Genomic DNA, 217,378 nt, shown 5'->3' with positions numbered 1-217,378 from the left:
TGGCATTTAAAAAATAAAAATAATTTGTAAACTATAAAATGTTATCCATGCTACCAGCTGTTTCCCTCATGTCTTTGGTCTACTGTGTTCAGAGGAACAGAACACAGTTCTCTCTTCAGGAGATTTATGAAAACCGAAAAGTTTTACATCTTAAGGGGGGAACAAAAACAGAGAAGAAGTATTGATTTGTGGCCTGACACACGCGGGACACGGACGTGCTAAGAGCCCTCAGAGTGCAAGCAGGCTCATTCCTCTTGACTCATGCGGAGATGTAGCGAGCAAATGGTCTTGCAGGGATGCCCAGAGCTCAACCTGATAAGTGCATCTAACACACTCTCCCCCGTGTAGGAGGCAGATTACACTCGAGCGCGTGCGTGGCTGGTGAGAATGGGCCTCGTACCAGCTTTATTAAATAAGTGGTGGTCCTGCCTGGTGAAATGGAGCAGCGAGGAAGAGTTACATGCACCGCCTCCTCTGCAGTGTTGGTGGACCGCCAGCATCACCATAAGCAGTCAGTCAATAGGCTGACTCAACAGTGTGTGAAATTAAGAGGGAAATAGAAGTAGACAGACATTAAGCCTTTCTCCCACTCCTCCTCACCCTCTCAGACGCCAGACAGCAGCTAATGCACCCCCTCTGCCCCCCCACCCAGAGCCCCCTCACACTGCTATCACACACCAGCAGCAGCAGCACTCTGCTACTTGTCAACTGCTTCTCAGATTAAAAAGAAAAAAGGAAAAAAAAAAAAAAAAAAGAAGCTGCACAGGCTACACTGACCTCCTTTGACAGCATTAATGTAAATATCATACCGAGACAGATTTCTCAGACGTCTGTTTCTGCACGTTATAGGTTTAATAAAAAGCTAAAGAGAAGGAGTGTAAACATGTTCGCACACAGCCACATGGCAGGGAGCTCTAAGCTGCGTCTGCAGGACGAGGCTTTCCCTGACAGGCGCTCCTGTGTGGACAAACATCAGCTGTTTGTGCCATAACGACATAAAGCAGGGATTTCATGCATCTGAAAAAGGAGAACAAACCAATGCAATTCTGTTTAAAATTTGCACGATTGAAATATCTTCTTATGGAGCCAGACATCTGCTGTCAGGTATCCACAGGGAAGATGTTTAGAATAACTACCATTTTCTCCGAATTTCTTTCTTCTCCTTGATATGTTAATACAGGTCGTGTTTTTTTGTTTGTTTGAAACAAACTCCTTTCTGCTGAGAGCCTCATTTTGTCAAAGCAGGGAGGAGTCACATTTCCATACCAAATGTCTGGGTTAAAATGCGACTACCATTAAGGAAATTTTCAACAGTGGCCTGATGATAAAACAGGCAGTTGCCAAGGTAATATGCTAAGCAGTTTCATTGACTGTGAGTTGAACTATGAGAGCTGCATCCAAAATGGAGTCTGGGGGTTTAACTGGATCCTGCTGAGTGGAAATAAATTCAGCGTTTTACTCAATGATATTAATAGATGGTTTGCAAGAGCAAGCAGAGTGTTAGATTAAGATATATTCACTAATTATGCCACTTTTGGGAAGTAACTGAAGTACGGGGAATTTTATTTGAATTTCAAGTCAAATTAAGTTCTTCATTGCTTGAATGGGAAACATTAAAATTGTATTTAATTCTTTGATCCAAACCCTACATTTGACTGTAGACTGTCAGGCTATGTGGACAGCATAACCCTGGTAGGGATGCAGTTTTGACATAGAGCTTCAAGTTTCAGGTTTTGTTATGTTTGTGTCGGCTCATCGCATTAAATTTGGATAAAACACAATGATATTTGTCTTTCTACTCTTTTAGCAATGCCTTTTTCTTTTTCCAGAAATGCCACATCTCTAATGAACAAACTAATAATTTTGTCCACAGACATTCACACCTGAACTGTGGATCTCTGCAGCTCCTCCAGGGTCATCTTTGGCCTTTGAACTAATAATCGTTGTCTGCTTGGACAAATGCTCTAAATCTTGGGATGATGCTGATTTATGATGTCAGAATAAAGGTGGGAAAAAAAAATTGCACTTTTCACATTTTATTTGTAATTCACTTTGAAAACGCAACACAATTTCCCTTTGATTTCGAAGTTTTCCATTTGTTTGAGTTTGTTACTTAAAATCTGATTGAACTACAGTTCAAAACTTAAACTTAAAAAGTTCAAGAGGTATAAAACATTTGTGTTGTTTATGAATCTCAGACGTGATCCTGTTAATTATTATTTCTTTTAATGAAACAATATTTTTGGAACGACAAAGAATTAAAAGATTTTGCATGTTTGAGGACACTTTGAGAAACATCTAACCTTTTCAGCTATTTAATCTCAATTTCAGAAAATTTTTGCTTCTAAATTGTTCTCTGCTTGCTAAAAGCAGCAGGACAGGAATAAACTCCTGAGGATCAGGACTAAAAAGAAGACAATGTCTGTGGAGACTCTTCAGATGGATATTGACCAAAGGGGGGAAAAGCTGATGGAATTTCATTGACCTATGACAAACTGCAACGTGTTACACAACCAGATCAATGTGCTCCTTCCCCCCTGTCCGCCTCTCTCTGGGGGACTTTTAATGCTCGAACTTCTTCTCATTGAGGAATCGAGAGGCGTTGTGACTGCCGAACATGCTGACAGACGTTTGTGAGAGGGCTGTGTGAGGCTCTGAAGAATGCTTGGCTGGTGCGTCTCATCTGCGAGGACGGAGAGCTGCGTTTAAAATATTCTCTTTCTGACTCCAGTGGGAACGACATGGAGATGGGGAGATTCTGTGATGTGGAAGGTTCTGCACAGATGATGCATGTGATTCTCTTGCTCTTGGAGACATTTTATATTCACGCCGCTGATGTGCAGCCTTCATGTTCTGTGACCAAGGTCAGCGAGTGAAGATATCTGATTAAATCCCTTCTGCTTGATTTGTGGGTTTCACAAGGACACCATGCTAGGTCAACATCTCTGACTTATAATAAGTGCAGCTAACACGATGTCAGGGTTTCACGTGAATGCAGATAGAAATCTCTTGAGCAGAAAATTAAAAGGAAAAACAGCAGCTGGAAGTGGTGTGATAAAAGCAGATGTCTGAACTTTAATACAAATCTGTGCTTCTTTGACTAAATATTAAAATGGCGCTTTAGAGAAAAATTTAAAAATACCCCCCCCCCAAAAAAAAAAAAAAAACTGCATCAAAACCTATAAGAATGTGGTGTGGTGATTGATCCATACCTACTTTAATATCTAGGTTTCCATCATCTGATAAAGGTTAAAGGCAGGATGCTCATACAAGATGCTTTGTCATATATATAGACCTATAAGAACAGGTTTGCACTGCAGTGTACGGACGTGAGTTGCTATCTTGATAGGAGGCTCGTTTCAACAAATTTGCAGTGTGCAAGTGGGAACATGAGATAGCTCCATCCCCCAGTTGTTATCAGCCTGTTTCCTTTAGCGTAGCAAACATCATTGCAATCCATGACTGAGCATGCAACACTCCCCCCTGTAGAAATCAGACACTTATTTACAAATTGTGATCTTCTGGGGAACAGGACACTGACAGTATTTGCAATCTGTACAAATTAGGTTTGCATAAAAGACAGGTCAGAAACGTAGCAAGTTCAGAGACGTCAGGGTGAGTCAAACTATATTAAGGTTCATAAACTAATCAAGCTCAAATTGATCTGCAGGATAAAATCCTTAACTTTGCAGGGAGAAATGTCCACTCCACTACAAAAAAAAAGAAGCAAAGGAGATTTCCTTGGATTACAAATAGAATTTATTTAGAATCATAACTAAATGTAAATCAATTGTAACATAATTAGTTCAGGAAAAAAAGGTGAAGGAGTGAAATGTCCAGAGTCATTTCAAAAACCTTTTTAAAAGTAGAATACACTCATGTAACAATATAGTGGCAACAAAACACACACACTACAAAAGCATACACTGTAAAACACAGGGAGCAGACTTTAAGTGGCTGTGTATCAATTAAAGTTGTATTATTATTCTCCAGGTGAGAGGCAATGCATCAGGCATGCAGGTCATTGGATTTCAAGACTTGCAGGTGAAGGGATTTGGTCAATCATGGAGCAGCCAATTGATTTTCCTCTCTTTATTTGCTGAACTTGGCGTGAGGCGGAGTGAAACTTCTCTCCCTGGATGCACACACTGAATGTAATTTTACCCATTATCCAACAAGCACACTTACCACCTGTTTTCTATTTTCATGTGCTGACATTGGGGAGTAGGAGATATCTCGGTGAAACGCCTGTGAAAAAAGAAAGAAAAAAAACAGAACGTGTAAATAGAGGATGGGAAGAAGTGTGGCTTGAATGAAAATTGAGATTTTTTTTTTTGTACTGTGGGAAGTGTTAGTATAGGATTATGGAGTGAATTTTCCGAAGTGTGCCAAATGTCAAATCAAATCAACTTAGCATAAATCATCTTTAATGCACTAAGCTGCCTCCCTCTAATCTCAGAAACTCTGAGACAATTTCTAAGAGTTCAATGAAAGGCTTTAGCCAACAATAAGCTGAAGAAATATAAAGTATTTTTAATTATAGGTCAAGCCAATGAATATATGTCAAATAAACATAGACTTGACTTGTGGACAGAAACTTAGAGGAGGCATTCATTGGCAGTAGCTGAAGCTTTCTTCTGTTACATTTTTTTCTGTCAATTTATATTCCTTGATTTTTCTGTGTTGCTGCTCCAACACGCTTTTGGTTGCTCTTACTTTTCAGGTCTTTATCAGTTGATTTGTCGTCATATTTGCATTCCTGCGATTGTCTATCTCCCAGGGATTACAATGAAATGCTTTTGTAGCACTTGCTTTAGTTCATCATCAATTCCTTGTTTTTATTGCATCTCAATGTGTTTCTTAATTTTTATAAAACATGCGTTGCAGACATAAAAGTTTCCAAACACGGACCAGAAGAGCTGAATGTGAGCATACAAAAACCTGCCCTAGTTTAGTTTCCTAATGAAACATTTGCATAAGCCAGCCTGTCCTCTAGAGACTATACTGTGAGGTTTACATTTAAGTGTGCATATTGATTTTCACTCTCTGTAGATTTGTTCAGATATGTATGGCACAGATTAGTGAGGTTCTAGTCAGAATGTTCTGTCTCCAAAACCAGTTTGACTCTTTTAAAAATAGGTATTTGCCAACACTGAGTCTCTATCAAGACAAGCTTTTTTTGCTCAGCACATTTCAGCCGACATGGAAGTTGGACCCAATATTCAATTATAAAACTAACAACAAGCATTACATTTTTTAAAATGCCATCTTTAAAATCATCATCAACTGTACATGAAACACATTAATCAGTGTTCCAGTTGCTTTTAATCAACAGCATCCCTAAACCAGTGGGTTTTTAGTGGTTATTATAATCAACGCCATGCATACGCTTAAAGACTCTGCAGCTTCATGGTGCATTAAAGCAACCGACTACATTTTAGGAGTCATAGTTTGGTTATTATGTCCCAAATTAAATGACTCACTCATACTATCCAGAACTCGTGGATGTGGGCCACACTTTCAAAATCTCGTTCTCAACTAAATTTCTACTTGGCCATATCTTGGTTTCAGATGTTCTGCACTATGGATTTTTAGTCAACTCCACAGATGCGTTATCCTTTTACTGCCACTTACTGTAAAACTTCTAGTTGCATTCAGATGCAACTAATATTTTTTTCCCTGCTATCTGTGCCTCTAAGTGCTTAGGATGAGGACATAAAGACGAAAAAACAGACAACGTAGACTCACTGATAACATATTTCACTGTGGTTGCAGTTAAATGTTTGTTTATGAGCAAAATTTAGAAAAGAAAAAAACTGATTTGTAGTCTCAAAAAAATTTGCCCAACAGGTCACACGAGTGAGACAGAGAACTGCAGCAGCCAAAGCAATCTCTGATTTTCAAAATGTAACCACCATTATAAATGGTTAAGCACACCTGGCTTTATAGGCAATACCCAGACAACAAGATCATTTCCATGGCCTTTAACACAGTTTTGCAAGTTATGCAAATGAAAATTGGCAGTGCAAGTTGTAACTACACGACTCATCTGGGATGCAACAGACATAAAGTGACACACAGTAAACCCAAAAAAGGTGCCAAGAGTTGATTTTAGTCAGGGTACACAATGCAGATCATTTAAAAAATGCCTTGATCAGAACCTGGAACTAATATTTGGGACCAGACTAGAATATCACAAACAGATGGAAACAATGACAGTCAGGGAGAAAGATTTGCATGTCTATGTTCTTGGCCAGTGCTTTTGCATAGCTACTGAGCTGAAGTGCAATTGTGGAAAAGACAAAGAAAAATCGGACAGAGTTTTAGTCTGTCAGATTAGTTTCTTGATTATGCAGGTGTTCTGCTGTTTGATTGTTACAATACTTCAAGGTTGTGTTATTAAATCTTTGATTATTTTCAAGTTATAGTGGTTGCTTTTCTCTCCCGACCTAATATAAGTGTTTTCAGGATCTAATAAATAATTATTCTGATTGTTTTATATGTTTATTTGAATTAATGCATTGAATTAAGACAAAATGTTGTGGAGATCTGCAACAACCCACACCTTATCAGCCCATAGACCCTACCATAATTTAATAAAGTATGAGGAAAATGTGATTTTTTTTTTTCCAGTGGACTGGAACAGTCATGTTTTTCTGTACGAAGGCCCTTCAGGAAGCAAGCCAACACCTGGTTTCAATGTGCAGCTATCTTACTGTTTGAATCAGCACACACAAAGAACATTCACTGACGCTGTAACATGATACATGAATGATCTTTCATAGAATTTGGTTCTTATACAAACCATTTGCCGTCCAATTGTTGCATGCCTGAAAACCTAACAGTACGGCTGTGTGTCTGCTCACAAAGATCTGTGTTTACCTTCAGGTGCATCCAAATAAGCTCAGCTGTGACATAAAGTGCAAATGACACAATTCTCAGTCACAGAACCCATTTAGAGCCATTTGAATTTCGTTCTTTGGGGAGCATCTAAAGCTCAGAGGTTTGGAAATCCTGCTTGAGTATCAAATTCGACATGGTTCACTGCTTTCTTTGCATGGAAACACACAGACTTCATCCCACACGTTCATGCACTCCCATGGAAACCGCCTGGTTTTTCCAGTTCACACGTACGGGGAAAAACACGAACAAACCGTGCAGGTCATGCACAGTTGCGCACAGAGATGCACATGCACACACAGAGGGAGTGAGAACTATCTGTGGACCCAGTCATGCTTCACCCATGCAGAGGTGTTTGTTGGCTGTGGGAGTTATCATTGGCCATGGAGGCTTATTCCCCTGCCAGAAGACACCGTGCCATGAAATGAGTGATAACGGCACACAGCTATGACTGGCTCGCACAGCAGCAGGACATGCAGAACCTGCCCGAGATGAAGGAGGGATGCGAAAATGTGAACATACATCATGCAGCTGAACTCAAGCCCTCCGTCCCTCCCTCATTCTTTCTCCTAATGACGTGTGCATTTACGTTCCATTAGCTCTGAGCGGCTAAACAGGATTGAGGAGGAAGCTCACTCAAAGGGGAAACCACATTTTTTTCTGACGGAAGGCAAAAAGTTATTTGTTGCGATGTCAAGCTCAAAAATGGAATGTGCGTTGATTTAATAAGCCGAGATGAAAATTGATGAGACATGAGCAGAACTTTGAGTCATATGGGGCTTTATTTAATTCAAGTGATTCAATTTATTGACTATAATGTTGCAATCTATTGGAAGAATTATGTTGTTTGTACAGAGAGGACTGGAGGGCAGTAAAAATATGTCATAATTCACTATATTTTATTTAGACGAGATAAAAGTATTGATTTTTCCACTGGACATACTGAGGGTTTTTCCTCTAGTACAGTACGGGTGCATTAAACACATCAACTTGACAAGATGAGATGATACATGATATTTGGCTTACAAGAAAGAGACAAGAATCTTGCATTATTTGGTAAAACTAAGGTTTGAATTGATTTGTTTTTGAAAACAGTCAGGATTTCATCTTAGGAACTGTATAAGAAAGAATCTATGATCACAATAGAATAACTCAGTCCAGGTTAGTCGAGTTCATATAATGCATTTTTGTCTGAGTCTAAGATGGTTTTAATGGCCAAAAATGCTTTGAAAATCTCTATTCAATGTAGGCCTGTCAGGTTCACACGTAACCAGTTCAGGCATTTTAGATTTTGAGCTATAGATAAACATCTGCTGTCCAGATTTCTTAAAAGCAGAGAAACTTCTCTTTATTCTAGTGCCAAAGGAGAGTCTGAAGCAGATGATACCTTTATCAGTAGCGATAGAAAAGCACGCGCAAGAACTGTAGAATAATCCACTCCTATAAATTGTGTCAAGATACTTTTTTAAGATGTTGTTTTGTTTTTGGGGGGATTTCACAAATACAATAAAGGTTTCATTAATCACACATTGTCTTAAATGAACTGATCAGTGAAGAATCATCCAACTGATGTCTAACCAGCAAAAATATAGTGGTTCAGTGCAACCCAAAGTCTTTAATTTTGCAAATTACATCCTGATAAGCAAACTAAAATATTGCTAGAAAGTAGGATATTACTAAAAAGCAATATCACCATATCAAATACAACCAATCCAAGACGTTCTTGCTGTGCTTTTGAATCATTTGTATCATGTTTGTTACCATATATACATACAAAATGCTACAATGATTTACAAGTAGTGACGGCTTCTTCTAAGTTTGTGTTGTTAGATAGTCCAATCAGTGCAGCTTCTATCATTAACCTGTAGTAAAACCAGAAGCTACCTGACAGCTGCATCCTGCTGTAGTTTAGAATGAGCCTCAGACACAGATATGAATGTTTGCGGTTGTTATTTCAGGAGTTACTGCTGATCTCCAAGCAATCTCAAGTCAGAAGGGCAGCTCTCTGAGGAGAAACTTTCTAAATAAGCTGAAGATGTTCCAGAGAAGTACTGCAGAACCACCACTGAGGTAGACCAGATCAGGACGTTTCTGAAGAATGTGCAAAGTTTCTGTGGAAACAGCAGGGGTTTTCCTGGTGGTTGGCATTAGAGCATAGAAAAACAGAAAAAATGGAAATACTTTATGCATACTTTCAGAAAAGGAATGAGAATAGCTTGATCAGTGAAACCACTGATGACAATGTGGAACTGTTCATCTCATGTCCATGCATGCTGATTCAGTCACGGCAGTTTCAGCACTGAAACAAATGCAGTCGTTAACTTTTAGGAGTTCTATGATTGATGTGAAAAAGCAGCCAATTAAAGCTGTTCTCTGCTGGCTGTGCACATGGGAACTTCGACCTCATGTAAAGGGATGTTTTATGTTTTTTAAGCTGTAAGTGTGTACAACTTTAACCAACAGAGTGTCAGTGAATCAAAATCAAAATCTAAGCAAACCTTTAGAGATGTACTGAGCGGCATGGTGCAAGTAAATTTGCAAGTAAAATTTGCACAACCTACAAATTTTACTGACAAATGCAGCACCATACAAATGGCAAAAGATTTGTAATCAAGAAGCAAGGTTTCCTTGTACAATTTGTGGTGCTTTCTTATTGGAAATATTGACAATTTTGACAATTACTTTAAAATATTTGCTTTCTAGTGACTCTTGACTCCTGGTTAATTTTTTTTTGTGTGTTTTGGAGTTTTAAACTTTGTCGCATCAAATTGAATTGAGCTATACGACACAAAAAAAAAACTCTCATAATTAAGGCTAAAAAAACATTCATTGACAAATTAGAGCAAGGGTAAGCAACCTTTTCCATTGAGGGAGACATTTGTAGAAATAAAACTCGCCTGGAGCCACAAAAAACATTTTTAAATATGTTCTCTGCAAAATGTTTTATCATGAAACCTAAAAACATTGAAATAAAATGTACTTCTATTTTCAGAATGTGGAATTTACAGTACAATAAACTTACAGAAAACAACTCCTAAAATGATCGTTTCTTATTGCGTCTATAATCAAAAGAGAAGATCCAGAGTGGAGGGACCAAAGTGCCACACTGGCTCTGGAGCCACCGTTTGCAGGATGATTTCCTCTGAGTTTTATTTTGTTATGGTCGTTATGAGGATTTTCTGTATATTTGTGATAGTCTGCAGTCTTTATGGCATCACAGAGTGAGGCTGCACATCCTGAAGTATATATACTTTTCTTTCGAAGACGGACATTTTCAAAGCCTCGGTAAAAAACAAAACAAAAAAAAAAACACGGCTGTCATAAATCCTGCTTCGGCAAACATTTTAACAGCATTCAGGTGCAGTGATGCTCTTCCTTCCACTGCCACCTGGTATTTCAAAGGATTCTGCAGTTCCAACAAAATGCTGAACATGCATCAGAATGCCTTTATGTCTGTCTGCAGTTCTACTGGCAAACATGAAAACTTCAGAATCACAGTCCTTGAGGCGAAGCAGCCACTGTGCTTTGTTTTCCTAATAATCCCTGTAGTTGTGAATTTTTTACCTCGATCTGAATCAACTTAAAGACTTGCTTGAAAGGGTTTTCAGGAGCAATAAAGTCAAGAAAATTATCTTTAAAAAAGTGTCTGTCTTTCATTTAGTGTTTTGATGATGGATGAAATCAACAGAAGCTGTTGTACAGTAACTTTGTCAATGATTGTTCGATGTGCTGATCTCTGCGTGGTGATTTAATCAAAGCTGAGCATATTTTCTAAGCCCACTTTCTTTCCTCTGTTGTGTCTTGACTTCAAGGTTACTCCGTTCAAAAAGAAACAGAATTACTTCCAGCTGGAATGCACATCTTTGAACAAAAGGCTTCTTGCAAAACTCTTCTTACCAAAGAAAAGCAAACAATGAGAAACTTCTTTTATTGCATTTCTACATCTAAACACAGACTATTCACATATTTGGTCTCCTGTGACTTTAATGTTGTAGTGTTACACTCGAGAGAGAATATTTGATCCAAGAATGAGTTACTTCTGATTTTTATCATCTGAAGGTGCAAGCTTTCTGAAGGGGTTGACTTAACATTTCTGAAATTCCTCTAAGCATTTTAAAATATGCAGTTTTTTCTGCAGGAACATAAGTTTCTTTAACTGTGACTTCATATCTTCTGATCGTGGTAGCTGGGACTGAAACACAGCATTTTTGTGCTCTTTTTATGAACCAAAATAAAAAGACAGCCAATTAGTGTGACTATACATATACAGTACCACAGAAAAATGGGCCATTGTAAAACATGAACAGATTTTGATCTAAAAATCTAAATCAGCTTTGCAGCTTTTTGATTTATATATATATATATATATATATATATATATATATATATATATATATATATATATATATATATATATATATATATATATATAAATTTTTAAAATAATACATCACTATCCTTCAAATTCATAGCTATGTCCTTCAGTGAATCCACAGATTTTTCTGTGGATTATAACTCCAAATTCTCTGCAGAAAACTCACCTATTTATGGAATTTTTTTTGCAGAATATATTCAGAATATTCACTTGAAAATGCAGCTTGGGAAGCTGAAACACCTCTGCACTTGCTGATTTGCTGTAACCCCAAAGACTGAAAATAAGTAAGACTGGGGACATTATTTACGATGGGAATGCTAAGATGATTTTGCCGTCCATAATAACGTATATTATGTTAAATTTTGTCTGTGAACTATTAAAATAAGAAATTAGAAGAGTTTTAAATGGGTGTCAAGTATTTTCTATTGTCCAAGCCTCGCTGTTCTTTGTTTTCGTTTGCAGCTCATTAAAATATATTAAAAAAAAGTTTAAGGGGTGTGATATTTTTGTAAGGTACTGTATGTTAAATCAGTGCTGCTGATCTTTTTCAGTAGATTATTACAAAGCAAAAATGATCCGCAATGTGTACAAGCTGAGAAATGAAGAGAAAATGTCTTTTTTCAACAAGCAAAGACATCAATTTGTAAGCAAGCTGAATATCCATGATACTTGATAAATGACTTTAAAAGAGCATGCTGAACAATTCCTTTAGAAACACAATCAGAGCTGTGACGACTACTAAAATAGTCCCCTGCCTGCCAGCAATGTAGCTACTTAATGCACGCCCAGCTCAATCTGAAGCTAACAAGTAGCCACAGTTTGAATGTTCCCGTTTCAGTTTGGGGCAAATAAAAACAGAATGGGTGCATGTGTTAATTCTACCGTGCTTCACACATTGACTTTGACTAACAATCTATTCCAATTAAAGCCGCAGCCCAGGAGACTGCACAAGGAGGCTGTGCTCCATCGGATCACATCAGCCTTTGAAAAAGTCCAGAATGGCTGATTGTGGTTTGGAGGAAAACGGGCCTCTTCAGGAACGAGTGTGGGCTGGCAGCCGGTGAAGGGAAGAGGAGGAGGTGGAGGCCGACTGGCTCCAAACGAGTCCAGAAACTTCTACGGCAAATTACGTTACAGCAGAGGTACCGGAGGAGAGGGAGGTGCCGGGAGGAGGGCAAAGCCATTAATCCTGGTTGTTGCTTGAGTTTACTGCTCTTAGTGCATGCGTGTGAGGAGACAAATTAATTATGTGGCTGAGATTAATTAGGTGATGTGGGGGGAAATCTGTGACTGTAAAACTTTAGAGGGCTGCACAGCTGACTAGACTAATGGGGCGTTCATGAACTCTTAATAGATGCCTCTCTTACGTTGATAGTGTATAATCAGAGCAGGGAAAGGGAGACAGCAGCATCGACAGGGAACTTATTTCAACATCAGAGAGACTCTGCAGGTGTTTATAAAGCAGGCTTTAGAATATATTTACATAGCGGCCCTATAATTAATGTTTTATGCAAGGGATCAAATGATTACTTTGAAGAGACGATGTTGCTTTAACTTACTGCAACAGTTTAGGGAAATTGACTTAAACATTCAGGTAGAAAGCTTTAAATTTCTATTAGATCTCCATGGTAACCTTGAAGGCTCTTGGTTTGTTTTAAGCTTACAATTTTCTTTAAAAAAGTAAGAAACCGTGTAAGCATAGAACTGTCTCCCCAAAAGAAAAATAGAGCTACGTCCCATTATAACTTTAAAACTTTAATACCAACAATAAAAGGTCAGTAAGGAGTAGCCCAAAATTATTCTCATGTAAGAGTAGAACTATAACATCATTTTATCCAAATAAAATTAAAAAGCAAACATCAAAATTATTACTCGAGGGAAAAAAAAGTATTTGATACTGAGTAACATATGATCTGAATATTTTAAATTAACGTCATCAGACAGACAAATTGTAAAGTTGTTTGTTGAAAATGAACAAAGTCTTGAACTGTGTGAGTTTGTCACAGTCGTAACTATGATTAAAGTGTAAGAGTGACAGCAAATCAAACTATTCTTTGACTGTGTTTTAGGTCAGGTTGGATTACTAAAATGATTATTATTTTTATTATTATTCTGTTGCCCCCTAAGTACTTCACAGTTTTGATTGTGTTGCCTAATTTGCCTTTCCTTTTTCTTCCAACTTTAACAATGGTCATTAACAGGAGATGTTTAGTCTGACTTAATGCAAGAGAGTATAACAATAAGGTTTTGTGTGTTTATTTAAATACCTGCTTTCGACTTGAAGTAGAAAGCCATGATTTGTAATTCACACTTACAACTCCAACAATAGGAATAATATTCCAGACCTTCTCCCTGGTAAAAAGTGACACTCAAGATGAGCATCAAAAGCCGTAAGCAGACGCTCCTCCACTTGTTACTTGCATGGAATTGAAAACCAGGGTTTTAAATTGTTAATTTTACCTGCAAACCTGAGCTCTGTGATGCCTCCGAGGGTGCCGGGAGAAATGTGAGAAGTCATGAGATAATTCATCAGTCAGAGAATTAAAGAAAATTATATACTGATGAAAATCTTTGGACTGAATCTGATATATTGCTGTGCAATATTAATTTCAGTGGAAAGCAAAAACAGTTTCACACGCAAAAGTTTTTCTCTTTTGAAATGAAAGTTAACAAGCAGAAAAGCAGACTTTTTGTGACCTTTTCTGCTTTCTGCTGCCTTGTTAGCACATTAAGGGTTCATGCTCAGACTTCACAGGTCTTTGAGCTGTTAACATCTTCACCAAACTGTGAATTCAACCTTTAAACTTCCCACTTTAAAAATTGTACAAAGCCTTCCGAAGTGAGTCAGAAATCAACCATGAAAGGATAAGCCAGTAATGGTTTCACTCAAGTAAAAAAAAAAATTGCTTTTCTTTTTTCCTCTGCAATTAATCATGTCAGGCAACCCTGAAGTTTATGTGGTGTCTCTTTCTTGTAATCTATGGTTTTATTCAGCAGAACCACTGATTTGCTACACTGATGCTTGCAGAACAAATGGGACATTTGAAAAATGAATTACTTTTAGTAATTTAGTAAGTTTTAGATCACTTTGCAAATATCTTTGAGTATATTTTACGTTCTATTTATTTAAGTAGTTCACTTTAAAAACTGAACCAAATACATGATATGAACTCCTCACACGTGGCAATCTTTGTCATGTGATTATTTCTGTGAATTCTGAGGTTATGGCTTTATCAAAACTTTTGAATATCACATTAAACTAATTAAAAATTATATAACTAGGACTATTATATCGTGTGGCCAACACAATCACGAGGATGACTGCTTGACAGATGTCCAGCAGATTGTCAATGACATCCTCCACAAGGAGGTTAAGGAAAAATAGATCATTGCAAAAGAAAGTAGTTGTGCTGTATCTAAGTGTATCTAAGTGCAACCTGAGCTTAAATATTTCTTTGCCACAATTTTTTCATTTAAGTGGCTCAGCAAAATATTGAGGGCATATACTGTAAAGACTATTGACAAACATTTCAGTTATTTAATAATCTGTTATAAAACTCCTATGTAATTTTAACCTTTTTGAAGAAATTAGATTTTTTTTTAATGATTATGTGTAATCAATAATCATCAAAACTAAGAAATAAACCCCTGGAATGTGTCAGTTCTTTTAAAAAAAAGTTATTACTGCAATAAATCAACATCTGATGAAATTCTAATTTATTTAAATGCATCTACAGAAAAGAACAACCTGAACAAAAAAAGAGCATCATCAGTTGAAGCTTAGCATGTATGCAATTTATTCATCTTCTTCCTAAATGGTAGTTATTGCAGGCTGTAGTGTGGAGGGAAAATGAATTTATCCGGATATTTCATCAGTCTTACTTTGACCCAGAGGAAGGTGACACTGACATTGCTACTGCTTTGTGTTTTACTTTTCAAAAGCAGCTGGATTCCCGTACATTCCTCCAGATGTGGCGACCAGCAATGACCCCATCTTGAAAATAAATGTTCATTATGTTGTTTTCCCCATGCAGGCCAGATGACGCACATTATAGAGATCCTTGATAATCTAAGATCAACCCGGGCCCCTCAAGATCTCTGTTTACCTTCTCCGCCTCTTTCCTTCTTGCCCGCAGCAAAACGAGTTTTACTCCAAAGCCTCTCTGATTGGGTTACTCAATAATCTCTCCAAAGTGAACACATGCAAAGTGCAGAGAGAGCAGGAAGATATAATTTGCACTCTCTGAGGGCAAATGGAAAAGAAAAGGAATTCTTGTTGCAGTATGGATTTAAGGAGCAGCAAGCTTAGCGTCCTGTCTGAAGTCCTGGCATCCCTCTGAGTGCATCCGGGCCACATCCAAATATCACAAAACCTTTTTTGGGGCTGAGGTTTTGGAGCTTAATGTCTGCGGATGTGATTTGAATAAATAATGCCTTGCCTCTCTTGAAAACTAAGTAAGATGATTGCACCCTTGGGCATAAACAACTTCTCCTTTGATTTTTTTTTTTTTGGTTCAGATTGTGCTCAAATTTTACTTCACCTCTGTCCCCCACTCTTAATTCTCACATGCTATAATAGCAGATAATTAAGTTGTGTAAAGAACCTGCTCTGAAAACAGCTAATGAAGCATCAGACAACAGCTTATTAAACACGCACTAAAATCCAAATGTAGCTCTTCTGATAGCAGGCGGCCAAACAGGAAATACAAGAGAACTCATTATCTGAACAATAAAAGTTAATGCATAGTTTCCTAAACGCGTGACAGCCCGACTAAAACACGGGAAGTAGAGCTGTTAAGCAAGTCAGCAGGTGGAGAAATAATGACCTGAGTCATCCTACTACAAGCACGGATAAACTGCACAGCATAAAAATATGTAAAAAAAGAGAGAGAGAGAGAGAGAGAGAGAGAGAGAGAAGGAAAAAACAGTAGACATGTAAAAAATAAAATAACATCTTTATTATAGTGTTAACTTCTCAGTTTTAGAAAAATATTTACAGTTGGGTTTTTGATGAGCAGTATCTGGGTTCTGTGTTTACATGACTGGCTCTTGCAAACAAAGTAAGGAAACTGACCACAAAAAGAACAAATTATTGTTCAATACTTAGTGTGTGCCCCTTAAAAAATATAGCAGCAATAAATTCCTTCAGAGCTTTAAATACAGTTAGATCTGAACAATGTTATCTCAATAAATGCTAAAGAAGAACGTCTGGCAATAAAATGCTGCTCAGTGCATATCTTTATGTAACATTACTGGCACCGTGCAATACGAGTCTGCTGATACGAGCTGAAGCTGGTCCACATTCCTCACAGCACAGGGTGTCAATGAGATGGGTGTTTGGAAAAGAAAACCAGCACTCTGCCCTGATTTTCACCTCACTGTTGGCCATTTCATACCTAATGTTTAGGGGGAACAAAACAGAGCCGACTGCAGGACGCTTCATGCTGAGCCAACATCCATTTATGCCCACTTTTATATTCCAATCATAGTTTGCTGCTAAGAAATTTTCACTAGCAGGTCACTACTCAAAGTTATTTTGGTTCCATTGGGCTTGTCGTGTTTTACAGGAGTTTATAGCCACAACCAGTGGAGATGATTCTAAGTTAATGGATAATAATATACAGGTAAATGAATTGCCTTACCTCCATTATTAATGAAATTGTCTAACTACAACAAAAGATAAAGCACATCTGTATGAACTGGTGTGTTTACAGGTTCAAAACGGAACAAACCGAATGGCAACATCTGGGCACAAAGTTAAAGTATGAGCAGGCGAAGGGGGTGGATTGACCCAGATTGCCCCCCGTAACAAATATACTAGTAAAAAAATAAAAATTTAGTTTGAATTTACATTAGCTGTTGTCCCTTCATTTATGTTGTTGGTGAGCTCGTTGTGCACAAACTCAGACATTCATTTCCAGTTAAATGTTCTTCCCACCAGCTCAAAGAACTTTCTGTTAGGTTGGTGGAAAAACTGGTAGAGTTTCTGCAGGATGGCAGGAGCTACATGAGGGTGCGCTCTGCCCTTCGAGTCGTGCAAACACCGCTCTCGCCCGTGATCCCTCAAACAGTAGAATCCTTTTGTTTTGTTGAAGTAAAAATTTGAAGCGTTTATCTGCGGCTCCAGCTTTAGGAATCTTTCCACTTTTTTCATCTCGGGTAAGGGGTCCTTGATTAGCCTGTCCCCGTCCACGACGTGGATGCTCTCCAGGGGGAAGTACCGCAGCCAGTTCTGCATGTGAACATAGTACAGACTGCGATTCAGAGCCTTGTACCCCAGGTTGATCTCTCCGTCCTTCACCAGCACTGATTCGATGGGCTGGTAGCGCTTGTGCTTCTGGAGGCGGTTGTAGAAGACCTGGGTGTAGTCCGAGAGCACCCGCTCCGTGGGGTCTCTGAGGATGAGCAGCAGCTTGATGTTGGGGTTCATCTGATAGATGCGTTTGGGGACCTTGGCAGAAGTGAAGTAGGCCGGCGTCTTTTCCACCGTCAGCTGTTCGGGGAAGGCGTAAGGCATCTGACTGAGGTACCAGGGCAAGCCTTTTTGATAGTGACTCTCCCAGTCGAAAAAGTGAACTTCATTCTGAGCCGCCACCACGGCGCTGTGCAAACTGAGCATCTCGATCAGAGCCCTCGTGCCCCCCTTCCTCACGCCGATGATTATGATCTGAGGAAGCTGCTGCAGGGTCCCGTTGGGGTGGCCGATGGTGCCATTGTCGGCGGCCGGCGAGGAGGTGGGGGGCGAAGATGACCCCCCGTCCGCCAGGGGCCTGGACGGGAGCGGAGGGGACTGCATGGCGAACAGCAGCAGCCCGAGGAGCAGGGCTGCCATGACAGAGGTCCTGACCCTGGAAGATTTCAGCCTGGCGAATGGAGCAAAACTGTATGCCACATTGAAAGAGCAGCAGCCTGAAGACAAAGGTCTGAGTGAAGGAAAGGTTGTTGTTCTCCTCCTGCAGCAGCAACTGGAAGGAAACAGCTGGATTTAGAGCACAGCAGGTGGACATGCATAGAAAACCCTTATAGCCTCAAAGTCCACATGTTCAAGGAAGTGAGTAGACTTTAACTCCGTAATGAGGAATGTTTAACAAGGATTCTCTGGTCTTTACAACTGCAGTCTACCTTAACTACGAAAGGATACTAAATCCCATTTTATCCAAGTGTCTATTAATGTTATAGAGTCCCTACAGATAAAATAAAGAATGCTGATAATACATCAACAACACGGAAATTAAGAGGTCAATAACAGAAGCAGGTTGGTGTAAATATATCACGCAGCAAGAAGAAAAGAAATCACATTTTTACTACAACAATAAAGGAGGCACGCTTTATCTTCCACATCACGTCTTAACGCACCGATCAACAAATCCTCCTTTACCTTTCAGACTACAATCCTCCCCTCGACAAAGATCTCATTTCCTTCAGTTTGAGTCTCTCTGCTGGCAGAACCGAGGTTTCGCGATCCAGCTCCGTTCCGCTGAACCTCCAGCGCGCAAAGAGAGAGAAAACTCCGATCTGGACAGAACTTCACCGGAGCGCGTCCGCTCTGTCTGCTCAGCTTCAGACGGTCCTCCCCGGTTTTTCACTCTCAGAAACTGTCAGCAAGCCCACGCCTACACTACGCCCTCGGGACCACTCCCCCTTCCGACACACACTCTGGAAATATTGGTAGCTGTTTAACAGGTTTACGCTGCTGGTGTGTGAGAAAGCAGGGGCGCTTCTAGGAAGTTTAGTAAGGGGGCCCCAAAGGGGGCCTCTAATAATGGTGGTGCTTGTAGCATGGGTTTTTGTATAAACATTAGTACCTGGCGTCTGTATACAATGCTGTGTAAAAAAATAAAATAAATAATACAAAACTTTATTTCCGCTTTACATATTTCTGTGGCTTTTGATTTTGTGAAGCACATAAATAATTCAAATTAATATATTTTTATTTCAGTCAAAAGTCAAAACACAGAAAATACTTTTGACAACACTTTTGACAACTAATAGGTTTGACAATCCACTTTAGTAAAATATTATCCCACATTTATTTCTATTACACCTTTCTCAAATATATGAATAAAGCTAACACAGAATAGATGCAAATGTTATACCTACTAACTCTTACTTTTTTTGTTTCCATCTTTCCAAGGTTGGACTTGACTGGATTTAGGAAATTAAAGGCTTGTTTGAAACTGGGGTCTGCAGTCCAAGTCAAGCACTTCATCTTGAGGCCCTTGAATGGATTTTGTAAACAAATTTAGTCAGGTAACACAATTTGTTGATACAGACGGGCACAAAGTTAGATTGTCACTGACAAATGTAATTTTCAAAATAAATGTTACAAATGTAAGAAAGGTTGTTTCTATTGGCATCCTTCTTTGTTGTTGCTTTCATTCAATTTCTTAGTAAATTATATCATAAACATCCAGTGACTTTTATTCACAGAAAGTCATTTTTGGCTTAACACAGCATGCATTTTTGAACAAAGAGTGACCCCACATCCTGTTCATGTCACAGAGAGAAGATTAAAAGCTTTTTCCAGACTGATAAGAAAAAAAAACAAAATCAAAAACTGTAGATATGTTTTTTTAACAAGGCAAACATGTGCAACATTATTTTCAGTTCCTGCGACTTACTCCCTTTTCTATAAAAATATCACTGCTTTGTTTCATTAAAATGTTGTTTTAGTGCTGATCAGATAAACCTCAAAAGCTGACAATGTTTTTTTTTTTTTTCATTAATAAACAATAAAATACATCCCACAACTATTTTTTGCTTTTTGGCCAGTGTGGTTGACAGGCTACAAAAATATAGTTTTCATAATTTCATAAATCTTATAATCCTCCGTATTTTTGACCCCAACATCTTATCCTGGAATGGGGGTTGCCAGAAACAAAGACAAAAGTTTAAAGAGAAAAACAAAGTTTATTAATATTTATAAAAAGATAAATGTTACAACTTTAAAAGCTAGTTGTGTGCGCTCTTAAATTCAGGCAGAACATGTATGTCATTGTGCTCCTTGCTTCCCTGTTTAAACTCCCCTGTGAAGAGCATGAAAAGAAGAGAATAGAGTTGGTGATCCAGGGCTAAGTTGATCTGATTTGAAAAAGTCAATTTACTTAAGCCTTGTCGAGCTCTTAACTATACTTTCAGTAAAAATTAGAGGAGGAGACAGACAGCTATTCATGCATGGCATTCTTCCCCCCCCCCCCCCCTTTGTCCAAACTGCAAATGCATCTGTGAACAGGCACTGAGTCCAAATTACACAATCTCACCATCTGTTGAGATATTTGTTGCCCCCCCCCCCCCACCCACCCGGAGATTTTACATTTTTTCCACCAACAGTTCAGCGACAACAGGTTCCGAAAATTGCTCCAATCCGAGATGCAAATATTGATTCAAACCTCTGTTGCATTACGCAATTTCCCCTGACTCACCTTTCAAGTTTCAGTGAGTTCAAAGTGATGATGAGTAAGCGACACATCACTGCTGTCAGAGACCTGACCGGTTTGTGTCACTTGTGCTCTGCAGAGTTGAGAAAGCAGTAAAATCTCTGTGACGAACAGATTGGGCATCTAAATGAAAACATGATGACAAAGACAGTGTTCCAGTTCCACAGGCACATTTCTGATGATATCACATAAATCTTGTGTCTGTTCATTTAATTTTGTTTTTTAAAAGTATTTTTTGATTGCTCTAGCTGCATCTTTTTTGTGAATTGGAGGTTAAGGCTTGTTTTCCACACTGATGCTATGCATAAGGTATAAAAAGTCTGGAGTGCTTTTGCAGCTGAGCATGGTTGTCTCTGATTTTATCCATGTCTGCGGAAATTTCTGCAGTGTTGGTTATTTAAGTGAAGGCCATCTTCCCTATTAAAGCAGCTCTAAACATATACAGTGGCACCGCAAACAGCAAACAAAAGGCCAAATACGCCTCTTAAATACATCCTTCCCTTGTGGAGAATGCAAACGCATGTGCTTTGCTGCTTCCGAGTGCAGAGTCTAAGTGCTGATGTAGCCATGAGTTTCCTCACATTGATTTTTTTTTGATGCAGTTTAGTAATCCTCAGATTCTGCTCTCGTCTCTGTTATAGAAACGTAAATTCAGCTGAATCGTACAAAATAATCCTTCTTTGAGGCTAAGAGGCGTCCGATCATATTAACATGACAATAGCAGATACTCACAGGCAGTAAATACCCTCAAAGCCACCTCAGTGTCTTTTCTCATACTTAGTTAAACACAAATGTCAAAAGGCATGGACGAAGAGTTGTAGCTCTAGAAAATGATCCTTTACGGTGAACAAATGGCACTCTTGAACTACTTTGAAAATGTTAATGTAATATCTATCAGTCTGACATAAGAATTTAGGTGTAGAGGTATTGCTGCGAAGGTGTTTGAAGAAGACTGATTAAGATCAATTTGACAAGAAGTCGCATGACCAGCAGAAATATAGAAAAGGTGTGACTTTTAGGCTGGAAAAGGGTATAGAGAAATTTAGTGGCATAACGTCTCACAACATTAATATTTCACACCAAAGAGAAATCTGTCTTGTGACATGCTGTTAGATGTCATCTGTGTCTCATAAAGTAATTCCAAATTATTGTGTGCCCCAGACATCAAGGTATGTGCTCTCAGCTTGACACCCAGTTGAAGCTGCATTTGAGATTCTTATTTTGATGAAAGAAAGGAAGTAATTCTTGATTTCACCTGCTGCTCTGACATAGTAAACGAATAAACTTCTTGTTACACTAAGCGTCGGAAGTTTCCTCCAAGACTGCTGTACAGTTGCTTGGTGGAAAACCAAAATAGTAAATAGAAAAAAGTATTAATTATTTATATCAATAAGAATACCAACCATTCTTATTGAATGGCCAATACCAACCATTCAATGACACTCTTATTTACATGAAAGTGTACCCCTGTCTAAAGACTAAGGAGGCTAACATATAATGGAGTTAGTAATTGTTGATCTATTAATACAGTTATTAAAAACAAGTACAAAGGGTGTAATTTTGTATTTTTTTTATTCCTTTATTTAACCAGGTAATCCCCAATTGAGATCCGGATCTCATTTTCAAGAGGGACCTGGGCAGAAGTCTGCAGTACACAGCAACCTGGTTACAAAATAAAATTGATTAATACATATGCACAAGTATAAAACAGTATAAAACAATTTAAAAACAGTGACATTGTTTAGTAGAATCTCGTTGCCTGTTTTTTAAGAATCGCTCCAAATAAGTCCAGTGAAATCAATTCTGATATCTTGATTTCAGACTGGAGCTGATTCCAGGCTGAAGGAGCCATCACACTGAAAGCTTGCTTTCCTTTTTCAGTTTGGCAACGTGGAACATGCAAAAGAAAAATGTTGTTGGAGCACAAAGAATGGGAATTAACAGATCTATGTAAAAGAGAGTTTAAGTATGCTGGAGCCAAACCGAGTAGAGATTCATGAATCAGGATCATCAGGTGATTGTTTCTCCGTACGCTTAAAGGAGGCCATTTAGCTTTTGCATACATCTCACAATGATGTGTGAGACGTCTGCTACCGTTTACAAACCTTAAAGCACAATGATAAACAGTATTTAATGATTGAAGGCATTTGGTCGAAGCATTCATATATAAAACATCACCATAATCCAGGAGTGGCAGGAATGTTGCAGTTACCAATTTACTTCTAGCTTTAAGAGAAAAACAAGAACCATTTCGGTAATAAAACCCAATCTTCATTTTCAGTGTTGGTAACAAATTTGCTATGTGACTTTTAAAAGAAAGCTCTTTATCTAAAATAAAGCCAAGATATTTATAATTACTGACAAACTCAATTTGTGTTCCTACAGCAGTTTTAAGCAGTAGAGGGATTTCTGGTAGTTTTCTAGAGTGTGAAAAAACCATTGCTTTTGTCTTATCCACGTTCAAAAAAAAATTTCAGAGTTTGTAAGCGGGTTTGAACTACAGTAAAAGCAGACTGCAAATACTGAATGGCCTGTAGAAGTGATGAAGAATAGCAGTAAATCACTAAATCATCTGCATAAAAATGATAAAAAGCATTTGACAGATTTTCACACAAGTTATTTATATAAATAGAGAATAAAAGTGGGCCAAGAACTGAGCCCTGTGGGACACCATTTAAACCGTACTATTAGAAGAAGCAAAGCCGGCCAATTGAACTCTCTGGGTTCTGTTTGACAGGTAATCAGCTACCCACATGGTAGCTTGATGTGAGAGCCCAATCCTGTGTAGAATGTCAATTAAAAGCGTGTGATTTACTGTGTCAAATGCCTTTGATAAATCAATAAAAAGAGCAACACAATGCTTTTTGCTATCAAGAGCCTCAATACGATCATTAATAACCTTTAGAGTGGCAGTTACGGTACTATGTTTTTTCCTAAAACCAGACTGTACATTTTGTAAAACATGTAATTCGGGTTAAAAGTACAAGAAATCGAGTTAAACAATTTATGAGCTATTAAATAAATTATTTTCATTTATTTTGGTGTAAAATGCGATTTATTTGCAGCATGTTTGAAATGTACGTCTAAAAAAAAAAAGTTATTTCCACAACTTAACTGTTGTGCTGTTAGTCTTGCATTTCTTTTATTTCATTGGTTGATCTAAATCGAATGTCCAATCATATGTTTGAGGGCGGGACCAAAGGGAGGCAGGCGAAAAGTAGCCTGAGAGATTCGACTGCCGTTCTGCGCTAGAAGGAGGCTGAACGAGCTAAGCTAAGAAAAGACGGTCATGACATACATGTGGTTCCAGAGTTTACATTCTTGTTTCGGACTATTTAACCTTTGAATGAGTGAGTACCTGCTGCAAATGATTTCTGTGCATAAATGAAATGCTAGAAGAGTATCATGATGCTAATCGCGAGTTAGCGTTTAGCATGTGCTTTAGTAACTCTATGTAGAGTTGATTAACCTTGGCCAGATATCTTAAGCTAAACAGAGACTTTTTTCACACATTGAACCGAGAGGTATTCTCTGGACTATTCTGCTGTGGATTGAATGGTCGAGTTTTGCCAGTTTACTCCATGTTAACGTGACGCAAATTTCAACTCACCTGTTCAGTGCACCTGCGTGTTCAAGGACAAGGCCTCATCCACCCCTCGCATCTAAACCCAAAGGATTTGTGAGTAAACTAAAGCACATGCATTTCTTTTCTGCCTGGTTTCAAGGGAAGCGACCATTTGTGCTTTGGGTCACAACGAGTGCAAGCTATTCATCAAGCCTGCAATGAGTTTGTTTATTTCAGTCAAAGACTTGTAATTTAAATGGTCAAGTTCTGAACTGAATTTAAAGGGGAACTATTTTTGCCGGTCCGTGAAATTCTGTGTTTGTTTCGTTTTTAGTTAGGATTAATACTCATTGATATTCCACCTGTGTTGCAGCATATAGCAAATTCATTTTTATTGCATATCCTGATACATTTACTAAATTCCACTTTTGATAAACTTTTTCTGAGTTGCTTCCTAATTTTATTGTTGCATCTAAAAACAAGCTTTAAAAGCCGAAATGTATTCTTAGTGGGTTTAAAATAATGTAGCTCTTATTTTTTATTGTTTATTAGAAGGAGCACTATATTTTAAAATCATAAAGTACTGTTTACCAGTAGTTGTCTTTTAGTGAAACATTCCCCGCCCAGAGTGTTGCCATCACCTTGATCGAGGGTTCCTATCTAGCTACTTGGGTTAAATGCTACAAAAGGAAAATAACTATTTAACAGTTATTTTAATGAAAATACTTGGACTGAGCAAACCTGGAATGGATAGTTCTATGCTTGCTCTTTAGTTTCATTTAATGTTGACACGTAGACCTTGATCATGCTGACTCGGACTGTTTTATTTTGTTAGTATTTTAATATTAACTTCTACCTTGTAAAGTGTAATGGTTCGCTTTCTTATCAGGTCTCCCTCGGAAATAGATATTCTAGTTTTTAAGGACTGGCTGTAAATCAAAAAGTCAATGTTTGCTGATGCTGAAATGGTTGTCCCTTTATACTCTTCATGATCCTACTGTATCCTGAAGACTGTTTGCCACATGTGTGAAAAACTGATAAACACACAACTGTTTGTTCTGTACCATTCAGTACACTCTGTAATCTGGTTAAAGTCACTCCTAACTCTCAGCAAAATCTAACTGGTACACATTTTCTGTATATTAGGGATACTAACTCTGCAAAATTTGAGACGGAGCAGAGATGAATGGAAGCTGAGACTGAAATTACAGAGTAGTGCTTCATAGCTGCAAATTCTGATATTTTTCCACAGAGGTCACACTCTGACAGTAAGATAAGAAAACATCAACACTGTGTACGCTGTGTGTCATTGTTAATGATGCACATTCCTGGGATGCTGTAGTTGTTTTTAATTTTCCTCAGAACATAAATGCTCTAAAACGGTGTTTCTCAGTCTCGGTCCTCGGATCATATTTTAGATGCCTTTGCCCCAGCACACCTGATTCACATGATAGCATTAGCTCCCGCACACCATCAAGTGCTGCAGAAGCCTGTTAATCACCCACTCATTCAGGTCAGGTGTGCAGCATAAGGAGAACACCTAAAACATGCAGGGCTGTGGTCTGAGGATCATGATTGAGAAGCAGTACTCTAAAATAAATATTTTTTAAACTCAGGAATTAGACTGGAGGATTTACACACTTTGTGTTTTCAGACAGCTGAAAGCAAAAGTCAGTTATTTAAAAAAATATGTAATGCAGGCCAATTTAAAAAGCGTTAAAGCAGATATGTACTATAAAAAAGATTTATGTCCTTCATAATGCAAGGAATATTCCTCAAATCGTAAATTCTTAGCAACGTCACGCCACAATTGGCCACTACAAAATGGTCAGGTTAGTCAAACTTAATACTTTGAGGTGAATTTCTACCCAGGTAATCTGCTTGATGCAGTGGAAAAGGAGGGAAAAAAGAAATGAATGTTTCCTTAAGTTTCCACTACTCTGTCTCAATAAACCTGGAAAAATACACACTCCTGTAAAAGACATATTTTCCTGCCTTTTTCTCTTGTTGCCTATTGTAAATATAATATGTGATTCTGTTGCTTTCATTCTCACCAACAAACTTGCCAGGTGTGATTTCTGCTGCGTGGGGCCTGTGTGTTTCTAAAGATAATATTGAGTTATTCTCTCCACTGCCAATCACTTTGAGCACATTGATGGCAAAAAGGCTCTGTCTAACTGGAGATTTGATGCAAAATGTTCCTTTGCAAGAAAATGCGTCCTATGAATACTATTACATTGAATCTGGCCACAACAGATTGAATTTTTCCTCACAGGCTTCCAGGGAACACACAAGATGCAATGGATGCATTTCCTCATCTGCCTGTCGTCTATTCCAGTTACAAAATAAACCTAGACTCATCGAAAGCACATGATTTTTTTTTTTCCATTGCTTCCAATCTTTATCCTCCTTAACAAGCTGGAACCTTCCTCTATTACAGATGAGTGGTTTTCTTATATGCAGCTGTTTGTTTTCACTAACTTACTTTCCTTGCTTTAAAGATATTGAAAAGCACTTGATTTCAACTTTAGAAATCGTAATGAACCATATTCTTCAAAGATGAAAATTTAGTATTTTGCAATTTGGTAATGCCTTGTCTCTCCTGTTATACAGTTCTGTTTTGGTCAGTTCACTTAGTAGTTTTGTTTTCTGAATGAAGATGAATTTTATGTTTCTAAACAGGTGAAGATCTAAATTTACAGCAACACAATGTTTCTTCTCATTATGACTGTCTTTGCATATTTTCTTATTTTAATTATAAGGATTTCACACAAATAACATGATTGTGTTTGTATTTTACTTGGACCCTTTGATTATTTAGTTTTTCTTTTCTTTTTTTTTTTGGTACTGGGATAACTTTTTGTTGGGAGTATTGCATATAATTGCCCAGACCTGATTTCCTCTCCTATTTTTTGCCATGAAAGAATGTGGACACTCCCCCACTGAGTCATTTGCATGTAAAAACACAACTAATTAGACACAGCAGTGAAATCAGCAGTACACAGCCACAATTTCAATGAATGTAAAACTGAAACACTTCTAAGTGCAACTGAGGCTCAGCGATCTTTTAACTGGGCAAAGATCAGACATCACAGCTATGAGAAAACACTTTAATTTACTTGCAATGTTTTATTTGTCAGTCTAGTATGAGAAAGTTGGAACAATCTTTAAATGCTTTGCTGACTGAAGTCTCCTTATTTAGGCTCTCTACAAGTGTTATGCATGGTCATGATGCATGGTTGAGCTTATTTTTCAAACAAACTCATAAAAAAGACCAAACATAAAATCAGCTTAATTTTTAGTGTACCACTTCCTCATACGTTTTTAATATCAGGTTATTATTCAGAGAATATGTTGACTAAAGAACTGAAGAAAGCAGATGGTGCACATATAGTGAGTGGTATTTGCATTGGTTTTTAATTCACATTGTGCCATGCAAAAACATTCGTTCTTGAGCCTTTTCGCACTTTGACAAGTCACACAACCACAAAATATATTTTTTATTTTTACTTGGCCCGGAGACCATACTTTTTAAAACTCCCATTTGCTGCAACGGCAGCAGCAGAGCTCTTGAGGTATTTTTCTGGAAATTAACTTCTTATTCTTTGTGCAATCTCTCAGGCTCGGTTAGATTTGATGGACAGCATCTATCAGCATTGGTGGATTTTCACTGGATCATTCTAGCACTATCTTGCACTTGTTTTTTTGCATGTCTTTCATGGCTCTTGGCAAACTCTGCACATGGGTTCTGGCAGATTTTGTTCAGTGAAGACTTGATTTTTCTCAACTCTTCCCTCAATGCCAACTTTGCCAAAGTTTTTCATTCAACAGATTCTGCTATGTGAAATGTGGATCTGTGAAGCTCATCCAGAGTTGCCAAAGACTTCTTGACTATCTCTGGCAGGTTTGCAATCGTGGCTTAATCTTTCGATTTTCAGACGATGGATGGAACATTGCTTCATGGAATATCCAAAGTTTTACTGTATATTTTTTTAGAGTCATTGTTTGAAGCTATGAATGTTTTTAATGTTCTCTGCAAATATTCATGACTAAGCCCAGTAAATAAACCTCAGAAATTGAAGAATCGGAGATTCAATTCATTTATACTGTTTGGATACCTCAACCTTTTGTGAATCTAAAGAGTGAACCCAATGGGACTAAATAAAATGTTTACAAAAGCCCTGCTTATTTCTAAAATATTGGCGTTTATACCTCTTGGCGGTAAAGTGGTTTTTATACATGAAGCAGAGCCACAGAAAATCCACTAGTTCCTCTCGGAAATTTATTTTGTAGAAGGCTGAAGGTAAATCACTCAAGTGTACTTCTAAATATTCTTTTAGATGCAAGTCTCCCTTTGAGACAGAACAATGTCATTGTGGAAGTGAACAAGGAACAGATTATCCAAAAAAAGCCAAACTTTTCTTAACACATTTCCCTCACTTTTATTCATGATAGTTACTTTAAAATCAACATGACTGAGAACTATTTATTCTGTATTTCCTGCCTGCTAACAAAACATACCGTCTATGAATATTTTAAATTTTTAATAAGAACATAATTTTGTTATTAAAAGAGAGAGCACAAAACTTTCAGCTGTTGTATTGTAATCTTGGCTGTGTTCACTCATTTCGAAGAAGAAATCATGTTTTTCTAATTAACCTCAAACGTAATATTTTGGTAGAACACAATATTATACAGCAACAAAGCCATGCTTGACGAGGTGCATTAAACATTTCTGTGCAGGAACTGATTAGCTTTTGTCATGGACAGAATTTCAGTCCTGCAGGCTCTCTGAGTGTTGTTGCGATAAGCATAGTTACACCTCATATTTTTTTTTATTTATTCATGTTCTGTTTTCTATAGGTTTTTATCTGAGACGAATAGTTGCATCCCCAGGATACAGTTGGTAGTGCTTATTTTTAGAAGCAAATTATATATTTTAAAATGTATACAGTGGAAATGTATTCTATACATAATGCTTCACTGTTTTTCTAAGCACCTAAGGAGGAATCCTATTTATTTCTTTGCTTAGGCTATTATTTTATTTCCACGGTTTAATTTAGTATGCTATGAATCTGCAGCTGTTGCACACAAAACATGCAAATCATTCACTTTTTGCATCTGTTTAATTAAATGCATTTCTTTCTCTTTCTTTCACTCATCATTTTCAGCAACCACTGAACATGATGTCATTCTCAAATGAGGAACAGTTTGAAATACAGCTTTTAGATGTCCAGATATTCAAAGTTTCATGTTGGGGAGATAATGTGCTCTTATCAAAGTAACAATGAATGCAGAAATAAGCACACAGAGAGAAATAGTGGACTGATGCAGCAGATATCCCCATATGAAGGCTGAAATGTTAACTGGATCTGGCTACACGGATGACCGTCAAGCAGAACAGCAGATTTTGAGTTCTGCACCACCACTGATGCTTAAGAAGTTTTTCTTTAAAAAAAAAAAAAGAAGAAATATATACATATATTTACACATTTACTGTCTGTTCTGAGGTTCTTCTTGGGTCTGGCTGGGGTAATAAATGTAACAGCTCTATTAGGAACACATCATGGGGTTTGTTACAGCAATTGTAAAGGTCAGTACGATGTGAATCCTTATTTATATTCATATGTTTGTACTAAGTTTTTGTGTCTGTCGAGTTGCTTCTCCCTGAGGTTATGCAGGTATTTCACATGACTGGTAAAGTTGGCATGTTGAAGCCAATTACAGTCTCCAGGTGCAGCCTCTATATTTGGATCCTTTCACAAATACAGCAACTGGATCAATGAGAGCAGGTTGTAATGCAGAAAACAGCCAACTACCTAAATGAGCATATATTTGCAACATTCTGTCCTCTCTTTAGGTGATCAGAGCCCCCATAGGAATAAATAACCAAACTTTTTTAGTTTGTTTTTAATACCTAGCAAGTCTGTTGACAGGGCTGTGCAGAAAAACATTTAAATAAGCATGTTTATTGTTGACCTTCATACTTTAAGTGAATTTAGAAACTAACTTCCTAAACTTCAGCTGAATGCAACTGACTGTGGTAACAACTTCTTTCTATTTCTGAGTTGGTGGCTTTAACCTCAACCACTTCCTGCAGAGAATGTGGACCATTCCCACTTCTTCTTAAGCATTATCCTGCGTTCAGTTTACGCTTATTGTCTCTAAGTATGTCACATTAAAACCAATAACAATGTTTTGCTTTTGCCGTTATATAGTAATGAAATTAAGTGAGAAACCACATAACTTACAGGTTCACATTTTTTTGCTGCCCCTTTACAATGATGCCACCAAACACAATCCTGTGCAACCAATCCTGTTCATAAAGCACCAAAAAACTAAACAGAGACCACCTGTGTGTAACATAACCTAAGTATAAACAGCTAGGAGGGTTAGGTTATAAAACCATATCCCCAGTGTGGCAGATCTCAAAGAGCAGTGTTTTAATCTGGAAGTGGACAAACAGTCGCATGAATGTAAACTGACAGACGAGGAAACTAGAACATTTATTAGGAAAGCAGCCAAGAAGCTACTGGAAGCTGCAGATCACCACAGTTCAAGTGGAGTGACCTGCTGATGGAACATATATTAATCATGCCCTCTGTAAGTGATGTGAAAAGGTCACTTAAACTTTCAATATTACCAATATGAATAGGTTATTTTCATAACTACTACGTTCACATGGTCTCAGATAAAAGTCAACAAAGAGTGCTCCAGATATTGACAATGTAAGTTTGCAAAAGTACATGAAAATGTTAGTTTTGATATTTGGATCTCTGATACTGTAGCTGTGTGGAAAAACAGAAACATGCTTTCTTTTAATCCAATGTTGCCTGTTTAAACATGCCACTCCCCAATCTGTATTGAAAGCTTATGTCCAAAGGTGGTTCTGTGGCAGAGTTCAGAGCCACCTTTGGACACAATGCAAAGTTGCACAAGGCTCTTTGTCTTCCCTTCCTTCAGTCTGTAAGCAAGCACAACCTCATGTGTCCACAGCAGAACTCTTTAAAATTCACCAAAAAAACATTTGGTAGCTCTTTTTTCTCTAAAATAGAATGGCTGAAAACCAAGACATTACATTGTTTAATGCAATCCTAAAAAAATGCAGTGCCTTGCATAAATATCAATACCTCATAATGCCATGTTGCCCTACCTCATAATGTAATGTGATGGTGCAATAAATAAACTTGGTATAAAGTCCTTTATCTTTATTCAAGACACTGTTTACTCTTATGGTAGCTGAGCACCTGTTGCTTTTTTTTCCCTCTGTGTGGTGAATGATTGCGTCTCAGTACACTTGCTTTAAAATTAATGACAAATAAAAAATTGAAAAGGGTGGCATGCAGGTGCATACAGCCCTCCTGTGTTACCTGAACCTCCATTCACTGTAATTACAGCTGCTGTTTGTGCACGAACAAATCCCAAAACAGTATTTACTCAGATTAAATTACACACAGGTGACTATTAAGTAAGTAGGGGATTTCTCAAGATAATTGCAGAGTGTATTATATAGTGAGAATGAAAGATCAGGAGTGTAAAGACGGTTGCCTGCTACACTTTGGAAAGTTTTATTTGTAAATAATTATTGTTCCATTTCATAATTATGCACTCCTTTGTGGTGGTACATTTCATATCATCCCAGTAAAAACACTGAAATTAAATGGAAATCGGTGCCTCTTTATGTACATATATATTTTGCATTTAAACCAGGAGAATCTACCAGTAAGATGTTTGGAGTGTCCCAGTTATTAGTTTTTGTCCATGATTTTGTCATTTAAGATTAAGCACATTCAAAATGAAATGCAATGGGAATGATTGAGGCCTGAGTGGTTCTACAGGAATTTTAAGTGTTTCAGAAGACCATCTGTCTTCCTCACAGCAGCCAGTGTGTGTGTGTTCCTGCACCATCAGTGTAGCCCCGCATGCACAATGGTGTAATACATTGTGCTTTTCTTATTTCTTGGATTGTGTGCAAGGATGTTATTTTCTTTATTTAGCATATAGTCGATTGCTAACCTACATGTTCTGCAGTTTGGGAGCCTTGGAACTGCAGCGCAGTCCATTTTGATCAATGCGGGCTGTGAGTTTAGGCAGTTGCGTTGGGCAAGCCTCCAGACTACAAATGTTTTACAAAATACAATAGCAGGGAAAAACAACTTTCCCTGTTGTGACATTTCACTGCAGCCAGTTGCATCAATGTTGTAAAAAGTGACTCTGAAACATACCTTAACAATTCCTTTGTAGCATGCTAAAGCTACTTAGTTGCAGAAATAGATGTTATCATACTGCACTTTTTTTCCCCTTTCACTTAAATTTTTGCAAAAGAAAAGAAAAAAGCAAAAACAGAAGTTTCTTTCTTTACTCTATTTAGGATTGAACCAGCACCCAACAATTTACCTTATGACTGCAGAAAATGTTAGTCTGTATTTCTCTTTCTTCTTGTAGTTAGCCACAACAAAGAAACTCTCTGCAAAGCTTTCCAAAGCTGGAAAACATGTTTCCAGCTTTGGAAAACATGGTCTGTATTGTGGTACAGAGATTTGTAATGTTGCCAAGTTGAAACATTTAGATTCACTGTTCATATTTAGGCTCCTGCTCAAAGTAGAAGTTGCATGCCCCTAAAAAAACAACAACTTTGCTGGCCTGGGTCAGGTTAGAAAGTGTTTCTGGTAAACCCAACTTCCCAGTTTGCACTACAAATGTAATACTTGGAAATATTTACACTGGGAAATTGATGTAATTCACGTAGTTTCGGTGACCACACAACACAATCAAACAGATGTCTACATCTGTTCCAAAAAATAATCAAAACCACATTTGAGGCTCAGTGGGTGGAGTTGTTGAGGAAAATTCTTGAGGAGAAAACATGTTTGTATAATTAAAAGTACTTGTTTCCAGAAACCAACCAAAGCAGTAATTGTGCAACAACTCATCCTTTTGTAACGTTTGTGTTGCAAATACAGCTAAAACCTGGTAATTGCATATATTAAAAAAAAAATGACAAAACGTCGCCTGCTTTAGACATTTTGAGTACAGAGCCTGTTTAACAAAAGATGACAAACTTTGTAAAGATTTTTTAAATCGTTTTTCATATTCAAAATTGACAATTTTTTCAGTATTTGGTGAATTGTCTTTTGAACTGTGTGATTTAGTCAGACGCTGTCCTAGCTTGTTTGGGCCCCTGGGTAAGCAACCCCCGCTCTAAGTTGCACAAAACTTGTTTAACTGGGTGAAACAGTTTTGTGGGTTCAAGATTGAACATTTAATATTTCTGTGTAATGTTTTTTCTTTGTGATGGCATCTAATGTATGAAGTGTCATTTGCAGTATTCCTCCAGGATGTGGTCCAGTGATTCAGAAAAAACATCTAACCAAACTACAATTAGTTTAAAATAGGGCAGTGACTCTTACACTGAACTGTTCCATATGGTTCAAACACTGAATTGTTCCCATAGTTTAAAATAAGTCTGAAATAACCATTTTATGTTTATTTAGAAATATTGCAGTGTGTAACTTTTTTTTTTAGCCACACTTCACGCAACATTAATAGAATGCTATTAAAATTGTAATTGCTTTTAAAGCTTTAAAAGGTTGTTTTACTTTTCCAGTGTGCTGGACAGACTCTTGCATGTAATAAAAACATGGAACTTTCTTCTTTAATCAGTTTCAAATGTATCAAATGCAAGAGATTTTAAAAGAGCCTTGTTTTATTTTATCAAAAGTGTTATAAATGTACATTTATGAATAAATATACTATGTTACTAATGCTAAATATGTGTAATAAATGTTTAAAATAAATTGAAATTCCTAGGACCCAAAGGGGAGCCAAATAAACCAAAAAACCTACAGCAAAAAAGAAGAAAAAACATTCAACATTTTGGTTTTGCCCCTGTAGTTTATAGCTGGGATGGACTTCCTTGGCTGGCAAGCAAAACTGTACCAAAATTGAACCAGATTTGTGGAGGTCCATAGTAGAGGTGTGTCGATCGATCGGCCACCGATCATAATTGGCCGATTTCCTTGAAAAAGTGTATGATCCGTGATCGCCGATCACGGTCTCTTGTTGCCGATCACACAAACCGATCACCTGCATCTCATTTCGCAGCCTGCCTGTGCAGCTGGTCTCTTCTTTTCTTCACGCTGCGCAAACGCGCAGCAACAAATCCTAAGCGATGAGGAACTATAACGCACTGAGTGAATGGGGATGTTTGCGTGTTGCGGTGGAAAATTGAAGCACGTGGGGTGAAGCAGGTCAAAATGCATCAACACAACGAAGCTAATATGGCATAAAAACAATGCCATACATGACGGAGTTTGGCTACATCGAGGCTCACTGCAGTAAAAAAGACATATGGAGCGATCAGATAGCAGGTAAAGCAGCGCACAGCTACAAACACTCACCTGGATTATTAGCATGACGGTCAGAAAGCTAAACAAATAACTTGCAAAATTATTTAAGTCTTCAAGCTGCGATGTAAGATGCTGGTTCTGCTATCGCTGTTGAACCGCTGCTCCGCGCTACAGGTAGTAATATTTCGCAGACGGAGCGCCGCTTCTGCTCCACCTGGTAGTGACTCTCACACCGAACCTCTGCTTAAAGCTGCAGCATCTAACTTAAAAAAATACATTTTACATACGTATTAAAACTTTCGCTGTCCTAACATGAGACAAATAATCTCTGAAAAAATAATTGTTCTCCTCCCTGTTCTGCATAATTACTCTGCTCAGTCAGAAACGGCCAATCAGAACTAGCAGTAATCAGCTAGCCGCCATGCTAACAGGAAGTTTTCATGCAAACTCAGGATTGTTTATTGTAATGGATTCTGTATTTGCCTTTGAATGTTAAGTTTTATACTTGAATTTTTTGGCAATGTTGAGAGGTTTTATTTTGACTCTTTTAATTATTTGGCCTCTTCAGAGCCTTCATATGTTTTCAGTCTGTTAATGATAGTATTACCGATAGCAGTACAATTTGCAGAATGCCTGTTTTGTTTAGTTCTTGGAAAAAGTTATTAAAAACAAGTTTTTGTCTAAATTAAGGTGAATTCATGGTTCCTTTTTCCACATAATGTAACCGGTAGTGCTTATGATTAAAAAAATAATAATTATGTGATCAGTATCGGTGGGTGATCGGAATCGGCAGGAAAAAACCTGATCGGCACGTCTCTAGTCCATAGTCCTCTTCCTGATATTATGACTGATTTATTTGTCACTGTCACTCAATTAACTCAGATGTTATGACTCAACTTTTCAGAAGCTTACAAAGCAAAGTCATCTTAATCTGGACTTTCCCAAATTATTTTAAGGCGTAACCATGTCATTGTATGCCAACTTGTATGTAGACTTCTAACTTTAAACAAAATATATTATGTTGTCTTCAAGAACATTTTATTATGAAATTTTACTAACATTTTTCTGAGATAAATTAGAAAATGTTTGCCCTGATTTCATACGAGACTGTGAGAAAGGTTGTCTGCTCCTACCTAGTGAAAGTAACAAAGCAAGGAAGTGAGTCCAACCTATTCAGTCATAATCAGTCATAATGTTTTGCAACATGGTTTAAAAGCTTTCATTGTACATAATGTGGGAAACCCTGCACCCATTGTAATATGAAGCAAGAGGATGGAAGAGGGGAAAGGTTGGGGTTCACTCATCATGCTGGGACGTGTTCTCTGACGGAAACGCGGAAGACAGCAGTGGCGCTTCATGGGAAACTTTAGAATTTCATAACGAGTCATAAAGACTCCCATGTGAACAGACGCAGCTGAGAGCCGGGCACAGCAGATACTCACTGATCCCTGCCAATTTTCTTTTATGTCTGTTAAAACACGAGCGCTCTAGTCTACAGGGAGACTTTCCTGGCACGGTCCACCCAAATATTTTCTTCTAAATTTATTTATTTTTTTAGGACAAGAAATTTAAAGGATCAACACAATTTTCTCTTTCCTGCCATTCCAAAGCGTAATTTTCCAGTCGTAAAATTATGACGGATTTAAAAGATTTACTGACAGAGCTCTGTCACTTGTGAGATTTATGTTGTTCTGTCAGGTAATAGTATCTTCATTATAGTTTCATCCCCTTAGGGAAATCTTAACCAATTAAACAAATAGATTGTGAAATCAGCCCCTTCGTTTTGCGGACGTTTCTGTACTGGGAGGAATTGGAAGCTGTTGTTCGGTAATGGTAAACATCATTATCAAGGAGAGGCTGAAGTGCTGCGGATGCTGCTTTTCCTGCACATTTACAGATGTGCAGAGCAACTAGAGATGACTATTTTTAGCCTGCGGTATACACTAAAGGTAAAAGCGGGCTCTCTGTGTGTGTAATTACTGGGGAAGACGCCGTCCGGGCCAGGTGTAAATCCTCGTACGTGGCCTTCATTACCGGGATGCTGGCAGACCGTTGGCTCTGGAGTGAGGATAATGACAGCGTGGGATTAACCTTGCTTCCTACTTTTTTTTGCCCCCTCTGCACAGCCGCCACCGGCCCACCTCTTTCACACTCTGCTCTCAAAGGAGGCCCTTGTCTCAGACAATGTGAAAGCTTGCCGAAGGGGGTTTTGATCATGCTGGGATGTGGAGCTGTGTGACAGGCCTCAGACACAGATATTTAGTTTCCCACTCAAAGAAGTGCAACTCAGGGGATTAGTGGAAAAACTTCTTACGCAGCTACAGTTGATGTATTTTACTATATTGTAAGCAGCCGTTACCTCTTTCGGCAGCTCAGAGAGAGACCTAGATGCTGCGTGTGTTTGTGAAAGCGAGTGGTGGTTTTGCTGTGTGTGTTTGTCTGCTCCTTTTCATCTTCTTTCATTTCTCACTGGTATGGTACTTATGCTTCCCCCTCCACTCAAAGTCAGACCAAGGTTTACTCAGAGTCATGAATCAGCCAGCCTTTTTCCACTTAAAAGTAAGTTTTCAAGGATATGAAAAGAGGGATTAGCGGCTATTTCGTGTGGAAATTATTTTATTCTTTTGGCTAAATCCACTTGAGGACATTTTAAACTCTCTGGAACGAAAAAAGGGAATTTAGTAAAAGCAAGTGCTTGCATCTGCTCGAGGAAGGGTTTTGAAAAACAGCGACACAGTTTTTAAATTTACACCAAGATGTTCTGCGTTATGAGTTCATGAAATTAAACAAGCTGCCGAAAGTTAGACCAATCTGCCAGAAAGTGCTGCTCTAATTAAAGGTTTCATGATGGAGGCTTTGAGTTTTCACAGAAGAAAACTTGAAGTTTTCTTTAGCAATATAAGCCATAAAGACATATTTTGCTTTAAACATAACATAGTCTCAAGTAGGGGTGTAGTGATACAATAATTTCACGATACGATATACGACATTCTGGTCACAATACGATATGTATCACGATATTTGTTGAGCGATACGATTCAGTGCATTTTTACGATTTTCTGAAAGATTTTAGAAGAACGGTGATTTTAGTGACATTTTGTGTTCCACAGACCTGAATTTACTTAACTGAAAACTGATTAAAAGCACCAACTACACAATACCTAACTCTGATTGGACAGTCTAACAGTCTGCAGCTGGACAAAATTAATCAAAGATGCAGTGAGAGAATTAGTTTCTGTCATTTAATTCATGTGGATTTGACATAAAACTCAAAAGTTTAAACGGTAATCCAGGAGCAGAGTGGGGAGATTATCAGCCTCTGCAGACTCTCAATATGCAAGTAATTGCGTGTTTTTTCTTTTGGACACTGTGGCTGCATCCGTGGCTGTAAGCTGCTTTCTTCTAACTGCTAAAGTCGTGGCTCCGCCTCACCCCGTAGTGATCGACTCTCTGCAGCTACGCAGCGCGGCTATTCCTCTGCTTGGATCTCTGAGTAGCTGCCTTTCAGACTGCCAGGATCTCATCGTTCTCTCAGTCTCTGATACTCTTTGTCTGTTGCTAATAAGAATGATCGATCAGCCATTGTTATCATGGAAATCCTCACTGCGCCGCGGATTCCGGCTGGGGGGTTTTCCTCTTCGTCTTCCTGCTCAAAACACAGCGCTGCTGCTCGCCCGCTGCGGATGTTATCAACCCATGTTCATTCTTCAGGTAATCCTTTATTTACAGAACAGAAACCGCTAAGCTAAAAACTAATTACGAAGTGAATGCTACCAGTCGAAATTTGCCTGAATTTCGCGATCTCACTGCTGCGTTCGCGCCGCTACTCCTTTACGCGTCTCCGTTCCGCTTCTCTATTACAGTTACTTGCGCAACTTTACTTCGTTTCTCAGCAACAAAATACAGCCCATCGTTATTTATTGAAGATTTTATATTTCCAAAAACACAGGAAACTAATGTTTCGTTTTGTACGTTTGGAAGCTCATTGCCTCTCACATAATCGGAAAAGCCGGGGAATGGCGGAGCTTTTGACATTTCTCTGACAATCAGAAAAATATGATTTACTAATTTTAGCATAACTCCGGTTATACTTGGCCTATTAACACAATTTAAAAACTGGTGTGTAGTTTATAATATGCACTTTAAGCTCATGTTGACTGAGGGAGGTGGGGTCTTGCTGCTACGCTGTAACAAACTAGACGTTAAAAAGAGCTATAAGGCTATAGAGCCCTGTGGTTTAACGGATCGATACTCGCGGATGAAAAATCGATACTTTCCGAGGGTGGAAAATATCGATATATATCGCCGAATCGATTTATTTATACAGCCCTAGTCTCAAGTAAACTAAAACAAAATGAAGGTAAGATCCAAATAGACCAATTTTCACAGTGAAACAAACAAATAAAAACTTTAGACAGATGAAAAGCATAGCAGCGGGGTATTTATAGTTATTTTCAGTTCATATTATAAATACCTGAATCACAGCCAGACCTGTCTGTGAAGCTAAGTAGATGTTGTAAAACTTCAAAGAGAGATTATCATGTAAGACATACCTTTCTCTTGGGAAAATACAAACCACGTCAGCAATACATTATCCTGCTTCTATTGCTTAGTCTTTTTAAAGCTGTTTTATTAAAGTAAATGCATCCAGCTGAGATCAAAAGGCATAACAAATTTTATTTTAAAAAGCTTGAAAACAGCAAGCTTTTAAGTAATCTAAAATCAAAGTCTCTTTCAAACTATGTACCTTAATCTCCAGTGTTTCCTTTAATACTTAATATGCAAAAGAAGATGTAAAATTTTGAATCAGATCTTCATTTCAGACACTTGAGGTTTGTCTCTTATGTAGACCCCCCTAAATACAGACTGAGTGGGCTGCAGGAGGTTTTAGTCAAATCCAATATAACCAATTTACCCTGATAACCAACATTAATGCACCTGTCTATGTTGTTCTGCTTGTGGTGTTTCTGCTTCGTTGCGTGTGCTGCCTGGAATAAAATAATGATTTTTAATTTTAAAAACCAATAAACAGGCAGCTTTTCTCTCAGCCTGTGAAAAACAAAATGTTGCAAAAAACAGTTTTCCAACTTGGAGGTCCAGAAAGTTGATGCAAGATTTAACATTTGACAGTTTTTCTAATCATTTTTCTCTGACAAATACAGAAAATCTAAAAAGCAAATGGAGTAAAGGAAGCTTTAATTCTAAGCAACTAACGCAGACAAACAGTGACAGCACAAGTTTTCTCTAGACTTGAAATATAACTGTATTCACTAAGCTTTCTTAAGATTAATTTAATGAATTTTGAGACAAAGCCCAAAAAAATAAATTCATAAACTGAAACAAGTTGACTTTACAAATAAAAAATAATACCTGCATTAATAGGAAAACGTATTTAATTTGGTTGGTGAGATTTCTTAATTCTCCCTCCTGAGCGGCATAGTTCTGTAGCTGCTTCAAAGTTTCTATGGGCCTCTGGGTTGCCTGTCTGACATCCAAGTGGACTGCCATGTTGTGTCGAACTATCCAGATCATGGGTTGAACAGCGATTGGTATCTAAATGGGTTTAATGGTTAAATCAAACATTCACACAGTGAAAGATGTTGCTTTGTTATACCTCCCCCAACTCATAGCAAGCTGTTTTACACCACTCAGTGCAAATGGCTCGCAGCTCAGGCTGTTAATTGCATTGTATTTTCCTCATGTTTGAAGTTTAGTAGCTCACTAGGTGGTGGCCTACCTGCTTAGATGAGGGGATTCACAACATTCACAATGTTTTATCTGTGTCAAAAATACAACAACATGGAAAGATGTAGGAGTGGCCGTGTAAAGTCTTCTGGAAGTGCCAAGAATACAACAGAATGTGAAAAGATCTATTTTCCTGTACACTGACAGCTGCTTCTGATGTCAACAGCTACAGTAGTGATTGGATATTTAGTATTTTAAATAAGAACTTACATCTGTGGAAGCTTGCTGTCAAGTCTCTAAAGATATCTGAAATTTCATCATGCAGGTTTTTGTCCATCACAGCATATGGGAATCTGCAAGGATAGATTATAGCATTTCATTGTCACACAAATGTCAATTTAGCATTCAAAATTTAAGAGGGACTGGAACAGCTGAAAGTGACGCTTTTCTGAATAGATTTATTCTTTTGTTTCTAATGTGATGCCATTTAGACTGGTTTGAATTTTACAGATAAGTTCATTATCACCTCTGTCAATGTCCCTAGGATTGAAGTGCACTTAAAAAGTGACATCAGTTTTACAGTAAAACATGATGATTAAGGGCCAGATTGCGGTTGTAAATTGGCCAAATCTGTGAGCAAACTGTGGCTGCAGAGGGCAGGCCTTAGGTGTCCACTGAGGCCAGCTGTCATACAGAGGTGTGCTGAGAAACGAGAGAAAAATCAATGTCAGTAATTGCTCAATAACAGTCCTTGAATGTAGGAGTGAAGCGAGGGGACAGGAGTCAGCGCAGTCACCCAGGCATGCATTAGTTTAGTGTATCGGGGCATTCAAACTGTCCTGGTAAGCCACTACAAGTGCTGCGATTTAAGGTTCACTCACAGGTCATTCTCAAGTGAAAGAGACTTGTTTGAACATAACAGCTGTAATTATGTGCATCTTATTTTGGCATCCAGTAGAAATGTTTGAATTGCTTTTCAATGTAATGGCAGTAATATGAGCTCTATAAACTATGATGCACTTTTTGCTAACTTCGTTATTAGGCATGAAATTGTTTAACATTAATAGAAAATCAACAAATCACAAGTTAGCAGCCCTATACATTCAGGTGAAAAATATTTGAGGTTCAAACTGAGAATCAGGATGGAGAAGAAACATTGACTGCAGTTTCTGCCACTAGTGGCAGGTGTGCTGGTTTGAAAAATATAAGTAGTATCCAGTGAATTGTAGCTATGTGGACAAAAAGGCCTACTTCCAGTCAGGCAAGAGGGAATAAAAGCATAATGATTTTAGATAATGAAAAGGTAATAGTAGTGCAAAGGACTCTTTACAACAAAGTTCAATTCATGTAGAACTTTAAAAAAACCAAAATTCTGCCGAAAAGCTGTATAAATTTATGATGCATAAAAGGGATAAAACCAATAATAAAACACTAATGAAATAGAACAGAGAAAAAAAAATAAATGAAGCATGTCCACTCACCCAGGGCTAAGCACCATTTAGAAATGCCAGCCCTGGGCTGTCATTGGTGCCGTTGGTGGTATAGTTGTGTGGGGAATATTTCTGGCCACATTTTGGGCCCCTTGGTAATACCCGAGTACCATTTTAACACCACTACAGCCTAAATAAGTACTGCTGCTGGTCATGTCCATCCCCTCATGACAACAGTGCATCCATCTTCTTCTGGTGGATGCACTCCTGATTATCTGAATAAAGATCAGACAATCCCAGATTGGCTTTCTCAACATGACTCCACATAGACTTCAAAGGCTCCAATAGTCACCAGAACTCGATCAAATAGAGGATCATTGGAATGTCATGGAAAGGGAGATTTACTGACAAATATGCTGTAACTGCATGATGCTGTCATGTCTATGTGGACCAAACTGTGAAAATAATGTTTCTTCCTTACTCAGTGTTTTCCAAAATTTAGTCTAGGCAAGGTGTACCTATTAAAACGGCAAGTGTGCTCTTCATTTGTTTTTCTTTATCTTTACAGATGCCAAAAAGAAAATATCACCATGACATAGGTGTTATAATCATCATGATGTAGGTGTTGTATGTACAACATCTGCTCTTGTGTACGTGATAGGATGCAGCTAGTGGCGTAAAGATTTAGACCACCGATCACATAACATACAAATCAGAGTTCAGATATAAAACAATAAGAAATAAGCTCAAGTGAAGAACTGAAATGTGGAATACATGGTTATTAAATCCACAGGCATGAAAAATAGACATTTTTATTTCAAAACATAGGTCAGTAAGAATAAATTGCCCTGAGTAATGTTTTTTTCTTCTTCTTCTTTTACAGTTGACTCTTGTCAGCCTGTCTTGATAAGACAAAATACTGAAGCAGCTTTGTGCAATAAGGCCAAAACGAAAGTTACATTTAAGGTTATGAAAAGTTCTGATATTTTTTCATATTTAGCTGTCAAGTGCTCACTTTGACAGTTTATTTAGACTTTTTTTTGGCACATGTAACAAAGCTATTTAAAAAACCTTTGAACTTTTTTTTCATTGCAGTAGCAAACTAACTTTTTCTTTACAGAAAAATCCCACCTTTAACTTGGTTGCTACTGTTCAAGGAAAAAATAATCTCTCATTAAGAAGTACTTGATTTTACACTTAACTATGCTTTTAAAACTTAATACTGTCATATTTCAGCCCTAGAACAGCAGCTACATTTTACAAACATACCAGGATGAAGAACAAAAAGAGATGGGGTTGCTCTAGGTCCTCCACAGTGCTCATGCTCTTTTTTGATTATGCAAGAATCTTGCTTTTGTGTTGATTATGGCCACTTTGGATCTCCTGGTACATTAACTGTAAAAAATAGGTTGAATTGCAAATGTTCAAGAAAAAAAAAATTCAACAGAAATTTCAGTAGAAATCCGACAAGCTCAAAAGTATTGTCAGAATAATGAGATTAGTGGATCTTTTTAATCTTATTACAAACAACCAAATAAACATTAAACCCTTTACCACCAGAAAAACATTTGCTCAGCTCTTGTCCTCCATTTCATTTCCCTGTCTTTATAGCTTCTTATACTTTGTACAATCATTTCCAGGGTTTTTTTTTCTGACACACGGCCAGTACCTAATGCCACTTTGAAACATGAACAGTAACATTAAATGCACAACCTGTAAATGGACCATTGATGATGATGATTATGATGAAAAGAGCCTTTTCTTCTGATTAACAACAAAACGTAGAGCTATACCTTACCACTCTAAACGCATACTTGTGATTAAAACCTGCTGACACCATCTGAGAGGAGCTCCTTAATAGACTGAGCAGATGTTGTGCAGCATTTGTGGAAGAAAATGTAAAAATGTTAAACACTTGCAGTTGGTAGCAGTTCTCTTTATTGCAGAGTGAAGCAGGACGACACATTGGGCACGAAAGAATATCAACCGTTCAAAATATTTAAAAGTGCAGGAAAATATAAGCTTAAATATGAATCTCTCAATATTCATAGCCAGAAAACCTGTAAATCTTTAAGTTGCCTCTGCCATTGTTTTCCATAACAAATAAGTCATTTTATTACCCCTCTTTCTGACTGACTTTTCTGACACAAAAGGTGCCTTTTGAGTCACACTCTCCATATATGGATGATGATGCGTCAGTTACCATCTGGATGTCTTTCACTGCCTGTAGCTGTTTACTTGATAAAGGAAGAGACATTTTTAATAGAAATATGTTGAAGAGATTTGTGATTGTTAGTTACACAAAAACAGGACTGAGGGAACACTTTTGTTGCAAAGACTATCTATGAAGGAACTGTGAAAGTAAGTGAAAGCAAATCAATGAGAAGGATTTCATTTGCATTAGTTTGAAGTGATTTTTGTTTTGGGCTGAACAGCATGTTATAGACTAATTAAAACGGGATCCTTGGGATTGCATTTTGACAGCTACGTTACTGTGTTTTTTGTAACCCATGCAAGTAAATCACAATCTGATTTAGGTGGAGAAAATTGAGACTAGCTGGATCATGCAGCTAATTTAATGTTGCCAGTCTTTCCAACCACAGTGTTTGTTACAAGACACCACCCAACACTTTATCAAAGTACAACCAGACTCAAGCTGAACTCAAGAGTTAATAAATCCCACAGTAGGGTGCCAGTTTGTTGTGTCTCCAAGCTTCTGCTCTCAGGTGACACTTCTCGTGACCTCGTCTCCCTCAATGGAGGCTTTGCTAAAATTGCTTTTTGACTTTCACAGTATGGTGAAAGTCCAAATTTGACATAATCTCTGTCAATTTTTGGTTGCATTTCTATATTGTTGGTAGAAAAGCTGTATTTTTCTGGATATTGTGTGTCAGCTGTCTGGTTTCAGGGAAAGTTTCAGAACATTACACTTTTTAAAAGATTATTTAAAATTGTTGTGTAAAAAGTTGTTTTAAAACAAAGTAAATGTGAGCTGCACTCATTGAACAAGTGCCAACAATGTTTAGCGATTCAGTTTCATCCATTGCCAATATTTCAGGCTTTGAGGACTAAATACAGAAATAGCCAAATGACTTAATCAAAACTTTAAAACCAATCAAACAGAACAATGAGAAAATCTTTTAAATTGTGTCTGCTGGAGCTATAAGATAAGGCTAAACAGCCTCATCATTTCTTTTGAACTGCAACCAAGCTTAACAAATGTGCTCTCCTTTAAGATTAGGGTGAAAGTTACTCTTACTCTGCTGTCACAGCGTGTGTTAATTTTTCACAGCTGTCTGTGTCACCAGTCCCCCTGGTTTACGTAGGAGCCAGAACAGCTGGTATCATAGCAACAGAAGCAGTTATCTCTATTTTATTTGTGCTGTCACACAGTGTCTGTGTGTGTGTGTGTGTGTATGTTTTCCATGATTGTTGGTGTGTATGCTTGGCTCAATGAGTGTGTGCACATGTAAATGCATACATGAGAGCTTTTGTCCATTTGTGAGGAAACCTGCAGTCAGTCAGAATGAAAACCGACACCTCCCTCCTGCTCATAATGGCTCTGGAGTTACTGGCGTCTGGGAAAAAGCTGTTTACACAGAGCCCTGCACTGTTTCCAAAGGCCCTAATAATGCTGTCCGACAAGCAAAGCTCAGCCCAGCCTTCTGTCCTCCCTTGTTCGCTGATGTTTAAACAATAACCTAAAAATGTGTTCTGGAGCCACTCGCACAGCAAAACTGCCCGTGAGTGAGGTCACTGGTGGAGGGGTGCCCACTGATGCTTTCAAGAAAATGTTAACACCCCCAGTGAGGACAATTTCAATCTGTTGAGCAAGAATTTCATAATTGAATTTGCATCAACTGGATCTAATAAAGTGCAGAAGAGTAGATGGAAAGCCCAAACAGCCCCTGTGAGGGATGTAGTGTGCTTTTCATTGGATCTGATTCAATTAGTGCTCTACCCCCGGACTCTCTTTACATTTCTCTAAGGCCTCTTGCTTTGCACAAGCCTTCTCAGCATTGGTTTAGGTCTGCAGTGTTGTCCACATTATTTATGGTATTTTTAGTCCCTTTTGTTATGTCTAGATGGAGCCTTGTGAATGTAAACTTTAAACAGAGCACTCTGTATTTTGTTTCTGTTAAGTTCAACAGCTCTTTCACATTGCATATGTTTCATAATATCAGGATCCTGGTTTGTTTAGGTTCATGGGTGTCTTTCAATTGCCTTCCTCAGTCCTGTCAGTTTCTTCCCTGTAACATGCTATGATCATCGCAATTCCTCTCGGTAAACAAGCTTGTCCTTGGTTTTCATTTTATTAAATATTCACCTCAACAAAAATCTCTGTGCCGCTGTCCTTTGCAAACCAAAAATGATACGTAACTTTATCATTTCATTAAGCTAATTTTTCAATTAGAATCAAAATAGAAAGAGACCTAAAGTATCATTGGTGAAATAATTCAACAATGAATTCTGGAGTCACAGCTGTGACTGTCTTTTACTAGATCATACTGCTGTGACATGTCCTCATATTAATGTGCAAAGTGCAAGGAGAGTCAATCGATACACTCTGCACTCTTTGAAAATTGGTTTTGTCAAAAAAAATATTAGATGTAAAACACGTCAAGCTAAAAAGCAAAATGGTGGTTAGTGAAAAATAATGAAAAGTATCACTGCCTGGACTTGATTAGAAACACAGTTAAATCCTGCCCAAGGAAAACTTCTAACTCACATATTTCATCAGTAAAGACCCAAAACACCCTGTAAGGGCTAGAAACTACATGAGGATCAAATTATACGGTTCTCAATAAAACTGTAATGGTCTTGGAACAGTTGAGTGTATTTTGGGTTCTAGTATGTTCAACCTCCCACTCCTTTCCTCATCTGCAAACTGCACACTATTTGAGCCTGATACAAAATAAAAATAAGTTTGTTTTTCTTGGTTGAGGTAATTCTCCCCTTGCTGAAGCTGTGCTTCAGGTAAATCCAACATGTTACTGTCTCCACCATAGTATTCACCCATATCCATGGCTACCACAGGTCCAACAAACAACTAACTGTAACCCATCTGTCTGTCTGTCTGCCCTTAACAAAATCAGCAGGACTGCAGGCTAGCATAACAGAGAGGGCATAACTGAACATTTACCTCATACATGTCCTTCCTCATGCCTGACCACCTCTATTCCCACCATACCTCTCCTGAGACTGTTTTTTTCGATGAGCAAGAAGAAATGGATAATTTGCAGACTTCCTTGAACTTGTCTAACTCTACGCCTAGTTACTCGAAAACCATATCAAGTGCAATGTGGACAACACATTTACAGAAATTAGTGGCTCTCCCATCATGCTTTGTATTTTACAGTTATCTGTGAGTCAGAAATATGGCCAAAGGAACATTGAAGGAGTTTAGATCATTTAGCAGTGGGGTTGCGCGATATCAGGAGATTGTGGAATTTGTGGTTGTTTCATAACAAACTAATGATAAAAATGTGTTGGTGTTTATTTGTTTGGAGGTCATAACAAGTACATAAATCCGATAATGAATATAGTCAGTCCAGCTATTTTGGAAAAAAAAGATATTCTAAAATGTATTTACGTCTCAGCAACTATAACTTTTTAATACTTAATGAGATTATCACCTTCCCAAATTGAGGTGAAATTGTTTGTGCTTCATTTAACAACTAGTTCTGGAAACATCAGAAAATGGAGACAATGAGAATATGCATACCTGGAAACGGGTGAGATGACTAGAAATGGTTAGGAGTATGAAGCAGGCTGTATAGAAAGGCAGCAATTATGGCGGCAGGAGAAATATGATTTCAGTCTACGATGCATAATAGGTCATTTTAACTGATACAAATGTAGTTTAAGACGCTCTTATTTACTCCAAATAGAATTAATATCAGTGCACTCGGATTTAAATCCTCCGAAGGAATATCTACCAGACCTAATGATGCTCCAGACATGTTTTCCCATTTCTGTTCCCTCAAGGCTGCAAGGAGACACAATCGATACAGGAATGCAAAACCAAACCTAATCAACTAAACACTTAACTCCAGCAAAGCAGCAATTCCAAGACACAATGGTCAGGTCAGGTATGAGCCCTGTGGCAGGAGCATGACATCATCATGGCAGCGTTCCTTAATTGAAACCACCAGAACCCCAAGCTATCCCATTACACCAGCCGAGGTGAAATTGCCAGGTCAGAGCATAAGAAAGCGCCCATGCGTAATTTATGGCACTCTTACCTCAGATAATCCATACATATAAGTTGTGAGGTTATAAAGCTACAGTGCCCCTAAACCATCTGCAGCCAATTCGGCTCTTGAATAATCCCCCTTTAATCATACTGAGAGAAGATCATGTTGACCGGACTATAGAGAAGGCAGAGGAGTCGGTTTTCATTTGAATTCTCTCTGCTTAGCTATTCCAGCAGATTTAAAATGGGGGGAAAAAAGGAGACATTAACTAACTGAGCAAGTGATCCCCTTTAAAAGCTCAAACCCGGTGCCCTTCTTCCCACACTAGTAAATTACAAAGGAAGGTCCCCAGCATCAGATCAATACAGCTTATTTGCAGTTTAACAAAAACAGATGTTAGCAGTCCTTCTAGGAATGCCTTGCTACATTTTAAATGAGACGGGCATCAATGTTTGCATGCGTGTGTGCACAGCGGTGATCCAGGAAAGCAAATGAAAAAGAAAGATGCCCTTTTGTTTGCACTGTTTGCTTCATTATAAAACACCCAGTTTTAGTTTGTGTGAGATTAGAGCATCCTTTTGAATCTGAAGATTAATTCAGATTTATGAATCCTTATTTTTAAAGTTTATGTCATAAAGCTTTTTTTGCTTTGCACATGAACAGAGGAAGGTGATCTGCGACAAAAAATAGTCTTTGGGCTGATTTTCTGCTCTAACTTCTTTATCTGAGAATCATTTTTGAGTGGGAACAAATCTCCATTTAAGACTTTGGTGAAATTGTTGTGACAGCCCTTGAATGTTGTGGTAATGATACAGAATTCAAAGCTACTCTGACATGTATAATCAGCCTCAGCGGTAATGATTAAAGAAGGCATTTTCACTACAAACTAGTCATGTTTTGGCATTGAGTGGGAGTCTTATTGCTTACACAGTGATTTCAATTGGATCATAAGATAGTCATTTCTTTTTAATCAATTAAAATTTATGTTGCTTCTTTCCATGTTCTTTTATCTACCTACTTAACGTCCACAATTGTAGATCAAGGAATGTAGATTGACTGGTAAATCTCTTCACCACTACAGATCGGTGCAGCGCCCACATCACTGGAGGTGCAGCACCAATCCACCCATCAATCTCCCACTCTATTTTTCCCTCATTCGTGAACAGAACTCTAAGAAACTCCTCCTCTTGGGGAAGGACTTCTTGCCCAGACAGCAGAAGGCCCTCTACCCTTTTTAATGCAAAACTTGAATGGAAAAGGGTGAAATAACTAGAAACGGTGAATCAATTTGTAGTGTTGCAGTGATGTTTTGTAACTAAATGAAGCCACCAATTTTTTTTTTTTATATTCAGGTAATGGATGTTTCAAAATTAGCATATTTTGACCTTTTTAAAAACATTTACGAGTAAATACAGAAGTCAGATGTTTTCTAAACGTACAGTAACCTCAAAATCTATTCAACTAAATCTTAGTCTCAACTTGGCATTTACAATCCTCCCTGTGAAATGATAAATCCTGTTTTTTCCTTCTTGTCACACCCAAGATAAAGAGGGTTGTGCTTTGATTTGGCCTCATTTTGACAAATGCTGATTTTTATCTGCCTGGAGGTGAGCCTGACAGCCCGTGGTCATGCCCTTCCACCAGGTTCAGGTCTATGTAAGGCAGGAAACAGATGTTTCCTTGCACTTTTCTGCCCTGTAAACAATTAAAAATCCTATTTCTAAAAGCCAAAACACACTCTACCAGGAGTTTACTGATAATGAGTTGAAATAATATTTTCATTTTGTGCCCAGCATAAAAACATCATGGTTTTAAACCCAGCTAAACTTTTTTTTTTTTTTACCTCTTTGTTTCAATTCCTTTGGCAGAATTCGCTTTCAGGGACGACTCAAAATCCTTGTTTACTTCTAACATGTATTCCTTTTGAATTACCTGATGCCTTAGGCTGAAAAAGCATGCGATGGCTTGGTAGAAATGCCACGCATTGACAGAAGGCATGGAAACAATGCAGCTGAAAGACTCAAACTCCTTTTGACTTGTATAGAAATTATGGAATGGGACTGAGTGGGGAACCAAAGGAGTGAAAGTGTTTTGAGATCAAGGAGAAGGATTCAGATTATATAATTTGTGGAAACTGATCCCCTGCCAGTTTTATGTGACTCTAAGCTAATATGCCAGATCAAACACTTCTGGTCAGAGATGTGATGTGTGAAGACTGCAGAGAAACAGCTCAAGGTGCTATCACCTTTAACACTGCTGAGCTGTGCAGTCTTAAAATGTGAGATGAGCATACTGCCAAATGCACCTGCTAGTATTTAAGTCATTGAGGTGCAGAAATGATAGATAAGGCGTTTTTAGTGTTTCATGTTTGGAGTTAACATTTAGTGAAGTGCAAAAAAAAGCTGCTATTTGAGTAAAAAGCAATTAATGAAAGTAATAAATTATCATCAGAGCTTTTGTTTTCTGCTAAATATGCATCAACTTTAACAAAAGCATTTACACCACTGTACTTTTAACTACTGCGAATGTGCAAAAAAAAAATCCACGACTAAATGTTTCAAAGATTAAATTTGATCTCTTTGCTAATAGTAGCTGTGAATATTGTTAGGGATGTCCAGATTACTTTTTTTATTTTTGATGCTGAGTCATTTAAAATTAGATATTTGCCCTGACAGGTTCTCAATCTGAGACTTTAGAAACTATCTCAATATTGTGGTCTCTGTGTGGGACTGCTGTCACAGAATGTCAGGGTAAAGTGCCAGAGCAGCTCGCAGAGACAGGAAGCCAGAACAGCCAATACAGTCTCTCTTTCAATGTACACATCATTGTGAAGAGTGAAAAGCACTTAAACTGCTGGGGTAAACTCAGTTTCAATGATCCAATAAATACAGAGTTTATTTTCAGGCTGTGCAGAGAGTTATTTTTGATACTTGCAGCACATAAACTCCAAAGCTTAGAAACTGAGTTAAAATGACACCAAATCTTAGGTTTACCAAAATGAGAGGTTCAGTTTAGTCACTGAATTGATTAGAAACGCCATAATCAGAACCCCAAATGCAATACTCTGTCACATTTTTGAAATCCAACTTTAGGAGAAAAGAGGAAGAAATTTAATTTGGATTAGGATTTTCTTTTAAAGTGAATGTTTTCTTTTTACTGTACACCAAAAATTGTAGCCATAACACTTATCTACCAATAGGTAAATGTTTCTACATTTGAGTTTGCCAATATCTGCTAATACCTAATATGTCACTGTTACTTTCAGGAGACTTTCTTTGCTTCCTTGTAATTTTTTTTAAATAAAAAGTACAGAAATCTACAGCTTTGCTACTAGAATATTTATAAAGCCTCACCTTTTTTGTGAAATGCAATGCACACTTTAAAGCTGTACAGTATAGACAGTGTACAGAATGTATGGGGAAGTTCAGAATGACCTGAACTAAGCTGATGCCAAATATTATATAATGCCAGAATAGAAAGGTAAGCCTTAGGACAGTATGTCCTGTTGTTCAGTTATATTTGGTAGCAGGGGAATTTTACACTACAGTTCAAGGAAATGTTATCACAGAAAATGTTCCATGCACAGAGACGGCCTTCCTGGTTAGGTTGTTGCTGTAGATTATGCAGAAAGCAACACAACTGCATGTGATGAGACAGTTGCAAAGTTTTGTGAGCTTAGTGATTTGGTTTTGTTTTGCTGCTGAACTCCTTCAACTGCGAAACTGTTAATGTAAAGGACACAGCTTGACTTCTCTTTCCATATAAAGAGGATCATATCCAATATAATCGTCAAATGTGACGATTATATAGGTGAACATTTTCTTTACATTGCTTAGTCAGTTTGTGTGCATTACTGTGTGTTGATGTCACTTTACGCAGTCATTTTGAGAAAGAAAACACTTTACAGATAGTGTATAAAAATACAAACCTGATTCCAAAAAAGTTGGGACACTAAACAAATTGTGAATAAAAACTAAATGCGATGATGTGGAGATGGCAAATGTCAATATTTTATTCGTAATAGAACATAGATGGCAGATCAAAAGTTTAGTCTGAGTAAATGTAAAATTTTAAATAAAAAATATGTTCAAAATTTCACAGTGTCTACAAATCCCAAAAAAGTTGGAACAAGTAGCAATAAGTGGCTGGAAAAAGGAAATTGAATATATAACAAACAGCTGGAAGACCAATTAACACTAATTAGGTCAATTGACAACATGATTGGGTATAAAAAGAGCTTTTTAGAGTGTCAGTGTCTCTCCGAAGCCAAGATGGTAAGAGGATCACCAATTCCACCATTGTTGTGCAGAAAGATAGTGCAGCAATACCAGAATGGTGTTACCCAGCGTAAAATAGCAAAGACTTTTAAGTTATCATCAATCGTGCATAACATCATCAAAAGATTCAGAGAATTTGGAACAATCGCTGTGCGTAAGGGCCAAACTCTACTGGATGCTCGTGATGTCCGGGCCGTTAAACGTCACTGCACCTCAAACAGGAATGCCACTATCAAGGAAATAACAGCATGGACTTAGGAATACTTCCAGAAAGCATCGTCAGCTAATACAATCCACCGACCCATCCGCCGCTGCCAGCTGAAACTCTACAGTGCAAAGAGGAAGCCATTTCTAAGCTCCACAAGCTCAGCCGTTTGCACTGGGCCAGGGGTCATTTAAAATGGAGTGAGGCAAAATGGACGACTGTTCTGTGGTCAGATGAGTCACGATTTGAAGTTTTTGTGGAACACTGGGACACCATGTCATCCGGATAACCCAAGTTGTTATCAACGCTCCGTTCAGAAGCTGCATCACTGATGGTATGTGGTTGCATGAGAGCTTGTGGCCTGGGCAGCTTGCATGTCTGGAAAGGCTCCATTAATGCAGAGAACTATGTTCAGATTCTAGAACAACATATGCTCCCGTCTAGATGTTGTCTCCTTCAGGGAAGACCGTTCATTGTTCAACAAGATAATGCCAGACCATCATGGCTACGTAGGAGAAGGATCCGGGTACTGAAATGGCCAGTCTGCATTTCAGATCTTTCACCTATAGAAAACATTTGGCGCATTATAAAGAGGAATGTGCGACAAAGGAGGCCCAAGACAATAGAACAGTTAGATGCCTGTATTAGACATGAATGGGAGAGCATTCCTATTTCTAAACTTGAGAAACTGGTCTCCTCTGTCCCTAGACGTCTGTTGAGTGTTGTAAGAAGAAGAGGAGAAGCCACACAGTGGTAAAAATGGCCTTGTCTCAACTTATTTGGGATTTGTTGACGTCATGAAATTTTGAAACAAGATATTTTTCCCTTAAAATGATGCATTCTCTCAGTTTAAACTTTTGATCTGTGATTTGTGTTCTATTGTGAATAAAATATTAGATGTTGGCACCTCCACATCATTGCATTCAGTTTTTATTCACAATTTGTTTGAATAAAGTGTCCCAACTTTTTTGGAATCCAGTTTGTATGAAAAGAGCTGAATGTGCTGGCCTACAACGAATACCTAATATAGTAACAAAAATCTGGATATGAAAATAAAGGTTAGACCTGTCTCCTCCTCCCTCGCCCCCGGTTAAAAGGCTGTTAGCTGCAGAAAAAAATCTCTACAGTTCCAAAGAAAATAATGTTGAAATGGTAAAATATTGAAATAATGTAGAAAATTCCCCACAGAGCAAGCCTTCTGGATCGATTTACTTCCATTTTTTCAGTTTTAAGCAGTGAAAAAGATGGTGTTCTTTCTCCTTTATTCTCCATTATTCTACCTTTAAAACCAACAATAACGCATTAAAAGGCCTTACTTTCCTTCTAGAAATAATTTTTCCTTTCTCTCTTGTCGAGGTGAAGTCCTCTAGAATCAACACAACAGCAGACAGAACATGTCCTGACAGATTTTTAACCCATGTTTCCCAGAACCGTAAATCACTTAAATGTCTAGAAAATACTTCCGTATTATCTCATTGTGACATCCATAAAGCATACCGGTACTCAGTTACACATGCATGACATACATGCTGATGAGACATCAGATTGTAAGTGACATCTTACTGACAAGCAAGTAAGTTGGATGACTTAGTCTGGATTATCTTGTTTTTTGTTTTTTTTTCCACTCCAGATGAGTAAGAAGCAGAGAATGTGATTTCAAAACCACAGCAAAAAAGGAATGTACAGGCATGCCCTCAAATCATCACTCTTAACTCCGCAAATTAAAAGAAAACAAAACTGTGACGTATGTGGGCAATGGTTCAACAACTCATCAAATTATATGCAAATTAGAAAAAAGGATAAAAACAAATTAGTTAAATTAAGTGCTGTGAATGCTTGACATCCAGAAGCTTTCCTCCCAGTCAATGTGGAAATTTTAAGCTATGGTTTCGTTACAACTTTTCACTGTAGGTTAAAAACAAAGCTAATGTAATGTTGGTAGCCATTCAGATGAAGTCCTGCCTCACTTCATAACAGGTACAATAATTCCTAAAGATCTATGGAAACATGTCCTTAAAAATTTGTAAAGCAAGTGTTTTAGTTTGGTACCAACGTGTCCAACATTTAGAAGACAAAGATGAACTGCTGACAAAAATACTGGTTAAACCCAACCAAAAAATGACTTTGGATTCAATCTATATGCTTCGTTTGTCTTGATTTATTCCTTTGGAAAATTGTAAAAGTTTTTTCATTTTCATCTTTTTTTTTTTTCTGTGATTATTAAAATCTTTGAAAACTAAGTACCCATTTGGAAACCGAATGGCACGACAGCCTACTGCAATCAATGTCGAGAAAGTAATCAGAGTTTGATTAGCAGGAATGCTCCTCCTATTGATCTGTTTCTGCAACAAGAAGCCGCTCCAAGTGCCCTGAATGAGCAGCATTCGATCGCCTAGTGAGGTTAAACACAGACTGTTTCTGCACAGGCAACTGCCTTGGACAACAAGGATGACAGGCATGAATGAGAAACTGTCTGTGATCCCTGCCTGAATCACTGGTTATCCTCTTTGTTCATTGTGTCTCTGAGATTTCAGTCAGAAAGGTGGATTTGTTTTTCTTACTGATATCAGAGTCATAATTAGATGTTTCCCTGTTGTTTACCAGACACCTCTTTGACACAAAAGTCTCGTTTATTGATGGGGTGTCGCAGAATAAAGTGTGACCAGGAACAGATGGATAAGCAGGATATATTTTATTGCAGCACAAAGACGTCTGTTTAATTTTCTGAGAACTTGACAGGTGTGAGGAAAAAAAGTTCAAACTTGTCAGCGCAGGTGGAGATGTTCTCACCTTTTCTCTCCAATGACTGGCAGAAAAGATGAGCTTGCTGTGTCTCATTATTAGAATATTGTCATTTACTTGAACAAGGTGAAACTGCTGGGAACGTCAGGGGACTGAGACGCTCAGCAGACTGACGATTTTGCTCATCAATTTCTCACAAATAAGTTTGAGTGTGCAGGTGAATCATATCCTTATTATCGCCCTGTTATTGCATCGGCAACAGAGAACTCCTAACTAGAACACGATGTTGGTGGCAATAATGATCGTGATAGGATGATGATGATGACCAGAATGTTCACACTGCATGCCCTGATTTTATCAATCTGAACAAAATGACTTGCAAAGTTGATGGAAATCTTATTTTTACTTACTTCCACAGTGTTGACAAGAACTTGACAAGTAATGTGAAATAAATCATCAATTATTTATCATCATTAAAAGGTTTATTTCAGCGATTCCTTAAAAAAGATCTGCCTTTGATTTTTACAGATTCAGTACACACTGCATTATATATTTTAAGTGTTATTTGCTGTTGATTTTTGTGATCACGGCTTTGGCTGTGGCTAAGTATGATAATGGAAAAGTACAAATGGTAATAGCTAGGGCTGTTGTAAACGATTATTTTAGTAATCAAGTAATCTATAGATTTTTCTTACGATTAATCGAGCAATCGGATAAAAACAATTATGAAATAAAATATTGGTAAATCTTCCATAACACCAGTGTTACTATCGGATATCAACATCAGTCTATTTTTTTCAACATTTGAGCTTCCCTACCAGTTACTTTTTTGTAGACCGTTGGAGCAATACGGGATATTTACCGCTCCTCCGTTCAGAAACTCATCTACCAGCCATGTTCCGCCTCCCGTTTGTTCAGACCGGGATGATATAAGTTTATAGTGCGGTTCGTCCGTAAAGCTGCTCTTACCCTGTAAGCATCAACCCTCAGCCGCCCGCCGTGTTCAGTCTCTCCGCTCACCTGTATAAATCCTCCTCAGCTTCTTCCCGCCGTTCAACCAGCAGCTCCGGAGCAGAAAGGCTGCCGAACTCCCGGCATCGCGCAGGTCATTTTAAGGATGTTTATTGGTCCCACAAAAACGATGAAAACCCGGAATTATCACCAATCAGTAAAATCCCCGCGGGCCGAACTTGAAGATTGGACGTTATGCCACTAACACGTAGCTTCCGTCAACAACTCAGAGGCAGAAGTCAGAGCTCCGCACAACGCAAATAATGTTCCGGCTGAAACACGGTGCGCTAAATGATAAAACATAAATTAACGAAGCTTCGAGGCAGGTCAATTTTCCTCAAGGAATTTTAATAATCGAGGTACTCGAATCACTCGAGGAATCGTTTCAGCCCTAGTAATAGCAGTTAGCATGTAATGATCATTATTGCATTGTTTGCGAAAGACCAAACGCACTTGATAAATGTTAAAAGTAAATTGATCGTGACATGAATTATGATCACTTATTGATATTTCTAAAAGATGTCGCTTATTTTTCAGACTTGGACATTTTTATAAAAAAAGACATTAAAATGGGTTGATGTTGCTAAGTAGTACTGAATGTATGAACAAAGCAGATAACAATTTTCCAAGTTCTTTAGTGAGTAGCTATAAGCATAAAAACTGAAATGGTTTACACAAGAGAGGAAGACTAAATGCTTTTTCTCATAGTTTAATGTTATCGACATTATATTCATGCCTCAAACTGCATTCATGTGCATAAACATGGGAAATAACAACCAAGTCTAAAGGCAATTTTACAACTTCAGTAAAAGAACCCTAATCTTGAAATCCTCTCGTCTGTGTTAAAACGTTATCAGCCTTGTCACACACAAACCAGAACTATAACTCCTCTTCTTCAAAAGGCCCGTGTGTCGCCTTTATGCCGAGTCTGAAATCACCCTGTGAAGGAGATTAATGCAGTTTAAGAAAAATTGAAATCTTGTGATGGCGTCTTGGAGGGGTGTCCATTTGCAGATCGCAGCGGCCTGTGGGATACCATTTGGTCTGTTCCTATCTTTGTCCTGCACAGGTGGGTGGCTGTGCAGATCTCTTTGGCCTCCGTCTCTCTTCATAAGCTTTTTCCTCTGGGGTATCCTTAGCTGGCCAGGGTTTTATATGGCAGAGCCCCAGCTACGTATATAATCACTGCTCAGTGTGTGCGAAAGACTCCCCTTGTAGCATCCGGAGATTTGAGAAAAGTTGTCTCAGGGTGTTGGTGGTAGAAACGGGTGGTGACGGGGGTACGGAGAGCCTGGCAAGCTTCGTTTCAAAGACATGATAAATGTGGAGCAGGATAAAAGGAGAGAATTTTGGCTGAACGGTAGCTTTTCGCAGAAGTAAACGGCTGAGTTGCTCAGTTTCACTGTGATTTTTGTCGCCAGCTTTTATCTCCTCTTCAAACTCTTAGTCTTTGTAATCTTTTTGTGCCAATGTGGAACCTTTCTTTCAAGGTATTGTTCCTTTTATTGGGCTCCATTTTCCTCTCCTTTGCTGTGCGAGAGGCAGCTGCTTTGAGGCTTTCAGTCTAGATCCTCCTGCTGAGGGATTGGCCATGAGCATGGCAGCTCTCTCTTACATGTCAGCAGTTACTCTTCAACCCATTTCCCATCACAATTAGTACCCTCATCCCTTCACTATTTTTAGTCTCATCATTATCTTTATCACTTCTATTGCTTATTAAATAGTGCCGTGACCAGAAACTGCTGAAGAGCAGAATTTAATGGTCCTTAAATTATGAAAAGTTGCCGAGGTCACGAAGCATCAAAGAAGACACAGACCATTACACTAGCACCACCATGTTTCAGTGTTGGCATTGTGGTCTTCTATTGTCTTGTCAGTTTACAGAATATTTTCACAAAAGTCTTGAGGGTCATCACATTTTTTTTTTTTTATTAGAAATGGAGTTCTGTGTTTTGATCAGCAGTTGTTTTCACTCCAGATCTCTCCCATTGATGTTGTTTGACCCAGTTTTTTATTCACATTAAGTCATAAATGTAGAAGTTGGTGAGACCTGCAGGCCTTCAGCTTTTGTTCTGGAGTTTTTGTTTCCTCCTGGAAGAACTGTCAATGTGACTTTGGGGTCATTTTAGCAGGTCGGACACTTCTGGGAAGGTTCAATACTGCTCCATGTTTTCTCCATTTGATGATAATTTCTCTGGTTTGCTGAAGTCCCAAAGCTTGAGAGATTTTGCAGCCCCTTAAATCAAGGCATTAAGTGCTGCATTTTGAGGTCTTTTAAACTACTTCGTGTTGTGAGACAGGCACTATTCAAGTTTTTTCTCTAATGTACAGATTTGGCAGAAATTGAGCTAAAGTGTGGCAAATTGTTCACTGTATTCAACGGTGAAAACAATATGTGGTTTATAATATTGGAAAAATAATTGTTTTCACATATAACATGTTTTAGAAAGCCTTTTCTCTTAATAGACAAAATCATAATTTTAAAATAGCTTTTGAAATCTATTCTCGCTTTTCCTGATATTAAAATATCAGTATCTCAATTTTAGCAGGGACAACAAAGCAAAAACAGCAAATATGTAGGAAAACTAAATTTTTCTCTATATGTGTGAACACTTTTACTTTTTCTCCTTGCAATCAAATGGAAATGAAAACACTCATCTTTGGTAGTCAACACTGATTCCAAAAATAACGGAAGACAGAAAAAATAAGATCGACTTTCCAGTCACACCTCTGACCAAAACAACTTCACAGTAGCAGGTCGTCTTCAAATTATAGTGTTGACAGTACAGGCAAACACTCTGACTACTATTACTATTCAACATGTGTCGCACCTCTATAATCAGCTGAGGGCTTCCCAACGAGAGACCATGATGATAAGAGTAAGATGTGAAATTATTTGGCAGTGGGTGCAAACTGCCAAGTAGACTTTGCTTTGAGCTGTGCTCTGTTGGAAAGGCAGTTAGATTCATGTCGTTGCTTCAGATGTTTTTGCCGCTCATTTACAACAAAAGTCAGTGGATTTCCCCACTGTGGGACAATAAAGGATATTTCTGTTCTATTCTAGGCTTGAGTACCAGTGGTGTCCCTAGATAGAAGACAATAAATGCTAATTTAAGATTTACTAATAGTAGAAAGGCACTGGGTGAAGTGCTGTAAAAGAAGGCTAATGTAAGGCCTTGTGTTAATGTTGCCTAACATTTTTTTTTCTTTTTTTTATATCAGGACAATAATGCTTTAATCAATAAAAGCCATAGAGTTGAACATAATACCAGATGAATATTTATCATTAGGATGACCTACAACTTGTCAGCAAAATGAAGTTGGGAACAATGTGAAACAAAGTAACATGTAAATATTTACATCAAAGTGCAAAAAGTTGAACCCCCAAAAATCAACAAACAGTAAATGTGTATCTTATAAACTACACTTGCCACAAACACACAAAAAAATATGAATTATAGTTTCTGTTACGTGGTGTATTTCTCCAAATCAGTTGTAGTCCACGTCTTCAGCACGACTTTGTGTGATTGGCACGCTGACGTTAAAGCTGCAGTCCACTGATGGTGGCTGTCAGTGTTGCTTTTCACCATTTTCTGAAAGAATTTTTCCTTTCACTGAACTTTCCATTAATTTGTTTTGATGTAGCACTGAACAAGCAAAATTAGTTTGCGGTGACCTTTCCTGGTTCACCATGCTTGTGGAGGCTGTCGGTGACTGTCTGAAGGGAACTATCAAGTCAGCAATTGTTCATATGATTATATAATATTTAGCATATTTCTGATCATTTTCATTGCTCTTGCGTAATATTAGTAAAGAAAACTGAATTTTGGGTCATCGTTGGCTGCGAGTCATTATCAGAATATTATCAGAATTAAATTGCTGAAACGAATAAACTTTCAGATATTTAAAATCTATTGATATCCACATGTGTATTTCACAAATATTCAGTAACCTGTGTTGACTATAAAAAGGGAATTCATCTGGATGTTATACCATCGAATATCGTTAGAGAATTGACCATGCAACAATTATCAAGATAAAACAAAGAGTTTGTATGATTTTTATCTGTTGTTCCTCAATGGCATCTAAAATGACCAAAGGCCTGAACAAAAGAATAGAAAGCTTCTGAAGTGCAGCCAGAGAACTGCAGAGCAATTCGGTGTTTACTACAGAGATAGCCATTTCCTCACTTGGAAGATAAAGGGATGATGGATCATTTGATACGGCTGTGTTTTCAGATAGAGGAGGTTATGTGGCTACGCAAAGAGAGGGACTCATTTTCTCCTCAGTGGGAGTCTGTCGCTGCACAGAGACCAGCACTAACAGTGGGGCTGAGACTCCAGTGCTTCTGTGTCCTTATTACCAGGTGGATACCTCCATCAAACAATCATTAATTCTAACTTCAAAGCATACCGTGTGTGGATATGTGAGCTTAGAAATTTTGCGTATTTGTAATAACAAGTCTAGTTATCCTGAATGCTGAAGGAAAAACTGCTCTTTCCATGCACCGTAGTGGTTTTATGCGCTGCTCTGCTTGTGTCTGTGATTAAGGAGGTGTTGGACTATAAACTTTTACAGCACACAAATAATTGCCGGCTGTTTTTAGGAATACAGCGTCTCTCAAAGGGGGCCTAAAGAATAAACTTGCAATAAACAATGTCATGACACAAAGCATTGTGATTGGTTGCTGCAAAATTCAGACATAAATCACACAGAAAATAAAACCCCTCTAATGTGAGCAGTAAATAATGTATGACATGCTATTTATTTTGTTTGGTTAGCTATTAATTACATAATTCTTCAATAATTGCTGTGATCTATAAACAGCTGTCTTCTAAATGGATGTGGAAAGACTATGATTCCTCTTAATCAAAAACAGCATCAGTGCACAACCTCACTAACGCTCTTACTATGTACATTCTCTGGAATGGAAAATAAAACTTTATATTTCATCACCTAGTTTTATACAATGACTATGCTTTAAAAAAAATCAAGAGAAATTGCTTGTCTTTGTCCAGATACTTAGAATGCATTATGTAGTGTTTGTCTGCACAGTGGTGCAGTTGATGTCACTGTTGCCTTGCAGCAAAACTGTTCAGGGTTCAAATCCCAGGGCAGGATCTTTCAGTATGGTGTTTGCATTTTCTCTCGCTGGGTTCTTCCAACCCAGACCTGGTCCATGTGTAACCAGATGTCTGAATAGATTTTTATGCCATTTGGCCTTTTATCCACATGTAAACTCTGTTTAATATCACTAAAAATGATTATTGATAAAAACTTTCATCAAAGTGGAGATTTGAGAATTCTCCTTTTTTGTGTACATTAGAAACCAGAGATTTACAATACTGCGCATTACAGTCTGCAACAGATAATGTGTTGCTGACTTCACATATGTGACCATTGTTATTGTTTGGCTGTGCAGTGAAGGAAAAATGACTATCAGAGAGGAGCTGATTGTTATGTAGGTTCATACACTTTTTGCTTGTCTGTCTATATTTTTTTTACAAGCCCAAATGCTCCAAAGGAGAAGGAACTCTTGAAGGTCAGCTGTTTTGCAATAAATATCCGTCCCAATACGGCGGGACAGTGGCGTTCAGCGTCCACATACTCACTTTGACAAAATTCCCAATTAACATTGTCTTGCGTTATATTGACTTTTTATCCTAACATGGAGTTTAAAGTAGTTCAACCTCTCGTCTGTCCCCACAAATTAACCTCCTGGGGCTGTGCTTCATTCCTAATGGGAAGTCACGTTTGCTTCGAAGAATTGCGATTGGCTGAAAGGTTTCAGCTTTCCATGAAATAGGTTTGACGTGTTTAAAACGATGCTCAGTGGTGTTATTCAGTGGGTTTGTCAGGGAAAACACTTTTCTTAAACCAATCCTGTGTGTACAATTTTTTTTTTTAAATAATGCGGCGAAGATATTCATTTTTATAATTAGACATTTTTATAATCAAGAACAATGACCATTATTCAGAGTTTTTCTCAAGGTGATAAAATAAAATTTAAAAAAAAAATAAATTCTCTGAGTTCTGGGTCTTTGAAGCCTATGAAAAGTTTAGTTTTCCTGTAAAAAGCATTTAAATTTTGACTAATGTATATTAGAAACATTAATAAGAACCCAAATTTAAATTTGCTTGATTTTTCTCTCTGAGGTTACAGCATCAACAGAAGGCGTGGAGTGTTTGAATTGTGTAAATGATGTAGGTTTTGCAGCTTATAGGAACAATGAAGCTTGAAAACCAAACGGTCTCCACAGTGAAGGTCAGAGTGATGAGAAATACCTACTGGTCTGTAATCACACGGTTACACTTAACATTCCCAACAACCTTACAATCAAACTGCAGACAACAGGTTGTTTTGAACTCACTCAGAGCAAATGACACGTCAGCCAAGCAGTTATCGATTATAAACAACGGTTCTGGCTGAAGAGGTCCAACGCTGACAAGTTGATTACAGTGGTTGAAAGACTCAAAAAGAAATAAAACATAAATAACAAGATATACATTTCAAAGCGGGTGGAAAGAAAATGCCGGTATCTAAGGTTAGCCCTGAAGGATGTCTTTAATGTAATTATTTTTTTTGGTGTTTAAGATTACCACTTAAAGTATGTATGTATGTATTAAAGTTAAAAACAAAGTATAAATAAATCCCAGCCTTCAGCTTAACATGAACTCATTCAGAGAAGATGGCATGTCAGTCAAGTATATTTAAGTATATTAAATACTTAATTTAATATTTTTAAACAAGAAAAAGGCTTGGGATTGAGGCAGAAGTTCAACTTTAAAAAACTTAAGACAATGACTATAAACCTACAGCCAGAAACACATTAATATTGTTTAGATCAAAGCATGTTCACGTCAGAATGTCCCAGTCAAAGTTCAGAACTAAATCCAAATGAGAAGGTAAACTGTTGTCTAGATGCTTGTCATCAATCTGACTGACTTTAAGCTTTTTGCAAAACAAGAATAGACAAACATTTTAGTCTCCAGATGTGCAAATCTTATAGAGGCTTACAGAGGCTTAACCTAATGGTCCCACAGCTCTAAAATCAGTGAAAATTTGTTATACAAAGCTTTGAAAGCTTTGTAGAAAGTATGAAAGTAACTTTGCACCACGAGTTTGACATTTAATGGTTCTCATTTAGTTCTGGAAATTCTGCATCCTTTTCCTTCCACCTTGAATTGAATCACATAAAATTTCAATAAAATACATTAAAGACTATGGTTGGATACCTTTTCAAGATCACCAGGCAATAAAAACTTTAGACCCTGGTGTTATAAAGGCATTATCGTTTTGGTTAAAAGATATCTGAGGCAGATAAATGGTAAAATGGCAAATGGTCTGTACACGAAGAGCACTTTATCAAGTCCAGAGGACCCCGAAACGCTGCACTACATTCAGCCAGGCACACATTCACGCACTGATGGTGGTAAGCTACTACATTGTAGCCACGTCTACTCCAGAGCAGTCTGACAGAACCAAGGCTGCTGTGCACTGCCACCACCAGCAGACAAGGCAGGTGAATTTTCCTACCTAAGGACACGATGGTGGTAGACAAAGTAGCGATTCGAATTGGCAACCCACCGATTACAGGACAAACTTCTGCTACTGCTGTCCCAATAAGTTTAAAAGGGCTGCATGGTTGTGCAGTTGTGTAGGTAGTATAAATAATGTATTGTTAGGATTATGTTTTTTTAGTTTAAATCATTAAATCATCAACACTACTTCACGTCTCAGTCTGCTGCATTTAGGTGCATCGACAAACACATTGTGACACAGATTAATGGACAAAGTTAAAAATATATAAATTGTTCAGATCAGACTGATTGTACAAATTTGTGTTTTCATGACAACAGCTGAATAGATAAGTGGAACTTTGTTAATCTTTATTCATTATTAACTATAATTTCTAAATAACCACTTTTAATTTGGATTTTAAAATTGCCTTGCTTGTCAATGTATAGACTAGAGTCATCTGATGTGGGGATCTATTATATTATGCGCTGAATGAAGGATAAATCCTTGCAGGGCTGGTAAGAAATGTTATAGCCTTTGGACATCTGCATAGTTAGATCTTGCCAACTCAAAGCACTTATGTGAAATGCAGTCAGTTGAAGTGTTATACAGCCATAGTGTTTAATGAGGGTTCCTCCAAGGTTCACTTTTTACCTTGAAACCAGTACGTAACAGGCCGTCTTTAACACTGAAATGAACAAACATGCACACCAAATTGAGGTTTTTTTTGTCATCACCTTCCGTCATGAGACAAAATACTTTTGTGCAGTGTTTAAAACTTGAAACATGCAAGTTGTGCAACAGAAGAAGCACAATAAAATCATGTCTCCACATGAAGAATGTTTCGTGACACCTTCTCATTTGTCTCACTGTGGAAGCACCACCGTAAACAGGTTGCAGACAAGCTGCAGTACTTCTGCAGCGAGTCGCCTGGGACGCTGCCATCTGTTTGCTCATACAATCTTGTATGTCTATGTCAGAAGATGAACCAGTGCTACAGTCACTTCATCTTTGCTTTAGCATTCTTGTATAACTAAACATGTAAATAAATGAGAAAACATTTCATGCTCAAGATTTTTTACTTTCTCACATGGATGTGACTGCTTGGAAACTAGTCATGATTGCATAGACCTGCAATTGAAGTACCATATTTTCCGCACTATAAGGTGCACCTAAAAACCTTAAATTTCCTCAAAAGCCGACAGTGTGCCTTATATATGGACGAATATTGAGCCACAACAGGTCTAGCAACTACGGTAAGCAGCCGCCGACTTCATTTTCGCCCATAGAAGAAGTACGCGGTGCATGCTGGGATAGTTGTCAGAACGCTGGTTTGTTAATAAAGTTTGACTGACCTATCTACCTACCGACCTGATAATCAGGTTGTCTGCAGGCCATTTAGCACCACGTTCTCCACGAACAGGCTGTGCGCGAACGAAGAAGGGTGACCATCGTCCGCCCACGCCCCAGCCCAGTCGCGGAAGGCTCTCCTCGCCAACCCGAGTCGGACTGTTTTGTTGACATTCTTTATGTCAACAAAGTGGCTTTAGACATTCATATTTTGACTAGGGTTACTGAGGGACCAGCCCCTATACATTTAAAGTCGGTGGGGGAAGAGAGACAGAGACTGTGGCGGCAGCGTGTCGGTTGGTCTGTGTTACACAGAAAGCAGTTGGACACAATATCGCAACACCAACACCGTGAGTGAAACAATGACTGGGGCAGCCTACTATGTAAAGTACTCGGGGACCACTTCTTTACAAATGTGGTTGTGTAATAATAGAGTACGAAACAAATCGGCAACCCAAACTGAAGCGTCTATCCTATGCGCCTTATAATGCGGTGTGCCTTATATATGAAAAAAGTTTTAAAATAGGCCATTCATTGAAGGTGCGTCTTGTAATCCGGTGCGCCTTATAGTGCGGAAAATATGGTACTGGTAATTATGGCAATCACATTTTTTTATTTTTTTAGTGCAAGTACCTCCAACTAAAGAAATTATGCATTTCCTGTCATCTCTATTGAATCAAGCAAATATTTGAAATAGCTTTTGTTAGGGAAAATTGCACTTACTTTTAGTCTCCCGAATCTTGGTGCTGCTTGTTCCATCATGGCACTATATTAGCCTCATATTTGTTGAAAGCCTTCTCTCTTTTTTTTTTTTTTTTTTGACAAATCTAAGCTCTGTTGTTGGGAGTCTAACAATGAAATGCTGCAAGTAAGTAATTGCAGTAATTTTCTGTTCCTCACATTTTGTTCAGGAGGCCCACTCAAATAATAATACAGACCATATTAAAATTTCCATCAGTGATTTTGACTTTGGCTGGATACATTGTTATTGAAATGATTCTGTAATAAACTTTGTTAAACTATATGTTTATTCAAGGAAGTAAAAGGGAGAAAAACATTTGAAAGACATTGTGTTTTTATTACAATCACCACTGGCACTTTAGGTGTTATCTCTAAACTTAGCAAAATGCTAATATGACAGTTCCTGATCAGGCGCTCTTTGCAGCTTTTCTCTTGCAGGAAAATTTGGACATTTGGTGCGACAACCACAGTACACTAAAATCCTTTCATTGATCCTGTTGTCACGTACTGTAACCAATGTAACATAAACAGAATAAACAAGGTAATTTGGGAATTCACATAATCACCACAAAAACAGGATTAATGTTTGAATATTTCCTTGGTTTCAAATAATACTTTGATCAATTTTATTGGTTTGGCACAAAAGTTTTTTGTTTTTTTCCCCAGTTTGTGAAAATCAAAGTCTGTTAACGATTTCATCCTTGACATTTTTAAAATTGTGTTCCAGTTTTGTTACGGTTTCATGTCTTCTTCAGATGAACTAAACTGAGTCACAGCCAATTATTCTTTGCTGCTGATATTGTCCTGTGAAAGGTTTTGCCATTAAAGCCAACATTTTTGATCCAAAAAGTTGAGAATCTAAAAGTTTTCTCACAATTTTCTCTTAAGAAGTAACTTTCATTGTATTTGTATTAGCTTCTGTCTGATCTTTGAACAAATTGTGGTACACGCTGAACTCACAATAATGAATGGCAGTGAGTGAAAGTAGGTGGACACGAAGTGTGGAAAATAAGAAACCGGTTTTACAGCAAAAGGAAGATTTTTTTTCTCCTTTTTACTTTCAGCATTGCTCTACACCCACTAATGATTTAAAGATCATACTGACTAAAAAAGCTCTTTTTGTCAGACATTTCAAAGGGATTCAGGAGGCTCTCCTGGCTCAAGTCAGGGACATATCTGTGCAATTATTAGAATTCAAAAGCTTTTATTTGATCTTTTGGAAATTGATAGAATGCAAATTGTATTTATAAAAAGCCTGATCTGTTTGAAGATTGGTCTGAAGCAACATCAGAACTGTGCAATTATTGAAGTGATCCTTGCTTTATCATATATTTTAGGCGACAGCCAGCTGTTGATTTCTGATAATTCAATTCAGCAATTTCCTGTCCATGAAGACATTTTCAATGAAGCACCTAAAAAATACAATCCACTGTCTGGGCCTCACTTCAACAGAAATGCTTAATCTCTGACCATTTGAGCAGAATATGTGAAATGCAGTAATTGCATGACCCACAGTGGACTTTCTAAAGATAACGCAAAAAATAAAAGCATCGTCCTACAACAGAAAATATATTTGCTTTGGTTCGGAGGTTTGTTTGGAGCTGTGATCTTTTACCCTCATTTGGTTGTTCAAACCAACAAAGGCAGGCACATCCCACTGTAGATTAAGCCATTATGGAGCACAAAACATGTTGCCAGCAACTTCACAATTTGCACAACTTTTGAAAGAACCAGGTACTTTAAACTTTGTAGAGATTCTATCTTTACATCAGCTCATTTCTCTCTGCTTCCAGCACATTAGCTTCTTGGACATATGCTTTGCCTTGCAAAAGGACTTATTGGGGGAAAAAATAGTTTTCTCATTTCTTTTAGTGAAATCTAGTCTGTTTTCATGAAAAATAATAGAACGTGGGTCGTGTTCTAATAAATCTTGCCGAATTTAATGAATGTTTTCACACAAGTCTTCTATCAACTTGATTTGTGTGGGCAGGTTTTCATTAAATTAAAATGAAAGCAAAGCAATAACAAGCACACCTAATAAAATACACAACTGTTATCCCTAACATTTAATATTTAAGGAAAAATAAAATTTTCAAGAAAATAATTGCCCCAAAACAGGTTAGAAATATTTTCAAAGGAGTGTGAACAGTTACTGGCTTGTCAGATACCTTCTGAAAATTTCAGCCATTAAGCAAGTTTTAAATATGATTTTCATTAATACCACATTTCAGTAGTAACATCTTTTTTTATAATTTTTTTTATTATTTACTGGCCTGATTTAATGCTCTAATAAATCATGTTTTAATTAGCTGCATATATAAAATTAAATGCTTGAAACATTAATCTGCACGTAGTTATTCTATGTATCACTTGTTCTCTAAATTATTTAAATTGCAGAAATATTGACCTTTTTACCAATATTCAGATATATTAAGTGTGACTGTATGTTCATAATGTGAATGTGCTGAAAGCAGAACAATCCCCCTGCAATGACATTATGAATGATTGACTTTTCCTGTCAGTTGTCATAATTTATGGCTAATGTGCATACACGGTAATAATTGTTTCATCAGTGTCGACTCTCCAAAAGTTTTTCTGACTACTTTTATTGATCTAATGGATTTGGGTTTATATGCATGACAATGCAAAAGCTGGAGCATATATAGAGAATGCTTCAGTTGACATTGCTCCACTTTGTTGCTTCCCATCTCTGTTGCTTTGCATGTGCCAGCTGGCAGGAGTTCTTTGACGATGCCTTGATGGTGCTATATTCTCCCACTGGCTGGAATCCATCACAGGATGTTATAAAAGTGAACACCTATCCTGTACATATTTTACTTTCCTTCCATTTACATGCATCTCCACATTCTTTAAACAACCACTCTTGTTTTTCTCCCCTTGGAAGCAAAAGAGCCGCAGCCCCCTCAGCCAGAACGTTTAAGGATCCGGCTTCGTTCCATATGAGCCGACTGTGACTTTGAAAAGTTGCTGAAACTGGTTGTGTACTGAAGCCTGAGCTTTTGTAAATGAAAAGAGAAAGTGAATCATTGCGCTCAGGCTCCGCTCTTAAAGTCTGCAGACTGAAAGAGTGATGGCTCTCCCTGTTGTTTCAGATCTATTTGAGTGATTACTTTATATCTCACATTGTCCTTTGCTGTAGGGTCAAGGTGCAGCACAGACGAGACTGTCTCTCTGCTCCAAGTAAAGTGGGCTCAGTGTATCAAGCTTTTCACCACAAATGCATCTTGACTAATGGAAACACCTCTATCACATTATTGTATCTCATATCACCACGGTGGCAGACTGTAAACCGTAGAATAACACGGTCACAGTGTTATTTATACTCTGTGCACTAAAAGCAAAAGCAGGAGAGGATAAGAGGCTTTTCAAGGTGTCCTTAATGCCATAAACTTGTGTTCTCTCAACAATAGATGTAAAGCCTGTGGAGGTTAGTGTTTTTCCATTAATTGAAATTGGTGGAAAAAAACACAGTTTCAGGCTTTAAAAAAAAACAAAAAACAAAAAAAAAAACTGAAGACGGTAATGGAAAAAGAAAAATCTCTCTCCATTCCTTTAAAAGCTAATGAATGAGCCCACAGAAGTATCTCATTTCCTTTTTAAAGGCTGTAAAGTAAATGAGGTGACATTGCTTTTGTGCATCTATTGATGTTTTCCTGGAAAAAAGACATTCAGTGCTTTCAAGATGTGACTTATTTAGAATAACAACTGAAGCACACTGTGGAAAGAATTTGTCTTTTGAAAAAAAGTGTTTTCAGGTGGACCCATTAGATGTGTGTGTGCGCGTGTGTGCGTGCGTGCGCGTGTGTGTATGTGTATATATATATATATATATATATATGTATTAGAGATGTGCCGATCAGGTTTTTTCCTGCTGATTCCGATCACCCATGAGGGCCGATCACCGATACCGATCACATAATTATTATTTTTTTAATCATAAGCACTACCGGTTACATTATGTGGAAAAAGGAACCATGAATTCACCGTAATTTAGACAAAAAATTGTTTTTAATAACTTTTTCAACATCCAATGACATGCGTGCTTTCAGAAACCAGATACAAAACCTTTGTCCATTTGATGACCACATCTGTACATTACTTAGTTGTGGCTGGATGTTGTTTTAAGGACAGATTATGGTTAAATTATTAAAATATGTTAAGGAACATTTCTAGATGCCATAATTGTCCTAGGTTTCTTTTAAGCACATAAACCCTCCACCCTGCTTTCCGTCAACCAGTGTGATTCACATATGAAAAAGTCCAACAACAATGAAAAAAAGATCCAGTTCAATTCAATTAAAATTAAATGTTAACGAATCTGATTTAATGCCAGTTAATGAGATTGATCAAATCTGCACTGTGGTGCAATTTCAAGTAAACATGCTGAATGGCTTAATCAATATGCAGCAACAGCAAAGCTAAAGACCCAAACAATTCATCTACAAATGTTTTTTTTTGTTTGTTTGTTTGTTTGACAGTCTCCAGAAACTAAGCTGGAAACTTAAAGTCAAAATGAAAATCAATTTACATTTTAGTCATCTCCCTTAAACTAGTAAATTTCTCAAGCTAATCAGATGATAATTTATTGATTAATGCCAAAAATCCATAAATATAGAATTTTTTGCTTTTATTTACAACATCTTCCAAAGTATCAAGAACTTGAATGACTTTACTGTTAATAATAATATAAATCCCAGCTGGTGCAACCAGCTGATACGAGGCTAAACAATGGCTACGTTTCAATGCATATCCAAATGTACATTGTAATTTAGAAATTGAGCTTTTCTGTTAATATTGTATCCAGGTTTCAGCATGCATGTTCAGGATAAGGAATTACATGGAAGTAAATATTTGATTTAATTTGCTGGTTTATTTTGACAGATTTTCATTAATTAGGATGAATCTGTGTGGTATTGTATTTTAACTGGGCTGAACTGGACTGTTTTCTATTATACTGAATGTAAATGGATGAATTTTGACTTAAACAAATTCATTCAAAGTTATTGTATTGTTTGATTTACAATGCGCTCAGACCTGCTTGTGATTTGACAAAAAATATACAGATAAACAGAGATTAACAAGTTTCATCAGCAAATTATTTGGTCTTGCTGAAAGCATCTCATTACAGCAGCTTAGTGTTTGCAGTTTATTTAATTAGCCAAGTTATCTAGCTGATGTTAATAGGTGGAAAATGAGGGGGTTAAGTTGGAGAATGAAGGGCAAACCAGAACTGATAAAAATTTATCAGCCAGTCACTATGATAACGGAGTGAGCAGAGTGGCAGGATAGAGGGCAAGTGGGTTCAGTGGGTGTAGGCAAATGCGCAGCTGGGGAAATAAACGAGAAAATCCTCTGCAGTGTCAGCAGATATAAGCATAAGATTCATAAACTGGGTGTGTATAAACAGAACACATGTAAAAAATAAAAAAAAAATAGTGATAATGGTAAGATGTTGGGATTGTGTAGCAGAACAATAAAATGAAGTAGAAAATGTTTGCTAATAAAACAGCTTCTTAAAATCATCAGTGGAAACAGCAGTAAGTAATGGTGGTTTAGCTCTAAATAACAAGAAAACATATGAAGATAAATTGTAAGAAAAAAATAGCTAATATAGACTTTAAAGACAGGTTTCACTGAAGCCTCTATGGCTGATTTGTGACAGAAGGATACTAGGATGCTATGTAAAATGACGAAGCTAGCAGACAAGCATGAGCATAAACTTTGTAACAGAGTAGAGGGTCTTCTGTCAGAGGCTTCTTCAGACCTATTGTAACACAGACAACTAGAGGAGATTTGTGTTTCCCACACCAGTAACCATCTAAAATGACTGACTTGTCACAGCAGTGGTAGCTTTTCCTGCATTGTTTGATCATCAGAGAACCGGCTGACCAGTCTAACCATACCTTCAATGGACTGTCATTTATCCTAGTAATTCTTTCCATGAGATGCACATGCCACCCAGTCCCTCTTATGGTGCTTAAAAGGAGCATCCCTCTAAGAAGCAAAAAGTAAACAGTCCATGTTCAATCCAGTTCACAGATTTCTCGCACAGACATCAGTATGCATACTAGCGGGTAATAACAGAGCTGTTGTTACACCTCTAATAGGGGCATTTAGACCATATGGTGTGAGAAAGAGAGTAGTTCTTAGTTCCTCAAGCTGCAGTTTAAATGAAAAAAAATTATAAAAATTGTTACCTTATCAGAGTTCAAATACTACATTTAATAAAGAGGGAGTCAAAATTTAATAAAATTAGTAACGGCTCATAAAAACATGTCAGACGTCCCTGGCTGAGTGGAATCATCTCACATTGAACAGTAAAAATAAAATGATGTATGCAACGCTGTGTAAAAGAGACACCCATACCTGTCTCCTCTCCTTACCTGATCAAAGTATTGATAATGTTTCCCACTGCCCAGCAAAGCTGATGACACAGATGTAGAAACCTTCCATAGATACTTACAGCAAGGTAAGCCATAATGGGAAACATTGATTGTTCACACACTAAAAGTTATTGTAAGGAACATTTAGGAGTTTTTGACAGGGCAGCTAATCAATATGAAAAGCTCCGAGTTGGAAGCTGTTCGTCAGCCTTGATGTTTAGACTACAGACAGTCTACCTGAGGGCATGAGGAAGAAAAAACTCCTGGGCGAGAACGTGATCACAGATGATGACTGGCTTTGCAGTGCATCCTCCATTCACAACAAGTCTACAGTTATATTATTGGTACTCTGATAAGTTTCTCTTTATTCAAGCTATGAACCATGAACAACGCCAAAAACAGATTTGCATTACTAAACCTTGGGTTGTCCACCTGACCTCTACTCTGATCTTAGCTCAACACACATTTTGCCGTCCTTGTTTGAAATAGTCTTATGAAACTTCCTCTTGTTTTTAACTCATATTTTATTAGCTTATTGAATGGAGTCAACATTCTTGGATTTGTAATTTAGTTTTTTATCAAAACGGGTTTCTCTTGTAAATTATATATTGGATCTCAATGAGATGAACTGTATAAATAAAGGTCAAATAAAAAAAAAAATCCCTATAAGTGGATCAGTAAATTTAGTAAGACTGTTTGGCATTAATAAATCGGTGCAAATTTGCCACATGTTAGTTAGTTCATGTCTGGTTGTGTAGTGCAAAAGAAAAAGCTGATTCCAATAAGTGGAATAGTAACAAGAAAATCTGTTTCTGATTGCCACTGCCTCAGATACCAGCCTGTTTTATTCTCTCATCCGCAGTGTAAATTTGCAAAATAAACAGCCATCCTTCATGGAAAGGCTTCCTGTATGAAGGGATAATTTAAATCGTCTCTACAGAACGGGAGCTTTGAGAACTTAGATCCTGTTATGCACTAATCCTACCCTGAAGGCAAAGGAAAGGAACACAGGTACCTGTGCCAAAATCTCTGCACTTCTGAGGAAAATATATCTTCTTGCTACTTCACCCAGGGAGGGAAGACATTTTTTCTAACATATTTTCATATTCCAGCATTTAGGCTGTCAGAAAGCTTTCATTCTCACAGTAGCCTTGAATTAAATGTGCATGTTCATATGATGCAGGATGTCACTGACGGCTGACAATCTGAATGAGAGCCTAAAATTCAAATGTGTTCAAGGACTGCCTCAAGGACTCTTGTAAAACATTTTCTTTCATTGACCTAAAACTTGTTGGAAAAATATTTTTCACATTAATCCAAATATGTGCTCTGACAAAGTGAAGTTAGTGCTATTTATTTTCTATCGAAGTGAAATTTTAAATACGCTTGTGTTGTCAGTTTATGCTTAACAATCAGCCTGGCAGAAAGATTTGACACTTTACGCTGTTTTTTCAGCCGGCCTAGTGGAAAATTGGTTGGTGATGAGTTTCATTTTCCGTCATACTGCAGCAAAAGTGCAAATGAACAAGGAATTCTAAGTTTGCTGGAAATACTTTCCACATTTATTACTTTCCTTTTAAAGGATATTTAGCGTTCCTTTGAGGTGTTTTCCGACTGCGATGACATTTCTTCGTAGGTGTGTTGATACTGTCAGAGGTGCTTTTGCAGTGTGGTGGGAGTGAACAGCCTTTCAACACAACTCTTATCAGGGCACACACACATGCACGGCAGGTCAAACGAGAAAGCCGAGTGTTTTCAGTTTATCTTCCCCAGCTCTTGTCACATTTAGGTTATTAAAGCAGCTCTTGCAGGTGTTTTTTTTTTTCAGCTTCTTGCAGAAATGGTGTCAGAGCATCAGATTTAAAGCTGGGAAGAAAAGTTTGCAGTAATCAAGCAATTCTAAATGGCTAAACAATAATTTATGCCACAGTGGGGTACTTGATGGTAGAATTATGCAGATGGGTTAGATTTAAATAACTTGAGGCACTGAACTCTTGAACTCAGCTGAATTATTTCTGTATCAACCAATTTTATCACTCTGCCTCTATGAGAAAGATTTGCAAACAACTTCTCCCCAATATTTCAATTGTCATAAAGTTTTGACTCTGTTGAAACTAAAAACAATTGCTTCATTTTCAAACATTGAAAAAAAAAACCTCCTGAAGTAATATTAAGGCAAATAAGTAAAACATTTATTAAAATACTATGGAGAAAATATCGAAAGTTTGAAAATGTAGCAATGTGGGAAGACTTTCGTGATGTTTTTAGAGTATTTGTTGCTTGCTTTACTTGATGGAGGTCTAACCTGCAGATTTACTTCAGAATAGTTTATTGATGATGTGTAATTGCAAATATTGCATGGCTTTTACTTTATCGTGTCACACCCTGCTCCAAAAAACCTTTGGCTGCAGTAGCTGTGTCCATTTATTGCCCAGGAGGAAATACAGAGCAGAGTGAGACAGGAAGTTAGCCGACGTGCTACTGCAAACTCTCCATTGTCCTAAGGGTCATGCAAGACAATGGATATAATAATATAACAATATAATTAATGCTGGAATATGTAGTAGAAATAAATCTGAATAACGCATTCCCAGTATGTCTTGGCTGTGCTCCAAGTCCTTTCCTTCCCTTTTGAATTCAGTCTCACATCTTATGCATACAATATACATTAAAAACTTGTGTAAACTTTCTTCCTCATTAAGTGAGTTTTCCATGTCTTGCTCTTCCGCGTCTCTACTCCAACTTGTCCCAAATTCATTGGAAAACTTAACACCACAGTGATACTGGGGACAGTTCAACTTCTACCCTGAAGAGTGTTGTAATCAGTGAAGCCAAACTCATATATCAGAAAAAGACCATATTTCTGAGTTTTCTTGATGTAACCTTAAAAAATAGTTTGAAAGTTGCTGCCGAACTCTATAAATATTGAGTGCAATGCAGCAACTGTCTCTTATAAATCCACATATGTGCGTATCTATTTCATCTAATTTGCAATTGCATCTCCCATTTTGATTAATTCAGCCCAAGAATATTAGTTTCTCTTAAACACCATTTTATCAAAGATGTAAAGACGAAAATACCAAGAATTACTCATGTACAATATCTTAATCTTCAGGGAGTAGATCTGTTATTGGCAGTATGCCTTTTTGCAGAGCAGCAACTGGTTGTTGCTCAGCTGTTGCCAATTAAAAATGTAACGGTGTTTTACTGCTTTCTGTTTCCACACAAGCACTCGGTGAATAACATGCTCCCTGGGGCAAAAGAAAAGGTACTTGCAGATGATCATAACTGAGATTTTTTTTTTTAATTGGCCTGCCAAAGAAAAAAAAAAATATCAAGCTTTGACTGAGATTCACCCAGGACAGCATTCGTTTGGCTATAGGGGACGCATCATCTGGAAGCTATCGAAACACTTATGTTTTTGAGAGAAAAGGGGAAAATTAGGTCATGTTATTTAGCATGAAGGTGAACATACGGAAGAACACGGTAGAACAGTAAAAAAATATAACCATAAGCAGTTTATCTTTCTGGCAGTTGATGTCAGTTTTACAATGTTGGGAATGCATAATCATTTTCCCCTCCATATCCACGTTTTTCTCCAGTTTCTGTTGGTTACATATCTGTGAAGTTTATAATGCACGGCTCAGCGGAGAAGGAATAGCGAAGTAAACATATTTACCACTGCTTAGTTGGCCAGGTCTTGCCATGTTTTTGAATGTGAAACATAAACCTCCAGTTTGATGAATTATAAAGAGAGGTTTATGTTGGTCCTAAATGTTTGAAAGGCAGCCCAAGATATCTGAATCTGCCAAGGCTTAAAGTTCTCCCACTGATGCCAGCGAAGCTGGAGCAAACTCTGCCAGACTACAAGCGGCTTTCCTGCTGATAACATTAGAGCTGCACCCCAAACCAAAACAAGCAGAAGAGATAAAGGACGACAGGGGGAAAAAGCTCTGTCACTGGCTGGGTGTGCACACAAAGAAGGGCCAGGCAACACTGGCAACCTTGAAGGAACAATGCTGGTGTTACAAGTGTGTTTATTGCTGTTGCTTGGACAGCAAGTTTATAATGGAGTTGGTTAATTAAAAAATATAAACCCTACCCACCCCACTCACAACCTTAAAATACCTTTCACATGACTTTTATTGTAAGAAATAATGAATACATGTAAAGGTGCTTATAAAATGTTTATTTAGTGTGTCATGGTTCGGGTCATTTTCTGCAGAACCACTGAAAAAAAATAAAAAAAAGGAATTAGGAAATCTGACCTTGTAACTCCTAAAAGATGAGCTTGGCTCTCTGCAGGCCTCCAAATCCTGTTAGAGCATGCTTGCAGGGGACGGCTGACGTCAGAATCTCTTTCACCATCCAGGTTCACAGAAGATAGATTTGTCCAAATGACAGATTGATGATAAGGAGTAGATTTCAGTGTAAGCCCACCCCAGAGTTAAATCCTGTTTGGTCCAATCCCTTTCCCTCGCTGCCTCTACACGTTCTTGCTGTACCGATTAGCCATAAGAAAGACGAACGCTCAGCATGAACCCATAGCTCCTGACTTTGGTTCTTTGGATTCCGATCATCTAACATTTTGATCCAAACACCCTGGGATTTTGTAATCTGATCGTCTCTGCAATGATACCTGCTGTCAACTTTTAAGACTTTCACAGCAAGGCTTTTTCAAATCACGTTCTCTCAGATAACATTAAGATAAAATTTATTTTGAGATTCACTTTTACAAAAATATCACACTTGGCACCTGTTTGTGGGTCTGACAGAACCCTGGGGAAAAAAATTGAGAGGCTCATCAACATGGTAATGTTTCACTTTATTAGTTAAATAGGTTTCATTTGTTAATAGGTTGCTAAAATATAGTTTGAGTGATTATTTGTGGAAAATATGTTGAAGTTGCTTATATAAAACAAATAATTGTCCCACTCAAATGTCTTCCTGTGCTCCACTGTCAGAAACGTTTGTTTCAAAAAGCTGTTTGTTAAAAGGAGAGATCACAAGTCCTCCGCAAAACAGAGGAAGAATGTTAGAAAATGACCTTTCTTCAGTGACAATACACAGCTGACTGACAGCATGTAGCAAAAAATGTGATTCTTTTAAGGGAAATTTAATTTGTCAAAAGTGTTCAACATTTTGGGGGGTTTTATACGTTTTAAGACTTTTTTTCTGCTCGACACATTTTAAGATTTTTTTTCTTTCTTTTTTTTGCAATTGTACTTCAGTTTTGCAACATTGTACTGATTAACAACCCCATAATAGAACTAGAACAATGTGGGATGTGGTGTCAATAATTTCAGGTGACTGCTACAGAGAACAGAAAAAGACTCTGGAAACAAAAGCCTCATTAACTAAGTAGTTAATTACTGAAATTAAATACTTAGTTTCATCAGATTAATAAATGTGCTATTGCTAACATGAAATGATACTGTCAGTGTGTGGTGTGGTGGGAGGGTTGCACAGTAAAAACCATATTATACTCGGGACAATTTACATCACAAGCCTTCTATAGTGACGTGTTGAATTACAAAACAGATACATCACTAAATCATTTTAATTGGGAACAGTTTTATGATTCATCAATAAAGCTTTCTGTACTAGCAAACTGTAATAAATTAACTGGGCTGAGAAGGGAGCAGAAGGCTTCAAGACGATGATCAATACCATATTACTTCCATGTCATAATTTTAATGAGCCAAGGATTTCTGATGGCACAGAAAAGTCATTATGTGTAGCTGTAGTAGCTTGGTAAATTATAGGAATTAATGATGATAGTGGGCATATATATATATATAATTTTTTTTTTTTGGTCGTTCTTGTTGCATCCCTGCATTTTGTAATTTTCTGTTTTTATTTAAGAGCGTGTAGATGAAAGATGAGCTTTGGTCAAAGTTCTTATTTGCTTTCTTACCTTCCTCCTTTATGAAATATAAGACATGAAAAGGACTATCCATTAGTATGAAAATCAAGCGTATTCAGTAATATTTGAACCGGTGGAAGCAGATTCACGAACATTGATGTTTGTAGAAAAATATTTTGTACATGTCGGATGCAGGGGCTTTTCTTTTACAGTTATTAAACATATCCTTACATAAATAATGTTTTATCCTATCTAGTTGGAGCTGGAATGGCTAGAGCTCATCCTTACAAGTTTGGGTTTAAACCAATGACTAACTTGTTTTTGCTCTTCAGAGTTACTGTGTGTACTGCAAATTCTGTTATTAACACACGTGAGACTCACCTGGATCCTTTTGGATAGTTATTTTATGCAAACCTCTTAATGGGATTGGTGATATATAGTAGTAGTTGTGGTATAAGAGTAAAGCCAACTTCAACACAAAGCTCAGTAACGACACACAGTCAACAAAGATTTTAACTAATAAAACAACACAGAAACAGAACAGAATCCTAAGTTTAGCTTACGTTTATCCAGATGTACTGTACGTTGTAATTTTTGTTCATATTTGTTATGGTGATTTAAGCTAATTTAGATAAAAAGGACTACATTTACAGGCTAAAATGTGTATTGGATGATAAGTTAAAAGGTTAAGAACTTTCATGCAAAAGGAAATGTAATATTAGAGACGATGCCAAGACTCTCTAGTAAATCTACATGTTTAATTCCTTATTGGATGGTGAATGAGACGTTTTGGGGTGTGGTGGAGCCACACGGTTTTATGACCTCTTACTACTGCTCGTATAGTTTTTGTTATCTGAATAATTTATGTCTGTACTGATTTTTATTTTTGAAGTAAACTGTTAAATATAAGAGGATCCAGTCTGCATGGGGGTTTTGTCATCAGATGGATTGCTAGAGGACAAAAGAATTGCATCAAGATAATGGCTTCATGTTTGCTTAGTGCAGCCTTTTGCATCTTTTGTCTAAGTAATACATGAAAGTGAAAGGAGATTAAATTAAATGTACATCTAAAGTGAGGTTATGTATTTTCCAAAAAGCAATCAAAATAAACTACCCTGCAGTGAAACGCACTGATCTAAGGTGCTACATGGATTTCAGTGATCACTAAAGGTCTGATCTGAGGTTCATCATGGTGCACCCTCGGAGTAAACTTGCCTTATGTCTCTATTTCTGTTTGACCAGAGAATTGATATTTTTTTATGTTTATTTTTTTACAACTGAAACCAGGTTTGTGATTGCTTCAGCGTGTTCACTTTAAATGTTCTCAGGAAAAACAGAAGAGCAGCCGATGGATATTTGTTTTATTACCTGAGTACGGGGATTACAGTGGTATTTTGTTGAGATTACAAGCAGGAGAAATTGATTTCAACTCTGCAAAGAGAATTAGTGGGAAAGTCCAGCCAAATAAGGATTTAGCTATCCTAAAACAAGAGTCCAAATGGTTTCATGAGTATGTATGAAAACACGCTGCCAAATGCATACATATTTATTCAGTTACATTTATATAAAACACCCCAAAAATCCAAATGCAATTTTTTCTTCATTTTATCAAATCTAAATATCTTATGATCAGAATAAACACAATTATTTATAATGTGTTTTGTTATGCTAAATACCAAAATAATGACAGAGGAAATTGTAATTTTAATATTTGTTCAGATGTTTGCATCAATTTCCTTAATATTTGATAAATTATAAAGGACTTCTTTCCAAAAATGAAAGTGTTGCTTTTGGAGTAATGACTTCTTCCTCTGAGTGACCTTTCAGCCACTGTACAGGACTTTTTCTGTATCGATAAAGCCACTCCCTTACTGGTGTTTGCCAGCATTTCCAAAATGTATTTTGGATTAAAGTTTTATGTGGGACACAGAATCCGAGTCTTTCCTGAACAGCAGGATGACATTCCCATGTGGTTTATACTTCAATTTAAACATGTGAACAGATGAATATGGTATATCCAAGCATCTGGAAATTGCACTGAAGGATGAACCAGACATGTGGAGGTCCACAATTATTTTTCTGATAGTTTGGCTGATTTCATGTCGTTTTTCCATGACGTCCTGCAAAGAAGCAATGTGTTTAAAGTGCTGCCTTGATTAAATCCATTTACCTCATAGGTTTTAAATTTACCTGTCTGTAGTTTACCAAACAATAACATCATCATGTGGACTTTCCCATATTTTACATGGCATATTGATCTTAAAGTATGTAAAAACCAGAACTGAAAGAAAATAATAAAGTAAAAAATATATATTTATTTTGACATTTTGTTAATGGTAATCCCAACTTGCCTTTAAGAGCGCGAGTTTAGTCTGATTTATTGTTAAATGGTGAGGAAGAAAAAAGGTTATGTATCTATATGTATATATGTAAAGATCCGGTTTAAAATGTATATATTTTCTAGAAATACTAAACCGATGAGAATTTAAACATCCTGTACTTCACTTTTCATCTAAACAAAAGGCATCTTTAAAGCATCATTGATATACACTCAAACAAATGTCAATTCTCTCACAATCCTGTCCATCATTTCTGACTTTTTTACAGAGCATTAAAGATGATAATCTGCAAAAAAACAGACATAAAGTCACATAGTGCACCGCAGCACACAGTGAAAGCTGAGTCAGAATATAACTGCTGATGTTCAAAATATCTACTTGAATGAAGGTCAGAATATGTTGCTGAGAAACAAACGTTTGGCTAACAATATTCTTCGTCTCGAAGAAAGTAATCGAAGGCTTGTGTCAGTGTGAGGTCCACTTTAAGATCAACTGCACGAAGCAAATAAAATATAGTCTAGCCTCAGGAGGAGAGAGATCATTTTTAAACCAATCTGTGAAATAGAAGAACCTCCCCTTTTCACCTCCTGCTGTGGCTTCTGGTCACCTCTGCTGAGTACCACTTTAGAGCGACTGATTGCACAGAGAATCTGTCCACAGACGGCTCCGCGGATTGATCCAGCTGCAGCATTAAATCAGGTGGAGTGGGTCAGAGTCGTCTCTGCGTTTCCACGTTCAAGTGCAATCATCTGCTGAATCAACGGGTCTCTTAACATGGGAGGATTATGAAAGCAGAAAGTTAACTCATCATTATGAGTGGGACCAGGTGTTATGAAAATTTCACTACACTTTTTACCATCGAACAGAAAAAAAAGGGGGGGAAAAAAATCCCATTAGGATTTTATACATGTTTCTGAGCAGAATGGGTAGCAGAAATGGGACTGATTTTAAGCTTACCGAAGATTTTGGGTCCAAATATCTTTCAACATTACAGAATTTATTTGAATAGAAAATGTGTCATGCAAAAACTTTCTCAAAATGTTAGCACTTATTAAAAAGGATTATTGTCTTGTTGTAAAGAACATTCTCTTTTCATCTTCAGATTGTATTCTTGGCTTGTGATCTTATTCCACAATTAGCTGTTGTTTATTTGCATCCAATCTTTCCCTTGCCAGTGAATTTGTTGCCCATGTCTTTCTGGCTGCAACTCAAGTCCAAAGCATGATGTGTCACAGCCTCAATTTGCAAATGGAGAAATGTTCTTTTCCTGAACACTTCCACCAACTTTTCTCTAGCTATAGTTTTGTTCGTTGGGGCCGAAGCGCTTTATTTTAGGATCATTTGTTCAAAGGACGTCATTTCCAATTTGCAGATAACTCTCAGTGGAAAAATTAGCTTTCGACTTTTGATGCCGGGTGCTGTGATGAGAATGAGGTTGCTCCTGGAACCTTAAATGACTGCCAAATTTCTGATCTCAAATTTTCCCCTTGCATCCCTTTATCTTAAAAAATGTTCCACTTATGTACAGTAGGTGGGAACATTTTCCATTCAGTGAAGGTGTGAGAGTGACGCTGCTAGCGTGAGTGCAAGACTTAACCTTTTTCTTTCACAGTCCAGGTGAGACAGAGATTTTATAATGATTCCCTGAACGTTGGCCATTGTGTCCTTTCTGACCCAGTCAGATGGGTCAAACGTCTGGGTTGAGTCCCAAATGAGTCCTGACACACTTAGAGGTTTTAATTATTCAAGGCTGGAGCCAGCAAGACGCTCCAAACATCACAGCAAAAACAAGGTGGATCAGAGTCTTGCTGTGAACCCAGAATAAAAGACGCTTCTTGTCTCATGTTCCAGCTTGATGGTTTTACACAAAGCCAACCTAACAAGCTTCTCTGGGGTTTTGCACAAAGGAGTAACTGTGGTTTATGCCAAGACCAGAGGATCACATGATTTGGATTTCAAGATGTGATATGTATGTATGCACAGTATTTATGTATCAGGTGCTGATTTGAATGAATTTAATCCTGACAACAATTTAAAGCAAGTAAAAAATATCCAGTTATGATCTGTAATTGTAAATTGTGCACTCCTGTCTAAGATACTATTTATGTTGAAATTTATTTCACAGTACGTTTTATTCTGTGTTCATATACATTTCTTAATTTGTGTGAATCTACTTGCTGTGATTACTTTTCCCTTTGCTACTTGTGCTAGTTATTGATCTGAAACAAATATTTAAAATTCAGGAGGTTTGTGTGCCCATTTCACTTACGTTAGTTTCACAAACATCCTTAGTAACAGCTCAATTAAAAAAGTATTTAATGGGGGTCAAATTAAAACCTGAAAATAACAGTTTTCCCTCCTCATTTTCAAATTCTATGCTAGATATGATGTGTGAAAATCACACTAGAAATGTGTAAAAAAAAAAAAAAAATGCACCAAGACCGTGTTCTTTAATGAATTATCTTATTTTTATTTTGCTGGAGAAGGGCTGAAAATCCCAGTTTCAATTTCTAAAGTCATTCGTCTTTGTCCCACAAATATTTTTTGTGAAGCAGAAACATTAAAAAGTGTGAAAGAATATATATTTTTGGGATGTTTATGGGAAAAATCAAACAATGTTGAATCAAAATCGGTGGTTAATATACTCTGCTCAAGCCGCATGGATTTATTTAAATCCATAATTTCCAATGCAGAAATTAAAATAAATAATTTACAAATTTACTAGGATACAAACTGTTTTAGTATTCTCATCTGAAGTGAATATAGAGATTCACACATGACAAATTTAAATGGTAAGCTACATTAGATCAACGCTCATGTTCCAGGTGTGAAACTGAGACGTTGAGTCTTTAAATAAAGTACATCTGTCTCTTGTTTTTTCCGTTGTTTTCTGTGTTGCATCTCAGGCTCTCACTTTGTGAATCTGTCCAGCTGCTTCCACAGCCACACAGCTGTGATCCTGTCACACCTGCGTTTCCGCGCGGCAGCTTTCTGAATACATCAGGAACAAATGGGAGAGTGCAGATCGTATCAGCTCAGTAGTGCAGAGGCAGAGAAGGGAAAGTCTTTATCGATCAAACTCAGAACGGCTAAGCAAAGGATTGGTCAAATCTCAGCCAGGAATCTATGAGGAGATAGTCTTTTTTTTTATATATTTATAGAATAATTTACATCTTTGATCCAGGGAGGTTATTAAAGAGCTTAGTTTTCTGAAATCTGTTTTTGTAGGTATTTCTTTACTTTTTCCTTGTGAAATTTTTTCTCTAGTCAGGAATGTTCTACTTTTTATTATTATTTTTAACTCAGAACTTTTACAAACAATCTCATTATGTTTTGTTATCCATTGTTAGCTTTACTGTTCCTGACCTGTCTGTGATCAGCAGGACAGTAAAAAAATAAATATCTGACGTTTTTCTGACCAGTGAATGGTCTATCAACACTCACCAGTATGGAAGTTGCTACTTAAAAAATACATGGACTCTATATATATATATATATATATATATATATATATATATATATATATAATGTGTGTGTGTGTTTCTTTTATGTATTTTTAATTTGAAGATTACAAAACATTAAAAAAAAGTTAATTAAATCAAAAACCTTTTTCAAAATAGAGTCTAAATTAGACTAATGTAAAGAACCACAGATCCAATGCAAGGCCATCTAAATGTGTCCGTTCACCAATTTATTTTTTATTATTATTATTATTATTGTTATTATTATTATTATTATTATTATTGTCTACAAAAGCAAAACATTTTAATTTTTTTAGGTAATAAAACTAGTAATAAAATCTGTAAAACATCTTCTACAATGTAAATCTTTCCTTTTTTGTGCTTTTTTTCAGACTTTCAAACACTTAGACTTCATTGGAAGTATTAAGTGCTGAAAGCAAAAGTACAGATGCTGTGTTTTTGTTCATCTACATTATTACATTAGTAAAGCATTAAATGAGATGCCCATTACCTGCTAACAGTTCTGTGATGATTGCTTTTTCAGTGTTTGGTTCATCTAATGCTGCATCACAACTGTGCTCTGATGACAGGCCAGACTCAGAATATTAATAAAGTTTCTGAAGCCTGACATGAAAAATGTTTGCTTAAAAATAAAGATCTGCACAACAAAGTGAGAGAGTCAATTAACATGATGAATGGCTAAAGGTGGTTGGTTGTAAACAAAAGCCTGAACATTTAGGGAGCCATTTCTATTTCATACATCAAGAAGTGTTAGTGAGCAGCTAGGTAGAGTCTCCATACTGAGCCTGAGGAGAAGACAGAGGGTGATTAATTGAGTTTGTCACTAAAACTGGTTCCCATCATGTTCTTAGAAGTTTTTGCAAGGAGAGGGGAGGTCAGTCCATTAAAAAACATTTAAAAAGGCAATAATTTCCTCAAGGAAGCACTTGCCTTGGTGTCATTTTGTAACAACAATAATGAGATTTTTCTTCATGAAAGCTTCTACAGCACTGCATGTTGCAATGCTGTAAAAGCTGCAATTTGCTGTTGTAGAGATGGAGAAAGTGCTTTAATGGCCAAAGTGATTAAAATAGTGCACTTAGCTGTGCTTCTTCGTGGTCCTCTCTGATTTTGAATAAAATATAAATTAAAAAAGTGGTGTTGGATTTTTGCAATCGGTAAACCTCTCCACCTCTGCGGGTGGTGTATGTGCTCATTTGAGTATTTTGTTTTCTTTAGTTTAAATCAACACAACTTGAAATGTAGTGTTTTACTAAAAAATCCACTTATATGGGAAAATGTAGCCCCTACATTTTCCCATATAAGTGGATTTTCTTTTAGGGCCTAAAGGCAATATAACTCGGGAGAAATGACAAAAAGACAAAAACCAGAGCATGATTAGGAATGATCATAGCTTTAAAGATTTTTTTTAGATGTTTAGATTTGACCTAAACATTTACAGTTTGGGAAACCTTTCTTGATGTCAGTGGTAAGCTAATTTTATATTTACAACCTTAAGCAAACACAGCTTTTTATTATGTCTAACAACAATATTGATTTGCACAATCATTTGTAGTTAAGATTGCCAACTTAATTTAGACAAATTTGAATGTTGTTGATACAATAGGTTTTTTTTGGTATAAAAATAATTTGCAGCATTTTTTTTTACAAGTTAGGAACAATACTTTAGGAAGTAATGTTCCACTTCCTAAAGATGTAGTAAAAATTAAACACTCATTTTGAGGTTTGTGTGATTCGAGTTCCCTGTAAATTGCAGTACATTATTGTCAGTGGGGGGAAGTAACGAAGTACAAGTACTTCGTTGCTGTACTTAAGTAAATTTTTTGTGTATCTGTACTTTACTTAAGTAGATGTAATAATGGCTACTTTCTACTTTTACTCCACTACATTTTACAGTAAGTATCTGTACTTTCTACTTCACTACATTTCTACAAAAGTGTCGCGTTACTCGTTACATCCAAGTTGCGTTGTGCTTTTTTTCCATTAAAATGTGAAGTTGAGGGACTTAAGGTGGCGCCATAAAATCCAAGCAATAAGGTGCCTTGTGTGTCTGTCACCCATCGCCTCCCCCTTTACTCGCACACGGAGCTCCAGACGTGCAGTAGTTTCCTCTGAGCGGGAGAAGATGTCTGTCTGATCGTCAGTTATGTAATAGCGCCACATAAATCATAAGATATGGTGACATGTAAAATCAGCAGCAATAATTAATACAGAGACTGTATGGCAAGAATAAACAGGCACTATTTCCAGATAAAAGGTAAAATAATATTGTGGAAGTGCCATGGGTTTGTTGAGACCACATCTAGTACTGAGAATAAATATATCTTACAGTCCATAACAACTTGTCACTTATTTATGTTTTTAATTAGATTTAATATATTTATTTCTTCAATATTATTTTTCATGTCAGTGTTAATGTCATGAGGCTGATGACTCCATGACACTTTCAGTTTGACTCATTAGGATTTGATTAAGAACCAGATTTGTTCTTTGTAATTTCTGTCCAGTAAAACTATTAATCTATAATCAATAGACAGGTCTATATAAAGATATAATCCATGTTTCTGTCTCATATTTGTATGGCATTAAAAGGACCTGGAACTTTTGTTTTTCCATTGAAAGCTCTGGTTTGCACAATAAATGCCATGTGGGTGAAATTTTATGGTTGATACTCTGATGTCCCATTCTCCTGAAGGCAGCACAGAGCTGCACAACCAGAAACCGACAGAAACACTGAAGAGAAGAAGAGCTATGATTAATGTAGTTACAGTTCTACCCATGCTTTAATGTTGCAGAGCTCTGTCATATTGCAAATAGTTAAAAGTTTAAACTGGCATGTTGAACATCTTTTATCTGGTCATTTTGTGGAATATTTAACAACTAGAAAATGGCAAAGAACAAGAATATTTTTTCATTCTGATTGGCTGCTGTTAGGCCTACCGGTTTTAAGTTGAATGTTCATTCATTGCATTTTTCGTAGACACCTGTGAAAATAATTTCTATTCACATGGCTTTTTTGTTTTCTGGGAAATTATTTTTGATGATAAATACAGAAACAAGCAACTACGATTCATGTTCAAAAGTAATTTTTTTTACATTCCATCTTATAGTAATAACTTAACAAAATTGTTTATTTGACTTCAAAGACTAGAGTCAAGACTGCTTTACATTTAATTTATACGTTGAAAATTTGAATAGTAAAATGCAATAAATTAGTTGTGATGTACAGGAGATGAGCTCAAGAATATGTTTAGCTTTTAATATATAATAGTAAAGGTTAGTTATAAAGACGGAATTTATGGTCTTAAATTGCAAAATAAAGTCTGCAAATTGATTGTAGAATGGTTTCATTTTTAAAGCACTTTGCATGAGCTACTTTCAAACTAAGTGTTTTGTGTTCTACAACAACAGTTCCTGTGGACTTAGAATTTAGTTTTGTTTCAAAATTATGTTAAGAATATATTACATTAACTTTAATATATTTTACACTATAATTAATATATGGTATAGAATACAGACTTCAATGGTTTGGAAGACAAAAGTATAAAAAATTGTTAAATTATGGAAAATATTTTGATGGAAATTCTGGGAAAAAAAATAAAAAATACAGAAAATGTCCTGGTAACTCTCTGCCAGGATATTTTCAGTTTTTACAGAATTTCTGTCAGAAGTTTCCCGTAATTTAACAGTATTTTATTTCAAATTTTTCCGTAAAAAACAGGGAAATGTCCTGGTAATTTTCTGCCAATACATTTTCTGTTTTTTTATGGAATTTCCAGCAGAATTTTTCTGTAATTTAACAGTTTTTCCCCCCGTAATTTAACATATACACACTGTTAAATTATGGCCCACCACCACCACCACTTCAGGCAACATTTCCCATATTCTCAAACTAAAGATTGACAGGTATGGGGCAACGTGAGAGTTCATCTATTAAACTGACTGAAGATGAAGACATAAACTAAAAGCTGGATCATAGACATTTTTAATATTTGTGAGCCTGCCTCTTTTTATTAAATTGAAAATAATTTCAGATTTTTGTATAACTTTTCTTCAGGTTAACTTCGAATGCGAGCTGTTATTATTACAGGTTAGTTTTCTAAACTACAAAAAAGGAGCTGTTAGGGAAGCTCAAAAATGAAAAATTGGACTGATATTGATATCCGATAATAACACTGCTGTTATGCCAGATTTACCAATACTTTATTTTGTAAATTTTTTTTACATGATTACTCAATTAATCGTAGGAATAATTGATAGATTACTCGATTATTAAAATATTCGTTTACAATAGCCCTAATTATATAAATAAAATGGCATTTATAGGGGGACCGGGGGATTAACGTCTCTCCTTTGCCCCCCTCCTTCTACAGTCAGACCTCCTCCCCCTTCTTGCAATACGCCGTCCGTCCGGCCCCCCCAGCACTCAACGGTACACTAGACCAGCCCCACCCTCTTCGACCCCTCACACTTCTAAAGGTACACTAGTCCCGCTTCAATGTCTCCATTGCTCCCTCCTTCTTCAATTCCCCCACCCCCGCACCCCTCTAACGATATGTCAGCCCCCCACCTTCTCTCCTTCTTCTTCAAACCCCTTCTAATTAGGGGTCTCGGAGGCGGGTCCGGTCTCGGAGGCGGGTCCGGTCTCGGAGGCGGGTCCCATCTCGGGGGAGGGTCCCGTCTCGGAGGAGGGTCCCGTCTCGGAGACCGGCCCTGAGGTTCGGTGTGCTTCATTTTGTAAGCTGCATAGCTAGATCTGTTACTAGACTTATAAATCAATCTCCATAGAATATTTTCCACCATAACTCTCCTTTCATCTTTGGTTCCACGTCTGAAACCCATCCTGTTTGCGTCCCCCAAAAATTGTTCAGGGTCCATGGCTGCCTGAGTATAATCCTTACTCAGGCAGTTTTCATCTGCGTACAAGTCCTCATTAGGAAAAAAAGTCTTTCTGAACTTTCTTTTTGTAGACGTTAACATTTTCTTTTTAGGAACAGGATTCTCCAGGTGTTTTTTGATTTTTTCCACAATAACTTGGTGTCCTGGGTAATCAAGAAGTGCGATTAAATGTAGTTCACTGGCAAAGTGGAATGCATCTCTCGCAATACTCTGGAAAATCCTGTCACCAAGCTCTTCTGACACCTCCGAGAGTACGTCCACATTTATATCTCCAGTTTTTCTCAAAAGCAAGATGAAAATTTTGCTATGTTGTTCCTCAAAGGTTTGTCTGACAAGATGCAGAGTTGGTCCGTCTGCAGCCTTTTCAATCACTTTTCAAGTTACAAAACTATGTTACAGCGTAAACGCAATAAAAACATGCTTTATTTGTGGCATTGTTCATTAAAATGGAACATTTCTGATGTATTAAAATTAAATACGATCGTTACACCTAATGATATTAGCAATTAGGTATTAATCAGCAAGTACTTTTACTTTTAATACTTAAGTATTTTTAAAAGCCAGTACTTTTTTACTTTTACTTAACTAAAATGTTAATGTGGTACTTTTACTTGAGTACATTTTTGTCTGTGTATTTGTACTTTTACTTAAGAACATTTTCTCCACCATTGATTATTGTTAACTTATTGTGTTGTGATTTTTTTTTTCTGGCTCTGTTTCTTTGCAAATTAAACCATTTGATTTTCACAGTCTGTAGTTTATTTCCCCCAAGGTCAAGACATATTTTCTTATTATTTTGTTAGTAACCCAATATTTAGAATGCCCAACCAATCTCGTATCATTGATATTCTATCACTTTAAATGCAGAAATGTGTATGTATGTTAATCAGATAAAAGCAGTTAAAAGTACTTCTGTTAAAGAAGATGAGTAAACACTTATCAAACACACCACATCCCCCCTCAAATGTCTTGCTGACATTAAATTTTCTTCCTGCTCTCGTGTCCCTTTATTGAAGCTCGTTTTTCACAAGACTCTGTCCCTGGATTGCTTGATGTCACTATTTTGTCCATAATTCATCTGCTGTGTGCCATGTATACTTTCTTCCTTACACATCCCATCCACAGAGAGCAGTTTTTCAATCTTTTGTATTTTTGGTAGTCAATATTGTTTTTGTTTTGTTTGTTTGTTTACTGAACAATGGCCATTAGTTGGGGTAGTTTTCTCCAAAGTTTTGCTGTAGGACTGCTACAGGAAATGCTGATAATGTAGAGAATGCTTCTGATTGGCTGTAAGAAATATAACCTTATGATCAATGACCAATAGATTTTAAACATGGCAGCTAGCCCAACCAAGAGCAAGACGGTCAATAAAACCTGCAAATCCATAAAAGGATGAAACCAGCACACCAAATTAAATCTTCCAAATTAAATCAATGCAAATCTGATCTTTAAAAAGATTTGCAGTGACTCCTGGAGATAAATAAAATATTTTAGATTAATCTAGAACATCTGCCAATCCATGCGCAGTTGGCACTGAGTCATTTGCAGGGCAAAATCGTGTCATATATATCAAACAAATGGATTAGTAAAATTTTCAAAACTCAAATTCAAAATGTTTGTCAAAGATTTGTACAGTGAATGTTGAAATCTGATCTTTTTATTAATGATTCAAACTTGTGAGCCATTTAATTAGGAAAGTTGCAGTTTTCCAAGAATATTTTACATTATATGAAGTACAGTCTAGATTGTTTAGTTTTATATTTTAAAGATTAAATCTAACTGTGCCTTTCTGATATTTTTAACACATAGCCTGGAGTTCAGTATGTTACGGAGATGTATCAATTAGTTAACAATATGAAGTTCCTTGTCTTATGTTTTTGCTTGAACCAGCAAAATCCCGGAGCGGAAGTACATGGATTTTGCATACGCTGAAATTTGACAGCACCTGCAGACAACTCCATTTCAGAAAAAAACAATTTTTTCCTTTGCCTGTCGGACTCAAATCTGTTTTGAATGACATTTGTGGTTGAGGGACCACACTGACAGACAGATGGGTCTGCACAGCTTGATCCATCACTTTGCAGTGAAGCTGCTAAAACTGTCCCGCACATGATGAAAGTTGAGCAGGAAGTTGCTCAGTGGCACCGGTGCCTTCTCATCAGAGACGAGCCACATTGGCTGAGGACATCAGCCATCATTTAATCAGCCCAGTGGAGCATCTGCTCTCTGGTTTTTAAACAGATCATGTAATGAGGTGAAGAAATCCCCTCTACTCATGCCATCTATTCGCAGCAGGCTGCAAAAACAAGCCACGGTATATGTATGGGTTACAGGTGCACAAAGGATTCAGCTGGGATTCTGAGATGAAGGTGGTGATCTGCACAGCCGCCAAGTAGCAGCTAGGAAACAACAGTTCACCAGATGGCAGCTTGACTAAATGAGAAATTGAATGAACTTGTGCAAATGCTTTTAGGAAGAGATTCATTCATCCTTTGGATAGTTCGACCTAAGGTTGGGTCATTGTTATAATGACAATAACAAGTCGGATGGGTTTGCTGGCAGAGCGCAAAGCCTTTCGCTCTAAGATAACTGTATCAAGGAAAACAGATGCTGTAATTTTTGCCCAAAGCGTTTTCACAGCTGTTCGTACAGCAGCATGGAGTTTACAGAAGAGAGTGCTTTAATAACTAGTCCTTCAATTGAATACTTATGCAAGTTGTAAGATATGATCACAAAACTTACTCATCCAGAGGGGATTTTGCAAAACCATTCATACTAATCAAACCAATCCATATTTTACTATATTATAACCTCAAAAATAATTGTCATTTTGCTTCATGATTGGACCAAAAACAGTGCATAACTGGGAAGTGTGAGAAAATGTAATACATGTTTATAATATTTTTAGAAACTAAAACTGTGGCATGATTTGATTTTGGCCCCTTTATACGTTGATACCTCTTACTGGCATTCAGTCAGTATAAATAAATGCAACTGTTCTGTGAAGGCCTCAACAAGAAACACAAAGGCTAATCAACTCCACAGGTAACTTTTCAAACTTCTGACTGGATTGTTGGTTTCCTAACTTTCCAGCAGGACAACAACCCTAATCTATTTTAAATTAAAGTGTATTCATTTGTTAAAGTGGTTCAGTGAAATTTCATAAATAATCCAAATGTAAGTCTTTAAGTCCTGAAAATTAATATTCACAGATCCACTATAGAGTTTGAGATACTTTGCAATAACAAAGAGCGAATACGTGAGTGTCTGCAAGCGGAAAGTTAATAGAAGCAAAATTCAAATGACTTGCAATTGTAACTGCAGCAAAAGATGGTTCTTGAAGTAAGATGCAGAAATGCATTGTAAAATACTGAGCTGCCCCAGAAAGGGCAAACACCTCTGCACTGCAGGCGAATACAGAGACACTCTTCCATCTCAGAAGCCTTGAACGATATGCTGAGTATTATTTATTAGATCTTCCTTCAGTGTCACCACAGAATATCACATTGGAGGTGTCAAGGATAGAGCACCCAACAAGGGCTGACTGAAACAACATAGCCAACATTTCATCATAAGGACCTTATGTCTGTGCCTGCATAAAAAATGTAGATCTTCTCACCATAAATTCTGAGGACTCCTGAATTTTTATAAAGCATTTTTACTTTTAGCAGGCGAAGAAAACACTTGGAATGAAAATGCAAAGCTAAGATTCCTAAGTCCTTCATAAAATCATTTGTGTTGATGTTTATTCCCCGCAATTGTGCTACTTTCTAAGGAAATTGTTACCACAAAGGCACAAAATCAGACACTTCATAAAACAAGCCAAAAACAAAATAGTGTTAACCTTGGTTTAGAAAGGAAACAACAAAGAGCCCAATTACCCACACAGATAGATGGAGGCCAGTATAATTGCAACCTTAAATAACAAAATGTATTTTTAACAATAGACTTTGCTCTATTTGAACTAAAACAAGCTGAAGAGTTTTACTCGGAGCTTTGTTGGTGCCCGGTTCTTGTACGAGGTCTCTTCTGTTCATGCATGTGTGCAGCTGCACCTGCTGAAATCTCTGGAACGAGGGGAAATGGAGAAAAAAATCTATCAAAACCATTTAACTGCACATAATAGACTCTTGTGACTGGAGGCTGGATCTCACATGGAGATCATCTCGACATAGCAGTTACTTTGCCTCATTTGGTTTTATGAGGCATATTAGCTGACTGCCTCAAAACTCTCACATACATAGTACAACACATTTACCTTCTTTTGTATGAATTCTCTTAAAGTTGTTTTCATCCACACATAGGTAGGTTCTTGATTTTTTTCCCCCCCTTTTTTCATCCATCCATCTATTAATCCATCTTCTTCAGTGATACCAATTTAAAATGAGTTTTAGGATTTTATTATGAAGGTTTCTGTGGATTTGTTATGCGCAGTCAGTATGCTACCTAAAGGAGACAGCCCTCTAAATGACTTCAGCTTCGAGTCAATCAGTCAGCTTAAAGGCCAATCAGACTTGGGTCAGGCCAGTACTTGACCAAATGTCAGAACCCTTCATGGTTAACACGACTCAAATATTTGTCATGTTTGTTGACCGTCACACAACCAACAAATTTAGATCAGGCGGTTGTAAATCTACAATAAATAGGACTTTAGTTTGTCGCCCAAAATTCTTATTCAGCTTTTGATTGTTGTGGGTCAAAACGGGCCAGTACTTGAAATTGTTAATTAGTTTATAATTTTGACACTGACACTCCTGCATGTTGTAGATAGAATGACTTTTCAACCTTCTTACTTTATCCTCTCAATATGAAGATGGACAAAATGACCTACCTGTTGGTTTCATGTCTTTGTTTTTGTCTTTTTCCCTGAGTGGATATTAAAACTGTAATCTCATGTTTGATGATTGCTTTTGGACTGATTGCCTCCTTCTTTCCGAGTGCGTTTCCAACCGATGTAGGTGCAGGACTTGATTCATTACGGATAATGACGTAAAGGTCTTTTGTGTTTGTTAGCTGCTTGATACGCACGATTCACACCAAGTCATATTCACCCCTGGAATGCAGAACCTGCCTCCTTTCTGCACAACATGATGGCCAGACAGTCCCATGCTCTTTATACTTGTGCATAATTGTTTGAGCTGATGAACGTGTCATGTCCAGACATCTGAAGATTTTACCAATAACTTGTCTCTTTTATTTTATGCTTCAATCAAGAATGAAGTATGTTAGAGCGGTTGTCTCTAAATATATCTACAAGTTTACCTCCAATTTGCTCAGATGCTGATTTCCTGCTGTATCAAAATCATACAAAAATGTTTGTATCTTTTCATACACTGTGTGAAGTAAATATCTTGTTTTCAACAACCTTTCTGCCTAAAAATCCAAATGATCAAAAATCTAGGAGATTGCAAGGCTCTTTTTTTGTCTCCAGATTATCATGACTTGATGGCAGCTGAAAATATAAAAAGACTGATTGCTGAAATTGAATAACTGTTTTTCTAAAAAGTACTAGTTTAAGGGTTTGAAAATTTATGAAACCAGGTGATGGCAAAGTTTTTTATGTTTTTAATAAAGGATTCTATTGTTGTGTTGAACTAAAAAGAATCTGTCAAATTAAAGATGAAAAAATGTCAGAAATTTATTTTGGTCTTTGTCACAAAATCACAAATGATTTTTTTTTTTTTAATAAATGTGAAATATAATTTATATTTTCTCTAAACACAGTAATCCTACATTTATTAAATTCTGTAGAGAGTACTTAAACATTGTCATGGAGAGTTATTTGTGGGTTGGATTAATACTTAAAATACAATTTGGATTATAGGATTAAATAATCTACAACAAACTGCATAGGGATTAAAAGGTCAACAAGGAACAGGACATCTGCTTGTTTTGATGGGGTGAAATTGGTTTAAAGGAGCAACTGTTCATTTTTTTTATAGTTTGACCAAATTGGGCTAATATAGATAAATTAACCACTTCTGGTATTGTTTAAAAATACATGAATTCACTTTTTAATTAAATCAGGTGTATTTCTGCTTGTTGCTGCAAGTTTTATTTCAACTGAGGACTTCAGTACTCAGAGTGTCATATTTCCTGACTATTACCCTTGCACTTCATGCCTCTGTTAACTTTTCCCTTGACTGATTCAAGCCAAATGTCCTTTCAACCATGAAATCCCAAATCACAGGTTAGTTTACTTCAGTCAAACAACCCCCCACACTCTAGGAGTCCATCTGTCTCGCCTGCTGACATCAGGGTGATGCGCGCTCTCAGGGTCGATGATAAAATGATATTCCGGATCTAGAAGAGGACAATCCCATCTTTGAGGTATTATGGTGATTACATTGTTAAGCAAGCTTTTTTTTTTATTTCAGAGGTCACATTTTCTTTTGCCCCGTCTGTCCAAGTGAACTCTGTGACCATCAGTCTGTAAAAAATTGGTCTCACAGCAACAGTTTTGGTCCAAAAAAAAAAAAAAAACATCAGGCCATGTGGTAGTCATGAAATCTCTGTAGAAATGAAAGCAAAATCCGCAAATTAAGGTGAAGTGAGCTGATAAATTGGAGATGATTTCATCTCGGTTGGAGAACTGCCCAGCTGTTACTTTAATTTCTCTTTAATTTCTGTATATGCTTTGGGACAATGAACTAAGCCTGACATAAATCCTGCTTTTCACTGATTAGTTTTAGAATCAGGCCTACTATTGCACGCTGTAATCAGCAGTATTTCAATATTTACCTTTTTACTCTTACAGAACAGATAGAAATTGTTCAGTAATTTCTGGGACTCAAACTTGCCCAAAACCAAGTGCTTAATTTGTGAAATTCGACTATGATTCATCCCAATATGAACAAAACAACAACAGAGGCATGTAGCTGGAAGGACTGTGGTTAGGGTATTTGTTTTCACCATAGGAATAAAAATATTTGAACCTCCTGGTGGCTTCGGGTGCTGCAACTTCTAACTTGATGTACACTACCACTTAACTTTAGATGTAAATTTAATAGAGTCTAACTGTAGACCTAATTAAGATCTGATTATGTCTGACCAAGTTTAGACTGCTTTTAGCTCAGACATTGATTTTTTTATGAGACATGAACAACAGTAACATCGTCAAATGCTCAGCAAAGTTAACGATGCACAAACTCCAAAGAGCACCAACCGGGATTTTAACAGGCAAATAAATGAGGCGAATTACTCAGAACATTTATAAACTTTTTTTATAAGGTTTTCTATTAGTATTAAGTTATGACATCAGTGAGTGAAAAAACTATAGATTTAAGAGCTGAAAGTATAGTTAATAGAAGCTTGTATGATTATATTAATCATCAGGTTTTACATGATACGTGTAGCTCCATTTAGCGTGTTGCAGAAGCATCAAGAAAAAGATGCTCCATTTGAGAATTCAGTCCTCTTCTGCCATTTTATTTTCACCAGTTTCAAATGAGATTTTATGTTGGGGGAACAAAAAGATCAGACACCTGGGGAGATCATGCAAAATAATTCTGCTTTCATGCAGGATCATACGTTTGGTTTACTAGAGAGGGATCATTATTTCGCTTTTGCTTAATGATGGTGATTATAACCCAGCCAAAAGCATATTTCAAGGTCTGCATAAATGTCGAGCTACCACACTTACCAAATCCTTGAGACAGGATAGGCCACCTTCAGCCTCTGGGAAGACACTTCTCATTAACGCACTCAGCATTTTTTGTGAGACAAAAGCCACAAGACTCCTTTCTATTTGCAAAGACAATGGAGAGAAGGCAGTTTGCCCTTCATCTTTCCTCTTTCAGTGTGTAGAACATGAAAGATAAATCACCCTGCAGACTGGGTCACTGAAGAAAAAGTTAACTGTGCAAAAAGGGATGACTTAAAGTAAATTAAAATACCAGGCAAAGACACATTTAGCTTAAAAGGAATACAGACTGTCATAAAATAATTCTATAGATGTTTGCTAATTTAATATTTTCACCACATTAGGAAAAAATAATCTGAGCACACACCTGCAAGTATACAATTTCTATACAGTTTTTATAACTGGTCCAAATTCAGTTATAGTTAAATCTATCCATTAATCCATCAAATTAATTGTATCTACTTAATTTAGAACAAAAATATATATTTTTAATAAATTTAGGTAGAAATGGATGAACTCATAACAAACTTGTGGATACTTTCTGAAAGACTACAGATCCCTGTCCAGTGTCTCACTGTCTTTGTCTGTTCTTCATGATGGATGTGTGTGTGTGTTTTCATGCTTTGTGTGCTGTCATACTACAGGCTCCTCCATCTTGGTACCGACATTGCTCCTAAATGTATCTAAGAGAAGTCAGAGTTAGTTTAGCCTATGTTTGCAGTGTTCGGATATTTGACAGCAGCTTTACAACCTTTGAGAAGATGCCAGATTCAATTATCTTTGGTGCACTCAGCAGGCCTGAAGCGACAAAATCTTCAGCTGATCATAAATCAAATCTGATCTCTCTTCTTGAGGGCAGTGACCCAAGCTTTAAGTTTGCCTGTGCTCTGAGAGACAAACCGCTGTCTTCTTCAATTTGCTTCATGAAGCAGCCAGGATATACATTTAGGGCCTTATCAAAGCAGGGGAGTTTAACTCTGTACCAATGTTTACTGTTAGAGTTGTTAGGATTCCTGCTGGTGTTCATTAAGGACACAACGTGACCGTTTCTACTACGGCCTCTGTCCGTCCCTGCAGGCCTGAGAGGCCATCATGCAATTACCTTTCCAAGACCTGCAGTGATCCCCGAACAATCAATAACTACAGTTCACTGGTTGGGGTTTCCAGCAGTGTTATTGCTTCTGAGTCCTGATACTGCAGATGCCTATGTGCGTGGGCTGAACTCAGAAAAAGGGAAACTCATTGTCAGAAAGAATAGAGATGCCTTTATATGCCAGGGGATGTCCGTGGAAAATTGGAAAAAATCAGGTAGCATTACGAATGTAAAGCATCATTACGAGCTTTACTTCAACATCAAGGTGGAGAGTTAAACGTTTCTGAAGAACAAAGGTTTGTCAACCCCACAGCTGATTTTGTTCACCTAGATTCATACTTAAAGTGTAAAGTGTGTATGAAGTCTTCAGCCGACATCATGGCCGTCAGGCTTTGAGTCCCGGCCCATTGACATAGGACCCACTTTTCTGTCAGATCACTATCAATAAAGGCCCTTTCAGCCGAAAAAGTCTTTAAAAACACTAAAATCTTTTTCCAGTGCAATTTATTTTATTATAAAGAGGTACATTTCATTGATCTTGTTAGATTTGATATGGACCTGTAATACTTTCTCCGAAACAAGTTTTATAACAGCATTTTTTACATCAATTAGAAAATAATAATCGGCAATATTTCAGATGAAACGGAGCTAAAAGTTGTTTTGGAAAAACTGGTGGCCCACATATCAAGGCAGTAGAATGAGGACCTAATGTTACGAACACTTTCTATCACAGATAATACCTAAGCTCACTCAGATGCTGTAATGACAACGTGTGCAACGGAGACAAAACCAAGTTAACAGTGGGGGTGGGAATAGTTTACTATCTCACAATTTGGTTTAATTCTGATCATTGGGGACACAATTTGCTTAAAAATTTATTTTTATTTCAAACTTAGTTTCATAACTTCTGTTTCATTCAATCATCTACTCGATTCTGCTTTTGAAGACTAACAAATGGCTATATTAAAGAGTGTCTTGCATATTAAGTTTTTTGCTTAGATGGAATTGTTCTAAGTTTTATTATATGTTAGTGCCACTCTAACCACTTTTCTTAAGCCCTTGTGATCTTTTGAGTTACTGGGTAAAGATGTTCTAAAGCAGTATTTGTGGAAATTGATGGCATGGTGTGTCTTCACTCTGCTCTAGGTAGACGCTGTGCATTTCAATGTTCCTGAAGTGCTTAATATTCATTTAGCAAACCTTGCAAATGGTGAAGCTCATATCAAACTTGACAAAATTGTAGTAAAAGGGAATGGCGATTTGTATGTAAATAATTGTTTTGACACACTCCCTTGTCATCAAAAGTCACAAACTGCATGTCTCAATTTCAATTTGGAAACAAAAATCAGCTAAGCCCTTGCAAGATTTGATAGTAGTTAACGGATGACAAGTTATGAAGGATTTATTGACTCTTACTGACAGGCTAACAAAGCTTTCTTATTGGTGTTTATAACAGAAACAGAATACCTAAACACAGGTCTTGAAAGATTCCCTGTCTTTAAAACAGAAATGTCTTTGTGGTTTTATCTAAATCTGGGAAATGTTTATCCTATTTTTTTGACGACAGCTCACAACTCTGAAGCATACATTTCTCCTGTGAATATATGCGCTCATCTCTTGGTTTATTTGCTGCTCAACTGTAACAACTTGATACAGTGCAAATCAACTGACGTCCTGTTCCCGATTTATACAGGATCCCCAAGCGTGTTTTTGCTATAGCTGATATATTGCAACAGTAAAACTTGTTATACTGTGGATGTGTCTCAGTTGTGAGATGTCAGAACTAAGCTGCATGGAATCAATATTTCATTATCACTTCATCATCTGACAAAATAACTAAAATGAAACTTGACACTCGCTGCATAAGTTCCACCATGTGGATGCCTAAAATATAACAAAGGCAGCTGGGAGGGAAGGTGCAGGCTGGTGATATTTATTGCACTACAGACACAAACAATTTTAATAATGCAAACCAACATCAGAATTGAATAAAAGGGCTAAACTCAGTGTAGCTCAGCCATATCCCTGTCCACATATAGTAAAAATGATTGTAGTTTATTGCTGCAGTATAACATCTTTCTTCTCTCATGTAAAGTCACCCCTTGACACTATTCCCATGAATTTAAAGACATTGTAATTAATTTTTAATAGGATAATATTACATCATTCAAGATCAACTCCATAGCCCCCAGTGGGCTATTTGTTTTGCAGCAAGCAGAAAACACAAGGGACAATACAAATGCAGTTGACAGAAATACAAAAATAACCACAACATCCATGGTACAAATAAGGGCTGCTACAGTCTCTATTTAGGCCTGTTGGGTCAAATGAAGCTGACACCAACAGGGACAAATGAACATTAGTACATTTTGTATAGCAGTTTCTCACCCTGTATCTGTAAGGAAGGCAGCAACCTGTAACTATGGCCAAGATAGTAGCAGTAGCTTTCGCTTTCCCCCGTGACTGGTTCTGTTCAGCTGGTTAAGGTATACAAGCATACAAGCTGTGCATCTTCCCAATGCTGATTAGCCTGTTCTTAGTTTGAGCCCTTCTCACTAAGAACTAACACGAGACAAAAAGTTCAAGCTGATTCAATAAAACAAGAGTGAAGCATTTTCAGTGTCAACCTTAAGAGTTTTACATTTTCTGATATCATGTGCTGGTGGGTCTTTGCACAAACAGCATCTGCATTGACCTCCAAGGTCAAGTGGTTGTCAATAATCACACCAATGTATATTGAGTGTTATAAAACCTTAAGTGCCCGTGAATAACAACAGGCGAATATCAGTAGCCATATTGCAAGGTCCATATGCAGCAAATAAATTTTTCACTTACAGCCAACAAATGTTGCCTCTCTGAACTGGACCAACACGTTCTGAATACTGAAACAATCTCTGCTTTACAGATGGTGCAGACTGAAACGCTGCAGTCATGTGTAACAAATTCTAGTCCCATATGGGGCTTCAGAAGTTATGGCACAGATGTGGCTCATGATTACTGACCAGCTCTGAAGAACTGCTTAGCAAAGAGCTGAGCTTGAATGAAAATGGACTTAAAAAAAGGGTAAAGAAAAAATAAATTCCAATCCAAAACTAAACATTTTATTTAACAAAAACGTATAATCAATAATCATTATGTGTTCAACTGTATGGGAGGAGAATGGTAAGCTGAAGAGAGAAAATCAGACACAAAAAGAATGAAAAGGAAAACATAAACTGTAACAAAAAAAAGTATTAATCTAAAAAGACGCATGCAAAACACAAACAATGAGATTTACCAGAAACAAACAAAGAAATGATCCAATTAGGACATAACAAAAAGTAAAAGTCCAAACATCTACGGATCATAACATGTTTCTTTTGGACCTCACCATGAGTTATGACCACCTAAGAATCATTCTGAGATGGTACACTGGTCTGCATAGTTTCAAATCAGAGTTATAAAGAGAGTTTTATTCTTCAACTTTCTTAGAAGTGTGACTATTCTACTTGTGTGTTTATGACCAAGAGAGTCTGAAGCTGGAGTTTTACAATGCACTACTTCTCAAAAGGTGAGAGGTCATTCCAAGACCTGCAATAAAAAAGAGGTCTTCCTTAGATTTACTGAAAGAATAAATTCCTTCAAATAAAAAAGGTGTTGTGTTCTTAGGGCTTCTGTAGTGTGTTACAATGGTTCTGTTACTACTCAGGATGAAAATCCATCTGTATGACAGAAGTGACAAGCAGAAGTATAAAACTGCTGTTTCGTGCGTCACTCCTTACCTTTCTCCTTGAAAATTGTGCAGGTAAAGTTTTTAAGAGTAAACTTTCACTACAATGCTTCTCTTGGTAGAGATTGGGAAAAAAAGTTTAATAGAGTTAGTCTAAGGACTGTCTCGGACATATTAATGTCAGGTTCTCTACATTATGCAGTCGTTGGGTGTGTGTGTGTAGGCGTGTCTCCCAACTTCTCTCTCCCCAAGGTTCGACAGGAAAGACTGGTTCCAGGTTCCAGCTGGAGCTCATCGGGCATCAATCAGGAGCATTATTTAGAGGAGCAGCTTTTCAGAGGCAGAGTCCAGATGGTTCACTCGCCTCCAATGGTAATCAGGCTGAAAGCTGTGCTTGGTCTCCATCCTGCTGCTCTGGTTTCCTCCATCAGGCCCTATTCCGAGACTATTCCAACAATAACACCTAGCTGGATTCCCTACCCAGCTCCACATACCTGTCCTCCATTGCCATTCATCACCAATCCACCATGAAAGAAGAGACAATCACCAGTCCCACACTTACCTCTCTGCCTACCTCAGCCTCAAGTCAGCCTTACCTCCTCCACAAGTTACTGTCATCTCGGTTTACTGTAATAGCTCCTCCATTGTTTCACCTCCTGCTCAAACTACATCCAACCTTCAGTGTTCCTATTAATCACTTACCTCCCTCCTACTGTGCAGCTGGGTTGATCCTCTCCCTGTGCTGGTGGCTCCTCCTTTCCTGCAAATCCATATCCCTTCTGTTAATCTATTGTTGACTGCACCAGTCTGTTGAAAACCATGGTGACAACGAATACTTACTTTTTTTTTAAAAAAAAAAGGGACCCTACTAAATGAGACAAGAACAAAAGCAGAAGTTCAGTAAGTTTACAAAAACCCATCAGTACCAAAAATCAAAGGTTTTAAAATAAACCAAAGAGAGAGAACATTTCTGTCCTTGCTTTGTCCTGCGGTTCTGGAGTTGATACTGACAGTCAGCAGTTAAATTTGCACCTATGGAAATTCAAAATCTTCAGTTAAAGTAAACTGCAAGTTCATGGATAACAGAGGCACCTGAGAAAGAACCTACACACACACACAAGTAGAGCATGCAACCCCCTACAAAAACATGCTGGCATAGATATGAAATCTGAAACCAACACTGATGATTGAACCCAACTGTGCTGGAGAAGAGCTTTGCCAATGCACTGCACATTCTCAAATAAACAGATTCCAACTTTCCTAATCAATAACTCATACGTGACACCTTAACACATAAACAACTGCAGGCGAGTCATAGTAAAGGAGACGGTTTTGTACACTTTCAAATTCTGTTATATAACTCTTCTCTGCAGGAGTTATTGTCTGCAGTCTGTCTCACATTACTGTTGTCTGCAGAGACATAAGGAGAACTCACAAATATCTACTTCTAAATGAACTTTGTTACCTTTTATTACCTGGCAAGCCTGCAGAGCTTCTGGCATCCCCCACCTCACAAGTGAGTTTCACTGTCCCCAGTGTAGCTGAGGCAAATTAATGTGAAAACAAACATACACTTCAAATACATGAAAGACACACAGAGCGCCGTTAGCAGACACACTCTCTGCAGTTTCACAGCTAGAGGCTTATATCTGCTAATTTGATATAATATAGCATAATAATAAGGTTGTGATGCTCATGTTCTCTCCTTTAGGATACACACAATACAGCAATAACACACAACAGCACCAAAAACTCATAATTTTAAGAAATACTTATCTTTTGCACTTTTTCCCCCACACTTTAACCTTTTACGCATGCACTGGTGATTATCAAAATCTTGTCTTGAATGACATTTCATGAGAATCCAGTTAAACTGTTATTATTGGATTAAATCTGAATTTTACTGTGTCAAACTGAATTGAAGTGATCTTCTATAAGTCTACATGATTGGTTTCAATAGACTTTGATTTATTGTCTACTTCTAAAAATACTCACCAGTCACTTCATTAGGTATACCTGGGAAATTGCTTGTTAGCACAAATAATGACCCAGCTAATTAGCCAATCACTTTGTAGCAACTCAATGCATATGGGACTCTAGATGACTTTCTGAAGTTAAAACCAAGAAAGCAGAGTTGACGGCTGAATATGGTGTACTGGGCATTTGAGGGTAGTAGGGACAACATTCCCCAGGTAGTTAAAATCTGCAAATACTTTACTAAACATAGTTAGAAATGCCTATTTTACTAGTTCACACACCAAGGATACCTTGGTATGCATTTAATGCAGGCAGTGGAAATAATCTTGACGCTAAAGTAGAAGCTAATATCTACAGTGTAATTTATTTCTGCACTTGGAGACGCAATCAGTGGCAAGGAAAATAAATGCAGCTCCTTTATTGACTTCTGTGAGAACAGCAGTGTGACAAGTAGCATTTTGCGCAGTTATTACAGCTTCCCAAGCATTTTAGATATGTGCTTAAAAAAATAAATATAGAAATAAATAGGCAGATTTCCAAGAATAACTTGGAGTCAAATTCCAAGTTTCAGCCAACAAATATACAGCAACAACATGATGCTATCATGTCAATATGGACAAAACATCACCCCAAATGTTTTTGAATTCTTGAATAATTCAGGCAGTTCTAAAAAGTGGGGCCAATCTGGTTCAAGTGGCTAGTGAGTGTAAACTGATATGAATTACACCCATTTATCTTGTCATCTGTCTTGATGTAGTATTTACAGTTAAATATGTAGTTTGTTCTTACAGTAAAAATTCACAGCAATCAGTTGACATGAACTGCATTACATGTGTCTGAATTTCAACTGGACCAGACTTTGACCAGACTGATTACAAAAATAAATACAATTCACTTAATTTTTTCACTGCATTAAGTGGTGACCCCAATAGTCCTTGCAATCTGTTGCATGTTTTCCTTTACAAGCTTCTGCTGATTTTGATGACATGCTGAGCTGTTGATTCGATTATCTGAATGTGATGTGATGAAGCACGGACATATGGGATAGTTTTATAAGAACTTTTTCTGGGTGAGAGGGAAAGTCTGCTAAAGAGAAGTCATAGTACTAGGAAAGATCCAAGTGTGTACAAAACATTTGTTGGCAGTGCTAGAGGTCATTTGCAAAGTTTTCTTTTGAAACCCCCGTTTGTTCATCAATGCTCTACAGCAACAGCCTAATGCTGTACATGTAGCTGTGAAGCTTTTAAACAATGTTTTGTTTTTGTTTTACGCATTAATTTGTTTATTTTTGCTTTTTATTACATTTTTGGTTTACAAAAAACACTCGGCCCAAAGTAGCACTTCTGTACACTCTGGTTATTATCAAAGCTCTCACAAATTCCCTTAATTGTTTTTTTTTATTTATGAAATGTCTGTCTGTTCAGTACAGGCTTTGAAACATATTTTACATCTACTTTAAAACAATTTTCATTTTATAATCATCAATCGGAAATTCCAGATGCATCTTTACACGAACCTCATGAATTTTGATTCCAGTTCATCACCTGCCGTAGCATTACATCGAGGAAAACTTCATATTTTAATGCCATTTTACTGCAGGACCGCTGTTTCCATTCATTAGGACTGCATAATGTGCCTAGGAGTGTGAACACTAAGCTCAGGCAATGAAGTGTACAAACATGATTGAACACAGTGGAACAATGGAGCGAACACTGAGCTCACGAAACAATTGTCTTTGAGGCTGTGAAAATAAATTAGCTTCTTCTGTGGTGGAAAATTTCACAGTCTGAAGGCAAAAGCATGACAATGTGTGCATCATTCATCCTTCAAGTTGTTGTTTTTCCATAAGGACGGTTAAGAAGCAGAAATAGCATAAATTCTTGTTCACAAGTGTTTGATATTTGACTTGGGTACTTTATGCTGCTAGAGCAAGTTTTTCTGAAAGGCCAGCTGCTTACAGCTATAGGTGTCTGCTTATCTTTGATTACTCAACTGATGGATTACATTTGCCTCTTATGTGAGAGCCGAACCTTTTGTTATGAGAAAACCAGCTTAAAACAAGCTATTGATGAATTATTTTTAATTAAAGCTCCACAAACATAAATAAAGGAGGCTCATTTAAATGTCATGTCATAAAACACTGTGGCTGTAGTGGACATGCTCTGCATTAGTGGCTGTACATCTGGCTGTACAATTATTAAAGCATTAAAAAAAGCTGTTTTTTGTTATCTAATGCAGCAAATGTCAAAAACGTCCAGTGCTGTCAGCTCACTATAATGGTCAGCTGATGATGATGCAGATCATTTGTACGGTAACTATTGCTCAACTGTTGCACTGATTGCATAATTATATTCATTTTCAGACTAGGGCTGCATAGTGGCACAGTTGGTAGAGCTGTTGCCTTGCAGCAAGAAGGTTCTGGGTTTGATTCCCGGCCCCGGTTTTTCTGCGTGGAGTTTGCATGTTCTCCCTGTGCATGCATGGGTTTTCTCTGGGTACTCTGGCTTCCTCCCACAGTCCAAAAACATGACTGTCAGGTTAATAGGCCTCTCCAAATTACCCCTAGGTTTGAGTGTGTGTGCATGGTTGTTTGTCCTGTGTGTCTCTGTGTTGCCCTGCGACAGACTGGCGACCTGTTCAGGGTGTACCCCGCCTCTCGCCCGGAACGTTAGCTGGAGATAGGCACCAACAACCCTCCCGACCCCACTAAGGGACAAGGGTGTAAAGAAAACGGACGGACCGACGGATTTTCAGACTATTCTAAATCTTTTTTTAAAATAAAAACTTGTACCGCTGCAGTCAAAATTAATTTCAAACTTTGCATCTTTTGACAGACAAGCTGCTCAGATCTTTGCAGAGAAGATCTGTTCAGCTCCATGTTACCATCAGGGCAGATGAATTATTTGTCTTCTCTTTCCATTAGTAAGTAGGGGATAATGAGACATGGCAACCACGGGTTCAGCAGAGAGGCAAAGACATCGACTTGAATCAGTAAGACTGCTAATCATCACAAAGCACATTTCTGGTGCGGCTGTCATTTGCATGACTCTGCTGATATGCAACGGGACCAGCTTTTGATGATGTTTAAAGTTCTTTGATCTGCAGCTGGCTGAATGGGTTTTTTGTTGTTGTTTTTTCAGATTCATATACTGAACATTTTCATTGTCACTCATTACATTTTGAAAAAAGTCTATTTTTCATGTTTGATTCGTCACTAAAGTTTTTTTTTTAGTTTGCATCATGTCCATGTCTTTGCTAAATTTTGTTTGTATATTATTTCAGGCAGTTTGCATGTTTCGCATCGTGTCACCAGCAAACTGTCGCATAAAAGCACTCGTTGAATAAATCTTTTACTAGTGTCCTTCTGCAGTGCACTCAGATAGGTGTGGGCACTGGGAATTAAATCAGCTCACTTCACATGCCATTAAGTGGAAAAGGTGAGAAACAAATCCTCCTGGCTACCAGCACAACATGCGCGCCATCAAACGGGTCCAGTCGGGGCACAATTTGGGAGAGTCGAGGACATTCCTCGTTCAAATCAAGATTGATAACGCCAAGTTGTTTCTTCTGTTGGGTGCTGATTGCTGAAGTGCTTTGGAAGATTTGTTGCATTCAGTTAGATGAACAAAACCTGATCTGAATCCAGAAATCTTCCTGTTTGCTTTGTACAGCTATTTTCTTGCATCTTATGGATGAAATTGGAAAGTCGATACATTGTTTGTCTAAGACTAGAAATTGTGGTAATTATATTTACTTTTCTTAAAGCAGATGTATTTATTTTTATTTTAAGGAATCCCAGATGGTTTTATGGACAAGTTTCTTATTGGTGACCTGAAATGACATGCAAAGAAAAACACACCTGTTAAATGTTGCATTTATTTCTAACCTTGCTGAAAATGTGTGCAAAAAAGCTAAATTATTAGTCTAGGTAGAGTTCTAGGAGTCAAAACAAATTCATCAAGCATTTTCACAAGATGCTCAAAACAATAGTTTTAGCACTACACGGAAAAAAATGAAAGTGTGAAAACATAAAAAAAAATTCTTTGACATTTATCAACTGTAAGTTCAAATTCTATTTTTAAAACTAAGCCACAGAAAACAAATAGAAAGGACCTTGCACTTCACTCTTCACTGAGCGATCAAGTTATATCCTGATTTTATTTTGCATTCTGTCTGTCATTGAGGGCCTGATTTTTCTTGGCGTGTTGATGCTCCCTGACCTATATTTGCAAAGATGTTTGCAGCAGTTTTTCCATATGTTTTTATCACCACACTTTGCCATGAGACGCAAAAAGGAAAACATGAATTCTGCATTAGCAGTACTCTGTTGTATACCGTTTCAAGCTGGTGTATTGCGGAAACATGTATATTTCCTCAAACGACCTTTTACTTCTAGCATTACTTCAGCTTCATTAGTAATATCACAGTAAATACACAGTTTTGTGTCATTCGTCATTATTACAGAAAATGAATTGCACACAGTACAGTCAGATGAGGCAATTTGCCAATTGAATTTAGTTAATGGGTGTGTATTCTACCTGCAGAGTTAAAAATGTTGTAAAAGTAACACTACTTCAAATTGATTGGTAAAGCATTTTTTGGATTACGTAAGCTCCCAGTCTGAATTAAGACAGTAACAAGTTCGAAGAGAGAATGGCGACCTGAAAAGTTGAAAGTCCCTGAAAAACCCAGCACTAAGCATCTAATATAAACTCCATAACAGTTATAGATCTAAGCTATTTGTTTGAACAACTGATGATTTGCATTATGAAAAACCAGGGGCACATAATGTGTGGTACAACTTCAGTTTGTGAACATGTTCTATTAGCGCTTAAACGCATTAAAAATGTAAGTATCTGATCATTGTTCCCAATGATGAACTAGACTTTCATCTGCAGCTGCACAATTCTCTTCCTCACATCTTGGTTGATTTGCTTTGACATCATCATCTGGACTTTTCCTCACGATTTAAAGAGACAATAATAGTGGCAATGGGAATGTCTGATTTTGAAGACCAATAAATGCATTTCTAACACATTATTCTAGTATTTAGCAGATAGAAATATTTTTTTGGAATTCAAACTGACATAAAACAGGAGGAGTTTGGTCTGATTTTACTTCATACAGTGAGAACAAAAAAAGAAGTGTGTTTTAGAGTCCTCCTTGACAGCTGCTCCCATAACCTAAAAAAAAAATCCTGCCAAGGAGTCTGAGTTTAAAAGTGATTTAGTCAAAATGACTCTGAGGGAGAAGTCGACAGAAATTCCTTTGTTAGTCAGGAGGTGAGGTTGACTCCATTGCTAGGTGAGACACTGTCTTCTGTTGTCTGTGATTGGTTGAGACGGCAAGCAAAACAAGACATAAAAACACAAATATGACCTCCAGTAAGCAATTGATAGAATCTAGACATGTAATTAGAAAAGCATGTTGTAATGATGAAACTATTCGAAATTAACAGCTTCAACCTGTTTGACCGTGTCTTATTTACATCCTCATCATAGTTTCAATTTATGGGTTGCTATGCTGGTCATTTTAAACCAACATGAAATGAGGAAGTAGAGGTTTTTAAAAAAAAACAATAAAAAAAACAGAACAAGACCAAGCAGTGCTTCATGCTGTCACAGCTCTATCCATTTAATGGAATAAGTCTCTCCTTTGTCTTGGTCTTTCTGCCAAATTCCTTCCTTAAAACACGCTGAAAGTCCTCCTCACTGTGCTAAACCTTTTGTCTTGTTCGGAGCTCGATTAGAGGTGACCTACTATGCTCCCTTGAACAGGTTACAACAGGTCTATGAGCTATAAAAAACATGTGCCTTATCGTTTTTACACAAAATCATTTTTAGATGAGAGTTTATTCTGCTCAGTTTTGCCTGTTTTGAGCTCCTTTCAGAACAAACTGTTTTAGGGCCTCTTGTCACTTTAAAACAAATAAGCTGCTTCTGGCCGCAACCCCCAACTCGACGTTTACACTTGTACCTGAAAATGGCAGCAAACATTTATACAGCCATATAACTTTGAACAGCAAAAGTGTGTTCTGCACAACCAACAAGAATGCATCAAGTGGCAAGTTAACACCTAAACACTTATCTTTTCCAGCAGCCATTAAATACATGCATCAGTAAAACCTGCTGACCAAACACAGTGGAGCTCTGCTTGCTTTGCCAAATGACTGCCTGGGGTCACCTAGTAACTTTAAAGTTTTATCTTTTATCTAAACTTTTAAACTGCTACTTTTATCTTACCAAGGTTACTAGGTAACAGTCCGTTAATTGTGATTCAACATTCCTGAGGTTTTTGAAACGGCTCAGTTTCCAGACACCAAAATGCATCAAGTTATAGCCAAAACATGGCCTTAGGTACTAAGGCTGTTTTTAGAAGCTGGTGAGACCCAAATGGAAGTATAAAAATGTGCAAAAAGGGAATTTTGCATAGTGGGTCCTCGTTAAGGCCAACTTTTATTTTATCAATGTACATTTCTAAAAAAAAATCAACTTGAGAAATTGTAAGAATTTTCTCAGATGACGTCATTCTTGCGTGTGACCACATCAATCACACTATTTGGAACATTTAAATAATATGAAACAAAAGAAGTAATAAGATGTCGTATAAGATAGTTTCAAGGTTGAGAAAAAGTGGTATTATTCCTGTTCAATAATATGTAATCCACACACATCTCATCTCTCAGGTTTAACCTTTAAAGGAAGCAGAAAGCAGTTGAGATGAATGACATCTCTTTAGCCTGTTCTGAGTGACGAAGATGAACTTTTGTGTCATGCACATAAATACCCTTAGTGGAGAAATAGCAATACATCTATTCAATCTCTGAAATGAAATCTGGGCCATTGGAGAGACTTTCAATAGCTGCAACAGCACAATAAATGGCTAAAATAAAGAAGAGGCAATTTCACATACACCCACCAGAAAATGGTATTTGGACCTTGGCAAATGACATTTACAAAAAAAAAAAAAAGAAGTCAGCAATACAATTACAAAGCATACTTTAGATACTCTGATCTTTCAAACTGAGATAATTAAATGCCTCTTTTTGTTATTATGGCAAGACTTGAACAATGACAGATTGACAGACGGAGAGTCTGGGAGATGGAGAGAAGAAAAAGGGGCTGCTGATATGAAATTTCCGATGCATTGTTATGCTACAGGTCAGGAATTAGCAGCGGAAGACATAATAGGATCAGTTCAAAGGCCTCTTGTCTGACTCTACCCAATCTAAATCTAAGAAAGCCAAACTTAGAAAAGAAGTTAGAGATTTTTAGAACATAAAAGCCAAAGGCAGTGTTGGTTTCATATTGCAAGAAGATTCCAGTGAAATTTTGAAATGCAGTCTGGTTGGAAGCAAATTCATTGTGAGCATGAATGTCATATTAAGCGTGTGCTTTTAAAAATGTGCCTGAATTTCCCTTGAACATGTCAACATTCTAATTTTGACAAAATTCACACCAGATGTCTGCAACAATCCAAATATTCCACAAAGATACAGCAAATTATTCAAAAATGAAGTTAAACATTAGAATGACACAGGGAATAAGAGTTGGACACATTTGATCATTTTTATTTTGTAGAAAAGGCCGTTTTGGGGTAAAGGTTCAAGACATTAAATGTCCTTTCTTGGCACTCTAACGACAGTTAACTGGATTAGCATTGAGCAGTTGATTGGACATCTAAAGAAAAAAAGAAAAATCTGTTCAACAGGTCATATCTGGTCTCAGCAGCAGCTTAAACGATCAAATGAGAAAATGCTAAAGAGAAGAAGAGACAGAGCTAGATATTCTGCATCATAAACATTACTGTACACTTAAAACTCCAGTCTGCAGCAATTAAATATAATATTTCTTAAGTATTACTTGTTAGCTCTGCACAACTGTCCATTCAATTGTTTGCTTTGTTTACTGAACAGATCATTAGTACTAGCTGAGAATAGCTGTTAGAGTACAACCACAAACAGAAACAATGATATGCTGCTATCTCTGATTCTATGTATTTAATTCAGTGAAATATTCAATAACAAATTAATTTTGAATCTATTGAAGTAATGAAGACCTTCATTGAACCACAGCTTTTCAATTTGATTTAATTCAAGTCACTGAGTGAGACTAAAACTGCTAAAGAAATTCCTTGTCTACCTGTTTGGTACTATTACCTTGTACAGATATACAACTTTGTTTCACATTTATAGTTTTGTCAATAATTTATAGGTACATTTCACTCTTCATCCGCCCTTCAGTTATGTGAAGTCTACCGGTACCATATGGTGTAAAGCAGTCCTCTTTGTGCAGTTCCCCCCAGCAAACTTCATTTTCACTTCTTTTTTTTTATTTTTTTTTCAAAATCTCTTTCTCTTTTCTTCTTTTCTTACTGTCACATGCTGTTTTCTTTTAATTATGTAAAGCACTTTGAAACGCCTGGCTGCTGAAATGTGCTATACAAATAAAATTTTATTGATTGATTGATTGATTAGGCTTGATGTCTTTTGGGTTGATGTGCAGAATTATTCTTAATCGGTAGAGTTCAGCTTTGACCTCCTCTGACCAGATTATATACTCCTAGAATTTCTCTGGCTTTCCCAAATGTTCTGCAACAAACCTTATGCTTTTCAAAAGGCTTTTACTTCTGCTCTGGAGAGCATGTGCACAGGGGCCATGGTAGATGAGTGCATTATTTTGTTCTTGTGGAAAATCATCTGAAGTTTTCTGTAAACCTCAGAAAGACTTGACTTAAAGTCTTTCTGACTTTAGACTATTACTGACCTGAACTGCCCTTCAGAGGAAAGGAAATTATTTGGGAGACTCGGGAACAACCTAGAAACCTTTAGGTATGCCTGTGTTGCTTTACAGCTGACTGCTTGGAAAAGTAAAAATATTTGGTGTTAAAGATTTCACTGTCAAACAGGAAACAAACAGGAAAATTACTCTTATTTGAATAAAAGAACCACAGGGAAGACACTGAATCACATTATCACCATGGTGAGAAATTGGAAGCTGGGAGATATTTTACCAGCCAGGACAAAGTTTCTTTTCTTGGAAAGAGGTGTAAAATGTGACCTTTCACTCATTCCTTGACACACGGATATATGGCCCCCAACTCTAGTTTAAATGTGCAACCTGTTTCAGCCCCACTAGGAAGATGCAGTTGTGAAAAATAATGTGTTTAGACATGACGTCACGTCTTGGCCAGGACTGCCTTGAAAAAAGTTTTTATGCTGGTTAAGTCAATTTTCAAATTAAAAGAAACTTCAAACCAATACAAAATAACGTTAATTTTGTTTTGTGACTGTTGTCGTGACATATGAAAGGCATAATTAAAGTAATTAGCTGTCAAAAGTTATAAGAATTGACTGTGTCTTGCTGTTACAAGTACCCTGGTGCATGAGAATATCTGGTACAAATAAACTGTTTTCTGAGTTGCAAAACAAAAAGTGTTGTGTATATTAAACTTTACCCATGCTTTTTTTTTATGTTGGTAAGGTCTGCTTAGAGGAACAGTCTTTTCTGTCACGGCAAAGTAAAAAAAAAAAAGAGAATGTCAGTGGTGCATTATACATTAAAAGACTTTTCAAGTGCATTTCACATTTTGTGTTTCTGAAAGGTTTAAGCTTTTATCTCCAGTATTTCTACATAAATCAGCTAAACAGAAGTAAATAAATTTTCCCTCCAGAGAGAGAAAATACCCATCTGAGAGCTCAAGCAGAAAAATGGAACCGTTTTGCCCTCTATCACAGCAAGGTTCTGATCTCGTTATCATCGTGAGAAAAGAGAATCTGAAACGCATCCACAGAGACCCAGAAAACAAACAAATCCCCTCCTGACCTTTCAGAAATGGATCCTGAGAATAAACACTTGAATAAAAGCCTGCCCAAGTGTTTTTTGATGAATGCCACAATCTGAGATGTTGACTAATTTTATTTTCACAGATCTCACAGGAGAGGGCCAAATGGAGGTGTGCATAATGCACGTTGTCGCCTTTTTTCAAACCACTGACCTTGAGAATGGTAATCTAACCTCAAACATCCCTCTATAATCCTATGAAGGCACACTGTGATCTCAGCCTTATGCTCTTTACCCATTTAATCATAGATGTCTTGAATAAAAGCTGTTCTTTGCAACAGTTGCTTCTGTAAAAGTAAAATGTGTAAGTATTAGCAGTTTTGTCTCTACAACCTTTCTGCACAGCGTTGGTGTCTCATTTGCCTGCTCGTGAAGATCCAACTGCCTCTAAACCCAAAATGATGAGAGGTTTAAAGATAATGGAGGGTTTGAATGACAAACTAATTTTTCTGAGTATTTTTATACTCACAATTACGAACACCCTTTTAAGAAACAAACTAGTTCAATTTAAAAGTAATTACTGTAGGTATTGGTTGTATATTCATTCCCGATTACACCCACAAACATACACAGAAAATGATTACCCCTACATCGGTTCATCATCACAATCAAAGCACTTTAGTAGAGCCTAAGGATCTACAGGATAGAGGTCTTAGTGATTACAGACCGAAAAACTGAGGCAGCCACTTGCTACATTTCTACTTATTTGAATTTCTCAAACTTCTAATATTCCTTCTTCCTTGAGAGTAATTCTGATTTTGTTAAATAAACCAATATATCATGCAATGTTAATGACATATTTCTAATCTTTTACATAGATGTAGTTCCAGTCATACAAAATTGGCACAAATATTGTAAAAAAAAAAAACAGGTTTTGATTTTTGTTTCCATTTTTCTCTGGAAAGATACCTATTATTTTCTTGCTCTTTAGCAGCAAGTAACAAGGACAGGTAACATTAGTCCTGTTGGTCTGGTATACTGCATGTTTGGGTTGTTTCTGTACTTGAACATACCAGACTTAAATGATTGGGTCATTAGCAGGCTCCTGCAGAGGTTGGTGACAGTGGGTGCATTGCTTAACGGTTAGCCGGCAGATGACCCGTGTAGAAGTGATGACAAAGCCGTGAAGGTCATCATCTGCTGGAAGTAAATGGGGTATAATGAAGATGATCTTTCTACCAAACATCATCTGCTGGCTAATACGCTGATAATATTCTATATTATCACATTTAAGAAATTGGTTTAGTGAATAAACAAACTTTTATGTTGACTTCTGTTATGTAGATGACAATGATCTAACAGGGCACACCTAGATGTGCACCCTGTTAAGCTGTTTCAAATGGTGTGCAAACGACACCTACCCTGGCACACAGATTGCCTTATCAGGTATGCTGCCTGACTGAAAAGAAAAGCAAGTGTCTTGAAGCAAAAAAACCAAACAAACAACAACTGTTGCACTTCAGAAAATTAGAAATCCACCAGGAAGGAAACCAAATAATAATCCAAGAACTGACCATGTTTTTAAACTGATTAAAATTTAGTTTTTTTTAATTGAAATTCTAGTTCTGCTTATGTATAAAGTGACATAGTTTATTCAGATACACCTGTATATAAGAAATTGGCCCCACAAGACCAGACAATTTTTTTTCAGAATTGCTATTGAAGAGTAAAGACACATAATTGCATAAAGCAACTTAAAACCCATTACTTTTATTAAATGTTTAAAAAAAATATTAAAGCAGTGTGTAATTATGGAGGCTTATCTGAATATCAAACTTTTAGACGCTAAGAACATCATAACATACCAGCAGTTTATCTGATGACCAAATCTGAACCGCTGTTCATCGTCTAACCCTGCAGCTGGATCTCCGGCTTTCCATCACTTGACATAACAACCACAGAGGACTAATACTTTTATAAATCAAACTATTACTCTTTTACACAGCAAATCTTTTAATGATACTGCTAATGTTTATTTAAAACTGCATTATTTCTCATCAGTGTTGCCACCGGGGTTCCAAATGTCAAAGTAACTGCACTCTCTGCCTCCACTGTTGTAATATGGGGGAGTGATGAGTCGCATCAAACATCATGGGAATACCATTTGCCGAGACCATTATCGTCGGCCCCTGGAGACTTTAAAGAGGGGGAACAAAATTGTCTAATGATTTAAAATGTTTGTTTTTGAGCCTTACAAAATATAAACATTGAATTTAGCAACACAGGGCTTTCCCATATATCAATCATAATAATTAGCTACACACATTACACCACACAACACACATTTTCTTTTTTTAGTTTGAGGCTGGCTTTCTTCAGTGTCTTCCAGTAAATGCGACTAGAGACACAGTTTCTCATGTCAGGTAAGGAATTGTTCACTTACGATTTTATGATCATTTGCACTCATTGGATTTACAGATTAAATGAACCAGATGTGACATTAAAAACACACACTGAAGCAGAGACAATGTACTTTCAATAAGTGAGTAGGAGAGACCCATGCAACCAACATGAAAACTTATTCTGATTTGTAAAGTGACTATCAAAAATATTCACTATATTTCACATGTTGCCATGTTACAACCTATGAATTCAATGGTTTTCTTAGAAGTTATTGGCAGATCATGAATTGCAGGATTAGTCAGCTTTTGACTCTTGTGTTGGGTATGCTACAAGAGCATCAAAGATAAATAAAAGAGAGAAAAAAAAAAGGAAATATTCACAAAATGCATGATTCCTTGAGCACCAAATAAAGTCTTGGTATTTTAATTTTCATTAATTATGCTTTTGGAAAACATTTATGAATTGTTTTATCTTTCATTTTTTAGCAGATCTTCTTCCCATAAAAATCTTTTTTACATATTGGTACCATAAATATAAATGAAGTCACGATTTTGCTCCACTAAATTGAAACTTCCAATTTAACTTACTGCAAACGTAATTTTAGAAAATATTTTGTATTTTTTGGGGATTATTAAATTTATTTGTAGTAAATAATGGTTTTGTCTACAGTGTGAAACTGAGCATTTTTACTTTTTTTCCTATTCTTCTGTAGTTTAACCTAATTGTTTCCCCGTCTCTCCAGAACATTTATTTTTTTTCTTTTTTCCTGCATTTGCTGTGAAATTATGGGGATTTCACAATAACTGACTTGAAATGTTTCATGCTTTTTCATGACAGCTGTGTAAGTTTTCTGCTGTTTCCTCTCTGCAGGCAGACGAAACATTTTTGTCTCCAGCTGATAAACCCATTTCAAAGCATCACTGAACAAACTCAGAAATGATCTCAGTTATTGCTATTTTCAAAGCATTATTTCCTCAGCAGTACTTGCTGTCTTATTTTATAATGTTTATTGACTGAGGCTGTAGGGCAGTAAAAAAAAACTATTGATGTGCCATGCCGATGTCAGGTCTCATTAGCAGCATCTCAGTAAACCAGTAAGACATTATTATTTACCAATCGACTATTTATGGTCACAATAATGTGCAATGTAGATGGCCTCTGGGGTGATGCATTTATGTTTTTTTATGTTTCTGCACATATGTTGGTGCTAATTTAAACAGACAGGTTCATTGAGTATTAGCCAGAGGGGCAATTAAAGCAGGTAATGACTTTATGTTAGAGGAAGAAATGCCTAAACAGTAACTACTGATGACTATGTAAGCTCAACTTTTTCAATACATTATATTAATTCTTCCTGTTCACCAGGTTGTATGTTTGTAACTATTAAAAGTCACACATCTTTGGAAGAAATGTGTTTGTTTCATAGTGTTCAAATATCTTTGTTTTTACAGGGGCAGGCAGATTTTTGAACAGTGTCAAAAATATTTGGTGGGAAACTAAAACAGAAAAATCAGCACTTTCAGTCACTCGGAGGCAACAAATCCCCTAGTTTCCACAAAAAGATGTAAAGCAACACGGAACAATATGTTGAAAAATAGTTTTGAATATTTCAAAGTTACAAAAAAAAGTTTTTTAGTGTATCCTGAATGTATTCAAGTAAAGCTGAGCCATATGTTGGGTGAGTTTTAAGACCAAAATGCAGACAGGACTTCAGAATAATCAGGTCTAATAGAAGACTACAAAAACTTACCCACAATGCAAAAGGAGACCAGAAACGTGAAGAATGGGAAAATAACAGGCAGGAAATTGGCATGAAAACATTAAGATCCAAGAATGAACAATGATGCTGTTGACACCAGTGTATGTCACTGAGAAAGGCGTGGAGAATGACATTGTCTACAGGTGCAGAAAATCAGGTGACTGGAAACAACTGTGGAGGGAAGCAACTAGAACTCAAAACAATAACTAGAAGAACAAAATCAAGAGACAAAATCAGATAAATGGACAGGTGGGCTGAATAGATGTCTTCAATTCTGGACAGAGGGCATCTGAAGATCCTCTGGACTGTTCTGGTAATCCTCTCCACGCTCCTCTTCTCTGTTGTTTTACTGCTGAAGTACCAAAATGCTGCAGCAGTAAATCAGTGTGGACTCTATTGTACATCTGGTCAGCAGCTTGTGGCTGAGCCATATGTGGCTCATGTGTACCTGATTTATGTCAAGTGTGTCAGAGTTGGGTAGTAACTAGTTAATACCAATTTCATTTACCTGAGAAATGATTTCGAAGAAAAAAAAAAGTACTGTTACGAGTATTTTTACTACTTTTTACTTGAGTAATTTTATTATGTAGTATTAGTGCTCTTACTTACGGTGGTCAAACAGGTGCAAATGCGCAGCAACAGAGAAAACATGCAAACAAAAAAAAAATACATGCGCACAAATGAAATGCAGCAAACATAAAAATAGACGCAAAAAAAGCAAAAAAAATGCAGCAAACAAAAAAAGAGACGCAAACAAAAAAGAATGCAACAACAAATGAAATGCAGCAAACAAAAAAGAGACGCAAACAAAAAAGAATGCAACAACAAATGAAATGCAGCAAACAAAAAAGAGACGCAAACAAAAACCAAATGAAATGCAGCAAACTAAAAAAAGAGACGCAAACAAATGAAAATGAAATGCAGCAAGGCATGGCTTTAATCAGTCAAACCCATTTGCTCAGGAATAAATTAAATACTTTAGTGAACCAAAAATTTTTTACAGCTATTACCTGGCTTAATATCTGTGTTTCACCTCCACTCATAGGGGAAAACTATCTGTAGTTTTTAAAACGATTTGCCGGGAGACATGTATTTTCTCTCAGTGTGCCGAACCTGGAGCGCCCGGCCAGCTGACAGCTGGCGAGGGGAGCTGGCTGTTAATGCAGCAGGAGCAGAGATCTCCGAAAACGTTGGAGCAATATTGTAATTAAGTGATTTATTGATGAAACGAGCAGATATTTCAGATCTATACATCTACGTTCTCGCCTAAAAACATTGTAAAAAATCATTTTGTGTAATTTTAAGTGTAATACAACAAAAATAATTTTGCTGCCATTGCTGCTTTTCTGAACACCCGTTTTAAAGGATGCAGACCCTAAATTTGGACACAGCTGTTTTTTGTTCGACTCCCTCTAGTGGTCTGGAGCACTTTCGGCTTTTTGCACTTTTTGTTTGCATATTTTCTTTTGTTTGCTGCATTTAATTTGTGGTTGGATTCTTTTTTCTTTGCGTCTCTTCTTTTGTTTGCTGCATTTTATTTGCTTTTTGCTTGCGTCTATTTTTATGTTTGCTGCATTTCATTTGTGCGCGTGTCTTTTTTTTGTTTGCATGTTTTCTCTGTTGCTGCGCATTTGCACCTGTCGGCCTCTGTACTTGACTAAAATGTCTGTTTTCTTTACCCACTGAATGAAAAACAAAAAATTTTAACCCAAAAATCAACAGACACACACCTGCATTTTTTTTTTGTTAAATTTTCAAATGTTTTATATTGAAAAAATCTGATTTGGAAATATTTTGTTTTGCCTGATGTAATTTTTGTATGTGTGTTATTGTCATATGGTCCTTTAAATTCCAAAATTCCCTCTTAACTTTATATCTTGGTCTGTCTTATTATGTAATTTTTAAATATTAAACAATTGATAGTTTTATCAGTTACTCGATATTTCAGTAGACTTTTCACCAAATACTTATTTACTCTTTGAGTAATTTCTTGGAGAGCTACTTTTTACCTGAGTAAAACTATGTTGAAGTAGTGCTACTCTTACTTGAGCACAATTTTTGGTATTCTACCCACCTCTGCGTATGGTTTCTGTTGCACAAATATGAAGTAAGGCCATAAAAGGATCTAAGAAAATTATGTTCAGTTGTAGTTAAATCTAAAATTGATACAATATTGCTAAGGTAATTACATTTTTTTTCTGAAATATTAATATAGTGTACTTCTAACTACTAAAATGTGCCATAAGGGTAGGAATCAATTTAATTAACTTAATTTATTCATATTAAAATATCCATGACATATGGTGGCACAGCTGGTGTCAGTACTTTCCATGAATCTCTTTTGCTGAAAGAGATTCATGGATCTCTTTCATGCTGAAAGAGATCCATGCTGACCTGTCAGGGGTTACAGGTTAGCAACCTGTAACCCCTGACCCCCTGCAGTTGCAGTTCATGCAACACACCATATAATAGTAATAAAAGTACTGGGTCCTTTTTAATGCTCTTTTCTCTTCAGCTGATAACACAAATCTATAGGTTAAGATCTGAGGACTAAGATAATTGCGTCTGTTGAACCATTTCTGTGTTGATTTGAACTTTCCATAGTTATTCTGGATCCACTGACAGCTAATTTTAGTTTTCTGCCACAAACCATCAGATTTGTGTCTAAAATATTCAACCTTTTTAAATAGTTAATGATGGCTTGTACTTCAACCAGATTTCAGACTCTTCAAATGAGAGACAACATCATAGATCCTGCATCAGTGGACATGTGGGCAAAGAGTTTTTTTGCAGATGGTTCATTGTAACTCTAGACTCAAATGGGGCTTGCATTAGGACTTGTTGGTGGCCTAAGAGTGCAGCTCCTGAAATGTTCTTTGTCTTTGGTTAATTTTATCTGTTCGTATTTGTTTTGTCTTTTTACTCTTCCAGTTCTGGGTTTCTAGAATTTGTCCAGATAGTGTCATCATGGACCATACGGTTTCCTACCGTAGTTGGGTCAAAGGGACCAAGCTCTAATCAGTTGCAAGTCAAATTGAAATGAGGATTTGTGCTTTCTGTGTGATGAATAATTTCGGTATTTTATTTATTAATTGTTTCTCTTTTTGGTAAACAAGTCAGATTATTCCCTCTGTTCTGCTATCATACACAAATGTCCGTGTATCAGAGACAAGCTCATTCTTTATATATAAAAAAAGTATTTATTAAACAGCTTTTTAACAACAAAAAAGTGGTATGAAATTGGAGAATGAATGATATAAATGAAACATCTCAGCTCTCCTCAGCGAGGGGAATCCAGATGTCTGTGTTTCAATGTATCGGCGAAGCAAAGTTACAACTCAGTGTCTGTCCTTGGCAAGTGAAGGCAACGCTGATTATCATTCAGCAGTGGCGAACTCCCAAATCCCTTTAGAGCCCCTGCAAGTGGATTCACTGTCGATGTCCGGTGGTGACAACAAGACTAATTACTCCATAATGGGAATCATCCCTCTCTTTCAGGCCAAGACATCAGTCGGGGATCGCAGGGAACAGGCCAGATGATTACAATGTGGCCTCCAAAGCTTTGGCCATACATACAGATTAACTGTGGTCCAATCCGTCAGAAGCCGGGAGCTGGTTGTTACCACAGCAAGCTTTTCTTCAGCTCGATAAAAATTACCCGCTTTTAGACAATTCTGTTTGGTCTCATTGAGTTTACTCGAGGGTCTGTGATGTTGCTGTGTGCATGTGGTGCTACATATTCAATAGCACTTAAATCATAAGCAGCATAAAAGCGAGGAGGGAAATTCCAAATAAGTATTTGTTCTCATTTACATGGACACAAGGTTTTTCTGCAATCAAATTTTCCTATTTAAATGTAAAATGGCATATTTGGCACAAAGTGCAACTAGAGAGAATGTAGATGTACACTGTCCCTGTAATTTCAGATTGAATGAGTTAAATACATCTTACAGACATCTAAATGTTGTGGACTAGTTCATATGATCCAGATGTTACAAATAATTGAAATTTCATTCTGTCATTGAATACTGTTAGATGAATTTACCCAGGAAAACTGAAACAAATTACAACAAATTATATCAATTTAGCATACAATAAACAATATTTGATCTCTTTTTACATGTTTAAAGTATTATATCTGATTTTATTTATTGCTGCCTTACAGAAAACCTTCCCCCAGTACCGATTCTTTCTCACATAGATATTCTCCCCAGAATTGTTGTTGTCACATCTTTAAGATATTTATGTATTTCTTTGTCAGAAGTCAGCTGACATGAGGTTTAAACTGACATTTGAGAGTAGATGGAGGGTCTCCGTCTACGACAGTGAGTGTAAGAGACAAATGTACCGAGCAGTGAAGCAGAGAACAAACTCATCCTGTGATTGATACAGGTGCCATTGCAAGAGGTCACAGCAATGTCTCAAAAAAACAGGGCCATCGATTGTGCTGCCCTTTAAACAAACAGAGGGACATCTCTGCACAGAGCCTCTGCTCTGCTGTTAGTGGCTCAGACTTCTGCCAGCCCAGATAAAATAACTCCCCACATCAACATACAACGCCTTGCAAAAGCAAGATCACATTACAGCCACAACGTAAATGTGTCTTAGCAGGATTTGCATGTGATGTCACAGCACCAAGTAGGGCATATTTTGAAGTAGAAGAAAGATTATGTTAAAGTATTTAAGGATATTTTATGTTAAATAAATACAGCTGAAATTTCCTTGCACATTATAAAGTAAAGATTTTGCCCATTCTTCTTTGTAAAGTAGCTTGTTGGGATTATACAGAGACTATCGGTGAACTTCAATTTTCAAGTCTTGACAGAGGGTTGATGAGATTTAAGTCAGAACTTTGACTAGGCCATTCTAACTCTTAAAAAGCAGTAATGTGAACTGTTCTATTGTGTCCGTCTACTGCTAAAGTTTTTATCCAGTATTGCCACATATTTATCTCAGTCCATCTTCTTTCTGCAGAAACTCATGTACACAGTCTGATGCTGCCACCTCCACATGTAAAAGTGGGGATTTTAGCCTAATCTAAACAGAGCTCCTCTTCTACATTTTTGCTGTGTCCCGTAAAAGGTTCTGCAGCAAATTGAAAAAATCCTTTGCTATGCCTCTCTTTCAGGAACCACTTTGTTTTGGAAGATCTACTAAAAAGAGCAAGTGCAAAACTAAAATTTTTCCACACCACATTTATGCTTCTTTGAAAAAATTTGGAAATCAATATATAATTTACTTTACATTTCACAAATATGCCCCGCTTTGTGTTTGTCTGCAACATTAAATCTGAAAGAAATACATTAAACTTTTGTTTGCAAAGTGACTAAAGCTAAGAAGGTTCAGGGCTGTGATTACTTTTTTGAGGCAGTGTATATCCCTGTTCTGACCACATATGTTGAAACAGCAACACCTATTTCCATGAAGTAAATATCAGTATTTCTTCATTGTTTCTTCACCCAGATCTGAAAACTAATTTTGTCGTATTATAGGAGAAAAGTGTTGCTGTGTTTTTAGCTTTAGGCTTTTCGATCTCAGTTTGTGTTCTCCTTCTTTTTCTTTTTTCCAAAAAGGTTTCTGCTTAGACTTGCTGAGAAGCTCTCATCTATTCCCCCTGCTAAAGTGAATGTTTAGAGGATCCTACTAATGAGAGAGGATTGCAAGAAAGTCAACACATAAAAGTGGGTGGCCTCCTTTCTCTCCATAACCCACAGCAACAATGACAGAAACCACAGTCAACACATGAAAACGAAAAACAAGTCTTCATCTCCCCCTGGTCTCAAAGGAGGCTAATAAACTGAAAAAGTCCCATAATTTATGACATGTGTGCCACAAGTGCAGGATGGACACACGTTGGTTAAGTGATTATCTGTATAAACACAGAGAAAACCGAATGTGTATGGAGCAGCTGGTGGTCTGCGGGAAAGGTCAGGTCTTAGGAATGAGCGCGAGAGGTCTAAGCCACTTCAAACGCCGGAGTTTGTGATATGCACATGTTTCAGTTTTACAGCCACATCTCCCTGTGGTTCAAGCAGCATATGGTGGTGCTAGATAGCCTCAGATTGAGTCAGAATGCCACAGTCATCTCTACTGATGACCTTCCAAAACTTTCTCATTTAGGAAATATGCCTTGGCTCTGACAGTGTCGTTCGTAAATGAAAGAGTGACATTTTGACCTCTCCTGCTAAGCTCTTCCTTTTTATATCTTGGTTTTACTAAATTACAAATAAAATAATCTTATGGACTATTACAGACAAATGTATTGTTTACTTTAGTACGTTTTGACAAAACACAAAGTTCTATTAGTGAAAATAAGTTAAACCCAGCAGAGAGTGTAGCATATATCAACACAAAGAAACTATGAGAAATGACCACACTGAGTTGCCAATCACACAATGAAGTGGATTTTATCATTGTTTCCAGTATTTTACTGGACTTCTATGTGATGGACAAACTCAAAGTAGTGCATCGTTGCAAGGTACAAAAGAAACTGAAGCATGGTTAAATGAGTGCACCATGCATTTGCATTTTTACTCCCTAATATGATTCTTTGTCGAACCACATTACCCTTTGATTCTCTACCAGATCTAAAAACTTTATTCGTTGCAGAATATCTTGCATTAATTCAGACTGGACAATGAGAATTATCTTAACAGCAATGATTTTAGTCTTGACCTAAACAATTGGTTTTGGGTTTTGACTTTCACTGCACCATTCTAACACATAAATGCTTTGATATAAACTGATTCGTTCATCCTATCCAATCTACCAACTATTATTGTCTGTGCTGGAGTAACATTTCCTCAGGGAATGATGCTGCCACCACCATGTTTCACAGTATGAAAGTTGTGTACGGGTTTGTTTTCGGCCTCAAATACAAACCCTTACATTTAGTCTCGCCCTTTTCCGTGTTTTCTGCGTCCCATGCGGCTTGTAGCAAACTGTAAATCTTTCTTTTAGCTCGACAAGTGCTTCCACTTTATTGCTTTTCCATGATGGCTCTGTCATTAGTAGTTGTGGTGTCACCGGTTTTTGGTCAACTGGGCTACAGATCTACATATAACCCTAACTCCTTTAGAGTCACGGTGAGCCTGTTGTCTGTTTCTCTGGTTAATTCAGTCTTTGCCCATCCTCTTAGCTTAGGTGGACAACCATGCTCTCATAGGTTTGTAGTTCTGTAGAGCCATTCTAAAATATTTTTTGATGACAGCTGCATTTAAATTGAGATTAAATTACACACCATTAGACTCTTCTTCCTAATTAGGTGCCAGTGAAGCCAATTAGTTTCACAAAACTCCATGATGGTGTATCAAAGTATTAAATGTAAAAAAAATTCCACTTTTTAACCCTCATCTCTCCAGTTATGCATGACTTTAAGCGTGTCTGCCTTATTAGATAAAATAATAATAATTAAAAAAAAACATTATTTCCTGATTATGAAGTGATAAAATTCCAAATTAATCTCAAGGCTTGTGAATATATTTGCAGCCAGCAGAATGCTGGAGAGGATTTGCTTTTGCATTTGAATATTTTACTCCCTTCTCAATTTGTTTTATCGAGTTGAGCAGTTTAAGAAGTTATCTGGGACATGTTAGGATTGGAGTTCAGGTGTGAAAATGACTTCTGACTGTTAGCTGAAGACCTCAGCAGGATGCCACACAAAATATGGAGGAACTGTCACAGCTGTGATATCTGCACATAGGGGCTCATTTTATGGCTTTGCATAATACATGTTCTTAAAGTGCTCTTTGTTTTTAGTGCAGGTTGTTTTGTTTTTTTTTACAACAGATGAGGCTGCAAAAACAGTTTTTAGCATATAATTAAAATTAAATCTCCAAAATAAAATGAATAATTGATAATGTTGCTTTGATATTTGTTGACATTCATGATAAATATCGTGCTTCTTTACCAAATATATTTCCCAAATACGTAGTTATGTTGAACTGTGTGTCTATATTTGTCATGTTGTAGTTTTAACCGGACACAGCATTGAATCTACAAACATTTTACATGTTACATATGGGTGTTTTGAAGGGAGATCATTTGTTGACATTTAATGAAACAGATTGCAGTATTTCATTTTTATCTCCCAGCTGGCTGTGGTATTTCCACTCCCGACAGGGAAACATTAATTCCTTGTGATTCATTTTACAGGACTGGACCTGCACTCTTTACCATATGAATCCAATAAGACCTTTGCAGAGATGAATCTCTGCTGCTTACTTTTGCTGGAATGGAAACAAAGTCTATGATTAACCACGCTCTCTACACACAGCTCTACTCTGTTTACAGACGTAAAGGTTAACCGAAGGCATGTCCACAATCTTAAAAAAATATTACTTTGTCCTACAAATCAAACTATAGCTGTACCAATAGGACCTTCTCGTCGTTATGTCTGTGTCACTCTCATTTACTTATCAACACTTGTCCAGGGTGCTTTGACATCAGTGGGTGTTGGTGTGCTGGCAGTATGAAGTACAAGGCAAGATGCAACACAAAGGTACTGATGTACAGTACACTGTGTTCTGCTCTTTGTTTAATGTAGCTATCTTTGCGGTGAACCCAAACCTCCCCAGCAAATCCTTTTTTTAAATTTATATATATTTTTTTTTATTTTGTTTTGAATATCTGCTCTTTCAAATCTGCCCTGTTTCATTTGTTTATCTTGGTTTGAGGACTGTGTGCAATGTTGAAAAAACAGAATTGCAACCCATCTGTAAACTGGTAGAGATGCAGAATGTTTATGCCAGGCCATGGGAATGACAGCTAAGAGAAAATAAAGGATAAACCAGCATCCAAAAGAATCATTTCAGTCAGGTGTCTGAGGTTTTGTATTCTGTTCTACATCAGGTGGTGAAGAAAATAGTGGCTAATGGGGGATTTTAGACAGAAAACAACCATTGTTTCCATTTTTTGTGCTCCAGTGGACCTCGATGGCCACCTTGGTGTGGAGCTGTGCACAGTTTGGTGGATCATGAGCTTTACTGCAGGCAAATTTGAAATTTGTTGAACTCTGACCGTTGTGGGCTGTGATGTATATTTTGCTCTGCCAATAAACACAGGATATCTGTCCAGAAAGTGTTTGGGAAAAAATGTTTGTTGACGAGACCCACACTATGCTCCATCATATATTCCCTCATTTATTTTCTCCGTCCCTTGTTGCTTCTCACCAGCTGAGGCTGTTCTATTGTCGGTTTGAGCACGAGACAAATGCCTCATCGTGGCTGACGACAGTGCAGCCTTTCACATAAAAAAAGAAAAAATTGGTGTGATGCATAGATGTATAAATGTGTGCTACTGATTCTTCTTTCGGTCAGAAACCTGTTAAAACTGTGACCAGACGTGTTGCTTATGTTAGCAGCAACACATTCAGTGTGTTGTCTCACCTACAGAGACATGACCCCAGTGTGTCAAAAGGCAGCACAGAGAGATCCAGGCAGGAAAGCATGACTCTTTCATTCGGCTTTCATAAGAAATAGCTGTTATTCTTTGACTGCACCTTAGATTTGAGACTTTAATTTAAAGGGAAACTGTGTTATCCATCAAAAATCAAACGAGAAAATCTAAATTTGTGTTAATTTTAAAGAAATGAGGATACTCATTGTTTATTGTCTTTATGTTGAAGATCAATGCCTGTAATTTGTTTTGTTTGTGTTGATGTAAAGATGAAAGCTTTATTCAAAAGTTGTTTATTTTTTGTTAGAATCTTATATATTTTTGAAGAAATGTAGCCTGTAATTTGCAGTCATTTTGTCTTTCTTGTTACATTCAGGGAATGTAGCTAAATATTAACATATGTAGCTTTAAATATTTCATTTGCAAAAGAAAACGCAACTAATTTTCTGTTATATTGTTCCTATGTTTTATTGAAACCCCAGAAAAGTAACTCTAGCACCTATTTAGATCATATAATAATGCAGCACATGCATTCCTCTTTCTGCTTCTGCTCACCACTGGTCAGCTGGCTGAAAGAAGTCTAGGACACTTTTTCTCTCACATACAAAAAAGATAGTTGACAATATATTCTATGACTATATATCTAAAAACGTCAAAATAACCATAAATGTCGCTAATAACATGATTCTGAACATAATAATGCACTTGTCATGCTAGTTTTGCAGAATAAGTAATAACTAGTGTTATTCTTTTGCAAATGAACAAAAGAATAACACTTTCTTTTCAAAAATACTGTGGCACTTGATACAGGTTCTATTTTTGTTATCTTTATAACAATCTCACAAGTATGATGTCGTGTAAAGCAACATCATTCTTCCAGGTTTTACTTACAAGTTGATGATATAAGACTTTCCTGATTGCTGACAAGGTAGAAAACAAAAAAGCTGAACAAAAAAAATCGCAACACAGATTAAACCGTGGATTTTGTCAACACTTTACCCATGGAAACTGTAACTCGGTTAAATCCATCTGCTGATGATCAGATTGGATGTGATACTTAACGTGTGTACTGGACTGTACGGTGTGTGGAAAGGTCATCAGTGAGAGACCCATAAATTGTTCTGACACTTGGGCACATGTTTCCAATCAGTTTGCGCTCAAATAATGTTACGGTTGAAGAATTCAGCACGGCAGTCATTAGCTGTTATCAAAGGCCACTTTTTCTGTGGTGAGTCTCTCGGAGCTTATATGTGTTTAAGGCCGCTGGGAACTGGAAACATGGGAAATAATTATGTCCTTTCACAGTGAGTGGGTCCAGCAGGTGGAATGCTTTCTGCCCTTCTGATCAAGCTTGCTTGTATTTTCAACTAACTGATTAAACGCTGTATAGCTAAAATGCTTTTTTGAAATATGGTGCAGCTGTTTTTCACAGTCGCTTCTCACACCATTATCACTCTAGAGCTCCTCCAGCTGTGACTGAAGTTTCACAAAAAAGTTGAGCTGTGAGTTCAAAGCCTAAAAAGTTACCTAATTTCTTCCCTCTTGTACATAAGAAGGAATAACTCCAAATTTTACTCCAGGGAAGATTGTTTGGATTTCCATTCTCCACTTGGGGATGAGCTTGGCTGGAGTGTTGACAATCATTGGCACAGCAAACTCATTCTATTCAAACCATTCCAGCTAGTAATTTGCTCATACATCTTTTGGAGCAGCTCGCACAGCAAGAAAAAGGCCTTAAATCCTGGAGCTAAAAGAGGTTCTCAACACTTAAACAGGCACTTTTTTTTGTCATTTTTGTTGTTTGTTTTTGTCCCTGAAGGGAATTATTATGCAGTTTGGGAAGTGAGGCTGTTTCTATAGGAATCTATACTTCCTGTGTGTTGTGGTCTCCGAGGTTAATTATGACAGTAGAGACAGTAATTTGCTCTTTGTATTGGTACTTATCTCCCCTCACAGCTGGTGTGTTTTGCCGAGTGGACGACCATTAATCAAACCTTTCTCCTGCAGGAAGTTGGACTATCCATCACCTCTCTCCTCCTCTCCCTGCACTCCCCCTGCTGTCCCAGCAGGCACTAAACCTTTTCATTTTACATGCCCAAGTGCAACCTTGAATATCGTTACCGCATTTTGCCACAGTGATAGACTGAATGAATCATCTGTGCACTTTGGAGCATTTTTGCAGAAAGAGTGTGCAGTTTCTTAATGTGCACTGTGTTCGTCTGTCATTCTGAAAGAATGGCTGAGAGAGAGCAATCAATTTAAGTCTGCTCGGCTGATCCTGAAATGCTTATTTACACACAGCACTATTAATCAGTGAAGCTGCTAAAATCTGCTTTACTTTACTTTCCCGTCTTCACAAAGCTGGAGAACCAAAACATGACAGAGCTGTGTGTGCCCGCTGATTGGACTGCAACCCAGCATTATTTTTCAATCTGAGTTTGGGATTTAAAAAACAGTTTGTGCTACATTTGCAGCCTGGCATGTTACACTGGCTATGTCCCAGTTCCATGCTTCATGCTGTTCGAAAAGAGGTTTGGGGTTCCTGCGCTCAAAGATGCCTGCACGTCTACCTTACAGTGTGCTGCAAACCATAAAGAAAATGGAAAATAACTTCAGGAGAAATTGAAAAGCAGAAGGCGAAAATTAGGCTCTTGGAAAGAAATCTGCTGCACATGCATTAAACATTTTGTGCTCAAAAGAAAGCAGACAATGTGTCAGTGTCAGAGCTAATGTATACTGGGGATATTTATGTCCTGCATACTAATTTATCCTTGTGTTTGGGACTTTTAGCTCAGGACATCTATATTCAGGATAGCGACTTTCTTCACTGAAATTAAGAGACATGTTTAAAAAGAAACAAAAAAAGAACAGTATTTAAAAAAGCAAACCTTTGAAGGGTACAATCATGTCAGTATACCACAATGTTCACCCAAGACAGAAGCAGTGGTGACAAAATCTTTAGTTTAACTTTGACTTTATAACATAAACAGAGCTAGAAGATCTGACACTCCAGCATACTGCAAAAAATTCAAAACTCTTTTACAAGGTTTGTCAAGCTTTGAAAATCTTATTTTAAATCAGTGCAATGGCAAATGGCCATATGTGATATAAACGGTATATTGTAACACTAATATTGTAACATCTAGATAAATGTTCTGATCATTTGTTCAGCTCTAGCTCTGATCAGTGTTTCTACTTTGAAGTTTAAAGGCTTTGGTCGGCAGGTTTCTCCCAGTAATAGTGTCACAGCAATAAGCTACTTTCAACATAATTCCCATTGAGTTGTTTTGTTGTTAATAAGAAAACAGTCCATGTGCTTTGCACAACAGCAGCTGCTTTTTGTTAAAAATGCATTGCTTAAATGATTCATTACTTTGGAAAACAACAGAAAGACCAAATCATATTTATTTGTTCCATTACTTTAATATTTATAAGTTTCATTTCCTTGAAAGTTATTTTATTTGCTCTCTAAATATGAAAGGTACACTGAAAAATATAATTTCTTAAAAGGTGTATGTGTTGACGGATGTTACTGACTGGCATCTGTACAAATGGAAATTGAGCCACTGCAAGGTGAGGGTTATACTTTAATATAAGTTTAATGCAATCAGGGTTTGATTAGATAGTTTGAGCAACACAAAGCAACACACCACACATAAAGATTTTTAAACTGTTTGTAGTCGTGACACTATCTGAAAACTTTACATAGCAGGTCACATGAAAAATTGCTTCTAAAATTAAATACTAATTTGTAAATAGACCCTGAATAAAGCTAACGTCATTTAAAAATGTAGATTTATTTGCAAAAATAGTTTTGGAAGACACTTTTTAAATTAGGATCTATTGTGGATCAGCTGTAAACTTTAAGATGCTAACAACATGTAACTGAATCAAGGCTGTATTTTGTTACACTTGGTGACTAAACAGCAAATATCTAATCGACTTCTAAATGCTTTACATTAGCATTAAGATGACAGTTGAAATATTGATGAATCTGCCAGTTATCAAACGTTTTCAAACTGGTTTTAATATCAGACACAGGCAGTCGATACTTCTGTTTGATCACAGATCAATGTTGTTTCAGTCTCATTTCTGTAGCTGATAGATCATGTGAGAACATTTTCGCTGATGTTTGGTAATCTTTCTTGGGAACACGTTTTTATGATGGTATGCGCAAATCCAATGTTTTCTCAAATACTGGCAAAAGACTATTTGGACATTATGTAAAAAAAAATTTTTTTTCTTTGAGAAACAGTTTACTTTTGTATACATTTAAATATGTATCATTATTTTATCTAACAGATAATTATTCTCTTCATTAATGCATAACAAATAGCATATGTCATGACAGACAGAAGGTTACCGTTTCTTCCAGTACAGTGCTTCACAATGCAATCTGTTTTCTTCCTTTTTGCTCTGCAACTCTACAGCAGATCTGTAAAACAGTGGGTGATCTGCCAGCCTGAACCTCTAAAGACCCTTCCAAAGTCTTTTGTCTTGCATTCAACTCTCTCTCACACACACACACACGCACACACTCTCGCGGATGAGACACAAAGACTCTTCATGAGGTTTATGAGCTGTAACCCTGCTGCATCATAAATAATCCAATCTCTTCCAAACAATGCAAAGAAGGGCCTCCTAGGTGTAATTGTTCCTCGATTCAGGGTGGATGTAGAAAAGAAAACCTCATTACAAAACAACTAAAAAAACTAAAAAAATAAATAAATAAATGTTGGACACAATACGAACAGTTTTAGTAAAAAACATACAAAACTGAAGAAAAAAAACCCCGAAAGCTACTTTGATGTTGAGCTGCCAGATTCTCTTCTCGCCTCAAACTTATTCAATTTTCTTTGTAGGAGAAGAAACATAAGGGCTCAAGCTGAGAAAAACAATGATTCAAGGTTGTGGTGAAAAATGAGCGTGTCTGTGCTGATAGCGGAAGGTCATGTGCATCGGCCCCCAGTGTGCGTCTGCCATCTAGCACGCAGCGAGGGTGCACTGCTGGCATGCCGCGACACGACAACACTTCTGCCGCAGCTTCAGCGAATGCCACGGGGCACTATCATCGTTTTGTGGATGCAGCTCGAAGCACAAGTTGGATGAGCCACAAGCAACTGAACTGAACTCATCCAGGAGATGTTGAACTTCTTACCATATTAAGCAGACTGAAAGAAGAACTGTGTTTGCCCTGGAGGGAGGAAGTGTTGGCAGAGATGCCAATTCTGTCAAAAGATGTAATAAAAAGCCATTCTGATTGTCTCTGACGAAGTATGATGTTGAACTGCAGTGAACATCACTGTTTCTACAAAGAAATTCGACTGTGACTTACTTTCCTGGATTAAATCGACTTTCTAATTACTTCTGTTTTAAATGAAAAGTGTGCTACAATCAGTCAACAAACAAACCTTTTAACAAATTCTACAATAATGTGAATAACCCCTTTCTTTCTTGTTTTCCTTTGTTTTGCAGTGTCGAGCACTTTTTGGTTTCAAGTCAAACATTAATGAGGTTTAGATTATTTTCTTCGAATTGCCCATTCAACAACTTCTCGTTTCAAAGTGTTTCTTGTTTACATTATATTTCCAAGTACATTGGGTTGCGTGCCACTTGGTCAACAATACAAGATGGACAAAAACGGCCTTTGCCTGATAACGATATCTCAAATCATATTTCAGTCTCAATAAACATAAAGTTTAAGAAATGCATTTATTTTTATCAAGGCATAAAGTATTTTCTCATTTTACCTTGACCTTCACAGTCATTTCCTACCTTTCCTGTGGTATTTCTTCTTTTTATGCACCACTTTTCTCCTGGGTCCAGTTCTCTGTGTAAAAGTGGTTTAGTCCTTTCAGCTTTTCTTCCACAAACAGGTCAGACAGAGATCAATAACGTGTGCAGATAGACTCTTATCTCAGGCTAAAGGAGGCCTTATCAGCCCCCCGTAAATGGTGTTTCATGAAAATTCCTTGAAGCATAATCCTCCTTGAGATGGAAGACAAAAGACAGACGAGGCCTCTATCAAAAATATCTAAAGTAAGTTTTACTTTTCTACTCGCACATCACAAGTGTCGCAGGAAAACAAGTGTGGATGAGTAAAGCAGTGAGCTCTCACTCACTGCATAAAGTACCTGAAAGAGGTGGAGTAGAAAATCTTTCAAAGCAGGCAGAGAACTAGTAAAATGTAAGTCTTTGACGCATGGCGGTCTACACAGAAAGCTTTTCCTTTCTGAATAAAACGCCTCTGTAGGAGGAGCCATCATCTTCTCACGTCTTATTGACTCTGTTGAATCTCTGCTGCTTGGTAAAGCAAAGAAACGCTGTAGCATGTGGCCAAAATCAATCGCTAGGCTGCCTTGGAAAATCGATAAAACTACCTGTCTCCAGGTTTTAGCAGTTACGTTAGTTTCATGAGCAACCTTACGAAACAATGCAACTGCTTTGCCAAATTAAACCAGCACCAGCACTTCAAACAAATGAGTTTATGCACACAACTTCAACCACAGACAAGTATTGTGGTTTAAATGTTATTGTACTCTAAATGTGTTTTTGCTTTTGGGAGTGGATTATTTATGAGTACACAGTATTTTAGCCGAAGGCAGTTAGAAGGAAGCCCATTTGGGCTCAAAACATTTTCAGGGGTGAAACAATATTTTTGAGATTTGGAACCAGAAACATAAAAGGAAGAAAGTTATCATGTTACAATTGCCAACACTATTCAGCTATTATTTTGCACTTGTTTTAACCTTAGAATTTCACTTTTGCCAGCAGTATTGAGTGAATCGTGTCCAGACTGATTCCTGATTTATACAGTGATAAGAAAAAGTCTTCACCCTGTCGAGAAAAGTCGAGCTCATCCCACTTCCCCATGCTGGAGATTTTAGTTTAATAGTAATAATAAATAAAATTACCTTAAAATTAATGACATAGGTGACATCAAGACCCAACAGTAGAGTCAGACGGTAATAAAATGAATCTGGTTGTGTGTGTTGTTATTGTGTCCTGCAAACTTTGCTTTAATTCTACTTTTTTCTATTTAATCATAAAAAATCAAAGTCAGGCAGAAAGAGAGTCATGAAACAGGAAAAGCTGGTTTCCTTAATAAAGAGGAAGTTTCTGTCTTGCATCAGGCTAAAAATAGTTCAGACCATTCCTTATTTTAAAGCATTAAAGGTTTTTAAAGAATAAAATCTAAACATTTTGAGAGATTGGATAAAACCCACAGTAAAATACTTAAAATAATGACTTATCATTATGCCAATAATTAATATTGGTTTAACCAGTGGTTGATGTTGATTTGATTATAAGAATATTTACACTTACTCTTACACTTGTGGAAGTACTTAAAGGTGAAACAAGTAACTGTAATTTGGTATCAGATAATTACAATAATGGATTATTATTGGGTTCTTTTCAGAAATGTCTGTAATAACTCACCTTATGATTATAATAAGAGTAACTAATAAGTTATGGTTATTATAACATTATAAATGAATGTTGAATCAGATAAACTAAAAGGTTATAAATGTGATTTTGACATTGAACTTGAAAAGGTGTAAAATGTTGTAACTGTAATTAAAGGTCACTGATGTTGTGTTGGAGGTAGATGGTAGGTGGAAGGACAGGGGAAAAGGGGAACTGATAGGATAGCGGAGGTGACTAAGGCCTTATTGCTAAACTTCAAGAAAAGGTTGGGCAGGAAACAGAGGTAGGAGGAACTACTGAGCAACTTGGGGACATTAGAACAGACATCAGGTCATGAGGTCTCCAAAGTGACGGATATGAGATCATCTGTCCAAGCAGTCAGCCAATGAGACAGGCACAGCAACAAAGCTAGCCAATGTAAACGCACCAAAGGGGTGGATAAACCCTTTATAAGGTGGGTGCAACAGAGGAAACTTTGGTTGGATCCTTCAGGCAGCTTCGAGCCAAGACGGAGATGGACAAAGAACTCTGCAGCTGAAGAAGAGCCGGGGCCACAGAACCGAAGACTGTTCTGCACATGGGGACCAACCCGTTAGCCCCGCAACATGTGGCTTCAAATCGCACTTCTCTCATCAGCTGGGTTTAGACCCCCAAAGACAAAGACCAAGGCAAAGATGAAGATAAAGACAAAGGCAAAGAACAAAGGCAAAGAGGAAGAACTGGTGTGTTCCTTCCGTGGGACCAGAAAGATCGTGAGACGAGTAGAAGGGAGCTACAGAGCTGCAAGACAAGAAGCTGAGGACCGCTACGCGCATGAGGAAGTCACCCTGATGCCCGAGACCTGCTGCTCTAAGTCAGTACTCTTCCTGTACTGGGAACCTCCTGCTGCTGCAACACCTTCTTCTTCATCAGGCCAGTTCTGGGGTTAAAAATGCCAAACTCTGTCCGTCTCTCTCAAAGTTTCCCTTTTTTAGCTCTCAGTGTCAGCATTAGGGAAAGATAGGCTAGATTATTGATTTTACTTATTTGATTATTTCTGCTAGTGAATTAAGCTGTACTGACTCTTGCAAAAATTGCCTTACTAATAAAATAATTAGCATTTAAGAAAATCTAAAAGATGTTGTGGACATTCAATTAATGAGTCACCTTAAAGTTCTTTGATGGTTGTGAAATAACTATGAAGTTTGATTCTGGGAGGAAAAAGTAGAAATGTTTTATAGGTTGCTTTTAGCCAAAACTAAAATAATGACCTTGGGACTTAACTCTAAGTCACTAAATTTAATCTAGCCGTTAACAAGTGCCGTTATTTTAGGAGAGGAGCTACCGTTAACAGGAGTGGTTGTAGGGGTTATGTCGCTGTGAGGGCTACTCAGCGGATTGCCCCTCAACTGTAAAAGGTCATAACTTCTGGATCGAAGGTAGTCAGAGCTAGACGAGTCCTTTCCGACCCCAGTTTAAACAGATTATTCTCCACAAACTATCGCTAGGGTAAGACCCGAGTTTCTGGGGATTTTCCGGACCTGTTGGACAGAGAACTGGGCAGTAGTGAGTCCGAAGAGTTGTGAGGAGTGGGCGGGACTTACTATTGGGTAGTAACAGACAACCCCTTTTCAATTATCTGCTGTTTCTGCTTGCTTAATCTAACGCAAAAGTAGAAAAAAAACACATCAGCGTAAACCTTTACAAAACATTTGAGCTCGAGTTCTTTTAAATTTATAAATCCACTTTTGTTTCTATGTTCAGATCTTCAGGGGAGTTACTTCCTGATTTACCAAACTGATATTGCTTGGACTGTAATAAGACTCTGACTTCTCATTAGTACGTCCTCCACACGGCCTCAATTCAGCAAGTCCAAGAGCAGCTGCTTTCAGGGATTCATTACAGGAAAACAGTCACATATAATTACTGTTTTTAGGCTCAATTGAGCTATTTCAATGTTGCAGAAAGATTCCTATTTAAAATCAGAGGTTCCCTGGTCCGTTTTCCTCACACTGAGGCATCATTCCTTTTGCCGTTTGGTCCTCAACCACAGACAATAGCAATTTATTTTTTCAAATCCATTTGGACCAGTAAACCCATGGTATGAACACAAGCCAAATGTGCAAATAGTAATAGTTTCACAATTCAGGGACTGAATCTATGTGATGACGTTTTATCGGTAGCCAGTTTTTTCAGGTCATGAACCCCATCATGGCAACGGATAGCAGTTTAATCCATGTGCCATAATTCCAACCCTAAGCGCATTAAATACCAAAACAAAGGAACCTTGACAGCGGAACAACTTTTAGATCGAAAATAAGCAGGTTAATGTCCAATGAACCTCTCCTGACCCTCTTTATAGTATTTTTTCACTCCTGACATCAGTTCATGAGAACCATTGGGCAAATATGGTGACAGTAGTAAAAGTATCACTGTTAGCAGAAGTTAGACTGTAATAAAGACCAGAAAACCAAAAAGGTATTTTGTCAGGTTTTGTTATGAAATCTTCATGTTGTACTGTGAAAAAGCACAAAATTATACTTACCCATATGTCATCAAATTAACAAGAATTAGATACATTTAAGTGCTTTTTTTGTATCATTACTTTTGATTAGGGTTCATTTTCAGCTTAATGTTAATTTGACATGGTTGCAACTATATCTTTTAAAAAATGCATCACAAATAAAGTATTTTCACATGTGTCCTTTTATCAGATTTGTGTTAATCAACGGAGTCCAGACTGTGAAAATGGTCCAGAGAACAAATATTGTCTCTTGAAAGTTAGAGCAATTCCTGCAGAACGAATTAATATCAAAAAGAAATAAGTGTTGGTAAATGTAATTGACAGTTCTTTTTATCTACCAGAATAGTAATTATTTACTTTAGCAAAGAAACAAAGTGTAATGATTAAGTATATTATTAATCCTCCTGTTATGTTGCAGGGCAAATTGACCCATTTTAAAGTTAAAATTTTTTTTTAAATAGTTGGAAGAATTACTTTTGCTTTAAACTTTTTCTGTTTATCTTAATAGGTGCACTCTACATATAAATTGAAAATGTATTAATTTTACACATTTGTAACCCCCCCTGCGTCTACTTGTTACATCGATACTGTTCGGGTCAGTTTGACCCGGCAGTCAAGTTAAAGTGCAAAAAAAGATTAAAAAATGTCCAATTCTATATGTTTCCTTGCAGCTGTGAACCACATTTCACCACACACACACAAACAACACACCACACACACACACACACACACGCACACACACACACACACACACATGCACACCCCGACACACACAAGCCCACTTTCTCCCTACTCTCTTTACTTCACTATGAACATAGAGAAAGCAGGTGTTCATACAACTTTTGACCGGAACCTTTTCCGTTCCCATGGACAAACTCCACCCACACTGAGTGGACACTCGGTAGAAGTGGAGGAAAACATAAATACTCTCTGCATGACTCATTTATCTTGATTTGAATTGGCGGGTCAATTTGACTCGGAACAGTATGTGTGTCTCAAGTTCAATTATAAAGATCACCCTTTAAAAAAAAATGTAATATAAAAAAATTTACCAAAGATCAATTTCAAGGAAATTATTTTTGTTTCTAGATTTTCTTCAGTGGACATAAAAAAAAATTCACATTTTTTTATGTCCAAATGAGTAATTGAGTAAGTTGTTGTCATTAATCCTTAATTTCTGAGAAATAAAAAAACATTATTGCACAAATATTGATTAAAGTGGTTAGTATTGGAGTTAATAACCAGATACAAAAATGTTTTGGAGGAATTTCGTGGTTTCTGACACAAATGCATGATAAAACACTCCCTGGGTCAAATTGACCCACGAACATTATTGCTCTACCTCAGAAACAAACATAACACCAGGGTTAAATAAGAAAACTTTATTTAATGTTCATCATGAAAACAAATCCCTTTTGTTGACAAAAAGTTAAACGTATCCTCCACGTAAACAAGCAGATGTCATAGAAAACGTCACAATGAAGTCAGACTTTCAGCATCTTTACTTTTTCCAAATTTGAAAGACAAATGTATGCTAAAAACAAAAATTTCCGATGTACTTTCCTCGGCCGGGAGCTATTCCTGGCTGACATAGACTGAAGGATTTTACAGTTAGCATAGTTTAACTGTATACAACTTTACTTTTAGTGCAATTATGCAAATTCTAATAAACTTATTTATCAACATAAGATTAAATTATTGAACCAACATAGACTACAAACTGCAAAACAAAATTTTATTTATTACTTTTTATCTGTTATGAAGAGTTATTTTTTGTGCCATAGTCTGAGGGTGTTTTTACTTATAATTATGAAACATCATATACGTCAGCCTGCCACTGGGACTAGGAATGGAAAATAGACACTTGGCTGTAATTTCACGTATTTGAATGTAAATGTTAAGTAATATGTAATTTCCCATTTTAAATTTTTTTACTTGAAACAATCAACCATAAAAAAATTTAAAAAACAAAAGTGCCGTTTCTGTCATCTAATGACATGGAATGTGGACAAAACTTTAATATATGCAGGAGGGCGGCCAGGCGGGTTGGCCAATCAGGCGCTCCTTCATATTACAGAAAGGGGTTTGCTAAATTTAATAATGCAAATGAATGAATAGCGAAATTCCGAGGTCATGTATCTGCCTCTGTCTTGTTAGTATTTTTTGCCATGTAAGGCTTGTATTTAATAAGAAAATAAATTACACTTATCTAATTTTCCAACTTTCTTATAATTATGTTCTGATGTATTAACTAATTTCCTTAGTATCACATTTATTAGGCATTAAGTTTATTGGACATGTATATAGCTGGTGTGGTAACCACCACAGCGCTCAAGATAACAATATTTATGCAAAAATAAAAATGCTAATTCAACTTCTGCAGATTTAGAGAGCAGAACAGATAAAGAATCTGAATCCACATAACCCCTCTCTGGGTTTTTCGGGGATGCAGAGGAATTTCTTTGTCCCGCTCTACATCTGCCGTCGCTCCAAACAAGTCTATGCCCAAGGCGTCCTGTAATGAAGAAGCTTTGAAACTGAGTCATGAGGGTTCGTTCTTAAGCTCTTTGTCTTAATCTGCAAAACAGTTCTTTATCTGATCAGTCGGGTCTCGATCAGATCCATTTGCATGCATAACAGTGGCTGTGTCTCTACACCAGGCAAATACTTCTGTGCACACAGATAACACTCCTCACAGCAGCTCCTGTTTGTTGCGTCACGTATCAGTGCAAGCTGACTTTACTGGGAAAGTCAACAACAGAAATTGTACAGCATAATTGACAAGGTAAATATCATTAATCTGATAAAATGCTGTGACTTTCTGTACCTATGGCAGTTCCTCAGTCCTTCACTGAAAACAGGGCATATAATTAGTAAATTCCCTATTTAACTGGCTGTAGTAATTATGTTTTAAATGAACCATCGTTAATTCGAAAACATAAAAGCAACATCAGCTGACAATTACAGATGCACCAACAACTCCTGCCTTTCTTCTATCAGTGAATCCATGAAAATTTATTACCATCCCACAGACATGGCAACAACACTTCAGTGTCAATGCTATTGAGAGAGGAAAACTCAAAATAGCTATTAGTGAGATGTTTCAAAACAAAACCAGAGGGAATACAAAGAAAAGCTATTTAAAAGGAAGCTATAATTTTCACCGCATATAATGACATGTCTATGTTTTATTTAGGCTGCGAGAAAACAAGAGTCAAACAGAAGAAGAAAAAAGGATGAATGTATTACAGCAAAGTTGCTCTGTTTTTGTTTTTTGGGCGATTCTCTATCTGATGGGGATTTGATGCTGGATTTGCAAATGTTGGCAGCCTTTCGGAAAACTGAGGGTTAAGATAAGGATGCAACAACGTTCCTGTTCTTTTCTCACAGCACTTGGATGCAAGAAACAACGCAGCTGTTTTCTGCGTGTGTTTGTGTAAAACAAGTTGCTATAAATAAAATAATGATCTTCAGTCTCAGAGGTGTGCAACTAAACACCGTCAGAAAAGTTAACTACTGGTGCCTGGAGTTGTAAAACAAGCTTAATTTATAATTAATCAATTTTCTTATTGTTAACTTTACAAACAAAAAAACTAATTAAATTAACTTACTTCCATTAGAGGTCTAATTAAATTTGTTTGTGGACAACTTTTAATGAACACAGGATCTTTTTATAGTACACTTCATTACCCGCAAACAGATGTTTGTGTTATGACCTCGTGAAAGTTAATGTGTTATAATAAAACACAGAAATTGACGAATCTGACAAATTAATATTGAGCTTACGTAAGATTTATTGTTATTGAAGTTCTCTGAGTTTGTGAGTTTCTGCCAACCAGAGCGCTGTGTATTATTTTGGAGAAATCTTTAGTAGTCAGGAATTTTACTAACACTCTCATTTCATGCTGTTGTCTCCAAAAGGTTCAACAATACAGAAAATGTCCTAAATCTGCTTGAGGAGAGTCGGTATAATCAAGCCTCAGGTTTTGACCCAGCAGATGCCGGAGTGGAAAAGGCCACTAAGTCACCACAAGTTTCATGGTGCTACAAAGTGGAACAGTGCCTCCAAGGAAATAAGTTGTTTTTTTGTTTTATTCAGTTTCTGCATATTGTGTATATATTGGGTAAATTTTGTGGTGGGTGTATGAGGGATCAGGAAAAGCTTTATCTTTAGTAGATGTCTGCCTATTGTGTATGAATGCTCCGAACAAATTTCATTGTTATATAATTATCACAATGACATTAAAGAACTGAATATTCCTAAAGTTGTATCTAATTAATTTCACCCGGAAATGAGTTTCCAGTTCAAAATGTATACATTTTTATAAAATATAAGGACTAATTTCTGATGTATAAAGTGATTAAATCGACTGCTGATATTAAGTCATTTGTAAAAGAGTGTAAAGGACTCATTTTCCCAGGTCAGAATGGAAAATATAGTGTTATAAAACCTCACAACTTGTATCTGGTTTTGCATTGTTGTCATGTATGATTCAAATCATCAATATATATCTAATATTACACAAAGATGACCAATGTAAAATATAGTTTTCAAATGATGGGTTCATTAACCAAAAAAAAGAGCTACTGTAGCCCTGCACTGTTTCTGTGCTTGTTAAATCATACAACAACTCTGATTATCTACGGATTAACTACCTGCTTACTCCCAAACCTGTTAAAACAATAAATCACTATAGATAAAACCTGACTGAAGATGTGAAGTAGGCTAAAAGATCTGAAGAAGAATTACGACAAGTAAAGCAAAGTTGTTGACAGCCAACACTGCGGAAAAGGTTACAAAGTCATTTTTGCAGCTTTAGGTCTCCAGTGAATCCCTGTGAGAGTAATTTTACAAATTTGAGGAAACATTAAAAAGTGCTCAATCTTTCCAGGATAAACTGTCAAAACAAACTTATTCCAAAAGAGCATCAACTACTCCCCCAAGAGGTCACAAAATAACTTGGGACAGAAAAGCAGAGAGGCCTCAGTTAGGTTCACCGTTCACAGTTCAGCAATAAAAAAAAGAGAAGAAAGATAGGAACATTTTAAGCTGAGAATACACTATTAAAAAAATAAAATAAAAAACATACAAAGGCCAAGCTCATTGTTGCCAAAACATTTCTACATAGACTAATGAAGCAACAGACCTTTCTGGATGTGTGTCTGATGGTCTGATGCTGCACCTAGTTTCTGCAGCAGACCAACAATATGAAGAGCAGCAGGTCTACTTCTAAAAGACTTACTAAAAAAAATAAACAATGATCATTTTGCTATGGCCTTCTCAAAGTTTTATTTTCCAGATGAGATGTGACTTGTCCTTAGACAAGTTGTTCATGCTCAGAAATCCTCCATTGAAGCTTCACTGAAACCATTCTGGTGGTGAAGCTGGTTGCTCTGTTGCCTTGCAGCAAGACAGTCTCCGGTTTGAATCTTTCTGCATGGAGTTTGGATGAACCTGTTTGGGTGTTCCTGTTGGACGGATGGATGGAAAATCTCATTGGACCAGTTTCATTTCATATGTTTTCTGTCATTATAACATCATTTGAAAACTGCTTTGTATTTTCTCAGGTTCTCTTTGTCTGACATTGAAACTTGTTCATCAATGTGAAATATAATATCTCCCATGGTCAAATACATTTTTCACAGCACTGTAAACAAATCGCTGATCATTTTTGTGGTACGTGTAGGCAGATATAAAGAGATCTTGAATTTAAACTAAGAGGTTTCAGATTAGAAAAATGGTTCTAACACAAACATTTCAGATGCAAAGACACATTTTAGCTTTCATTTAAAAATATGCACAGTTTAACAAACTTATTAAATATGCAACAATTAAACAAATATAAATGACCCACAATATGTGAAAGGTATGTGACTGAGCACACAATGTGACTCAGATTTAAACTAAATTGTGTACTCTAGCCCCCTCTTGTGGTGATATAACATACGGTCTGTATCCTGAGGTGATTAACGTACACAATCAACCCCTATGGGTCTGGATAAAGACATGTCTCAACTGCATCCAAGTTAGAGTAAGCACTAAGGCGATTATGTTTTATCTACTGAGATGTCATGACAATAAACTTAATTAACTAAATATAATATGAGACGTTTCAGTAACTAAGGAAGATTGAAGAAATGTGTCATGTTTATTTCTTATGCTAATAAAAGTAAGAATCGTTACAAGTTTGAGCTCATTTCATGTTCCTATTATTCGGGAAGGCTGAAGAAAATGAGGCCCACACATAAAAATACATAAAGAGTTGGCCGCATTTAGAAGTTGGCCAAGACTCGGCTCAAACTAAATCATATGTCCCCATACTCTGGCTAGTTCTCTTCCTCACATAGTGCGTGTTTTTGTCTGCTACAGGACCGTGGACATAAAAGATAATTTGATCACTTCTTCTTGGGATTTATAGGCTTACTCTAAATGGTTATATTATATTTTATGTGCAATCCAAATTGGAGGATAATTGCTGACACCATGGAAAAATGAAACTGACAGTAGTAAAAGCAAGACAGAAGCAGCCTTCAAACTGTTTTTTATTATTATTTGACACATAAAAGTTAGTGTTATATTTTAGCTAGAGGTAAGGATCTTTGATCAGAACGAGTCCAAACCTGTATGGTTGGAGTGAGCGAGCCGAGGGATCTCATTGGCTGATTTTTAACTCGATCTTGGTAAAAGTTTGTGTTAGGATGCATAAAATAGATATCAATTAATTTATTATTAAAGGCTAGCTTTTAAAAAGTTCAAACTTTCTGACAGAACTGTTGTTTCATGGTCCAGTTACTCAGTAGAAGTGATTCTTTGCTTATATTATAGTGCGTGTGACTTCATGGTTTAATGTCACACAAAGTTCAAATACATAGTTAACTACTGCAACTTTTACTGTGCTTCATGTGTCTGGAGTCCATATTGGATATTTAACTTGAGGTAAATCACAAACCTTCAACTTTCAGGGATCCCACTTGAGTGGTCGCTTCAGTTTTCCCAACTGAACTGTGAAGTTTTGCCTTCCAAGAACAAATTGAATGCATAATAGCAATTGTTCCTTAAATATTAAACTTTATATTCCGATTTGTAAATATGAAAATTATAGGACTTTTATTTTTTTTACTTCAGCATATAAATAACTTTTTGAAATGTGTTTCCTTGTTTGGAACTTTAGATTTTGCACTTTGATTGTCTCTTTATTTCACACTTCATTAAATTTAGTGAAACAATCCTAAATTGCAGCCTTGGTTCATTTCACACACCGATATTTAAAATGTTGGATACGTGATGACTTAAACAGTTCATATTTAAGCTGTTCTTAAAATATATTTCTGGTTTTACATTTCCTCCAGTCTGATTGCAGTCACGCAACTCTACTTGCATAAACCATAATTTCTTTACTGAAGATAAATCGGAGGCTTACAGACCCTGCTGCAGTCTTTCCAACAAATATGTTTTTTTGTTTTTCCAGATTATATTTGTAGAATAAATGTCTGCTTGATCACAAATCTTTTTGTCAATCGAGACGTTTTAGCTTTCATCTCAGGTTTCTCCAGCAATGAAAACATTTATAGGGAGAACATTCATTTCACAGACTCTCTGAAATGAAATGAGCTTATAGACATCTGCAGCCAATCTTAGCAAACTTAAATATTCATTACTGTTTTCATTATATTTTTATGACATTTTGATGAAGTGATCCATCAGCACAGATCTGTTTAACCCTTGTCTCGTACTATAGTCACAGTATTACGGTTGCTAAATTAAGCTCCTGTTCATCTGGCAGATTTCATCTGTGGTGCTGGTGACTGACTATTCAGCAGTGCCTAAATATTGGCAACTTGATGTGCAGCCTAATTCTACATGAGGATTAATAGTAAAGTAAACATTTTCATGTACCTGCTCATTTATCAAGCTACCAAAGCTTAATAATAACTTAAAAAATGGTACTTTAAATAATGAAATCAGCAATCTTAACTCTGTCTATTGTGTAACCATCTTATGTAGTTAGTTTCCTTATTTTGATGTGTAAATTAGCTTGTATCCAGTAAACAAAATTGGTTCTGTGACTAATGTGGAATTTCTGGAGATGATGATACAACGAAGGATTTTACATAAAATCAAGAAAATTATTAACGACCTTGGCAATCCTCTTCATGAGACTATCATAGAAAAACAGAGCGTCTTAAGTCAGAGGCTTCTTCAAATTCACTGTAACACAGACTGCTAAGGAGGTCCTTTCTACACACAATCATCAACATCTAAAATAACTCATATTAACCTTGAACTGATATGAGTAAATTACCATTCATTTTCATTTTGGGATGAATAAAGTAATTTTAACTGAATTGATAAATAGTCGAATTGATAAATAGTCGAAACTAAAAACTTACAAATTAATTTCTGGAAGTCAGACGTTAAACTTGACTAAATTTTACTTTTTGCTTCAGTTAGGAATACTAAAATTAATCCCTTTATATTATTGATAGAGTAATGAGGGAAGTGTTTAAATGAATTTAGAAGTTTACAAATATGTTGCCAAAATGTTTGTATTTAAAATGTATGCAAAATGTTGATATTCTGTGAAAGTCAAAAAAGGCAAATTTTTAATTGTGATGTGTCCATTAAACAAGAAATACAACTGAAATCAAACAGGATAAGTCATTAAAAAACATGCTGCTCCATTATCCCCACCACTTCCTGTTGCCTTCTTCGTCATTTCTTTCAGTAGTAACATACTGATGTTGATTACATGAGTTAAGTATTTCCATTGCAGTTTTGCAAAATACACTAATTTTGATATAGCTGAAAAATCACCTCATCATAACATCATAACTTTATATAAAAAAACGAGATTCCTTTAAATTTGGCATTTTTCCATTAATCAAATTTATTTCCGAAATGTCATTTTGCCCAATTTTAAGGTTAATAGAAATGCAGCAACAGTTTTGTAAATGTAAGCTGAAAGCCAAGTCGACTGTGATGTTTCCATCAAGAGAGGATTAGACCACTTAACACTTCCCATCTTCTGCTCGCAGAAAGGTTACATAAGTTCAGCAGCAGCAACACATCCCTCCTTTGGATCCTCGGTCTCCATCTGTAATCGCTCCGCTGGTGAATTTGGCCGGCCGGCCTCCTCCTCGTCCAGCAACACCAGCGGCAGCACAGCTGTGTGTGGTATTCAGTGGGTGGCGTTTGCTGTTCGGCTCGTAAATTCACGGATCAAGTGTGCTGACTCCTGTCCACGGTGGTATGTTAGGAGTACAGTCCTCCTTTCCAGCCCGTAACTGCTCAGCAACGCTCGGCACTCAGCCGGTGGGGCTGTGAACATCTGTTCTGACTGTTTTAGGGTTACTCAAAATGAGACCTGCTCTTAATGCTAAATTAACTCGACTGCACCCCCCGCCTCCTTAACAATCCTCAGAGGGATCTGAATCACTCTTATGTTTCTGCTTATGCTTAAAGTCACTGTGTTATTTTTACAGGTCTTAGCTGCATAAACGGAATGTTTTTCTCATTTTTACTATAAACGTTTGTAAACTACTGTGATCAAATATTGATGCTTGTTGACTTAGTTGTAATGGCAAAATTCAGAGAAGGCAATACAAGCATAATTTAACATCAGTAATTAGTATGATGAGTGTCAAATGAATGAATTATTTATCACACATCAAGTGGAGCTCTTGTATTTTAGGCTAAAATTTTAAATTCTTTTTCTTTTCACTGAGGAAAAAAGATTATTTTGATCAGACAAAACCAGTTCCATGTAAACAGAGCCTAAGATTCTTTATAACTTTATCCCTGAACAGTCTTGTAGCTACTTGGTCTTCATGTTGCATATTGTTCACTTATGTTACTTAGTAACCTTATTGAAGAAAGCGAGTGAATTTATATTGAGATTCAGTGGCATACTTTAATGAACTCTGAAGAAAAAAAATCTTGCAATGGATTTTATCAGAAGAAATCAGAATGTAAATGGGCAAAATGGAAATGCACAGAAAGCTATTCAGAACTTTAGTATAAAGAAACTCAGAATAACGGATAATTTTCCTTTTCTTTACAGTCGTTCACTGATTTGTGTTCCTCTTTCGCAAAAAATCACTGCAAATGTGATAAATTATGAATAAATTTAAATGGTTTAATTACCTTAACACGTGTATGTTAGTGAATAGTTATACACTTAAGGTTGTATTACTAGTCACATTTTTTGTATGAATGTCAGCTCGTCTTTGATTGCTAGAGTTAATTACTCTGATAGATTTTTTTCCAACTCTTAGTTGTTTTTGTACCTGCTAAAACCTGTAAATTAGTAAAAGATCAAAAGGCACATTGAATTTAGAAGGAAAACACAGGTTTGACCTAGATAGACATATCATCCAGAGACGGAAAAAGTAGTAGCTGCTCACTTCGGAGGATTTATGTTCAGTTCTCCAGGTAAGCTTTAGAAAACAAAAACATGACCTGGGCAGGCGTCAAAACTATTTCAAGGGCTTTTATGACTTTGAGCAGAAACTTTTCCAGCTCAAGGTTTATGCTACTTCCAAACATCACATTCTTTGCATCTTCCTTTTATCTGTTATGTGCCAAGCTGTAATGTTGCGCCAGTAAATCACAGCGCGCTATTCTTTGTCTTTGTGTAGACAGAACCCACAGCTGCCATGGCTGCCTACTTAAATACCTTATTTATGCTCTCTGCCTCAGTGCACACTTCTCCCAACACGGCCCATTAATCTGAAGAAGAACTGGGAGGAGCTGGCTCATGGGGGCACATTATATCTCATAGTGTCTCATCATTGCTGGAATGGGTTGAGGAGCTGTATAATCCTTTTAAAATAATCCCTTTATATCCCCTACTTTCTTACACACTCATCTCAGTCATTGCATAAATTTCCATCGATTTTCCAGTAACAAACGATGACAAACATGCTTAGACGTCTGAATAAATAACCACACAATAAAAAAAAAAAATGTGGTAGTTTGTTTTAAATTCTGCTTCTCCGCTTGCCCACTTTGTTTCCCATCCTGGTTTATTTATTTCCATTGTGATCATCTTTCAGCACCGTCTTTTACTGCTTTCTCAGCTTATGTCTTTATGGAGCCATAAGAAAATACCCTAAAATTCGCTTAATCATCGGTGAGTCAACGGAGAAGAGCCATTAAATCTGTGTGGTCCACACAGCAGTGTCTAAAAAAAAAAGAAATCTCCAACTGTGCTGGAAAACACTCATCTCTTTGGCCGTCACACCTAAATGGCGCTCTTCTCGACACAGCGCCGCGGCACATCAAATGCCTGGCTCGAAAGTTGGCCGCTCAGGACTGAAGTTTGAGGAGGAGTCCTGAGGGTTTGTGAGCAGAGTTAACGCCAGGGTCACTGACATCTTCATCAAATGGCTCCAATCCAGACAGCTGAAGGAAACTTTAGGACTCTGAAGTAGAGACATGTCTTTGAGTCTGCTGTATTTTTGGAGATTTATTGGCCAAAACATGTGCAGGTGGGTTTTAGTTGCTTTTACAACACGAGTAAAAAAAAAAAAAAAGGCAGCAGAACACATACCTCACATGCTAAGCACACATTCAGAACACGTTCAGAACATTAGTCCTGCCAAAAGGTCAACATTTATCAAATTTTCCACAATGTGAGAAACTCTGAAGATGCCATTGTTTGACTACAAATACCAATACCGCAGCTCCTGCTAGCACACACAGGCCTTACATGTTTAAAGGTTTTTTGGGTGTGTTAATACGGGTCCCGTATTCAGAACTCCTCCATCCCGTGGCCATGGTGTGCTTTTTACCAAATGTAAACTCGGTTAAAATTGATAGGCTGCCAGTTTTGTAATGGAACGGTTTAAAATTTGATACCCGTTGTGGTGGGAGCAGCTCTTGGTCTGTTTGTGATTTTTAACAACCACCCTTTGTCACCCTGCCCTTTTGATTTTATTTGAATCAACATGCAAGAAAAACATGAGTTCTCTGGGACATATGCAAAAAAAAAGCCATTTAGTTCAAAATTACTCTTTTTTTATTCTAATTTCCAATCTTTAAAATAAAAAAAAATAAGGAAATGCTTTGGTTATAATGTTTGAAGTTGCTTTTTTTGTAGGATTTTTCATGGGATTTGAATGATCAGTTTTCCTGACAAAAGCAATTTTTTTAATGCTGTATCAAATGGATGTTAGGCCAACACTGACAAAGATATGGTGAATGGTGAAAAAATGGAAAGGCACAGAAGGATCTGTGCCTTTCCATTTATATATATATATATATATATATATATATATATATATATATATATATATATATATATATATATAATGAGCTCCCTCATGTTGGGTTTAGGAAGACAGGTAGCATGAAAAATCTCCATCTGATCAGTACAGAAAACATTATTGAACATTTTATTTTCCATTCATTTCAACATAACTGTTTTTATTTGTGTAGAGAATAATACTGAAAAGCAGTAATATATTGCCAGGCTGGGTATTAGATCTGGGTTTAGCATTTTATACTTCTAAAGACTCAAACTCTGACAGCAAATGGAGACCTTAATGCCTTAATGCTTGTTTACATCAACTCACAGGGTTTATGTGGACTGCCACTTTGACAGCAGCTCTGTTCTGGGCTCTAAATGTTTGTGTAAGCAGATTCTGGGCTGTTTTTGCATGTCTGCATTAATAGATAACATTAAGGCTTGTAAAAGCCCCCTTACTTTTGAGATATACACATAATTTAAGCTCTGGATCTAGTATGGTTTTTATCCCTTCAGTGTACCTAAATATGCACATGTTTACATATTAATGAATGTGATAAGCTTAACACTTTGTGGCTACGACTCCAGTCAGAGAAGAAAATAAACTGCTGCAACCTTTGTTCATGTTCAGCTAAAGGTTTATTTTGCTTTATCGTTTTATTAATTTTAGTACCTCTGTTTTTAATCAAATTCATACCCAGATAACATTCAAGGTTATGTTAAAGCATCATCATTTGACAAATAGCTTCTTTCCTTTTGCAAATTACCAACATTACTCTGATCACTGGACGGTTTCTTATCACGGGTCTTAAAGTGAGATGGAGGTTAGTCTCTATTAGTGTCAACAGACTTTCTTAATGACAATCCAAAAGAATTTTACAATTTTCAGAGAAAATCTGAATAAATTCTTCAAGGTGTAGTTTGAACTGGAACATACAGAAATGTGCACACATTTATGTTTGGGTCTTTATCGAGTCATCTCTGTAGTCTCTCCCTGTAATTTGGAGGCATTGTGCTGATGTGAAAAGCCAGTTGTTGTTTCTTGCTGGCCGACCTGGCGGCCCTCGGCCTCTCCTATACATCCCGAAGCTTTTCTAGGAGGCTGTTTATGTGTTGAGTGCAGCACTCCGTGGAGCTTAGGGCCTAATGGAGTGTGAGAGAGGGGCCTGGGCTTCTTCAGCTTGCGCTCAGCTGTACAAACATGCGCCACAACGCAACTCTTGGTCTGTCTCGCTACGCTCTAGTCAGTGCTTCTGCCAGTCCATGTGTCTGCTCTATTCACAATTTGTCAAGTTCATTTTTGCTTTTAGGAATTAATTTTTATTGTTTTCTGCACTGTCTAGTCCACTTCTGCACTTCTTATTTTATTTCACTGCCAAAAACCAACAAGGCAGAGTAGGACATAGTCTGGCTTCTTTCTTGACATGCCGCTTCAAGATGTTTACAGAGGTGAAAAGAGTGCAGGCTCGTGTGGTAGGTTGTAAGGGCAATGTTTATTTTTATGGTGAGACAATAGCAGAAGGATGATGAAATGAAGAAATACTCCCTGGAAACTGATTAAGTCATCTTTTGCCGTCTTGACATTCTCTGAGCGCAATGTGGCACTTTGCTGTGCATTGCACAATTTTCGCATTTTGTCATGTTACACATACGAGAGCAAAGTATGTTATTAGGACAGACCGATAAAAATTCATATGAAGTAGAAAGGAAATTATCAATACTATTAAGAAAACCATGTGCAAGTGTATTCAGCCCTCTTTACTCTGATAACACTAAATAAAATCCAAAGAAAACATTTTTGTCCCAATAAATACAGTCAACATCTGTATAATTTAATAAAAGATTAAACATAGTGGTTAGGTGAAGTTTGCTAGAGAATAATGGTGAAAAATAGCATTAATAAAATGTAGGAACACTGCAGACATTTAAAGGACAAAGTTGGATAAAATGGATGAAGAGATTCATTAAAAAAGGAGATTTTAATTAAACCTCACTCTTACTATAGAAGCGATAGCCACAATTATAATTCAATTGCAAACAGTGACTTACCTCCACATTCAAACTATGCACAAGGAAATAGAGCACTAAAAATTGGTCATTCCATAATTTTAAATAAATAAGTGGGTTTGAGAAGATAAGTTTGGTCTGTCACTCTGGATGTAAGTGATTGAAAAATCCTCAACTGGGATACCAAGAGAGGATCGGAGATCTAGACTCACTGAATTCAAGCATCAGAATTGGGGGAAAAAGGGTTTAAGGAGCTTTGAGCGTGTCTGGGCTGACTTCTGTGAGATGACTGAAAGACAAAAGTAGTGCAAATAACTACTTGTTACAATCAAGGTTTACTATCAACACAAAACTTTGATGTAGATGAACCACAGTGGCAGACGACTAGACAAGGTTCCACTCCTGTCAGGATTGAAGAGAGAGATTAGTCTACATTAAACTAAGGCTCCAAAAACATAATTTTATGTCAACATGGATCAAAATCTTAGGAATATTGATAAATCCTGGACTTGCAAGGCGTAGCAAATTAAACGTTTCCTCTGGAGGGAAGTACAACACAACCTACAAATGTAAAACCTGTATTTACAGACATAACTGTCATAATTTTATGAAATATTACAAAATCATTTACAGTGACAATCATGGATATATCCAGTCAAAAGTGTATTCAATTAGTTTTCACTAATGTGAACACTGTCATAATGAATACATTTTGGTTAATAAATAATCCAACAGATGAATGACAAAAACTCTGTAAGAACAGGAAGTAGATCTACTTTATAAATAACTTTTGACCTATTGACCTTGTGGCTGTTAATGACCTGCTGCAAATTAGCAGTTTCTATGTCTCCATGTTTATATGAAAAAGGCCATCTTCCATGTCTTAGAGTTCCTCCTTTCCAGCAGCATTAATGGACCATGTCGTGATTGATTATTGTATCATTATGCATCATCCATCGCCAAGTCCTAGTCGACACATGCTGCCTTCCCAGAAGGCCGTGCTCTGGAGTGAGTGTGGCTCTGTGGAGTGGAAATCTCTAAGGCTGTGGCTCACCATCCTCCAAAGTACAAGCACCTGAAAAAATAGGCCAGCCTTCACTTTTCCGAGCGGCAGCACCGCTGAGTTAAATATAGATGCATTATGCCTCAGATTTAACTGTATCCAAACACATTACAGTTGACTGTCTTACAAGATTCTTACTGCATGGGACTGTCATTAAACACGGGAATATGTGTATGCGAGTGGCATGAAATGCCATCCAAAACAGAATGCTTTGTGATTCCATGAGAAATTAATGCTTTCATTAATGATTTTTGGGAACATGTAGAGCTTCCACAAGGACTGTCCAACTCAAAGCTGCTGAACAAGCAGTGCAGGTTTCTTTTGGGCACTTAGTGGGTAACGGCAGGAGCCAGGTTCAGCTTTGGCCAGCATGGGAAGAAAGTGGAGCTTATAAGGTTAACAAATACCCAAAATGGCTCATTACATTACTATAAAAAAGTACATGTACACATTCCTCTGGTCACTCAATGTGTCATTTAAGCATTTTATTATGATTCCCTTCTCCCCAAATTTAAAGCATGTGGTATTTTTAAATGATTTTCACTAGTTAATATTCTGTTAGAACTGTTGCCATGCAACAAAAAGATTGACAGACCTGAGTTTTAATCCAGTCTTTTTGCATGGAGGTTTTCTCCTGGTGCATGTGTGGGTTCTCTCAGGTACTCTGGCTTCTTTCCGTAGTTCAAAACATTACCGTCGGGGAAGCGGTTACTCAAAGTTGTCCAGAAAATGGAATGTGTGTATGCATGTGCATGGCTGTTTTCCTGTGTGGCTCCGTTTGTGGAACCTCTGGACAAGCAACTTGTGCAAAGTGTTCCCTGCCTTTGGCCCATTACTTTTGGAGACAGGGACCTAAGAGAGTAGTCAATTAAATGGTTAATTTAACCTTCCCCCACATAGAAAGCCAGAGTACCCAGAAAAAAAAAATCCTTTTATAAATAGGAAAAATATGCTGACCCACATTTAAAAAGAGTTTAACTCAGGACCTTCTTCCTGCACAACTTGTTTGCGTTTTGTTTGCAAACAAAAGTTAATGCACAATACCAAACTTGATGATCAATTCTTTAAACAAAGTGTGCATGCTAGCATTAGCTTCTGCCAACTACTTAGCAGATAAAGATGAATGCCATCTTGAGAGAACCAACTTCTGTGAATTTGTCTTCAACATAAAGGCTAAAAAAAATATATGAAGTTTCTGAAATGTGTTTTTATGAACTTTTCCCAAAGATTGTGGGAAATAAGTTTTTTGGTGACCTGTCCTCCAGACCACTTCAGATCGTATTGTGTGGCAGCACCATGGTAAGAATTGGTACCTTAAATTTAAAAGCACTATTTTAATAAAGATGAAACTGGTTGTAATGACTCCACTTAAAAAGTTACCTTTAAGGCACACAGACCCGCTACAGATGAGGCTTGAGACAATCTCACAATTCAATAAGTTTATTACACCATTGTTTTAGTTTAATCAAAAATACTAGTTTAAAACCACTCAGACAGTTATAACTCAACTCAGAGATAGGAGTGCAATTCGGGGTAGTGTCCTAGAAGAAAACACAGCAAACGAAACAGTAAAAGAAAAAAAATCGTGCATCCAACCAGAAGTAGTACCACCACCGGGAAAGTCCACCACCAACACCACGAGCTGGCTGTTCCTGTCAAAATAAAGGAAAGAAACATTCAAATTACAGACAATACAATTATACAGTGCAGTCCACAACCAATCAAGCAGCAATAGTCTAAATTGAGGGTCCGTCCTGGGAGGAACCGATCCGCTGTAGCAGACGCCACTTAGAGAGGAACTAGAAGGATTAGTCCGAGCTGGTCACTAATCAGCGCCACTGCACGAGTGATAGGAGCCAGCTTTACGCCGACCAGGACGGCGGGCATGAAGCCAGCAAACAGGACGACAGGTAGGCAGCCGACAGATAACCCAGATGACAGGCAGACCGCCAGTCGGGGATAACCAGAACAGCAGGCAAACAGCCGGCCAAGGACAAACAGCAGCGGCTATCAGAAATGTTAGAAATGGAATCTAAAAGCACGCAAAAACTAGTACTTCACTTACCACAGAGCTCTTTTAGTGACTCTGACAGGAAGGAGGAAACGGGGAGCTTGTACAGGCGGCCTGGATATACAACAGAAGTTGAGCTAAAGCTAAGCTAACAAACGTCAAGTGGGGGAAGATTCTTACCACAAGGACGATGGATCGGCGATCAGAGAGTCATTAAGCGCATTAATTTGCAGCTGTTATACAGAAAATGGAATGAAGGGCCCTTTATATACAGACAGCCAGCGCCACAACCAATTAGATTCAGGCACTTGTGTGGTGCGTTCAAAGACTACAGGGCATACTGCCACAGTTGTATTGAAATTTAAGCTAAACATTTTTTAATCAGAAACTTGTGTCAGAAAAACTGTATTGCATATCAAAACCCTACATTAAGACTGTGAAATATTGCACCTGTTGTCCAAGTGTTATTGCTCAATTTTCTCTTGGCTTTTGTTCCTCCACCATCAGTAAAACAACTTAACGTGTCTCTCAAATAATGGCAGAGCCAGCTCTGTGACCAAAGTGCTCAAATTCCTCTCACTGACAGCTTCACTGCTTCATAATGATGCATTACAAAGAAAAACACGTTTGAAGTTACATTAATCCTCTGTGTCAGGTTGCGTGTGTGAGAGAGTGTGAGTGTTTGTGCCATTGTGAATAATCCCAAATGTATTTCCCTCTCAATATATCTCACAATGAAGCATTTCGCGCTACTTGTTACATATTTTCCATTTTCAACAACATCCTGTTCATTTCTCATACTTCATTACATCCTCACTGATGTGTTTCTGGCTGAAATTGAAACAGTGGGAGCTTAAAGTAATGGTTTGTGAAATGAAATTTGATTCAGCATGCAAGTGTTTTAATGGTTAATGGGCATATATAACCACAGAGCCCTAAGAAATAAGTCAAGAATTGTCTGATTGGAGCAGAGTGGGGTGAAGAAAAATTACATTTAGGATGAGAGGGAAACTATTATAGATGTACCTGCTGCCTGGTGTCCAGTATCTACCTTTGTTGCTACAGTTTTAGAGATATTATTATGGTTGATAAAGTTGCATTTTAACAGAAATATTTGTTTATTTATTTATTTATTACTTATTTTATTTTTTTCTTTAAAAAATAATTCTAGGTTTATCATTAGTTAATAATTAATTTCTGACAAATATTGAAACATCTAAAATTTAAGTTATCACTGGCACATCATGACATGTTATCTTCAGATGCTCCTACCTTAATATATATTTAGAAGTGATATTTTGTATTATATCTTAAGGCTGAAAAATAGCAAATTTCCAGAAACGTGTTTATGTTTTGGAAAAACTTACCACAGAAAATATCTAATTAGGTCAATTCAGAAAAAGCAAAGAATGGATGAAAGACAAATACACATTGTTTTCGAAACTTTTAGAATATTAAAAGCATTGTAATTAGATTTTTAAAAAATAAGTAGTATTATTTTTAATTAATTTAATTAAAATATTAATGTTTTACCCTTTCTTCTAAAGTGAACATCTTGCCTATGTTCTTCCCTTTCCTGTCATCCCTCTAACAATACTTTGCCACATGTGTGAAATGGAGCTAAGTGAGTGAAACTGGATCCGGGATGTTAAAGAATGTGTAAAACGCATAACACATGGCCTGTTAATGCCAGCTCGCTGTGCAGGATGTAAGGGTCATCAATGTCTCCAGGACAACAGGACCTCTGCCAAAACCATCAGTTTTTTTGAAAAACATTGTTAAAAGCTGTAATGTTGTCAGAAACATACTAGTAAGTTTTAAAATAAGAAACACCTGATCAATAAAATTTAATACCATGGCACATAAACAAAGTTGGTCACATTTATTTGGTGTTTTGGTTCCTACCCCTCTCTTTTTGTGGCATTTTTCAAGCAAAATTCCCTGCATTATTGATCTCATTTTATTTATTTATTTTGCTTTTTATGAACAGATTGCTTTCCAAGTATGAATGCAAACAGTTAACTGGTGTCACTTCTCACGTTTGCCTCCAGTTTCCACCTATCTGCTATCTTTGTGGCAATTTTTCTCAACATTTACTAACAGTGCCTGCAGTTCTTTCATCTGGAATTTTATTTGCTCATTAGTTGAAGGTGCACAAATCAATCTTATTGATTAAATAAATAATTAAAAATCTGAATCCTATTTGTTTTTCTTAGTAGTGATACAATGAAGTCTTTCAAACTGCACTGAAGTCATTTTGTCTCATCACACAAACTGTTATCACCACTTATAAAACCCAGATTTGACAGACTTGGCTCCTTTCAACCTGTCAGGCTGACGTGCAGTGCCTCATTCACAGCCATGTAGGACCTGGGAGCTGCCAGAAGAGGGCACTCCATCTCTGTTGTTGCTCCTCTGGCTGTAACAGAGCTTTAATTCTCTCCTTCACAGCCCCACAAGAGCCCCAGTGTGACAAGTTTACATAGACCATCTGCAGACCTCCCTACAGCCATAAAAACACTAATCACAAGGTCATAAAAAGTGACTCCATAACGACACCCAGAATGCAGCGACTGGATTCAGTGTTGCAGACGCCAGCTTGCGAGTGTAGCTCTACATGAATGTGGTTATTGAAGTAGTTTTTTTTTTTTTTTTTTCCAATAATGATTTTAAAACTGATCCCTGCAAGTTAGACGAGGTGGTAGAGAGTGTTTAGGGAAGCAGTCTGAAGCGAAATAACGACAATATTGACAGAGCTATCAATAAACTCATTATCAAAACTTTAAGTATTTTCCACATTCTTAACATTTTTATTTATACAAGAAAACAGAAAAGTGTGGTCATTAGAACATATGTAAACATGTTTAGTAAAAAAGTTAAGCAAAATACCCAAATACTACAATATTTTAGTAAAAAGAAACATAAAAACTGAGTATTCAATCTTTTATTTGAATTCTTTTCTTTTCTTATTTTAACCACATCTGCATACTTATTAGCAGTCATGCTGCTAAGAGTGACAAGAAAGTTGTGGATGCAAACCCTATATCAAGTTAACCTTTTAAATTGGCTAATGTCAAAAAGCTGAAATTAGTGAATTTGGGTGCAAACATTTGTTTTTACTATCAAAATGCCACAGAAAGAAAAATCTTTATGGAATGTTTTTACTTTTCAAATGTGTGAGGACTTTTACAAATTTGTTTTGCAGTTTTCTGTTTTAAATAATCTCACCTAAAGACTGTTGGAGAAATGCATTAGCCCTCCCTGTGACCCTGCAAGGATAAGTGGGGATGGATGGATGTTTTTAACAAAATGGAAATTAATTTGGTTGTATGTTCACTACTATGACACTAAGCTGAGTTCAACATCAGTTACCACACATTACTCCCAGACCTTAATAATAATAATAATAATAATGAAATAGAACTTGTCTGATAACACAAATTGGGGTTAAAGATTGTAAAAAGAAACATCACCATGTCCCATCATACTGAAAATCATTGAGATTTATCTGTCTACAGAAGTTTGCAAAACAATTTCTAAGCTCCTTTGCGACACAGATGAACCACAGTGAGAGTCATTTTCCACAAATGGAAAAAACACTGAGCAGTGGTGAATCTTACCAGGAGTTCAGAGTCTATCAACGTTTAAAGTTTATCAACGACTAATCCAAGAGATTACAGAATATGTGCTTCGGTTAAGGTCAGTGTTCATGATTCAATAATAAGGAAGAAAAAGGGACAAAATGGCATCCACTGGAGACCAAAGCTCCTGTAGATCACAAAGAACAACCAGCTCCGTTTCGCATTTGATAAAAAAAACATTAAAAAAATGTCTTGATTATCCAAAGATTTGGGGGAAAATATTTTGTGGCTCCTGAGACTAAAGTAGAATATTTTGAAGGCAGACATTTCTTTACATCAGATGTAAAACTACAAGCATATCAAAAAAAAAAAAAATTAATTAAATTATGTTAAAAATTATCATGCCCCGAGTCAAACAAGTTAATGGTAAAGATAGATTTTTTCTTTTTTATGTTTGCCTTTATGTGCATTTTTTTACTTTAGTATTTATAAAATTAGGCCTGTGTGGATTTTTTTTGCATTTTCTTTTCTTTTAAATTAAAATTTTGAAAAATTTAAAATGGCTTTAATTGTTTCCAAATACCAAAAAGGTTACATCAGTGTAACGCATATTTAATTGATGCATCACAAATTTTCAAATGTTTGTTTTAGGTGACTATTCTATATTTTCTGCCAAACATTTCTATTCCGGATTTTTGACTTCACAATTTATTAAACCTGCAAAAGAATCACAACTTCAGTCGTGGAAATAAAAGCATGAACCCAGCCTGTCTGGCCATCGTGGTTCAATCTCTTTTCGACTTTCCACGGAAAGAAAAGACACAGGAGAGCGATTGACAGACAACCACCGTGGAGCTAAAATTTATTACATCAACAAGCTGCCCAATATGAGAAATCAAACATCGAGGGATGTTATCGCGGTGAAATCATTACATACCACCCACCTTGTTCTTATGCACAGCAGGAGAGAGTCCGTGTAAGAGACGAAAAGAGGAGAAGGAGAGGTTTTATGATGGATTGTCTGGGGGCAGCGGGGCTTGGCTCATCGCTTGGCCCCCGAACTCAGTGGGCCAGTGAGCGGGCACTTGTCATCTGGAGTGCGAGGCAGCTGGGGTTATCCTCAGAGACACAGCGGGGTGAAGTGGGTGACCGTGTTTGAGGTCCGCCCAGCTGTTATTGCCCCTAATATTCAACAGATGTCTGGGATCTCAATCCGCTAAGTCCTCGCACATGCGGAGTGGAGAAAATCAAAGCGAAGATCCTGCAGTCGGCTGAGCAACAAGGCTGTGTGCACACAGTTACGGCTGTTATGGTGCATTTATTCAATCCCTGTTATTAACCGTTTAGTGGGAGATATGTTGTTTTTGTTTTATTTTTTTAATATGATGCATTTTAATTTGATACTTTATACCCCTGTCTGTCTTCTGGTTTGTTTGTTTTTTTATCACCAATCAATTTGTCAGCCTGTAACATCTGGGAGGGGGATCTTGTAGTTTGGTGCATTTACATTTTCCATCCATCCATCCATTTTCTGTACACTCCTGTCCCTACCGGGGTAAGAAGGGGCGCTGGTGCCTGTCTCCAGCGAATGTTTCGGGCGCTGGTCTGTCGCAGGCATTTACATTTTAGCTGTTAAAAATACTCATAAATGCATGTCGCTCTTTAACAAATAATGATTCACAATTACAATGATAGATGCATTTACAATAACATTTGTGTGAAGGGTGAGTAAAACTGTAAAACACCATATATTTTGTTAAATAAAGCCGCACATGTTCCTTCACATTATTCAAAATTTAGCAGCACTCAGCTAATCCCAATTCCAAATTTTTATGTCATCGCCTCCAGAAGATTCGCCTTAAATTTGTTTGCAATGGCAGTGTCTCTTACGCAAATATTTATCACACTTTGCCTGTATGGCCCTAAAAATATTACACATTGCAGTCATGTCAAGCCCTCTTCTCAGCGAGAGAAATCCTACGCTTCCAAACGTGCATGCAAAAGAAAAAAAAAAACGGAGCTAAATAAAAAGCAGCACTGTGCTCAAACACATAATCCATGCAGAGGCTTTCGTTTGAGGGCGAAAATAAGAAAGTGGAGAGTTGCTTTGCTCCAAGTGGTCACAAGGGGGTTGAGCATTTCGAGCCTCGGCTCACACAGCTCGCTTACTTTGGAGAGCGCTTCAGGGAAAGCAACATTAGATATAATGAAACATTCACTGGTCGGCCCTCTTTCCAGCCTTCGCGCTCTTTCGCTTCCACAGAGGATATTCTGACTGAAACCTTTCTACAACTTGCTTTAGTGCCCATCTCAGAGCATATAGGAGAAACATGGAACTGTATGAGAAAGAGGATAGATTGATTTAATCATTCTTTCTTTAAAAAAGGAAAACTGCAAGTTTTTGCCTCATATGTGCGAAACACTAATAAAATGGTTGCTTCTCCATTAATCTGCCTCACTGATCTCACTGCTTCTAGCTGCCAAAGATAGGATTAGAAAATGGAGAAAGCCCTTAAGATGAGGATAGTTTTTCACTCTTAAGTGCAAACTGTAAAATGTTATGTGGGTCAGAAGTTGATCAAAAACGCACCTCCTTTCAGATTTAGAGTTTAGCTTGTGAGGCACTTGCCTCAGCTTGTTTTTGCAGGAAAAGGGGAAATATAGGATTTCATTATGCTGAATTACTGCAGGAGACGAAGTTCACATGTTATGTTTTTACTTATTTCCCCCTCCTCCTGAATTAATGCTGGGTTTTTTTTCCTGGTTTCCGCTGTGGTCCTGTGTGGGACACACACTTGGCCACAGCAATGGCCGTGGAGACACTCCCAAGTATATAAATTCACTCACTCGCTCTGAGACGCATTGATTCGCTCCCAAATACCCAAGCAACTGTGAAAAAGATGGACTCCACAAATCAAGCACTGGTTCATAACGAGCATTTCTTGCCATCTGAGGAAAATATTCACGATTTGAGGACCTTTTATGAGGAAGGTGATGGCAGATTGACACCAGATGTGTCATAAATTATCAGCAGAGAGATGCCAAGCTAAATAGTCCAGTATAAATATACGGCAACTCCAAATATACTCGTCGCTTCAAATTCAAAAACTTCTCTGTGTAAGTCTATTTTAAACGACTGTGACATTTCTGAATATTTGGAGAGGGAGCCATATACATTTTTGGCAGAAACTAATATTGATTTATTGTGATCAAATCACTGGTAATAGATTAAGACAAATCACATAAAATATTTTTTAGACATTTTTTTATCTGCTTCCTGCTTTGGGTCTAAATCATTATTAATAAAATAAATGTCAGTGTATGCCTGAAACGTAAATCTGTTAATTTATTCATCTCATAAATCTACTTTTTTTTTTAGTTTCAGAAAAGGAATGATTAAATATAATGTTTATTTTTCACTTCCTTTTTTTTTTTTAGAAAATTAATAAGTAACAGTAACACAAAAGCAATTCAAAGCAAAAATTTACAGAATCTGTAGCCCTGTGACAAAGAACAGAAATAAAAAATTTGATACAGCTAACAGTGAATCTGTGGTTTTTGTTCACACTTAACAAAGTTAGTTTTTTAATAATTTAAAGTGTTGCAGACGTTGAAGCTACAAACTATTTCTTCACACTTGTTCTTGTAAAAAAAAAAAAAATGGCCACATTTAATCACTTCTAGCACAAAATCCAAAACATTAGGACTACTCAAGGTATTCTTCTATGTAAGTTTTATGTAATTTTTATTGTTTTTGGAAACACAAAAAAGTATATTTACATCAGTAGGACCACATTAAAATGAGACAAATGTAAAAGCACGGTTTACTTTTTTTTTTTGTAAAAAAAGAGTAAAAGCTGTGTTTGTGTTTTTGGGTTATATATAATGATGTAGTTACAGAAGATTGGTGCTACCCTGAGGTTAAGATAAATGTATCATTTCAGCTCCAATACTCATTCCTACTGACTCCAGTGGCTCTGGAAAAAAAAAAATCTGTAACTGCAACAGCATTGATGACGTCCCTCAACAAGAACGTGTCTCCCTAGTCAAAGTGCCGGGGCCTGGCCAGCGTAGGTTAGTGTGAATGTAAATAAACCCCATTATTCAGTCATCTCCCCGGCTCCTGTCGCACTCTGGAGGTAAACACAGAACTTCCTGCAAAGTACTTCTGGTGCAGTTAGATCAGCCACAACAACACTAAATCTCTCCAGCCCTGCAGCGAACAGCGATGAAAACAAAGAGGACCGATCCCACTCAGAGGTGAGTAACCTACAGTGAAAAGGTCAATTAAGTAAGTGTGTCAGCAATATTTGTCCAAACACCAACCGAGTCATGTTTGGGAGCAGCAAAGTGGTCTGTGTGACTTAATGAAATGTGACAAACTGTTTCCATACAAACAGCAAAGTGTTCTCACCAACACGAGTGTTATTGACGTGACCGTTAGGTCATTCAACACACTAAAGAAATTTAAACTTGGAAGTAAGAGGATATCTGTAGAAAAACAGATTATCAACATATCTGAGTCAACGCCTTTGTATGCTGCAACTCAATAGCTCTACAAATTGTACTTTAGTTTTGATCAGTGTGTCACCCTAACAAAAAGTCACCTTTAATATGATTAATATGTGGAATAGTGTGCAGGTTATCAACAAACAGTGTTGCTTGTGTTTACCTTACATGTTCAAGTTGTATATCTCAACAGAAAATCAGAGAAATCAGCTCAGTAAATAAAATCTTCTAAAGCCCACACATTGCAGAAATGTTCATACTCTTCAAAGCTTCCAATATTTATTTGCATTGCAAACACACACTTTAATGTGTCTTAAGTTGCATCTTATCAACATATTATGCAGTAGAAATGAGCATAAGTGTGTGAAGTGAACAGAGAAATACCAAATGGACGTTAGAATGATTGTTTACAAATAGAAAAATCATTTTTTGTTTACTTGGATGCCTCAAATGGAATTTAGCTCCCCCTATTGGCGACCACTGTTAGAAGAGATACTGGATAGAAAGAGTATGATAAATCTAACAGTTTTTGACAGAGAAGAATAGAAAAAATGTCAAGCTATAAATTTATAAAGGTGATAACGACCAAAAGAACTGATTTGATTTTGCCTAGGGTTATGAGAGTAAAAATGAGGGATTTTATTTCTTATAAGGTGTCTTAAGGTCAAATTTATTGTGAATGGGTCCTACTGTACGTGAATTAACTGAATTGAACAAATTAAGTACAAATGCAGACAACATTTTTTTAGATTATTACTTATATATAAAAAAAAAACTTCCATTTTGCACTTCTAAAGGACTTTGTTTGGTTCATCACATAAACTGCCTGACAATTTGTGAAAAATGTTTAAGTATGAATCAGGATCTGTAGGTTAAATGTATGTAGACTGTTTGCACTGTGAAATTAGCCTTCTGAAAACTTTAATATCTGCTATTTGTTTACGCGGATGGGAGGTTGTGGATTTTCAGAATTTTCAGGTTGTTCACAGTGAGCAGAGAAGGAGTGTCTCACTGCAGCAGATCTGGTAGGACCACCTAGATGCTCTGTTTATTGTTTGAGAAAGAGTTTTGGTGGAGAGGATTTGGGCACCAATCTTAAAGATGTCGAATGTGACCGTCCGAGGCAGACCTGATGATGGCGAAACCGAAAGTGGACAAGGTAAAAGACCCTGTGAAGACACAAGGATGGCTTTAGACGTTGGGGGTTTCTGGTGTTTGAGGCCAAGAGGGCACCTGGGAGCCACAGCCTGAGGATGGATCCCAGCCGACCCCCTCGTAGGTGTCAATGTTATGACATGTGTACTGCTCCAGTGTTTTCTCTCACAACAAGAGCACTTCATCTTCCAGGGTGGCCTGGCCTCATAAAAAAGATCTAGATTTACATGCTGGGGATCCAACCAGCCACCTTCATCTCTTCCTGTTGCACTTATGCTTGACTTCCTGTGGGTTCGGCCCAAAGTCAGAGGTGATAAATAACTGCAGAATAGAGTGGGGAAACGTTCAATTACCTCTGTGATGTACACCAAGCATAGCTACAATGTTTTATTCTTCTATTGTTTTTTTTCAAATCCTTCACAGTAAAATAGCTTTTGTGCTACGAGTATTATTAGCCCCTTGTAGAGTGCTGTTTCTCTGAGTTTTGTTTTATTAAATTTTTGTTGCTTATTACATAAATAGCAGAAACTATCTTGTTCACAGCAATAAACAATAGGAAAATGTACAAATAGACCTGCTTAATGTTGAATAAAAGTGAATAAATAGAGCATGAAGAGGGGTTTTGATGTATTTTCCCTCTTGGCACAGAGAAGAAGCTACACATGGAAAACATAAAGTTGGTTAATGAGGATCATGTGCTGTGTTCAGGCAGATCGCTGCGGTTGTCAAAGAGGTTTCAGGACATGATACTTATTGTCATGTGTAATGACTTGTCAGGATTCATTAGGATTCGTGCTGCTTTGCAAAAAGTTCTGGAACATGCAGACTGTGTTCTATTTATCTTGATGAAACTCACTTGGCACATTAAATTAGGTTGATATGTCTTTGAAAACCTTGATGTTTTTTTTTTTAATAAACAAATTTTTTTGATCACAGATATGTCATTCACAATTTAATAAACCCTCAGTTACAGATCAGGATCTATAAAGAGAATAAAGTTGGACAATTGTTTTAAAAAAGTATTATAAACTTCACAAAAACTGCAAAATAGTAATAATAAAAAAAGTTCACATTAGATGAACAAATTACTGCTTTACACCATAATTTGCACATCTTTTCTTTTGCGATTTCACATCTCATCACTGGAGGATTAGATCCTGATTTCTAATGAATAAAAAAACTTATTTCAGACACGTCACGAAAAGATATAATGAAGAGGACACATATAAAGACTTAATATTGTGATGATATGCTGTGTGAGAAAGAGTAGGAACTTCTAAAAGAGACACTGATCCAAATTCAAGGTGTTACATTACAGCTGAACATTTCCATAGTAGAGCTGATGTAACCATAATTTCTGGCCTGTGCCAGAAAATGTGCAACCTTAAGCTCAAGTACATTTGGGTGAGAAGCAGGAAAATGATCGAAGCAACACCAGCAAGCGTAGCTCTGAATTAAGATTTGGATTGACCAAGTAAAAGACTAAAATCTGTTTGAGATACTTTAAAAAAGGTTATTAAATTATTTGGGGCAACATTTCTCCACAGACTCTTTATTTCTTGGGGTAAATTACTTTTCTACATACCACCATGTTGCTTTTTTTGCTGAGTAACCAAAATCATCATTTCACAACTGCTGTTTGTTTTTGTTTTTTTTTTTGTTATTTTTAAGTTATTGCTGTGTCAAATTAAATTTCGGATGATTAAACCATTTTTATTTCAGAAAAATGCAAAAACCATATAAATCTTCACACCAAAGCTATGTTTAATTGGCACCCATTTTGTGTCGCCGACTACTCTAATAAAAATAATCCCCACAGCCTAAGAAGAGAAATACCCTGGGAACCACTAGAAACAGCAAAAACATAAAATGAAAACTGATTACCAGGACGGATTTAAATTTGAAAAGTTTCCCCCTTTGTGAGAGTATTACAAGCAGCTGAAATATTAAAGCCACTCTGTGTTTAAGTAGCAGGCACCATGACAAGGTCTGCAACATTTGTGCCGGACAAGAACTGACAAACCATCACTTAGTTCACACTACAAGAAACACCTCATCCTTTCCCCTGGCTGAATCAAGCCGCAGATCATTGTCTCGGCCACTGAGAGCGATTTTCCATCATGCCGCCACTGTCAGCACGAACACGAGGTCGACCTTTTAATCAGCTCATGGTTCACAGGGCCCCTGGCGCCAGTGAAAGGAACAGCCTCTCATCTTGTGGCACAAATAGTGACGGCCTTATGCCCCGTTGCCATTGCCAATATATTCAAACTGTGATGATGTTCCCACACAAATATTTCATGTTGTACCTTAGCATCCAAGACTCACAGTGCATGAGCAGGAGAGGAAACCTGTGTTTTATCACCCTTAGAAGGCTGCAAGCCAAAAGTCAATGAGAAGAAGTCTTTTGACGCGCCCCTGCACAAGGTTAATGCTCCTAACACACTTCAGTGTTGCAGCATTTCTTCGCCGGGATGACCACATCTATTTTTCTTTACATATGAGGTCAAACTCTACCCACATGAAGCAGTCTCTGATTGCAAAGATAATTAAAGTGTTAATTTTAATGGCCATTTCCATTTTGTTAATTAAAGCAAACATTGCCTCAAGGACCTCTTGCTGCAGTCCCACAACATGCTGGAGTGTTTCTTAAATATGTTAAATATATGCACCAAGGCGTGTTATAAACGAGGTTTTCTTTGCTAAGTGTCCCGGTCTATTTTTGTATGTCAAAGCGAATGATTGACTGCGCAGAAAAAGAAAACATCTTAATGTGTGTGATGGTCCAGAAATAAGGTATTTATTCCAATTGGCTAAAAGAAAAGGGCTTTGAGTGTGACTTTTATCTTGGCCACTGAATTTTTCCTGCAAAATTGTAAATGCATAAGTGTATAATTAGGATATAAGAGAAGTATAAACATCTTTAATTTTGTAAGTGATTTCAGCTACTGCTGCTCCATTTATCAAAACCTGCTGCTCCTTAAGTTGAAATTACTCTTAAACAGACTGCAAAAAAAACAAAACTTTTTTTGTGAATGTACATGAAATCTCAACACCTATGTTAAACTAATCAGAAATCATTTAAAACCTATCACTACTTATTATCACTGCATCTTATATCTCTGCATCTGAAAGGAAATTCTAATCTGAAATAAAATCTCCCATTTAGCAGTTGGTTTGTTTTAAAACTTGGCATTAGTTTATTTAAACAGCACATCTGTCGGGTCCAGCTCACAGCTGGGTGCAGTTCATTCTATCAAAAGCTCTCTTTTTAGTCCGTTTTTTTGCTCCCTTTTTCAAATTCATTTTCACGTTCACGGTGTGTGCTCTGAGCAACGTTCGCTAGAAGAGAACATTACTGTAAATGACCATAGGTAGAGGTTTTTTTTTTTTTTTGAGTTCACCCTGAAAACAGAAACACTCAGTCAGGTTCACGTTCGTCCTGTCAAAATATGTGATTGACCAGTATTTCAAAACATCACCTTCAAATGTCAATATGTGCAGTAACACAAACTGCGAAGTGACTACATGTGGCTGCTGGACAACAGCCCACTTTGAAAAATTTGGACGAGTGGGCGAGGGAGCGTTTCCATGTTTTCGTTTCAAAGTTCAACATCAGATTTTCGAGGGAAAAAAGGCTTTCCTCTGGTGAGAATGAGACATCTCTGTTCTCAAATTCTAGCATTTACAACTTGTACAGTTGACTTGCAAAAGCTTTCATAGACATTTTTACATTTCCCCATGTTGCAATCTGTCATTTGTATTTTTTTAATTAGATCAACATAAACTGGAGCATAAATTCAAACTAAAGATCTGAAAAATGTGCCCTGTATTAATTTCAGTCTTTTGTCTTTATTTATAGCCATTTTACTTTGCATACTTGCTTGAGCTAAGCCAGATTGGATGCGATCTTTGAACATCAGTTTATGAGTCATGTAAGAAATGCTCATCTTATTTCACATCTGGACTTTGATTGGGTCATTCTAACATATAACATGCTTTGATTAAAATAATTTTTGCTGTAGGTCCACCTGTATGTTTAAGGTTTTCCAGCTGGAATATGAACTTCTATCTTTCAAATCCTCAATTTTTTCTAGGATTACCCTGTATCTTAGTTCATCCACATTCTCTTTCAGTCCATGTTAAAAATGGCATCCCTAGTATGATGCCAACACTACTGTATGCTACAGTGATGATGTGCATTTTTATTTGACACATTTGACCAGATCTACAGCTTTTCTGAGTCTCCTGAACGTTAATGTTAATCTCTGCAGCCCCTCCAGAGTTATCAATGGCCATTATGACTGCTTCTGATTGATCCCAGGCAGTTTGGATTAAGGGCCACAGCTCAGCAAGTTGCAGCTGTCATGTTTGGTTTTTGAAAGTCTTTAGTCATTTAATAATTACAGACACAATGATTAGTTTGTAAAAGATTTAATGTAGAAGGCAATAGTTTGGCTAAAGGCGGGATGGATCTGGATCCTCTCTGGAAAAAAAGGTAAGTGGTGAGAACTGGGGAGATTAAATATAGAAAATAGAGTTTTCTTACTGTTCGTGAATGGACATAAAGATCATGCAAGAGGTATGTACATCCATCCATGTCTCTTTTCTTTGTTGCAGTATGAAATCTCAATAACATCTCACAAAATTCTTGGAAGGCTATATTACCACATCCATACTATTTGTTGTCTGTTTCAGGGAAAACACTCATCAACTCCTTCCTAATTAGGTCAGATGCTTTCCAGCTGAGGTCCACACCTGCTAGTCATGCCCTGCAGAGAAAAGGGAAGGGAGACAACACAAAAACCAGCCCAACATTGTGGACACAGAACACCTAGATTTATTCTGAGATAACAATGCACACAGATATAAACTTACTTTACTAAACATAGGTAACTTCTGAAAAAAGGTTTTTGCAATGGATTTTATTTAGTGGTATCAGAGAAACGGGGTGCTGAGAACACATAGGTTGCACACTTTTCAGCATTTTGCTCATGAAAAAAATTTAAATTACGAGTCATTCACTTTCCACTTCATATTTATTAACCACTTTGGCATAAAATCCCAATAAAATACATTAAAGTTTATGGCCGTAATATTACAAAAATGTAGCCAGCTGATATGAAAAAAACTTTTCAAGTTAAACTTATAGCACAAAGTCACACAGTTTGTTTTAAAGTTGTTCGAACAGGCAAGCAATGCAATCATTTTCGATGTATGACCTCATGTCTGCCTGCCTATTAGAGCTGAGCAGTGTTTCACTTCTGGGGCAAAGAATCATAGTCTTTCTCGCCCTATTTTGACAGGGAGAGTTATGCCTCACAGGCACCAGATTCACCACCAAGCTTCATGAGCTCGTGGAGAGCATTTAGGGCGCCACAGGGGCCTCTTGACCTAAGAGGAAGTCAGGAGTATAAAAGGTGACAAATTAGTTTGTAACTAAACAAAGACATGTGCAGAAATCCCCATGCTGAATCATAAGTGATTCTAAAAAACGCTAGCTGGCAAAAGGTGAGAATCTGTCAGGAAATAATTCATTCTAACTGCTTTGATTTAAAATTAATGCCAACCTTTGGAGCTCTGCCCCTCCTGTTACAAGAAATGTAAGAGCAGTAAGTCTCCCAGCACCAGCCTATGATGAATGGAGCTCTATGTGGGGGGAAAACCAACACGCTCATTTTAGAGATGCAAAAACTGACCAGAATTCTTTTAATAAGGCAATAAAATGAAAGGGGTGTGTATTATGATTCGTGTCTTTTTCAGTGCGAGGCAGTCCAGAGGGGCCTGATTATGTGACAGGTCACGAAACGCTCGGGGAGCGATCGTTTGTGGTGAAACGAAAAATCAAGGCAATTTGTGCGCTGTGGTTGGCAAAAGGTGCCACTCTTAGTCGTTTCCAAAACCCCTCACCGCAGTTTTCAATTCATGAGGCCGCAGATGTGAGAGAGCCCCTGTGGGGAGAACGAGCCTGTGCATCTCCATCTCATAATTAGAGGTTTCCCTCCAATTCAGATACTGAGTCTTTTGTCATCTGTCATGCAGGTTGTCTCCCTACTGTATGTCTTGTATGTCTTGGATTTTTAGTTGTACTTAGTAAATATGTTTGTATTTGCAAGTGCAACTCAAAGAACTGCAGTTTCATCAAACTTAAACTTAATTGACTTCATTCAAACAGTGAAACTCATATGTGTTTGTTAAATATAGAATGGGGATATTTCCATCATTTATTTAGGTATATTTAGAATTTAGGTTGACAGGCAACAAAAACCCCCGATATCCCAAATTCAACGTCAAAGATCTTTGAGGAGTTTCTGCAGATTTTAGTTTACCCCACAGCAACTCAATGAGATCAAAATCTATGTTTAGTTAGAAAAACTCCGTGCAGGATTTCAATTCCCTAATTCTTTCAGTGGATTTACTGTCGTGTTTTTAATATTTTTCATGCTGCAGGATTCGGTTCTGATTCAGTCTCGTTCTTTGATGTTTTACTCAAGCATCTTCTGATTAATGGCATTATTGATGGTAAATTACTTGTTGGTGTGCTGTCCAAATCCTGCAGCATCAAAGCATGATGTGAAGCTCCTGTTCTTTTTCTAGAACGCTGTTTTTATGCCTGAATGAAACATTTTTAGATTTTTTATTTTTTTTATTCTCTAGCAACCTTCAGCTTTCATATCTTCATTTTTTTCTCATAAAGCAAAGATTTCCACCACCAAAGAAAGTGAAACTTGTGTAGTCTCTTTTAGTCCCACAGTAACATTTTAGAGACTTCTTTTAGCGCCTCGCAATCTGCTTTCAGAGTAAATTTTTATGAATTTGAACAGCCAGACTTTATATTGGCAGTTGTACGTTGGTAGTTGTTTTGCATATGTTCCACTTGCAGACTATTTTGCATACAGTGGAATGGCTGATTTAAATTTATTTCAGACCTCTTTCAGCTCCTCATAAGTTACCATCCAGCTCACACTGTTTTGTTGTCTCGCTGTTTTGTTCTCTGACACTTCAACATGATGATGTTCTCTTATCTACAGCTCATGTGATTTACACATGTACTCTGTTAGCCATTTTAAGTGGGAATAAATACATTATTAGAATTCAAACTTAGCATTCCTTTGTTTTGCATGTTAACAAAAGCAAAAGTAGGGTGTCCTATATTTTTCAGATGAATGTATCTTTACACCTGCAAACAGTACAAAGTAACACATGCCACCAGTATACTCTTCCAGCACCTTGTATGTTTCTTTTCCCTCTGGAAAATAATGTGGCCTGTCAACTCATCTCCCCGGTCGCCTTGGTGGTCTTTGGCAAAGCTGCTGTCAGGGAATCCCCTGGTGTGCTGCTGACCTCTTCCTCAAACCTCTCCACTTATCTGCTGGAAGGGAAACAGGCTTCGCTGCCTCGGCCGGTCCTCCTGAAAGATGAAACCTGAGCAGGTCGCTCACTTTGTTGTGAGGGCAGACAGGAAGGAGAACCTGGTGGTAAAGTCATCACTGGGGAAGAGCAGCTCCATCACTCGGCTGCTGGTGCAGAGTTTTCACACGTAAAAGCAGCTATGATGAAACAATTTCTCCTTAAGATGGTGACTTCAGTAGGTCTTTGACTCCTTTTAACACTCTTCCCACAAACTTAATTGAAGAACAGCTTCTATTGCAACTAACAATTGTTTTTATTTAGATTTCTAGATTGGTTTTAGAGAGATTTTGTGTCTCGATTAGCTCATTTTATTCATATAAGTTTATTGCGCCATAATTTCATCCTCAATTTTACCTGGACCAATCTGCTGTGAAAGGATTATTTAACTCCAGTCCAGTTTGTGTTAGACTGGCGGTATTTTTTATCAGTAAAAGAGATGTTGTAACTCTGCCTGCAATCTGTGACATGTATCTTCACTGATAGTATTTTTTTGTCTTATCTGACAAGAAAGACTCTTCAAAAAATGATTCAAACTTTATTCTCATTGGGTGTCTAGTACGTACTTTTTCATTGAGGTAGAAACCATCCCTCTCGGTGGGTGCGTGTGCATGCGTGCGTGCGTGCGTGCGTGTGTGCGTGTGTGTGTGTGTGTGTGGGTGTGTATAGAGAGCAGAGAGCAGTCAGAGTAGCCCAGGACCTGGCGGGTCACAAAGGAAGCTTTGTAAAGGAAGTTAATGAGTGTTTTGTGAATGTCTCTTGATGCTCAGCAGCTCTGCAACACCTCCGCAGCTCATCAACCTGAAGTGCATTTCTGTGTGCGCAAGTCCGCTTATGTGTACAGTATATATGAGTGGTGTTTGGAATTATTTATTTCCACTTTTTAGAAATTATTTCTAATGTTTGTCCACTGTTCAAGCTGCGGTGTTTCTTCAGGGAGGTGAAGAGTTTGGTGGTGGATTTCCACGATGATTTCCAAATACGTGCCAGGAGTAAAATCCTATCACACTAAAGCAAATCCTACCAAAGCGCACATCATTCCTCTCATGCTGCACATCTCACATCTCTTCTACTCCTGTGGTCAAGTACCTTGCAGTTATTACAGCTTATTTGTTCAAGTGGTTAGGAAATATTAAATATCACAGGTTCTCTGCAGAGACTGGCCAATAATTATCAACAGATGTCTGCCAGTTGTGCAAATTGCATTTAAGTGTGTGTGTGTGCATGTGTGTGTGTGTGTGTGTGTGTGTGCGTAAGCATGCGTGTGTGTGCGTGTGTGTGTGCGCGCACGTGCATGGGTGTGTATGTGTGCGTGTGTGTGTGTGTGTTTGTGCGGTGGTAAGCTGGACAGAGACTGATGTGCATTAAAATGAGAGGGTGTGTTATCATTACCCTGATGGAAGAATATGACTGCATCTGTGGTTATGAGAAGTGAAATAAAAGTCATTGAAAGCCGTTGAGTGGCAGCTGAAAGACAACATGGCTGACCAACTGGTCGGTCATCCTGTGTAGGATCAGTGTAAAGGCAGCAGCTCAATTTTTTTTCCCATTTTGAACATTATCTTAAACTTTCCTGCATATCTTGGGTGATCTGGAATCTATACATCCAAAACAGTGAAAATATTTTCAGCAGGTAATCTTAAATAATTTTATGAATATCTTTTAATAACAAAATAGCCACAATGTTCTTTGAAGATTAAGGGCTTTTCATAAAAAATTTTTAAAAACATCCAGAAGATTTAACTATTCCTAACCAGGTTATAAAATTATTCAAACTGATATGAAACTTTACAAATACAACTAGCAGACTCCACACTGTTCATTAAGTAACAAACATCAAAAAAATGTATGGCTCCATGAATTTTATGGATTTTCTAAAATCTGGTGTTGCGGCAGTTAGCTGCTCTGAGGCAGCACACTGCCTCAGAGCAGCTAACTGTGTGTATGTTATGCTAACATACACACTGTGTATGTTAGCATAATTCCAAGATGAAAAGACATTAGCAACGACCTGACAAATGTTAAGTCATCTCCAAATTATTTGAAGTTCATGACATCACAGACAATTTCTTAAAAAGTGGAAACAATTGAGAGGTTTATCAATCTTCACAGAAGTGGAAAACCCTGAAAATTCACCCTGATGGAAAGAAAAAGTGAAATTGCATTAAGATAGCATGTTTTCACATGCTAAATAAGCTGCAATGCAATTTTAAAATTGATGAGCCAGCGTTCTTCCTTCATGTATGAACACATGAATAACTAATCTTTTGCATTCTTTATGCTACTTTTTGTCCCAACACTCCAAAACACTGCTTACAAATCCAAAAAGCACCACCACAATATTAACTGGGCCTCATTCATCATGTCAATGTTTAGGCAAAGACTGTCATTAAAACTGATTTCAGTCTGTCGTTGCAGTGATTCATTTACCCAGATTTTATTATTGATGACACAGAGTCCCAAAGCTTTATGAAGTCTCCTCCAGCTCATCAGAGAGATTCTTGATGAGTTTAACATCTGGAGTCTAGTGGACAAAACTTTTCTTACTCTGATGTTGATTCTTACTGTGAATTGGGAATTATCTCGACGCATCAGAACAAATGAGCTATCTCATTGAGTTAAATTTTGATGGTATTTACCTTAACCCTGTCTATGTTTGTCTGTTAAGACTGGAGGGATGACCTAAAGTGTGACAAGCTTGCAAATGAAGAAGAAAAGATCTGAAAGGGGCAAATACTGTTTTTTGGCCTTGTTGTCCTTTTGTTTATTTTTGTTTGATTCTGACCAAGATCAATCAAACATCACAAGAACATTTTTAAACTATTAATGGACACAGAACTGAAGTAAAGCTCTTATGCTTGTGTTGATCACTCCAGAATTTTTTCACCAAAGGTGATTGACGCTCGACTGGATTTTAACAACCAGTTAGCTGAAACACAAATACAGTAATTTCCATTAGACATGTTCTGTTCTTTGGATCTACATAATGTTTAAAATTTCCCTGAATTACAGTCTGCTGGTATGAAGTTGTCAAACTTAACAGAACATTAATTAGGTTAAATATTAAAAAGAATATTTAGTTCGTTTTTCTATTGTTTTTCTATTGATTTGTGTATATGTGTGTGTTTTGTACATGTGCAATTTTGTTAAACCGATTTATTTTATCTGCTTAGGAGAATGTGTTGTTTACAGAAAGTAAAACACAATGAGGTGTTCAACACAAGCCTTTTCTACCAAAGTGAGGCTGAGATCAGTGGTGTGTCTGCACGGGTAGGGTCAAAGGTCGCCAGGGCCCTAGAAACCTGTGCTGAATGACAGGAAGATCCCCCACACTTTCTCCACACGTTCCACCCAAAACACTGACCTCTCTTGTCCCCCGTGGGTGCTCGCCCACCACACTCATTAGGCACTTAAAAGAAACCTTACACCAGAAGAAGCACATTGGAGCATGTGCCAAATTACATTAAGAGGTGACACCGGCCAAAACATGTGTCGATCCGCCACACTCCTCCGTCGCTCCCATCTTCCACTTTAATCTGCTTGAGTCTCGTGTAGGGACTGTTGTTCATGGTGATTGTGGCTAAGTTGATTATAGGTTCAAAGATGGATAAATTGACACCAGGCACTCTGCACATTGCTTAGCTGATGGTGATACTGAAGTAAGAATAAAACTATTTAATGTCACTGGTTAATAAAAAAAGAAAAAGAAAAAAAAAACTTTATTGTGCTTGACCATATCTGATCCTAAGATAAAAACTTTCAATAACTACTTTGTAGACAATAATGAGAGTATATGTCTCAGAAAAACTTTACATATGCTCATAGTTGGTATGAATGACAAATTGATGTTGCATTTTTCCAAAACCGGGTGATAATACAGAAAACAGTTGCAGTGATTCAAACTTTGCTGCACAAGTTTGTATTTGTTGTGGATTTTCTCAGATCCAAAATTATTTACATACATTTCACTAATATTCCATCTATTGTCCCTTAGCAAGTTGATGAGAAGTCAAGCTTTAGTCTGCTTCATTTACTCTCCTCAAAATCTACATATGCATTTAGGATCAATGTCTTAACCGTGTCCATATTTCAACCATCTGACTTAAACTGTCACCATCAGATGAAAAACAATTACTTTGAGCAAACTAAAAACCACCAAGGTTCATGCCTTTCATTTTCTGGAATTCATTGATAAACTCAGTTTATTTATGTAGCACTAATTCACAGCAAATGTAATCTCAAGGCACTTCAAAACAAAAAAAGGCCAAATTTGTTTCCAATTACATAGAAGTACACAATAAATGTAATTCATACCGATGCATCCAGTCATACAGACAGATTAGATTAATGAACGAATGTATGACAATCATGTGAAGAGGCTGACTGAAAGTGAAACCTTTGCTCCAAAATAAAATCATTAACGCTTCACCCAAAGTGGCAGCTGCTCACATGGACAAGTCAGATGAACGCTGAAGAAACATTTCCTTTAATTTAGTTTCATTTCATGGTTAAATCAGACAAAGACTGAAGTATTTGGTAGCAATGAATGGAAGAATGTGAGGACACCACAAGGCAAGGCCTTCGAGCCCAAGAGCGCTACATTTATTGGACTAAAATTGTTTGTCAAACAAGGTAATGATACAGTCACAAAGTTTCACTGATAGTGACACCGTTGAATTTGGAAAAAATGGGAGGAATAATAAATAAAGAAGACAATGTCCACATTTTCAAAACCTAACCCCAAATTAGCAGCTTGATTGTTGAAATTAGGATAGAATAGGAAATTCCAACATTATAATGATCTCAAATACAGATCAGAAGTGGAGTTGGAATGAATAAAACAGACTAACATTAATTTTCTGGAAGGTTCTTCCCAAAACTCTGACCCCAAACCTAATAAAAATTATTAATGCCTACAACCCAGGTCTGTGCCAGGAAAGCAAACACTCTGATTTGATGAGTGGTCAACTATCCAGCCAGATTTATACCAGAGATTTGATGATGGTTTCAAAAAACCATCTGCTTTTTCAGTAACTTACCTTATAATCAGATATTAGTAGAATTGGGTTTATGTATTTAATAAACTGTCTCTCATAAATCATAAAAAGCCCCAAACATGAATGGTGGATAAGTAAATTTCAGACTGAGTTCATCATCACTTCACAACTCAATCCAGTGCAGCCAGTCGTATCATCTGTTGTCAATTGCCAGGTCTCTCTGAGCTTACTAGAGCATTATTTTACTAACCTAAACCAAGTGGTTTTTGCTGACAACTGAAAATGAAAGAGAAGTATGTGAAAGAAAAGATCTGCTATCCTGGAAAGTGATAACAGGAGCTGAAATTCAGATGTTGCAGCCAAGTTGAGAGCATATTAGCACTAAGTGAAAAATCTACTGAGATTTCATGTTTTCAAGTTTAGTGACCAGGCAGCCCACTATTATTAATGAAAACAGATAAGTGTACTTGTCTCCAAGTTATTCCAGGTGCTTTTTTGAATGTGCCACTGGTTTAATTTAATTCAGCTCCGTTCATTTGTATATTACTAATTCGGAACAAATATATCAAGGCACTACAGAAAAGGGAAAAAAGAGATGTAAACCAACAGAAGTGAGAATAATCTGTTTAATAATCTGTGGATTAAGCATGAAACAATATGAAAATTTAGTATTATGATCAACATTGTCCTAGTTAACATGTTAAAATATGCAAAAAATGCAGCTGTAAGTTAATTTACTAACAGTGACGTCAGCAGCACAAAATAGTAATATGATGTTAGATATGAATAAAACAACAAATTGGAAAACTACCCTTCATCAAACACAGTTGGGATTCTGCAGGCTTCTTGAGTTTTTGCAGACAAAAAAATATTGAAATAAAATACTGCAGGCAATTAATTTTTTTTAAATGTGCTTTTTGAAGTTCAGGCTCAAATACTGGGAAGGTTTGCTAGAGGTCCTTTTGTAGCTCATCTGTTGTTGAGAATTGCTTAACAGATAAAAGATGTATTATTTTGGCAGTCCTGTTGAATATTTGCAAATACTTTGATGCAATAATTGAATCCAAGAACACAAAAAAAACATATGAAAAACAGACATATTGAAGATAGCAGACATCTGGTTGAAAGTTACTTTACTGAGCAATAGCTTCCTGCATGTCATGAAAACAAAATCCTCTTCTGCCTTGTTAAGTTAGAAAGTTCAAATACCAACAACACCAACTTTCAGTGCTCTTTGGTGGTTTACCTGAATATCTGTGGAAAATTTTGTTATCATTACATATGGTTCTGTTGGTTATTTCATTTCCTAGCACTGATACTAAGTGTAAGAATCTGCATCATGTACTTATTTTATCCCTACTGTGGAAAGGTGATTGTTTTGTCAGGGTTTATGAAGCCTTTCAGTAGCTCTGGTTGTAAACATGTGTCACTTCATGAAGTTTTTGCATGTTAATAAAAATACAAAGTGACCATGTTGAGATTTTTTTTAAATTATTATTATTTTCTTTTTTTGTGAAAAGAACATACAAGATGAAACAAGATCATATGCCTGGAAAACCCTTCCCCTCTTACTCTGCTCCACTGCTAACATTGTTCCCTTCCACTTCTGCGTCTCCCTGCAAGGACGTGTCCAAAAATATTCTTGATTATCTTAACCATCCTCTTTGCTCATCTTTAAGCTTTTCCAGCTCTGCCTGTATGGATGCAACACAAAGCCTGCTGTGTTGAACAACCGCCTGTCCTCTGAGAGCCAGCCTTGCTTTTTTAGCTGGAGAACATAAGTGCTGACCCCAAGACAGAGCCCTTTCTCCCCTACTGTGAGTGACAGCCCTGCCTGAAATGTGGACACAGGACCTTGTTGCCCCCGATGGGAGGTAAGGGGTGCGCTCCCTCGCAGCACCGCTGTCTGGGTGGCCTCAATCACAGAGGACATCTTCCGTTGAAGGTACAGTACACGCAAACATCTCAAATGTGAATCAGTATATTATGTTACGGTGAAAGTGCCCACCATTCAGGTTGCAGGTTTTCCTTGTGAGGGAAAAGTCCAACCTGCTTCAGCGCTTTAAAATTATCCGTGACGATCAAATTTCTTGTTTCTTTGCTCTGCAGATTAAACCCGGTTTGTGAAAGAAGAACATTAAATAATCAACCAGCTACTTTGGCCGTCGAAGAGGAGCTCTACGCATGACTCCTCCAATCCATAACATCGTATGAAACTCAAACTGACTCACCCCGACTTCTGCCTTTTTAAAACAAGCTCACTCTTGGGCCAAAATCATTAGTAAAGTAATCCATCAGCCTAACCCTAAATCAGTGACCCAAACCACAATGTCAGGTTATACAGATGGTCTCATTCACAGTTCAGAAGACCTTGTTTGATGTGATCAGAGGAGGACGGATGCACTGGTTCTAGAAGAAAAATGGCAGAAAACATTTTTGCATAAGAGGCAAAGCTCAATACGTCAATGTTTATCATTGATGTATGCATACCTCTTCAAGGTATGCGTACCTTGAAGAGGTATGCATACCCGTAAAGTTTTACACTTTTTTTTTGCAAGAACCAGAAACTTCAATTTATTTATTGTGATTTTGTGTGATAGATTAACAGAAATTAGTCCAAAGTTGTGAAGTGGGAGAGAAATTCTGAATAGTTCTTAGTGTATTTTGAATTTTGAGAACCACCTCTCACTTCAGTTGCAAAGCTTTGCAGATTTGCAGCTAATCAAGGCTGGACTGAGAAAATGGCATTTTTTGGCCATTGCAGCCCACCATAATTATTTATACGATATTAGAAGGTACACGATGTACCACAGGATATATTTGCACTTTGCGTTGTGTCATAAATGAAAATAAAGCACAGCAACCCACATGGAGGAAAGTAAGCATGTAAAAAAAAAAAGTTCTGTCAACACTCTTCAACTTGGGAGAGAAGACCACAGTGTCACAATTAAGCACAGTGAATGTCAGAGAAACTCTGGTAGAGATAAATTTTCACAGTTTTATGGAATATGCTGTTTATATAAAAATCATAATTATGCTCTTAGGAAGACCATGTATCCATGTAAAAGAAAGAGCTCTTTGTCAAATACCTACTTAAAGTATGAAAATTTCACTAGTGTTATTTCTCTGGTTACTTACGAATAATAAATTGTCTATTTCGGCAATGCAGTGTTTCACTAGTGGTAGATGATAATAGCTGTTCTTCAAACATAACTTTATGTTAAGATAAAGTCACAATTGTATTATTATACAATACTTAACCCCCAGCTTCAAGTGTTTTAGGATATCACCATCAGCTTTAACCAACTGCAAACTGAACTTGGTACCATTTCATCACAGGTCAGGCTGCATGTTTAGGATTATTGTTCTGCTGGAAGATGCATCTGCTTAGGTCTCAGGTCTTTTGAAAGTTTTTTTTATTATTGGCAACATGGTTTTTTCCATTAGCATTGCAGGTTTAATGTTTCTACTAAAGAAAAGCATTCCTGCAGCCTGACACTGCCTCCACCATGTTTTACAATGATGATGCATTTTGGGTGATGTGGAATCATAGTTTTCTGCCATATGTAATAATTTGCAAGAAGTTTAAGGTTGATGTAATCTGACCAGAGCTCTTTCTTCCACATGTTGACTGAGTCCGCTAAACAGCTTGTGTTCTCCTGGGTTGACATGATAAGTAGGAGAGGATTTCCGCAGCTCCTCCAAAGTCACTTAGAATATTGCTTACCCATTTAGGTAGCTGGCTGTGTCCTGGTAGAGTTGCGTCTTTGAACATTGATTTGTAAGATGTTCGAAGCAGAAAAGATTGTAGTTTGACATAACTCTGCTTTAACATAATCCTTTATTTTATCCCTGACTTTGCATGCTGTTTTTTATGTCTTCTGATGTCTTTATATATGACCTGTATTCCTATAGAGCTCAAATGCCGCACAGGTGTAATTGGTTTAATAACTAGTTGGCTTCTGATGACAATTAGTTGCATTAAATTTTATAAATGCAACATAAAAATTTGAAAATCACTTTTCAAATTTAGATTTTTCTATAATTTTAAAACCATCTAAAAGTTCCCATCCATTTTTTTATTAAATGGAAGGGAACACAAGATGCAAAGATGTGTTGGGGGTGTGAATATTTTTCACAAGGCACTGTGACTCCTGCATTGGGAAGGGAATGTCTTGCAAAACATTGCAAAACTGCCGTCGGGCCAGCCAAGGAAACGACAGCTTCACTAAATCCAGTTTTCTTTGGCCAGATCAGAAGAAGCCAGAATACACCAAGTACTTACTGCATGACATGTCTGTCATGGTTTACTGATGTTTTTGCATTGGATGAAATGTCATAGTTTTTTTTTTTATTGTCACTTATTTGAACGTCACACTGAATGTGAAATCAGCCAACATTTTAAAAACCTAAAATGCTAAAACCTTTTTAAAAACAACAATAACTCCATCTAAGAAGAATCTGTGGCTTGCTAAAATAACAGGGAAACATAATATGTACAGATTTATGAGTGAATTAAGCTGTTTTATGAACTAATAAGTTGCATACTGTTTAAAGAGGGCGGAAAAGCTCTGCTCTGCATCTCGCCAAGTATGAAGCTGTGTGGTGTACAAACAAATAAGGCCAAACAAGTCCAAATAAAGCAAAGTACTTTGGCTCCAGTTATATAACTGGGCCTCTTACAGTTGGACTGGTCTCCCCTCTTTGACCCCCTTTGATGCGTTCAGCGCTGTGGTGCAGTCAGATCCCATCAGACAGGCAGCCATAATGCAGATACAGTGCACCTGAGCTGCTGAAGCCACCACAGAGAGCAAGTGGGCAGATGTGCTGGTATGCAGGAAAAACCAGCTCTATTTCAGGCTCTTCAAAAATCTCTGAGAGGGCTTCCTTGTAATCCCATCCGTCATATTTACTCCTCTCAAAGCATACAGGAGGGCCTGAGCCCACCCCTCTTCAAACAAGCCCACTGGATCGGAATCAAACATCTCAATCAGAGGTGGGAAAAGCCAGTGTTGTCGTGTACATACTGCTCACACATCAGCAGAGGGAATAAGCCCTTTGCATAAAACACAATGCAGTTCTTTTGGATTTTGGCGAGCCGCTTTTATTCCGAGCAGACGTCCTGCCTCTGCATCCTCAGGGTCCAGCCAGCTCAGCAGCCTGTCAACCGGTCAGACTCTTAAAGAGGTATTTAAATGTGCGCCTGCAGCAATGCGCTCTCTCAATGACCTCTTTATTTGTTAAAATAGATTATTTTAAATAAATTACAGAGCACTTTCACTGAATAAACAGAGACTATGGGGCTGCGGCCTGCGTTACATACTTACCACAGCCACAGAGATCCTAAATGACTGGTGAGCTGTGTAATCGCCTTTGATTTCACTGATAGGACTCCGATTCTTTGGGCGAAAGGAACGGAGCCGCTGTGGAATCTGAAAGGCAACACCGCTAAATGGGGGAAAGGCAAGAAGAAAGTCTCATGTGGGGAATATGAACTTATGATGTTTCTAACCTTGCCATGTTGACGGAGGAGTCCATTAGAAGAACAGAGGGGAGCTTGAAGGAGTCCTGTCATTTCTTTCTCCCGGCAGCCAGAGAGGTTTAACACTCCTTCAGCTTGGATGTGGGCCAAACGCCGAGACGCCACCCTCAGTGAGCAGGGGGAAAAAAGAAATGGCCGGGGTAAAAGATGCAGACCAGAGTTCTTCCTCCTCTCTTAATTTAATTCCTTTTGTTCTGGCCAGTCACTTACAGGACCCATAAAAATATATGCATTTTTCTTATTCCAGTGTTTGTCTTTTTAGTTAAGTTGAGACTCAGATCATAGATAGTTAGAAATATGCAAAATAGTGTGAAAGAAAGAAAAGCTTAAAGCAGTGAACCTGAAAGCAGAATTTGGACAACAGTGGAGGAAATGATGCCTGAGAGCCGCAGCTTGAAGACCCAACAAACCAGCACCCTCCAGAGGATTTGAAAGACCCTTTCGCATCTCCAGTCTGCTTGTAATTCACTGCAATGAAAAATGGCCACTTTAATAAAAACTGTAATTCAAAAAACGTAAATAAATGTAATTTCTGCTTCAGTTTTGACCAGCATTGTAAGTTTAATGTGCACAGTTATGGCCTACGTTATGTCAACAACTCATGCAGAGATGTACAATTCCCACTTCTCTCCAAATGATGAAGATATATAAATATAACTTATGAAGGTTTAGCTAAACTGCTGTAATATTGCTGAAGTTCTACAAGATAATCTGCAGTTGCCGTTCTCACAACAGGCTATTTGGCCCTAAAAAAACATTTCAAGCAAATGTTAAACACATAGTGGATTAAAGATACTGATGTGATTAGACTAAACCTGTCAAACACTTTCCTCTTCATTTTCCCCAGACACAGAGAAAAGAAATGAGCTGCAGCTGAGGCTACTTTTAAAGGTTAAATATACAGAATTATAGTTGGGAGACAGCAGTTTTTTACTTGATTAACTTTATGTTCACAAACAACAACTGAGGTCTGGCTGTTTACTCTCTGCCTTGAGCCTTCTGTCCAAGCCGTGGCATCAACTCTGTTTATTCCTTCAATCTGAGATTTCTATCAACATTAAGGGGCCACACTTGTGTTCAATATATTTGTGTTAAAAAGGTTTATTTTGATCAAATAATTTTTTTTCCTATGTACAACTTTATTACATATGGCAGAGGGCATGTAGGTGATGTAGATCCATGTGACAGATCATCCCCATCATTCATATATAGTAATTATTTCCTTGTTTTAAGAGAGGTATTGTTACAAAGGTAAACAAGTTTTGCAAATCACTTCTCTGCTTCGAAAAGCAATGGAAAGACATTCTGAGATTTATTTTTCACATTTCTAACATTGTCACGGCTCTAAAATATAATACTGTTTGCCCTTTAATCACATTTGAGGTTAGAGCTGCTACTAATGAAGACAGGCTTCTACACCAACACACTAACCACAGAAATGCAGAACAAAAAGAAAAGAATCCAAATGTGCGATTCCTGCCATACCACATGTTGCTGCAACGCTACATTCTTCTAACGTGTTATGCAGAAGGTGAGAAACGGATACTCTCACTCTGGCCTACATATGTTTGCAGCTATTTCAGTCTGTGGAGCCAAGTTCTGCCTGGATCGCTGTTGCACAGACAGAAATATATAATAATAATATGACAGCAAAAGTGCAGGACGACCAAAGCAGAGAAACCATAAAGAAATTACATTTGATTAACCTTGTGAGTGCTTGTGTTCAATTCTCGAAGGTCTATTTATTTTTGAACATGTGGTCAACATTCCTTCGGCTGCACGTTTCCCGGCACGTCTATTAAGTCTAATCTGTGAGTGGCTCAGAAAAAAAAGAAAAACTGCCGCACGTATGTGCGCATATGTCATACATGCAATTTTAAAAATTGGTTTTTAAATAGGTAATATTGCCCTGACTGTCAGTCGTCATGAGTACACAGAATAAAAATAGAGAGAGAGTTCAGCCTGTCTTGGTACCACATGTAATGGAATACATCATTGTGTCACAATTCTGTTATTTACATCAGTGGTAAAAAGTTCTTGCCTTTCTGTGGTTGAGGAAGAGACGGCAAAAATAATGTTCAGTTATTTCCAGATTTATAAATGAGATTTAAATATTTGTTTATAGGTTTTTCTTGCAGGTTTTCTGTTGTGCTCGATACTTTTGCGTTGTATCTGTATTTCAACATAATTTCATTAATAGATAATATTTTGGACTTGCAAGGCGCTCAGGCTACAGAACAAGCCCAATGTGACAGAACTCCACTGCCTTGTTTGAGCTTTTTTTTAAAAAAAGCTTTCTCCTGACATCCAAATAAAATAGGTTGCTTTAGTGTTTTATAAATGCAAATATGTATTATTTCTATTAGTCATAGTAGAATCTGAAGTATCTCTCTTGACAAAATTCACTACTTTGATGAGTTCATACTACCCTAAACGTGATTTTTTTTGTGGATAGCTTTTCCATACAAATGATTGAAACTGAAAAGTTTGGCTTCACAGCAGAGATTTGGCCTCGAGTCCGCCACAAAGTCAAACTTACAAAATAAAGACTCTTGGCTCTTACTTAAGGGCTGCAACCCATGAACGCTCCTTTTCTTGTATAATCAGTGGTGTAAGTAAGCTTGCAAGTACAGCTCATTTGAGTTACAGTAGTGTTTACGTATGACTTTTTGTCATGGTAACATTAAAAAACAGTATGGATAAGTTCTCATGACTGTGAAATGAGCTAACAGCAGCTTTAGAGTTAGATTATTAGTAACTCTGCCCTAGACAATAGTCTACCCTCCCTCTAATGAAAGTTATATTTAATAACCAGGATCGTTTGTAGACTGTGGGCTATTAATGACATATTTATGATTGTAGTGACATCGTGATATTGACCACATGGATGACTCTCAAGCTGAACTTGTCAAAAAAAATAAAAATCAGGTACTTCAAAATAGAAACACTTCCCTGTGACATACAGTAATTCAGTCTTCTTTCTTATTCACTGACTAAACTGCTCTTTGTCATTGATTGTCATTCAAAATGGTTTTCAATGCAAACTTAGCCAATGATTTCTGACTCAAATTAAGGAGAGGAAAAGAATCAACTTTATATAATGCCATACAGTTGAGTAACTTCATTAAATTGATTAGTTTCACCACAACACACTTTTTACTTCTACCTCAGTAAAATTTTTGATGTACAGTGGACCCCCTCCTATTTGAGGATTTTTCTGTGGAACGTAACTTCTAATTATTCATGGAAATGTTTCTGTTATTTTCTACATGCAGAGTCTGCTTTGCAGGGATAACTCACTCTGGTGAGATTCTAAAATTTGTCTTTCCTGTTTTCTATTTTCTAAAAAAAAAGGCTACCAGAATTTGCACACAATTTGTATGTATCTGGCTACATCATTTTGGAAAAATAAATCAGACTTTCTGACCAAAGTCCCAGTACTGAAGTGGTCACTAAATAGATTTGTAATCATACTTGAGTAGATTCCCATTTTTCACTAATATTTAGATTCTAAAAAACACAAACTGATCTTCGAAATAGAGTCTTGACAAAAGTTAAGTCTGGAAGACTCTAGTCGCATCTGCCTCATCAATCAGCGCCTCCCTCTCTGCAACCTGGCCCTATCAGCGCCGGTCCAAGCCTCGCTCCAGCCAATCATCGTTTGGGCTCCAGTTCAAAAGGACCTTCACCCATGGCCTCCTCTAGCTGCGATCAACCCACCTCCGCCCCATCTCCACCTTCTGCTCCCGGCTCTCAGGCCTCATCCTCCTCCGACCGCCGCCACCAGTACAAGCTCCGGGGGTCTACATTCCTATGCTGCATCAGGAATGTTCATCGAGCTTATCGAAGTCCAGCTCGACGTCCCCGGCCGGGGCCTGAACGCCGAAGGACTTTGTTTATTTTTATGTTCATTTTGTCATTAAACTCTTTTAATCGCTTTCTTTCTCCGTCTGAGTCTCTCCAGATTGAAATAAGATCATTTCCTGTTGGGTTTCTTCATAAATTTGACCAGTTTCAGCTAGCCTCCTAACAGGTTTTCACCTAAATGTTTAGTAATAACTTAGTGTTGTAATTTCTACACGGACTATGATAACTGTTCAGGGGTTAAATTATTCCTAATAAGACAGAATATGAATCATATTTAACAGCAATGCAGAGTTAGGCAGATTAAACGTTCATTAGAGATCTGAGTTGGACTTGAAAAAGATTTGCAGTCCTTCTCACACTGAAGAAGATAAACATTTGTTTCTCTTGTATCATTTCTGAAGTCTTTTGCTTCTTGGCAATGAATGAACCAGACCAGCGAAGTTCCAAAGTATCTGTTTTAACCAAAGCATCTGTTTTAAGGAGGTGATTAAACTTGTTAGTTAATGAACTGCTCTCATCAGAAGCAGATGACACCCACTTACCCTCTAAAGTACTATTAAAACAATTAGAGCACTTTATTTTTCATGCAATGTTTGTTCAGTTTGACATGGTTTTTTAAAATAAATTGTTACATTGTGAAAAAAAATATCATGTAGGAGTTGTTATTCCAGGAGTTATTGTTATTTGTAGTCGTAGGAATAGAGGTAGTGGTAGATCTCTTAAAAATACATTGCAAAGGATATAGTAACAGATTCAACAAACATCTTGAGATAAACTCAATGAAGTTCAGTTTCAGTACATGAAGCTATTTATAAAATGCCAATTAAATATGTGAAATACTGAAGATCAAAACTGAAACAGGTTAACTTAAAAGAGGATGGCTTTTTTTTTACAGTGAATATGATGTTTTATTTTTTTTTTATTTGGTTTATTTGGTTTCAGAAATTTTGTCACTGCATTTTTTTTTTTTTGCAAGGGATCAATTTCATCTCTTAAAGTTGTAGCAAAATTATAAAAAAAAAAAAATGATGTTATAAGTCTTTTATTGCTTTTTTTCTGACACAGAGGGAAGCCCTTGATCCCAGCATTGCCGACAAATGCTTTTGGCAGTTTTGCACAGAAAAAGGAAAAACGCGTCTAGTGGTTTTCACATTTGTTATCAATTTACTGCCGACTTATGATCAGGCTTGATTCCAGGCCTTTTAACCTGTGACTCCTCGAATTAAAGCTGCCATTATTCGTTACACATGTCTGTCAGCTCAACCGAAGAGGGGATTTTTTTCCCCCTCAGAGATTATGGTCCTTTCATAAAATCATTTCTAAGGAGAATTTTTCCTGTAATTCACTGTGACAGAATGATCACATCTCTGCTGGCGTGTTGTCATTCTGGATGATTTCACAGCATGAAAGTTTGTGCGTGTGTTAGGATTGTTCATAGTCAGGGTACCAATAAATATTTTGCTTTTTTGATGTGATGTGTTTGTGCACAAGTTTCATGGAGAAAACGACTTGCTTAGATAACCACAATACAGGAGCAAAATGACCATGTCCATTTAAAATACTAACATGTTTGCAATTTGTCTAAATAAACCAGAGTTTTAACTTTTCTTCAACAAAAATGTGGATGAAACCAGAGTCTTTGTCACCAGCGTAGCTTATGAAGCTCTAAATATCTATTCAATAAAAATGCTTGACCTGCAGGAAAACAGATAAACTACCACGTTTCCTGAGGTCTCCAAAGCCAAACATGTCATTGCCTTTTTTTTTGTTCAGTCTGATTATGAATAATTAGAAGGAAAACTTAATTCATAAGCTATTAAGTGTTATGAATAGCAATTTCTGTGACCCTCTCAGTGGCTCTTTAAGGCCACTCTGAATGCAGCGCACAGAGCCGGCTCAGTTCTCCCTTTTTCTGGCAGCTGTAATTGAGCCTAATAGCTGCAGCACAGACATAGGGAACTTCTTTGACACCTAGACCAAATTTTCTAATGAAACGATCAAATAAGCATCATCCAGCCTGGGCATATCAAAGCCTCCGGCAGCTGGCAGCATGTCATGGGCTGACATTTGATTTTCTTAAGCACTGCCAGGCCTGTTTCCCCTCCGTGTCCTCTGGCCTTGTATTAACACTAATAATAGGGAAAGGTCTACAAGCAGAAGAGACGTCGTGATGAATGCTGGCGGCTTCTGCCAGCTGCTGCGCTGGAGATGATGATTTACTTCAAGCGTTATTTATTTTCAACTCGATTTTATTGGATTTTATCAGGATTATATGTGATAGACTAACATAAAGTAGTGCACGAATGATTTTTTTTCTTTATTTTCAATAAAACTCTCAATTGGTCTAGAATATGCAGTATTTAACTGATTGCACTCTGATACCCCTAAATAAACAAGGGGTTTATTAAAGAACATTTGTGAACATCATGAAGAACAAGAAAGAACAAGAAAGATTTGGATTTGTGAGGAAATTTGAAACAGGCCTTGACTAGAAAACAATGGGTGATGCAATTTTTCATCCATCATCCAAAAATCAAAATTATACAACAAAACTGCAAATAGGGTCATTCACCTAAACTGATTCTGGGCAAGGAGAGCATTAATCAGAGAGGCAGTCATGATAACTCTGGATGAGCTCTTGAAATCTATCAATCAGGAAGGAACTTGTGTTGACAAAACAACTGTTAATCATGTCCTTCACAATTTAGGCCCTTATAGGGTGGTGGAAAGAATCAAGTCATTGTTCGATGAAAGCCAGAAGAAATCATCTTTACAGTTTGAGCCAGGAAGCCAGGAAATGAAGGAACTGAGACATGGATGAATGTGCATAGATCAGATTAACAAAAGTTTTGTGACCGAAATGTCCAATTTTAAAGTGAAACCTGGTGGTAACAGCATCATTCTGTGGAGATGCTTCTTATTCAGTACCAAAGAAAACATGGGTTGATCTGATGGAGAAACGAATGCAAATAAAGAAAAGAATACTGGAAGAAAATCTGCCGAGGTCTAAAAAAAGGCAATGAGATGAGGCCGACGTTTATTTTTTGACATGACAACAGTCCCAAACATTCAGTGTACAATAAAATGATGCAAATCAAAGAATATTCATGTTTTAGAATGGCCTACTCAAAGTCCGGTTCTAAATTCAATTTAGAATCTGTGGCAAAGCTTAATCATTTATCTTTAGAGGCCCTAACATCCAGTCTGATTGAGGTTGGGCTGTTTTTCAAAGAAATTAGAAAAAGTTCCCTGTCTTTAGACTCAGTGCAAGAGATAAAAAAATCCATCCACAACTTAATAAATAAAGTTTCACCAAGATACTTTAAAAATATGTAAAAATAAATAAATGAACAAATAATAATAATTATTATTATTATAATTATAATGTTGCAGGAAATTTTTATGGATATTAAACTTTAGAGAGTTTAGAGAGTTTTTTTCTTTTTCAACTTTTAGGCACAAAAATAAGCAGTTCCCCTCCACAACAGTGAGTCTCATGCCGGCGACCATGATGAAGATATCCCAGATTCTCCAGGCAGTAACTTTCCCAGAGTAAACTATTTCCCAATAAGTCATTGATCATAAAACAAAACCATTTTTAAATGAATTAGTCAAGAAAACCTTTTGTTATAACATGTTTTCTTGCGAAACAAGAAACGCTGAGATTATTTCATTCTGAAGGCATTTTATTATGTTTCATCACTTTCCCTAATTTTTCATTTGAGTAGCATGTCAAATAGTTTAAAAATATCGTTTTTGACACAGATTGTTAATTAAAAACACACAGAAATTATACAGAGCAGAAAACACTGATGGTGTTTGCAGTTTGACAGTTTCTCTGAAAAGAAAGAAAACCATTTGCTGAAGCCCAAGTTCCCATGTTTGACACAGCGGCCCAACAGGAGTGGCTGGAGCTTTCCAGGAATCCCCCATGGAGCTGCTCATGTCGTCAGCCCGCCGCCTGCTTATTTTTCAAGCTTCTATTGGGACCGAACACGTGTAGCGCGGTGCCCACTCCTTTCTTCCCTCTGCACTTGTTTGGTTACATTTGTCGCCTTGCGAGATAAGAACCAGATTTAACAGTTGCAGTGCTGAGCAGCATCTGGGCGAGGGTGACGCAGGAGGATTGAGCCGCTGAATAACTTCTTACAGGGGGCATGCATGTGTAGTCTGCTCTATCTCTGCAGAGTTGACCCGATTATGTTACATTTCAAGAGCTTTGTCACAGCAGAGAGGGCTGGCTATTCTGGTTTGCTTCTCCTGAGGGTCTCGGCATCTGAAGGGCGAGTTTTCTACAAGCAGGAGAGACTGGAGAGTGTTTCCAGTTACCCTCTCGCTGTTTATTCATGGAATATTTTCTGACACCTACTTACGCCATTATCGTCTTGCATTTTTGTTTTAACAAAGTCTCTGAGTTTTGCGTCTGAAAGTTCCAGCCTCAGCAGACAAGAAAATCGACCTCTTAAAGCAAACTGTTTCACAATTAGTGATGTTTCAGCTGATGCAAAATGTATTTCTATATCATTTGTACAGATATGCCAAACATTAAAAATTATGTACGCAAGTATTTTAGCTACCTGCATTTTGCTGCCATGTTTTATTTCACTTTGCTCATAATAAAATTATGGCCATGAGCTTTAAAACTTTTTTTTTGGCAACAAACATATTATGTATTTAACTGCATACAGTTGAAATGGTGACAATTTCCATATTCATGCCATTGTTTATGTTTTTGAAGCAATACTGAATAGTCTTCTACCTTCACAAATATAAACATTTACTACACTACTTTGGTCAGACTTAAATTGAGCTTTTTAGCAACAAACACACCAGTGGGGTACCATATGTCTGCTGTTAGGCATGACAGAGGATCCGTGATGCTCTGGGACTTCATGAAATACCAGACAATCTTAAGAAGAAAATCTGGTGGACTCTGTTGGTAAACTAGACTTGAATCTAGCAGATGATGGCTCTCTTTTATTTTTGTGCCAGTGCTTATTTTTTATGCCAGATATTATTTCTTAATGATGAATTTTCCCCACCAAATATATACACATATAAAAATAGTGAGAGATTATGCGGTAAAAAAATAAACTTTTTTTTTTTTATTTACACATCTTTACCCGCAGTGCCAAACATGTGGCCAACACTCCATATCTGCTATCTTTCTCTGAATAGTTTGAATTGAAAACTTGATATTTGCAACTTATTAATGTAATATTATATAATATAACAACATGAAATACTGACATAAGTTGACCCTCATTCATAGATTTTAGATTATGGTGTTGCTCTAAACATACACATTAAAATAACTGAGATTTTTAGGTCTCCATCATATAAATAGTTTATTACAAACATCCAAATGCACATTGAACAATTTGTTTAAATGATTATGCAGCGTGGCTTGCCAAAGTGCGATACACACTCATACACACACACACATGACATTACATCTTTTTATCTTCATAAGGACTTTGCACAGACTTCCAGGACTTCCATTCATTTTTCATTCATTTCTATCTTGATCCTTATCCTACACCTAAACTTGAACCTAAACTCAGTTCACAATTTAGTCCTAAACCTAATCTCTAATCCAAAACAGCAATTCTCCCGGGAGAAGTAGTGTGTCCTCTCAATGTAGTAAAAAAGAGCCTTACAAGGTGAGAAACTCTATCATACACATAGACTCACACACACACTTTGTAAAATACTTCAGAATAAAAATCAAATTCTGAGCCAGTTAATTATAAAATATGCAATATTTTGGATTAGTCATAGAAAATGTAACTAGAAGTTCTAACTATACAACAACAACAAAAAATGTCTGGAAGCAACTTTTAGTTTTTGATTTCTGCCATCAACCATTTTTGCTCACAGTCTTAAAATATTTCTCAGAATCTGATTCAATATACAAAGTCCTATTTTAAGTTTGATTGAACTACATTTTTAACTATTTACAGAAAAAGTTTGTTTATATTTGATATTTTGTGGTAACCTATCATTTAATGCGCACTTCTGTATATGTGTGTTTTTAAGAAGCAAAATCCATCTACAAAAGAAAGATTTAAAGAAAAATTTTAAATGATTTAGGAGAAAAAAGACACGCCTGCTTTCTGGAATAGTTATTGTTCTGCCAGATATTTTTTATACTTTACAGATGATATGATTTTTTTTTTTACCTGCAACATTTTACATAATAAACTGTAACACAATTAAAACACAGACTTACATGTCTAAGGTTATCTACAATGTTTTCACACTTTATTCTTCACTTTTTAAATTGATCAGTGGCAATGAAATTTTAATCAGTAATCTGAGTTTTTCTGTTTCATGTAAAAATGATTTTCACATTTTTTCTTTCATTCAAGTAGCACAAATTCTGCTGATCATCATCATCACCATCATCATCCAGGAGACAGCTAGAAAACAGCTTCTAGCATGAACTTACCCACTTATGCAATCAGAGTATAAATATAAAAAAATAAAAATAAAAAAAACGAATTGTGACAAGTACGGCCAGAACTAGACTCAATTTTATTTTGCCGTCAGGCTCAGTAAGCAGAATGGTAAAGGAGGTGAAAAAAACAAAATCTTCACCGAGATCACTATTGTTGGATCACTTCAGTTTTGTATTATGTAGCTGGAACATGAGATTGTTCTAGTTTCTGGGCTTTCATGTTCATGTGTGCTGAAGAGAAAGTGAGCTATGATTAAAAAAGTGACTTTATTTGTTACTTTTAGTCATTTTATGAAAACAGATGCTTTGTAAACCTGTTGTTACACTTAGTAAAACTTGAACTGCTCATGTCTAAAAACAGCAAACATTATCACTATTATTTTTACCGACTCCTGTTTTTCCAAACATGGTGAGGATAGTTGTTTTATTTGTCTCTATTCAGACTAACTCTATCATTCGTGGTTTGCCAAAGTCCAAGCACTTGCAGGGATTTTTCCAATCATTTCATTGGTAATTTTTACCGCCCTCAGATTGTCATCTCGAGGCATTGGGTGCTAAAGCCAACTCAAAGACAGGGAAATAACTCTAATTCACTCTGTTTGACATTGACAGAAGTCCTCTTTCTTCTCTTCTCCTTTCTTTTCCCCTCCCCTCTTTTTTCTTTCTCTTTGCTCTCTTCACCATCTGGCGTTCGGCTCTGACCCCCTTGTCAAGGACGCAGATGGGAATTAGGAAAAGTGGACTTGTTTCAAACAATTATGGAAATTACTTTAATATCTTAAAACAAAAAGACGGAGCAATATATTTGTTTGAGATGTTGACTGTCAGCTTAAATTTCCACTCCGGTGTGTGAGCGTGTGTGTTTCTAGGTGATAAATAAACTCCGGCAAAGCATCCCACAGGTGTGTTTTTAAGGGACGTAATCTTTCTGTTTAGTTGTTCTAAAAAGAATTTTTTTTTTTTTTTAATTTTGGTCTAACACAAGCACCTGCCTGAGGAGCAGGTTGTGACCTTCAGCCTCCAACCCTGAAATGAACACCAACTAATAGAGACCAGTCTGTTAAATTGTAATTGAATGCTACATGGCTCTCTGAACCTTTTTTCCATAAGCACGCAGGACCGAGGCAGATGCTCCAATGACAACTTAATTTCGTCATCGAGGAGCAGCGGCGAGTGTTTCAGTTTGAGGTTCTCCTTCCAAATTCGGCTCCTATTAATGATAATTAGCAAAAGAAAAGGTGAGTCATGTCTGAGTTTTGTTTATCTTACATTTTGGATAATTTGAGACACACTTTTGCCAAAGAACAATTTAAATTTGGAAACTCCCAGCACAGAGAGTGTTGTTGTGTTCACCTCATATCAACTTTTAAGTTCCTCCGAGACGTTGGACCTTTGCAAATAAGTTCTGTATCAGTATGCGTTTTAAAAGCCCACTTTTGCCTTGAAAATATGTTTAGCTTCTTTTTAAATTACTGCACACAAAAAAAAATGATTGAAAATGTGAGATTCCAGTAATCTGTTTTTTTATTTTTACTTTGTCATTTTCTTGATGACATTTCATATTTATGCTGTTGATTTTTGGAAAAAAGTAGCTATGCTATTAAACTGCGTACAGATTTAAAAGACTCAATAGATAAAAATGTCCTCTTTTATTTTACCAGCCAAGCTGTTGCGTGTCTTTATTTGCATCTACCAAGTCAGGAGTTTATACCCTGGGAATCATTTTTAATCCCAACATAAAAAATATAATCCAACTCACAATTTTTCTTCTTTCAGAAAAGAAACATTGCAAATTCCAACCTGTTGCCCCATCAGTTGAACTTGAAAGAAATATTTCAGCTTTTTCTAAATTTATGCTCCTGTTATATCTTGTTTACTGGACTAAACAAAGTTTCTCTTTAGCACTTATAAATCGTTAGGGAAATGTCACTGGAAAATCCTAGAGAGTTTATATATTTCTTATTTTATATTCACAGCAATGATTTCTTGCTGAGTTCAGAATTGATTTTAAATTACTAATCCTCATATAAAAAAAATCAAAGAAAAAAAAATGTATCATACATTGAGAGTAATAACTGATTATAACATAAACATAAAACAAAAACAGTGCTCAGCCAGGTGCTAACATATCTTATTTTCAAATTAAACATTTGAAAAGTTTATCTTTTATTCTGTTTACAAAATCTAAATGTTTTAACTATTCTCAGCCCAACACCAATAAATAAAGGAGCCTGAGCTGCTGTGGCTTCAAATCTTGGGAAAAATCTTCCTCCTCTGTTGATCTGAGTTGATTCTTTGGATTCATAAATCTAATCACTTTAGTCAGAGATTTGCTAAAAGTTTTGTACTTTCTACTACCATTTTAGTTATTTTTTTCTTTTTACAGTTTCTACGTCTAATTAGCTTCTGAGCATGATTTTCATGTCCTGTGCTTTTTACGATCTTATTATTTTATCTTTTGCTGTGCTTTGTAACTTTTATGGGGTTTTTTTCCTAAATTAAATTCATTTAGATATGTTGTAGCATTCAAGTTGTTGTTATATTTATTGAAAATTATTCATTACATTCACTGAGAATGAAGCTGAGCTGCATGGAAGGAGTCCCTGTTTAGTAATTATATATATATATTTAGCGAATCTCGCCTTTCAGCGATTATGAAGGTTTGCAGCAGTTCCTGTCTCTACTAAAGAGCCCGTATTATAACTTATGACAGAAAAAGATCGTAGCAATATAAAAAAATGCATGCGTTAGAAGATTTTCCCTACTTTTCAAAGAAATCAAAAGTGAGTGAAAATGGGTGATGAAGGAAAAAACCACCTGGATAATCAGATCAAATCGTCTCTAAATGTACCTAAAACGCTGATTAAATGGACTGAACAAGGGTCACTTTTAAAGTTGCTGTACTGTACAGACTCAATTTGGACAAATTACTTACACCGAAAAGTCTCATTTTCAACTAATTTTTCTACTTTTATGTTAAAGTTTAAAGTATGAGCTGGGTGCATTTTTAAAATGTTCTTTTTAAAGGAAAAGATGAATTTCACACACCACTGTGCACACTCCAATAGCGTGCTCTACATTTGTATATTTTGGTACAAATGATTTATTCTAAAGGCCACCGATGTAAATCTATTCTTTATCATTTTGATAGCTTTAATAATGTGTTGTTTGATAATAGATTCAGCCTTTTTTGTGTACAATAAGGTGACAAAGCAGCCAGGGGGAGCTGTGTTTACAGAGGAGAGAAGGAATCGGCGCTGGGGATTCTCTCGGCACGTCTGTCTGTTCCAGGTATTGTTCATCTTATTTTGTCACAAGTATTTTCAAATATTAAAATGTGGTGGACATGTCTTCCTCACAAATCTTCATCATAACATTACTTTTAAGTAAAGAGAATTTGTAAGTAACGTAGGAGAGGAAATAAAATTAAACTGATAAAAATGCAATATATTTTTAATGCCTACCATTTGCCTAGAGTAATATTTGTTTTTCAAATTTGATTCACTGATTTATTATTTATAAAAAAGAAAACATAAGAAGAAAGAACAAAATAAAAATTATCTTAGTGACTAATTAGTAGTTTTTTAAACTTCTAGCATATAGTCTGTAGTGAAGTTTAAGAAGCACAAAACGTCATGTTACAAATCATTATTATGAAGATATTAACAATACTTATTATGTAAAGATATAAAGGCAACAAAATTTTTGCTTTATATTGAACTTGAGTAACACATTAAGCCTAAAAGTGTTAAATATCACCTTTAGATAGAAACATTCTAATTTCATGTAATTTGGAAAAACGTGTTATTTTTCTTCCTTTTTTTTCTTAAAAGGACCAAAAATGTTTATGCTTTATTCTCTGATGTGGTTTCTTAATTATAAAGTAAAATAACTTCTATTGAGTTTATTTATGTTGGGCCAATTCACAACAACTTTCTTTTTTTTACAAAAACGCCATTTCAAATCAAACACACAAACTGATTCCAAGTCCATTACATACATTGCTAATGCAGTCAAGTTCAGTTGATTATTCAATAAAGTGTATAAATATTGTATGTTTTGATTTGTAAAAAAAGTTCTCACTGCTGTGCTAGACAATGGATGAAGTTCATGTTAAATCTTTTGTGGAGCATATTACACACACATTTACAAGTTTTGGACAGAAAAAAGTCAATTTGTGTCGATGATGAGCGTTTGCACCGTTACACTGAAAAGAAGTTTTATCTCCCAGACTGTTTTTGTCTATCATAATAAATGAAAGGTGGAATATGTTTAGCTAACTCATCAAAAAAATATGAGAAAATAAAATCTAGAACTGAACTTTTCTAAAACTGTGCACTCCTAATAGCCCTGTAATTGAAGAGCGGGACCCCAGAGGGCCCGACTCCTTTCAGGTCAGCTGCAGGCAGGAGCTGCCAGACCCATGAACTACAGGCTAATTATCTACGTTTAAACATTTCCTGGTTTAAAGAACTTAAATACCGGGACAGCAATCACACAAACAATAGCCTCTCAGCTAAATGAATGAATGAGGCGGTTAAAAAAACTGAGAAGAGTCCTAAAGCACATGACCTGAGAGAAACCTTTGAATTCCTGACTTTAAAAGGTTTATTATATTGAGTTGTATCAACGCTGATCACTCAGATGTTTATAAAGGAAGAACTACTGCAATATTTGTGATATTTATCACACTTTTTTCTTATTATTCATCTTATTATTATTGGTCCATGTCTCAAATGAAAACCCACAAATTCCTACAAATTCCTACATTCACTTCTAAATTTCATTTTGTAACAAATAACATTTCGCAACAACTTTTTCATGTTTTTAAGGATAGCTACACCCCTGATGTGTGCATCCAGTTCTTCTTTCTTAAGCTGCTGTCTCACTATGAATGTTGGCATGTTGAAAAACACGTTATGCTCTAAAAATAAGGAAATAATGGGGATTAAGTGAAACATCAAGTACTTTCATGCCACTGAAGTATGTGTTTTGTTTTTAATGTATTCTGAATAGTGTGTGTTTGTTGACATCAGCTGTGTGGAATTCTGGTTAGCTGTTACTTGCTACGATGTCACGTTGTTGTTTTTGTCATGTTTATAGATCACTTGTTGCCCTGGTAATAAAATATCATGGCTCCCAAGTGTTCAGAAAAACATAAACCAAGTTATCTGAAAGGTAGGTCATGCCATCAGTTTACATTTCAAGCACTCAGCAACTCAAGCTGAGTGAATGTTTAACAATACAGGAAAAAATTGTAAAATATTGCCAACATTTTACTAATGTTACAATTGGTTCATTGCTGCATCATTTGAGTAAATGCTGGAATGAATGAAGACATGAATCTTCAGAAACACATAAAGGCAAATAAAAAGTCAGCCATCTTTCTCTGGAAGAACGTTTCTAGAATTAAACAACTAATGTCAGACAGAGAAATGTAACGTTTATTACATTTTCTCAAATGTTTCGTATTTAGTTACTGTATTACGGTGTGATGTGCTTATTGCTGAAACATGCTACACAAATAAACTTGGCACTTGACTTGAGAGCTGTGACATAGTCCAAAATATTAATTAGATGTAAATGTCTAACAAATCTATGGTAATCTACCTCATGTGGTGATCATCACATGAGTTAGCATTGGAAGCTAATGCATAGGAAGGTAATGCTGGAGTGTTATTTACTTAAGGCTGTGTATCTTATTGCACCATTGTAACATAATCTAGATGCACAAGTGTGTGACAGAGGGATAAGTTATCCACAAGCTATTTTTGGATTGCGATAATGCCTTTATGCAAAGCCAGCCTGAAGCATAAGAGAACTTTGTAGCTCTCAATTTAGCCCCCTGCTGTACAAACTGGAAATTGCACCAATTATAATTTTGTTTTGACTGACCTTAAGTTGTGAGAATAGAACCTTGATTGAGGTCATTTTCTTAAATGTCTTGATCGTCATGAAAACTGTAAGAGGTTATTAATAGATCAGCGAATCACAGCCTTGACTTTTACCATCTTGTTGTTAGCTTCATATTCTGGAAACTGAGTAAATTACAAAATAGGATTATATTTTCACTAAAGCATCAACTGTTTGCAGACCCATTTCTTTGGAGTAGTTGTTCTCCAAAACCTTCTCTAAGAAAACTTCTTGAAACAAAGATTTCATTTGAATTGTGTTTATAAAAAGCTAATATGTTTAAATACTTTATAAACGGGTCACTCTCTGCTGTGTAGTATTTTTACTTTAGTGACTGGGACATAGACCTAGGCATCATGAACAGACTGTAAATGTTCTACAGTATTTGTCTTGAAGCAAATACACAACAAAAAACTGTAAAACAGCAAGTTGTAAAGACAGGATTGGATATTTTCCTGCTCCAGCACAACTGAATAAAAATAATTAGTTAATTAACAGACCTATGGAGAACCAACTTTGCTGCTCCAGCCTGGTGTGTTTGAGCAGGGACACGTCTAAAAGTTTCAGATCTCTGGGCCCTGAGAACTAGAGTTGGGCTTCCTTGTTGAGAACCATTAGAAGCCAGATGAGTTTCAACTTCCCCATTGTGAGCCAGCATAGAGGAAATCAGTGTTAAAGGTCATCATCACAGATTATTTATTTTATGGATCCCATTCTGCTCCGGACTTTAAAATAATATGTGTCTGTGCACAAACAACTGAAAATAAATGACTTGTTTGGCCTCATAATCTTCCATTAGACAAAAAGGCAGTTATAGAATATTATGAGATTATGTGCATGTGCAACGTCTTCTGCTAAATGCCAGCTTGTCTGGAACATAAATATTTTAAACTGCAAACCCCCTGAAGTTGTTTACACGTATTGTTTGACCCAGGTGTGGATGTCTAAGGTCCTTTATAGGGGGAGACTGACCCACCTGGTTTGTTGAGTTGATTTGAAGCATGATGAAAACAAAACAAAGGTCAGCTTTCCGAAATTAATTTTACTTTCTTTTAAACAGATGTAGAAGAATCTTTTTTTTTTTTTAAAGTTATTTACGATGCATATTTTTCACTGTCATCCAGTGTGGCCACACCAAACCTAAGTGTTATTTTCACACATCTCCACTGTGTGTCTCCATGCTGAGCCCACAATAGACTTAATGAATAGACGGCAGGTAGATAATAGAGCAGCTCTGCACAGCGCTCACCTCACCGAAGAGCACGCCCCTCAAACGTCTGTCAGAGATTATCATTAATGTCCCATCACTATTTTCCTCGGCTTAGACGCACACACGCACACACACACACACACACACACACACGCACATACCCACACACACACACACACACACGCACGCGCACACACACCTACACACACACACACACACGCACACGCACACACACACACACACACACACACCACTAAAGTGAATAATCCTTTTCATCAGCCAGAGCCAGATTCTCAGTAATCAGCATCCCAGTATAGGATGCTGCAAACCAGTATCACGCTACGGTAATTTGGATTCTAATTAAAAAGGTCTCGGACGGTTTACTCAAATGATCGCCTGAAACTGATGCTGCAGATTAGAGCTGCAATGCCTCGTTTAACCTTTACGTGTAAGGCCTTTGTGATTTAAGCTCTCGCTACTCAGGGAACATGATGTGTATGGAAACAGAGGAGTTACTTGACAACAGACGAGTGTTTAAAAAAAAAATCTTTTTTATGTAGTGTAATAATCTACTCAGTCTTTTCCTTTTGCTTAAAATTGTTTTAATAAGTAATACTACCATGCTGAATGGCAAGAAATTAACTTAAATTTCTAAAAGATAAGGACTAAATTAAAGAAACTGTGTAAAATGAATCAATTACATTTATTTTTAAAACCGCAAACTTCAGAGCCTCATGCTTTACATCAGCTTACTACTTCCTGTGCTCATCATCACAACAACACTGTTTCTTCTGATCTCTGATCTGTTTGGGTGACCTTCTGCTAAAGCCGAGTGCTTTGTGCTCCCACCTGGCCCCAGGTAAGCTCCCTGTCCGGTGAGCAGTAAACAAGCTCTCCATTGGCTTGTCTGCTCCACTTAACACCTGACATCCCCCCTCCATGCTGACCTCAGACCTCTGACCCCAAACTGACAACCTGGGAGGCGTTTTTGGAAACTTTCTTTTCTCCGCTCGCTCCCCTTTTCTTCTCAGCCACTTGCTGAGTGCTGCAGAGTGAGACAAGGTGAAAGGTATCCTGAGAGCGAGGGGTCTGGGTGGGGAGGGGGTGCAGGTGTTCATGCCTCCACACCTCTCAAGTTCAAAAGCCATTGAGTCCTTTGCAGCCAGGTAACGTTCAACAATGTGTCACCCACTCCCACCCAGAGGCGACACTGTCAGAGGGCTTCAAGGAGGCACAGTCACCCATCCTCTTCCACACACCGGGAATAAAAATATACCTATTACCCCAGCTGCCAACACTTGCATATACATCTAATAATATTCAATAACATCTGTCATACAAGTATCTGCAAAAGTGCACGAGAGACTTGTGCTTATCTAACAAAACACCCCAAGAATCTAAACTTGTCACATTTGCCTTAATCGTGTCCAGTATTTCTCAGCTCCCGCAGCCATATGAGTTCAAAAACTGGAGCCAGTCCAAGCATTACTGGTAACATTAGTGTCAGTAATTTAATGCGCAGGTGTGAATGGATTCTCAAACAAGCTGAGGAGGCTCCCAGCAAGGCCCCGTTCAGCACTGCCAGGGCCAGCGGCGGGTTTAAATAAATATGCCGCTGAGCAGACATGTCGGCAGCTGGGGCCCCAGTATGGCTGTCACTGTTTGTGTTGTGGCTTTGTGAGGTCACTGATGGGAAAGCAGAGGGACGCTACTGTCCTCGCTGCGAGCAGACAAGTAGAGGAAAGAAACTAATGGAGGAAACAAGCAGCATCTGAAGACACCTTCTGAGCAGATGCATTTAAAACCTGAAGATGTTCTGGAAAGGGTAGTTCTGGATGAGAGCCTCTTTTTGCCACCCCAAGCAAAAAACATGCACTCGGGCCATCTAAGCCTCTCCTGCACAAGAAGCTAGCGTTTCAGAAGCAATAAGAACTAAACTACTCACTGGACAGAGAGAGATGGAGTTATAACTTAATTGAGATTTCAATTATATATATTTAAAACTGTCTTCTTTTTCACATTTTGCAGAGCCAGGTGTCATCTTTGAGAAGCTTGTTATTGTAATTGTTTAACGCAGTCTAATTTGGTCAAAATGCATTAAATAAATCATTAATTTTTTTTTTTGTTTTTTACAAAAATAATAAAAGTTTCATGAATCTCAAATTCTGTCTTAAATAATTTATGTATTGTGCAAACAAATTTAGAAAAAGCAAAAAGTTTTCATAAACTTTGTACTGAATAATAAGCTGCAAATACAAATCAATCCTTGCTGAGTGGACATGTAAAAAAACAATAGAGAAAACGTTTAGTTTTATTGGTAGCTGATTTATATATTTGATCTAATTTATGCATGAATAATTACAATATTATTCATGCATAAATTCATTCATGCATAAATATTGCAGTCATTATTATGACAGTCATTATTATGACTGCAATATTGAATGTGCTATTTTATTTTACCAAATAATATAATTATTAATCTGTTTTAGATGAAAGTAGATTGCACAATTTTGCAAATACTGTGGTATTTTTAGGTTATCTTACCTTGAGAACGGCATATTGTTCCATGCCTGCTACTTACTATGAAATGTCATTTTTATTTTTCATAATAAATTCTAACGCTTACTTATTTTTTAGATTGCTGAATCTTGAACTTCAAGTTTTTACTTGATGAATAACACAAATGTTTTTGAATTTTAAAGGTAAAATAACAACCTGTAAGTAACGCTGAAAGATTTTTAGTTTCTTCTCATGTATGTCCAGCAAGAAGTGTGTAAATAGCTGAACTGTTGCTGGAAACTGCACAAACTGAAGAGAAACATTTTTATTTAAGGATTGGACTTGAATGACAAGATGAAAGACGAGCAGAAAAGGCAGTGGAAATGAAAGCCTGAAAGATGTGAAAAGTGAAATTCCAGGCGCAGAGAAGACAAGAGCTGCTGCTGTCTGTCGGCAGCAGAGTGGGGAGTCAATTAGGAGGTTAGCTGTGCCAGATGAGATTGTTCAGGAATGGTTTATGGATTGAGAATTGAGCAGAGGAGGGCCAACGGAAGAAGATCGGTTTCAGTGTTTCTTTCCAAGCTGCCACTGCGCCCTCATGGATGTCTTGAAAGCTGTTGGAGGGGGCGGGGGGGGGAGAGATGCCAGAAAAGTTAATTCCTTCAGGCACGCTGCCAGAGAGGAGAGTGCCCCTGTAAGTCCTGCAGTAAATCCTGTGGATTCATACTGAGCTGCAGAGAAGACACCTGCAGGATATATGATACTGTATATTTCATGTCAGCCTTTGAGCTCAGGTACAAAACCAACACTGCGTATTAGCTCAGCTTTAACCTGCAGAGCAGCTTTATCATCACTCTGTTTTGCAGTGTCAGTCCTGTGTGGAGTCTGCACAATGGTGAACTTTGTTTTGGCAGGAAAGTTTGTTTTTAACTACTGTAGTTTCAAAGACCTGAGAGGAAACGCTGATTTTATGTCCACATCCTTTTTTGTTTGTTTTTCACTAAGCATGAGACTGGATGCTATCTGTTCATAGAGGCAGCATAAAGACTGATACAGTGTATTTTAAAGGTGTCATGTTTTTATTGTTTCATGAACTACTTCAGAAAAAAATGCTGCACTCAAAATGTTGTTCTGTTGACCAATTTATAAGTAAAGTCTATCATTTTCACTGATAGCTTCCTCCTTGTCTCTTATGTTATATGTCAGCCAACAAGGCAAAGTGTGAACTTGTAGCTTTGAGCAGTGAGTTATACACACGGGGGAAGGAGTGCTGATGAGATGGTTAGTGTCAACATGTCAGAGGTCGGATCCTCCCTTAACCGGGTTGCTTCAGGAGGAGGATTTAGATAAAAAGGAGTCAGGATAACAAATGTGAATCTCTTTGTAATGTTAACCAACAATATTTTTGTCTGATCTTAACTCTGCTCTGTTATCATGCACAGGGTGCAGAAAATGTAAGAATAAGCTGTGTCCTTTTAATTTTTTTTAAATAAATGTTTTCCTGTTTTTGGTGTTCTGTAGATAAAACATACCAAACAGGTTCTCTTTTGCCACTGTCTAAAATGGGCTTCCATAAGAAAAATATATTTTAAGAACCAAATATAACAGCAATATCTGGGGCAACTGAGGTAGGTTTAAAAGTGGTAGGTGGTAGGTTACTTTTATAAAGGATTAAGATTGGCTAACTTGTCTTTGCATCAGATTTATCACCCAACAGATGCAGACTTGTAAGGAAGAAGGTGGTGTTAAGATATTGGGTAACACTTTATTTGAAGGGGTGTGCATAAGACTGACATGACACTGTCATAAACATAACATCTGTCATGAACATAAAGAAGTCTTTATGAATCTTTATGACAGTTGTCATGAAGTGTCATTCGGTAAATAATGACACTTTTAATGCAAAGTTGTCCTAAAAGTTGCATTGAAAGTCCATTAAAAATGCCAACTTTGCATTAAATTATTATAATTTACAAAATCATGCAAAGTTGGTACTTTTAATTGTCTTTTAATGCAACTTTTAGAACAACTTTGCATTAAAAGTGTCATAATTTACCGGATGACACTTCATGACAACTGTCATAAACATCCATAAAGACTTCCTTATGTTAATGACAGGTGTTATGTCATGTTTATGACAGTGTCATGTCAGTTTTATGCACACCCCTTCAAATAAAGTGTTACCCGTTTTTTTGTTTTGTTTTGCTTTGTTTTGTTTTTTTTACAACATTAGCCAGCAATTGGTGAATCACCTTTGGAAAACTACGTCTGGAAAACCTTTACTAACCTCAATGAACACACTTCCTCAGACGATGTTCACACACTTGCAGATGCATCTTGTGACACCACCAACCGTGCCAACATTTACAGCCTTGGCTGTCAGCTGATCCAACCACAGCAACCCACCAGCTGTGAAAAGTGTGCCCCCTATAAGCTCCTGACACTGACTGACAGTAGCTTTAATGTTTGATGAAGGACCAGGGATGAACCAAAGGCTAGACTCCCAGAGTAAGCGATGCAGGGAACACCCAAACCTCCTGCTATTGTTATCGCCCTTGGCTGCCCTGCTATTCATAGAGCGGAGGATAGGGTTCTTCAGTCCCGAGCTGAAAGTTTCACATAGGGAGACACACAATGAAGCCAGGATAGCGAGGATTACCGTGCCCTTCAGATCCACACCTTGGGGGATCCTCTGTGGCCCTGCAGAGTCACACAGAGGACTCCACATTCAATGTTACATCTGGAGATTAAATGAAAGGCAATGTAATTTATTTACAGATAAAATACTACATTTTTAAATTTCTTATCTTAGATTAATTAACTTGACTCAACAATTCAAGATACTACAACTGAAGCCAGATACCTGGCTGTCTGTGGTGACATTTAAGCCAATTATAACCAGAATCAAAATCTTTTCTTCAAGATTTATATCTCACAATAATAGTTAAGGGCTAAAATTTTGAACCTCATCTCTGCTGACGGGGCCTCAAATGGCCATACTCTATCCATACCCTCCACCATATTATCATTTGTACAAAGGACAGTGAAATACCTGACATTCAGCCCTGACTTAGAGGGAATGCTGCATTTTTCCCACTGAGAATCAGGGACAACTGAGCAAAAAGTGATTATCTGGGAAAAAAAAACTAAAGATAAGATCCTCCCAACAAAGAAACCTCTATACCCTTAAGTCCTCTCCATAGACATCACAAATAGGACTTTTAATTAAATTTTTTTGCTCATTTGGCAATATTTTGTACTTTTGCCTTTGATGTATGGTTTAGAGTTTTAATCTCAGATACAGTTTCCCTTCATAAACCCTAATTCATGATTTATTTTGTAATTTGTTTTCTGTCTACTCACTCCTTGCTTTCCTTGTTTCATCTGTTTTGTCTATTTTGGTCTTTTACTTTCCTGTGTTTTATCATGCTCTGCTTCATTTCCCCATCTTTCTCTTTCGTGTTTATCAGTCATTCTAGTTTTCCTAGTTTTCTCTCATTTCTCCTCCAGCAGCTTCATCCTGTAGTTAATTAAACTCCCATGTTTTGCATCCAGTAACCATCATCCCAGCATATAGGTTTTGCTGCACTCATTTTCAGTTCCTCCTGAAGCAACTGTTGTTTTGTAGTCTTTTTATGTTTTCTCATTGTTATTGTTGCAATATACATTTCTGTGTTTTAATTAAATATCCACTGCACCATGATTCTGCTTTTTGCTTGCACTTGTGTCCTCCACAAACCCAGACAAAAAAACAATACAGAGTTTTCATAGGTGCTAAATAAACTTTCACCTTATTTCTAAGACCCTGAGCTACATTTGTTACAGACAATGTAAAACTAGTTTTTCTGGATTTGTCCCAGTGGAATAATTTCTTTCAAATGGCTCTCCAGTGAGTTTAATCTGGCCAAGAAGAAACAAAGCAGATCAGGAAACAACAACAAAAACACCTTTCCTCACAGCTCCGCCCCACCCTGTGTCTTTGTATCAGTTTTAAGATTAGTCACTGAATACCACAGATGTTAATGAATCCTGTTTAAATGAATATTACGTGTCATCAAATCCCCTGCTGCAAGATTTAATTCCCACACCCCAAAAAGCATAATGGTTGAAAATAAACCTCCCAGGCCTGTCAAAGAGCCTGTAAGTGGTGTTAAGTCCTGTCAAATGAACAAAAAGGAGGAAAATATTTTTCACAAGCTCCATCGCAGCGATCATGTTTCAGTTGACATTCTCCCTCGATACACCTGAGACAGGTGACTTTTTGCGTTGAGGGGATTAACTGTTATGGTGTTTGAAGAGGTTTCTATTGTTGAACGCCGGGAATATTAAATACCCCGGAGTTGGCATCGCTAACGGGGGAAGACATTGGTAGGTACATGATACAATGACCACATTATTTCCCATCACAATAAATGAATCCATAACACAGTTGGGTTCCCTCAGAGACGTCGCTGTGTTCCACTGCTGTTCTTTATCTGAACGCCGCATTTCTAAATATGGCTCAATAATTCAGATGATAACTGGTTCAGTTTAATTGCGGCATAAAAGATTCAAGGTGTCCCTTAAGTGCAGCACATCAGGTGCCACTTATATAATGACAGATGGCTGTTTGTTGGCTTGGGTGTCACATAGGGAAGCTTTGTCATATTCACACTTCCCCTTGTTGGGAGAGGGATCAAGTTTTTCCTCCCTGTACAGTTTCTCTTTTTCATTCACCAACTGTGACAATGATGAATTATTGAGACGCAAAAACTGATGAAGCAACAGCCAGCATTCATCTTGCAAATGTGTTGCATGTGTTAGACTCAAAATAACTTCAATAAAAAATTCATGGTTTGCATTTACAGCCAAATGCATTTTGAGTATGCTAGCTATCAGCAGGAGTACATTAGTATAAATATCCCTTGAATTTCTATGTAGTTTTTGAGTTTTAGCTGATATACCAAGACAGTGCAGTGCAAAATCTTGAAGTAGTTGGTCTCAATTGTGCTCATTAAGGATTTCAAGATTTAGATTTTTAGAAAAGTGGTATTTCTATTTATCCACCTTTACTCTGACTGCACTTGTTAAAATCAAGTGCAACCAATTGCTTTAAAGGGGCAGTAATATGTATTTTCCAGGTATATAGTCATTTTATAGTACAATCAAGTAACTATGTCACCTTCAGTTGTTCAAAAAATGCTGTATATATCAAACATGACTTAAAAGATATTTGACTTTGTAAATTAATGCCATGAAATTTGGTCTCTGTCTCTTTAAGAAGCTCCTGCTCTTTCCGACACTCTACCTTCAGGACATCATCACAACATTTCTCCATTAAGTCTTTAACTATTTGACATTTTGCCAATCCTAAAAGAATCCTGCTAAATGCTGCGAATTACTTGAGGTTGGGGTGATTCGTCCACAGCTAATCCTACAATGGAGTGGTCCAGATTTGGCCAACAACCTACATTTAAGTTGACTAAAACATAAAATGAGAAAATAGTTTCTTTACATCTATGTGAAATATTTGTGTGAGATGAGAAGGAATTAAATTTGGATGTTGCCCTACACAGATAATGACATTTACGTACACTGAATAAAAAGACACACGCCTTTTTCTTCACTGTCTGAAGTTAAATCAGACAAAATTTCCAAAATAATTACCAAAATTATTTATATTTGCTAAAAGTCACAACTTCTGCTTTAATTCTTGAAACAATTTAAGATTAACTCTCATATTCCACCTTTCTACACATCAAAGATCTGATTAGATTTCCTATTATAGTCATTTTTGTTATTCTGTTATACCTAATAAATCTAATAGATCTTTTTTCTAATTAGTATAATAATTTTTTTTGGTATATTCAGGTTGGAAATATATACCAAAGCATTGCTGGTGGAGGGGGTGGGGGGGGTTTCACATGAGAAAACTTTCTCTTGAATGAGTGAGCAGAGTGAACCCACACATCATGTTTGGAGTTCTCTACATTTCCTGTCTTTAACTGCAGAATAATTTTAAAAACAGTTGACTTAGCTTAACAAAGTTGTGTGTGAATACTTAAAAAGAGGAAGCACCTGCTCATTTAGTTAATGAGCTGCAAAAAACATCACTCTGAGGAAAACAAACAGACTTTGCATAGTGTTTCAAGACATACTCATCTGAAATAAGACCGCAATAGTATAAAAAGTAAATATCAGCACTTATGCTTTTGTTAAACCACCAGCAACGACTGGCTGAGGCTGCTTTCTGGGGCCGTAAATCAAGCGTTTCCTCACTTTGGCCTTCCACTGGAAAAATAATGCCTCGTATGTGAGGCCTGAGGCAGAAATATCAAGGAATACGAGAAACGGCCAAGAGATACAGAGAAGTGAGGGTGAAACTAAACTGGTGCCATTGGTGCCAAAAGTGAATGGAAAGTAAGACTGCTGAGGGTCTACGTAGTCTGGGAGGTGTTTTAAAACACATTAATGTTAATACTTTTACAAACTATGCTCAAACATGTTTATGTTTTTGGTACCCACATTTATTTGCTGTCTAGATAGAAGGAGAGGCAGGGCACAGTCATTGCTGTGAGGTTGGTGTAAAGCTCTTACAACTCTTGAAGTGTTCAGAAAAGTCACTCAGTGACCTTTTTAAAAGAAAGGGAAAATTATATTTCTTTTAATGTGGGAAAATAATCAAAATATGGTGCTTTTTAAAACATATAGGAGTATGTTATCTGAGCTCCGTAGTTTTGTTTGGTGAGTAATTATTCAATCAAAAATGTATCACTTATCACTCAAAATCAGATACATATACTGAATCAATAACTGCTGTGATGTGTCAAAATATGGAAAAACTTTCAGGCGTATGAATACCAAGAGTTAATCTATAAAAGAGGAAGCTGTCAATATAAGTGTAGCGCTCTTGCAACACATATTGTAATTACTGTGTGCTCCAGGCAATATTCTAATCAATAAATAACTCTAGTGACATCTGTACAGACTTCACACTGTAAGGGTCCATTCACACCATTCTTGTTTAGTCAGCTTTAATCAAATTCTTGCCTAGAAAGTCTGGTTTGTTTTGGGAGGGACTCTATGCAGACCACAAACATGAACACTTGTCCACCTAAAAACCTAGGTCTTGGTTTGGTTGAAGTCAGCTCTGGTGTGGTTCAAATGCATTATGTGAATATCAAGCAGAAAGTCGACTAAAGAGCAGGGCATTCTGGGTAAATACAGCTAAAACAAATGTGTGTCTGGCACTACAGAGAAGGTCTTCTACCAAAGACAAAACAAAATCTATAACCACTAAAATGTGATGCCACGCCATTTTGTTTACATTTTGTGAAATAGAGAGTTGAGCTCATGTCGTCTTCAAATGTTTTTTGTCGTTTTCTCCAGTGGTTCTTGGTGCAGCGCCACCACAGGCGAGGGAGGGGACAGGTTTTTCAAAGAGTTTGATTCATTTGACACAGTGCAGTGTGAGAGTGAAACACACCAGCTGAAAATGTAACAAATGTTTTCCAAATAAAACCGAGTCTACCAGACTGTTGGGTGTGAAAACACCTTAAGGTGTTTGAAATTTCTTCTGAGAAACAGGGAATTTCTCAGTTTAACCCCAAAGATCATTAATATAAAAAAAATGTAATTTGGGCAAAATAACTAAACATTATATGTAAACTTGGCCTTATTACCAGACAGTATTATTCCTTCCTTCAGCTAGAGACCAACTGCGAGGGTAATGGTACGTTTTTCACACACCTCTCATTGATCCTGTCTCCGATGATCGATGAGGTGACTTGAGGATGGAATTGGTCCAGGCCGCGTCACCCTCTGCCATCTTCCAGCACCTTTGGCTCACACATCTCTGATCTGGAAACCCAAGACCAGGGACCACAAAGGGCTCTGTAAAGCATCTCACCCTTCCCTCTCAGTATAGTAATTAACCTGCCTCTCACCTCCCTGTCCAGCAGCGTCTTCAGAACAGCTTGGCAATCATCAGACACTTCACACAACAGCCTGCGCTCGGGAACCTGACCCTCACGGCTCCTTTTATTCTTTTGTGACACTTTTCTCTGTGGCACTTCTCTTTCCAAATTATGGCAGCCAGCCATGCCTCGCACACGCAATGTCATCACATTCTGTAATGGCTGCATGTCTGCATAAAACCAGTTTGGCAGATCAATGTGAATTAGTAGCTACTTCTAAGTGATTTCATATGTTATTAAACGAGTGGGGGGGGGGAGAAAGCTTCTTGATGTTTAGCTCAAGCAACCGACGTCAGTAAATCACAGGCTCCACTCTGTCCGAAGGCAATTTTCAAAGTAAGAAAATATTAAAAACTTATTAACTTTTAGTGGACATTCAGTGCAGGTCAAGAAATGGAAACAGAAGCCGCCAATATAAGCATGACTCCTTCTTTGGCTCGGTGTATGACAAAAGCAGCCCTTAAATCAGATGTGAACAACTCCTCCTTGTTCATCGTGCTGCCTGTCCAGAACTCAACATTAAGTATGTTTGTAAGGGTGAGCCTTCAGGGCAGCGCACCACCTTTATTTCCATCAATAATTTCCTCTTCTTGGCTGATGACCGTTGAGCCCCCGGCGCAGGCTGGTTTTGATTAACACTGCTGCGTACAATAAGTGAGACCTGCAGCGTTCGTGATGCTGTGATGGATACTCTGAAAAAAGTCACACCATCCAGGCTCTCCACACAGGCCACATTGTGTTGGACACAGCGAGGAGTTCTAACGTCACCTCACATTATATCAGCGCTGTCGTGCTTCACGACGTAATCCTGCTACTTTTTTCCAACATGCAAGTTTCCTTACTGGCAAAACAGTGGGAGAACGCTGTCCGTTACCTCCAAGAAATGACCCACGCACTGTCGCGGCACATTTCTTTCAAACGCAGCAAGAAAAATCCCTCAATTTAAGCATTTCTGCACCGCTCTGAGGCGTGCCAGTCGCTCATTTAGCTATATATTGTTGTTGGCTAAACCAGTGGGGTGGTGTGGTGATTGGTGTCATGGTACTTCAGCCAAACAGCTGGGGCTCAATTCCTCTTGACAGCCAAAATCTACCCTGCTGAGGTGCCCTTCAGCAAGATATGGAATTCCTTCCAGCTGCAGGGACGACGGTCGGAAGCAGCCTTCACCTGTGTTCAGGCTGACGTGGCTTTATGAAAACAAACCACAGCCTTTAAACCCATCTGAAAAAATAAAATAAAAAAAATGTTGCGTTTGGACCTGCTTTGGGCTGTACTGCAGTTTACGTTGCAAACAAAGTGGCAAACTTTTCAGATCGTTTAAAGTGTTTGGGTCTTGTAATGAAGCATAAAACTGAAAAGTCTCTCTCTCTCAAACTGATTACCTGCATTTGTTTACGCTCTCACCACCACCTGAAACAAGAGCTTAAACTTTTTAAGATCCAGGGTTATTTTCAGTCTGAGTATCCTGCTAAGATCAAACTACACAATATCAGTCTGACTGTCCAGAAGGAAATGAGCATGGGGTGTCTGCTTATGGCATTTAGAGTGACTCTGTGGACATCAGAGGAGCTCTAGGACAAGCTGAACATGTTTTAGACATGTTAATTTACAACATGTTTAAGTGTTGGGCAGTTCATCACAGGATCAAACACATGGCTAAAAGCAGCTGAAAGCTGTGACTATTTCATAATTACATTTTCTATAACCCTTTTATTGCAATGTCACACTCTATATTGAAGAAACACCCGCAAATACCTAAACTATGACCATAATATTGGGATTTGGATGTATTTTAGTTTAGTGGGTTGTAAATCCAGCGCTACAGAGAGTAATTTATGCCTCCATATTGTCGAGTTCCAAGCACAACCTTAAATGGGTTTTATTGGGGCTAAGACAAGACAAGGTCATACACATTTGTCAAGTGGAAATTAATTTGATGTTTTCATAAATTTTTACATAGTAAAATCTGAAAAGTGTGGCAGTTCCCTTGAAACTACATTTCATAGAACACTATTTGCTCTAATTAAAGCTACAAGTCTTTTGGGACGTCTCTGCCAGGCTTACGCAGGAACAGACTGAAGCATTTTGCCCATTCTTCTTCTCAAAATAGCACAAGCTAATACTTTTGGATCTGGACTTTGGCTGGTCCAATCAAAGAAATAAAAATCAAGCTTTGGAGTAAACGTTTGCATTGTAGCTCTTTTTTGCCAATAACGCCGACCACATTATTTAGCTGCTAAAGAAAAGCATTCCGACAGCAAGACGCTGCCACCACAAGGTTTCACAGTGAGGATGATGTGTAATGTTATGATGTCTTACTATGGGATCCTTTGCTGCTGACTAATGTTCTTTATGACCAGTTAGTTAGATTAGATGGACAACCACGTCTTGGTAGGTTTTCCAATTGTGCCATACTCTAATTTCAGGTGAACGGTCCTCTGGAAGTGTTCAAAACCTGTGATACTGTTGCATAACCAAACCCCACCTTAAACTTATTCCTAGCTTTCTTTGGTTCATGATTCTCTTTGTTCACTAATTTCTGACAAACCTACAAGGTCTTCATAAAACAGCTGGTTTTATACAAAGATTAAATGATTTTTACTCACTAGGTGATTTCAAATGGTAACCGGTTTCACCAGATTTTATTTTTAGAGTTGACATAAATGGACTAAATGCAAATTCATGCCAACATTTTCATTCTTCAATTCTAAACAATAAGAACAATTATTTTATCTCCACTTCGTAAAGACGGGCTAATTTGTTAAAATCCTCAACAAAATACATTGAAGTTGTGTTTACTGTTCTTCTTTCAGGATTACAACAAACATTTCCAAAAATCTTTGTGGATAAGAAAAACATTTCCATCACACAAAAATAAGCTTCAATAGCTGACAAGTTGACATTGTGGAGGTTCACTGATGATGCATGCCCTCTGTACACATCAGTACACAATTTCCCAAAAACACCTGGTGGAAAAATTTAGATCCATGTCCACATTTGCTCTTTGGAAAGAGGCAGGTTAGACAGACCATATGTTTTCAACACAGCTGAGCAGATTTGTGCTGGTGGAGCGGTCGTCCCTGTTGGGAAGCGAACACCTGAAGCGATCACTCATGGATGTCAACAAAAAATAAAACGAAACTGTGATACGTGCCATCTTCGTAGACTGTTGTTTCTCCACGGAGGCCTGAACAAGAGGCTCATTTTTGAGGCTCTGCACTGAATGAATTTTCCAGTCAGATTCAGTGAAGTTCCACCCTGTTGCACGTTAAATGGGTCGAAATTTGTGGCTCAGATCAACTTATTATTACCATATTTCCAAGCAACTACAGGGTATAAGTCATATGTAATTACCAATAATGTTCAATTCATTTTGGCAGTCACTGTTGTTGCTGTAGTTAAGTTACAGGCTACTCTCCAGCCTCTGTACTATAAAAAGAAAATACATAGCGCAGATTTTGTTGTTTTGTCGCAGTTAAATGTGTTCAGATCATCGAAGAAACAATCCTTTTTTTCTTTTTTCTTTTTTTTTTTTTTTACATCAGGCCATGTTGAATTAGATAGCTTTATTCCTTAATAAAATAGATTATCAAATGAAATCTGTATTGTTATTTGCTATATGTTTAATGAAACTAGTTTAATGAGCTGAAAAGTTTAAGCATGCAAAAAGAGCAAAATCAGAAGAAATCTATAGAGGAAGGAATATTTTTTCACAGCAACACTCACCTTTAAGCTCACACTTTGTAGTGCCTGAAGGCTCAGCAGAAACTCTTGAGTTGCTTTTGTAAAGCCCTCTAAGAAGTGTCATCATTAAATAAACGCTATTTCCAGTGGTTGGTAATGAATATCACTTAAAACTGAATAGCAGATGGATAAGGTTTGCATGCAGCATATTTTGAGCGAACAATGAAGAAGGAATCACAAAGAAAGCAGACAGAGAGAAGCAAAGTTGAGTAATGATCCTGTAATCTGCCTCCCTCTTTATATTTTCATTGTACCCCATCAGCTCCTTTCTCCTCAGGTCTCTGACTAATGATACAGTAAGAAGTGACACCCAACTCTGTTTCCAACCAGCAACGGCGTCTCTGTTTGAAGACGAGCACAGGCTGAACTCAGGTGCTTAGAAACAAGTTAAGTGTCCAAGAGCTAAATATAATTAATAAATGCATGGTGACATCACTGTGTTTTTCTCCAACAGGAAAATTATTTTCATTAAAAAACCTAAATACAGTTCAGTTGCTTAAAATGCAGGTAAAAAATAAAACCCTGTCTTTGGCAACATTACTGCTGAGAAATAAACCTTTAAAGTAGAATTTATTGCAGTAACATAGTCTAACTCTGAAAACATTAGAACGATATTCAGTCTAGGAAAAAAAAAAAGTTTAAAAATGAATGCTGTAATGAAGCAGTGTCTATCAGAAGTTTTTGAATGTTTTACCCTTTCAGTGCTTTTACACATCAATCGTAGTCAAGAAATGTTGTTTTTTTTTGGACAAAAAAAATATTTTAACAAAGCTGTAATGTCAAAGTCAAAACAGATTCCTACAAAATAATGGCAATTAACTGAAAATATTTCACACGAAATAAGTGATTGCATGAATATTCTCTCCCTTTTTTAGTTAGTATTTAGTAGATGAAATCACAGCAGCGAGTCTGTATGGACAGGTCTCAATCTGGCTCATCGCAATGCTACATTTTTAATCCATTGCATGGGGATCGGCGGTGAACACCACTTTTCAAGTCCAGCCACAATATTTTTGTACATTTAAAAAAATGTTGATCATGACTTATTTGCAAAAGCAATTAAAAGGGCATAACATTCAAAGAGGTAAGTAATTTTACAGGCATTGTAGGTGGCCACATTGCTGGCTAAACGACAGCCTTCTAAGATATGTGACAAGATTGCAGTCTGTGGATGTACGGTGGGGTCTTTCTGCATGGAGTTTGCATATTCCCCCTGTGAATGTATGGATTCTCTCCAGGTTCTTCTCCTCCTCCTGCAGTTCAAAAACATGACTGCTGCGTTGGTGGTTTCTTTAAATTGCCCTCGGGTATGAGCATGTGTGTGTGTGTGTGTGTGTTTTTGTCCTGTGTGTTTCTGTGTTGCCGTGTGACAGACTGGCAACTTATCGTCCAACCATCCTGGGTATGAGGTGTTTTTCCTATTCATTCATTCTTTGCTTTATGCCAAATCCAAGACGTTGCGAACATCTTGTGCCCTACAAACCCCTGTGCCCTTAATTTCAAATTATGAAGATTGGTAGCTTAAATTTCAATAAAGAAATTGGATTTCCCTTCCCGTATCCCAACTATGAGCGATTCTTTCATGCTTGTTAAAAGAATTGACAGCACCACTGTTGATGAACACTAGAATACGATTTTACAATTTAACAGTTATTAAATCTATTTTTGAACGTAGACTCAGTAAGTGTTTCCATTGATGCTGGTATCTGTACATCTTTGCTCTTGCACAGTTTTTGTTGTCACTAATTGTAACTAGTCTGTCTTTTAATGCTAAAACAGTCACCCACATTTTGTACAAGTTTTAACTAACCACCTCAGCTGCACATTCCTCTGGACTGGAGTACACTATTTTTTAGTGTAGTCATAAAAATACTTTTTATTCTTTATTCTGTTTTTATATTTCATATTCTATCTTTATGAGTCTATTTCCTTATGTTGCCTGTAACTTTGATGCTGTTGCACAAAAATTTCCCCATTGTGGGACAATAAAAGATATTTCTATTCTATTCTATTCGGATTACACTGAGAAAGCACCAATGCACACTCTCTGGAGTGCGTCAGACTTTCAGTTTTGTGTCCCCTGGGCGTCTTTTTCAGAATCTCTGCTTTTTCTGGCCTGACTTCTCACCACACCAGCAGACTAAAAATATGACCCCTCTGAATGGCCACATCCTTACCCCTAAAATAAATCGAGTGGCTCTTTGCTGGAACAGATACAGGGCACCTACCAGGACCTTGCCACTGCTCTACACAAGCAGCAAATGAGGCAAGCAGAATTAGCATTTCTTCAACTTAAAATGCAAACAAACTTTCTGAGAAACCCTGCAGTAAAAAGAGTGTAGTCTTCCTGCCGCATGGTGGGAACTAAGCATCGTTGGCTCTCCTTAAGAGTGCTAAATAAACGGATGGTATGTTTTCCAGGTTCTGTATCTGTCTTGCTTGTCAATCCAGTTACCGCTGGCTGGCCCAGTGCAACAGCGGATGGGAACTAATATGGGGACGAGCGGGACTGGAGCTCATCAGAGGGCCTGAGTCAGTCCCGCCTTCTCCCACAGCACTGTGGGTCTGGCACTCTGTACAGGTGGAAAACGGATGAGGGTGAGTGGGTAATCAAGAGGGTGTTGGCCCCAATCTGCCCAAACACACAAAACGAGAGCCCAGCCCACAACTATGGACCCTCTTACCAGCTTGTCATGTGGGTTTTGAGACTGTCATCGCAGAGTTGCAGCAATGAGAAACCCAGACGAATAAGAACGAGGAAAGAGAAATCCAAAAAGGCATGAGTTGTGCATACTGATTTTAAATAAGCATGTCTCTGGTACGAAGAAGTATTCCAGTTTTGGTGGTGGACCGAAACACGATCTGAGATCATACGTCGAGTAAATTTAAAGTGGTGGAGTACATAAACACATTTTTTTTGTCTGTTTATTTCTACCTCTTTGCTGGAACTAAAATTACTGTAGTGACCACACAAAAAGTCTGACCGCTTACACACATCTTATTAATAAGAATGATTTTGCTGTGACTTTGACTGTGCATCCTGAAACTTTCAACATGTAGATATTTTTAAGCTATTGAGCTTCTCCCTGAGAAGCCGCTAGTGCAGTGCATTATTAGATAAATGCCATTTCCACACAGAACCAACAAGAAGAAACCCAACTGCGTCCAAACCAAGCCTCACTGACTTGCCGCTCTATTAATATTTTTGTGTATATCATATACAACAATCTTCCGTAAGAAGTTCCCACAAAGCTGACTTTGTTTTTCAATCTTTGAAATGCTTAGCATAGTTAAATTACTTTATTCATTTTTTTCCTTCATTTGAAATTTCAGCATTTTAAAATGGGAAAAAGTCCAAATATTCAATATTCCAAAGTCTGATCAACCTGCACAAAATGTGCTTGTCCAAATTAATTGAAATCGTTTACTTCAGAGGTTTACATACATTTGGTAAGTATGAGGAATAAATGTCTCTTAACTGTATGACTTGAGTTTAAACCTTTTAGGTTTCCTTCCAAAACTCTCTGGTTGGCCGAATCATCCGAGTTAATTTGAGGCACACCTCCAATACTTGATGATTTGTGACCCCCGCACCCCCAAAAAAAATCCCAACCCCAATTTTGGAAACCAAGAGTTTAGATGATATTTTCCCTTTTTCTTTTTTAGAAGCAGATGGAAGAATTGGAAATACACTAGAGTGTATTTTGTATTATTTTATTCTGCTTTTTACTTGAATATATCAAGAAAAAAATGTGAGTGGCATTAACAGTGAATACATATAATCCTTAATTACATGTAATTATTTTAGCTGATAAATTGTTAATTAAGCAGACTCACCGTTCCATTTTTAAAAATGACTCATTTCACATGATAGGTAAAGGATTCAGGTGATAAATTATGAAACTGAATGAGACTGGCAACATATATTGATACAGAGTCACTTATTATATCAGTTATCCTAAAACTGAAAAACAAACCTAAAAATTCACAGATATATACTGCACTAAAGAGTCCTTGATAAATTAATTTAGACACCAATCATTTTTGCCTTTTGCCAATCCTTCCCCAGGAATTATCCTCGCTCTGATACTCTGTTGCTGCAGTTGTTTTCCTTGCAAAAACACCTGTCTAAACAGCAGCAAAGCCAAGAGCCAGACTCGCCTGTCAGCGCCGGTGACAGCTCTGGACAAGAATTCAACAGAGACGTATCCTAAGACGTCCACTCAGGCGAAACAATACACGTGTGCAGGAATGACCCCACCTGGGCTGCTTCACTCGCCACTGAGTTTCATAGCTGTTTGCAGTCAAAGAAAGTCCCATTTAAAGGCACCTGGGGGAATTATACGTGAAAAATACCCATGAAAACATGCTGTTTGTTTTGTTTGTCTCAGGGTTTCCAAAGACACTTAATCCCCCTAAAAATGTCATAATTTTAGTGGTATTGACTCAGGTACAAAAAAACGGCTAAACTCAAACCTTGTTACAGTTGTGTGAGAGCCAGGAAAGGTTGGACCGTGAGGGTGATTAATTAATACAGCTTACAACCATTTATAAAGCCGTCTGTATCGTCTGTCCAGAGAGGATTTAGGTGCTTTTTCAGAAAAGATTTACTGAACAAAGACCAGGTGCCTCATTAGCTACCAGAGATTAGCCAGGTCTGTGTAGACGAGGATCACTAAGGTGGTCAGGTTTCTGTCCCTCACGCTTAAATTTCATCGCATGGACCTTTAATCTGTGAT

At 37.2% G+C, this 217,378-nt stretch overlaps 1 protein-coding gene and 1 long non-coding RNA gene across 2 annotated transcripts; one reads left to right on the top strand and one right to left on the bottom strand.

Annotated features, from left to right (window-relative positions):
• Positions 1–16,213: 16,213 nt before the first annotated feature.
• Positions 16,214–18,897, bottom strand: hs3st1 (heparan sulfate (glucosamine) 3-O-sulfotransferase 1). The gene is made up of 2 exons (XM_008420532.3): positions 18,654–18,897; positions 16,214–18,240 (listed from the first exon to the last, which is right to left on the bottom strand). Exon 2 carries the CDS (start codon positions 18,105–18,107, stop codon positions 17,187–17,189), a length of 921 nt encoding a protein of 306 aa, XP_008418754.1. The 5' UTR covers positions 18,108–18,240; positions 18,654–18,897; the 3' UTR covers positions 16,214–17,186.
• Positions 18,898–23,835: 4,938 nt separating this feature from the next.
• On the top strand, positions 23,836–141,463 carry LOC145553109 (uncharacterized). Its single transcript, XR_014089320.1, has 3 exons — positions 23,836–24,062; positions 24,331–24,391; positions 140,387–141,463. It is a non-coding gene; the product is annotated as an uncharacterized LOC145553109 (long non-coding RNA).
• The last annotated feature ends 75,915 nt before the right edge of the window (positions 141,464–217,378 follow it).

Source organism: Poecilia reticulata, chromosome 10, assembly GCF_904066995.2.
Source record: "Poecilia reticulata chromosome 10, P_reticulata-male-v2, whole genome shotgun sequence".
Lineage (NCBI taxonomy): Eukaryota > Metazoa > Chordata > Actinopteri > Cyprinodontiformes > Poeciliidae > Poecilia > Poecilia reticulata.
Note: the sequence above shows the minus strand (reverse complement) of the source record. Positions and strands in the feature narration are given on the sequence as shown.

What these genes read in the sequence shown, in the direction of transcription:
- hs3st1 (XM_008420532.3), bottom strand. Translation starts at nt 18,107, where the DNA reads ATGGCAGCCCTGCTCCTCGGGCTGCTGCTGTTCGCCATGCAGTCCCCT.